General features: G+C 42.2%; 3 protein-coding genes and 1 pseudogene across 6 annotated transcripts; 2 read left to right on the top strand and 2 right to left on the bottom strand.

Annotated features, from left to right (window-relative positions):
- Positions 1-58,548: 58,548 nt before the first annotated feature.
- Positions 58,549-64,383, bottom strand: LOC149744630 (uncharacterized; annotated as a pseudogene).
- Positions 63,326-88,332, top strand: SIAH1 (siah E3 ubiquitin protein ligase 1). Of its 3 annotated transcripts, XM_089902996.1 has the most exons (3): positions 84,198-84,214; positions 85,584-85,701; positions 86,541-88,332. In XM_089902996.1, the coding sequence occupies exon 3, from the start codon at positions 86,543-86,545 to the stop codon at positions 87,389-87,391; it is 849 nt and encodes a 282-aa protein (XP_089759122.1). In that variant the 5' UTR covers positions 84,198-84,214; positions 85,584-85,701; positions 86,541-86,542; the 3' UTR covers positions 87,392-88,332. The 3 variants fall into 3 exon arrangements, with proteins under 3 accessions (XP_022410874.1, XP_022410871.1, XP_089759122.1); XM_022555166.3 differs by lacking the exons at positions 84,198-84,214; positions 85,584-85,701 and adding an exon at positions 63,326-63,460; XM_022555163.3 differs by lacking the exon at positions 85,584-85,701 and having other exon boundaries at positions 83,572-84,214.
- A 6,868-nt stretch (positions 88,333-95,200) lies between these two features.
- On the bottom strand, positions 95,201-193,337 carry LONP2 (lon peptidase 2, peroxisomal). Of its 2 annotated transcripts, none has more exons than XM_022555161.3 (15): positions 193,020-193,337; positions 185,504-185,738; positions 182,199-182,330; positions 180,407-180,529; positions 177,725-177,888; positions 174,831-174,925; positions 169,757-170,015; positions 160,608-160,749; positions 134,761-134,911; positions 132,790-132,916; positions 128,743-128,876; positions 108,091-108,233; positions 99,646-99,853; positions 99,044-99,234; positions 95,201-95,618 (listed from the first exon to the last, which is right to left on the bottom strand). In XM_022555161.3, exons 1-15 carry the CDS (start codon positions 193,250-193,252, stop codon positions 95,397-95,399), a joined length of 2,559 nt encoding a protein of 852 aa, XP_022410869.1. In that variant the 5' UTR covers positions 193,253-193,337; the 3' UTR covers positions 95,201-95,396. The 2 variants fall into 2 exon arrangements, with proteins under 2 accessions (XP_022410869.1, XP_089759121.1); XM_089902995.1 differs by lacking the exon at positions 193,020-193,337 and adding an exon at positions 192,805-192,919.
- Positions 193,338-196,354: 3,017 nt separating this feature from the next.
- LOC149744629 (ATP-binding cassette sub-family C member 11-like) lies at positions 196,355-259,890 on the top strand. Its single transcript, XM_089902472.1, has 25 exons — positions 196,355-196,634; positions 199,963-200,105; positions 201,428-201,546; positions 203,880-204,038; positions 206,535-206,611; positions 208,148-208,266; positions 210,322-210,555; positions 218,903-219,010; positions 221,567-221,682; positions 231,660-231,732; positions 233,375-233,578; positions 235,123-235,257; positions 235,342-235,459; positions 237,178-237,333; positions 239,656-239,759; positions 242,680-242,877; positions 244,943-244,999; positions 246,917-247,143; positions 247,267-247,401; positions 248,864-249,049; positions 252,099-252,300; positions 253,086-253,186; positions 254,537-254,595; positions 256,081-256,240; positions 259,773-259,890. The coding sequence occupies exons 1-25, from the start codon at positions 196,355-196,357 to the stop codon at positions 259,888-259,890; spliced, it is 3,588 nt and encodes a 1,195-aa protein (XP_089758598.1).
- The last annotated feature ends 2,715 nt before the right edge of the window (positions 259,891-262,605 follow it).

The raw sequence follows: 262,605 nt of genomic DNA, 5'->3' as shown, positions 1-262,605 counted from the left end.
AGCCATAAGAAAGAACAAAATTTTGCCATTTGTGGAAACATGGATAGGCTTGGAGGGCATTATGCTAAGTGAAATAAGTCCGACAGAGAAAGACAAATACTGAATGATATCGTTGATATGTGGAATTTTAAATATACAACAAATTAGTAAATATAACAAAAAAGAAGCAGACCCACAGATACAGAGTACAAACTAGTGATTACCAGTGCAGCGGTAGGGGCACCACAGGGGTCGGGGGGTCGGGGAGTGGAAGGTACAAGCTATTGGGTGTAAGATAGGCTACAAGGTTATATTGTACAACATGAAGAATACAGCCAATATTTTGTAATAACTAAATGGAAAAGTAACCCTTAAAATTGTATTAATTATTTTTAATTTTTAAAAAAAGAAAAATGGGAAATTAAATTTGGCAACATATAAAAGTGTAACATATCAAGCCAAAGTTGGATTCATTCCAGGAATGAAAGGTTGATCTAACAGTTAAAAATTAATCACTGTAACTCAGTATTTAGAAAAATATAAGAGAAAATTGCATAAAGCATCAATAAATACAGAGAATGCATTTGGTAAAATTCAACCCCATTCACAATAAACACATAGCAAACTAGGAATAAAAGGAAACTTTAACAAAATCTTTCCTCAAATAACTATTTTAGACTTAGAGAAAATTTGCAAAAATAGTGCAAAAGTTGCAAATAATAGTTCTCATATAATATTAACCCACTTCCCCTAATCTTAACCATCTTACATAAGCATAGTATAATTATTGAAATTAGAAAATTAACACTGATACAATATGATCTAATTTATAGACCTTATTTAAATTGTGCTCATTTTCCCATGAATGTCCTTTTCTGATCCAGGATCCAATCCAAGATCCCACCTTGCATATATTTGTTATGTCTACTTACTGTCCTCCAATCTGAGGCAGTTCCTCAGTGTTTCTTTGTCTTTCATGACCTTAACACTTTCGAAGAATATTACAAAGCGATGTTATGCCAGAAGGGAACTTTCTTAATTTAATAAAGAACATGTTTAAAAAATCTAAGCACACTGTAGGATGAAGACGGAGAGGAGAAATAAAATGCACAAGGATCAGTAAGGAAGAAAAAAATGGTCACAACGCACAGATGACATTATTATATACATAGAAGATCTAAAGAAATCTACAGATAAACTATTACAATCAATGAGTGAATTTAGCAAGGTCATTAGATACAAGGTCAAAAATGTTTTTAATCCATTGCATTTCTATCTAATTAGAAATTGAAGAAAAATTCAAATACCACATACAGTAGCATCAAGGACATAAATATATAGGAATAAATATAACAAAACTGTGTAGAATCTCTACACAGAAAATTACAATACTGTATTGAGGAATATTAAAGAAGAGTTACAAAAATGAAAGGAATGAAAGGATATATTATGTTCATGGATTGAAATACTCATTTCTAAGATGTCAGTTCTTCCTAACTCGATCTATAGATTGAATGCAATCACAATTAAAATCCCAGTAAGGGACTTCCCTTGTGGTGCAGTGGTTAAGAATCTGCCTGCCAATGCAGGGGACGCGGGTTTGAGCCCTGGTCTGGGAAGATCCCACATGCCGCGGAGCGACTAAGCCAGTGAGCCACAGCTACTGAGCCCACGTGCCACAACTACTGAAGCCCTCACACCTAGAGCCTGTGCTCTGCAACAAGAGAAGCCACCGCAATGAGAAGCCCACGCACGGCAACGAAGAGCAGCCCCTGCTCGCCACAACTAGAGAAAGCCTGCGCGCAGCAACAAAAATACAACACAGCCATGAATAAATAAATAAATAAATAAATAAATTTATTTTTAAAAAAAAATCCCAGTAGGTTTTTTGTTTGTTTTGATTTTTTTTTTTGCGGGGGGAGGGGGTGGGATGAAGGAGTTTTGAAATTGACATGCCTATTCTAGAATTTATAGAAAATACAAAGGGCCGGGAATAGCTAAGACAATCTTGAAGAATAAGAACGGAGCTGGAGGATTTAGACTGCAGTAATAAGATAGTCTGGTATTGATACAAAGGTGTGAAAGAAAAGAGTCTAGAAATAGCCCACGTGTATATAGACAGTTATGACAAAAGGTGGCACTGCAGTGGGGAAAAGATGAGTCTTTCAATAAATGGTGCTGGGTCAACTGAATACCCATACAGAAAAAGAATGAATCTTGGTTCTTATGTGATACCATACATAAAAATCAAATCCAGATAGATTGTAGATCTGAGTCTGAAAGGTAAAAGAATAAAGCTTCTAGAAATTAGCATAAGAACATATATTCATATCCTTGTATCAGGCAAAATTTCTTAAACAAAACACAAAGAAGCACTAACCATAGAATAAAAATAGACAAATTGGACTACATTAAATTCAAGAACTTCCATTTATCAAACAACACCATCAAGAGAGTAAAGAGGCAAGTTAAGGAATGGGAACAGATTTTTGCGATACATATAACCAACAAAAGTTTAATAACCGAAATACACAAAGAACTGCAAATTTGTAAGAAAAAGATTAGCAACAGAAAAAAAAAGGCTAAACTGTAAAAGGGGATATCCAAATGGCCAGGAAACTTGTAGGTAAAAAAAAGAGTGCTCATCCTGATTAGTCATCAGAGAAGCACAAGTTAAAACTGTAGTAATTCACTACTACAGAACCCCCAAAATGACACAGGTTGGCAAATATCTGGTGAAACTGAGCTCTCAAACACCATTGGTGAGAGTGTCAATTGGTACCACCACTTTGGAAAATTCTTTGGCACTATGCATCAAAGCTGAATATAAGTGCACCCCATAACCAGCTAAGTATATTCCTAATGAAATGGGCACATAATGCACCAAAATTCATGTGCAAGAATATTTATAGCAGCATTATTTTTAAAAGACAAATAATGGGAACAATCCAAATATTCATCAATAGGAGAATGAATACTATGTGAGTATATCCACACAGTGGAATCAGACACAGAAATGCATATGAATGAACTCCTAGTACATCTAGAGGGATCTCACAATGTTGACTGAAAGAAGCTAAACATAAAAGAGTACGTAGTTTATGATTCTGTTGATGTAAAGTTTAAGCAGAGATCAGATTCATTTCTGATATTAGAAGTCAAAGTGTGGTCCTATGAGGGGGGTTGAGAGGAGTTTCAGGGCCTCTTCTGGTAATTTCTTTATGTGAAAGGAGGTTACACGAGTGTGCTCACTGTGCAAATTCTTCAAGTTGTACATTTTCCATGTTTATGTTCAATAAACTTGTTTATTTTTTAATGAACGTAGCTTATACTTACCAATCTTCAATTAAGTCTATAAATACAGTTACAGATGCACACAAAAAAACCAAACCTGGCTGTTACCCTTTACTTACACAGGCTGGGACTCTTACCTCACCCCAAAGTCCTTATCATTTTCCCAGCTCTTTCTTGGAGTCTCCAAAGAGTAACCTCACATGTATTTACAAAATCGTCTGTCAAACATTTCACTTTCTGCAAATATAAGAAAACCAGTTGTATAAAAAGTCAAAATCAAAATCCAGCTTAAGCCTCAACCAGGAGACTCTGCTTTAAAAAATAAGACCACATTCTGCAATTTGCTTTTTGAATTTATCATGGACTTTCCCCCTTATCAGCATCTATAAATCCACCTTAAATCCTTCAACAGTTATATAGTAATCTGCTCTATAGCTTTCAATATTTTTCATAACAAATCTCCTTTTAAAGGACATTTAAGTTGTTTTCAACTGTTTGCTTTTTCAAAAAACCGTACCAGTGAATATTCTAGCACATATCTTTTCCATTTGATTCTTTTTTTTCATTAGAATAAATGATGTGAAGTTAAAATATTAAGCCAAAAGGTGCACGTGTGGATGAGGATTTGGACATGTTTCCAATTTATCTCCAGAAAGGCTTTAAGCATTTATCCCACCACAGTCTAGAAGAGCATCTTCTCCCCTGTACCCTTGCCAACACTGCTTATTGTCCGTCTTTTTAATCCTTGCCAAATCTGATGTATGAAAATAACACCTTGTCATTTTCATTATCATTTCTTTGATTATGAGCAAGGTTGAACCCACATTTAACTGTCATTTGTCGTTCTTCTTTTTTTTTTTTTTTGTCGGTACGCGGACCTCTCACTGTTGTGGCCTCTCCCGTTGCGGAGCACAGGCTCCGGATGCGCAGGCTCAGTGGCCATGGGTCACTGGCCCAGCCGCTCTGCGGCATGTGGGATCTTCCTGGACCGGGGCACGAACCCGTGTCCCCTGCATCGGCAGGCGGACTCTCAACCACTGTGCCACCAGGGAAGCCCTGTCATTCTTCTTCTGTAGAATCTCCCATTTTTAGTGAGGTCTACTTCTGACTAATTTTTGAGTTGCTCATATATGGTAAAGAGATTAACCATGTTTCTATCACATATGAAGTAACTAATATTTCTCATTTTGACATTTAACTTTACATTTTCTTTTGTGCTCTGTCATGTCACACAGAAATTTTCCTTTGTTTTCTGGCTTTAATATCAATGCCAAGAAACACTTTCTCTATCCCAAAGATTATAAAAATATTTTCATCTGTTTTCTAGGCCAAGGTTACATATAAACAGTAAAGCCAGGGACTTCCCTGGTGGCGCAGTAGAATCCGCCTGCCAATGCAGGGGACACGGGTTCGAGCCCTGGTCTGGGAAGATGCCACATGCCACGGAGCAACTAAGCCCGTGCGCCACAACTACTGAAGCCTGTGCACTTAGAGTCTGTGCTCCACAAGAGAAGCCACCGCAATGAGAAGCCTGCACACCGCAACAAAGAGTAAAACCCGCTCGCCGCAACTAGAGAAAGCCCACGCACAGCAACGAAGACCCAACACAGCCAAAAATAAATAAATTAATAAATAATGTAAAAAAAAAAAACAAACAGTAAAGCCAGAATTTGAACATGAGTTTGTCTTACTTCATATCTTGTGTGTGTAACTCTTCACTATATTGTTAGTTAGCAAATAATAGCAAGTATCTCTGGATATTAAAACTACAGGCTGCCTTTAGTTTATTTTTACTTACCTGTATTTTCACACATGTACAATAAGGCATGATAGTATAGTGGTTAAAAGAGGGAACTCTGTGGCCACAGCTCTGCTACTTCTTAGTCATGTGATTCTGGAAAAGTTACTTACCTTCTCTGTGCCTTGATTTACTTATCCATAAAATGGGGGACATGGTAGTACCTACCTTGTAAAATTATTGTGCAAACTCAGTGAATTAAGACAAGTGTTAGAACAGTGCCTGCTATATCATAAGCTCAATATAAGCTTTTGTTTTCATGAACATAGACTACTTTTATAACAAAAAACCTTAAGCTTATTTTTTAAATGAGAATATGTTGTTAAGGGCAAGTAACTGAAAAGCCCATTAGCCCAGCCCCCTGGAGAGCTGTCCTGGAATTCCAGGGCAAACCCTCACTGTCCAGGCCTCACACTCAGCTCCATCAAATTAAGCCCGCAAGAGGACACAGCAGCTACACCCCCTGCTCCTAGCCCTGGCCTCCCCTCTTGTTTCCAAGAGGCAGAGCTTTCTAATCCCAAGTAGATTTTTAGGTAGAGAACAAATATTTGGAGGATGAAAAGGAAAAGGAAACATGTCTGATTCATTCTTCAGACATTTCCCAAGTGCCCATTATGTGTGATCTACCTGGTCAGGTAACTGCTACCATTTATGAGGACCTACTGTGTGCTGGTACTTAATGAACATTATCTCATAAAAAACTCACCCCCTCCCATGAAGCAGACATGACTGTATCCCCATTTTACAGAGGAGGAAACTGAAGTTCAGAGAGCTAAGTGACTTGCCGCAAATCCCCAGAGCTGGTAAATGGCAGGGCCAGCCTTGTCCAGAGGTGGACTGGCCCTGCTGCGCTCTGCTGATTTGGCTGCACTGTCTCTCCTGAGCTCCCAACCCTGCTTAAATATTATTTGGGAAGAAACTGGGGCCTCAAAGAAGGCCCAGCTGGGCAGACATCTGGGGTGGCCAGCCAGCCTCCCGCCAGCCTTGGGCAGAGCACCCACCTATGGCCACGAGGAAGGAAAGGGCTTCCGGGCTGCCGCTTGCCTGGGGGCCTGGCTGGGACCCTGACTGGGGACTCACCATGAACTGCTCTTCAAAGCTGAGCCCTGAATGCCTGGAACAGATTCCCGCTCTAGCCAAGCAGGGTGCACGCACACTGCAGCCTCCTTCCTGGCTCTCTTCCCACACACCTCTAGGCACTAGCCTCAGCCCACAGGGTGCCAACTGGGAGCCAAGGCATGTTGCCTAATTACCTCCCTCGAGACTCTGAAGGGTCTTCACAGCTTCCACAGGGCCGCATCCTCTCCCGTCCTCTTCCTGGAAGCCCACCCAGATCCCACTCCCACAGCTCCCCCAGGGAGGGGCTGGCTGTCCCCTCCTGCATCCCAGCATCACTCATGCCTCAAGACCTGTCTCGTCTTTCCCCCTGATCCCCAAGCCCTTCTCCTTCTGAAGCAGGAAGTAGGCCTTCTCCACCTTTGAATCCCCCAGCCTTCAGCCAAGAGCTGGGCCCATAGAAAGTGCTTAATAAATGTTGGTGATTAATGAATGAGTACATAAATCTAAAGTAGACACACCTATAGTTCTCTTCAAGGAACTGGCTGATGAATGGCTCGATGCTTTGGGTTCTGGTGGAGAAATTAGAAAATCTGAATTTGAGAGCAAGCTCTGCCCTGACCTGCATTTGGTCCCTGGCTCTGGACGGATCATCAAGAACCTTTCTGAACCTGAGATTCCTCAGCACAGTCTGCACGGGGGAGGAAAAGAAGGAGGTGACGGCCCTGGAAAGTGCTCTGCTTGAAGAGCAGCCCTGATTGCAGCTTCTCATCCACTGGGAGGGACAGTGATAGGTCCTGGGGGGAGAGAGCTACCTACCCCCCCACACCCCAGCAGGTCTTCTTTTCCTCCACTGACCCCAGAGGAAAGCTGTTTTCAGACTTCAGGTGCTGGACACTCACAAAAGGGGCTTTGAAATTTCAAGGCCTTGCCCTATCCTAGCAGCTTGTCTTCCTTCCCAAGAACCCTCAGCTTCCCTTCTGGAAGGTCTGAGGCAGGGGAAGGATGTAAGACCATTTGGCTCAGGTGACAGGTGCCTGCCTGGGGACCTTTAAGTCCAGGCAGTGACCTCTCAGCCAGGCCCAAAGCTCTGAGGTCATTTCCCCTGACACCAGAGACTTGGCACCTGCTGGAATCCTTGGTGGATTAGCATGCCAGGAGTGCCCCTGATCTGACGCCTCCCGCCCTGGCGCCTGGCAAAGAGACCTGGGAGGAGCACACCGCCTTCCGCTGCCCAGAGCTCAGGCCCTGCTGCAGGGCACGGTCCACAAAGGCCAGGGGAGAGGGAAGGTCACTGAGCTGCTAGCCTGCGTCCTGCAAGGCTGACCTTGGGCTCAGGGGCACCCTTAGGCAAGTGCAAGGGCAGACCCCTTCTGGAGACCTCAGAAGATCTGAAAGGGGATCCAGCCTCCTGATTCTCGCAGCCCCTCCACTGTTGACGCCACCAACAGTTGCTAAGAGACAGCAGGCATCACAGGAGCTGGCAGGAAGTGTTCCCCAGAGCCCTGCCAACACCAGGCCCCTGGCAGAGCCTGAGTCTCTGTCCACATCCTCGGCCTCTGCAGAGGCCAGAGGTCGCCACCAGGAGCCAGTAGCTTTGCTGAGAAATCACTCGCTTGGAGCATGCAAGCTGCACCTAGCAATCCTCAGAGAGGAGGCGAGGGCGTTGGGGAGGACACAGGGTCTGGACACCAAGCAGTGTGCGATCGTGGTAGCTCCCTAGCTAGCAAGTCACGTAACCTCCTTTTTTTCTTTTTTTTTTTTAAAGATTTGTTTTCTGTTTTTTGTGGTTTCTTTAAATTTATTTTATTTTTGGCTGCGTTGGGTCTTCGTTGCTGCAGGCGAGCTTTCTCTAGTTGCGGCCAGTGGGGGTTACTCTTCGTTGTGGTGCGTGGGCTTCTCATTGCAGTGGCTTCTCTTGTTGCGGAGCACGGGCTCTAGGGTGCGCGGGCTTCAGTAGTTGTGGCTCACGGGCTCTAGAGCACAGGCTCAGTAGTTGTGGCGCATGGGCTTAGCTGCTCCGTGGCATGTGGGACCTTCCTGGACCAGGGCTTGAACCCACGTTCCCTGAATTGGCAAGCGGATTCTTAACCGCTGCACCACCATGTAACCTCCTTGAACTTGAGTTTCTTTCTCAATAAAATGCGAATATTTAGACAACATCAACAGACCTCCCAGAGGGATTGTTAGAATTGAAAGAGATAATGGCTGGAGAGGGCTCAGTAAGTTATAAGGTGGAGTTCAATGCCAGTCATTATCATTATAAATAAAGAATTGGGTTTAGGGCACCTGGTGAAAGAAGACAGGCCCATCCTCCACTCGGCCAAATTTGAGGTTTACCAAATCGTGTCTACGGTAGGTTTTTATCCCATTTTTAAATAAATATATAAATGTATATGCTATCAAATGATATACAAAAATTATAAGACAGAATGTTTTAAATGATACATTTTATTAAACCTAATTTTTATAGATATATAAATAAAATCTATGACTAAATGTATTGTCTCATCTATAGTCTGGGAAGTTAGTCACAAACTGTTAATAACTACCTCATCAAGAGGGGATTGTGGGTGGTTTTTAATCTTACTCTCTTTCCTTACCCATATTTCTGTCTTTTCTGTAATGTTTGATTGCTTGCGTGCTTTTTTAAGAAACAGACAGAGTGGGTTCCGGGCTACAGTGCTACAGAGGGGGCGTCTTCCACACTAGAAGATCCATCTTGTCCAGACTTTTACCATGGAATGACTCAGGCTCTGCACAGGTGGCTTCCTCGGGGCTGCTGATTCAGAGTAAAATCCTTTTTTCAAAGAAATCTCACACAGAAGCCCAAGGTACACGCAGGAGGGGGAGGCAGCCTGTGCAGTGGAAGGGGCTCAGCCTCAGGAATCAGAGAGGCCTGGGGCTGTAGGGCCCCAGACAAGCCCTCCCACCCCCAGCTCTTTATCTGTAAAATGGGATCCTAATACTTGCCCACAGGGCAGCTGTGAGAATTCAGTGTAATCTCTTTGTAATGTACAAAATGTGTTAGCAATTAGTAAAGTTTTTAAACAAAAATATATAGTCAGAATTGCTCTGGTTAAAGGGCACACACCCCTTCCCTGATCCTCTGTGTAGCCCCAGTAGCCCCGAAGGGACCTCCAGGGGAGCCAGAGTTCCAAAAAGTGGGGTTGGAACCCTCTGTAGAAGGAGGGGCACCCAGCTAGGGTCAGGAGGCAGCATGCCCAGGCCAGGCTGGGCCGCTAGCCAGTTCCTAGGGCATTTTATCTCTCTGTGCCCTGGTTCCTTTGCAAACCAAACAAGAGTAGTTCTCAATGGGAGATGTGAAAACTTTTGTTGGGCCTGGGGGCAGATTTTGCTTTGTCACAATGACTGTTGAATAGTCTCTCCTCTGGCCAGAATTTCAACTGCCCCTTCAAACAGCCTGGTAGATGAAACAGCTATTAATAACCCCCTGTTTAAAAATCCGTTTTACCTGTGTTTTGTATGTTTACATATAAAGTGCAAGAATTTTTGCAGTTTTACCCTATGTTGTGTTTTCTGGGATCGTAAATCCTATGTAAATCAAGGTAAGATGTATTGTTTTGTGCATTAATTTACCAAGACATTTCAGAAAATCAAACCACTGATGGCAGCACAGCTCACAGTGTTTGACCCACCAAAACATCACACCACAAAACATCACATACACTTATGCTGATTCCACACACCAGTACAAGCATCCATTTCATTAATTCTACTGGCACAGTTTGGCCAGGACAGTTGTCTGTTTGAAAGCCTATTTTTTTTTTCCTAAGCCTCAGTTTTTTTTTATTTTATACAATTTTTAAAGGTTACACTCTATTTACAGTTATTACAAAATATTGGCTGTATTCCCCATGTTGTACAATACATCCCTGTACCTTACACCCAATAGTTTGTACCTCCCACTCCCCGGCCCCTATAGTGCCCCTCCCCTCGCCACTGGTAACCCCTAGTTTGTTCTCTATATCTGGGAGTCTGCTTTCTTTTGTTGTTATATTCACTAGTTTGTTGTATTTTTAAAATTCCATATGTAAGTGATATCATTCAGTGTTTATCTTTCTCTGTCTGACTTATTTCACTTAGCATAATGCCCTCCAAGTCCATCCACTTTGCTGCAAATGGCAAAATTTCATTCTCTTTTATGGCTGAGTAGTATTCCATTGTACATATGTACGACATCTTCTTTATCCATTCAGCTGTTGATGGGCACTTAGGTTGCTTCCATATCCTACCATGAACATTGGGGTGCATATTAGTGTTTTTGTTTCTTTCAGATATATACCCTGGAGTGGAATTGCTAGGTCATATGGCAGTTCTATTGTTAGTTTTTTGAGAAACCTCCATACTGTTTTCCACAATGGCTGCACCAATTTACACTCCCAACAGTGTATGAGGGTTCCCTTGTCTCCACATCCCGTCCAACATTTGTTATTTGTGTTCTTTTTAATGATAGTCATTGTGACAGGTGTGAGGTGATTTATCATTGTGGGTTGTTTTTTTTTTTTTTTGCCTGTGTTGGGTCTTTGTTGCTGCGTGCAGGCTTTCTCTAGTTGCAGCAAGCAGGGGCTACTCTTCGTTGCGGTGTGCAGGCTTCTCATTGTGGTAGCTTCTCTTGTTGCACACCTAGAGCACAGGCTCTAGGTGTGCGGGCTTCAGTAGTTGCAGCATGCAGGCTCAGTTGTTGTAGCACACGGGTTCTAGAGTGCAGGCTCCGTAGTTGTGGTGCATGGGCTTAGTTGCTCCGTGGCATGTGGGATCTTTCCAGACCAGGAATCGAACTCATGTCCCCTGCATTGGCAGGCAGTTACTTAACCACTGCACCACCAGGGAAGTCCCTCTCATTGTGGTTTTGATTTGCATTTCCCTGATGCTTAGCCATGTTGAGCATCTTTTCATGAACCCATTGGCCATCTGCATTTTCTCTTTGGAAAAATGTCTATTCAGGTCTCTTGCCCATTCTTTAATCAGGTTGGTTGTTTTTTTTGATGTTGAGTTGTATGAGCTGTTTATATATGTTGGATATTAACCCCTTATTGATCATATCATTTGCAAACACCTTCTCATATTCCATAGGTTGTCTTTTCATTTTGTTGGTTTCCCTTGCTGTGTAAAAGCTTTTAAGTTTAATTAGGTCCCATCTGTTTATTTTTGCTTTTATTTCCTTTACTTTTAGGAGATGGATCCAAAAGAATGTTGCTGCAATTTATGTCAAGAGTGTTCTATGTTTTCCTCTAGGAGTTTTATGCTATCCTTACATTTAGGTCTTTAATCCATTTTGAGTTTATTTTTGTACATGGTGTTAGAGAATGTTCTAATTTCATTCTTTTACATGTAGCTGTCCAGTTTTCCCAGCACTGCTTATTGAAGAGACTGTCTTTTCTTTCTTATATATTCTTGCCTCCTTTGTTGTAGATTAATTGACCATAATTGCCTGGGTTTACTTCTGGGCTCTCTATCCTGTTCCATTGATCTATGTTTTTGTGCCAGTACCATAATGTTTTGATTATTGTAGCTTTGTAATATAGTCTGAGGTCAGGGAACCTGGTTCCTCCAGCTCTGTTCTTCTACTACACACAGGTATAAGCATCTGTTTCATTAATTCTACTAGCATAGTTCGGCCAGGGCATTTACCTGTTTGAAGGCCTATTATTTTATTTTATTATAAAGTACTATTCTTTTATATATGTGATACATATAGGTCAGTTATGTTATGTATACATTTCAGAACAATAAAAAGGTTTTATAAAATATTTTTACCAAGTGTTTGTTATAAGAAAGGGACTTTGACAGCTGTATCAAATTGTGGGAAGAGACTAGGAAAAGGAGCATAGGTGTTGGGACTGTGGGCTGGGAACCTCGGCTAACAGTAAACCATAGATTTCAAGTAATGACTCCCACCCCGCCTTCCCTGGCTGTTGAGCACAGTTCAGGAGCCCTCCTCCAGGACACCTGTTTTTGGGGCTGGGAAAGCCGTATCAGATCCAGTGGCCCTGCCCTGGAGCCATTCTCAGTCTGAGGCTCCCAATCCAAGGGGGATTTACCAGTTGAGAAAACCCCTGGTTGAACTGAACTCAGCACAAAAGACTGGGCGTCTCCTGATGATATTCTCAGCTTCCAGTCAGTTGGACTCATCAACCCAAACTGAGGCAAGGGGGTGGGGCGTCTCAGGCAGCATCTGAAGGGCATCCCTAGGGTTCTGGTTGCCAGGGAAACCACAGCAGCTGGAACTGTGAGCTCACAGGCTGCCAGGCACCCCACTAGGGCTCACACTCTAGAACAGAAGATCTCAAAAGTTGGTCCTCACCCTGGGGCCTAAGGACAAGTAAGAAGTATAAAGCCAACATGTGTATATAAATGTAGAAGTTGTCAAGACTTGTTTCTTTGAAGCACTGTCCTTAGATCTGAGGTCATGACCTTCCTATTGTTTTTTGTATTAATATTACCTTGCTTTTACGAAATAGCGATGATGGTAGAGGAGCTGGGGTATTTTCATAAACACCCTCTACACGGCAAAATAGTGAACAACCCTCTTTGTTGGCCCCACCATTTATTCTCTCTCCTTCCCCTCCCCCTCTCTCACCACCCCGCTCTTTTCTTTTCCTCTCTATCTTTCTTTCTCCTCCTAAAAGTTTTGGAATGGAAGGAAACTGCATGAAAACCAACAAGTTCACTACAATGGTTCAGGAGCCATCCCAGTAGCCATCTGGACCTGGCACAGTGAGGTCACCAAAAAAGGGCGTGGTTAGGGCTTCCCTGGTGGCGCAGTGGTTGAGAGTCCGCCTGCCGATGCAGGGGACACGGGTTCGTGCCCCGGTCTGGGAAGATCCCACATGCCGCGGAGCGGCTGGGCCCGTGAGCCATGGCCGCTGAGCCTGCGCATCCGGAGCCTGTGCTCCGCAACGGGAGAGGCCACAACAGTGAGAGGCCCGCGTACCGCAAAAAAAAAAAAAAAAGAAAAAGAAAAAAAAGGGCGTGGTTAGCTTTACCTGGGGAAACTTCACAAAGGAGATGGTGTTTGAGCTACGTCTGATATTTCAGGGGCTGCTTGCTGGGGGATAGATAGATGGATGGTAGGAAGCGGGGGAGGAGGGATGGCGTGAGGCAGAGCATGCCAGCGAGCCTCTTGTTAGAGATGTTGCCATCAGAGCGTCTCATCCAAGAGGGGCCACACCAGGCCATGAAGCCGGAGTAGTCAGTGGACGCCAGGTAACTGCAGGTCTTGGGGGACAAGCTAAGACCCGTGGAGTCCAGCCTCTGAATCGATATCCTCAGCATCAAACAGTTACTGTCTAGGATTTGAAACTTCAAACTGAATATAGGCAGGAGGGTGTGTCGGGAGGCTAGGTGGTGCAGACAGCATCCTGAAGGAACTGGAGTCTCCCTTCAGAAGTTCTTTATGCAGGATGTCAGCAGGCCTTCCCCAGACCACAGGGGGATTCTGAGCCACTGGGGTCTCCAAAGTGACAAGAGACCTGTTGTGTAGACCGCTCCCCAGGGACCTTCATGAAGCTGCAAAAGCAGCAGGTTTTGCTGAGACTGATGATGCCTGCACTCTGTGAGCACAGTTACCCCTACACAGGACGTGTAGGCTCGGCTGGTCTCCAGCCTCGGGCGTGGGAGGTGGGGTCCGCTGGGGTGTTTAGGGGATTCCCTATTGGAATAAAATTGGACTTATTTTATCTATTTATTTTTTATCCTTGTACTTTTTTTTTTTTTTTTTTTTTTTTAGGCTCCGGACGCGCAGGCTCAGCGGCCATGGCTCACGGGCCCAGCTGCTCCGCGGCATGTGGGATCCTCGCGGACCTGGGCAGGAACCCGTGTCCCCTGCATCGGCAGGCGGACTCTCAACCGCTGCGCCACCAGGGAAGCCCCTCCCTTGGGCTATTTTGAATTTTTTCCAGTTTTATTAAGAATAATTGACACACATCGCTATGTAAGTTTAAAGCGTACAGCATGATGGTTTGATTTACATATTGTATATTGTGAAATGATTATTGTAATAGGTTCAGCTAATGTCCATCTTCTCATAGAGATACAATAACAACTTTTATTTTTTTTATATAACTGTTTAATTTTGTTCTAAGCCTCTGTTTTGCTAGGTGGCAGAAATGTCATCTCAAGCAACTTGGGGTGCTTGCCTCTTTGCTCAGGATCACCTCTAATTTCTGGAGGACTTACCAAGGGCTTGTTATCAAGGGTCCATGACCCATCTGTCCTCAGGGTTGATGTGGGGGACACTCTCTCCTCAGTGCTCTGGGTCTGGAGCCTCTCTCACTGCTGGGGGGCCCGGCATCATTTCATAGCTGCCCACTCTTGGAAGTTGTCTGTGGCCACAGCCCTTTCTTTGGATCTTGCTGCCTCTCCCGAACTCTTCCCAGGAAGGGACATTGGGTGCTCTGGTCATTGGCTGGGAGTTTTGCCTCCAACTCGAGGCTGAGATAGGGGTCAAGGTCCCACTCGAATCCAGAATCCATCAGTATCTACTGCAGGCCTTCCTCTCTGCCTCTCTCCCCTCCCCCAACTTGTGGCATCCTATCTGCCCTAGGGGAGGGGTGCTGGTCTTACTCATCATGTACCCGCCTCCATCTTTAAACATTAGATTTATTCTTTCTATTTGTCTAAAGGTATAGGTTTCTGAAACTCAAAAGCCAGGGAAAGAACATTTTTCTCCTCCACTTTCATCACATTCTCTCCCCAAGGCATCCAGCAAGTCTGGGCTTAGCTGCCTGAATGGGGCAAAAGGACCATGGGTGGGTCTGGATTCTTCTCTGTTGGAGCCCTGGGATCCTCTTTGTACTGTTCTGTGCCAGGTATTTGTCTCTTCATTTGGTTCCCTCCCTAATTATTAAAACAAAACAAAGCAAAACCTCTCCGGCTCTTTGCTGCAGCCCTTGCCTAGAGCGGTCTCTGGCAGGTTATCAGCGCTCTCTGAAGGTGGCCTCGCCGTACCCAAGCTGCTCTGCCGTGGGTGACGGACAATGGATGATGGGTGATGGGCCAGGGCATGGGTGCAACCGATCTGTTGGGGCAGTTAGTTATCAGGAAACTTGCAGGTGCATCTCTGGTCCCTCTGGCTCTCTCATTGCAGCGCTCAGAGATTTCATTTCCTTGGCCACAAGGAAGATAATGATGATAGAAAATTACAAACAGGGAAGAGCTATCTTGCTTGTGGTTATTGCTAAAAATGAAGCAATGTTTCAGGACCATGTTTTACATTAAAAAATATTTCCTCGGGACTTCCCTGGCGGTTCCAGTGGTTAAGACTCTGCGCTTCCACTGCAAAGGGCATGAGTTTGATCCCTGGTCAGGGAGCTAAGATCCCACATGCCACATGATGCATCCAAAAAAAAAAATTTTTTTTTCTCCAACCACCAACAAACATCTTATTCTTTATCTGTCACCAGCAAAGTGACAGCTTTTTCTCTCTTTTTTACTTTTCTTTTAATCCAATTTCCAGAAACAGAACCTACCTTTCTTGGAGATTTAAGTGTTTGTCCTTGAGAGATTGGGCTCTGTTTTTTGCCACCTACTACCCAATAACTGGTAAGAGGTGATTTGCATATACTGAGCCTCAGTTTCCTCATCTGTAAAGTGGGGATGCTAATAGTACATACCTCAAAGAATCGTGAGGATTAGATGAGTGAATACTTGTAAAATGCTTTAGATCCATGTCTGTCACACAGTCAGCCCTCAATAAGTGTTGGCTTGAATCATGATGTGACCTAATTACTTCCCTGTGGTCCTTGGGAATTTATGGGGAGATTGGCATCAGGAATTCAAGGTTTTAAACTAAAGGAAGACTATTGTACTGGGAGGAAGTGAGAAAGGGAAATGCTAGAGATTTCAGGCCACATGATATCATTTCAACTATAAACAGCAGCAGAGCCAGCAATTCCTCCATCATCCTGCAAAGCAAGGAGCTCCTTCCTTTAAGTCACTTGAAGGACAAATAGACCCCCACCCCCTCTGCCAACACAGGCATAAGGAAGTAACTCGAGAACCACATCCACCAACAGAGAGTGAACTAGGAGTGCCCTGGTGGGCGCCGGCCCCGCAGCTGTGCTCCATCCGCGGCTGCCAGTGCCCTCCAGCCTCCCTCGGCAGCCCAGGGACTGGGAGCTCCACCACGAGCTTCCAGTGAAGCCCCACTTCGGCAGGCTCCTGGATAATCCTCGGTGTGGACTTCCAGGATGGGGTACTTTGACAAGAGAGAAGCAGAGAAACATCTTTGTCCCTGGATTTCAGAAGCATCCCTTAGGATTCCAGAGCTGGACACATCCTCTGGAGCCCACTGGCCTTCTTTGGACAGCCCACCTCTTAGCTACTCATGACTAATCACCATCACCATCACCACCATCACCATCATCATCACTGATGTTCCTTTTGAGCATTGATTACAACCTGGCACTTTTCTAAATACTAGTGCCTCCTCATACCAGCACACCAAAGCCCCTCAGACTCCCCCAGAACCCTGCCCAAAAGGCCCTCTCCTCTAGGAAGCCTCTGTTGCTCTGTGAAGCTAGCAGGGGAGATCAGGTCACAAATATCTGTTGAGTACCTACTATGTATCTGAAAAAGACACACTGAGTTGCTGCCATTAAACAACTAATTGCAAGTGTGACAAAGGTGAGCAAAGGGGAAGTGCAGGATGCCCCTGGGAATAGCCACCATGGAGAGTCGACCTCCTCCAGGGTGCCCAGGGCCAGAGCCCAGGCCAGTCACTGAGTGCCTCACAGGTCAATCGCCCATCTTCTTGGCTGCTGTTTCCACCATGTATGCACCTCATTCCCTCTGGTGGATGGACCGTTGAGTCACTTCATAATGGCAGAGTTGGGGAGGGATTCTGGGGTGTGTCCAGGCTGTGAGCTCGTTGAGGACAGGAAATATCTCACCCCTGCATCTTTGTGCCCAGAGTGGACATTGAGGAACAAATGTGGCTCCAGCAAAGGAAACTATCAAGAAAACGAAAAGGCAACCTACTGAGTGGGAGAAAGCATTATACCCCCAATATATTAAAAACTCACACAATGCAATAGCAAAAATACATACAATTCCATTTAAAAATGGGCAGAAGATCTGAATAGACATTTTTTCAAAGAAGACATGCAGATGGCCAACAGGCACATAAAAAGATGCTCAACATCACTAATAATCAGAGAAATGCAAATCAAAACCACCATGAGATATTACCTCACACCTGTTGGAATGGCCATTTTCAAAAAGACCAGATGTAAGTGCCGATGAGGGTGTAGAGGAAAGAAAACCCTAGTGCACTGTTGGTGGGATTGTAAATTGGTGCAATCACTATAGGAAACAGTATGGACATTCCTCAAAAACTTAAAAATAGAACTACCATGTGATCCAGCAACTCCACTTCTGGGTATTTATATAAAGAAAAGGAAAACATTAACGCAAAAAGATATCTGAAATCCCATGTTCAAGGCAGCATTATTCACAATAGCCAAGATATGGAAACAACCTGAGTGACCATCAGTGGAAAAGTAGATGAAGAAAATGTGATATATATATATATATATAGATAGATAGATATAGATATAGATATGCTGGAATATTATTCAGCCATAAGAAAGAAGGAAATCTTGCTGTATGGGACAACATGAATGGGCCTTGAGGGCATTATGGTAAGTGAAATAAATCAGAAAAAGAATAATATCATATGATATCACTTATATGTGGAATTTAAAAAAGAAACAACAAAGAAGCTCAGAGATACAGAGAACTGATCGGTGGTTGCCAGAGGAGTGGGATTGGGGCAGGGGGTGGTAGATGAAATGGGTAAAGGGGGTTAAAAGGTACAAACTCCAGTTATAAAATAAGTTCTGGGGAATATAATGTACAGCATGGTGACTGTAGTTAATAATACTGTATTATATATTTGAAATTTACTAAGAGAGTAGATCTTAAAAGTTCTCATCACAGGAAAAAAATCTACTATGTATGGTGACAGAGGTTAACTAGACTTAATTGTGGTGATCATTCTGCAATATATACAGATATTGAACCATTATATTGTACACCTGAAGCTAATATAATGTTATATCAATTATACCTCAATTTTTTAAAAGACCATGAAATGATTTTTTAAAAAGGAATAAATATGAAGTGAATTAACATAGGAAGGAACAATAGAATAGATGAAGCCTTCATCATTGCCTTTTTTGTTTTTTCTTGGCGGTGCTGTGTGGCATGTGGGATCTTAGTTCCCTGACCAGGGATGAACCTGTGTCCCCTGCAGTGGAAGCACGGCGCCCTAACCACTGGACCACCAGGGAATTCCCCATCATTGCCTATTATAAGATAAAACTGTAGGGACTTCCCTGGTGGTGCAGTGGTTAAGAATTCGCCTGCCAATGCAGGGCACACGGGTTTGATCCGTGGTCCGGGAAGATCCCACATGCTGTGGAGCAGCTAAGCCCGCGAGCCACAGCTACTGAGCCCGTGCGCCTAGAGCCCATGTTCCGCAACAAGAGGAGCCACCACAATGAGGAGGTCGCGCAGCAACTAGAGAAAGCCTGCGCGCAGCATCGAAGACTCAATGCAGCCAAAAATTAAAAAAAAAAAAATAATAAGATAAATAAGTAAATTTATAAAAAAAATTTTTAAATAAAATAAAATTGTAGGGGACTTGAGCTATTTCCCATTCTTCCCTGCCCAGTGCCCGCCTTAGTGCTTGGCCCATAGTAAACAACACTATTTGTTGAATGACTAAATGGATGCATACCTGAAAAAGTATAACCCTGGTATCTATCAGAGTGTATAGTATAGTGTATAGTATGCACTCTATGAATGTTTGACAAATAAACTAATAAGTGAAATTATTAACATTATGTATATCCCTTAGAAAACTACCAAAATTCTTTTCCCCATTATCTTCTATTAATATTTACTGGTAACAGATTTTCTACAACCTCACAATTGTTTACTCCCTTTTCTGGAATTTCTTAGCAAATTAAAAAAAAAAAAACCCACTGGGTGGAAAATGGGCTGAGTCTACCTAAAAATATCTCCACGTGAGCAGCCAAATAGACTGTGGAGTCTGCCCGTGGCCTCCTGCTGGCGTTGGGGCTGCCACAGCGTGAGAGAGTGGGGACCAGGTAGCGGAGGAGGCTCCTGGGGCCAGGCAGGCTGCTCGCAAAAGCACAGCTACCTCAGCCGTATTCTCTCTGGAGGCTCAGTTTTTCTATTTTCAACATCATTATCCAATTTCCGTATGATTTTACAAGATGCAGGGTAAATATTAGTACAAGTCCTTCTTTGCAAAGAGAAGCCATTTAATCCAATGAAGTATGGTTTACGGTGATGGATGATTTTGGACAAGCCGACCTTGTACAAAGTCAACATTTACGGGACTCTCAGAGCAGCCTCCCCTGCTTGAAGAAAGCCGTTCCACGCCTGCTCAGCTTGATCCTCCATCAAAGGAAGTCAGAGCAGAAAGGGGAGACAGAGAAGGGCCATCTTTACGAAACTTGGAGGCTGAAAGATCAAGGCTGAGAGCAGAGAATCCTGGCTGAGTGCTGAGTAACTTGGGGGCTTTCCTACGGTCCATTGGATTTTCCAGGGTGGTCCCTCGAGCTCACTTCCATTGTCAAGCACTAATCCCTCTTCTTACTCTCCACCTCACCTCAAAGGCTGAGCAGGGGAAGATCTTTCCTTGCCACCCTCCTCAGGAACCTCTTTTTTCCTCCTCCTTCCTCTCCTGCTAGGGATATTTGCTTAAAACAAAACGGAAAAAAAAACCCAGAAGAACAGTTGAAAGATCAAAAAAGGTGCGACTATGCACAGGCAGGGGGCCTTGCTTTCTACTCTACCTTTTCCTTGGGGAAGGAGAGAGAGGGCTCCAACGCTTCTGCCCACCACTCTCCCCCAGCTGTTTGCACCCATCACAAGCACCAAGCCCGAGGCCGTGGGTCAGGGAGCACAGTGGGGCAGCTCAGGGAGTGAGCTCTGGGCGGCTCCTACCCCCCCCTCTACTCTGCACCAACCCAACAGACCCTTCCCAGTTGGTCTACCCCCCAGGGAGTGGCACAGGAAAGACTGGGATTACTCCCTCTGGAATACCACCATCCTCAACCACTTCAGCTCTTCTCCTACAATCATCACAATTTCTCCCGTGCCCACATGCGAACCTGTACTATTTTTTATAGCACAGGCCTTATTAAGGTATAATTTCCATTAAAATTCACCTATTTTAAGTATAGCTTGATAAGTTTTGATAAATTCAAACAGTATGTAACCACCACTAGAATCATGATCTATAGAATGTTTTCATCGCCCCAAAAGTTCCCACACGTCCCTTTGCAGTCACTCTCCTCCCCTCACTCCTGACTCCTGGTGTGCTATTGCTTTGCCTTTTCGAAGTTTCATACAAGGGGGATCATATAGATCCATTGTTTTGTGATGGCTTCTTAACATAATGCTTTTGAGGTTCATCCAAGTTGTGACATGTATTAACTGTTCAATCTTTTTTATTGCTGAGTATGGATTCTCCTTAATTTGCTTGTCCCTTCACCTGTTAAAGCACGCTGGGCAGTTTCTAGGTTTGGGGTCCTATGTACGAAGCTGCTGTGAATACTTGGGTACAACCTGTACTATTTTTTATTTAATATTTTTCTTTAAATTAAATCTTTAAAGTTAAAATTACCATAAATGCAAAACCTTTATAGTGTACCATAAGTCAACCAGGCAAAGACATGAAAAAGGATAATAAAAACAGTTATTCAATTCTAGCTAGATCCTGTTGCCTGCTCTCAGAATTCTTTAGACTTGTGTGCAAGTGCTTGAGTGAGGGAGAGCTCTTGGTGAAGAAGAAGGGAAATAGAAGGAGGCTACACAAGGGTGTAGGTTCCACTGAAGTCTGGCCTTAGCCTGGTCCCGGGAGCTCTGGACCACAAAAGGCAGCATGGCCTTGAACCACCTTGATGCATGAACCCGGGGCCCTGCCTCCTGCACCCATCAGTCATTGCCTGAAGATGCCCCCCCACCCCCAGTGATGGTGTCATCTCTCACCTATTTCCAGGTGAGGCAACTTCCAAGAGAAGGGTGTAAGCTGTTGGCAGCCAACACTCACGGCAGCTGGGAGGTGAGGGACAGTGGGTCAAGGGGATCTGAGCGGGGCCAACATAATCATTACACCAACCAGAGGCTTAGACCTGAGGTCGCTGCCTCTGGAACTTAAGAAGAGAGATGAGCACGTGTCAGAGAGATGTTAAAAATCTGTTAGCACCAAACAGAGACTGTCTCCTTAAAGCTATCTGACAATGGGAAAAAGAATTAAAAATAGACCAGCTTGCTCACGGATACACTGTTCCTTGATGCCCTGCCTGGTCTGTTTGCCGCCTTCCTCAGCTCTGGTATCTCACCCACATTTTGGGACACAGTAGTCAAGCTTTGAATGGGGTCTAGCCCCAGGTTGCCTGCTTAGTTCCCCTGCTCTCTTGGTGCTTTGCTATTTCCTAGCTGTTTCATCCAGCAGTTGGCTTGTTAGAGACTCTGCCCATTATTTGCTCCCGGGTCTGTTCCCTGCCTTTCCGCTGTTCTCTATACAGGAAGCTACATTTCCCAGGCTCCCTTGCCAAGTCACTTCCAGATAACTTTGACCAATGGGGGAAACTGGTGAGAAACTGGAGTACAGGAAGAGGGGAGAAGATGGGTGTTTCTCCCCTCTTGTTCTGCCTTAGGTGGCACCTAAAGCAGTGGTCATGTCTCCTCTATGGCTCCAGCACTCATAGGACAGCCCTCATGGGCCCCAGCTCCTGCAGGACAGCCCTTACCTCCACGTGGCCAGCGCCCACAGGAGCCTTGCCTGGTTTAGTGTCTGCCAGCAGCTCTGGCTCTGGCTGGGCTCGCATTCCGCAGCCTCAGGGTGAGAGGCTTCCTGTTCTTGCTAAGCTGTGTTCTTCACTCTTCCCTGTTTAGCTTCTCGTCCCTTCCATTTTCTGTATAACCAATTCCTTGTATTAAATTCCCTCTGTTGGCACCAGAGAGAGACTGTCTCCTTAAAGCTCTCTGGCGATGGGAAAGAGAATGAAAAAGGGACCAGCTTTCTCACTCAACAGATACAGATCTACAGTAGTTTCTGGACCCTGACTGACCCAGAGAAGCAGAGGCAGCAGTGAGCTAACCAAGTGTTTACAAAGTTGCCTTAAGAAGCTCTGCAGAAATCAATCAGATGAGAAGGTCATTTGACTGTGAAATTCACCCAAGGCTAAGGGCCAAGCTTCATCCACTTGAAAACCCAGATAGGATATAGAGGAAGAAGGAGGAAGAGGAGTAATTAACAGTTCACATGTCTCCAGAAATCCACTGTATGTTAACAGTCACGCCCTTGACCTTGCTCCTACCCCCGCCTCTTCCTCTCACAGCAGCGCTACCCCTTCCTGGCTTGCTTGGTAAGGGGCACTGACTCCTTTCTGCTGGCTCTTCAAAAAAAGTGTTTCTCATCTGTCCAGTGGGCCCTCTCATTAACAACCAGGATGTAAAGAAACACAGAGAGAGAGATCACAGAGGGACTTAATTTAGAACCACTTAAGTAAGTGGTTTTATGGGACCCGATTCCCTCTGTTATTTCTGAACAGTGCCACTGAGAATTTGAAGGCTCGCACACAGCTCCCACTTTTAATTACAGGTGGGAATTACCCTCCAGGTGGGAGAGTCAAGGAGGGAGGCAATCCTTCCAGGGAGAGTAAGACCGGCGCTGGACCCCAGCGCTTTGCCTGGGATTGTGCTGTCAACTTCTCCTTGGAAATGGCCATGATTAGAGAGAGGGCCAGAAGGGAGCTCGGGGGAGGCTAGCCAAAGAGCAGAGTAACCCGGTGCTGAAGCAACACGAGTGCAGGGGACACTCCTTCCCTATGGGCGTCTTAAGACTTCACCAGGCTCCCTTGCTGGAAGGGATTCCCTCCAAGCCAGGTGCCCATGAGGGCCCCCAGGAAGCAGGACCTGCTCCAATCCCCCAGAACCTTCTCATGTGTGACACATTACATCATTAAAAAGAAAAAATAACACTGTCAGTTTGTAACTGTCTATGGCTGGCCCCCTGGGTCTGGGCAAAAGCGACAACTGTGGATTCAGAATCCTGGGGCCTGGTTGTCTGAAGGGCATGGCTGATCGGGTGAGTGATGGTAGGGGCTCTCCCGGAGGGGGCAGCTGTATTATCGCTCCAAGAAGGACTTACCAAACGGCGAAATGGGGAGAACAGGTCCAGGAGCAAGTGACTAAAGCTGGGTTTTCTTCCTCTTTTTATTTTTGAAAGCATTCACTGAATACTTAGTGTGTCAGGCACCAGCCTAGGCCTGTCTCAGGCCCGTCTCTTGCCTGAGCTCATTGGATCTTCGCAGCAGCCCCAGGGGTCAGCTGCTCCACACTGATGAGAAGGAAGTCAGTAAGTACGTAAGGGAGATAAAGGAGCGTGCCAAGGTCACACAGCTGCCAGTGGCTCATTTTGCAAGAGCAATATTTAGACTCTGCAACCCAGGAGGCAAACTAAACACCTGGTGAGGCAAGGGTCAGCTGCCCGAGAGGCAGAGAGGAGGGCCCCAGGTGGGGGGATGGTGGCATCGCGCTCATGTGAAAGTTAGGCCAAAATAACCCACTGAAAAGCAGGGAAAGGAGGAACTGACTGGGTGTGAGTCTATGAAACAGATGATCTGTGCGTTTGGAAGCAAGAGCAGTGTCCCCGTTTCATCTGGACCTTTGCCCTGAAGGCTTTGCCTGGAGTTTGTCTTCACTTCAGCTCTTTCCTGAGAAGCCTTATTTCTTGTTTACTGCAGATGTGATGGAGAACCCGCTGTGCCCTGGAGCCTACTGAGTGCTGTGGAGGACACAGATATCAACGAGATAGGATCCCTGCCCTGGAGAAGCCCACAGGGTAAAGAGAGGGGGCCATATATCCAGATAGAAATGACCAAGAGATGCCTGACTAGAGGAGTGAGCAAATGGTGCAAGATCCAGAAAGGAGAGGAATCAGGGAGGACTTCTCAGAGGAAGTGGTCTTTGCCATAGACCCAGAAGATGGACTGGGCTTGCAATTGCTGGATTGAGAGGGAAGGCTAGCTCAGGCTGAGGAAGTAGCCTGAACACAAAGGTGCAGAGGAGAAAAGGGGGTGGGGGTGGGGGTGGAGGAATGGCCAGGATCGGTGAGGAACCATATGTGGCTGGAGGGTGAGCTTTCGGAGCTGGTGTAGGGACAATAAGCCTGGAACGGTCACTCAGGTTGGGTGATGAAAGGCTCCACTACTTACTGCTACACACTCAGCACTTCTACACGGACAGCACTAACCCTCAGAACACAGCTCCAGGGTGGGGATCAGCCCCCTGTTTGTCACATGGGGAAACCAGGGACTGTAGCAATTCTTTCTCCTCACTTCCTCTTCCTCCACCATCAGCAAGAGGTCTTCCTTGGGGGCCCCTGTGTTCCCTTGAGGACGACAACCTATTCCATCCACAGGTCCTGGTGGCTTCACATCAAGTTGCCATTTCCCCTGGCGAAAGGCTGCTCCCAGAAGCTTGGTGTAGTGGGCAGGGCACTGGACTGGGAGACGGGACACCTGGGGGCTAGTCTGGACCCCATCACCAACCGGGGCACCTTGTGCAAGTCACTTCCTCTCTCCGGGTCTTGCTTTCCTGAGGAACTGAACTAAAGGTCTACCAACTGCAAGGGTCTGTGAGTGGTGCAACGGGGCCCAGGGTCAAGTTCAGGTCCCCGACATCCAATGAGGGGAAAAAAGCAAGTGAAATGAAAGGGGCAGCAGTGTGAGGGCACCTGGCGACAGTCTGCCCTGGAAACAGCCGGCCTCAAAATCAGCTTGATGGGGGAAGCTGGGCTTCACAAAGGAACTGAAGTTTGAACGGCCCTGTGAAGGAAGGAAGGATGGGTATGAACTGCTAGGTGGACAGGACAGGAAGGGCTTTCCAGGCAGGAGGAGCTGTGTGGACAAAAGCAGAGAGGGAGGCGACAGCGTATGGCCTCGGGAAAGTGCAAAGGTGAAAACAGAGTGGCTGGAAGCGGCAGCCAGGCCCATCCCCATGGGGCCAGGGGAGATGTTCTGTCCCAAGGGACGTGCTCGGGGTGCCCATGGAAACCACTAGTTTGACGGCCGGCCGATTGCAGCATGGGTAGATACCTGCACCCCACGTAGATCCCCAAACAGGCATGGTTTCCCCCTGTGGTCCTCACCTCTCCAGGAGTGACAAGGCAGAGGTAACTCACCACAGACTTCTTCCTACTTGGGAAAACAGGGTGAGCATCCCTGTGGGTGGGCATCACAGGGACCCTTGGTTGGTGCAGCGCTAAAAAAACAGGACACGTGCTCTCTGGAGCTGCAGCCTGAGTGCTCACAGTATTAAAACCATTATCTGAGTTAAAGAAAATGAAAGATTAGGCAGTGTGGATTCAGGACTAAGAGGCCTCTCCCAGGGCCCTCTCCTCCAGGCCAGGCATGTAGTAAGCATTCGATAAATAATTTAACATTTTCATATATGCCCCATTCCCCCGCTATAAGATTGACAGATTTATGATGGTAAAGACAGTATCTTTGCCATCTTTATAGGCCCCTCAACCTTTGGCCCCCTGCTTTGAAGTTACCCAGAATGGATTCCACCTCCAGCTTAGCTACTACTTCCTGCTGTGTGACTTTGACAAGTCACTCACCCCCTCTGGAGACAGGATAATCATGCCCAGGCCAGATAGGATTATTGAGAAAAGATTATTATTGGAAGGATTATTGAGGCTGCACCTCCCTGGGCCCTCCACCATGGCAGTTATTGTGACTCCTGTTGTTATCTTGAATGGATGAAGAAGTAAGATGCTGGCCCTCTCTGACCCTCTAGTGTCTTCACCTGTAAGCAAAGGTGCTCAAGCACTTCTCCTTGCATCTACCTGGAACATCTCGGTGACCAGTGCTTCCTGTAAGAGGAGTCTCCTTGCTACTGGCTTCCCAAGAGACTCCCTTGCCCTGGGACCTGCAGAAGTGATAGAAACATGGTGCTTCTCAATTCTGAGACTCTAAGACTTAGAGCAGAAGTTCATGGATCCTTTCACGGATCAGCCTCATGGGTGACCCAGGAGCCTCCTAAATTGGAGGCAAAAGGCTGTGAGAGTACATTTTCTGGAAAGAAGGTCCATATTAATTGCCATTTTATTTCATAGAATCAGATTACTCTCCTCAAGGGTCCTTCAGGGTTTAGACTGAGTCTCCAATGCCCAGCACAGTGTAGGTGTTTTGAGAGTGAAATTAATGGACATTTGTGAATTGATATGGTCCCCCAGGGGTGTGTTTTGTTCAGGATATGAAACGGATCTGAAATTAAGGTGACTATGTTCAGGTCCATGATAAACCCCAATAATTTGGAGATTACAACATCCTGTTGTTTGTTAAGTCTGATGCAAGTTCCCATACTCCTCCATATTCCCCATATCCAGAGCTCCTATGAATACTGATGGGTATAAACTGCTTTTCAAAACATAAAGTATATTATATTGATATTAATTTTTCTTGGGGCATCTTTGAGACTCTCTCAACACCCTTAAAAGTTGTTGATATACTGAAAAACCAGGATTTGGAAATACCACCCCCAATCCAGGAAATAAAGAAGATTAAGAAAAAAGGCCTTTTGTAATTCCCTGGCAGTCCAGTGGTTAGGACTCAACGCTTCCACTGCAGGGGGCTCGGGTTCGATCCCTTGTCGAGGAGCTAAGACCCCGCATGCCGCACGGCGTAGCCAAAAAGGAAAAAGGCCTTTTATACCCTGTGTCCTAGGAACTCTTCAAAGCCAAAAGGTCCTTTAGACCTACAGTGGGCCTTGGTGATGTTGTTTGGTAGCAAGGGCAAAGAGTTATCCAGGCTGAAACATCAAAAATGGCTTCTCAGCCCCGCTTCAGCCCCCGTAGGTTGTATCATGCAATTTAGCACTTATTTATTGTATTGTTTTAAAGCTTTATATTATTAAAGTAGCAGATGACATCAATCTTCCATCGCACTTCTCCCCACCTCAGAAGCAATCTCTTTAACCACTAGTGATTGCAACTCTTCAGGTGGTTAATTCCACCTCAGAAGACAGCTATTGACTCACACTGGGAAACATGAGGCTCTAACTCACTCACTCAATGTCCCCTGACTAGTCCTCTCAATGTTCAGTAGTTCTAGTATTACTTTTCTTCTGTCCATTGGTTGCCTTTGTAAATTTAAATATTCAGAACTTTCTTTTCCATCAACCTGACATACTCCCTAACTTCTCTCTCACTTTGTAAGATAAAGATATCAGAACTCTTTACCATTTTTTTTCATCCTCCATCCCCCACCTTTCACACTTCATCTTTTGTCAGCTACACTTAAAAGAAAAAAGAAAACCTTTTCTTTTAGTACAACATAAAGAAATGTGCATGCATCGTAAGAGTACACTTTGATGATTTTTCAGAAAGGAAACACACCTGTCTAACCAGCACCCAGATCAAGAAACAGAACATGGGCTTCCCTGGTGGTGCAGGGGTTGAGAGTCCGCCTGCCGATGCAGGGGACGCGGGTTCGTGCCCCGGTCCGGGAAGATCCCACATGCCACGGAGCGGCTGGGCCCCGTGAGCCATGGCCGCTGAGCCTGCGCTTCCAGAGCCTGTGCTCCGCAACGGAAGAGGCCACAACAGTGAGAGGCCCGCGTACCGCCAAAAAAATAAAAAAGAAAAAAGAAAGAAAGAAAGAAACAGAACCTTATTGTTCTCCCCAGAAATACCCGTTGTGATGTTGGAAGAATCTCAAAGTTGTCCAAAACAAAACCAATTTTAATACATGCTTTAAAAACCAGTTTATATCCATCAGCATTTGTAGGGACTACGAGACATGGGAAATACAAGGGGGTTATGGGAAATAGCATACAATTCAATAAAAAATAGGGTTCTGCAATAAAAAAATTATTGGGTTTTCCATGGAACTGGACACAGTCACCTTAAATCCTTTTTTGTTTGCTTCCAGTTTGGACCATAATTTTCTTGTACAGTCCTCTTTTTTCCTGGAGTTTCTAACTGACTTAGTTTTTGTAACCCTTGCATTATGTGTCTATCATATTCTTACATTAAAAAAAAAAGTCTCAACTGAAGTCCTCCATTTTTCCAGATGCCTCTGTCCTGAACTCCTCCATCTTTCTGCTGAGGTTTAAATGATTTCCTTCTTGGCAATACTGTGTCTTCTGCTCTCCTGAGTTAGAGCTACTGTTTTCCAAGACCCCATTTTCCCCTACTTACTGGTTTACACATCCTCACATAGCTTCCTATGACAGGGACTGTGGGAGTTAAATTTTCTGAGAATTTGCCTGTTTGGAAAAGTTTTTTATTTTGCTCTTACCTGCTAGATATTTGGTTGGGTATAGAATTCCAGGTTTAAAATAATATTTTCTCATAACTGTGAAAGTATTTCTCTATTATGTCCAGAGTTACTACTAAGAAGTCTGAAACCAGACTGATCTCTGTTCCTTTTTTAACTGATTGTTTTGTCTCTTTGGAAACTTTTGGAACTTTCTATGTCCTTGCTATTCTGACATTTCACTAGAATGTCTTTTTCATTCACTGTGGGCCTTTTCAATCTAAAAATCTGGATCCTGATTCAACTTGGAGGAATTCTCTTCTTTCCTCTTTATTATTTCTTCTTAATTTTTTGTCTTTCTTGTTTTCTCCTTTCTCTTGAATTCTTCTTTTCTCGCATAGTCAGACATTCTACCAAACTTTACTTTCCACCCTTTAATAATTTATTTTATTGACTTTGCTTTCCATCCTTTAATAATTTATTTTATTTTGGCAGTAATCTTTTAATCCTTAAAAGTGTCTTCTTATTCTCCAGCTGGTCCTTCTTCATAGCGTCCTCTTCTTGTTTTACTGATGTAATATTGTCTTGAATCTCTCTGAGTATATTCATTTAGGTGGTTTTAAAAATAGAATTTCTTTCTAATCCTTGAATTGTCTTTTTTTTTTTTTTTTTTCTGTTCGGGTTTTTAATTTTTGGTTATTCCCTTACAAGTTGCTGCTTGCCTCAGAAACCTAGTAATCCATGATCTTCCGTTCATACTTAAGAAAGAGAGGATGGGGCGGGGCGGGTGGGGCACTGTTGCTTTCTGCTACTATTGGAAAGGACTGACTGTTTCACTACATCTTCTCCAGAGAGGACCTCTTTGTGAAATGGTCCCTAGGGCTGCCATAACAAAATACCACAAATGGGTGGCTTACACAACAGAAATTTGTTTTCTCACAGTTCTGGAGGCTGGAAGTCTGAGATCAAGTTGTCAGGATTGGTTTCTCCAGAGGCCTCTCTCCTAGGCTTGCAGACAGCTGTCTTCTTGCTGTGTCCTCACACGGTCTTTCCTCTGTGTGTATGTGTACTCCTGGTGTCTTGTCCTCTTCTTATAAGGACAGCAGTCCTAATGGGGTCCCCTATAAACTCATTTAACCTTAATTACCTCCTTACAGGCCCAATCTCCAAATACTGGCTGCAGGCTGCCGGATTTTGCTTCAGGGTGAACAGGAAGAACACCAGCTCTAAGGCAGTTGGACCCCAAATGTTGAATGAGCAGGTCTTTCCTCTGCGACACTGTCAGGAATGTTTTCAGTCATGCTTTTAAAAACACTCAATTAGCAGAAGTTTGTTTTATTTTTCCACATGAGAAATCTGGAAGTAGATAGTCTACTACTATCTAACAGCTTAGCAAGGTCTTTGAGAAGCCAGACTCTTTCATCTTTTGCTCTTTGCTCTCTTAGCATTTTGACTTTTCATCATCATGATTGCAAGATGAGTCCACAGCTTCAGGCATTGCCTGCACATTCAGGGCAGGTAGAGTGGGGAAGGGCTGGCACCGGCCAGATCTGTCCAGTTTATCAGGGAAGCAGAGCTTTGCAGAAGCTCCCTTTTCATTATATCTCTTTGGCCAGATCTGGGTCACAGGGCACAGCTACAAGTGAAGGGGGCCTGGGAAATAGGTTGTCAGACAATAGAAACAGAAGCAATGCTGCATTGGGGCTTACGATGGGCTCACAGGCAACCACAGATGAAATTGGGGTTCTATGAGGAAGCTAGAAGGTGAGAATAGTTTTAGGGTAGGTAACTGTGTCTAGCACAGACACCAACATCTATACCCAAGGAGCATACTCTCCTCCTCAGAAGCTCATACACCTTCCCTCGTAGCCGCTCAAGTAGACTTGATCAGCTGTCCTCTCTGCTCCCACGGCCCCATGGACACCTCAGTGTTGGCATTAATGACCTGGTTTGGAAACTTGGTCTCTGTCTTCCCTTCAGACTGTGAGTTCCATGCGGGAGGAATTGTGTCGTGGTCATTTGGGGATCCCCAGAGGCTGGCAAAGGGCCTGACCCAGACAAGGTCCTTGGCTGCCCATTGACGGAGGAAGGAAGGGAGAGAAGGAAAGGAGGGAGGAGAAACGGGGAAAAGGGATGGGGAGGCAAGGCAGCACTTGTTCTCCTTTGGATTATTCTTCTGGCTCCTGATAGCAACATCTGTAGATTTTGGATTCTGGAGTTTCTATGATAGTATGGTCTAAACTGAACTTCATAGAATACTTGTATATGCAAAGAAAATGTGGCTTCCTTAGCTTTCCAGTGTCTGACGCGGCCGTACCCTGCAGAGAGGTACAAGTGAAAGAGGAGAGCTGTGCCTAGCCTAGTCTGGTCAGTAGGAGTCCAGATGAATCATCTCGCAGCTCCTTTGAGGCACACCCACTTCTCCCCAGGATGGTGCCTTGGTAGAGAGGGTCACTGAGTCCTGGAGATGACAGAAAGATCACCCTGACCCAGGCAGTGCCTCAGGGGTGCTCACTGGTCTCTGGAGATGAGTACCTCCTCTACCCTGCCCTCTGGGACTGGTGACTCCTGAAGTGTGACTGTCCCTCTGGTCTCCACTGCTAATGTCCATGGCTCTGACCATGGCGGCCTCTTCATCAGACACAGGTCTCTGATGGGCCACAGGCTCTCCCAGGCTCTCTGCCCCTCCTCCCTGTGACTTGGGTTCCTGGATGCCACACCTTGGAGAGCCAAGGTGTCCTGCCATAGGCTAGCTGTTGTAGCTGCCTTCGGTGCTACATCCTCGCCATCTCTCCCATGCCATGGTAAAATGGTGCCAAACAAGAAGATAGAGTTCCCCTCAGTGCTGGCGCCTCCTGCACTCCGGTTAGGAGAGTCGATCATGGGCCCCCGAGTTCTGAGGATACCCCATCACCAGCTGGATGAGCCTGATGCCCCCACCTCCTCACCTGAAGGATAGCCCCAAAGGGCAAGGTTAGGAGCCCACCTTCTCACCCTGCCTCAAGGTCCCTTCTTTTCAGAATTCCTGGAGGACGAAAGAACAGGCTTTTCATGTCCTCCCCTGTCTGGCTGGGGATCCCACCAGGTCACACTCTCCTTCCCAACTCCAGTTTCATAGCTTAAATCCAATTGCACAAGGCATCTTTGCAGGAAGAGAGACCAGCCCACCAGTATGGGAACATAAATATTACTGCAAAATATAATACTGGTACAACATATACCCAAATAAACTTGCAAAGAAGAAGTATCTATTGGAAAGATGCAGGATCTCACATGGACCCAAAGGCAGGGAGTGAAGCAGAAATGGCAGGATATGGCTGCCTCATAATCCTCTAGAGTAACACAGCATTTCTCAGTTTCAACTACAGATTCTCAAGAGAGAGCTGATTACCCAGCTTGGGTCCTGACCAGGGGGATGGGATCACAAGGTACAGACATGGCTTCTAGGGGGCCACCTTTGTAAGAGAGGACACTGCGGGGGCAGTTTTTAATAGAAGAAGCAATGGTTTATGGGCTAAACAGACAACTGTCCAATTGTCCACTCTGATAGAGACCCAAATAACTGATGAAAATGAACTTAGAGAGTTTCTCAGAGCAATGTAAACATATCTCATTAAATAACAGAATTGTCTAGGAAAAAATAAATACTGTTTTTAGCCAATATTCAGTGTAAATATGTGGTTTTCCAAATGTTTTCTTTGTAGAAAGATAATCAGTTGACCTGCCACTTCTGCTATGTTAATTCTTTTGTGGGACATTTATATGCCCTACTTCTCTTACATAAGAGTCATGAGGTAGCAATGAATTCTTAGTTATGACACCAAAATCACAAGCAACAAAAGAAAAAATAAATTGGGCTTCATTAAAATTAAATACCTGTTGTGTATCAAAGGACATTACCAAGAAAGTAAAAATACTACTACAGAATAGGAAAAATATTTGCAAATCATGTATCTGATAAGGGTTTAATATCCAGAATATGTAATGAACTCCTAAAACTCACCAGCAAAGAGACAAACAACACAATTTAAAAAATGAGCAAACGACTTGAATAGACATTTATCCGAAGACGATATACACATGGCCAATAAGCACATGAAAAGATGTTCAATATCCTTAGTCATTAGGTAACTTCGGATCAAAACCACAATAAGATAGCACTTCACATCTACTAGGATGGCTATAATTATTTTTAAAAACCTGAAAATAAGTGTTGGTGAGGATATGGAGGAATTGGAACTCTTGTGCATTGCTGGTGGGAATGTAAAATGGTGCAGCTGCTATGGAAAACAATTTGGTGTTTCCTCAAAAAGTTAAACATAGAGTTACTACATGACTGAGCAATTCTACTCCTAGGTATGTATTAAAAAAAAAAAATGAAAAGGACTCAAACAGATACTTATATGCCAATGTTCATGATAGCATTATTCACAATAACCAAAATGTAGAAACAGCCCATGTCTACCAACAGATGAATGGATACACAAAATATGGTATATCCATACCATAGAATATTAATTAGCCATAAAAAGAATGTGTCCAAAATTCTGATTCATGCTACAACCTGGATGAACCTTGAAAACATTATGCTAAGTGAAATAAGCCAGGCACAAAAGGACAAATACTGTTTGATTCCACTCATAGGAAATATTTAGAATAGTCAAATCCTAGAGACAGAAAGTAGACCAGAGGTTACCAAGGGCTGAAGGGAGGAAGAATGGGGGCTCCTCTTAAGGGGTATAGAGTTTCTGTTTGCAGTGATGGAAAAGGTTTTGCAAATAGATCGTAGCAATGGTTGCACAACACTGTGAATGTAATTAATGCCACTGAATTTACTTTAAAATGGTTTAAGTGACATATTTTACGTTATATCTTTTTAACTACGAGAAAAGGGGCCATGAGGATGTTGGATTAGAATTCTCAGCTCTGTTGGTGCAGAGGGGCACTGAAACCCCAAACGCGGGAGCCAGGTCTTTTGAAATTACTGCACCACTAGCTCTGTTTGCTTCCTTTGTGAAAAAAACCCCACTGCAACAGCAACAAGCATGTGAAGAGAAGCCAAAAAAGACATTCTTGTCTGTACCTTCTCTAGCCTTGTTTGGAAAGGGACATATCACTGTAACCATCATGAAATGTAACTACAAGTTGTGGAAGGTAGACTGAGCGGCAATGTTCTTCTTTAAGACATATTCATACTATTGAGTGTTTACCTCTGGTTAAAAATGTTTGCTGCACCCATGTAACATGAGTTAAGCAGTCTTTTGCTGTGTGTATATCCATATGGAAGGATGTGGTTATTAGGGTTGACTGAGTTCCTTTCATGGAAGGAAATTCACTGTATGACAACTGGGGTCAGTAGACAATGAGATCTTTTTCTGTTGAATGTCTAAACTAATATCATTACTATTATCTTATAAAATGACTAAGTTTGACCCAGCAATTCCAATCCTACTTATGTGCCCAAGAGAAGTGAAAATGTACATCTGTACAAAAACTTGTACATGTTCACAGCAGGTTTATTCATAATAACCAAAAAGTGGAAACAACCAAATATCCATTAACTAATGAATGGATAAATAAAAAGTAGTGTAGCCATACAATGGAATACTATTTGTCAGTAAAAAGGAATGAAGTACTGACACATATTGCAAGGTTTTATGAACCTTGAAATTATTATACTAAGTGAAAGAAGCCAGACACAAAAGACCGTATATTATAAGATTCCATTTGTGTGAAATGTCCAGAATAAGCAGATCTATACAGACAGAAAATAGGTTAATGGTTGCCTAGAGCTGGTGGGTGGGGGAGGGAAGGGTGACGGCTAAAGGGTACTAAGTTTCTTTTTATGATGGTGAAAAGGTTTAAGAAATAGATTACGATGATCATTGCACAATTCTGTGAATATGCTAAAAACCACCGACTTGTACAATCTAAATGGGTGAATTGTACGGTAATGTGAATTATATCTCAATAAAACTGCAATCCAAAAAAAAAGTAAACGGAAGAGATTTTGGCTGACTGGCCGTGAGGACTAAAGGAAAGTATGAGGTCCAAGGGTACATATCTCTGAATTTACTACAATGTATAATTCTCTATGGGTTACAGTGTTCTAGTTTTTAAAAAGTGGTTATTAGATTATCAGCCCTAAGATGAAAACATGTGCAATGAATTAAATAAAACCCTAAATTACAAAAATCTGTGTGTATTTTAAAACCAATGATGAGTGGTTTAAATTGCATTTGACAGATAATTTATTTAGAGTGATGCAGAGAGAAAATTACCCTTCTTGAGTTACAATAGTGTAGTCATCTTTTTAAATAGCTTTATTGAGATATAATTCACATGCTACACATTTCACCCTTTTAAAGTGTAAATTCAATAGATTTTAGCATATTCACAGTTGTGCAACCATCACCACAGCCAATTTTAGAACATTTTATTCACCCCCAAAAAGAAACTCTGTACCCTTTAGCAATCACCCTTCAACCCCCCTGCCCATTATCCCCTCAGCCTTAGGCAATCATGAATCTTTCTGTCTGCATAGTTTTGCCTGTTCTGGACATTTCACATAAATGGAATCATATAATATGCAGTCTTTTGTGATTGACTTCTTAACATGATGTTTTCAAAGTTCATCATGTTGTGTATCAGTACTTCATCCCTTTTTCTTGATAAATAACATTCCACTGTATGGATATAGCACATCTTACTTACCCATGTATCAGTTGGTGGACATTTGGGTCGCTTCCACTATTGTGAATAATGCTTCTGTGAATGTTAGTGTATAAGTTTTTGCGTGGACATATGTTTTAGATTTTCCTGTTATATACTTAAAGTGGCATTGCTGGGTCATGTGGTACCTCCCTTTTGAGGAACTGTCAGACAGTTTCCCAAAGTGGCTGCACCATTTTGCATCCCCACCAGCAGTGAGTGAGGGTTCCAGTTTCTCCATATCCTGCCAACACTTGTTATTATCTGTCTTTTTTAATAATAGCCATCCCACTGAGTGTGTGATGGTACCTCACTGTGGTTTTGACCTACATTTCCCTGATGGCTGATGATACTGAGCATCTTTATATGCATCCAGTTTATCTTTGAATATCTTTCTCCTCTCTAACGCCCCTGCCCCTGCTTGTTTTGGCCCTAGCCATCTCTTCCCTGACTGGTTTGCATGCCGCCAAACTGGTCTTTCTGTCTTCTATTCCATTCCCTAAAATGCAGTCTCAGACCATGTCACTTTCTGCCTAAAACCTTGAGTGATGCCCAGTTGCCCACAGGACAGAGCCGTGACTGCTGGGAGTGGTATTTAAGACCCTTCATGGTCTATCTCTGACCTGTCTCTGTGTCCCATCCCTCTGTTCCCTCCTGTGCAGCTGTGCTGTTCCCTCTGCTTGTAATCCCTCCCCTGAAGTGTCCAGCTAGTCAGCACTTACTGTCCTTCAAATAGGATATTTGGAGTGAAGTGAGATGGGACCCTCATGCTGCACAGCCCCAGGGGATGCCATTCGCATTGCAATCTACATGGGGGGGTCAGCAAAGTACAGCCCACAGGCCAAATCCAGCCCACCGCCTGTTTTTGTATAGTGCACAAATGAAGATTTTTTACATTTTTAATGGTTGAAAATAATTAAAAATTAGAATACTTCATGGCACAATTCAGGGCCTATAAATAAAGTTTAACTGGAATTCAGGCAAGCTGATTTGTGTACATAATGTCTCTTGCTGCATTTGTGCTACAACAACAGAGCTGAGAAATTGCAATGGAGACAGTATGGCCCACAAGACATAAAATATTTACTATCTGGCCCTCAATAGAAAACATTCGCCAAACCCTGGTCTATGTGAATAAGAGTGGTGACATGTACAACTTACGTGGATGGGCCCCAGCAGCCCTGCCTCCAGGCTCCCCCGGAACTCTCTTCAAACCTCTACTCTCATTTTTTCACACGTTTTGTGTTCTTCCCCAACAGAGACTAGCCGAGACTAGCTCTGTGAGTCTCATTCATCTGTGTATCCTCAGAGTGTAGCCCAGGGTTTGGCACAGAAAAAGACCTCAGTAAATGTCTGCGTCACTGCATTGAATTAAATATTTCCTGGATACTGAAGATGAACTAATAAAACACTAAATATTTCAGGATTAATGTAACTCATAAAAATGATGGGAGCACTGCTGGTAAATTTCTAGGTCCATTGTTTAAAAGCATTCCACATTCCGGCATAACTTGTGCAATTTGTTATCTCTCTTCTCCCAGAGAAGTACTAATTGGCATATTTCACTGAATCAAATTTAAATCACTGTGGTTGGTGTGGAATGTTGGCGCTATCACAGCACCCCTCCAGCGGCTGGAGACAGCCCAGGCTGCGCAGAGTTGAGAACCCTTCCCCTAAAGCGTGGTTCCAACTGGGGTAAGTTAATGCAGAGAGTTTCATCTGGCAAAATCAGAGGTCTTGGTGAAGAGGAAGGCCTGGCTAGGTTTGCAGAAGGGGATAGAATAAGAACACTGAAGATGTTACAGTCAAGAACTATTTGTGGAAGGCAGCAGAAAGGCACCAGTCAACCCTGAACCCACACTTTTGTGCTGAGTACTCAGAAGGATGCATCTGGCCTCCCTCATCTTATTTAGTCCCTGAAAACACCTTTCTCAATTGAGGGCACAGACCCAGAGAGGTAACACTGCTGGTCCATACCTGCCCTGTAGAGCTTGAGTTCAAGTCCAGATCTCAGGGTTCCCAGCCTGTCCTTCTTTGTCTATGGCAGGCACTGGATGGTCTTACCAAGACCTGGCTCTTTCAGCAAGTCACTTGCTTTTGTTTTGTTGCTGGTGGCTTCTCTTTAGCTCCTGAAATTAATTTATTCCCCTGTGGGAGAAAAGACCTAACCTCTTAACCTGAATTCAAAGGACTTCCAAGAACTGTCCCATGTCTTCCTTAATCTCCTCTTTTTTCCCCCATGCCCAGTCATCAGGCCAGCCAAACAAAACTTAAATAATAGCTAAGATTTACTCTGCGCTCACCATGTACTGTTCTAAGCCATTTCACCAACACCGTCTCATTTATTGAATGAGAATGAAACAAAAACTTTTTGGTTTTCTTTTTTTGTATTTCTTTTTTCCTTTTTTTTTTTTAAATATACCATCTCATTTATATCCTATGAAGTAGTGCAATTACCAGTCCTGTTCTATAGATGAGGAAACTAAGTACAGAGAGGTTAAATAACTTGCCTAGGGTCACACAGCCGGTAAGTGGTAGAGTTGGAATTTGAATGCAGGCAGTCTAATTTGAGAAACCATAAGGGCTTACCCAGTGTGTTCTTTGTCTCTTGCAAATGCCATTTCTTTTAGTTTTTTCCAATGGGCCATCTTCTATCTGTCTTCTAATCATTGCACTTACAGTTCTCCTTTCCTAATACACTCGCCACCCCTGACTAACTCTACTCATTCTTCAGATTGCAGCTAAAATATCACCTCCTCTGGGAAGCCTTCCCTGATTCCTTGGTCTGTTTGCTACTCAGCTATCACTCCCTTAGCACCCTCTGTTTACTCTCCGTGGCACTAATCACCCTTTACTGACATAGCTGTTTGCAAGCCTGCCCCCCCACCCTAGACTGTAGGCTCTGTGAAGCCAGGAAGTATGCTTCTCAGACTTGTGTGAATGGGGTTCCCTCTCTGACACTCAGCCTGACAGAGACTAGGCTCTTAACACGTATTTGTGGAATGAATGAATTTGTCAGTGAACTTCTTGGCAAAACCTCTACTATGGATCAGCCTGAAGGTAAAAAATCAAATCAGGTTTTCGTGCTACTTGTTGTAACATCTATAGGGATGTGGGAGGAGAAGGAGGGAAGAGGGAGAGACAGAGACAGAGAGAGCAGGAGTCAGTGTACTGGTGGCGGTGCTCATAAGTCACCAAGAATTCGTTGTATTAAATTTGTACATTTTTAACACAGATCTAAACCACTGGCCCCCACGTTCAACAACACAACAGTTCCAAGAGCCATTCCATCCAGGCTCTTAGTCAACACCACTCTGGGCAGAGCCAGTAAGCAGCCAGGTGCCCACTGACAAGTCACGCACTGCACAGTAGATGGAGCGAGGGCCTTTGACTCACCTGCAGGTGAGGAGGGTGGAGGGAAGGACAGCGGAGCCATATGGCTCCACTAGCGTGAAAAGGAGGGGCCAGGTCCCTCCACGCAGCTTGGTTCCTGGAAAGGAACAGGACATCTGGTAACAGGGGTTGCCCTGGGAGACTGCAGGACAGGACTGGGAGGGAGAATTCCTTTTTCTTGTAGACTCTTTGAAATGTTGGAATTTTATTTTATTTTTTACTATGGACATGTCTATTTAAAAAAATAATTGAAATGTTGATTTTTAAAAATGAAAGTAATTAGTTAGGATATTTGCAGACTTCCTGACTCACTCACTCCCTGAACACATTTCGGGGGTTGGCTAATCAGACAGCACAGGCTTGTGGCCTTCCTCTCCTGACGCTGCGGTTCCTACACCTTCCTGGAATTTCAGACCATCTCAGCTTTCCCATAAGTGACTTAGGGAGGGTGTTTCCCAGTGCTCAGCCGTCTGCTGGCAAGCCCGGGCACTGTTAGGGAAGGATGTACCACTTTCAGATCCCAATCTGGCCAGTTAGAACCCCCCTGGTAAGAATAAATATGGGTATAGGGAGTACTAGAAGGGACGCTCGCTCTCTAAGAATTTTTCCTTTTTCTTTTAAACTTTCTGTATTATTTGAATTTCTATAATCTGTATACATTACTTTGCAAACAGAAAAATGTGAAGGTATAAACAGTGCCTGATAAACTCCCAGATGTAACCAGCCTGCGGAGGGCCAATTCTGTGTCCTGGGGGAGGAGGGGAGGCCCCCAGCCCTTGAGATAAGTAGGAGGCCACCTGCATCCAGAGGGCTCACATGTGACTCAGAAGCGCAGCCAGGTGAAAACAGGTGCTTTAGGCAAGAGGGTGTTAAGCCGGGGAGTACAGTGTCTGGTCCACCATGAGTACTTGTGTTCTAGAACTGTTCTTTAGGCTTGCCCCAGGTGTAGCTTCTTGTAAACCTCCTATGAATGTTCCAAATTTTTGTTTTTTTCTCACTCCATTGTGAGCATACCACCTCCTACCTTCCCAATAAATATATAACCCCACCATCTCAATAATATCATCTCAATAAATATATAACCCCACCTGATGCTCAACCAAAACAATTATCTTTGTTCTTCCTTTTCTCTCTCTCCCAATAGCCAGTCCTGTGGATTTCCTCTCCAGAATATATCTCCAGTTCACTTCTCTCTACACGCGAGCTATGACCAAACCCTGCACCACCCTTCACCTGAGTCACTGCTACAACCTCTCGCTGGTCCCCTGATGTCATTCTTGCCCCTCTGTCCGCAGTCCCTCTTGGACATGGCAGCCAGAATGCTCTCGCTCAGACACAAATCAGGTCTAGTTATTCACTTAAAGGCTCTGATGGCTCTCCAGCACACAGTAGAGAAAATAGAAACTGTAATATGACCTGCAGGATTGTCTCCAGCATCATCCTTGAACTCACCCGCTAGAGTTCCCCCACATGCATCCCGCTCATGGATGTTTATTAGGAATTTCATGGTGTTTCAAGCAATTTCATGTCTTTGCCCATGCTTGTTCTCCTGGCATCTGGACTTCTTCACCAGAATCAGCTCCTTTTCTCTCCCCTGCCTTCTCCCAAAAGTGTATCCACTTGGCTGTATCTCCATTTGGTAGAAAAATCAAAATTTCATCTCCTCATCAAACACTCCCCTACTCGTTGACCAATTGATCAGGTCCACCTCAACCTGATGGATCATCTGGCTGATTTTCTTATATCCAATCAACAGATTACAGAACTCACCAATTTGGGGAATATCAGTTGACAACTCTTAAAGGGATCCGGGAAACAGTACCACTGGAGTGGGGTGCCGGGAGGAAGCGCTGAGGCGCAAATCAGGAAGGCAGCTCCAGCCTGACCCCCACCATCTGATGTCAGGGCCAAGCAGCCACTATTGCAAGAGCCGTGCTGAGCGGCACGAGAGGTATTCCCCCTGAGTCAGCCACTCACTTGACCTAGAGCTCTCATGCTTAGAGGGTGTGCAGGGCTGGAAAATAGTAATGCTAGTTAACTAACCCTCAGAGCGTCACACCTACCACCCCCCCCCCGACCAGCTAATATCCTTAGCCATAAGTATATCTTTGAGCTGTTTATTCCCTAACCCAACTCTTGCATAAACTGTTTTCAACAAATACATGCATGGCTCCGTTCAAATGAACCCACGTGTGAAGACTGGTGGACAAGACTGGGGTCATAGATGGTTTTTGCGTGCTGTTAGGGGTGGGTGATTTTCTAGCTAGGACAAATTGCTCTGGTCGCTAAGTAACAAATCATTCTTAGTGGAAGAATTGCACGAGGTGAGGGTTGTGCAATTGTGTCCTCGCCCTGACTCCCTATCCCTTTAGCAGAAGTGTTTCCATGAGCAGGGTTGCCATGCATCTTGCCGAGGCAGTCGTGTAGAGACACACATCTGTAATTAACATTTAGGAGGTGCAGAGGGACGTCACAAAATTCTCATGTGAGTGCCAAGAAGGGGCAGGACCAGACAAAGGAGACTTCAGGCACACCCTGCGAGCTCAGGGCAGAGCCCACTTCCTGGACACTGCCCATCCTTGATCCCTGTAGGACCCCGGAGAGCCACCTTGTCAGCCTCCACGACACAGGGACACTGAGATGGAATAGGGCCGAGGGAGGAGAATGCACTCAGCTACTTGGCAGCCCCTTGGTAAGCATTACTCAGGCGTGTGCACTGTGACCCCTGGCCTACTCCGGATTTGTTGCTGCATGTTAGGTAATTAGTATGTGGAGCGGCCTGGCTGACTCATGGATGTGACTGATAAGCCCTCTCCCTCTGCACTAAGGAGCAGATTTGAGTTCCCTATGGGAAGGATGGTGTGTGAGCTCCATTTAGAGTATTTTAGGCTACCTGGAATGTCTCTCCTGACAAGAGCCTCACACGTTCCACCTAACACACAGGTTTGTTTATTTGTTTTGGTTTAAAAGAAAGAAAAAAGAAACAAGCCCTTATTTTTATTTTCTAGGATGACAAGAATTGTTGCTCAATCCTTTAAGTTAGAGAATGTTGAATATTAAATAAGGGTTTGTGCCAATAACCATAGACGTTTCTCCAGTGCTAACATTTTGAAATTCCACGACCCGGGCTTCCCTGGTGGTGCAGTGGTTAAGAATCCGCCTGCCAATTCAGCGGACATGGGTTCGAGCCCTGGTTCCGGAAGATCCCACATGCCACGGAGCAACTAAGCCCGTGCACCACAACTACAGGGCCTGCGCTCTAGAGTCCACGAGCCGCAACTACTGAAGCTCACATGCCTCGAGCCTGTGCTCCACAGCAAGAGAAGCCACCGCGATGAGAAGCCTGAGCGCCGCAACGAAGAGTAGCCCCCGCTCGCCGCAACCAGAGAAAGCCCGCGTGCAGCAACGAAGACCTAATGCAGCCAAAAAAATAAATAAAATAATTTAAAAAATAAAATAAAATTCCACGACCCTCAGAGATTTGTGCCATTCAAAAATGTTCAGCAAAGTAGAATGAAGCCTACACACCAAAAGGATGACTTAAGAATTCATTAAAATTAAAAGATTGAAATCTGTAATAGTTGAATTGGTGCTCTGAAATAGGAACCAGGTAAAGACTTGTGTTAATCCCTCCAACTATAAATACATGCACCTCACAACTCCTCTCTGTGACTAGGAAAGAGGGTAACAGGGACTTCCCTGGCGGTCCAGTGGTTAAGACTACGTGCTTCCAATGCAGGGGGCTCAGGTTCAATCCCTGGTCAGAGAACTAAGATCCCGGATGTCGCGTGGCACGGCCAAAAAAAAAAAAAAAAGTCTAACAGAGCAGGACCCTAGGGGCCTTCCTAGGACAGACCCCCCCCCCCGCCCCCATGTCCTCCACCTGCCTTTTGCCTGTAGAGACACTTTAGCCAAAGAATAAAATTAGTCAGAGAAATGAGAAAATCAGAACCAAAGGAAATTAGTCAAACAGGACAAAATAATAATTAAACAAAGTTGAGGACCTTTAGTTCCTCCTCAAGGGCTATAGGTAATTTTCTTAGCCATGTGCTTCAAGCTGTTTTGCAGATACCGAAACCCCCATCAGATGGAAGAATTTAACCGCGTGATGACCAGACTGCAGCCATGCCATAAGCTGCTCCATCTTACACAGTTAGACAATCTCACGTATCTAAACAATCAAGACGATGTGATCAGACCACCACATGACCGATTTCAAGATGACTGTCAGAGCTGACTGTGCTGCCCTGCACATAGCCCCCTCCCTCTGCCTGTACACCCCCGAAACTCCCCTTTAAAAGCTGTTGCCCCGATCGTCAGTGAGGAGTTGGCCTTTAGACACAAATCTGCCTTCTCCCCCAGTTGCCGATCTTCTGAATAAAGCAAGCTTTCCTTTCCTACCAACACTTGTCTCTCAAATATTGGCTTTCAAGCAGCCAGCAACCGAACCTGAGTTTGGTAACAAGGGGAGCAGAGTCACTTCCTACACACTCTGGCCTCCGCTCGGTCCCATTCCTTTTCTTCTACATTTGCCTTTTCCTTCACCATGATTTTCAGCCCTCCAACATTTCCCTATTCTTCCATGGTCCCCTTTGTATTGCCTTCTTTCTCCATTCAGAAACTTGGTCCCACACACAAGCACACAGTAATAATCAATATAGTCCAAGTTTCTTAAGTATTCAAACCGAATCTGACTCTACCTGTGCATCCAGAGGTAGCTCCCCTCCTCCCAGCACAGACTCATTTGCCCAGCACCCATGCCTCTGTGCCCCTAGAACGTGCATGGTCCCTCCACGCCCAGCCTTGGGTCCAAGTTAAATGCTGCCTCCTACTTTGAGGTGTGCTCCCTGCATGAAATTCCTAACTCCTGTAGGGCAGAACTCACCTCTGGGGTTATTCAAATTATTCAAATGATTTGTGTCCCAGTCACTTCCCTCATGAGATGGTAAACTCCTTAAGGGTAGGGAATGAGAGCTCGTACATTTTTCTAGTCCCCACTGAGCTGAGTACAGATAGGAAAACAATATATTTTTTTAAATGAGTGAGTGAATTTTCAAAGAACTTCTCTGTTTTTTGTTGTTGTTTTTTTTTTCAGTTCGGTTATTGACACCCTCCCCCACTGATCCCTGAACACACACAAAACAAAGAAAATAATCTCTTTATAAAACAGGGGAAGGAGAGGGACCAACGTCCAAAGTGTTTACCAGACTCTAAAATTTTCTTTCTCTTTATTTGATGGTGGAACTTATTTTTGACGTTATAATGAATTGTATTTTATTTTTTAGTATATAAAATCTTTTTTATTGTAAAGTCATTCAGCTAACAGTAAAAAGTTATAACAATATGCAAGTATGTGATGTGGGAACAGATGTCTTCCCAGCCCAGGTTGCTACATCAGGATTATGGGAGAGGAGCCCCATGGTGCTGCCCGGGGACCAGACGGGGCAGTGATACTGGCCAACACAGGCGCACAAAAAGATAGCGCAACATGCTTGATAAGCCTCACTCTTTTTCTTTTTTTCTGAGGATGATGCAAAATTGGCAACATCTTTGTGCTGCAAAGCTTATAATGTACTGCAATGCTAATGGGATTTCCTTATAGTGTCAGTGTTATGACAGCATCTAAATAACTTCCCTGGCAATGTTATACCCCAGAAATAACAGAGACTTCCGGTCACTGTGACTCTGTGCTGTGTCTGGATGCTGGGAGCATGAGTGAATTGAAGCTGTATCACCTGAAGCAAACTTGGTTGTTGGTGTCGAGAACTGTGAAAGAATCAGGCCTCTACGTTTCTTGCAAGCTCTTTATCCTGCCACAGTTCTACGGATGTTGGCAGAAGACATGAGACTCCTAGGACAGAGGCAAAAGATTTGATCACTCATAGCAACAGCAGCAGCCGAGTATGAGCATTTTCTTGTATCTGTTTCCCAAGCCCCAGTTCCCACAGGGTGATGCGAAGAGGGTAAGGTGTCACGAGCACTCACAGTGGGTTGCATTCCAGGAGAGGAACCCTGCATGTATTTGGGAATCCAAATCCTTTATAATGGCCAGTAAACTCATTTGCTCCAGAGCAATCCACTATCTCTGTCTCGTCAGCAAACTTGCTCTATGCTCCGGAGGGAGGTGCCATCTCTCGCTTCAAAAGCAGTTCACTACGCAAACATCCTTAAAACAGCCTGTTTTAGTTAAGAGACCCGTGGACAATTGTCTCCCAAAAGCAGGGTTCTACTTTTGCTGATGCCTTGAGTTAATCAACAAGGATCAAAACCAATAAATCGTAGTAAATTCAAATAAATATTTATTGTGTGCTCCTTGGTTGGAGAGGTGACAAACAAACTGAGGCCAGATTTATAGTCACATGAAGATCAAGGGTAAGAGAGGTAAGCAAGGTCCAGATCATGTAGGGCGGGAGACTGGATTGTATTCTGGTGTGGTGAGAAGCCATCGGAAGGTTTAAAGCAGGGTCCTGGGTTACAAGACAAATGTGGGAATCCAGTTGCTCAAAGGGCCACCTCCTTGTTCTCATGTCCCAGGCTTCAGATCATCTTTGTGAGTAATGGGAACATTCAGCCAAACTCAGTTAAAAAACCAAGTTTCCAGTGAGTCCTCATGGAGCGGCAGAAAGCCTGCGAGCAGACGGCGTCCTCTTCCTGGCAGCCTGGGCATTCAGAACGCAACTGTGGAACAGTGGATTTGACACCAGACCCTCAGCTCCTGGAGTGTGGCCTTCTTAATAGCTGACCCTGTCTGGGTAACGGAGCACGCACATTGCTAGGAGAGCTGACCCATTGCAGGACAGCACTGCAGCCTCACAGGTGAAATGGTCTGGGCTCCTACCCAAACCCAGCTGTGCAGCCCCTGACAGCTACTTAACCTCTCTCTGCCTGTTCTGTCCTCTGTAAAGCAGGGACGACGATGGTGCCTATCTCATAGGGTTGTAATGAGGGTCACGGGAGCCTGTGAAGAGCTCAGCATGGTGTGGGGCCCAGCGTGCTCACAGTCAAGTAAAGAGAGGGAGCGGCCCAGGGAACAAGGGAGCTGGGGACCAAGGACTGTGACACGTGAATACACGGCAGGACTCTGAGGGCCTCAGGGAGGCAGGACGGCTTCACGGGTCCTTCCAGCAGATTCACCAGGCTCAGTCACCTGTAATGGAAGGTGGTAAAGAAATAGAAGGCAACGAGGAGGTAGAGGGGTGTGAAGAAAGGGACTGGACTCAGACATCTGTGTGAAGTCCAGCTGCACGACTGCCTACTTGTAGGGACCTCAGCTGGGCTGGTTCCATTTCCTGAAAAGGGTTTCCTCATTTATAAAGTGGGGAGACCCTCCTGGGGTTGTGAGGATCACGTGAGTTCATGTAAGTGGCTGCCACAGGGTGGGCGTCCAGTAACTATTACGTCTCCTAGAGCCTCTACTTACAGAACTAGAGCTGGAAAAGTGTTTCCAGGCTGACCCCCCCACTTCACGAATGGGGAATCTCAGAGAGAAGGCACTGAGCAGTGAGCCCTCAGTGGGCGGGGAGTTGGGGTCTTTTCTAGACCCCTGCCCATTGCTTTGCCCCTTCTCCGTGGGCCCCCTGTGACCCAGCTTCGCTGAGATAGAGGACATCTGAGATCCCGGCTTCGGAATGAGCTGGAGAAACCTAACCCTAACTGGGAATTTTGTCAGCTCCCCAGCAGGGCCTGCGTCAATTAGTTTAATGGACTCCTTTGTGCAGCCCTTGCCAGGGAGCAGGAGGGACCGTATTTATTTGCTTTTTCCTTCACCACCTGGGTTTCACAAATGCGCATCCTTATATTGACTTTGAGGCTCTCTCAGTGTCAGGAAATCTACGCTTGCCCGTCCCCGTTGCCATAACAACAAGGTCCTGAAGGGTGCCAAGTGCATAATGTCCTGCCTTGTTCCTTAATACCCAGAGAGCAAAAAATGCAACCACTCAGATCTTACACTCTTTCCAAGAAATAAAAAAACACACACCGTGGTTAGCACAGTTTATAGAATCACACAAAAATTATTTGGAAGCTGCTGAATGACTTACTTAACAAGATGCCCACCTGCCCTGAGGTTTTGCTTCATGTCTCAGCTCTGGATGCCCTCTCTCATGATCTTCAGGTCTTGTGATACTGATCAAGCTGGCGAAGGATGTCTAGAAATCTGATCACCCCTGTCCACTCAAGCACCAAGTGCCCAGGTTCAGTTGTAAAAACTCAGTTCTTCACTGCACGAATATCTCACTTTCCTGGGCCAAAATTTAATGACCTCCTGGGGACTGCACACCTCAAATCCATTTTCACATAAATACCCTGTGGTTTTCCACGAACGCATATTCTACCAGGTGGGGCTGTGCAGGAGAAGTTTGCATTATTAATTAGAGAAGGAAAGATTTAAACTGAGTAAAGAAAGCCAGTATTTTTTCTCTTTGTGTTCAGGAAATCATTTTGGTTGGCATGTTCATCCAGCAAGAAAGAGGGGGATCAAGGAATTACCTACAAATTGGAGCCTTTTAAATTCTATTGATAGAATCTCTTAAGGAGATCCCTAACAACAATGGTCACTGTTTTTCTAATTCTAGTCTCTTTTCATCCTAAAACTTCCCTTCAAGGAGTCTAGAAAGTGTATACTCAAAGGGAGCAAAAAATGGACACATATGCTAAGGGAGTTGCCTAAGACAAATCTAAGATGAAAGAGGTCTTCTTTAAAGATAAGTGTGAAGGTGCTAAAGAGTTAGTTGTCCCAGCTCAGCGCTGGTCACATAGACCACCTCCTCTCAGCCACATTGCAGACTAAACAGAGACATCTTGCACATCACCTAACAGTCTGAAATTACTGTTAGGACTCTGCAGTTGAGTCCTATATCCTTCTATTCTTCATCTTACCTACCTTCCTTCTTTCCTTCCTTCACGGAAAACTTTTCAATCATCTTTGCTCTCTGCTGTTGGGAAAACAAACACAGAGAAGTCACAGTCTTTGTGCAATTTAGTTACGGGGACAAGACATATAGACATTTAACAGAGAACAAAAGGGACGGGATGCTGGCCAAATTGTGTCCCTGGTGCCTCTCTGTTTCTTTACAACAAAGCTGGGAAGATTTTCTGAAAGGGTGCTCTTTGGATTGGCTCTTGAAAGAAAGGAGGAGGAGTACTGGCAGAGAAGTGGCCTTCCTGGTAGGGAAGGCAGTGAGGTGTCTGGGAAGGGGCAATCAACTGAGAGTTAAGAGAACTAGGGGTGCATCCAAGCTATCTTGAAGTGGGACCTGTATTTGGTGGGGGAGGTGGCCCAGGGCCTTCAAAGACATTTTCCAGTGCTAATTGTCTATGATCAGTCTATGATTCTGTGGTGTCAGGAATACAGAGAAGTCAGGCTTCTGTTTCTAGTGTGTGTTATATCTGCCTGTAGCCCAATGGGATTGTGTCCTTCCCAGGACCTTCACACGTGCCTTTCCCTCTGCCTGGAACTCCTCTGGATCAGCTCTGGTCAAAAGAACTTTCTGGGATGATGGCAATGTTCTATTACCCTACGTAATCCAATACAGTAGCCACTAGCCAAATATGAATATTGCATACTTGAAACGTGGCTAGTGTGACTGAGGAATACATTTTTTATTTTACTTAATTTTAATTAATTCCAATTTAAATAGCCACTGTGGCTGCCATATTGGACTGCATGGCCCTAGATTTTCTCATGGTTGGCTCCTTTGCGATGTTCAGATCTCACTTCTCAATCACCTTCTCAGAGAAGCTATCCCTTAGGTTTGCCACCTGTGGAAGGCAGAAGAATGCCCCCCACACCAAAGATGTCCATGTCTTAATCCCCAGAATCTGTGACTATATTATGTCACATGGCAAAAGGGAATTAAGGTTGTAGAAAGAATTAAGCTGCTAGTCAGCTGATCTTGCAATGGGAAGGTTATCCTGCATTTTCTGGGTGGGCTCAATTTAATCATATGAGCCTTTAAAAGTAGAAGCAAGTACAGAAACAGTTTGGGCTGGAGAATGAGATGGATGATAAAGGAGGAAGGATTTGAAGTGGTCAAACACTTGCTCAACAGCCTGAATGAGCAAGGATATGGGTTCTCCCTTAGAGCCTCCAGAAAGGAGCATAGCCTTCTGACACCTTGATTTCAGTCCTGTGGGGTCCCACCAGACTTACAACCTACAGAACTAGAAGATAATAAATTGGCATCATTTTAAACCATTAAGTTTGTGGTAATTTGAGCAGCAATAGGAAACATCTATAACAGACTAGCTTTGGCCCTCCTCTGCCCAGGCCCCTCAGGAGTGAAGAGTCTAAGGTTCCAGGGAGAGGGGCCCACCTGGAGCCCCCTTCTGGACCACACTTCAGCTCCCAGGACCGTTGAATCCCAGTTCAAGGGCCCTGGGACTGCTCCCAAGGCTGTGTGCCCCTCCGCTTTTAGAGGATGGACAGAACCACAAGAGAACATTGCTTATGCACATGTTTGGGAGGGGGTGAGGCCAGAGCTGGGACACTGTGCTGCAGTGCCACATGCACCCAGGTGATGTGCGGGACAGAGTGGGGTGAGGGAGCATGGGAAGAGAAGGAGGTTAGGAGGAGAGCTAAAGGTCAGGCTGGCCTCTGGGCTGCCAGGTTCCAGTGGGAAACTCTAGGAAGCCTGCAGATTTTAAATTCAAACGTGTTTTTTTTGTTTTTGTTTTTGCTTTTTTTGGCCGAGCTGTGAAGCTTGTAGGATTTTAGTTCCCTGACCAGGGATCAAACCCAGGCCCTGGCAGTGAGAGCCCTGAGTTCTAACCACGGGACCACCGGACCCCAGACCTGGAATTCTTTATGAGGGTGTATTTGTCCTCATAGGAGAATAGAACATATTTTCATTAATAAATAGCCCGTTATCTGGATCATACTCTTTCAGTACTTAGACATGTGTCTGGAGCCTCCATTTGTTCAGTCTGGCTCCCATCCATGATGGTCGGGGCAGGGCTATTGCTTTCTCTCTACCAATAGTCACACACCCCCATCCAGTCAGTCTCCCCATCACCTTGTTTTATTTTCTCCACAACACCTAATTCCGTCTGAAATTATTATGTGATTGCTCATATCATCACTGCCTTTCCCCATTAAAATGTAAACTCCAGAGAACAGGTCTGTCTTGCTCAATGCTGTTTTGCCAGCACCTAGATGGAGTAGGTGCTTAATTGATATGTGTTGGATGAGTGGATGGGCAAATGCATTGAGGAGGAAGGGCCTTGCAGCTGGGCAGAGAGGTTTCACTTTGCATGTGGAATTTGGAAATACAGGTCTTTGTATAAGCTCTGCCACCATCCCTTCCCCACTCTGGAGGATTGGAATAGGAGTCCTTGAGGTTGCTTTAGGTTTTAAATTTCTAAGGTATTCTAGGGAAGGGGGAAATTCTAGTGGTTTCTGGTCAGGAGACTCCTATTAGTGACTTTATTAGTTACCTACTGATGTATATCAAATCACCCCACATTTAGCAGTTTAAAGCAACAAACATAGATTATTAAACAGTTTCTGTGGGTCAGGAATTTGGGAGTGGCTTAGTTGGGTGGTTCTAATTCAGTGTCTCATGAGGTTGCAGTCAAGCTGATGGCTGGCTGGGGCTGCCATCATCTGAAGGCTTGACTGGGGCTGGAGGATCATTCCAAGACAGCCCACTCACAAGGCTGTTGGCTGGAGGCCTCAGTTCCTCGCTAGCTGTTGGTGACCAGCCTTGGTTGCTCACCATGTGGACTTCTCCAGAGGGTAACTTGAGTGTTCTCGTGACAAAGTGGCTGGGTCTCCTAGAGCAAGTAATGCAAAGGAAAGAGAACAAGAAAGAAGATAAAGTCCCTTTTTTGGACCACTCTTGAAAGTGGCACACCATCACTTTTGTCCTATTTTATTTGTAAGATATGAGTCACCAAGTCCAACCCACAATGAGGGGTTGGGGGATTAAGCTCTACTTTTTTTTTTGGTTGCACCGTGCAGCTTGAGGGATTAGTTCCCTAACCAAGGATTAAACCTGGGCCTCAGCAGTGAAAGCGTGGAGTCCTAACCACTGGACCACCAGGGAATTCCTTAAGCTCTATTTTTAAAAGAAGGTATATTTGTGGATATATATATATATATATATATATATATATATATTTTTTTTTTTTTTTTTTTTTTTTTTTTTTGCGGTACACAGGCCTCTCACCATTGTGGCCTCTCCCGTTGCAGAGCACAGGCTCCGGACGTGCAGGCCCAGCGGCCATGGCTCACGGGCTCAGCCGCACCACGGCATGTGGGATCTTCCCAGACCGGGGCACAAACCCGTGTCCCCGCATCGGCAGGTGGACTCCCAACCACTGCGCCACCAGGGAAAACCTGTGGATATATTTTTAAACCATCACAATGACCAAGCTAGGTCTTTCTTCCTTGCAAAGGCTAATGTCCCTCCTTGCTTTTTTTTTTTTTTTTAACCATTACTTCTTGCTTCTCTTGGGTCTTTGAATCTTTCACCGCTTTCTTCCTACCTTGCCTCTCCTATTTCCTCTGGTCATGGAAGTACACAGACACCACCACCCCCGCCCCCCCAACTCCGCCCCCCAGCAATCTTACAAGTCCCTTTTTCTCCTAGTTGTCATCCCTCTGGTTCTGTGCTCTGGCCCCTCACTAGCGCCCCCTCCTCCCATCTGCCCTCTTTATCTCACTCTTCTGCTGGTTTCTCCTCCTCCTTCCTCTCTCTGAACATGGACGTTCTCTAATACCCTTTTGTTTCTCGGTATACTCTTGTCCTTGAAACTCTCATTAACTTCTATGATTTTTTCTGTGTGTGTGTGGTACGCGGGCCTCTCACTGCTGTGGCCTCTCCCGTTGCGGAGCACAGGCTCCAGACCCGTAGGCTCAGCGGCCATGGCTCACGGGTGCAGCCGCTCCGCGGCACGTGGGATCCTCCCGGATCGGGGCACAAACCCGTGTCCCCTGCATCGGCAGGCGGACTCTCAACCACTGCGCCACCAGGGAAGCCCAACTTCTATGATTTTAACCAACCCTTCTAGGTAGATGATACCCCAAAGCACACTCTTTTCTCAAATTCCATCCCCAAATTTCCTCCTGTCTGCTGTACTTCTCCAGCTGCATACCCCAGAAGCCACTCAGCCTGCCAAGTCTACATTTAGACCCCCTCCTCCAATCTGCTCATCAGCCCATAATCACCAAGATTCATAACCTCAGGGACTCTGACCCTTCCCTCTCCCCCATTTCACCACTAAGCCCTTTGGATTTTACCACCAAGACAGTGTCACTAATCTAGTATGAGAGCCTATGAATTGGCCTCTCTGTCTCCAGGATACCCGGTCCACTCCTTCCTGCTCAGCATGCCTGAATTGATCCTTATACAGCATGGCTCTGAGTATGTTACTCCCCTGGCTCAAAACCTTTCAAGGGCTCCTCCTAGTTACAGACTTTCAGCTGGGCATCCCAGGTCTCACAGTCTGTGAGATTATGGTGCTTTGATGTTTAACCTCCAATAGGCTTGAACTCCCAAGACCTGAGATGAAATCTTGGATGTGTCACTTACTACTAATGTGACCCTGGGCAAGAAGCCTCACCTCCATGAGCCTGTGGTTTCCTATTTCCAAAAGGGGAATAGCATTACTTCCAATCAGGCGTCTTGAGGATTAAAAGAGATAATGTACATAAAGTTCTTATTCTTGTTCACATTAAACCAGGAGCTACACTGTAGCTGCTATCATTACCATCCCATTTAAAGACACTTAGCAAAAAACACTTGCTGCAAGGTAGGTGCTCAACAAATCACTGCTTTCCCAAGTGTTACTTGAGTGTGTACCTCTGGCATTACTTTTATTTTTAAATTATTTGTTCCACTTGCTTTTCATTATGACAAGTGACAGGATTTCCAAATGCACATGTTAATACATTTATTATAGATCAGAGGTTGGCAATCTTTTTCTGTAAAGGGCCAGAGAGTGAATATTTTAGGCTAGGAGGGCCATGTATGGTCTATGTCGTAAGAGTTCAATTCTGCTGTTACAGTGCAAAAGCAGCCATGGACCACATGTAAATGAATGGTGGTAGGTGTGTCAAACAAAGCCTTTTAATGGACACTAAAATTTGGATTTCATATAATTTTTACACGTCATTAAATATTCTTCTTCTTTTCATGTTTTCCAGTCATTTAAAAAAGTAAAACTATTCTTAGCCAGTGGGTCATACAAGAACAGATGGTGTGCTAGATTTGGTCTGCGGGGCCAATTGCTGACCCCTGGTACAGAGTGTTTATTACATTTAAACAATAAACAGAAATTGACCTAAGAATAATATGAAGTAGAGTACAGATGATATGTGGATCTGGAGAATATTCTGACAATGGTTCAAGAATAATCTAAGTTGGTGCAACACATCAATAAAACCGCATTGGCCACAGAGCTCTACAGTCTGGTTCAACCTAGCTGTCCAGCTGCATCTCTTCCAGGGCCCAGCCAAGCCAGGCTTTTGTTTCCCACATACCCTGCATGCTCCCGAGTCCTTTGGTCTGGAACACCCTCTCTGAGTTATTTTTACTCCCAATACTTCTGACACCAAAGGTGTGGAATTCTTCCACACCAGCAACCAGTTCAATTCTCCAGACAACCCTGTCCTGACACTGTCTACGTGGAGCCGGTGTCAGCCCTGCAGGTTGAAGGGCACAGTCCCACAAGAATGCCCTCACTTCAGATGACAGTCCCAAGCACTGGGTCCCCTAAGTGCCCACACTTCTATCAACTTGGCTACAAAGTTGGAGGTTCCCACAACCCCTTACTTTCAGGTTTGACAATTTGCTGAAACGGCTCACAGAACTTAGAAAAGTGCTTTACTTACCATTACCAGTTTATTATAAAGGATATTATGAAGGATACAAAAGAACAGCTAGATGGAGACGTACACAGGATGAGAAACGGAAGGGTCTGGAGCACAGGAGCCTCTGTCAGGAACAAAGACCAAATACATATTTCTTGTTTTAACATGATATCACCCCTTCTCATTATGCTCATTAAAATCATGTCATGTAAGGGCCACATCAAATACCATGTCTGTTAAAAGCCCTCCAGTGATTCCTCCCTCCCCCACAAATGATATTTTCCCTTCTCTGCCCCTTCTCTTCATGCCCTCTTCTCTCAGTAACAGCCTGCTGGCACCTTCGTTATTGTACTTGTATTACAGTTATTTGGCTATTTATCTGACTTAAAACCAAGGTTCTTAAGGGTCTGGGACCTTATCTAGCCAGAACTTGGCAGTGCCTGGCACAAAGCAGGCACTCAGAAAGCATTTCTTGAACTTTGTTTCCTTGAATTGAAACTGGGATTTGACATTATTCTGGCCACTGTGTAAACTGACATAATGGAGTGGAAGAGATTAGCTGGTAAAATTGTAGTCAATGGAGCGGGTCTGCTGGGAGGTTGTGGAGGGGAGAGGCCACACCCGTGCGGCATGGCTAGCAGAGAGTAGGGTTCGGTCTGCAAGGCTGTGCTCCTGGTCTATATCAGTGAAACCTTCAGGAAGCAGGTCTGAATAGAGAGAAAAGTAGGCTTCCTAGAGCTTCCCACGCACCCAAGAGGCTAAGCAAAGAGCACAGAGCAGTTCAACGGCTGATTGTCCCGGGCCCCTGGAGAACCCAGGTCTGAGAAGGGCGTCCCGATATGCATCGTGCCCCAGTTCTGTGGAGTGAATCAGGCTCTGATGCAACTGGCAATGGGCCTTCATCACGAGCCCAATCTCTCAGGTTCGGTACAGACGAGCTTTGTCATTTCTCTGAGGGAATCACTGCCGTTCCTCTTCCAGGCTCAAAGCAGCCCCCCTGCCCCATCTAGCCCTCATGAGATGACAAGTTAAACTGCTCCGATGACCAGTTTTCATTAGGTAAGGAAGACCGATTAAGCAACGGTGACCCAAATAACCTTAGTGGTACAGATGCTTTTTCAAAGCCAGCGGAAGTCTTGCCAAATTAAAGGATGTCAGGATGAGATACTGTGAATATCAGTTTCCTTCTCTGTGGCAGTGGAGAGGATTAATGAAATGCTTGTGAAGTGCTTTGAAAATTTAAGCTGTTAAGAATTATCGTTCTGTGTAATAGGGAAAAAATAGAATCTTGGCTCATTAAAGCTATAATGTTGTAAGCCTGAGTGCTTTTTCCAGGATATCTTTGAAGGCTACATTTTTATTAAAAGAAAGGAAGAACAAGAAAGAAAAGAAATGTGTCTATAATATGCGTACACACGTGCTGGAAAGTCAGCTGGGTTAATCGGTGTTTCTGTTGATTAAGAAATGAGCTGTGAGAAGCTCTTTCTTATTGCGTACCAAAGAGACAGTTACTAGGAATCAAATGTTCAAACGTGCAGGGACAGTTTCACTAAAATATTAGCAGACACGCACTTGCTTTCTCTCAGTAGGCTCAAGGGATTCAAAGGCTGTGAGGCTGAATGCAGGTAAACATGGAGTTCGATGTGCTCTGATAGCCTTTTCCATCTTAACATAACCACATGAGGTAGACATCCTTCCGCCTTCACTCTCTTGGCAGGTTTGCCCAGGGATGCTTTTGCTTTGTTCCAGATGTCCTGTGATGTTCAAAAGCACGTCATCCTCAGTGGACCCTCGCATCTCTTTCTTCTTTTTTTTTTAAGACCCCAAATAGCCAAACCAATCTTTTCTTTTTTAAAATATTTATTTACTTAATTTATTTATTTCGGCTGTGCCGGGTCTTAGTTGCAACATGCGTGATCTTTTAGTTGCAGCATGCGGACTCTTAGTAGCAGCATGCATGCAGGATCTAGTTCCCTGACCAGGGATTGAACCCAGTCCCCCTGCATTGGGAGCATGGAGTCTTACCCACAGGACCACCAGGGAAGTCCCCTCAGTTCTCTTTCAATCCACATTGACTGAGGACTTAGACTTCCTTTTGTGTCTGCACCCGTTTCCTATTGCTGCTGCAATCAATTACCACAAACGTAATGACTTAAAATGACATAAGTGTATTCTCTTATAGTTCTGGATGTCAGCAGTGTGAAATCAGCCTCACCGGGCTAAAGTCAAGGTGTTGGCAGGGCTAGTTCCTTCTGGAGGATCCAGAGGAGAATGCATTTCCTTTGCCTTTCCAGCCTCTGGAGGCCGCCTGCATTTCCTGACTATTAGAGTAGGCTCTTCCTACTCTTTCCTGGCATCGCCCTGACCTCTGCTTCCCTCCTCATGTCTCCTTCTGTCAACTCTCCTGCTTCCCTCTTTCCCTTACAAGACCCTGTGATTACACTGGATGCACCAGGATAGCCCAGGATAATCTCATCATCTCAAGATCCTTAACTCAATCATACCTGCAAAGTCCCTCTCCCAACATATTCACAGGTTCTTGGGGGGAGGTTGTGGATGCTTTGGGGGGGCATTATTCTATCTACCAGACTCCATCTGCCAGCCCCCTTCTGTTGTTTTTTTGTTTTCTGTTTTCTGTCTACTCAAGCCAGGCCCTGTTCTAAATGTTTTACATGGATTAACTCATTTAACTTTCACAATCATCCTAGAAGAGAGGGTCTGTTACAATAGATGAGGAAACTGTGGCAAAAAGGTTAGATTACTTGCTTGGGGTCACTAATTTAGTACTCAAGCCTAGAACTCACAGACTTTGTGTCCTTAAAGACTTTTTATTACCTTTATTGTTTTTAATTATAAAAGTAATGCCATATATATGATTAAAATAATTCAAATGAAAATTCCTTTCCTTCTCCTCTACCCCATCTTCATCTGGATCACTCCTCCTAATAGCCCTTTGCAACTTTAGCGCTCCCAGCAGTCACCCTTATACCTTAATATTACACAGACACCTTAATTTTTAAATTAATATAGACAGTTTTAGGTAGTTGTCCAGATAAAATAACATGTACTTTTTACTAATTCTTCTAAAATTATTAAAATGAAAATCCTGAATTTAAAAATTCTCATCAAGGACTTGAGAGCTCTGGAGAAGAATTCATGTATAAACTCTTATAGATCAGTGTACCTTAGCTGAAACACAGGCATAGAACAAAGAGCGAAGGCCTTGGAGCCAGGCAGGCCTGGCTGTCAGCTTTCACTCCACCTCCTATTATTAGGTACCCTTGGAAAAGTTACTTTTCCTCTCTGTGTTTCAGTTTCCTCATCCATACGATGCTCCCTTCAGATGTGTTGTTAATTTTAAATTAACTAACCTGTAAATTTTAGCACATGTTAGGAGTTCAATAAATGCTAGCTCTTCCAAGAAAGAAGGAACAAATGTCTTCTAACAAAGAATGAAAACATATAAAACAAAAAACATAAACGGATTCCATAGACAGCCAGAGGTTTTTAGGACATGGTCCTTGTCTAATATTTCCTCATTTGCTCAACAAAAATTTTGAGGGCTCTCTATGGCATTCTGCTAGGCCTGGATGGGGACACAATGGTGAATGTGCTGTGCCCCTCACTGCGAAGGGCTTAGTGTACTTCTTAGCACAGAACAGGAGCTCAACATAGAAGTTTTTAAAAGGCTAGCTTCTGATGACTATAAACAAAAGATCTGGATCTGTGGAAATGAGTACGTGCGTGTTTGGGGGTCGGGGGGAGGCAGGGATTGTATCAAAAGCACTGGACAGATGGATACTAATTGCATTTCACTGCTTTAAGATTGACATTTGGAATGTAATTATTCTTAATACCACCAATCCCCACAGACCACCAGGTACGTAAAAACCTAAATGATTTTCCAGCTTCTTGCAAAATTTAGTGCCTATTACATAGCCTGTTTCGTGAAGAAATAGATTCAATTCAAGGAAAAAAACAGTTCTGGATGAATGCATTTCCTGATCATTGAGGAACTTTTGGCAGTTAGTCCCTATCACGTTTTTGGGTGTTCATGCTGTATCTCCAATTTCTTCTCCACCTTGTTTGGCAGAATTTGTCTTGGATGCTATTTAATACAATCACCAACACCAGACAGTGACTGACTGTCAACAGGTGTGTCTGATAAAGAAAACATTGTTTCTGCTCTGCTTCAGGCACGTCTGACATGTTGAGGACCTGCTTTCCTTTGCAAAGCTGATAGGAATCTAGTATTTGGGAGGGAGGAGTGCTTCCCTGTTTCAGGCCAAGAAAGGCTCTCAGTTTGGCTAGCAGCAGAGCTAAGCTTGGAAGGGAATGCTAATATGTCTTCAGAGCTCTCCACCACAGCTGAATGATAAATGGGTATTAATGGTCTAACGTGAGAGAAGATAGCAATAGTTTCCTGGGCAAGAGATATGTATGATTACCTGGAAACAAACACAGCTCATCGATGATCCAGGAGAGATGGCTTTGGCCTTGTAAACTGGTCTGTTATAAAACAATTGTATTGACATTAGACACTTGGAAATCATCTGTACTGTCTTAACTGGTTTTGCCAGCTTTGACGGTGTTATCTGGGATTGCATGTAATCCATGCAAAGGACAACTTGCTTTGACTGTATAGAGGACAGCCAGTGTGCCTTGAATGGTACTAGCGTGTTCATCAAATGAGTCAGTGAACTAATAGAAGCTTGATGGAAGAGAAGTTTGAGAAATGGGCCTTCCAAAAAAACTCAGGGATTTCAGAGACCCATACAGAAAGCTATCAGTTAGAGCAGGAGAAGGACTTAACAAAGGCAGGATTTATGCTTTGGAAAAAGGGCACCGGTGATTGGGAGAAGGGAGGGTGATGCTAAGTGGGGCTAAGGCTTTGAGCTTTGGGGAGCATTTGGAAAGTTACTGTAGCATTGTATTGTTGTATTGGAGGGAAAAAATGGAGTTTAGAATTTTGTATACCTGAGGAATTCCCTGGCGGTCCAGTGGTTAGGACTTTGCGCTTCCACTGCTGGGGCCCCGGGTTCAATCCCTGGTCAGGGAACTGAGATCCCACAAGTGCGGCCAAAAAAAAAATAAAAACCAGAACTTTGTATATCTGAGATTTATATTTATATATATATATACACACACACACACACATCTGTATCTATATATACACATTATATAAAATTTGAATTCATGTTTCTTAAATTAAGAACACTGGTGTGTACAAAGATCTACATAGGTGTGTCTGAGTGCTCTTAATTTATAGAACAGTTTAAAATGGTCATACAAGAGAATGTGGGAGAGAGGAAGAATGTATGTATATGTGTGTATTTTTAGCAAATTTCCATGTGAAAGAAATGATATCCAATTGTGAACATGATTCAATTAGTAAAAATCATAGACTAATGCAGTATGTCAAAACACTTTCTACTTATTCCACTCGCTCCTACTTCATCTCTTGGTATAATCTCTCCAGACATCATGGAAAGACTAGTTGTTTTTGAGAAGATGTCAATGAGTTGGTCTCTAACCAATATTAAATGTCAAGTTACTATGAATTCGAATAAGATCCTAAAATATAGATACTATTATGAGCTCCTGCTTTATTCATAAGTAGGAAAAAGGAAAGTCACGCCACTTACTATCACTGGAGCCTTTATTATGGGTCACCTACAGGATTAGCACTTTACATTCCATTGGAGTAGATGAAGTTGCCATTTGATGTGATTTCAGGCGACCAGGAAGGCTCCCTACCCTGAAATATTTTCCCCATATGGCCTGAAAATATTTGGCACTCATCCTGAAATCCCATCATGTAGAGCACAATTTGGGTTGGCTTTAGAATTTACAAAATGCTTCTTTATAGATTAACTGTCATGGAAGAAGGGTTGCTTCCTTATCAGAAAAGGATGCCTAGTTACTTCACAGTAGGGCTATTTTCCTTCAAATGTTTAAAATTTATAACAGTGTGTTTGTGTCCCACCCACACCTATCAGCCATTCATACCTTCAGTGGGAATGAACTAAATCAGATTAAGCCCCTCCCAAATCTAGGTAAGATTAGTGGGGATGAAATTATTCTAATGAGCTAGTTTTGCATAAAAGGGAAGCGGGAGAAGGAAGGAGACATAGTTTCGACTTTTCTACAGGAGAGCAGGCACAAACCAAGCCAAGAAAAGCAAGTGTGAGAATTCCAGAAACAGAAGTTGCTTCTGAGTGGTGACGTGAAATCTCCAACACTTGGTGACTGATGTGTGGCATCTCCAAGGGACACTTTGTCCTGGGCACCCCTGCAGCTCCAAAGAATCCACCAATTTATAAGGTACTCTAGCATCAAAGGAGATAGTGTCATTTTCAGATGGACAAAATGCTGTTGATAAATGGGTATTAATGGTCTAACAGGGAGAAGGAACGGGGATATGAGGGGCCAAAATTTGATTTTGGCAAAGCATAGTATTTGTAATTTTGATTGCCACAAAATAATATGCACTGTAATTTATGGGCAATTCAAAGGATTTTCAAGGGTAATTTTTATTACACTTATTTTTTTCTTTATGGGCAGAGTTTAGAACCTAACTCTGGTAAGCTGTGTCACCACTATATGTTATGTACTTTTGTATATATCATATGTTTGCTTCGTGTCTACCTTTTTTAAAAAAGGTAGACTGTTCCTTGGACTTTGATGAGACACAGCTAAAATCTCCAAGGGAGAGGGAAGTATAGTTTGAAAACTTAGGGAATCTGGGACTTTCTCTGGTCTGGCTCCTAGGAAAATACCAGGTTTTCCTTGAGACCAATGTACTTGGCCCTCTCTTTATAAAGAGGTAGTTTTCTCAAAGGTAGAGAGATAGTGTCCCACTGGCTTACATTATCCCATCAAACTTCCCTAATTAAAAAAAAAACTGGGGCTTCCCTGGTGGCGCAGTGGTTGAGAGTCCACCTGCCGATGCAAGGGACACGGGTTCGTGCCCTGGTCCGGGAGGATCCCACATGCCGCGGAGCGGCTGGGCCCATGAGCCATGGCCGCTGAGCCTGTGCGTCCGGAGCTTGTCCTCCGCAACGGGAGAGGCCACGGCGGTGAGAGGCCCGTGTCCCACACACACACACAAAAAATATATATATATTTTATTGAAGTATAGTTGATTTATAATGTTGTATTAATTTCTGCTGTACAGCAAAGCGATTCAGTTATACATAAAGATATTTTTTTCATGTTCTTTTCCATTATGGCTTATCACAGAATATTGAATATAGTTCCCTGTGCTATACAGTAGGACCTTGTTGTTTAATCCATTCTATATATAATAGTTTGTATCTGCTAGTCCCAAACTCCCAGTCCATCCTTCTGCCACCACACCTCCCCCTTGGCAACCACAAGTCTGTTCTCTATGTTTGCGAGTCTGTTTCTGTTTCATAGATAAGTTCATTTGTGTCATATTTTAGATTCCACATATAAGTGATATCATATGGTATTTTTCTCTTTCTGACTTACTTCACTTAGTATGATAATCTCTATGTCCATCCATGTTGCTGCAAATGGCATTATTTCACTCTTTTATGGCTGAGTAGTATTCCATTCATGTCTACCTTTTTGATTTAGTTTATTGAGTTCTACCTTATATCTTAAAAATATATACCATATACCATCTTGTAATGTCCAGTTTTGCCTTAATTGAATGGAAATTGACAAACCTCAAAATAACTGCTGAAAAAGAACCTTTCTTGGTTTTCCTCATTAATTCCTTTACTAGGCCCTGTTCTCTAGAGGATGACTCCAGAGAATCTGCCCCAAGCACGGGTGGGGCGGGGTGGGGCAGGGACTGTGGGGAGTGACCTACCACCTCCTTCCTAAATCCTGGGTTAAGTCCTGGTTTTTTACTTTCCCAATCTCAAAAAACACTGTGCTAACGGTCCCAGAGGAAGAGAGCAGCCACAAAAAGCAAAGTACTAGGTTGAGAACAGAAGTATCAACACAGACACAGTCTACAAGTTTTTTGGGGAAAGCTGGAAAATAGCAGCTTGCGTTAGTACCTAAGAGAACTTTGTGTGCCTCTGGCTTTCAAGCAGAAACTTTTTTTTTTTTTTTTTTTTTTTTTTGTGGTACGCGGCCTCTCACTGTTGTGGCCTCTCCCGTTGCAGAGCACAGGCTCCGGACGCTCAGGCTCAGTGGCCATGGCTCACGGGCCTAGCCGCTCCGCGGCATGTGGGATCTTCCCGGACCGGGGCACAAACCCGTGTCCCCTGCATCGGCAGGCGGACTCTCAACCACTGCGCCACCAGGGAAACCCAAGGAGAAACTTTTGAGTGTGTTTTCAGTGGAGTGCCTGCATAAAAATTTCCCTTTTTACAAAAAATTTATTTATTTTTGTCTGTGCTGGGTTTTTGTTGCTGCACACGGGCCTATTGTAGCTGCGGTAAGCAGGGGTTACTCTTCATTGCGGTGCGCGGGCTTCTCTTTGCAGTGGCTTCTCATGTTGCAGAGCACAGGCTCTAGGCGCTCAGGCTTCAGCAGTTGTGGCTCGCGAGCTCTAAAGCGCAGGCTCAGTAGTTGTGGCACGCGGGTTTAGTTGCTCCACAGCATGTGGGATCTTCCCGGACCAGGGCTCGAACCTGTGTCCCCTGGGCGGATTCTTAACCACTGCGCCACCAGGGAAGCCCTCCCATCTTTTTTTTTTTTTTTTTTAATTTATTTGTTTATTTACTTTTGGCTGCGTTGGTTCTTCGTTGCTGCGCGCGGGCTTTCTCTTGTTGCGGCGAGCAGGGTCTACTCTTCGTTGCGGTGCGCGGGCTTCTCATTGCAGTGGCTTGTCTTATTGCCGAGCACGGGCTCTAGACACGCGGGCTTCAGTAGTTGTGGCTCCCGGGCTCTAGTGCGCAGGCTCAGTAGTTGTGGCGCATGGGCTTAGTTGTTCCGCGGCATGTGGGATCCCCCTGGACCAGGGCTCGAACCCGTGTCCCCTGCATTGGCAGGCGGACTCTCAACCACTGCACCACAAGGGAAGCCCCCTCCCATCTTTTTTAGATGGAAAATCTTTGATTTTGTATTGGTAGGGAACTTGGACGTAATGGGAGACTATTCCCTGGTGGTTTCTAAAATCTGATATAAAAAGTAGCTTTTTGTTTTCACACAGAATACTACCTTTATGGAGGCTCTTACATGGAAATCCAGAGTTTGTAAAGGTCTGACACTGGCGTTTGCTCTTATATATACCTTGTACCCGTCAAGAATCGTGAATGACATTTTCCTTTTATTTTTTATGTAAAGACTCTTCAACTAAAATAAGCTTTTGTAACTCGTTCCGGTTTTGCTGAAGAGCAGCTCAAACCTAAGGAAGCGTCTTGGATCTTTTCCCCTTTAGGCGTGGGGTCCCACGTCTGTGGCCAAGGCAGCCGGTTTCTTCTTCCTTTGGGAAAGAGTAGAGTTGGGAAGGCCCAGAGAAGGCATTGTGTGAAACCAGCAAACAAAACAGGAGGGGTGGTAGATAGCGGGGCCGCGGCGCGGGACGACCCCTTGGGCCGCGGAACAAAGCCCCGCGGGGATCGCTCAACCGAGGTCCCTGACGCGGCAGGCGAGCGCCCGCTCCTCCCCGGGAGAGGACGGTTGCAGGCAAGAGCGCGATATGCCAGCGTTTGTGGGTCGCGAGGCGTTCAGTCACAGCAACGGTAGCCGAGGAGCCCAAGCCGTAGCCGCCACCTCGGAACCCCGCACCGCAAGGATTGCAAAACTATCAGCCTGCCGCGCAAAAGCCTCTGCGCCTGCGCGCCCGCGGGAAGCCCCGCCCTCTCCGGGCCGCCGGCGCGCGGGGCCGCGCCTCCTCATGGCGGCCGCCGCAGTGTGTGGTATTTAGCGGGAGCGCGCGGCGGGCTCGAGGACGCGCGAAACGGCGGCGGCGGCCAGGGGGGAACCGGGGCGGCCGTTGCGGGGCGCGCTCTCGAGCGGCGGCGGCGGCGGCCCAGGGTGTCCCGTCGGTGTCGGCACGGGGAAGAGGCGGTGGCGCTGCCCGCGGTGGCCGGGGTTGGCGGCGGCGACGGAGCGCGTTTGAGCCAGGACCGGGGTCCGAGGCGCGCTCTCCGCCCACAGGTAAGTGGGGCCCGGCCTGGAGGGAGGAGCTGGTCGCGAGGGGCTCTGCAGGAGGAGAACTCCCAGGCCCGGTAATGGCGGCGGGCGGGAAGGGCGGCCGGGCCGGGTCGCGCCGCCCGGGCGGGGGCGCGGGCAGCCCCGGGCGCCGGACGCCTTTGTCTCGGCCGGAGCCCGGCTGCCCGGCCGCCGGGCCGAGCGCCGCCCCCCGCCCCTCCCCTCCCCTGCCCGGCCCTTCCCCGCGCCGCGAGCCGGCTCGCCCCCGCCCCCGGCGCCCCGAGCCCCGCAGGCCTGCGCTGGGGGTCTGACCCGAGCGGCCGGGCGAGGGCGGGGAAGGGCCTCCTCGCCGCCCGGCCCGGCTCCCGCGCGCCCGGGAGGCGGGCCCGGCCGGGGGAGGCGCCCGGCGCGCCCTGCTCCCGTGTGCCGGTCTTTGTTGTGAAGGGTCCCGGGGTGTGCGGCCAACATGGCGGAGGTCAGCTGAGTGCGGGCAGTGGCCAGCCCTTCCCTCCGGCCCCTCCCCGCACCGGTCCGGGGGCAGGACCGGGCGACTCGGCCGTCCTTGGCCTTCCCTGCCTGCCCCTGACCCCGGGAGCGGCCGTCCCCGATTGTGCTGCGTTCTTCCTGCCGCTCCGGCCCGAGCCTTCATTGTGCGGTGGGAAGAATGCAGCCTCCTCCCTTGTTTATGTCGTTAGAGAGGAGATCGCGTGAGCGTCTTGCCAGGGAAGCGCCAGCTTTTTATTGTAAACCTTGCTTTTCCTAGGCTTCATTTGTCGGGTAGTTCGGGGGCCTTTCTCGACTCTCCCAGATTTATAATTTAGGAATGTGGATAATCTGGGCCACAGCGTTGCGTAGGTTTTTCCTGTGCCTGGAAAGATTCAGAATTTGTTTGCTCTGACATCTAGAGAAGTCCAGTTTGTGTGTTTGGAAAATCAGATGGTGTAGCTGATTTGTCAAAGTCGTAGAAGCCATGAGCACGGATATAGGACAGTGATCGGACTGACGGTTTCTAGCAGTTGAACATTTACCATTTCTTGATAAGGGGCTGTCAAGGGTAAATTTTTAACTCTTTGCATCAGTTGAACGTTGGGAGCACGACTCTGAAGTCAGACTGCCTGCTTTGGTTCCAGCCCTGCCCCACCGGTTTGTGACCTTGGGCAAGATGCTTAACCTCTGTGCCTCATTTTCCTTATCTGCAAAATAGGGGTAATGACAGTACCTACCTCGTAGGACTGTTGGGAGAATTGATGAGATGATAGTAGGCGAAGAGCTTAGGGCTTAGAGCAGTGGCAAGCCCATGGTTAAGTGCTCAATAAATGTTTACTGCTAAGGCTGTTGTTGAATCACTAAATTTGTGAGATTATCTTGGCATGTTGGATATGTTGGAACTGCATAGGCCAGAATATGTGAAATTACATTAAAAATCATTAGTGCTTGGGTTTTTCTTTTAGTGCATTTTGTTACTTCTTAAAAATGAAAACAAGAGGTTTAGGTGGTAAATGTCCAGGCATTTGGAGATGATGGCATTGGGAAATTTCTATAGTAAGACATTTGGGTAGGTCTTGTGTGGTCTGGAATTTAAAAAATGAAATTCATGGGTCAGTTTGCTTTTGAGGACTTAACTAACTTGGAAGAGTGGAACAGTGAATCTCTTTGAGTGTTAGGTGTCTGTGGTGTCACCACCTATTTTGGACATTACTGAAGAGCAGAGTGTAGTATGGTGATAAATGTAATGGTCTGGTAATTTTATCAGGCAGATATTGGCTCAAATTGGGGAGGAGAGGATGTTAGTTAGCTGTTAGAAGAGCTTCGTGACAAGTAGATTTTGACCTAAAGAGGAGTATATAAATTATGTAATTTTTTGTTCTGGAAATTAAAGATACAGATTTTTGTGATCTGGAATAATTAGTTGCAACCCTAAAGTTGGCTTTGCCAAAATATTTTCTTTAGATATATTATAGAATTGCTTTACCTGACCCCTCTTGACACCGTTCCAGCATAATTTAGTAACATTTAATAATATTTTAAGCTGAAGTATAATTGATAGAGATGGAACTTTTCAGGATAAGTATTACACAAACTACAAATTCAGAAATTTAATTCAATTCAGTGTAATGTGTTCTCCTGATAAGCTTTGGGAAATTCTTACAAAATTGTTGTAGAGCAATATTCTTTAGTATCTGTAATTAAAAAGAATATTAGGCTACAATTAATTGGAGTTACAAAGGAAATATCTAGCTATGGCAACAATGACATAATATGAAGAATAGGATTTTATTTTCAGCTTATACAGTGTTTTGAAAACAGGTCTTACATAAGGACGGTAACAAAGTAAGTTTAGTAACTTTGCAAAGCAACCACTTAAAATTGTATTTTAAAGCAGTTGATTTACTTGATTTCTAGAGATTGAAGGTTTTTCTTGGCTTAAGAGATCTGTTACACAGTTTCAGTTATAATTATGGAATGTCCATGCACACCTTATAAAAATGTTTAAATTTTGGTTATTTTTGGTCTAGACCTCATTACAAACAAAATCAATATGTGAAAACCGCAGATTTCCTACCCTTCCTTCCCCCCCACCAAAAAAAAAATCAGCAACTGGGTATAAATTTTTCCTCTCTAAAAGGCATCCTTAATGGTTTCTTTTATTTCTTTTATTTTTTTAATTTATTTTTTTAAAGGTCAAGTCTTTTATTTATTTATGGCTGCTTTGAGTCTTCATTGCTGTGCGCGGGCTTTCTCTAGTTGCGTCGAGTGGGGGCTTCTCTTGTTGCGGAGCACGGGCTCTAGGTGCGTGGGCTTCATAGTTGTGGCATGCAGGCTTAGTAGTTGTGGCTCGCGGGCTCAGTAGTTGTGACCCACGGGCTTAGTTGATCCGCAGCATGTGGGACCTTCGTGGACCAGGGCTTGAACCTTTGTCCACTGCGTTAGCGTGCAGATTCTTAACCACTGCGCCACCAGGGAAGTCCAGTGGTTTCTTTTAAATTGAGATTTTTCTAATGCATTTTGAATCATCTGGTTTTCCATGGCTATAGTTACTAGAGCTTCTGCTGCAAAAGGGCAGAGATTGTGGTTTTTTACTCCTATATCCTCAGTGCCTAACACTCAGTACAGACTTGTTTCCTGACCTACTACTTCTGTATTCTTATGACACTCAGATTTCTTTGCTGTGAAACTTAGACCCATGTATTCTCTTGCTCGCAGGTCATTTTTTTTATGACTATTTTTTAGAGGAGTTTTAGATTCACAGCAGAATTGAACAGAAGGTTCAGAGATTTCCCATGTACTCTGCCCCACTCCTGCATAACCTCCTCCATTATCAACATCTTCCATCAGAGTGATACATTTGTTACAACTGATGTACCTACACTGACACATTCTTACCCATAGGTTATGGTTTACATTATGGTTCACTCTTGGTGTTGTGTATTATGAATTTTAACAAATGTATGATATGTACCCACCATTATAGTATCACACAGAATAGTTTTCACTGCCCCAAAAATCCTCTGTGGTCTACCTATTCATCCCTTCCTCTTTCCTAACTTCTGGCAAGCACTAATCTTTTTACTGTCTCCATAGTTTTGTCCTTTCCAGAGTGTTATGTAATTGGAATCATGTAGTATGTACCCTTTTCACACTGGCTGCTTTCAGCTAGTCATATGCATTTAAGTTTCCTCCATGTCTTTTCATAGCTTGATAGCTCAGTTCTTTTTAGTGCTGAGTATTATTCCATTGTTGGGCATGTACCAGTTTGTTTATCTACTCACCTACCAGAGGACATCTTAGTTGCTGTCACGTTTTGGCAGTTATGAATAAAGCTGCTATAAACATCTGTTTGCAGGTTTTTGTGTGGACAGAAGTTTTCAGCTCCTTTGGGTAAATACCGAGGAGTATGATTGCTGGATCTTATGGAAAGAATATATTTAATTTTGTAGTAAACTGCCAAAATGCCTTTCAAGTGGCTGTACCATTTTCCATTCCCACCAGCAATGAATGAGAGTTCCCGTTGCTCCACATGCCCACCAGCGTTTGGTGTTGTCAGTGTTCTGAATTTTGCCATTCTAAAAGGTGTGTGGTGATACCTTATTTTTGTTTTAATTTGTGTTTCCCTGATGACAAATGATGTGGAGCACCTTTTCATATGCTCTTTTGCCATCTGTGTATCGGATGAGGCGAGGTGTCTGTTAAGGTCTTTTGCTCATTTTTTAATTGGCATGTTCGCTTTCTTGTTGAGTTTTAAGATTTCTGTGCTGCATTTTGGATAATAGTCCTTTATCAGAATTGTCTTTTGCAAACATTTTCTCCCAGTCTGTGGTTTGTCTTCTCTTTTTTTTTTTTTTTACACGTCTTCTCATTGTTTTGACTGTGTCTTTCCCTGCACGTCATTTTCCACTTTCACGTACCAAGGTACTTCAAATTTATGTGTCTAAAACTAAAACCTTTGTTTCCAACCATACAAGGCTGTCATCCTCTGTATCCAGTGAGTCATAGAGCCCTGAGTTTTCTACTGTCTGGTTATCTCAAATCAGGTGTTGCTTCTGTCTCTCACTCATTTTCACATGTACATTCAGTCCTTCTCTTTTACTTTCTAAGTGTCTATCTGCTTTTGGTCTCTGCCTCCTCCCTTCAGTTTTTCCCACTGCCATTTAAGGGAGCTTTCTAACATAGGTGACTTAAGGCCTTCAGTTTAAAGTCCCAAGTTCCTTGACATAGAGATAGTAAGTACACAGACTCTTCTGGAGCTGGCTTTTGTTACTTTCCTGTCATTTTCAACTGTGTACTTGCAAGTGCCTGTGTGCACCATATTTTGTCTTCCAACTAAGCTCTGTAATCTCAGCCTAGACATCACTTAGCTGAGGCACTCTTCCTGGATCCCCCCACCTTGAATTGGATGTCATCTTTCCGTGTTCCCATAGCACTTTCTGCTTGGCCCTACTACAACCATATCCCCCTGAGCTATGATTTTTCTCTACTACTTTGCTTCCCCAGATATAGACCGCAGTCTCTATGAGGACTTTGCCTTGATCACCCTTGTTGGTCTAGAGTTTAGCACTGTTGCTGGCGTGTAGTTGGTGCTCAGTAAATATTTATTGAATGACTGATACCTTCGCAGTGTTCAATTATGCTCTTCTAGCCTTATCCTCCAGCATTTCTTCTTTGCCATATCTGGTTAAACTGGATTCTTTTTGTTTCTTGGACATTCACCACACTTAAACACCTCTGTGCCTTTGCTCATGATTGTACTTGATCTCTCAAATGTCTGTGCTACTTTGGGCACGTGACTTAACCTCTCCAAGCCTTAGTTTCCACTAGCATGTGAACAGCTATGAAGCATATTGCTGCTCCTTGCTCTATGTCCTAAAGCTAGAGTAGCAGTGTAGCTGGGTGGTTAAGAGCCAGATCTGGATGTGTCTCTTGCCTCTTTCACTTACTAGTGTGTTTATGATTTTAAGCTCAATGAGAGCAGAGGCACTGCCTAAAAGCAGGGACACTTGCATTTAAAAGCACATTACTTAACACAGAGAAAGTGCTTAAATAATTTTAAAAATTAGTTATTTAATTTCTCTATTACCACTTACATTCTAGTAAGGGAGAAAAGAATTACAAATTGTGATATGTACTGTAAAGGAGTAAAGAGTAATGGTGGGAGGGAGACTTGCTGTGAGAAGTGGCGATATTCAAGCTACCTTAAAAGGATAAGGAGCTAGTCCTTTGAAGGAGAAAAGGGAGAACATCTCAGGCTGAAGGAGCAGCGGAGGTAAAGGCCCTGAGGCAGGAGTGAACATGGACTGTTCCAGGAACTGAGAGAAGAGAGTGTTTCTGGAGCAAATGGATGAGGGGGAGAGATAGGCAAGGATCAGATCCTGCAGAGTCAAAGTAAGGAATGTGAATTTAAGTGTACTGAGAAGCCATCAAAAGATTTTAATTAAATTAGTAACATAATCTTTTAACTTTTAAGATTGCTTTAGCTGTTTGGAGAATAATTGGTTAGAAGGCCATTTCTTTGATCAGGAAGTACCGTAGTTGATTATAACCTGGATTAAGGTGGTGGCTGTGAAGATGAAGAGAAGTGGATGGACTTGAGATGTATTTTGGGGACAGAATTAACAGGGCTTGCTGATGGATTAGATATGAGAGGTGAGGGAAGGAAGGAATTAGGTTGTTTCTGGCATGAGTAATTGTGTGGATCATGGTGCTATTTACCAAGAATGGAAAAACTAGAGGGGGCGGGGGGGGTGGTACAGATAGCAATAAAACTCAGAAAATGGAAGGATAGCAAATAAACTCAAAGTTCTGATATGTTGGATTTAAGATATCTATGAGACATCCAGAATGATCCAGTGAGGCAGAAGGAATATCACAGAAGCCAGATGGGAGATAGTAGAGCATGTTCGGGTGTTAGGAAATGGTCCAGTAGAAAAAGAGGGAGACATTGATGTGAGAAAGGGATAATAGGAGTATGAAGTCTGAGAAGGTGACAGGACACTGCCCAAGGGCCTGGGTCACTTCTTCCATTCTAAGGGGAGGAAAAGGAAGTGGTAAGTCAGCATTTGATGGCTTCTGTTGTATTTTCTAAACGCAGTATGGGTGAAGCCATCGGTTGAGTATTTATAGTTAGTGATTACTGTACTATGGTGGGTTAAAGACATAGTAGAGAGACATATATTGAGAAACTGAGCAGAGGGGGAGGAGAGAAGAGATTCTGTGATGTGTTACCAGCTATGACACCTGATACTTATTGTTCTCAGGAGATTTTAGAATAGCTAGAGCAATAGTGTTACTTCCCCCCCCACCAGTGTAAACTTTTTTGATGAAGTGTAGGATAACTACATATAGAAAAGTGCTCAAATATTAAGGATACAGCTTGATGCATTTTCACACACTATCATGACCAGCTCCCATGTGTCCTGTTACTTTTATTTTGATTTTTGGGTGTGTGTGTGTGTGTAAATCTTCAGGAACTCTAGACTGAATGATACATCAATAGATAATACAGTCCATTTGGGGGTCAATTTATTCTCTAGGTTTGAGCCACAGTGACCAAAATGATATTGGCAAAGACCTTTTATTAGGTTTTAGGTTGGCCAGTCATGTTGAACTTACTTGTGGCTTTTGTTTTTGTTTATTTTGAATAGTAGGGGATTGGGAGCACATGGAACTAGAAAGAGGAGTGGAGGAAAAATCTTTGGAGAACTAATTTATATTTATAAAGCAGATATTGCCAGTGAGAAATAGTCTCTTAGAAAATTAGAAAAATTTAATGCCAGTCTTGAATTTTATAGGAAGTATTATACTTTATTTGTTATAGTTATTATTGTCATGTTGACAGGCTTAGGTAGTAATGGTTGATACAGTGAAATTAAGTGTACTGTACACTACATTTTTTACTTCAATTTTTGGTTTAAATGAAGTAATCTAATTGTTAAAAACTTGCGTTTTTCCCCCTTTGTGTTTTACCTTTTAGCTCCTTTGAACTCAGCTAAAGTTGAGTTGTGGCTTTTTTGTTTGTTTTTGTTTTGTCGGAGTCCCTGATTTAGTTTTGTTAGGGACAGCTTCGGATATCTTGTTAATACAGATAGTTCTGAGTTAATCTCTGTAGACTGGGTTCTTTTGATTTGGCTTGGAGAGGTGAGCAGATAAATTTTGTCTTAGAATTAACTTTTAAAATGCTAAATTTAGGTATTTTTAATAAGTATAAACTAAAATATATACATATTTGAAATATGTGGGTTTTAAAAAATGTGAATAAGCTGTTTTTTAAATAATTTTTTCCCTATAAGTAAGTATTCATCTATTTGAGTCATTTTAAGAAAAAAACTAAGAAAAAAAGAATGCAGTAGGCAAAATCAACTCTTGATCTCTCAGTGTTTAAATTTGTGTATGAAGTCACTAGCAATTCATTAGCGGGAAAGTGTGGGGACACAAAATATGCACTAAAATTTAATTATTATTAATCACCAAAGTAATATAAATGTTTTATGGAACATTTGAGAAATGCATACAGAAATGCAGCCCCCACCTTCCTCATGATTATTCATAATGTGATAATTGAAAAGTAACCATTGTAGACATTTTGGTGTAGTTTCTAGTCTATGTGTGTTCCACATTTTTTTGAGACAGCCATAGACATTTTAAAGTCCGTTTCTTTGATCTGACTTAAATCCTTGTAGATGTTTTCCCATTAATGATTACCACTTGTCAGTAACTATACATGTTTGAACTGCATAATTCCAAATGATGAAGTTTGTGCTTATGGTCTATATCCTTCTGTTCTTGATATTTTGTGTACTTGTAGTTAGGTGGTCCCATCTCTTCTCCGTTCTCTGTGATTTCTGGTTCTAAACTTGACCTCCTTTCCCCCTTCTCTAAACCCTTACCTTAAGTCTTTAAACCACATTCTGCAATTCGGATGCCCTTCTGGTTTCTTTTCTGTCCCATTACATGGTATGTACACACATGAGTACATATATAAAAATAGACAGCTATGTCAATGTCCATATTTACTTAATTCTTTTTTTCTCTTTTAACATAAATGGGATTGTAATATATCCTGTGGGCTTGTTTTTTTTCTCCAGCTGTTTAAACAGTTTGATTCTTATATGTTAGTAGGTATGAGTCTATCTTTTTTAAAAGAAAAAAAAGGCAGCATCGTGTTCTGTTGTATGGACCATAATTTAATCACTTTCTTAAGCTAGGGCTGTTTTCAGTTTATTTGCTCTTACAAACAGGACTGCTGTAGGCATCCATATGTATACAGCTTTGCCAATGTGTAAATCGTTGGATAGACTCTTGGAAGAGAAACTACTGGGTCAAAGAGTATTCAAACTTTATATTTTGAAACAAACTGCCAAATCTTATTAGAAGCCTTCACAGTGGACATTTCCAACAGTGTAGGAAAGTCTGTTTCTGCACATCTTATGTAATACTTGGAATCAAATCTTTGAAAACAAATTTATAATTTTTTAAGTAATGCATGCAGTTTGTGACACTTCTCTCATCAAGTTTTTGAATTTCTTTTTCTTTTAGTCTAAAGAGTTTTACATGTACAATAATTAAAAATCAAATATTTCACTAGGCTTATTTTTTAAAGAAAAACTCCCTGCCCCTACTCCTCTCCATGATCTAGGGGATGTAAATAATGTTTTGAAACCTTGCATCGTTATTCTGCCCTCAACACTTTTAGGATGATTTGGTTGGGCACAGAATTTCTAGAATGTTAATTAATCGTTTTCTTTGTGGATTTTAAAAAGTATTGCTCTGTTGCATCTAGCTTTGGATATTACTGCTCAAAAGTCCAAAGCTCTTTTGCCTTCTAATTTATTTATTCATCTAACAAATATTTATTGAACCTGTACTGTGTGTCAGGCACTGTTTTAAATGTTTGGGACACATCATTGAACCAGACAGATTGCCGTTTTCCAGGTGGTGAGGGGGGCTACAACAACAAACATAATAAATAAGTAAATTGTATAGCCTGATAGAAGGTCATCCATTTTACTGACAACAACAGAATAGAAATGGAGGAGGGGGAGGGAAGAGGAAGAGAGGTAGAATGGGCAAGGATTAGGAGGAGGGGTCAGTGGGCACAGTGCTGGGCACTGTTTTAAATAGAGGGAACAGGGTAGGCCTCATTGAGAAGGTAATATGCAAGCAAAGATTAGAAGAAGGTGAAAGAGTTAGTCATGTGGGTATCCAGGAGAAAAGTATTTTAAGGCAGAGGCCCAAAGGAGCAACCTAGCCTTATGGAACAAGGAGGCTAGTACAGTGAGTGAGGGAGAAAGAGGTAGGAGATAAAGTCAAAAGAGTAATGGGACACATCATCATATTGTGTAGGGCCTTATAGGCTGTTGTAGGATTTATCTATTACCTGCACATGGGAGATTTTAATGGATTTTTTTTGATTGCTGTGCTTGGAATCGGCGGGTGGGGTGGCAAACAAGGGTGGAAGCAAGGAGACTGGTTAGAAGGATATTGCAGTAATCCAGTTGAGAGATAATGAGGCATAGACTATATAGTAGTAGAGGTAGTGAGGAGTGGTTGGATTCTGGATATAGTTTTCAAGGAGGTACAGTAAGATTTCCTGGTGGTTTTAGATACAAGATGTGTAGAGAAGAATCAAGGATGACATGAAGGCTTGAAGGCTTTTGGACTGAGTATCGGGAAGCATGGAGTTTCCATCAAGTGAGGGGAAGGCTATTGTTTGAGTAGTCTGGGAGAGGGTAAGGAGCTCAGTTTTGGCCACCCCGCTGTAGAATGTCTAGGAGGGTGTACACATCTGGGGTTTAAGACACATCTGGAGGGTTTTTGTTTTTTAATCTGGGCTGGATATAAAAATCTTGAAGTCCGTGGCAGTATCAGTGGAATTTTAAAAATACAAGAGTGAATGAGATCACCAAAGTGAAGAAAAGTGGGCCATGGACAACTCCCAAATTCAAGACTTTGGGGAGAAGAGCAGGAATCAATACCAGGCAGGAGCCAGTGATCTGATCAAATCTGTCAGATGTTGGTGACAGCTCAAAACTTAAATACAAACAAAACTACAAAACCAGTAAAATTCAAATTATACTAATTATGAAAGTATTGAATACTGCCTGCTAAATTGAAGTCTTGAAACAGCATGAGTTATGGAATTGACTATTATGCTGTAAGTTCTTTTTGAGTTGAGCACACCAAAATTATCCCATATGTTGTGGTCACCACATGATGCATTTTCTTACCAATGTGTAAGTGCTTCAGTGAAAACCATGATGTCATTTGGGCTTCACTTCACACAAATGCATCATTTATATATTAGGTCCCCCTCTGTATTTCTCTTTAGCCTCCCATAATTAGAGTACTGTAGTACTAACTTGGAGCTAGTGTGACCATAAATGTAAATAGGAACATTCATTTACATGGCTAACAGGTGGATTCAGATGATTCAGAATGTGCTAATAAAATAAGGAAAATAAAACAAATTTTTGTAGAGAAATGTGGCACCCACCCCGAGAACAGAATCTTAGTTTGAGGAAAATTAGAGTCTAAGTTAATTCGTGTGTTATATCCTCATTTGAAATAACTAAAATGATTTGGTTAGAATTTCAGATGCGATGCTTATGAAGACACAGATTATAACTCCTTCAAAGGAATATAATTTCTTTTGAATAAGCCTCCATGAATTTTTTAATATGGCATTTCCCCCTATAAATTCCATTATTTTTCTGCAATAGTAGTAAAGAGCTATCAATATCAGTATATTGATATTAAGACTCTGGTGTGACTTTTTACCTCATTTCTTTAATTTCTTCGTCTCAAGCAATGTGTTCTTTTCTGTTTAGCTTAGTATCACCAACTCTTCATAGGTTACTACCAATTTAGATATGCTTTAAATTTTTGTTCTCTGTATTTATGTGTGTATTTACTTACCATTATTTGTCAGGAAAAATGGGAAGATGAATGTTACAGTGCAGAACTGGGTACAAGATATTTTATGAGGAAGATTTGAAAAGCATAGCTTAACATCAAGATGGAGCAAAAGAGCAAAGATCTACTGGAATGTGTGAAATTTTACATCCTAAGAGAATATAAAACATAATCAGGGTAGTGAACAGTTGTATTCAAACTCGGACATGTAACTAAGTAAATAGTATTTGGCTGCTTTTATCTAGACACTGTGAGCTTTGGTTATATCGCAGTAGTGACTGTGTTGTAATCATGACTGACATGGTTTCAGTAATTTCAAGTGAATTCCCCAAAATTCTATTTAGTGATATGTGGTAGGACATAAAAAAGTTGAGAGCCTATTTTCGACCCTCTTCCTGCTTCTTTTACTCTTTTACTCTTCTTTTTTTGGCCGTACCATGTGGCATGTGGGATCTTAGTTCCCCAACCAGGGACTGAACCCGCACCCCGTGCAGTGGAAGTGTGGAGTCTTAACCACTGGACTGCCAGGGAAGTCCCCTGCTTCTTATATTTCTCTGCTCTTACCTCTCTTCTCGATTCTTTGCTTTGATTTAATGTCTGATGGTTTAATGACTGTTAGATTATACCACTTTGATACAAAAAATTTCAAAAAGCAACTACTTGCTATGACTACAGTTTTAACTTAAAGAATTTAGGGGACTTTTTTTTTTTTGGTCAATTTTTATAAACGTTGAAGATCAGTTGGATGCTAAGTTGAATATTCTGTGCCAGAATGAGAAGATTATACATACTTTTTTTTAGAGTTATTTGAAAGAAAATAAGATTCGGGAATGAAGCAGTCTGGCTCTGTTCTTATTACTTCTTAATTTTTCTGATCTTCAATTTCCTCATCTGCAAAATGGAGATACACCCTTCTTTATGAGTCTTAAATAAAGACTGGATATGAAGCTGCTGGCATGAAGCCTTACAGGTTGGTAGATGCTCGGTTTGAAGCTTCTTTCATAGCAAACTCTGTTATCTTTATCATGTTTCCGACAGTCCCAAGTTGAGGTTATGAAAATGAACACAGTACGTTGAAACAACAGTTTTCAGTAAAATCCTGTATAATCTGGGTCTTTTTTTTTTTTTTTTTTTTTTTTTTTTGCGGTACGCGGGCCTCTCACTGCTGTGGCCTCTCCCATTGCAGAGCACAGGCTCCGGGCACGCAGGCTCAGCGGCCATGGCTCACGGGCCCAGCCGCTCCACGGCATGTGGGATCTTCCCGGACTGGGGCACAAACCCATGTACCCTGAATCGGCAGGCGGACTCTCAACCACTGCGCCACCAGGGAAGCCCTAATCTGGGTCTTTTTAATTTAGTGATTCCTTGCAGGGTTCCTAGTATGGCTCTGTAAACATCACTGAGTGTGTTGTTAATAATATACCAAATGTTCCCACATACTTGATCTCAGTTAAAGTCCAAAAATCTTGTTGTTAGTTTTATTGTTTCACAAATGAGCAACTTGAGACCCAGGATATTGTAGTTTTGCCCAATATCAAAGTAATTAATATAGGTATATGCATAGGTATATTCTTAAGGTAGGTTACCAGTGGTGCATTACTAAAAAATGAAACTACTACCTAGGAATGAATGGGCTTATGGAACTGTAATGTCACAAACAAATGTTTTGAAAACTTAGAGAATTGGTATGAAAATATATTCAATTTTTTAGACTGTTTATGGTGATAAAATGATTTACTTCACCATATAGTGTTGTTATTATTTTTTAAAACAGACTTTATTTTTTTAGAGCAGTTTTAGATTCACAGCAGAAGTGAACAGAAGATACAGAGGTTTCTTGTATTCACCCTGCCCCATCATTATCACCCAAAGTCCATGGTTTACATTAATAATGGTTCTCTCTTAGTGCTATATATTATATGAGTTCTGACAAATGTATAATGATATGTACCCACAACTGTAGCATACAGGATAGTTTCACTGCCCTAAAAATCCTTTGTGATCCACCTCTTCATCCCCTCCCTGCCCAGTCTCTGGCAAATACTGATCTTTTTACTGCCTCCATAGCTTTGCCTTTTCCAGCATGTCATACAGTTGGAATCACACAGTATGTAGCCTTTTCAGACTGCTTCTTTCACTTAGCAGTATATATTTGTTTGCTTCATATGTTTTTGTGGCTTGATAGCTCATTTTTTTAAATTTCTGAATTATATTCCATTGTATGAATGTATCACAGTTTACCTCTTCACTATAGGAAGACATCTTAGTTGCTGCCACGTCTTGGGAATTATGAATAAAGCTGCTGTAAACATCTATGTGCAGGTTTTTGTGTGGACATAAGTTTCCAGCTCCTTTGGGTAAATACCGGGGAGCATGATTGCTGGATCTTATGGTAAGAATACGTTTAGTTTTGAATAAACTGCCAAACTGTCTTCCAAGTGTCTGTACCATTTTGCATTTCCACCAGCAATGAATGAGAGTTCCCGTTGCTCCACATGCCCACCAGCATTTGCTGTTGTCAATGTTCTGAATTTTGCCATTCTAAGAGGTGTGTGGTGATACCTTATTTTTGTTTTAATTTGTATTTCCCTGATGACAAATGATGTGGAGCACCTTTTCATATGCTCCTTTGCCATCTGTATATCTGATAAGTTGAGGTGTCTGTTAAGGTCTTTTGCCCGTTTTTTAATTGGCATGTTCGCTTTCTTGTTGAGTTTTAAGATTTCTGTGCTGTATTTTGGATAATATAGTCCTTTATCAGATATGTCTTTTGCAAACATTTTCTCCCAATCTGTGGTTTGTCTTCGCATTCTCCTGACTGTTGCAGAGCAGACATTTTTACTTTTAATCAAGTCCAGCTTATCAATTGATTCTTTCCTGGTTCATGCCTTTGGTGTTTCTGAAAAGTCATTGCCAAACCCAAGGTCATCTAGATCTTCTCCTGTGTTGTTATCTTCTAGGAGTTTTATAGTTTTGTATTTTACGTTTAGATCTGTGATCCATTTGAGTTAATTTTTGTGAAAGGTGTAAGATTTGTGTCTAGATTCCTTTTTTTTTTGCATGTGGATACTCAGCTGTTCCAGCACCAATTGTTGAAGACTGTCTTCTCTTCATTGTGTTGCCTTTTGCTCCTTTGTCAAAGATAAGCATAGTGTGTTGTAAAATAGTGTTATTTAAAGTGAATTTTAAATCTTAGTTGTGAATTCACTCTCTTTAATGTTATAACAGATATATTCTACCTTAGGGGTCATCAGGGATGAGTGAGTTGTGGTTGTATACATGCTACTTCTTTTATTTGGAATCTTTCATACTGTTGTACTTGATTTATTCATTCCTTCCAGAAATATTTGAGTACCTGGTCTGGGCTGGGTACTGTCCTAGGTGCTGGAGATAGAAGCGTGAGCAAAATAAACAAGGTCTATGCTGATAAAGTTTATATTGTAGTACAGAGCTCTTGAACCAAAAGTTAGTGGTTCAGGGATCCTGGGAGTTCTCAAGACCCTTTGAGGGTCAAAACTTTTTTTCACAATAATGAGACATGAGAGTAAAGTGAGGTTCCCAGAGGCTACATGACATGTGGTATCTTCACAGATTAATTGCAGAAGCAGATATTAAATATCCAACAGTATTTTTTATTGCATCAGATATTAAAAAGATTTGCAAAAAATGTAAAACATAAACACTCTTCTCCCTATTATGGAAGATAGTTATTTTCCATAAACATTTAACATGTAATAGATTTTTAATTGTTATGTAAAAAATGTGATGGTAATTTTAACATAAATATTTTTAAAGTTCTTGGCTTGAATTTCTAATATTATAAATATTAATACATATAAACCACATTGACAAAATGCTCTTTTGGGGTCCTCAGTAATTTTTTAAAACTTTAAAGCAGTAAAGACAAATTTTTTTCTTAAATGGCCAGATAGGTTTAGCTTTAGGAGTCATAGGGTCAACTTTTTAACTCCACCCTTGAAAGCATTCACAGATAATATGTAAATGAATGGGCTTAACTATGTTCCAATAAAACTACTTACAAAAACAGGCAAGTGATCTGTAGCTGTAGTTTGCCAGTTATTGGTGTAAAGGGTTCCTGGTACCAAAAAAGTTTGAGAATTGCTGTTATCAGTGAAAAGCTGGTATTGTGGAGAGAGAGACGGGCAGAATACAGACAATAAGTAAGTTATTTAGTAAGAGAATTTCATATGGCAAGAGATAATATGAAGACAGTAAGAAGGGTGATCTGGCCTTTAGAAATAAAGTGATCAGGAAAGGCCCATCTAAGGAGCTGACTTAAGGTAACTCTTATTTTTTCAGGTTTTATCTCCCATCTTTTTTTTTTTAATCTCTCCTGGCTACATTGGGATCTCTCTTGTGTTGGGAGGGAAAGCAAGACAGTTGAATCTTATTAAACTTAAATTCAGAAAAGGTTAATTTTTCAAGTTGAATTAGAAAATATCCAAAGCATATCTGCTTTGAAAGGATCTAGGAAATTATAACATATTGCCCAGATTAGAACATTGACGTACTTTATATGACATCTAGCAAGTTAACTTCTCTGTATCATTTTTCTCTTCTGAAAATGAGAGAGTTGGTTAAGATCTTTTCCAAGTCTAAAATTTTTCATAATGTCTGTTTGCCTAGGATGCCATTTGTCACCTCTTCTAAGTCCTCCTCGATAGATAGCTCCAACTTCCTTTCTTTTTTTTTTCTTAAAGTAGTTCTGTGATCTGAAATATTTACTTTATTTTGAAATCTATTTTCCTGTCTGTAATGCAGGGGGTAAATGCTTAACCTGGACACTCATTGAGGACAATACCTGGTACATAAGTATGCTTATTAATAAATATTTGGGGCAGCTGTTTTAGTGAGAATGGAGGAAAATCCCTCCTCTGCCTCAGTATTTAACTTGCTGACCCTGGAACCATTTAGGTTATAGCAGTAAGAATGAAACCAACCAACAATGAAGCTCCAATGAGGGACATGAAAACTTTAATAGAGGGGTTAAGGAAGTACAAGAGCAATGCAGTATGATTTTATGTGGCCATTCCAACTTCAGGGAAAGGAAGGGGAAGTAGCCGTTCCTGCCATCAAACTCTCTGTTCCCTTGTTGGAAACTGAGGATCTACATAATTAAATTCTTTAGCATATCAAGAAATAGGTAACTTTAGCAAAACCAAATTTATGAATTAGAATTTAATGAGTTCTCTTGGAATGCAGTGCAAAACAAAGATTGGAATTATGAGAAAAAAATATATAAGTGACTTGAAGATAGACCCAGGAGAGTCCGTATCAGAATTATGTGAAGAAAAGAACTGAGTAATGGTAAGAGTCGAAGGACAATTAGAAGAAAGGTCCACAAAGGTAAAAGACTTGAGTCTTGGGATTGAAAATACTCACCTCGTGTTAGGCAAGTGCTGATGGCATGTATCTAGATGTTTTGATGAAAATTTCTTCCAAAGATAAGAGTCTTAGAAGCTACCTGTCAGGGTAAAAAAGGTTACCTGCAAATGAATGAGAATAAAAATGACATCAGATTTTTCATCTACATAGTTACATGTCAGAAGACAGCAGAATTTATGTAGTTCTAGGGATAAAGGGTGTGAACTAGAATTCTAAGCTTGTGCAAGAGCTTCAGATTGTTAAGACTGAGACTTAATTGCTTACATGCCCTTTCTGAAAACTTTTTTGAGGTACTATGGCCATAACAAAAAATGAATCATAATTAAGGATTCAAGGGGAAGAAAAAGATGGGTATTTGTCTTATGATATAGTTGTGAGAAATGAAATCAGAATGTTTGCAGTTAGGTTTAAATGATTGTTTTGACAAAAGTTTTGAAGTTTAGTACAGTCTTTATCCTGGCAGGTGGGAAAGGGAAAGTTTCACTCTTAGCACATTAAATGACCTGCCTTGTTTTGGGAGATGTTAATGCTTTCATTCTTGATGTTAGTGTAGATTCAATGTGAAATAAAAATAATAAGGATAATAGCTAGTAAAATAAAATTAGGATGTAGAATCATGCTTTCCAATAGGACTTTCTTCAGTGACAGGATATGGTGATACTATTTCGCATTCCCACCAGCAGAGTATGAGAGTTCCATCTCTTAGATGTGTCACAGGCATCTCACTTCTACTTTGCATTTCATCCATTATTACAGTTTGGTATCTAGCATAGTGCCTAATGGGTTCTGGTTAAGTATATGTTTTTTTTTTTACCAGGTGTAGAAGCCTCAAAATACAGTGTTAGGCATTAAAAAGCAAAGGTACTTTGCTTTACACATTTAAGTTATGGTTTGCATTTTCCTCTCCGTTTACTGTCATCACCTTTGTTCAGACTTCTGGTTTTACAGGTCTTCTATCAGGTCTTTTGTCCTGGGCTTTCCCCACTTCAGATCATCACTCTTACTGGACACATAACTCTGATTCTGTGGCTACAACGTCTTCTCAATTATCTTCAGGAAAATGGAGCTTTTAGGAAAATACTTTGTATAATTTTTTTAAATTCCTATTACTTTGGTGCAGTTCTGGAAGCTAAAAATAGATTGCTTAATTTTTTTCTTGGCATTATGGTTTTATAACAAAGTTTGATTTTTAACTTTTGGCATTTTAAGCTGTTGAATTTTAAGGAGACTTGCCTTAGTTTTAATCTCATCTGAGGTAGACAAACCATTAGGATGTGGACATCTTTGAGGGGGGCCATTATTTGCAGGCCGCAGTAACTTTAGTAAAAGGCAAGAAAGTGAAAAGCACAACGTTGTTGTGTATTCATTTTAATCAGAGAAATTCTTCATCAGTCATTTATAATTTATAATAGGAAACAAAGTTTCCCCCATGAAATTGAGAATAAAAGTTTAAGACTATTTACTTCTATCATAAGTTTGTGAATGTGGCAAAGCAATGATTAAATGCTCTGAAATTACTAAGGCAACATTAAAGGCTGATTCTAAAATGTTTTTATCTAAATTAAAATCTGTTTAAACTTTATACCAAACGGGGCCTGAGATGTAGGCTTTATTTTAGAAAGGATAGGTAATAGTGCACTCTTGGTAAATTTTGGATTTTTGCTAACTTTGGATTCTATGGGCTTGTCTTAGTGTAATGTAGTTTTTGTGAAATTTTCCCTCGTAAAACCAGTTTAAATAAATGTTTTACCTAGTGGAGAAATTCTGTATTGTGCTAAAAATTAGATAAATGGCAGTTGATCTTTGGTATACATTTTTGATAACCTTTTAGAGTATATATCTGGAACCCACAAGTTCTATGTCTCTAACTAATTGATGACCTCAGGCAAAACAAGTTAACTTTTGGAATTGTGTGAGTACTTACATATTTTGGAATATGTACCACCTATGATATATATAACTTACCCGTCTCCCTTAATCCAGACAAAAGCCATGCAAGGCTGGAAATATTGTCCCAGTTTTACAGCTGAGCGGGTGGTGAAGACTGGGTTTGAATCCAAGTGTAGATGGCTCCAGAACACTCACATTTTTACTGTCCTGACTCACTTGTTGCGAGGTTTGTCCATATATTAATGGCTTTCAGATAGTGTTGTAAGGATCTGTATAGGTCCTTTGGAAGTTTGGGAAAAAATTTTTCTTTGGCTTGAGAAATCTGTCATCCCTTTTATTTGTTTTACACATTTAGACTCTGTCTTAATTCTGTTTGGAAAGAGTTTTCCTGCCTAAAACATTTGAAGTCTCCTGCTGTAGAAACCTGAGACTTAACTGTTGAATAGAATGAATATGTATTAGAAAATAAAAACCTAGGTAATAGTAATTTATATTTGTCAGTGAACAGACTATTTTCAATTATATTTCTATTCCTAATGATTTCCTAATATCAAAATGAGGTTGAGGTGACTGAACACACTATATAGGGTGGGTAAGTGATTAGAGTTAAGATTTTATGCTGAAAATGGGCAATCTACAGTGTGCAGCATAGGGTTCACTCCCCACTACCAGCTCTTGCTGCCTTTAAAGGCTGCCCAAAGCATGGGGTAATGACAGGTTAAACCTCTGAATGCCTGAGCTGACGCAATGCAAATCTGAGGCCCTGGACTTTATTGGGGCAAGGGTAATGCTTGTTTAAAAACAAAACAAGCTACTCTGTTTAATAAGGCCGTTTAAGATGGCTTTCCTAGAGTGGGAAGAGAATAAAATCTCAATTTGAAGGTTGAAGCAGGAGTTTAATATGGTTATGTGTGTTTACTACTCTCACTGCGAAGTCTTCTCGAAGGGAGAAGGGGGAGTTTAAAACAAGGTGCGGTAAAAATGGGGAAGTGAGTTACAATTGAGGAAATAAGGTAGTTGACGCCCGATAAATAGTTATTGAACGAAGTAGGGAGAATGTTTTTACTGTATAAAAATCTAGCGTTCTCACGGTTAACCGGGAGAGTGTACTGCAGAGAAGAGTGCTTGTCTGGCCACGGATTTCCCATATATTCTGTGCAGATCTTGGGTTGAAACCAGCCGAAACCAACCGAAATTGCCGATATCTGACTGTTTGGGCCTACAGAAGCGGAGTGTTTCTACCTACTTGTAAGCTGGTGGAAATGCTGTGGCGTGTGCAGTGTCGCCAGGTTCGCGGGGATCTCGGGTTTATTCCGGCTGGGTGGCTGGTGGGAGTCTGCGCGCTGCTTGCTTTAGAACCGCCCTAGGCTGAGTGGGGTGGAGCCTTAATCCCCGCCCCCCCCCCCCCCCCCCCCCCCCGTGCGCCGCCCCGCCCTTCGCCCTCAGAGGCAGCCGCCGCCCTGAGAACAGCACAGTCTGAAACTCTGCGTGGAGCGGGCTCTCCCAGCTGCGGGCCGGACCCTGCAGTAGTAGCTCGAGCTGGCACCGAGACCGCAACTCCTCGTCCGGTCGCTTCCACGCACCCTACAGTCTTGTCCTTCACCGAGCTGGCTGGAGCCTAGCCGATGAATTTGGGGAAGATAGACTTCCGAGACAGACAGACGAAGGTTTAGGGCCCAGCAGAGGACAGCTCGGCAATGGCTCCCATTTTTGGAGACGCAGGCGAATTTGAGCTCATGGGGAGGTGTGGTCGGCTCCTCTTGAGACAGGATGGGGGCTTCAATTCTCTGCCTCTGTAGCCAGTGCTTCTGAGGAGTATTGAATGCAGTGTATGGAGCAGGGCACGTGCCTTCCCTTCTTGAAAACTTGACCTGGGACATGTTTAGGAACAAAAGGTGTCCAGGACGGCCCTCTGTTGCAAGTCGTCTTTACTTCTGGGGGAAAGGCTATGAGCTGCCTGGCTTCTCATGACGGGAAAGCCTCCCTTACCTTTTCGGTACTCCTGGAGGGGCGTCTTGCTCACTTGTTTACCAGCATCTGGGACAAAGAAGAGAAAAGGTACTGCCATTAATAGAGACTGGGTTGCTTAAACTGTGAAATGGGAAAGTTGTGTGAGCCAGTGGAATCTAAATGGATCAGGGAATGGCTGCACCATAATTGAGCTGGCAGTGATGTTTCCTTTGATCAGCTGTGTACTTTTCTCAATTTGAATCAAACTTCAGGTTATGTCATGACTCCTGCAGAGTTGTTCAGACACTTGAGTCCTTGGTTCCTACTGCAGGGCTGTGTGTGGGTTGGGGCTCTTTCTCTCTTTGAAGATGGAGCTGGGTTCCACCTTCCGAGCTTTGGGAAGCTTTAGTAGCTGCTATCCTGTAATACTTCCATTCACAAGAAATAGAAGCCACATTTTGCTTGTTTTCACACTTTGAATAGGAATTTAAGTTGTGCTTTCTACAATGTTGGGAAAATAATAATGTACACTGTAACATGAGCCTGAACTATTGATGATAAATGTATAACTATTTGCTCGGTCAAGAAATTAAAACAGTAATACTTTTCTTGCTTAATAGTTACATTATGTTGAATACAAACTGAGTTTACTGCCTCTCGACGTGTGACTAGCTGTTTTGGTTTAGTGATTTGAAAGGCATTGGTGGCTTAGATTATTTTGTGTCCAAGGAACCACTTCCCAGTTATTATGTTGCTCTCTTAAATGAGCAGCATAAAATGGACCATGAAATAAACATACAGGATATTTTGGCAATGCTGATAAGCCCATTGTTTTACTAGTGACCTAAAACAAAATGCATGGATCATCATATGCACAAAGAATCTCCTCAGGGGAAACTGGATTACAGCAGAGTTCCTTTTTATAGTGCTTTTGTTGGGCTGGAATACCGGGGTTATAGAGGGCTTCAGTGATGAGAGTTGATTCCTGTTGTCCTAAATCCATGTGATGAGCCACATTATGATAGAATTCTGTGGTACTTTTGTTTCCCCTTGTACTTTAGAATATACCTTTAGTGACAGTGGAATTGATCTGTTTTGGAGTTTTTTTGTTTTTCTTTCACTCTCAGTCCCTATTTAAGGTGTCTATCCTTGAGCAATCTATGAGTAATAGAAGCCAAATTGCATTTATGTGGTCACATTGATAACAGCATTATTTTTCAAAGTTAAATTCTTTCCAACAATAACAATTATAATTGAGAAAACATTAAATTTGAGGAGTTAAATTTTAATTTTGTAGAAATATGGTTTACGGTTATTGGGAGTATACTCTTAGGACATCAGTAGACTGATTTTTTTGTCACCCCCAAGAAAGCGGCCCACTATATCCTAGCAAAGGTAGATTTCTGGGAAAAGGTGGCTTGTTTTATCTTTCATTTAGCTTAACAAGTTAGTTAATATTGTTGATCATTTCTTCCAGATGGCATTTATTAAATAATGTTTATCACTGTACTGATGAATGCTTCAGCAACACTGGTGAACTCTAGGGTACAAGGAGTTCTTTACCTGTTGGCTCTATCCCTCACCCCCAATGTTGTGTGAGTCTCTCTGATGCTTTTTATCTTTATTCTTTATTTATCTTTTCCTGACTCTCCTTCTGCTTTGTAAATTATACCTGATTTATATTGTAGAATGGAAGTAGAGTAGAATGGTTTACTTTCTTTGAATACCAGACTCAAATCTTTTATTTGAGGATGGCCCTCCATTTCTCCTCCATACTTGCTCACTTTTGAAGGGGCCACAGATCAGTAGGAAACAAGGTTAATACCTAGCTGGTGTTAACATTCCATGGAGACGGATGATGGAATGGCAGTAGACCCTTCCCCTTGTAACCCCTTCCCTTTCCCAAATACACCTCTAGAGCAGATAACTGTTCACCATTAGGAGGAGTTAATCAAAGTGCCCTGGTGGTCCTTTGGATCACGTATATAACTCACTGGAGCTATCAACAGCTGCCTTAAGAATGAGGAAGAAATAGAATGAGTAGGGCAGGTGAACACAGAGAGGGAGGAGGAATTCCAGTCAAAACTGATTGCATTGAACTTAAACTACTTGTACAGTGTTCCTTAGTTGTTTATGGTCCAGTTTCTATTTTAGCATTTATTCCATCCAAGGATGATTTTTTTAACATTATTTTTAGAGAAAAGGAATTCTAAATGTGCTCTGGAACATTTTGAAAAGAGATTTTATCCAGTGTACAATGCACATATTTCGTGTAATTTATGTTTTTTTAAACCGTTTTCCTTTTTGCTTACAGTAAATTTTGCATGAAACTTAAGTATTTCTGGCATGTAAACATTATTTATATAAAACAAGTTATCGTTGTAATTATTTTTCTCCTGCCTCCTTTTATTTTTATTTATGTTTTTTATTACAGAAATGAGCCGTCAGACTGCAACAGCATTACCTACTGGAACCTCAAAGTGTACACCATCCCAGAGGGTACCTGCCCTGACTGGCACAACTGCGTCCAACAATGACTTGGCGAGTCTTTTTGAGTGTCCGGTCTGCTTTGACTATGTGTTACCACCCATTCTTCAGTGTCAGAGTGGCCATCTTGTTTGTAGCAACTGTCGCCCAAAGCTCACATGTTGTCCAACATGCCGGGGCCCGTTGGGATCCATTCGCAACTTGGCTATGGAGAAGGTGGCCAATTCAGTACTTTTCCCTTGTAAATATGCCTCTTCTGGATGTGAAATAACTCTGCCACACACAGAAAAAGCAGACCACGAAGAGCTCTGTGAGTTTAGGCCTTATTCCTGTCCGTGCCCTGGTGCTTCCTGTAAATGGCAAGGCTCTTTGGATGCTGTAATGCCGCATCTGATGCATCAGCATAAGTCTATTACAACCCTACAGGGAGAGGATATAGTTTTCCTTGCTACAGACATTAATCTTCCTGGTGCTGTTGACTGGGTGATGATGCAGTCCTGTTTTGGCTTTCACTTCATGTTAGTCTTGGAGAAACAGGAAAAATACGATGGTCACCAGCAATTCTTTGCAATTGTACAGCTGATAGGAACACGCAAGCAAGCTGAAAATTTTGCTTACCGACTTGAGCTAAATGGTCATAGGCGGCGATTGACTTGGGAAGCCACTCCTCGATCTATTCATGAGGGAATTGCAACAGCCATTATGAATAGTGACTGCCTAGTCTTTGACACCAGCATTGCACAGCTTTTTGCAGAAAATGGCAATTTAGGCATCAATGTAACTATTTCCATGTGTTGAAATGGCAATCAAACATTTTCTGGCCAGTGTTTAAAACCGTTGCATTCAGTTTCACAGAGAATAAGGCACCTGTCTGCCTACCAACCAGAAGCTTTTGGTAGGTGGAAGCTAGAAACAGGAAGGTAAATGAAAGGCTGTTAAATACAGGAAACAGTTGCATGTAGTAACACTAATATATTTAAAAATAAGTCAACAGTAAACCACTGAAAATAAAATATATATATATATATATATATATATATATATATACACCCAAGATGGGCATCTTTTGTATTAAGAAAGGAAGCATTGTAAAATAATTCTGAATTTGTGTTTGTTGTAGATTGAGTGTACTGTTAAAAAATATTGGGTTCTTGTTTTTTTGTTTTGTTTTTTTGTGTGCGTGCGTGAGTGTGTGTGTGTGTTTGGTTTTTTTTTTCCTTTAACTGACAAGCCATGTTGAGTGGTCTTGGACCACTGCTTTTCCCCTATGTGAGTCAATACATAGTGCTGCTGTGTGTGTATATTTTTTTGTGTGTATTTGCTAATTTTTATTAATTCTAGTTTTTCATTAAATAAATTTGACTTTCTTTTCTGTAATTCAGGTTTTTCCTCACTTTTTTTTGTACCTTTTTAAAGTTAGTGTCTTTTTGATATGCATAATTGTTTATGGTAAAATTTATACATGTGTTCAATACATATTTTCTTTTTCCCCCATTAATCAGTTCATTAGAAATATTTTAAATTCAACTATTTTGTGAAGATATGAGTTTCAGAAAGGAAAGGTAACATCGGAAGAATTATCAGAAGCTATTTAAAGCAGCTATAAAGTGATCTCTCTCTTTCTCTCTCTCTTCTCCAGTTGAGTCATACCTTCAAACTTATTCTTTGTAAGGTTAGGGAGTACTGATTTTTTTTTTTTTTTTAATACTGGAAAAAAAAATCAGGCTCTCCCCCTCCCCCAGATACCTTGGACAAATCACACATGTTTAAAATTTGTTCTTGTATTTATTGGTTTTGCAAAAGAAGGCATCGTCTCACACAGTATTTGTAATTAAAAGCAAGTCATTTGTTTAAAAAAAAGGCAGTTTGCAAAAAAAATGTTTTTGGTCTTTTATAATTCTCATTAAAAGAATATCTGGCAAATTAAAAACTCTTACGTGTCTGCTTTAGCTCCAAGTTTGATTAAAATTCGAAGTTATTTTCCTGTTAAATTCTGTATTTTATAGCCAAAAGCAATGTACTATGTATTGTGAATTTTGGTAGATAGAGATCTGTTCTAAAGTACAGTAAAAGGATGGGTATATGGTCTCTGGCCTACAAAGAATCTTGTTTTTTCCTTCCTTTTGCTTAGATTTTGATTCTCACAACTCTGTTAGGAGGCCAATTAGTTAAAATGCTGATCACTTTTCCCCCCTTTTTAACAACAGAAAAATGAGTTAGTATTTTATAGCCTTGTGGTTAAGAGCCTGGCTTCTGCAGCCAGACTTCAGGGGCTACATGCCTATGCTAGCTGTAACTTACTAATCAGCTGTGTGATCTTGGGTTCCAGTTTACTAGTGTAAACTGAAATGAGGTTAATTATGGTAGCTACATCCAAGGGTTAAATGGGATGGGTACAAGTTACCTAGGACCGTGCTCTGTACATAATAAGCTGACCCAACATGTTAGCTGCTATTAGTATACCTATAACTAGCACCATATAGTTAACTGATGTGAGTTAGCCTGAAGCACCTAGCAAGATTCTGAAATTGCCTTCTGATTGGCCAGAGATTTTATTTTGTGTGGTTTTTATGGGTACCCTAAACATAGGAAATCAGTTAAAAATAATTTGGACTTCCCCTTAACCCCGCCCCCCCCCCTGCCCACCGCCCCAATTCTGGATAACAAAATTTACTTCTGTTAACCATTTTCAGGAAAGAAGGTTGTGTAGGGGCCCTGGTGGCGCAGTGGTTGAGAGTCTGCCTGCTGATGCAGGGGACACGGGTTTGTGCCCCGGTCCGGGAAGATCCCACATGCCGCGGAGCGGCTGGGCCCGTGAGCCATGGCCGCTGAGCCTGCACTTCCGGAGCCTGTGCTCCACAACGGGAGAGGCCACAACAGTGAGAGGCCCGCGTACGGCAAAAAAAAAAAAAAAAAAAAAGGTGGTTGTGTAGTTTCTTTCCTACATAGGCATTATTTTTTGAATTGGTTATATAACTTGTGCTTGTGTGTAGCCATTTTTGTGGCAAAAGGGAACAGGGCAACCACCAATGTATATCCAGGCCTATTCCTATTAGCATGTGTGTTTAGAAAAGCAGTTTTTCCTCCTCATTTAGTATATTGAATATTTTTGTGGAGGTATATCATTTGTATTTAAAAGTTTAAAATGTTTCTTTGATTATAAAACATTTCTTTGATATATGTGTTCAATATATAGACTTTGGCACACACAGTAGAGTCTGTAGTCTTATCCGTTCAGACGACTACAAACATTTTCGTTTTTCTGGTTCTTTGTGTATTTACATGTGTTTACACACATTTATTTTGAAATCATATAATTTGGGATTGTGTAACTATGTAACTCCCTCGCACCCCTACACGTAACATGATCATCTAAGCATTTAATAATCTTGGAAAAACATCATTTGGGGTAATTTTTGTGAAGATTGACTGTAGTTTTAGCCAGGTCCCCAGTGTTGGATATTTGCTTTGCCCAGTTTTTCCAGGTAAATTTTTTTGGCTAATTATAAATAGCCTGTGAACATTTCTATGTTTTCTGGTTATATTCTTGGGGTTTTTTATTTTCTTTAAAGGTCTTGATACTTTTTTCATTGCTTTCTGGAGAGGTTTCAGTGGAAACTTATGGTAGCAAGTGTGAAGGATTTTGCCTTTCATTGTAACCTCACGTTTTGCCAATTTATGCTTAAGATAGTAAATTTTGTGTGTTTGATAGGTAATAAGGTTGATATTTTAATATTTGTTAACTATATTTATTTGTCTTCATATTTTGGGCCTATAGGGATGATGTGACCTAGAGCCGTATTTCTTGGTCCATTTGAGATTTATGAGATCTAACTCTTGTTCTTAAATCATCTATATTTATAATCAATATTCTACTTTTTCCTTTTGATGCCCCCACCCCTTCTGGTGTCTTGGTGTTTTCTTTCAGGGGATTATATAGGGTAGGGGTAGGGGATATGTTTTGTTCTCTTACATTCTTAAACTTGAATTCATCCTGTTGAACTGAATCATGAACCAGTTTAATATGCTAACGATTGTTGGGGAATTTTTTCTTTTGCTTTGAGTGATTTTTATTATAATATGTATAACTTTCTAATTTAAAAGGCCCACAATTTTACAAACTTTAAACTTAAGCGAAGCAAATGGCTATAGATGTTTTTGGCTCACCAAAAAATCTTAGTCATGTTCCCTGCCCCCCGGACCAAGCTCAAGAGCTCTATATGCAGGAACATCTGCAATGATTCTACTAATGGAATTTTATTTCACTCAGGTTCCTGAGTGGAAAAATTGGTAAGTAACCCAAACTGAAAAGCAGAACACTGGATCAGACTTAAACATACCTGGGGGCCAGGCCAGTCTGTGACTGGTGCATTAGACTAGAGTAAGATTAGAACACATAGGGTGAATTGAGTGTATGACCTACCAACTAGTACTGTAGTCATTTATGTAAGTTAAATAAGAAAGGTACAGATAGAACGTTTTGAAAATCTGTAGATTGAATGCACTGCTAGAACCTTAAAGTCATTCTCTTCCCCACCTACCTATTGTGCATGTTCCAAACATAAAGGATGATTTGGTGGCTTACTGCGTATGATCTTAAGCTAGTTGAGTCATTTATCAAAAGAAACTCACATTTTCCTAGAAACAGCATCATCCACCAAATTCAAGCATCTCCTAAAATGTGAAGTGTGGGATGTAGGTTCTAACTACCTGGGTTTGAATTCTGACCCTTTACTCACTAACTTTGACTTAACTTTGCTCGAAGTTCCTTCTCTGTAAAGGGTGTAGTTGTGTCTACCTCATAAGGGAATGAGGATGGCTAAGTGTGTAAAGTGCTTATCCTTATGCCCGGCACTATAGCCTCATTGCCTGCCGAACCATTTTCCTTAACTTTATACAGCCTTAAGAATTTTCTTTGAAAATAATTTATTTTTCTTAGGCCTTTCTGAATTCTGAAAAGTAGAAACAGTGGTTTGAAGGAATACTTGGTTTTATAATAAAGTCACATTTTGACAAGCTTGCACTGTCATGTCAAGATTAGGATTTAGCCTAAAGGGTTTTAGTTCCTATTGCCTAGAAATGTACTGACAATATGTTAGAGCTGAACTTAATTAAAAAATTTTTAATATGAAAGATCTTTTTATGAGGTCCAAGAATGTTAAATACATTCTTTAGCTCATTGATAGTACCTACCATACCTCATATGTTCCAAATAAGTGAATTTTCATAGCAAATAAAGCTTTTCCTACATTAAAAAAGAAACTTTTGATACAGCTGTTTAAAGACATTTCAATAGCCATTCAGTGCATTTGCCTATTGTTTCCCTTCAGATCCTTTTAGTATTTCCTTCCTGTTCTAGTGCTTTAAAATTTTTTTAGTAACTAATTTTCATTGCAGTATCCACTAAATGTTATTAAAACAAAAAAGCATAGCATTGGATCATAAATCATCAAATTGGATAATGACTGTACTTTCGTAGTCTTGACTTTTTAAGCTGCTGGATAAAATTTTCATGAAGATGGGCACTCACATACAACGCATTTTGGCCAAAATAATGTGAGCTTGAACATGTTACACTTAATTAAAAAAACAAAAGTTCTTGAGGTTTACATCTAATAAATAGTCCCAGACAAAATAAACTTTGGATTTGGAAGAAGAATTGGCAAAATTAACATTCTTTGTGGCTTAGTGTCAAGTCCCCTTAATTATAGGAAGGTTTTTCTCATTTCAGTGGTCAATAAAAGGAAAATGCAAAGTCAGCCCACTCTACCCTCAGCATCTGGTTACCTCACAACATGGTAGACTTCGGTAAGGTTTAAACGTGGACCAGTCACCGAGTGCCGGGAGCTCCTCTTGGTAGACGTGACTAGTCACTGTGTTCAGATGATGGGAATCAGAAACCTCTGCATTTCAAGCAGCCTCTGCAACTCAGATGGTACTGGAAATGGAAATGAATTTGCAACCCCGCTCTTATGAAGAGGATCTGTGCTATGACCAGAATGCAAATCTTGACTGATGTCCCGGGAAGAAAAGGAGAGAAGGAAATCTTGTGTGTTTCACTCAGCACGTAACTTTTACCTCCCCTTATTTAGAAAAATTCAGGCATGTTTAGTACACTTTAAATCCACTCATTTAGTCAGGAGACCTTAACAATGGTCCAAGACTTGTAGGCTGACGTTAAACAGGGTCACTCAACTCCGATGGCATCTTCCACTGTATACAGGTGATTAACAGCAGTAAATCTCTGACGTGGTTTACAGTAAGGTTCAAACAGAAGGGGCAGAGCCAAGTGAAAACCACTGAAGGGGCAGAGCTAAGTAAACGTGTGCCTCAAGCAGTGTAAAATTTCTTGATTACCAAGGCACTTAAAGCTTTACATAGTTTTAATACTTGAAGAGTTGTAAAAGCCCACATAAAAAGTGTGGAGAGCACTGGTTAAATACACAGATTCCCAAGCCCTCACCTATAGGCCTGCTGAATTGGAATTTAAGTTAGTTAGCAGTTCTCAAAAAACCTAGCTGACCGATAGATGAGGGGTCTTCGGGAAACACTTACAAACAGTGCTAGAAAAATATACTCAACCATTAGTCATCAGGGAAGTGTAAATCAAAACCATGAGATGCTTCTTTAATGGTCTTTTTAGGATGGCCATTATCAATAATGAAAATAAGTGCTGGCAAGAATGTGGAGAAATTGGAACCTTTGTGTATTGCTGGTGGGAATGTCAAATGGTGTAGCTGTGGTGGGAAACGGGTGGTTCCTCAAGTGTATTTCCAAAAGAATGAAAAACAGACTCAAAGAGATAGTTGTACGCTCATGTTCACAGCACAACAGCCTAGAGGTAGAAACAAGAGATAAATGAATAAAATGTGGCATGTGCAGCAGTGGAATATTAGTCTTAAAGAAAGGAAATTCTGATACATGCTGCAACATGGATAAATGATGACATGCTAAGTGAAACATGCCAGACACAAAAGGGCAGATATTCCACTTACATAAGGTACTTAGAATAGGCAAATTCATAGAGACAAGGTAAAATAGTGGCTACCAGGGTCTGGGGGGTGGAGGAATGGGGAGTTACTTTTTATTGGATACAGAGTTTCAGTTTAAGATGATGAAAAGGTTTTGGATATAGCTAGTGGTGATGGTTGTACATTAGTGTAATTAACGACCCTGAATTACACACTTCTAAGTTAAAATGGTAAATTATTTTGCCACAATTTTTAAAAAATCAATAAAAGAGCTCAGACTTAAAAAAACCAAAAACAATGCTAGAGAGATGAAGGTCGTACTGCTAATTTCATATGGGTTTTCTCAGTCAGCTCCTTTAGTAAGGAAAGGCATGCTCAAAGCCAGAGGGCCCAGAAGATGCCCTACTGCTGTTCACAGACCAGTACAAAACTGCATACTCGGGACTCTTGAGGAAGAATACAGATAACTCCCACTCTTCAAATGTGTGCTATGTTGCCACTGCTGGGTGGGACACGGCAGAGCAAGGTGGGTATGGATTAACTCCCTCTGGTTGCTGAAAACAAATTAACATCATAGTTTCTTCTACCTTGTAAGACGATTGTGCAGAAATAATAAAATCACAGTAGTGATAAGATAGTCAATGAAATGTTTTCCAAGCTCCCGGTGCTTGCTCTCTCCCACTGGCCACGGCCCTAGGTCTGCACTTGTCCTCCCAGAACACATTCAGATTTTACCGCCAGGTCTGAGCACAGTATTTGGGTAATTTGTATATCCCATTCTTATCCAAGAAATTCCGAAGTATCTTTACATATCTGTTTTTTATATTTTTGTAATATAAGATTCTGAAGTCCATTACTGGCTGGAGTAATGATTAGAAATTGTTCCGTGTTATTTTATGTTGCATTCTAACTGTATCTTCACAGTAACACTGATGGGAAAACTAAGATACAGAAAGTTCAAATGCTAGTAAGTAGAAGAGCCTAACTTCATACTTATCCATATCTGGACTGAGTCACAGGAGAAGAGAGGCATGGAGAAAGGCTACCAGAACTGAGGATTGGCACAGGCAAACAAGCAACACAAGGGGAGGTGGCAGGAATCAGGATACCAAGTGTAGGGACCATCCCAGGATGGATGGCCGCCTCCCTCTGGGGACTGGACTTTTTTCTAAGATGACAGGCATTCAGGGCCAGTATGTTTCTGTCACGTAGGCCAACACACGCCACTCTGCTGCTTCCCTCAGCAAAGGAAGGGTAGGATGTGTAGACCTCATCACAGTTTGCTTCACTTGAATGTTTTCCAAAAAGACTAATAGTTGGCTATTATTTTCACCTTTGCCCAGTTCCCCTTCTGATTGCTTTCAGGGGCCAATAAAGTCTACAGGTGAATCTGCTAAGGTATACCAATGGTTCTTGACCTTGACTACACATCAGAATCATCTGGGTGGCTTAGTAAAAAGCAGATTGGGTCCCACCCCCAGAGTCTGATTCAAAAGGTCCGCTGATGGGTTTTGAGAATTTACATGTCTAATAAGTTCTCAGGTAATACAGATTGCTTCTGTTTGGAACCACAAGAGAACCACTGTTCCATAACTTTCCAGGGACAGTAATGAGCCCATTCAAGACAAGAATTCAATTCCGATTTAATCAATTTATTAAATTAACATTTCTGTAATAAACACTAGCCACCACTTGAGTCAGGTTTGTTACTGCTGAGATTAGGTTCGCAAATTAGGGACATTTTGCTTACCCCTGCTGGTGTGAATAAAATCATCCTGTCAGTACCTTTCGGCACTTTATAACTTAAAATTCTAAGAAGTTGAGATTTGGGCTTACAATTTGCTATTTAAGAGGCCAGGTCTGGTGCTGACAGTAAAGCCACCATCAAAAGCTGCGTTAAGAACTTCATCCAGGCAGGTTGCTGTGACAAAACTTAAATCCTGCCGGACATTGCCTGGGATTTCTTCAAGGTCTTTCTCATTCCTCTGAGGAATAATGACACGCTTCAATCCCGCTCTGTGTGCTGCCAGCACTTTGTCTTTAATTCCACCTACCTGTAAGGAGAGAAGAACGTTATTAAGGTTTATGATCATCCTCAGGCTGTGGAAGAAACCCTGACCCACCTTTCTTTCACTGCTATCTTAAAACATCCAAATCATCTTCCATTTCGCTAGAGCATGAGCTAGGAAAGCCACTGAAAAGGTTCATAGTAAATTCTTTACATTTCAGTTAGTATTATATTAAATCCTTTTAATGGAAGAGTCTAAATTTTTGACAGGTATAAACACCTCTTCTGTCCATGATTCTCTTTTATATTGTCAAGGTTGACGTTTATATTCCTTTCTGTACTCACAACAGTCTTGTTTATAGGTTGATTCTGAAAAAGCATTACATTATTTTGACCATAAATAACATTCCTACAGAGCTTAGCTGCATGCCAGGATTATTTTCTTCTGTACAGGTTTAAAGCAATGACCTCTGTGCCGTGTGATGAAAACATCTAGGCTCTTGTGGTGGTTTTAAAATATGTCTAAAATGGTCCCTTGAGAAGGTGGAGTCTAATTCCCCTCCCTTGAATGTGTGCCAGGCTTAGCGATTTACTTACGAGTGCGGTGGAAGTGATGCTGTGTGACTTTCAAGGTTAAGTCACAAAAAATAAGAGCTTCTGCCTGGATCTCTCTTGGATCTCTTGCCCTGCAGGTAGCTCAGGTAGCCCAGATGTCTGAGGTCACCCCAGCAGTCCGGCCAACCAGGACCAATCTGCAGTCACGTGAGTGAACCACAACAGAAGCAGCTGCCCCGCCCCAGTCAGCCTTCAGATGACTGACTGGTATATGACTACATGATGAGAGACCCTGGGCCACAAGAGCCCAGCTAAGCCTCTCTCGAGTTCCTGCCCCACAGAAACTAAGAAGAGTAACTGCCGTTTTGGGGTGGTGTGTATGAGTATTAGATAACAGACACAAGTCTCAGTCACACCACCCGGAACGTGCGACCCCTGGAGACAGCCCTCAGAAGCCTGCTCCCACCTGTGGCACCAGACTGGCTGGGCTCTAGGCCTTTCTGCACAGTGGCCATCCTACCACACTGTCACTCTCTTGTCAGGCTTTTCCTTTATGCTGCTGAACTACACTTTCAATGTAACTTCTTCAGAAAGAGTGTGAGATAAACGGATTCCCTGCACGTATGGAAATGTCTATCTTGCATTCACATTTGGTTGACGGTAAGGCTGTGTATACAAGACGATTTAAACCCATTTTCCCTCAGAGTCTTGAAGGTGCTGTGTATCTAGGGTCACGGATGAGAAAGCTTTTACCTCCATGATCTGAAAAGTCATGAGGATGCAATCCTTTTTCCTAGTTGGTACAGGCCCTTTCAATCTGAACATAGCCTTAAATTCTAGGAAATGCTCCATTATTTCCTTGACAATTTGTTCTCTTCTATTTTCTCTGTTTAGTTAGATGTTGGATTTGTCAGACTGTTTTTTCTATTATTTTTTTCTGAATAGTTCATCGACCAATTCCTAAAACCATTCTTTTAAATTCAAGAGCTTTGTCTTATCCTCTGTTCTTGAATTACGTTTTCTCCAGACTTACCAGGTCTTTCTCTTAAATGCTGCTGCTTTTCTCCATGTCTCCCATAATAGTTTAAAACTGAAGGCTTGCTCAGAGCTGCTGTGGCTTCGCCTCTGCTGGGGGTAGGGAAGCCTTTACCTGCGTGCAATTTGCACTGAGTGCAGGGGACCTAGTGGAAGAACCATTTGTTCTATGGAGATTTCAACGAATCCCCTGGTTTTCATTTCCCACCCCCTTCCTTTTCTCCTGGTCTGAACCTTCTGGCTCTGAGCCAGTGCTTTTCAACAGATTCCTGCTGGGAAGACTGTCTCTACCTGCAATTCTGTTACATCAGCTGGGGACACTTCTGTCTTCTAGAAGTTGGCTGAACTATCAGCTGATGGCTCCCCACTCATTTTTTTTTTTTTTAACATCTTTATTGGAGTGTAATTGCTTTACAATGGTGTGTCCCCCCTCATTTTTTAAAAAAAAATATTTTTCATTTATTTATTTTTGGCTGCGTTGGGTCTTCGTTGCTGTGCGCGGGCTTTCTCTAGTTGCAGCGAGCGGGGGCTGCTCTTCACTGCGGTGCGCAGGCTTCTCATTGCAGTGGCTTCTCTTGTTGCGGAGCATGGGCTCTAGGTGCGCGGGCTTCAGTAGTTGTGGCACGCAGGCTCAGTAGTTGTGGCTCGCGGGCTCTAGAGCACAGGCTCAGTAGTTGTGGTGCACAGGCTTAGTTGCTCTGCGGCATGTGGGATCTTCCCAGACCAGGACTCACACCCGTGTGCCGTGCGTTGGCAGGCGGATTCCTAACCACTGCGCCACGGGGGAAGTCCTCCCCCCCTCATTTTTGACTGTTATAATTTATTCCCTTTATTCCTTGCTTAGCTTACCATTTTGAACTAGGAAACTAAAGAGTTTATGGTCAGTAAAGCACTTGCTCATTTCCTTTTAGTAGTACAGCTCGTATCAACCACTACTGTCACTAGAAATGCAGTAGTTCTGGGGTAAGGTAAAGAAAAGAGATCGACATTCCTATCGAGTACAGATATACAGTTATATCATAGTAAATAAGGTTTAGAATATGACTTTCTGGTTGAATTAAATTTAAAAAAATCAGGGAACTGAGAGCATTTTTTGTGATCCTAATTGGTGAGATTCTATGACCTACTTTCACCATTACCTCATAAAATAAAGGCGTTCTCATAATCAAGAACATTCCTTTTTTTCTCATTTTACTATTGAACCCACCAAAACTTTATTGTAGTCTGGTACTGCTAACTAATGACTTAAACCTCTAAATGATCTCTCAAGTTCTATGCATTTTTCAGTGTTTTTATAAGTAGTTATGATATAGGCTGGAGCCCTAAAGCCTCATATGTACAGAACGTTTTCAAAATTTAGCCATCAGGCATGGTTAGTCTTTACTACAATTTCCATTTTATACTACTTCTTTTCTATATATTTTTTTATCAATCTATCAATTACAGTAATCTAAGTTATCTATAGGCGGATAGGAGGTCTCACAGGAATTCCAAAAGGTGAGAATTGGGCTTAAAGTTTAAAAATAGCTACCATCCTATTTTACACACATGCCATATATTTAACAATTCATTAACGAGAATAAAGCCTCAAATCTTCACCTGAACAGCTGATATTTCTGGTGACCAGACTGATATTTTTTTCTGTAAGCAAGTCTTCTTTTTTAGTAGAGGGGAAAACATGGGGAAAATTGTCAGTTTTTCCTTTATTTGATCAAAATTTTAAAATCTGAATTACAGATATAAAAATTTAATATGTGTTTAAAACTAAGCTATTCACAGGAAGAAGGCAAACCACTATTAATTTAGATTTTAAAATACTATGAATAAAAATTTTAAATTAAGAAATTTAAAAGCCATGTAAATAGGGTTCTTCATACATACTGGAAGGACAAGACCTCGCAGTGTGATTTCACCAGTCATGGCTACATCTGAACACACCAGCCGCCCACTGAAAAGTGAGGCGAGACACGTTGCTATGGTAACTCCAGCAGATGGTCCATCTTTTGTGACAGCTCCAGCTGGGAAGTGCAGATGGATGTCTGTGTTCTCAAGAAGATCAAAACTTCCAGAAGCTTCAAAAAAGGAAAAAAGGATTTTGATGTAGAAAAATTAAACCTGTTTCCTTTTTCTCCGAAAAAAGAAAATCAAAGAGATAAAAATGAATGTTTCGGGTAAACAGATCCTTCAAAATATTAATGGGCAGTATAAGTAAAGTGGGGGTCTGGAAGAACAGCTTCATTCTATTCCAAGTAGCAGGAAAAACAAAACAAACCCTTGGAGTCAGTTTCCAGCTCAGGTTCCAGTCAAACAGTCCTCAACTGGGAACTAGAATTTCCACGGGAATTCAAAAGCAAAGGTCTGTGCTTTAAGGGGTAACTGGATCTGTCTCTGAACTGTGGGATGCCTCCTGGGTCAGGATCCCAAGGCTCTCCTTTGCCTGCAGCTGCACCCCCCGCCCCTACTCCCTGGGGTGGGTCGCTCACCATTGGTCAGATGGTATTTCTTGGCGTTGCTGCGGAGCCAGCTGATAGCCAGGTGGGCAGACTCCTTCATGACGTCCCCCAACTGGCCGGTCAGAGTTAACTGGCCTTCGCCATCCATCCGACTCGCCTCCACGAACATGATTTCCCCACCTAAGGGAGTCCAAGCCAAACCGATCGCCACTCCTGGTTGACTCAGACGCTCAGACACCTTGAGAGAAAGAAGGAAAATGATCGGTAAGGCCAACAAGAGCCGAATTCTTTTCAGGCTGACCTAATCACAAGCGCTGGCTCTTCCTCAGAGGGCTTAAGCTTAAGCTGCACCTCAAAGTACTTACTACTGCACGTGACTTGGAGTCACACAGGGCTTTTTTGCCAAGAGAGACTTTGGCATTTATCAGAAACAATTTTACCTTAAAGTATGTGTGAGTGACTTTTGATACTTAAGCACCACATCTAGTTACACATGCCCTAATTTTCAGGAACAAACGCAATCGTTTTATCTATCTCAATGCTTTTATTAGGCTGCATGTTTAAAAACACTACAGCACCGAACTTCATTTTAGGCAATCATGAATTTGCTTCTGGAAGTAGAAACGCTCTTCTCAATGTACTTTTGAGAAGTGTTAGCTCCAGAGGCCAAGGTATATATTAAAACCCCTGGATCTTACTTCCCTGCCACTCATCTTTATTGCCGCAGAGGCACTGTAAAATGCTACTTCACTATGTCCTGGATCCTTTCTGTGTGCTCGGAGGCCCACTGTGCTGCCTCACTTCCATATTAAACTGATTGTGTCACTCACTGGTGATTACAAGCCAAATAGGTTAACACATCCAAGTTATGAAAACATATCAAAAGTAACAGTTGAAAAACAGTTATGTTAACTTTTATCGCACATTCTGAGCCTCCAAATTTCTTATCGTAATAGAAGTTATCCATGTTAGAGGAACTGGGCACAATATGTCAACCCAGCACTAATGCAATCATGAGATTTTTCCATCGAGAGGTAACTTTCTCACTACAGAGCAGCAGAGTCTATAGCCTGAGTTTCTGGTTAAAGGGCTGGGTGGCTGACGCTTACTTTTCCAAGGGGCTTAGATGCTGAAAATCCTGATTTTAAATGGATGTTTGACATCCATTGAAGGTACTGGGCACTTATTTTTAGTAGTAAACATAAAAGCCTATTTTTAAAGTTGGTTTTATATTTAAAATTTTAATTTTATATTTAATGATACGTTAGAGACTGGGAAGGCCAGGTTGAATCGCCGGCTGAGGTGACACTGTGCACCACGGATTTCACCTTCCCTCAGCTTTGCATTTGCCCTGTTTTGTATCTATTTGAGGAAAAAGACGCAAGAGATCAATATGCAAAAGATCAGTACTATTTAAGGAAAACACAGAAACAATTATTTATAAAAGTGTTCACAAGGCTTGTTCTTGCTAATATAAAATCAATTCTCTATACCTGAACGACATCTACTTTGGGTGGGAACTTGTCAGGGGTTCCTGTTTTTACTGCATGGCTCTTTTCTAGGATTGACTGAACCAGTCCTAAAGAATTATCCTCAATATACTGAATCCTGTGCTAATTTAACAGAAAAAGCCATCTAGCACAACTTCATTAGCTATAATGAGAACAATCCCTTTTAATAGCTAAATCCTCAAAACTCATTTTGTCAGAATAATACCAAACATGTCCCCAAAGAATCAGAAGTAGGATTCATGTTGATTACCACATTGCTTCAAGAAACCAAGCCAGTTTCCAACACTCTCCATCTGCCAGTGCTCTGGGTAAAAGTAACTGGTCCATTGTTCATTGAAAGGACAGGGGGTAGATAAGTACACGTGACCAAACCAAAACCATCCAGGCTCGTAACCACTTTATTCTAACTTGACGGTAAGTGCTGAAATATTAACCTGAAGATGGGACCAGTGACAAATCTGTGTAACTCAACAACAACATACACGGGTGGGAGAACTGAGGGCAGGAGTTACTATCAAACCTAGAGTCTCGTGATGAGGCTAATAGCAGTTATCTAAGAAGTAACGAATCTGTAATTCTTAGACCTGGAGTCATATTCTTCAAAGCCATGTGTTCTGAAATTGTAACAATTCTCTTAACAACCAAGCATCCAGTTTCTACGTATTTTTCCCTCGGAAATAATGAGTGCAAGTAAATATGAATTTAAAAGATAAGATATATGCTCTTTCTTGCTCCCGCATGCAGTTTCCCAGCCATCTTAAACCCTTTATACAGAACAATTTGTATTTTATAGACTTCCCTAACAAGTGATTCAATACAATAATTTCAAAACTATGTTTATCTACTGGTACTTTTCTACCAGTTTCTAATTCCATCACTGGTTTGTGGAATCATCAATTGTATTAGCCAAGACAGGCCTAGGCTTGATGCTTAGAACGTTTTTCCCTCTAAATGTCAAAGTGGAGCAGGAGTTTCTCAAGTTCACTTCTGTCATTCAATTTCCCTTGAAACTGGTGCTTCAAGTTTCCTTTATCTGTTAACTAAATCTTGTTCAAAGAAATGGTCATTTTCTTCTGTAATAATTCTATCAATCATGTAAATATGTAGACTGAGGAAGTGTTTAAAATACTTAATGAAAAACCTAATTAATAACAGGATATGTCTTATAAAGTATGACTGCATTCTGAACACTTCAATGATAGTGTTTAAGGAGCATTTGAGCATCTAATCATTGCCAATTTCACATGGTTCTTTCCTCTCGATTAACTTAAAATAGTGATATTTAGTGATATTTGACTGAAATATCACAACTCTTTGTGACCCTTCCAGACCTAGACCAACACTTACAGTTTTAATACCTTGTTATTTACTGCTGCAGCCATCAGAGGGACTAAGAGGTTTACCTTCATCCAATGGTGCTTTACTGGCACCGGGAGCCTGGCACCATCATGGATCACGGGGATGTCAAGTGAAAACCTCAGAGCGGTGACAGACTACCTACCTAACCGCATCAGATAAGGGGCCGCTTACCCCCCAGCACGGGGAGTGCAACAAGACCATCTAGCCAGTGCCTGTATCTACAGAGAGCCCTGCAGAGGCAAGGGTCCATGTCTGCGGAGTTGGGACAGGTGTCACAGGAGAGACTGAGCGGTCTTAAAATCTGCTGGGCAGAAAAAGGCCAGGAAGCCTTTTCACAGCAGAGAGGCCAGCAGGTGCCAAGGACTCAAGACAGGAATAATATTGTGGGCCTTCTCGCCAGGGACAGGTACAGTGCCTCGCAAAACCTGAGCTGTCAGATGGCTGCGGTATGTGTGCAGGTTCGTGCCTCAGTAACGCTTACACCACACGTTGGTTTGTTTTCTATAGCTTGCACAGCATTTTTTATGCTCCCGCCAGGGTTGTCACCACGGCGGCTCTCCATCTGCCAACTTCTTTAAAGTCTCTGTAGGAATATTTGATTTTTCCAGTTGTGAACTTGTTTGCTTTGGAGGGGTGCCGGGGTCAGCCACCGTCACCTCTGGAAGCTGCGCAACACGGCCCCGGTCTGGCGCAGCACCGGAGCCGCTGAGAGCCAGCCGCTTGCAGGCCCTTCCAGTAAGGCCTTTCCTTGGTACAACTGGCTGGTGGTGGGCCAGGCTGAGTGCAGCATCGCTGCTGTCCTAACAGGGGCGTGGGGCACAGCAGGTCTGAATGGAGAGGGAGGAAGAAGGAATTTACTACCATGACTCTTTGGGCATTTCGTTAGTGTTTATACACTTTGCTCATTTCTAGCACCTGCTTTTATCTGTCTGCAAGGCAAGCACACTGATGGAATCTCCTGGAATTCACCTGTGGATGCATTCTATTCAGGACGTTTTTTAAAACCTGCATGTCTAGTCTCTTCTTTCCTTTATTACTATTTTTTCTAAGGGCAGTGACCTTTGCATAAGAACTTCTTGTCCACCACTGAGGCTTTCATACAAACTATGAATGGAGTCAGGAATACTCAGATGACACATTCTCAGGATTAGCAGACGACAAAACATAGACGCTCGTGGCTTGGATGACTGGTTTTCTGAGGCTGAAAATCAAATTTATCCTGGAAAGACTAGAGTTTATGTGTTTTCCTGATTGTGTCACCACATTTGTAGTCTATGAGATTGATTGTTACCCCCAGAGATATATAGGAACTCTATATGTTGGGTGTTTTTTTGGGGGGGTGGTGTCAACTGCAGGATTGTATTATATTTATATAATGTATCTAATTATGTATATATATCTAATATGCAGATAATATATATGTGTGTGTGTATATATATATCTCATAATGTGGAGGCTTCTCCTGGCTTCACTAGGATGAAAATGAAAATTATAAGATTCTCATCTCCCCCCAAAGAGGTTCATGTAATCAGTAAAAGTAACTGCAGCCAAGTTTACCATTATTAATGGCAACCTCATAACTGACCAGATCCAACGAGACTCAGTGGCTGCGTCCCTCCTAAGCCCTCCATGCCGGGGGCCCGGGCCTGCCTCTGAGGTGTTCTGAGAAGCAGTCAGGGAGCATGAAGTCTCGGCTGCCCCAGACACCGGCACCTACCCCACCCTCTCCCACTCTCTCTCTCATAATGCGGGGAGATCTGTTACTTTTTAAAAGTGGGTGTTTAACTGATCTTGCTTCTTTAGGAAACTTTATTGTATTTGAAAAGGTGACTTATGATACTATTCCTAAATATGAAATCTAGACAAAGTTTCAGGAACTCATTTTTCAACCTGTTGAGAGAATTCTAAACGGATATAACACCAGTAAAAGTGTGCCTTCTTATCTTTCTTCCTGTTAGTTTGCTAGGTCAGTAACATTTTTGGTACTAATGTATTTTTGCAGCCTCATCTTAAATGAAAATAAAGCACAGTAAGGGGTGGTATAGGTTATTAAAGCAAATACAAAATTAGGGTTATAATAAAAATAATAGGGACTTTTACTTTTGTGACTGGGCATAGGTCTATTTGTTTTAAGGGTGTATGGTGGTTGCAGGAACCAGTATTTGTTTGTTTTTTTAGCATGTACGGGGCACTATGGTGGGTGCCTTATATACATTAACTCACCAAATTCTAAAAACTATCTAAAACCTATATATAATCCCCCCAGGCATCGGATGACGCCAGCACGGCCGAGGAGGCGGGGTTCATCACGCTGAGTGGCGTGCCTCTTCCTCCTAACCCCCGCTTATGGCAGCCGGCTTCCCATCTTCATTCTCTGCTCACTGCCTTCTGTAGTCAAACCCACTCTCTCCTTCCTGACCACCCTGAGTCCCGCCATCACCCTGGGTTTCTTCAGGGAGTACCTGAGACCCATGCAAGCTGGCTTCTCTGTCTCTAAGCACGCCCTTAACTCCAAAACCACGCTTCTCACCCTCACCCAGCCACCCTTTTCCTGGTCCTTATTGCCAACAGAAGCCATACGACCTTTGAAATCTGAATTTAGCCACCCCCTTCCCTGACCGCCACTTTTTCATCCTTCTAGCTCACTTGTACTCTACCTCCTTCACATTATACGCCAGCTCTGTCCCAGCTTTACTGCTCTCCTTGTGCACGAATACTCACTCCTCTGTTCCAGCGTTATCATCTTTTCCGTGTAATTACTCAACATTCTCAGCCCCCTTTCTCCACCATACCCGCCACAGGGGACCCTCATCACAGACCAGCTCTTCCTCCACACCGGGGACCCCACCGCGCCCACTACCCCGAAGACTCTGCTCCTGTGGTACCTCCTCTCTCTCCAGCAACCTCAGTCTGACTCTCTCTACTGCACTATTCTGACCAGCAAACAGGCTGCCATTTGTAACCACTCTCCCTTTGACCTCCATCCTCCCTTCTAGCCACCTCACTTCTCTGCAGTCGTTCACAGCCAAGCTTCTGAAAGAGCTGCCTACAAACTGCTTCTCCTTCCCCACCTTCCATTCCCTCTTCAACACACTCCCATCACTCCTTGTGAACCCACTCTGTCAAGGTCACCTACAACCTCCATGCTGTAGAATCCGGTACACAGACAGCAAACACATCTGCATGTTCCCCCTTCTTGAGACAGTCTCTGCCTTTGTTTTCATGGTGGCACAACATCCTTGTTTTGCTCTTACCTGACTGCCTGTTCCTTCTTAGTTTCTCTCTGTCTGTTTTGAGGGCTCCTCTTCCCCTACGTGACCCTAACTGTTCAGGGCCTGCTCCTAGGCTCCCTGCTCTTTACTCCGTGTCCTTTTCCTTTGGTGATCTCAACATTCCCAGGACTTTAAAAATCCTCTGTTTTCTAACAACTCTATAATCTATATCTCCCATTCCAAAACAGAGTACTATAGTTGGTAAGAATAAAAATGAAAATCTGAGGTAGAGCAGGTACGCCTTTTTGTTAAACTGCTGTACTTCAAGCAATTCTCTTTTAGCAGGAAAGGGCAGGAATTAGCTTGGCTGCAGGGTATTATAGGAGAGTGGAAAGAATACTGGACTTGAGTTGGCTGATCTGAGTTTAAAGACTGGCCTCAGTAATTGCAACTTATGTGAATTTGCATGATTCATTTAATTTCCTTAAGCTCTTTCCCTGTGTGTAAAATGGACGACCCCTAGCACAGTGATGGACCTTGTGGACAACAAAGAAATGTTCCATAAATCTTAATTTCATGGATGCAAAAAGCTGTGGTTACATAATTTGGGGCTGATGGTCATTAGACCACTAAAGGTAGAGAAAGAAACCCCTGGCTCCAGGGTAAATGCTCTCAACTGTGGAAAATATGAACAAAATGTTCCAAACTCCCAGATACCAGACCTTCTATTCTAAGATGCTATTTATAGAAGGGAAAATGGCTACTGGATTCATACTGGTCAAAGTGTTCATATGTAATAGCTCAGATGCTACAAAGAAAATAAAATAGTTTTTGCAGTGATATCAAACAGAGCTATTAAGCAGTGTTTATAAAATTTCTCTTTTCTGTCCTTGGGCTCTTTCTCTGCCAAAGCTCCAAGAATGTCAGCAATGCTTCCAAACCTAACAGGAGCAGTCATGGCTGGGAGAGAAGGGTCTATGCAACAGAAACATGCATCCATCTTTTGTTTTTATCAACTGCTCTGGTGTAAATTCCCAAAGAATGGCTGGCATGTACTGTTCTGGAAAGCCAAGAGAAAAGAGCCCGCCGGACACGCAGGAGCAGAACCCGTTTCTACTGTCGCTCACAGATTCACTGGGTTCACTCGGAACAGGAAAGCAGCTTTGGCCCGCGTTCTCAACCAACAAGTTTTGCTCCACTTCTTTCAACACTTCAAAATTTAAGTCCATCCACAGTATCTTAAGAATTCAAATAACCAAAATAATGTTTCTGATTCTATCATTCAGGATCAGGTTTACTGCCAACAGTAAACGCGTTCTATTCTTGTAGCTGAGAGCTTTGCAGAACTAAATGACTAGCTCAGAGTTTAGGAAAATAAACAAGATGGGTTTGGGGGCTACTTCTCCTCTTTTCAGTTTTAAGACTTGAGGAAAATCATGTTTACTGGTAGTGATTTCAAATGCTGGATGGAGAGATTATCTTCTGCATAATTCACCAGATATACCTTCTGAAAACCTTTTTTCCTTTACACAGACAAGGTGATAGTAAAGCTTCTGAAGAAAGATGCTAATAAGTTCAGTAGTAAAATACATACTGTTTCTAGTAAATGCCCCAGGAAAGCTCATATAAGCATCCTATAAAATATATCACAATACCTCAGCAGTCACAGCTTCCCTTGGTGATCTCAACATTCCCAGGACTTTAAAAAGCCTCTAACAACCCTATAATTTATATCTCCCATTCCAAAACAGAGTACTATAGTTGGTAAGAATAGACCAACACCTATTTCTATCCAGCTCCCTTGACTCGGTCCTGCTCCCAAGGCCTTTATGACTCCGGGTTCCGCTATGAGGGAGAATTACGGGAGAGAGATGGAAATAGGGCTGGGCTTGCATGTCGGTTTAACTCGAAAGGCACTAGTAATAACAATGAAAGAACAAATCCTGAAGGATGCCATCTGGTCTGCACTAGAGGAGCATGAAGCTAAAGCCAGGCTCATGTCTTCAGGTATTCTGTACTGGGTTGTTTCCCTCCCTCCTCCAAGTCTTCGATAGCACAAAGAAATACTTAATTAAAGCACATACCATAGGAATATATAGTTTCTAAGGAGGAAAGTCAGAGAAAGTCAGAGACACTGTTCTTAAAATGAAACTGGATGCAAAGAACAAGATCAGACTGGGTTTCCAAAAGAGGATCTGGCCAGGGTCTCTGGTGCTCTGCAAAAGCCACATTATCACATTAAGCACCAAAATTTAATACCACAGAGAACACAAGTTTCCAATCTTAAGACAAAATTCAGCCTCCCCAAATACCCAAATCTACTTCTCCCCCAATCTATTAGGCAACCAACAGAGTAAACTGGTGGGTATCAACAAAGGAACGAGAATGATCACCTCCATTTCATACATCGGGGGCCCAAGGATATCTTTCAGAGCGTGGAAGTCAATCAAAATTGGCATTTCAGGTGGTAGGGCCAAGTCGGTAGTGTCACTGATAGATTCGGGTTTTGTATCTTCTACGATGTGTTCTCTGTAACCTAAGAGAGAAAATTTTATTTAAGAATTCTCAGAGATTTGCAGGTTTGAAAATTCATTAGCAGTAAATATCAAACAGAAGCTCAGTGGACTTCCAACCGTTCAGTCACCTTTATACCTTTATTAAGGCACAAAAATTCACCTTGTGTACCTGTGGTACGCAACAGAAGAATTAGTCTTTCAAGAGCCCCTGAGGGGTGACACAATGCATTGCCCTGTTCATTTACTTTCACTTGTTTGTCCTCCACCTTCCCCCATTAAAGTGTAAGCCCCAGGAGGGCAGCAACCTTGCCTGTCTTCTTTTCAACCATTATATTAAGCCAAGAGCAATGCCTGGCACTGTTCAACTGATGGCCTTTAGAGGCCAGATACTCAAGTGTCAGATGCAATAGATTACCTTCTACAATTCTCTGTGAAATCAACACAACTCAAACTGTTCAATTCCCTCCTCAGAGGAGTTGCATCAGGTGTCCCATTTCCTGACAGCCAACGTGAACTTGGAAATGACAGAACCCCTAGAAGCAATGCCTCTTGTGTAAACATATAGCTCAACTCCAAGGTTATTATTTTCCAATAAAAACGAATATAATTGTCATCACCAGGGTAAGATAATATGAAGCCTGGCTTGAAATCCCTATAATAATGGACTATTTCCTTTACCTGCCTAAGAGCCCTGGCTGCTGACATCTTGTCGAAGGACTGACTCATTCTGGTTGAGATCAGACAACCAGGGAGCAGGAACCAACTGCCCTAGGACCACCGTTTCTACTGGTCTTTGTAATTCCAATCTGAGTAAAGAAAAATGTTACTTCAGTCTATAGCCAGAAACCTAAAATAAGTAGAGGTTTAAAAATGTAGGAAAGGGCTTCCCTGGTGGCTCAGTGGTTGAGAGTCCGCCTGCCGATGCAGGGGATGCGGGTTCGTGCCCCGGTCGGGGAAGATCCCACATGCCGCGGAGTGGCTGGGCCCGTGAGCCATGGCCGCTGAGCCTGCGCATCCAGAGCCTGTGCTCCGCAACGGGAGAGGCCACAACAGTGAGAGGCCCGCGTACCGCAAAATAAATAAATAAATAAATGTAGGAAATATCTGGCTCTATTCATCTTCATTCCCTGCTTTTCTTTTCTTTTTGTTTTACCATAATTCTTCTAGTTCTTGTACTACCTCACAAAGCGCTTTAAAATATTTTTCTTTTATTGCTTTCTTTACATACACCCTTCCTTCTGGAAATGATTACTGTATATATTAATATACAACACGTAATAATTACAAAGTCACCTAAACATTGTATATCCATCTATATTTGTTCTAGCTTTGCTATGATTCTTCTATTCTGATATCATGAAGTTAAAGGAATTGCTTTTCACTAACTCCTTTCTTTTCCAAAGTGATTACTGAATATGTTAAATCATATTAGACCTTAATTTTAGATTCCAATGATAATTGGACACATCCTGGGGTGTCCCCAAATGATCCCCGTGTCTCACGGCCTTGCTGTGACCTTCAGGGAAAGGGCTCTCTTGCTGGACCTTACAGGGCTCCTCTTCAAGACTGAATCACAAGTGAAAACAGACAACAGTTCAGACTTTTTGCCACTTGCTGGCTATTTGACTTTATGCAAAACATTAAACCTCTCACTACCTATCTCTGCAGGATTCTTGTGAGAATTAAAGAGAAACCCCTTGGCAGACTGCAAAGTGTAATACACACACTGTATCCTAAGTGTGGGTCTTGAGTTATACATAATCTCATAGTCATACCTCTGTAATGTCACTTGATCTTTCAAAGTTTGGCTCAACCAGATTCTAGGAAGTCTTCCCTGATCTTTGCAACTTCTTACAGCACTTACTTACCTGTTTCACTAAACTGAGCAATTCCTGGGTTACTCAGTCACGTGTAGGAGATCTTCTGTCTGCTGCTCTGCTTGCAGCAACGTCAGTGACCAACGGTGGGGAGGCACTTAAACCATAAGTTTAGCTACACGTAGATCTCAGAGCGGAACAGAAAGTGTCATTGCTTAATTAAAATTAATGCACAGAGAAAAAGCGCAATACTGTCTACTGTTACCGTACACTAAAAATGAAGGGCTCTGAAACTCTAGCCAATGCATAGAAGAGGCTGTGACTTTCTTTAGCCTGTTGTGTTTTGTGACGGGCTTTTCTGAGATCTAATTACTGTTGCCAGCCTGGAATTCACTATCACAGGAGGAAGTAAAGCTGGATGGGTGAAAGCCAATCCACAATTATGTAACCACTGCTTTGGGATATCCCATCCCTTTCCAAGTGGAGGAGTGAATTCAGTGCTTTGAGTACTGAGAGGCTGGGGGTGTGGAGAGCTACTTCTAATGCATCTAGACCTTACAATGCAAAAGATGGCCATTCACTCCAGGCTCCAGGCACAGCAGCTGGGTGATGAAAACTGCAATAAACTTAGAACTAATCTGTGCTTCAAAATGTTCCATCGTGGAGCACAAGCCTAGAGAACTAAAGCTCATGTCAAGAAAATGGTGCCAGCTAATCAGGAAAGACAGGCTGGCACTGGATTTTAAGAACCATCCACTGCACCTTGGGTAACACAAAGCGAGAGCAAGAGAATGCTGGATTTTCAGAGAATACACACTCTGATTCCTCATTAAACATCATCTCGCCAACACGCCATTCAAGGAATGAGGCCCAGGTTAGAGCTGAACCCTGAGGCCTCACACACGCTTTCAGTACTCAGCTCAGTACTCAGCTCTAGTGCCACGTTCTCCATAGTCAGAAGGGATTGGCACCAAGAGAAGACAGTGGCAGGATCTCTGGGCCTCATTACGGGCCTTGCCCCAGATCATAACATTCACGCCAGGTGGACTTTTTAGGGCAAGGCAAACAAAAACAATAAAAAAAAGTTCAACCTCCCTATAGGACATGGACCCTGTCCCACAAATCCTTCCTGTTGGAACTGCACAGTTAACATTCTTCTTCTATGCCCTTATCTTGGGCTTAAACAGTGGTTCTTAACAAATGGGTAATAGTCACATGAAAAAATGATTATTTCACCAAGAAGCAAAGAAGTTTAAATTATAAAAACAAGATACAATTTCTGGTTACAAAATTAAAGTAACCAGTAAAGAAGTTTTAAGAAAGGACAAAGTTCAATGGAAAAGAGAGTGGAGAGATCTTCTCAAATACTATTGCTTATGAAAATATAAATTGATTCAATCTTTCTGGAAAGCCATTTGTCAATATACTGAAAGCCTCCTAAATAGTCATAATCTCACACCCAGTGATTCGATTGTGTTGGCCAAAGAGTTCCTTCGGCTTTTAAGTAAAAATAAAAGACACATTTTTCATTTTCACCAAGAATTTTATTAAACGACGTATTCACCGTTTTGTTCCACTACCTTCTGCCATTTTTCAGGCAACATCATAATTCCATCTTCCCAAAACATTTTATCTTTTTGAGCAAAGAACTGTTCCAGGTGCCTTTTACAGTCTTCCAGGGAACTGAAGTTTTTTCCATTACGAGGATTTTGTACAGACTGAAATAAATGGAAATCCGAAGGTGTTATGTCTGGTGAATATGGTGGATGAATCAGAACTTCCCAGCCAAGCTGTAACAGTTTTTGCCTGGTCATGAAAGAAACATGTGGTCTTGCGTTATCGTCATGGAAGATTATGCGTTTTCTGTTGACTAATTCCAGACACTTTTCTTCAAGTGCTGCTTTCAGTTGGTCTAACTGGGAGCAGTACTTGTTGGAATTAATCTTTTGGTTTTCTGGAAGGAGCTCATAATAGAGGACTCCCTTCCAATCCCACCATATACACAGCATCACCTTCTTTGAAGAACAGTCTTGGTGTGGTTGGTGGTGGCTCATTTCATTTGCCCCACGATCTCTTCCGTTCCACATTATTGTACAGTATCCACTTTTCATCACCCATCACAATTTGTTTTAAAAATGGAACTTTTCATTACGTTTAAGTAGAGAATCACATGAGGAAATACGGTCGAGAAGGTTTTTTTCGCTTAACTTACATGGAACCCAAACATCAAAGCAATTAACATAACCAAGCTGGTGCAAATGATTTTCAACACTTGATTTGGATTTTGAGTATACTGGCTACCTCCCACGTGGTATAACATTGACTGCTCTCAATTAATGTCTTGATTTCATCGCTATCAACTTCAATTGGCCTACCCGACCATGGAGCATCATCCAGTGAGAAATCTCCAGCACGAAACTTCACAAACCTCTTTTGATACGTTTGATCAGTCACAGCACCTTCTCCATACACTGCACAAATCTTTTTTTGCATTTCAGTTGTGTTTTTACCTTTCTTGAAATAATAAAGCATAATGTGCCAAAACTGTTGCTTTTCTTCTTCCATTTTCAATATTAAAGTGGCTACACAAAAATTCACCAGTTTTGATAAGCTTTTTTTAAAAATGCACACTGATATGACAGTTGTCACAATACAGTCTAACAAAATTGCTTTGAATGAAGTTAGAGACAACTCAGCGCTACTAGAAGCATCTTACAGAAAATACCAAATGAACTTTTTGGCCAATCCAATATTTTGAAGGAACCTATCCTTAAGGGCATAACCAAAAGTGTAGACAAATGTCTAGACCACAAATATACTCACTGAAGCACTATCTGTAACAGCAAAAATTAGATCCATTGTAAATACGCAACATTAGGAACATGATTATGTAAACTGTGGTACAGCCACACATCTAATAAAATACTACACAGTCACTAAAACTGTTTCCTAAGTGTTTTTTAAGTGATGTGAGAAAATCCTTTTGAAACAACATCAAACGGAGGAAAGGGGGGGAGTATAAAATTTCATGTGCCATGATTTTTACTAATATGATATAAATGTATATATGAGGACGAATGAAATGATATGGTCTAAAATTTTAACACAAGCTATTCCCTGAGTTTATGAGGTTAAGATTACATGACGAGATAGTCAATAAATAATAGTCTCCAATCCTGGCTCTGGCTTCCTGATTGGCCTTGAAAAAAGTTACTTTACCTCTTTGTATCTGGTTTTCCAATCAGTAAAATCATAATAATTATAGTAACCCTCAGAGTTGCTGGGAGAATTTGATAATGCTGAAAGCCTTACTATGCATAAATGAGGAAATGAATTATGTAGTTATAGTAGTATTTAATACAGACTTCTAAGACTCACGTCTTACTCCATAGCCCCTTTCACTAGAAGAAAACAAAATGCCCGCTGCACCCCAATCCCACCCAGGGCTCCACAGACAGGGCTTTGACCACAAACACACAACTGCTGGGAATCACATAAATATATTTAAGAAAAAGAAAAAGATACCAAGACTCAAGACTCTGCCCCATGTTTCTCAACGGTATTATCAGCCCGTTCTGAGTCTAATTCAGGACACAGCCAGGGTGGTCAGGGCATAGCCAAGGATCTTAACGGCATGAAGGTAGCAGATAAGCAAATAGCACCAGAGGCAGAACCTGCAAGGCACTTGCTCTGCCAGCATGACAAATGTGGACCTTGGCAAACCAGGGATGAAACTCGGGGGGTACTCCCCAAGGGCCAAACCAGGCTCTATAGCTGATGTTGCCACAGCTATGACAAAAGGATATTCTATAGCTACAAACTCCTCAGGGGAAGGGTCTGGCTTTCCCAAAGCAGCTGTCACGAGGACATGATCACGTGATCTTTTCCAGCCACTTTTCCTCTGTCAGAAGAACATGATTTACATGAAAGCAGGCCCAAGAGCCAAAGAATCACTGTGGGAAGCCGGAAGAAAGGAAAATCCTAAGAAGGGAGGACAGGAGGAAGAACAGAGGGGTGTAATACCTCAGGAAACTCCAGTAGCTTTCCTGTTTAAAAAAAACATTTACCTTTTGAACAAATCTTGCAGCAGATGGTGTCTTTGGGCAGGTGATCCAACCAAGGGAAAGTAGCAGAGGCCAGGAACAGGGTACTGACACCAAACAACTATTCCGCAGAATGTGGCAGAAACAAAAATCTCCCCAACCACAAACAGCCCCAGGTTATCTATAATCATCTTTACTCAGGACAGAACTTCTTAGGTATCACTTCTTATTCTCTATATTCTACTTGACTCGAAGCATATGCTACACTCTCTAGACCACTCTCATGAGTTCAAAAGCTACATTCCGTGGTACTGCCATAAAAGGAACCCCTTCTTCTAGATTATTAAAGACGTGTACATCTTCACGAATAACAGTTTCTTTTTTAACTCCTTCAGGGTAGGTTTGGAGGAGAGGATAGGGTGTACAATACTGTTGACTGCAGCCAGCAATCGAGTAACAGGGCCCAGAAACATGGGGTTAATTCTCCAAAGGAACAAATATCAATACTACCTGTTCCTGTCATACTAATACAATGTCCCCGAGAACGTCTCAGATCTCATTCTGAGGCTTTAGCAGAATTCAGGTAGCATCAGAAATTCAAGAATAGGATGGAACCATGATATATAAAAATATAAGAGCTAGGCAGAAAGTAAGAAATCTGGTCCAATCTTTCATTTTATACTCAAGGAAACTTGAGACCCAGGAAGGTGAAGCAAATCGCCTGATGTCCACAGCAAATCACAGACAGTCTCAGGGTTCTGGACACCTGGCTAAGGGGACGTTTTGTCCCACCTAAAGTCCAGTCTAGAAAAGCTGCCTGTAGCTCAGAAGTTCCTTGACAAGGCAGCCAGGTGGTAAATTTAGAGATTAGATTATTTTTTTCCTGACTGAAAATAATCAACACATCTGGCATTACATACACGGATTCCCTTCTATGACTGCTGTCAGAAAAAACTGTGCAAGACTTGGAAATGAGCAAAACATAGATTACTGGGTATGCTGTCCAGTGTGCCCTTCCAGGCTGTCTGTGTCTCAGTGCCTTTCAGCTATTTTCCTGTAAGCTGTAGGAAACTAATAGTAATACAAGTGATTCTTGTCCACAGAAATGAAAATGAATTTTGTCCTCTCCCTTTCCCAAGAAGCTGGTTTTGCAAATTAATTTCAGCATTCCTCATTGCCTATATAGATGTCTGCTTTCTGAATTCTCCGTGGAACCAGATCTTACTGGTTCTCTCATTAATTAATGAGTTCATTAAAATCTTTAACACATGTTCATTTTATACCTGTATAGTAGTGATGATTTTGCCATTAAAAATTATTATCCTTTAATACTGAACAAAAACACTGTTTCTAAAAAGTGACAAATTCTCCCAGTAGCCAACTCTTAACCACTAAGAGTAGCTGAAATGTTTAGATTAAAAAGCTTTAGGGCCTCAGACAGATATCCAAATTGCTTTAGATACAAAAGCATGAAACTTCCCATTTTCAGTATTCCTGATTTTGGGTAGATCCTCAGAAATATCCAGGTGAGGTACAACTGATGCTCCTTATTTCGAAGAGGCCTTGGAGTCAGATAGCCTGGGTTTGTGGTCCATCTCTTACAAGCTTGTATGATTTGGGGAAATTTCCTTAACCTCTTTTTTTTGGTAACTCTTTTTATTATGGTAAAATACATACAACATAATATTGATCATTTTAGCCATTTGAAGTGTACAATTCAGTGGCATTAAATACATTCACAATGTTGTTGTAACCTTCACCGCTATCTATACCCAAAATTATTATTATTTTTTTTTTGCGGTAGGCGGGCCTCTCACTGCTGTGGCCTCTCCCGTTGTGGAGCACAGGCTCCGGACACGCAGGCTCAGCGGCCATGGCTCACGGGCCCAGCCACTCCGCGGCATGTGGGATCTTCCCGGACCGGGGCACGAACCCATGTCTCCTACATCGGCAGGTGGACTCTCAACCACTGCGCCACCAGGGAAGCCCCCGAAACTTTTTTTAATCATCTCAGTATAAACTCTGAACCCATTAAATAGTAACTTCCCATTCTCTCACCCCCACAGCCTCTGGTAACCTCTATTTTACTTTTATGTCTCAATGAATTTGCCTATTCTAGCTACCTCATATTAAGTGGAATTATATTTGTCCTTCAGTGTCTGGCTTATTTCACTTAAGCATAACGTTTTCTAAGTCCAGCCATGTTGTGGTATATATATCAAAATTTTATTCCTTTTTATGGCTGAATAATATTCCACTGTATGCAGACACCACAGTTTGTTTATCCATTCATCCTTTGATGTACACTTTGGTTGTTTCCATCTTTTGGCTACTGTGAATAATGCTGCCATGAACACTGCTATTGTCTGAGTTCCTGCTTTGAACTCTTTTGGATATATACCTAGAAGTAGAATTGCTTGGTTACATGGTAGTTCTACATTTAAGTTTCTGAAGAACTGATGGACTGTTTTCCACAGCAGCTGCACCATTTTACACACCCACCAGCAATGCACGAGGGTTTCAATTTCTCCACATCTTCACCAATGCGAGGCTTTTTATTTTCCACTTTATTTTATTACAGCCATCATACTAGGTGTGAAGTAATATCTCATTGTAGTTTTCATTTGCGTTTATCTAATGACTAACAATGGTAAGCATCCTTCCATGTGCTTATGGGCCATTTGTCCATCTTCTTTGGAACAAGTGTCCGTTCAAGTCCTTTATTTTTGAACTGGGCTGTTTTTTGTTGGTTGAGTTATAGGAGTTCTTTATACATTCTGGATATCAATCTCTTATCAGACATTTGATTTGCAAATATTTCCTCCTATTCTATAGGTTGTTTTTTCTTACTTTCTTGACTGTGTCTTTTGATGCACTAAAGTTTTTAATTTTGATGAAGTCCAATTTATCTATTTTTTCTTTTGTTATACCTGTGCTTTTGGTGTCATATTCATGAAGCCATTGCCAAATGTAATGTCATGAAGATTTTCCCCAAACCTTTTATGCCAGGAGTTTTATAATTTTAGCTCTTATGTTTAGGTCATTGATCAATTTTTAGTTAACTGTGGTATATATAATAAGGTAAAGGTCCAAATTCATCCTTTTGCATGTGAATATCCAGTTTTCCCGGCAATCATTTGTTGAAAAGACTTTCCTTTCCCCACTGGTCTAGGCATCCTTATTAAAAATCAACTGACCATATATGTGACCCTTTATTTCTGTGCCCTCTATTCTATCCCATTGGTCTCTATGTCTGAACTCATGCCAGTACCATACCAGCTAATTACTGTAGCTTTGTAGAAAGTTCAAACTCGGGACATGTGGGCCCTCCATTTTGTTCTTTTTTAAGATTGTTTTGGCTATTTGGAGCCCACTGCAATTCCACATGAGCTTGAGGATAGGCTTTTCCATTTCTCTGAAAAAGGATATTGAAGTTTTGGAAGAGACTGCATTGAATCTGTAGATCTTAACAATGTTAAGTCTTCCTATCCATGAACCAGGATATCCTTCCATTTACTCAGATCTTTAAAAATTTGTTTCCAGCAGTGTTTTGTAGTTTTCAGCACACAAGTCTTTCACCTCCTTGGTGAGATTTATTCTTAAGTATTTAAGTCTTTCAGATGTTCATTGTAAATGGAACTGCCTTCTTAATTTCATTTTCGGACTGTTCATTTCCCTAATCTCTTTAAGCTCCATTTCCTCATATGAAAAGAGAAAAATGGTACCTACACTTCAAATAGTTGTTATAAGGATAATGGATATAGGATATATAGGAATAATGAAAGCATAGTATAGCTACTGAGGTTAGACTTGGAGCTGTTCGGCCTAGATTAAAATCTTGACTGACATTTACAACCTGTGAACCTTGGGGAAGTTACTGAATCTTCTGTGCCTTAATCTTCTCATCTGTAAAATGGGCCTAAAAACAATACCTATCTTACAGGGTCATTAAAGGATTAAATGAGTAAATACAAGTAAAATGCTTAGGACAGAGTCTAGCAAATAACAGGAACTTTATAATGACAATTAGCCTTCCTGCCTGGACTACGACGTAGCCTTCTAATTTGGTTTCTCTACCTATCCTACTATCCCTTTTATTCACTACTTGTAAATGAATCTTTCTAAATCACTACTCTAATTACATCATTTCCAGACTTAAAATCTTTACTAGTTTCTCATTACAAATTAAGCAAATTCTTAACTTCTAAGAGGTGCATCCAAGATCTACCACCATATAGTATCAAATTACCTTTTTAATCATAGTTCCCACTGGAATCCCTTTTAAACTGAAGGAGTAACCGCCACCCAGGAAACAACTAACATTTATGCAGCAAAATCTTGGGTAAGAAACTGCGCCCTAGATTCCCTATTTGTAAAATGTCAGACTAGATGAACTCTAATCTTACCATACCAATTTATCACAGTGCCTTATACAATAGAGGTATTGAATTATGGTCTGCTGAATTAAGTTGAATTTGGCTACTGCGTTTTGGTTTTTTTTTTTCATTTTATTGGAGTACAGTTGATTTACAATGTTGTGTTGGTTCTAGGTGTACAGCATAGTGACTGGCTATTGCATTCTTAAATCTTTTTTTTTTTTTTGCGGTACACGGACCTCTCACTGTTGTGGCCTCTCCTGCTGTGGAGCACAGGCTCCGGATGCACAGGCTCAGCGGCCATGGCTCACGGGCCCAGCCACTCCGCGGCATGTGGGATCTTCCCGGACCGGGACACGAACCCCTGTCCCCTGCATCGGCAGGCGGACTCTCAACCACTGTGCCACCAGGGAAGCCCTTGCATTCTTAAATCTTAATAACATCTATGGACAAATGACAAATCACCAAAACACTTAATCATTACTTTGATTTGCCAAGAAACTATCAGGTCTTTAATACTGGCTTTGTCAAGTAAATATAAAGATTTTTAATAAATGAAAATTAAGTATGTGACAAAATTATTACCGAACGATTAAAATTTTTTCTTGAAACTTGAATCCAATCACACTGGGCTCCTGCATCTTGAAGAAGCAGCAAAATGAAACTTACAGATTGGTTGAACTATATTTGTGTGCAGGGCGTAGGACGTGTATTACTAGGTATATTAACAGGTAGTTGGCAGAGAGGTCGTGTATGAACCAATGAATGGGAATACTGTTTACATCTCAATTCCTCAGCATACATGGGTATGCAAACATGGATCCAGACCCCATTTAGGCATGAAGAGAGATTTGTATGGCTGCAGTTATAAAACTACTTTTTTAAAAAAAAAAACCAAGTCTACTTTACAAATTTAGATGAGATGCTGAGATTATAAGTGGCTTTGTTATTTCTTACAAGATAATAGAAGTATGTGGCTCAAAGCTAAATTGACTATAGGTAAAAAGCATTTGAGAGCCTTCTCTTAGGAAAGCAGAAAGGGGAAAACAAAATATCTAAATACAAATCAGAGAAACCTGAATATTTTCAACTATATAATTTGTCTGTCAGTTTCAGGTTAATCTTTTCCAAAAAACCATCTTCCCAGCCAGAGGAAGTGTGCTACACGCAACCGAGATTCAAGTTACTGACCCTGGCTGCCAAAGCATTTGTGCCTGCATATTTTCAATCTGCTTTTCTTTCTTTCTTTCTTTCTTTTTTTTTAAATGAACTAGTTGTAATGGGGAAATCTGTGGATCAAATGCCCAGAAAAACCTTCATGCTAGCAATAAAATATTTTAAGTCCTTTCTGCCAATATTTTCTTTATTATTTTGGGGACGATAATACAACCTTAACATTATCAAATACATTTTCTTTCAAGTTTTACCTACTAAACATTTCTATATAATAACTGTTGAGATATAGATGGACATTAGGATTGTGAACCATTTCTCAATTTTAGTAATAGTTATCTATTCATAAAAATAAAGAACATCAAAAAAGGTATCTGGAAAACATTTTTTTTTCCATCTATTTACCTATTCAAATCAATTCTAAGGTAAATAAAAGACCATTTTATCTCGATTTACTAAAAGCAACTTTTAAAAGCTACAATATTTATAATAAATAAAATGAAGCTTTCAATGATCAAGTCAATGCCTCTACAGCACTTTAAAAACCATCATTTATCCCACATCTAAAAATTATTTGTTTATATATCTATCTCCCCCAGTGGACTACATACTTGTTAGTTCTCTTTCATCTCCTTCCCAGAATCCAATCTAGAACCCGGCATACCATAAGTATTCAGTGACTGTTAGTTGACTCACTTACTGAATAAATTAGTATTATACAAGGGTCCAAAACATAGGACCCTAACTTTATACCAGACAAGAGAGCTTGTACCGTCTCCCAGGGGTTTTTTTTGCATTAATAAATCTCATTTCCTGTGTTAGAGATTCAGAAAATAGTCTTGGAGAATTACTTGGATTAGCAGTTAAGATGCAGACACCATCTGTAGTGGTTTTTTTTTTTTTTTGTAGTATTTTTTAGAAGTATTGTTTTACTATCTTGTAACTTAGGGCTGGTTTTGATAATATATGTCAATGACACCCAAAGGTAATATATATGTCAATGACACCCAAAGGTATCTTCCTATATGATTCATTAAATGGAACAATGACTTTTTAATTTTTAGACAATATTTGATTTTCCTGTTTCCAAACAGAGTTTAAATAACAAACGTTTGTCTCCTATCTTACGTAAGTAGGATTTTTCCTTTATTACAGCTTCCTTCCAGTCTACATAGGCAAACAAATCTCTTAAACCAGGCCAGTACTGAAGAGGGAACAATCAGTAAATCAGCATAAATGTAAGAACAGAATATCTTCATGATACCGGCAGTAGATACCAATATAACACTTTCATCTCAAATTTGAACACCACTTGATTTTAGATGTATGGACACAACATGCTGCCTAATATCCCTACAAATGCAAAGGATTTAGCATAGAAAGTCTTAAGCTAAATTTAATTAGATCTTGGTTTGCAAAATCCAATTAGCTGTAACAGAACCCTACAAACCCCCAAAGCTTTAGAATCAGCAAGCCAGGTAGGTGCCCTGGTACTAAAACTTTCTGAAGTCCATATTCCTTAACAGTTAACCTTAGTTGTTCCTTTGACTATTAGAAAATTTTATTTGTCCCGAGTCACTAATACAATCAAAGGAAAGATAAGCATGAACAGATGAAGCAAGACTTTAAATACTAAAAATGCAAAATGAATCAAAACTTGTTAGCCCTATCTGTGCAACCTGGGTCTTTAATAAGAACTCAGCTTAAGTTTGATGGATGGATACTCAACAGCACAAACTTAAATGCTGGCTTAGAAAAATCCTTCTGATAATAAAGCGTCTTAGATTGTGATGACTACTGAACTGCTACAAGCCTTTTAAATCAGTAAATTCTGTAAGGATGTGCAGAAATTCTCGAAGTTGCTGCTTAAAGATTAGGAAAATGTAGGCCAATTTAAATTCGGCCCCCATAACAACACTAAAACTGTGGCTTGTCACACTGTATTCAAAGACCTCTTAACATCAGACGTAGGCGTTTCTTCAGAAACTAAAAATCTAACTTCTGAGTATTATTATAACAATTTAAAATAAACAGCCCAAGCATCTGGTCTGTGGTTTTTGGGTTCAGAGGCAAACATACAAATTACTCTCTCTTTTTTGTTCTAACTCTAGCCAGAAAGGAAGATATGGGATTTGGGTTAAAATGTTTGAGGATTTTTATATGTAACTGGAACCAAGTAATAAGAAACGACTCAATTAGCCTCACTTTATTAAAAACAGCTAACAAAGTTTTTATGTCCTCAAACAAAACAAAACAAACAAGAACAATATCAACAAAATCCACATTAAAAGCTGACAAGTAAAGGTTGCTTCCGTTGTTACTAAAGAATCATTCATTTGCTTGTGGATCTTATTAAGCTTTTCTCCCCTGAAGGTCCAGCCAACAGAGTTATACAGCTATTCTTAACTGTTCCTGCAGCACAGAAATTTCCACTCTCTGTTAACAACCCAAACCACAGGTCTTCTTTAAAACCCTAAACAAACTATTTCAATCTTCAGGAACGGGGGTTGTATTAATAGAAACGAAATGTATAATAACCTTCTTTAAAATAAGTAAAAAAAAAAAAAATCTGTGAGAGCCAGCCTTCAAGATGGTCCCCAATGATCCCTACTCCCATGGAGTGCCATCTCTCACAGGGTTGGTCTGTATGACAAACGGAATGTGGCAGAAGTGAGGATTATAAAAGCCTGCAGCTTCTGTCTTGGGCTCTCTGTTTCTCCCTTTTGCACAGCACACTCTCTGGGGAAGCCAACAGCCGTGTCCTGAGCCTAGGAAGAGGCCTAAGTGGCGAGAGCCTCAACATCTGGCCAACAGTCAGCAAGGAACCCAGGTTGCTATGAGATATTGTGATTTTAAGAAGTGTTTCTCATCTGTATCTGCCCATCATCCAGGCTCACAGTTCCCAAAGCCTTTAGAATATCCTAAGTGTTGACAGTGATAAAGCTGTCTTTTGTTATGTGAATGAGGTTGACTTTTAGGGGCACCTAGGATGGGTGCTGGTTGCCAGGAGATTAGAGGGTTGAAACTTTCTGTCCCACCCACTGGTATCTGGGGAGGGGGGAAGGGTCTGAGGTTGAATCAGTCGCCACTGGCCAACAATCTAGTCAATCATGACCAAGTAACAAAGTCTCCATAAAACCCCCAAAGGACAGCTTTTTGGTCCATTTTTGGAGAGCTTCCCTGTGCCAGGGTGCCAGGCCCCAGGTTCCACGACGACGTGGTCTCCTTTGTTCCGAACCTCACCCTATGTAGCTGATTTGTATCCTTTAATATCCTTTTATAATAAATTGGTAATCTAGTGGGTAAAGGGGGGCATCTCCTGAGTTTGGTGACACATTCTAGCAAATTAAGCCCAAGGAGGGGGTCGTGGGAAACTCCAATTTGAGCCAGTCAGTCCGAAGTACAGGGAATGACCCTGGTGTATGACCTGCCTCTAGTGGAGGGCAGTCTTGTGAGACTGAGTCCTTTGCCTGTGGAATCGGATGCTGTCTCTAGGTAGGTAAGTGTCAGAATTGAGTTGAATTCTTAGACACCCAGCTGACATCCCAGAATTGCTTGTTGGTGTGGGGAAGCCTCCACATACACAGTGGAATTGGGTGGGTCTCGGAACCCTTTTCAGCTAACAGCCATATCAGTGAGCCTGGAGGCAGATCCGCCCTGAGCTGAACCTCCAGTTGGCTGACAGCTTGACCAGAACCTTACAACTACCCAGCTAAACTGCTCCTGGATCCCTGACCCACAGACACAGTGAGATGATAAACACTTGCTAACTGATTTACTAAGTTTTGGGGTAATTTGTTACACAGCACTGAATAATGTAAAATCCAATAGATAAAGGGACAGATCCTGCAACAGTTAGAAGACTGCTCCAAGAAGTCAAAGACAAAAGAATTTAGCAAAAAGTTACACAAAGCTCAGAGGTTACTTCCTGAAAACATTATATATAGTATTTTCCATTAATATAAGAAATTCATGACATTAGACAAGAGAATGGATATGCTTCAGATTTGGCGATGACTAGTAGGAAAAAACAAAAGAGCTGAAAGGATCAAAACCACTTGTTTCTCCTGCAGGAACAGCTTCCTGTTTTGGTTACAAAGGATTCATGCTTAAAATAACCATCGTAAAGCATGCTGAGGGTCTGAGAAGTCAATGGCAGGAAGCCACAACAAAGAGCCCTGAATGCAGCCCGACAGAAGATGATTCCTCCAGAGAAAAGGACCCAAGAAAGGCTAAGGAAAAAGCTACCCTAGCAAATGAGTGGGATGTAAAGTGAGGAAGGCCCATCAGAATGCGGCTCCCCTCTCAGCATCTGCCCGCCGCCCCGCTCCAGCAATGAGCAGACTTGCTAAAGTGGCAGGCAGGATACCTCTCCTCCAGCCGGCATACTCTTGCTGACAGCCAAGAGTGTGGTGACCCAGGAAAATTAAGCTAATGAAGGAGGAGAATAGTGCTGTAAACTCTGAATATTTTATTTTGATGCATTGTTAACTGTGAAGTCTGGAAAGGATACACCAAAAATTAAGGATATTATATCTGCCTGTTTCCACTATATTAGGTTGATTTCACTGTCCTACATAAGGCAAACATATCAGAGAAACAATACATGTCGAAATGCAATTCAGTCAAACTGGGACCCAGACTGAACTAGAGAAACTCCTAGAGTTAGATTTGTGGTCTAGCCAGCCCAATGTTCTGTGGCCAGTGGGGGCCCAGGGCATCTATCATGAGAGGATAGGCATGTTTTCACTGACATCAAATCCTAATGCTTGTGATTCATACCACCCAACCACTTAGCCCTTTTTCCAATCTACAGCTTCTGTTTTCTTATGGACTGGGAAGTAGACAGCTAAGTTTATAATGATGTGTCTGTTAACAGAGTCAAATAGGCAAGGCTTAGTGTTTATTGGGGAATTCTGTGAAGGGACTTATGAATCAAATCAGGGTCAAACCAGACAGCTGCTGAGAATCCTACTCAACTAAGATTTTATAATAGTCAATCAAGTCACCCAAAGGTACGAAACAAAGGCTATAGAGACTGGTAATTCTTCATAGGCATTTTTTCTACCTCCTTTGTCTATCGTCACTATTTCTATTCAACACCTTCCTGGAGGTCCCTGCTAGTTCATTAGGAAAGAACTGAAATAAAAGGTATAATGATCAGAAAGGAAAAAGTAAAAACTGACATTATTTGCATTTGTGATAACTGATGGTATATGTAGAAAATCCAGAAGAGTCTACAGTAAGAATTAATAAGTCAATTTGGCAAGTTTGCTGGATACAAGTCAATGTAGTATTCCTATATACTAGCAACCAAAAAAACTAGAAAATTAAAAATACTATTTATAATGATACACACACATAACACACACATACAAGGATCAATTAACTAGGAATATATTCAATATCTAAAGAAAAATATGCAAAAGCTCACCACTGAAAACTATTAAAACACTTAAAAACATTTATTAAGACAAATAAATGAAGCTAGTCATGAACTTGAAGACTTGATAATATCAAATTGTCAATTCTCCCCAAACTAATTTACAGATTCAACGCAATCACAATCAAAATATCAGAAGGTGTTATTTATTTATTTACTTATTTATTGGTAGAGATTGACAAGCTGATTCTAAAATTAACACAGATATTTGACGGACCTACAATAGCCAAGGTAATCCTGGAGAAAAACAAACCTGGAGGATTTACACTACCAGGTATCAAGACTAAATGAGATGCAGTCATTCTTGAAACCGTGTTTGATGCTGTCACTGGAAATTTCATCCAAAGTACCCACCCCCACTTACCATAAGTCAGCTAGTTTAATTCATTTTTCCTTTAAGTGTTTATCTAAGATCTCCATAACATAACCACATACATATTGCTTTAAGTGACATTTGAAAGGCTTATTCATAATAACATCTAACACACTTCATGAATAACTGCTAAACCCGTTAATTTTGTCTCTTTTTTTCCTAAGCAAATTTTCAGGTGACGTCGATGAGAACAGTTAAGAAACTAACATCTTGAGGTACATTAAGTTTAATGTAGCTCCTCCAATGAATACCGTATTTTTCAAAAATAATTGAGAGTGCTCCATATTCTGAGAAACTTTATAAAGATTGGTTATAAAGTGAATCTTTCTTTGCTGAGGATAATTTTTGATGAAAAAATCTCACATTAACTGGACATATACGGTACATGAGTGACTGAACAAATGGACATATGCCTAACGCTTTAGAGAGAAACATCCAAATCTGCAAAACTGAATACATGGAACATGTGTGTCCTTGGCTAAAGGCAGGCAAAAGCAGAATAAAACTTTAGCTGCCAACTTTTATCTTTCAACCTAATATCCCAGAAAGGAAAAGGGCAATTCAGAACACACTAATAACATACAGAAAAACATAGGCAGTGCTGCTTTTATGAAATAATTCCCATACTTTATAGGGAAGTGACCGAAACCATAAATATTCCTCCTCTAACACAAATCAATTGGAAATCTCACCCGCCTTTTAAACTCTGTTATTTGTTCTGACAGTTAAGACCCCACAAACACAAAGACAACTGTTCACAGACCAGTATTTCTGGGCCTACTCCAGAAAGTTTGTTCGATATGCTGAGGTTTCTGCCTGTCTTTAAAGCTTGTGGCCTGAAATTACTTTTCTTCCTGGCAGCAACTCTAGGTCCAGCAATACTTTTAACATTAAAAATAGCTCCCTCACTGCATTACTTGAAATTTCTAAAACAACTTCTATTTTAGACTGTAATTTTATGTAATTCATTTCTTAATGAGCAACTTTCAGTTACTAAGCTAGCTGCATTTGAACTTTGTGGCATGAGAACCCAATAGAGACTTTTTTTTTGTAGAAATTTTTCTTTTGGCTTGGTTGAGGTCGTAAACATCAATTCAGGATACCTTATAATTATTTTACTAAAATCTGGAGGAGAGTCACCTACATACTCCAGGGTATCTTACAATGTAAGACCCAGCTTGGAGTCCATGTATCTCTAATAAGAACTACAATCAAAATCATCCTCTCAAGAGACAAGTACTTGTCCTAATTATTTATTCATATGGGTGTCCTAGGTAATATCTTAACCACCCAAGTCTGCTTAACTATGTTATCTTTTACGAATCATGTGAATCATGGATTTAAAAAAAAAAAAACCAAATAAATGTTACCATGAAACACTGGATGTTCTCACACGGTTCACAAGCTGAACAAGTTCTTGAGTATTTCTGGGTTACCTTTAAATAGCTAATGTGGTCACAGATGTTATTAGAAATATGCTAATGGATGTATATAAGCACTGTATAACTACGGAACGCTTCTCTTAACATCAAATCCCTCTGTATGTGTTATTATAAATTCCAAAATAAACTGTCTAAATCCTAAACACAATTTTCAAAATGTGTTAACCAGATAAACTCATTTCACTCTCTGCCTTTCTATTACATCACAGACAAGAACAAAAGGACACAGGCTCGGGTGCCAGAGGCCACAGCACGAAGGGAGTGTTCTAAGAATAAAAAGGGGAAACTCGTGAGGATCTAGCCCATATATTTAGAAAGGGAAAAAAGATTAAAAAAAACATTAGTTCTACACTGTCACTGTCAGCTACACCGAGTGACACGATTCTTAATAGGCTATCACTCACCTAGGGTACGTTTTAAAAATTCAGATTTCTGAAAATGGTGGTCTGAACATGTGTTTATCTTTAAACTTCCTCTCCAAATCCTATTAAAATGACAAGAAACAAACAAACAAAAAGAATAAACCCACAAGAACAAAAAGAGTAAGAAAGAAGAAAAGAGATGTTGACAACATTTTGGATAAGTGCAAGTAGATGGGCAAGAAGTAATAAACACTTAGCAGGTTAGAAAATGTGGAAACTTTAATGTCTGTGAGGGTGGGGGTGCGGTGGTTATCCACAAAGGCTCAGGAATTTGAGGTACTCCTGAAAAGATGGGTGAGAAGTGGGACTAAAGACAACAAGTTTTTTAAGTCTCTGTAAGAAATAATTATGGGTTTAAGATCCCTCTCCTACTCCACGTAACAAGGGCCACCCCCCTCCCCAATTCAACAGAAGGTGGGAGGTTCATTCTCTGGAGAAATGAACCAGTGAGGTTCTAGGCACAGTGCGAGCAGGGGTGCAACACATGTGAGGAAGAGGAGGATTTGGGAAAGTCTACTCTTTGGATGATAATACTGCGGTTGAATGTACTGCGCTTAGCAATAGAAGGAGAAGCAGGGAAGATGTTTAACTGCATCTGTTCTACTGAGCTTACCACAAATTATATGGTTTGTGATATGGTTCTTCAGCCATATTCATCAAAGTCCTTTCTAGAAAGACCTACGGAAATGGTAGAACATCTAATAAGTCTCTTTCCTATGAAAGAGTAAAGAGATTCTCTACTACTCAAGTCATGTGTGTGAAAGCAAATTTTGGCAACTACGCAGCAGCATGGCCTGGGGCAAGAAGTTAAGACATTTTAACTGGGCACCGAAGGAAATGTCCACGTGTCATTAACTCGAGGAATAGACTCCTTCCCTTTTTTTCCTTGTCACCACCTCCACAATCCTTTTTCAAAGAAAAAATAGTTTAAATTACATCTTAAATGTGTATCTATCAAAGAAAATGTGTGAGAAAAACAAATATTACACATGAAGCTATTCCAGAGAACAAAGATCTGCCCTTGCAGTACTTGGACAGCTTGGATTTTTTTTTTTCTCTTTTCTTTTTTCTTTTTACTGTTGTAGCAACTTTCTATGCTATAAATATTGAATGACTTAACAATCTGGATCAGAAGGAAAAATGAGAACGCCAGAACCCAAACATAAAGTGTACCATCATTACAAAGCTGGAGAAAAAATATCCCTAAAGCATTAATACTAAGTATTATTCCTGCTAAAACTCTGTATTATTTGTAGAAAAGAATCCTCTTGATAAAATACATCAACCATTAAGTTTTACTTACTCACTGGATGCATTTACCAGTGGAGAAATATGTGCCATTGCTCCAAGGACCACCCCACACTTTCCCTCCACATCCAACTTTTTTTGCCATTTACCCCTAGCCACCAAGCCTGTAGGCACCAGATCAAAGTCACAGACCTTCTCCCTCAGCCACATCAGGACGGTCCAACCTGGCCTCTCTGTGCTGTCCCTCTGCCACCTTCACAGCAACAGCTCGGCAAATGGCCCCCAGCTTCCTGTCCAGAGAGCGAACCCCTGCCTCTCTGGTGTACCTGTCATCAAAGAAAAATATTTTATTTTTGGCTAAACACCACCTGTAAAAATAGAAGTCATGTGATTAACAACTATCCTAAAGGAAGTGTACATTTACAAGTTTATTACAGTTTCCTGAGTACTAACTGCCTCACCTTTAAAAATTCCTCTGTATTCTTATTTCTTAAATATTCAGAGTATTTCCAGCTACAACTTTTCCTTTTATATAGAATATCTTGGACCACTACGCTATACTTAAAAGTGAATTATTGGTTCTTCAATTTACAGCGCCAAAGTAAATTTAGCAGCACATAAAACATGATTTACTCCTTGATGATATGTGTAAGTGCTTTCTTAAAATCTGTCGATTTAAGAAAATTCTGATAAATTTATTACACATGAAACATTGCTGAAAGAATCAGAAAAATAATTTTTTTTCCAAACTAAAGCAAAAATAATTGGAGACAGAAATCTAGTCTTTACCTGGAACTGTGCTAATTACCTCTATTTAGTGTCTTTTCATTGTAGAGACTTCTAAAGAAAGAAATATGCTAATGATGCAAGCATTGTGATATAGTGGAAAAGGTTCTAAATGTGGTTAAGCAGAGCTGTCTTAAAAAACATATATGTTAGACTCAAATTCCATAAGCCACTTCATCATCCTTTATACAGTATAATCATTTTGGCCACCCAGCTCTGGATGAGTTTGAATGGACAGCATCAGCTAGAGAATGCAGTTTTATCTGAAAAACTGGATTTGATTAGGCAGCCAGACATATATTCAAGACTCTGGGGAAGCAGATTTTTTAAGTTCTGAGAAAGGACAAATAAAATTCTTGGCTAAACACTCTAAAGTAAAAAACTAATTTCAATCAAAGGAATAGGAAGATAAAGGAATAAAGTCCATATTATACAAATGCATGTAATTTCAGTAAGAAAGAAAATAGGGAGGCACTTTAAAAATAAACAAACCAACATGCAAAAACAAAAACCAAAACCCAATGTAGCTTCCTAGACAACTATTTGATGAGCTCAGATGAAAGGGTTTGGACAAAAGATGAAAGAGAAGGGCCTGAAGATGCTTACAGAGGGATGGTCTGAACATGCAGAAATGGTACCAGGAAGTTCAGAATGAACTGGAGCTTGCCAAAAATAATAAGGACATCAACAACAAGAAAAAAAAACTTTTTTAGGTGTTTGGAACAATCATGGGCTAGGAACTAATGCAGACAGTATAATATTAACAGCGACTGGAGGAACGTAGACACAACTGCTGGTTTGGTTTAGTAATTTTAAACCAAAAATGGAAGAATCACCAATGTCAAATAAGAATTGGTTAATGTTTCCTAACCATGACTAGATGATCATGAAGATGCTAATTTTCAGAGGACATAAAACTAACGTACTGGATGATAATCAAGATTAAAAAAAAATCAATTTGCTGCAATGGTAGCTGAAACTAACATGTATATTAAAATATACATAATTATAAACGTCTACATCTGGGCTTTAAAAAATTCAACCCTATAAAGATGGAATGAGATAGACCAAGTGCAGCAGAAATTCAAAGAACTAAAGGTGTTGGGTAACTATATGTGCAATAGGCAAGAGGATAACCTAAAAAAGCTAAGAATCTCGGGCCTCCCTGGTGGCACAGTGGTTGAGAGTCCACCTGCCGATGCAGGGCACACAGGTTCGTGCCCCGGTCCGGGAAGATCCCACATGCCGTGGAGCGGCTGGGCCCGTGAGCCATGGCCACTGAGCCTGCGCGTCCGGAGCCTGTGCTCCGCAACGGGAGAGGCCACAACAGTGAGAGGCCCACGTACCGCAAAAAAAAAAAAAAAAAACCAACAAAAAAAAAGCTAAGAATCTTGAGACAGTCATAAAATAATACAGTCAGAGGGTAAGAAAATCAGTGGTCTTCTTACACCGTGAACTGTTTAGGCCATGTCTGAAACACTGAGTTCTGCTCTGGGTATTTATTTTAAAAGAGACATTGACATCACAGAAATCTTTCAGAAGAAGACTAATCAGGAAGGTGAAAAGTCTTGAAAGTGGGTCAAGAGGAATGGTAAAGAGAATAGGACAGGAGATCAGCTCGGTGCTTTGTGACCGCCTGGAGGGGTGGGATAGGGAAGGTGGGAGGGAGGGAGACACAAGAGGGAAGAGATATGGGAACATATGTATAACTGATTCACTTTGTTATAAAGCAGAAACTAACACACCATTGTAAAGCAATTATACTCTAATAAAGATGTAAAAAAAAAAAAAAAAAGAGAATAGGAATATTTAGCCTGAAGAAGAGAACATTTATGGGATGTGGACCTGACAGCATTTTTTTTTAATACCAGAAAGGCTGTACAAGGGAGGAATTAGATTCTAGGTGTACATATAGGGCAGAATGAGAAAACTATAGGGAGGTGAATATAAAAACTCTTTTATAACAATTATATTTACTCACCAAGGAGTGGTTTGCAGTAAGCACTGTAATTCAAGCAGTCTAGTTACCCTGGGAGGTAAGGAGGACTAGATGACTTCTAAGACTTCCTCCCCTCCTCCCAAACAGTATGGGTCTATGACTACGACACAGGAATAGATGAAAAACACATGAAAGATGAAAGCCTATGTCCTAAAAATTGGGTAACTCACTAAATACCCAAAACTTGCCTGGAGGAGCAAATACCTGTGCTGTTTTTATAAAAATTAAAACTGCTCAGAGAAATTTCCTAATGTTCACAGCTTTTAATAGCTGATGTTTTGAGCTAAAAAGTATATAAAAAAGAAATAATTCTCCAGGCAACAACTGGGAAATACAAATAGTGATTATTCTTCAAGTCATTAGTATTTAGCTCCAGATAAGCTATGAATGGATATTTTTCTCTATCACTCATATTTTACAGATGGGGAAGCTATCAAAAAGGTTAAGTGACTTGTTGAAAGTTACCCAAAGACATGAGAGGTATTATCTGGAATAATGATATTTTTGGAAGACTCTGGCGCAGAAATCACCTACTTTATTTCCCCTGGCATTATCCACACAATAAATCACAAGTTAAGAAAAGGAACTCCTAGGTCAGATTGAGTCTTACTTGTTTCATAAGTAAATTTAAACAGACTTCCAAATAGACTTCCTTAAGAAGGCTGGCTTAGATCAAAAAGCAGCCTGACTGGCCAAACTCTAAGTCAAAGTTCAAAACAGAGGGAGACTTCACTTCTTTTGAAAAAACAGTGGTTACTGGGAACGGGCTGCATGAGGAGTCCTGGCAGCCTGACACAATTTGCCAGATGATGCAACAGACCTGCAATACTGAGCCAGGAAAACTGTGAGAGGCTATTGTAGATAGAAGTTCTCAACAGGATATATTTTCCATTCAAACATGCCATCTATAAATCAGACTCAGCAATACTCAGATAATTTATGCGCTGCTTGCCACGGGCTTAACCAATTGGTAGCTAACTCGGGAAAATACCTTCTCTGTTGTTCTGGTGTTAATTCTGAAGATGAAAACACTAAGGATTTTTTAAAAATCTCTCAAAGAGAAGAAAAGAAAATCTGAATAACTTAAAACTGATGTCTGAAAGTACCATCTCACTCTCAGGAGAATTCAAGTTTCAAGATCCTGGGACATAAAAGGTGTCTCAATATTTTCCATGTTTTTGGTTGTTAAATTTATCAAATTAATCCCTTATATTGCAACAGTGGAAAAGTTGAAATTCTGGCTCAACTGAAGTCCTTAGTTATCTATGAAGATACTCTAAATGCCTTCCCTGTGAATTTCTGCCTAATACAGAGCCCTGTGTAAATCAATAGTTATGGAAATGCTTGCTGGGAATCTGCTGGAGAGAGAGAAATGGATGCTGTGAGTTGCCAGTGAAATAGGAATCTCGTTTTCAGATTTGAACATTATTGAAGCCTCAGGACGGCTGACTAACCTGGTGATGATGTCGAGAGTAGTAACCTGAGGGATCTGGATCTGCTGAGGAGTCAGCCCATGCTGTTCCAGTTGCTTTGGGATCAAGTGTCTGTGGGCAATCTCTATCTTTTCCTCTTGTGTATACCCTGGAAAAGAAGCGATTTTGCTTTGTGATTATTCACATTGCTTCCACAGTGCCATGCTTCATTCATAAATCCAACACAGATGCAATGGATCTTGGATTTAGAATGAATTTAAGTATGACTTCAACTAAGATTATAATCAGAATAAAGAAATTTAATCTCCAATCAATAATTGTTAAAATTTCCAACTTTTTCACAAACAAAATAAGCACTTACTAAGTAAGCAGTGTTTGAAAAGTCTTCTGATTAATGATATATCTCTCAAAGAAGAGAAAAAAATCTGTTTCATTAACTTAGAGATAATTACCTCCTTAACTCAAATGTGAGTTTTTATTATTTAATAGGAAAATAATACATCCCTTTTCTTTAGCATAATTTGACACATAATTGAAAAAACTGACAGCAGCAACAACAGAGACCTCAATTAAGACTTCAAGGGAAGAGCTGCAAAGGAGCTATTTCCAGAACTCCAACTATAAACTTTAGCAACAAACAAAACAGAAACTAAGACTTCCCTATAAAAGTTTTATGCCTTACATGTTGGAATTATACATAATTTATATATTTAAAAGACTTCGTGGTCTTATCTACTTAAAAGCCTCAACGAGTATAAATTTACTTTGTCTTTAAAACAAATGTCCCCCACAATAATTGCCCCTTTCCATTTAACAAGCAAAAATTAAAAAGATGAACTGACAAGGCATCTTTTGAGTAGAAAAAGGCAATTAAAAATATCGGAAATGCTAGAAGATAGGATAACCAAAACTGCAGAAGAAGGTGGCATCATATGTCCACCTCTGCAGCAGCTGCCCTGATTATTTCACTTCACGTTAGTATATCTTATGGATTTTGATTTGGAGTTTCCAGGCAACTGGTTCTCATTACTTATTTTAGTGTTATAAATAGGCACAAAGCAAGTTTAAAATTCTCCACCATATTTTAAAATTAAATACAGAGACCTGCAGGGTTTGCAGATAACTAAGAAATCCAATTATCATTTACTGGAGGGTGAAAATATATTTCAGTTTAATATGAAATATATATTTAGATTATACTTTATTTTTATTTTAAAAGATACCCACTGACATTTGATCTCTTCTAGGGAAAAATAATTCTGAGGAATTTAAATAAGGTGAAAACACTGGGATTTATTTAGTGTTAGTAACTAAAGGACTTTTTTTTACACACTCCAGTGAAGGAGAAGACATGGTAAAAAAAAAAAAAAAAAGTATATAACTACTTGGCAGATTCAACTATAAAGAAGAAGAATTTAAAAGCACTCTGTACTTTTATATAAAAATGAGGCCAGCTGTAATAAAGAGAAAGTTTTAGGACGTATTTCTTAACAAGAATAAATGATTACTTTCCAAGAGATGGTAAAAACTTCAAAATCTGATAGACAGGAAGCTACACTGGGTATGTAAAGACCTATTTTTGTGTTTTAGACACTGACTTTTAAAAAAATAAATTATTTTTATCTATAATTTTAGAAATTGCTTCAAAGAAGAATATCTTGTTTTGCATAAAAATGATCATTCTTTTATGCTAAGTTAAAACTGAAAGCGTTATGCTGTATACAATGTACATACACTCTTGTCTGTCATGGTTAAAACAAACAAAATTTTGTAGACTTTGAATCTACAATATATAAAAGCTGGTTTATATGCCAGATTCAGAACTTCTGAAGATCATACACTGGCAAATCAACTTTTTACTCAAACCTCCACAGCTTGACCAGTTTTAAAGAGTTATGCTCAGAAAAGCAAGAAATAGCTTTTTATTGATCAAAATCATTATTTAACAATCATTATTTAACAAAATAATGATTTTGTTTACAAATCAAGTACCTGGCACCTGAATGATCTCCATTCTGTCCAACAAAGCAGGTGGAATAGTAGCAGTGGTGTTGGCAGTAGCTATAAAAAGAACTTGGGAAAGGTCAAAGGCCACATTTAGATAATGATCTGTGAAGTTATGGTTTTGTTCAGGATCCAACACCTGTGGGAGAACAATAAACATTTAAACAGATTCAGTAGTTCCAAAAGAAAGCTGTATAAATTAAAACAGGATACTTCTGCTCAATACAGTTAGTTTGGGAAATATGGGGATAACACTAAAAACTAAACACTAAAACTAAAATTTTTTGAACATATGTAAGCACAAAGAAGCAAAAATTAGCCATTCAAGCTGTTCTCAAATCTACTAATGACTCACTGTGTGGCCATAAATAAGTTATCAATCCTGCAGAACAAGTTTCCCTCTTGGTAACACACCCTCTCTTACCTGCTATGGGAATATTAAGTAAATCTGTACAGCATTTTGAAATTCTTAGGTAACTGGTAAAATAATAATTAGTATATTCCTCCTCAAACATTATCAGAAAGTCTTTAACAGGTTTTCTTTTTTTTGGTTGCATCACGGCATGTGGGATCTTAAGTTCCCTGACCAGGGATCGAACCCACGCCCCCTGAAGTGAAAGCACGGAGTCCTAACCACTGGACCGCCAGGAAATTCCCCTAACAGTTTTTAAAAAAGTAAAACCTTTCTGTTTATAATGAGCAAAATATTACTATCTCTTAAAAATATTTTAGTTGGATAAATGAGATAATTTACCAATTAGGTTCTTAAAACGTTGAACAATTGTATGTTAAGGAGAATATATCTTCTTAGATTACTGCTCAAATGCTCCAAGTCATAGGCACGCGCAGTGAAGAGGCCTACACTGGACTTAAAAGAAGGCAATGAGTGGCTTCCACATGTTCTAACCTTCAACATATTACCACTTTCACTTAGACTAGGTTAGTATAGATATAAATAGGGTTGATATGCACAGGCAAAAAGGAAGCAAAATGACTAAAATACTTACCACTCACAATTTTATTATATAACTATCTTTTTCTTGCTTCTGATTCCCTTTCTAAAGTTTTACTTGTTTTTAAATATATCCACAAGTTAATTCGAAGCCCCTTACTCTTGAAAACTCTTGAATGTTTAACTTTTGTTAAACATTCATCGTTATTGGCAACTCAGTGTGTATCTAGAATACAATTCCTAGAAAGTTCTACTATTCATATTTTCACAAGACTTAATAATGTTTAATGTTATAAAAATGTTACTTTCAAGTCATCAAAGACAATTCTAATCATGTTCAGCATAAATTGGTTAAGTGTAATATTACTGTCTACCAACTACCTGAAAACTGTTTATCTATGTATGGCAATCTTAGTTAAACCCACTGTCTAGTTAAATAAAAATCTATCATTTAATGGCTATAATTAAATTTAATACATACATGTTGGATATGTTACTGTTCAAGTGAAGTAATTTTTTTTTCCCTTAAAATTTTAAGACACTGAGGTTTTGGGACATCCCTGGTGGTGCAGTGCTTAAGAATCTGCCTGCCAATGCAGGGGACACAGGTTCAAGCCCTGGTCCAGGAAGATCCCACAGGCCGTGGAGCAACTAAGCCCAGGGGCCACAACTACCGAGCGTGCACTCTAGAGCCCGTGAGCCACAACTACTGAGCCCGCGTGCCACAACTACTGAAGCCCGTGCACCTAGAGACTGTGCACCGCAACGAAGAGTAGCCCCCGCTCGCCACAGCTAGAGAAAACTTGTGCACAGCAACAAAGACCCAACGCAGCCAAAAGTAAATAAATAAAAAATAAATGAATTCATAAAACGAAAGACACTGAGGTTTTAAAAAGTAGAAAAATTAATAAAGCAAGGTTCCTGAGTTATGACTGAGGTCTTTTAAAGTGTATTACAGGATACCTAGGTTATGAGGACAGAAAATCAGTGATGCTCAATTTGCCTACCTCCGTCTTTTGTTTAGGAAAATACAAAAAGATATGTAGAGTTTAAACAACATCAGAAATACTAATCATTAGTCTGCCAGATAAAAATCATTTCTAGGAACCACTACTCAGATGAAACCTTAAGGTAAACTGGTGAGTGCATGGAGGGACAAGAATTACAGTCAGAACTTTCTAGCCATCAAACCTCTACTTTTTCCCCAAACTTCAGAGTCAGGGCTTCCATGGCCTTCCAACTCACCCACATAAAAGAGCAGATTCCAAGAATGACCAGAGCTGTTTTTTCTCTTCTCCTGATTAAAAGGTATTTCTACATAAACCCGAAACTATAATTCCTACCTACGGAGTATGACTAGGAATGGAAACAGCTGTGATATGACATTTTATTCTTAGGGACGTGAAGTCAGAGGTGGGATAAACTCTGGGAAGAGGTGTACGCTGAGAATTTTTCTTCAGTAAGTTTCTGGCAAAAGAAGAACTACAGATGTTTGTAGGCAATCCAGGAATATACTCCACTTATTACACATGATGTGGCAACTGTCATCTTTAAGTATGATAGTATGGTGACACTTTTTAAAAGTCTATATCTTTTAGGGATAGATGCTAAAATATTTATGAAAAGATATGATGTCTGGAATTTGATTCAAAATAAATAGGAGTGGGATGAGGGAGAATGGGTAGGAATAGATGAAATAAGATTGGTCATGAGATTGTAATTGTTAAAGGTAGGTTATAAGTTTTATGCTTCATTATCCTATTTTATCAACTTTTGTTATGGTTGATATTTTCCACAACAAAAAGTAAAAATAAATAAATAAAGTAAAATAAAGTAACTAAAATCAACTCTGGAAGCCATATACAAATACTATAGAAATTAAATCAGTGATGATGACAAAGTTGAGAAAAATGTCCAGAGCATAGCAGAAAAAGGCAGTAAAGCTATGTAGGGGAAATATATGGAAAAAATAAAGATATCTAATTCACAGATAATTGATATAACTAAAGAAGAGGTCTCAGCAAATGTAAAATCAGATATAATTAAAGAAATAACCAAGAAAATATTCTAGAAGACTCAACACTACAGATTGAAAAGCCTTAGACTCCTCGTGTGCAATAATAAATGACAGAATGTTAGGATAACAACTACAGAATTTTCAAGCAAACTTATGACTACTTTAAAATGCTTTAAAAATATTTTATTACACAGAATACATGCCACAACACATAAGTTACAAAGGATAACAAAGTGAACACCTGTGAACCGACTACCCAATTGTGACTACATCTGTATTTTGTGTTTAGATCAGTGGTCACCAAAGTGGAATGTTTAGAATAACCCACCAAAGTGCAAGTAGAAAATATGAGTACATATATTCATCTTTATGCATCTATAAATACTAGAAAGAAATTGTTTTTTAAAATATTTAATATACAAAATGAAGTAATGCCCTTACTTGGAATACACGTTACACACATGAGGTATTCTAAGAGAAGAGAAGAAATCCTATAACATACCAGGGTGATGTGGGGCCCTCACTCATCTGCTTTAAATGTAATTATAGCACAACTGCAGTCCATGTGTGCCTGATTAACTGTTTTTACAGAATATAAATGGATGAATGGAGTGATTAAAAAAATTCCTGCAAAGTATCATTAAAGATAATAGAAGCAAAGATGTGAACAACAAGAAAATGATAAGAGTTGACACTTTTACTTCTGGAATAAGCTTTGATAGCCACATTATAAAATAAAAACAATTATCTAATTAGAATACATTGTTTTCACTAAAAATAATTACTTTACTTTAAAAAATTTATTCTGTGTGTGTTGTACATATAAGTATCTAACATTAGTACAATGGTACATTTATGTTATGTTTATATTACATATTTATCCTTTGTTATGGATTGAACTGTGTCCCCTCAATGTGACTATATTTGGAAATAGGGCCTTTAAGGAGATAGTCAAGGTTAAAAGAGACCATAAAGGTGGGGCCCTTGTCCAATATGACTGGTGTCCTTATAAGAAGAAAGAGAGAGACCAGGGATGCATAAGCACAGAGAAAAGGTCATGCGAGGACACACTGAGAAGGCAGCCATCTGCAAGCCAAGGAGGAGATCTCAGGAGAAATCAAACCTGCCAACAACTTGATCTTGGACTTCTAGCTTTCAGAACAGTGAGAAAATACATGTTTGTTTTTTTAAGCCACCCAATCTGTGGTATTTTTGTTATGGCAGCCTTAGCATTCTAATACACCCTTATTACATATGTATTTATATTATAGAGAGATATATTTTCAAAAATTTTAACTGATGGAATATGTGAACAAAACATATGGGGATTACTGGTGCAGACAACAAAGAGACATTAGCAAATATAAAGGGCCTCAAAACATAATCTATAAACAAATCCTTAAAAAAAAGTAACCTGAAGATATATTCCATCTGAACAACAAATATATCAAAATAAAAGGATCAGAAGCAATGAAATCATTTAAGCCCAGAATTCAAATAAATGTATGAGTACGCATTTTTAGAACGAGGGACTAAGGAAGTCTGAAAATCTGCTCCTCCATAAAAGCAATGAGAACTGGCAAATGTTGTCAAAATCAACTTTTTCAGTATTCTAGAAATTAACTTGCAACAACCTGTTTATTCAGACTGTGCCCCACAACAAAAGAAGCCACCTCAATAAGAAGCCCACACACCGCAACGTTTTCTTATTCAAGAAAAACAACTGAATCTCAGTAAATATAATAAGCTTTATGGTCTATTAACTTGCTTTACTCCCTCCTCTTCTCCCAAGTTCATGGTAGCCTTGAAAACTAATAGCCTCACAACCACAATAGCTGTGAAAACCAGTTGCCTAGCAAACCCTGTAAGGGGCAGAATAAGATTAGAGCTCCCCAGAAGCCATATCCCCAGAGAATGTCACCCACCTGTCTGAAAGTTCCTTGGAAAGGCTCAGTTCTCAGGATTTATCTTTATTTGACCTGACTCAGAGAACATTCTGTGTGAACAGCCCTATACTCAGGGCATTTGTCAAAAACAACCGACAGCAATTGTTTAACACTGCAGCTGCCTGAGGCACCGCTACCAGTTGGGACTAACAAGAGGCTGATCAAAAAACTTAAAGAAAAAAATCTGGGTGATGAGATATTCATAGAGGCTTTTGAAAAGCTCTGAAATATTCCTAGGAATCTAGGTTGTATATATGTATAGGAGTCTAAATATGATCAGGAAAGATCTGAGAAAGGCTTCAAAGCTCACCTCTGGCAGACACTGAAGCTGTATAAAAGCAGGAAGCGAAGGCTAAGGTAGAGTTATAAACTCTGCCCAAAAGTGAAGCACAGAGCCCCTTGGAAAAGAGTGGGAGACCTATTGATTCAGGCACTTAAGAAAATCTCTGTCCTACCATTAGCTGACCACTAAACAAGCAGCAACTTCAGTGGCCACCCATGACAAAGAATACAGACTTTACAGAAAGAGACCAGGAAAAACACTAAAACAAACCAAATAACAACAACAAACCAACAAATCCTTGAGAGAGGGGGAAATCTAATTATATATTTAAAAATTATAACATTATATATGTTCAGTTTCAACAAAGAAATTATGAGACACATGAAGAAATACAAAACTATGGCCTAAAATCAGTAAAAGAAAAAAAAAATAGTGAACAGAAATGGTCCCTGAAGAAGCCCAGATATCAAACTTCTTAGACAAAGATTTAAAATCAGCTATTATATATATGTTCAAAAAAACTAATGCCACAACACGGATGAACTTTGAAGATATTATGCGAAGTGAAATAAACCAGTTACAAAAAGACAAGTCTGTATGATTCCACTTATATTAGATGAATAGATTAGTCAAACTTATAAAAACAGAAAGGAAAATGATAGTTCCCAGGCACTGAGGAAGGAAGAAATGGAGAGTTGCTGTTTCATGAGTATAGTTTTGCAAGACAGAAAAGTTCTAGAGATTGGTTACATAAAAATGTGAATAGGGCTTCCCTGGTGGCGCAGGCTTTCCTGGTTGAGAGTCTGCCTGCCGATGCAGGGGACACGGGTTCGTGCCCCGGTCCGGGAGGATCCCACATGCCGCGGAGCGGCTAGGCTAGGCCCGCGAGCCATGGCCACTGAGCCTGCGTGTCCAGAGCCTGTGCTCCACAACGGGAGAGGCCACAGCAGTGAGAGGCCCGCCTACCGCAAAAAAAAAAAAAAATGTGAATATACCTAACACCACTGAACTGTACACTTAAAAATGGTTAAGGGGACAAATTTTATGTTAAGTGTATTTTACTACAATTAAAAAACAAAACTAAAGGAAACCACATCTGAAGAACTACAGGAAACTATGAAAACAATGTTCTAACAGATAGAAAATATCAATAAAGAGACAGGAATCATAAAAAAAGAAGCAAATAGAAATTTTAGGATTGAAAAATATAGTAACTTAAATGAAAAATTCACTAGATGGGCTAACTAGCAATTTTAGCTGGCAGAAGAAAGAATCAATGAACTTGAAGATAGGTCAATTGAGATTAATCAATCTGAGGAATAGAAAGAAAAAAAGCAAAGAAATGAACAGTGCCACAGGGACCTACTGGACATTAGAAATATTACCAACATACTCATATTGGAAGTCCAAGAAAAGGATAAAGAGAAAGGAGCATAAAGGATATCCAAAAAACATTAATTGACACATCTAATAAGCTCAACAAACCCTAAGTAAACTCAGAGATTCATACCTACACTCATCATAGTCAAACTGTCAAAAGACAAAGACAAAGAATCTTAAAAGCAACAAGAGAAAATACTGTTTTCATTAAGTGCAAGGGACCCTCCATAAGATTAAGAACTGACTTTGCATTACAAACCATGAGGATGGAAAGCAGTAAGAGGGCATGTTGAAAGAAAAAAAGACTCAACCAAGAACTGTATATCCAACAAAGCTATCTTTCAAAGATGAAGGAGAAATTAAGACATTCCCAGATTTAAAAAAAAGAAAAAACACTGAAACAATTTGTAGCTAGCAGATCACACTATAAGACATATTAAAAGCTGAAGTGAAAGGTCATTAAACTGTATCCAAACACACACAAAAAGAACACTAATAAAAGTAATTACATCAGTAAATATAAAAAACAGTATATGGGAAGGGGGAAGGGATAAATTAGGAGCTTGGGATTAACATACATACACTACTATATATAAAATAGATAACCAACAAGGACCTACTGTATAGCACAGGGAACTATATTCAATATTCTGCAATAACCTATATGGGAAAAGAATCTGAAAAAGAATGAATACATGTACATGTATAATTGAATCACTATGCTGCACACCTGAAACACAACACTGTAAATCAACTATACCCCAATAAAATTTTTTAAAAAGACAATATAATGCATTTTTGTTTGTGACTTTTATGTTCTCTTATCTGATTCAAAAAACTTCATTAAACGATAATTACAGCTGACCCTCATTATTCATGGATTTTATATTTGCAAATTCACCTACTTGCTAGAATTTATTTGTAACTCCAAAATTAATACTTGCAGTGCTTCTGCAGTCGTTTGCAGACATGGTATGGCACATCACCCAAGGTGCATAGTTCCAGCTGAGGTCAAACATGATGCTCTGCCTTCTTATTTTAATTCTTGTATTCTAAGCAAGGATCCTCCTTGCAGTCTATTTAGTTCCAGGTTTTTTGCATTTTTGTGTTTTTTGTTAGTTATTCTGCTCTTTAAAAAGCCCCAAAGGCAGTGCTGAAGTGCTGTCTAGTGTTCCTGTGAGCAAGAAGGCCATGATGTGCCTTACGGAGAAAATACGTGTGCTAGATAGCTTCATTCAGGCGTGAGTTATAGAGTTATGGTCATGAGTTTAATGTTAATGAATCAACAATATATATTAAATATATAAATAAGGCAACTTTAAACAGAAACACAAATAAAACAAGGTTATGTACTGATTGATGACAAACTGGCTTGCAGGAAGCTAACCCTGTATTTCTTCAAGGAGCAATAATTCAGTATTTGCTACTTCAGTGTTTGCTGTAACTTTATAGAACATAACTACTGCAAATAATGAGAATCAACTATATACTACTGTGTTGATAAGCTTACAGTGTATAGAGATGTATTTTCTATGAGAAAAATGGTACAAAAGAGGGCTGAGGGAAGGAGGGCTTTGTTGAAACTAAGTTCTTACATACTATTTGCAATGATTAATTTCATGTGTCAACTTGGAGAGTGTTTTGGATGAAATTAATATTTACATCAGTGAACCTTGGGTAAGTTTGCCTCCATAATGTGGGTGGGCTTCATCCAAATAGCTGAAGGTCTGAAAAGAACAAAAAGACTGGCCTCCTTGAGCAAGAGGAAATTCTCCAGCAAACTGCCTTCAAACTTCGTCTACACTATCAGCTCTCCTTGGGTCTCAAGCCTGCTGGCCCACATTATAGATTCTGGACTTCCCAGCCTCCATAACTACATGAGTTAATTCCTTACAATAAATCTCTTTACATGAGTATATCTAGATACCTATCATATCTATGGATATACATGGATAGAGATAATCTATATATTATAAATAAATATATCTATATATTCAATAATAGGTAAAACTGGGAAAAGATCAGCAAGGACAGAGAAGACCTGAATAGTACTATCAACCAATTAGACACAACAAACACCTAGAGAGCAATCCATCCAACAGCAGCAGCAGTATACATATTCTTCACAAGTGCACATGCAAACATTCTCCAGGGTAGACCATAAGCAAGCCATTAAACAAATATCTATATTTCAAAAGCCTGAAATCATACAAAGTATAATCTTTGACCACCATGCAATAAAATTAGAAATGAATAATTTTTTAAAATTTGGAAATTCACAAAAATATGAAATTAATCCCTAAATTACAAGGGAAATCAAAAAGAAATTATAAGGGAAATTGGAAAACATTCCGAGATGAATAAAAACAAAAATATAAGTTACTAAAACTTATGAGATGCAGCTAAAGTAGTGCATATAAAGATATTGGTAGCTATAAATGCATATACTAAAGAAAATTCCAAATCAATAAACTAACCTTCCATCTTTAGAAAGTAGAAAAAGAACAAACTGAATACAAAGCAAGCAGAAGGAAGGATTAGAGAATAATCCTTAAATAAATGAAACTGTGACAAGAAAAACAATTGAGAAAAATCAACAAAAGTTGGTTCTTTGAATAGTTCAATAAAATTGACAAACATTTAGCCATACTGAGTAAGGAAAACAAGGACATTCAACTTACTAATCAGGAATGACACAGGTCACATTACTATCAACCTTACAGAAATAAAAAAGAAATAAGAGTATACTATAAACAAACTTGTATGCCAACAAATTTGATAATCTAAATGAAATGGGAAAATTTCTAGAAAGATATAAACTATTGAAAGTAATCTGTCAAAAAGTAATAGAAAATCTGAATAGATCTTGCCATTCCTATCCATCATTGTACTGAAGGTTCTAGCCAGGGCAATTGGGGGTCAGGGGGGGAAAGCATCCTGACTGGAAAAAAGTAAAAGTATCTCTATTTGCATATGACATGATCTTGTACATGGGAAAACTCTAAGGAATCTACTAAAAAAACCATTAGAACTAATAAACAAGTTCTGAAAGATTGCAGAATACAAGACTGATATACAAAAATCAATTTGTATTTCTTTACATAAGCAATGAACAATTTGAAAAAGAATTGAAGAAAATAATTCAATTTATTTTCTTCAATAGTATCAAAACGAATAAAACACTTACATTTAACAAAAGAATTGCAAGACATATACTCAAAAACCAAGTTGAAAGAAATTAAAGAAGATCTAAATAACAGAAGGACCCCCCGTTCATGGATTCAAAGAATTAATATTATTAATATGGCAATATCCCCCCAAATGATCTACAGATTCAACAGAATCCCTATCAAAATTCTATTTAGCTTTTTTGTAGAAAGTGACAAGCTGATCTTAAAACTTGTATGGAAGTAAAAAGGACCCAGAAGGGCTAGGCAATCTTGCAAAAGAAGATCAGGAGGATTCACACTTCCCAATTTCAATAATTTTTACAAAATTACAGTTATCAAGATTGTGTGGTACTGGCATAAGGATAGAAATATGGATCAATGGTACAGTTGGAAGTCCAGAAATAAACGCTTACACTTATAGTCAACTGATTTTCCACAAGGGCAACATTACATGGAAAAAGAAGTCAACAAATGGTGCTTGTGACAACTGGATATCCACAAGCGAAAGAATGAGGTGGATCCTGACATCTCACACCACATACAGACATTAATTCAAAATGGATTATAGATCTAAATATAAGAACTAAAACTGTAAAACTCTTATAAGAGAATGTAGGAGTAATCCTCATGACCTTGGATTAGGCAATGACTTCTTAGATATGACATTAAAACCAAAATAACAAAAAAAATACATATAAATTAGACTTTATCAAAATTAAAACCATTTTGTGTCTCAAAGAACACCATCAAAAAAGTGAAAAGAAAGCCCACAAAACTGGTGAAAACATTTGCAAATGATGTATCTCACAAGGGATTTATATCCAGAATATATAAGGAACTCAACAAGAAAAAGACAAATACCCAATTAAAAATGTGCAAATCATTTAAATAGATATTTCTACAAAGAAGATATACAAATAGCCAATAAACACATGAAACGATGCTCAATATTACTAGCAATTAGGGAAATGAAAATCAAACCACAATGAGCTATCACTTCACACATACTAAATCAAATGGATGGCTAAAATAAAAAAGACAACAAGTGTTGATGAGGATGCAGAGAAACTGGAACCCTCATACACTGTTAGTGAGATAGTAAAACAGTGTAGCCGCTTTGGAAAATAGTTTGTAAGTTTCTCAAAATGTTAAATACAGAATTTTCATATGATCCAGCAATTCTACTCCTAGTCATACACTGAGAACTGAAAACCTATGTTTACACAGAAACTTGTACATGCATGATCACAGCAACATTATTCAGAATAACCAAAAGGTGGGAACCATCCAAACATCCATCAACCACTCAATGATAAACAAAATATGGTATATATTCATATAAGAGAATACTATTTAGCCATGAAAAGGAATGAAGTTCTGATGCACACAACATGGAGGAATCATGAAAACATTATGATAAGTGAAACAAGCTAGTCTCAAGAGGCCACATATTGTATGATTCTATTTATATGAAATATCCAAAACAGGCAAATCCACTGAGACAGAAAGATGAGTGGTTTCCAGGGGCTTCTGGTGGTGGTGGGGTATGGAGAGTGGCTGCTAATGGTACATGGGCAAAGACAATGTTCCAAAATTAGACAATGCTCATGGCTGTACAATTTGTCAATATACTGAAAACCAGAGAATTGCGCATTTAAAGGGGTGAATCTTATGGTTTGTGAATTATATGTCAATAAATTTATTTAAAAAATAAAGGTGGGAAATATGTTTACAAAAAAGAATACAAAAACAAGACACTCTACACACTTATTAAAATGGCCAAAATCCAAAACACTGACAACACCAAATGGTGGTGAGGATGTGGAGAAACGAGAACTCTCATTCATTGCTGGTGGGAATGCAAAATGGTACAGACAACTTGGAAGACAGTTTGACAGTTTTTTACAAAACCAAACATGCTTTTACCTTATGACCCCAGCAATTGCACTCCCTGGTATTTACTCAAGTGAGCTAAAAACTTACGTCCACACAAAAACCTGTACACAAATGTTTACAGAAGCTTTATTCATAATTGTCAAAACCTAGAAATAACTAAGATGTCCTTCAATAAAAGGATAAACAAACTGTTGTACATCCATACAGTAGAATGTTATTCAGTGATAAAAAGAAATGAACTATCAAGCCAGAAAAAGACATGGAAGAATCTTAAATGCATACTACTAAGTGAAAGAAGCCAACCTAAAAAGGCTATATACTGTGTAATTCCAACTATATGACATTCCTGGAACAGAAAAAAATATGGAGACATATCAGTGATTGCCAGGGACTTGGAGAGAGGGAGGGAGGAATGAGTAAGTGGGGCTATGAAACTATACTCTTTGATACTGTAATGGTGGATACATATCATTTACACAGTCATCAAAACCCATACAATGTACAACACAAAGTGAACCCGATGTAAAGTATGGACTTAAGTTAAAATAATGTATTAATACCGACTCATCAATTTTAAGGGGAAACTGGGGGAGGGAGGGTGAGAGGTTATATGGGACTCTTTGTACTTTCCACTCAAATTGTACTGTAAACCTAAAACTGCTTTTTTTAAAAAAAGCTATTAATTTAAAAAAAAGAAAGAATATAAAAGTTAAAAATAGTTTCTGATAAAGATTCATAATGTAAAAAAATTAAATCCTCTAAAGTAACTAGGTAGTGAGATGAGGAAGGGACAGATTACTGTGTATTAATTATTTCATTTTATACAAGGGAGGGACAATATATTTCATTTATGATGTTGATACTTAGAAAAACAGAGATGTGTGATTTGTAACTGAAAGGTATCACAAGTAGTATTAAAAAAAAACAGAATACATGCCTTCTGATCTAACAAACTGTCCATACAGTTAATGACATAATTCAAAGGAAAAATACTAGGACCCTTTTTTAAAAAGGGGACAGAAAACAACCAAACCACAGATGTCAAAAGTCCCAACATACCAGTTAGTACAATATTTGAAAAGCCTATTGAACATCCAGACTTCCAGGCAGAGTCAAAAGTAATCTAAAAATTGATTATATGAAATACTAATAAAACATAATGAAACAAGAAGGTTAAAAATTCAAAAAAAGCTGTACCTGGTATACACTAATAAAAAGGAAGGATGAACTGCAAAAGTATTACCAGCCTAAGGAGAAACCAAGGTAAGAATGGAACAAAGAAAATGGCTGTACTAGATAGCAGGAAATGGACACAATGATGACATAACAAATAAATACTATTAAAATGTAATTAAAAAATTAGAAATTATAAAGTGAAACCGACAGAAAAAAAACTGTCATGGCAAGTTTAATGCACTTCTGTATATCACAACATGCAGAAAAAATAAAGTGATAAACCTAGAGAATAGCAATCTCATAACACACATATATACTCTTGTTAAAATATTGCTGTATTCAGATATATATGTATACACAGACATACACACACAAACTATGTTTCCTAGAATCTATGAAATATGTATAAAAATGTTCCTCACTAAACTCCAAAATTAAGAAATTATTTAAATTACATACTTAGACAATACATAAGTGGTAGACAGTAAATTAGAAATTATTTAAGTTATATACTTAAATACATAATAAACATCAAAATTATAACATAATTATTATAATACAAAAACAGTGAAAGTGGAAGTCAAAATTTTAACTACAGGCAGCTTAGAATAGTAGGTTTACAATACAGACAGCCCGACACCCTCTACCAGATGATACCACAGGACCCTTCTTTGAAAATACCAACTGGTCTAAGAGATAAGATTTACAGATCCTGAAATTTGGGGAAGCCCACCCCCAACTTATCACTATCTGATGAAGCCCACCAGGTACCAAGCCTCACATGTGCACACAAAATGTTCAATAATCTTAATGTCACACCTTATATATATAAAGAGACATCGAAGAATCACCAAAGATTGGAGGAAAGCCCTAACGTAAAACACAGGGGCCAAACAAACAAAAAAGGTAGAGAGACAAGGTGATTAAAATTAATGAGCTTACTAGCAAAGTTGTAGGATACGAGGTTAATATACAAAATACAAATTGTACTTTCTTTATATTAGCAATTATCAAAAATTGAAACAAAAAATAGCATCAAGAAATAGGAAATAATTTGGGATAAATTTGACAGAGTGCAAGATCTGTATGCTGAAAGTGAAAAAACATTGCTGAGAAAGTTAGGAAGACCTAAAAAAAACCCAGAGATATACCTGTTCACAGATGAGAAGAAACAATATTTTTGAGAAGAAACAATATTTTTAAGATGACAATTCTCCCCAAATGATCTACAGGTTCAAATGAAATCCCAGCAGAATCCCAGCAGACTGTTTTGCAGCAATTGACAAACAGATTCTAAAATTTATATGGAAATGCGAAGAACCTAGAATAGCTGAAAAATTTTTAGAGAAGAAAAGCAAAGCTGGACAACTAACACTAAATGATTTCAAGACCTATTATAAAGCAACTTGATCAACTCAGTGTGGTATTGGCATAAACATAAATTAATGGAACAGTATAGGGAACTCAGAAACATAAAAAACACATTTGACAAAGATGTCTAAGGCAATTCAATGGAGAAAAGATACTTTTTTTGACAAACAGTATTGGAACAATTGAATATCTATATGCAAAAAGAAAAGGAACCTTGATCCCTTACTATGCATCATATATAAAAATTCACTCAGCATGAATCATAGACTCAAATGCTAGAGCTAAAAATATGAAACTTGTAGAAGAAAACATAGGAGAAAATCTGTGTGACCTTGGTTTAGTAAAGATTTCTTAATTACAACTCAAAAGAAACCATTAACAAAATTTTTTAAATTGGACTTTATAAAAAAACAAAAACTTTTGCTCTTCAACAAACACTGTCAATAAAATATTTGAAGAAAATATCTGAAAAATATGTACCTGACAAAGGAAATCTACGTAGAACACATAAGGAATTCTTACAACTCAACAATGAAAAGACAACTCAATTAAAAGGGAAAAGTAAAATTGGAATTTCACCAAAAGACACAAAGGATGGCCAATAATCACATGCAGAGATGCTCAACAAGTCATTAATTATTAGGGAAATGCAAACTAAAACCACAATGAGATGATACAACACACCCACCAGAATGACTAAAATTACAAAAACTTACCACATATCAATTATTGGCAATGATGTGGAGCAACTGGGACTCTTACACACTACTAGTAGAAATGGAAAACAGCATAACCATTTTGGAAAACAATCTGACAGTTCCTTAAAAAGTTAAACCTATACCTACCACTTTGCCCAAGCCATTCCACTCCCAGGTATTTATTTATCAAAAAGAAATAAAAATATATGTCCATACAAAGACTTGTATTAATACATGTGTATTCATAGCAGCTTTATTTGTAACAGCCAAAACTTGAAAAATCCAAACATCCATCAAAATATGAATGGATACACCATCTCTTGTTGCTTCCAAAGGTTTTTGTCTTTCAGCATTTTTACTACATTATGTATCTACAGATTTGTGTTTATCGTACATGAAATTCATTGAGCTTCTTGGTTGTGTAGATTTATGTTTTTCATCAAATTTGGGAAGTTTTCATCCATTATTTCTTTGAAAATTTTTTCTGCTCCCATCTCCCTCTCCTGTCCTCTTCTGCACATACTGGTGTGCTTCACAGTATCCCACATTTCCCTGATGCTCTGTTCATTTTATTCGTTTTTTAAATCTGTTCCTCAGGTTGTATAATCTCCATCAATCTATCTTCATATTCACTATTCTTTCTTCTATGAGTTCAAGTCGACTGCTGATTCTTTCTACGAATTTTTCATTTCAGAAGTGGAACTGCTATGTTCATTATCTTGATTATTTGTATGGCTTCATAATTTATACATATGTTACAGTTTATCAAATTGTGCATTTTAAATATACTCACTTTACTATATGTCAATTATACCACACCCTAGAGCTGTAAAAAAAATTAATCAATAAAATATCTTTAAGTAACAATTTGTTAAAAGGGTAAGCTGCTTCGGTTTAATGAGTGGCAATCAGTTGACATCTCAATCTGAATGCTCATCTCCATTTGTGAATTAAACTGCCCAAGGCTAAGCATACATTTTGTAGAACATTCAAATGTTTTCATTTATTTCTGGCAAAACAGAATCATTATTATAAAGGAGATTCCTATATAATTTTTAAATACTGTCTATTCCTTGTGTAAAAAATAGGAATACATAACTTGCTAAATACTGGTAAAATACTTCCCTAAATGGACAGGATATTTTGAAAAGTGCTTGCTCCTGGAAACCTGGGATGTAGACACTAAACCCAATGCATTATTTCTCAATTCATTAGTCAAATTTCTATTTCTCAACTTATTTTTTCTCAATTTATCATTTACTGTCTACTTCTCTCAAGTTTCTTTTTTTTTCTTTTCCTTTTTTACTAGTGAATCCAGTGGGGGGGGGCAGTCCTTGTAGAGAAAGATGACAAGAGCCAGGACTTGGGCCACACGTTTGTCTGCTGATTCCCTGATATAGCATCCCTGAGATTGGCAGCAGAGGAAAAGAAACGCTTGGAGATTATCCAGTCACAAATTCATACCAATAATTATCCCAACGCATTCAAGATTAGTTTTCATGTAAATTTAATCATGCAATCAAATCACCACCAAAGTCTAATACCAGGAATTTTAAATAGGATAGAAATGAGAAATAATAATTTTGGTTGAGAATATAGCTAAGGGCTGGAGGGCAGTGGATAGTCTGGTGGTAGCTGGTGCATGTACATGTGGGGGGTACGGTGGGTGGGTAATACAGGAAAGACAGAAAAAGGAAGTGGGTATAAAAAGAAAAGAAAAAGACTAACAAAGACATTAAGATATTTTTGTGTAATCTGCAACTATGCCTTGGGCACTGGTAAAAATGGTTGCTAGCATTGAAAAGTAACGATTAACAAGTCTTAAGCTTCCCTAATTTAGCTTAGTTCATCTTTCATTGCAGTCTTTCCCCTAATTAGATAGAGATGGCAGAGAGAAAAAGAAAGCAGAAAAATGGGTATGGGTCTTCACCTACTCTTCTCTCATAACATCAGTATTTAAGGCATTTTTTACTCTGCTAGAGTTTCAGAATTTAAATTGTAAACATAGCATGTGATGAGATGAAAAATTAAGATAATATCCTGGACTTCAAGTTTTTCATTTATAAAAGTTTAGAGCTGGATTTTCCTAAGTCTCTTTGACATTCTTTGACGATAGTTGTACATCTTAGAAGATAATATGTCTGTGGTATCTAAGTAGTAAATATACTACTTGATTTAATTACTAATTGGATCTAGTTGTTTTTTTAAACATTTTTATTGGAGTATAATTGCTTTACAATGATGTGTTAGTTTCTGCTTTATAACAAAGTGAATCAGCTATACATATATTCCCATATCTCCTCCCTCTTGCCATCTCCCCCCCACCCTCACTATCCTACCCCTTTAAGTGGTCACAAAGCACATAGCTGATCTCCCTGTGCTATGCAGCTGCTTCCCACTAGCTATCTATTTTACATTTGGTAGTGTATATATGTCCATGCCACTCTCTCACTTCGTCCCAGCTTACCCTTCCCCCTCCCCATGTCCTCAAGTCCATTCTCTACATCTGTGTCTTTATTCCTGTCCTGCCCCTAGGTTCTTCAGAACTTTTTTTCTTTTTCTTTTAGATTCCATATATATGTGTTAGCATAAGGTATTTGTTTTTTCTTTCTGACTTACTTCACTCTGCATGACAGACTCCAGGTCCATCCACCTCACTACAAATAACTCAATTTCGTTTCTTTTTATGGCTGAGTAACATTCCCATATAAGTGCCACAGGTTCTTTATCCATTCATCTGTCAATGGACACTTAGGTTGCTTCCATGTCCTGGCTATTGTAAATAGAGCTGCAATGAACATTGTGGTACGTGACTCTTTTTGAATTATGGTTTTCTCAGACTATATGCCCAGTAGTGGGGCTGCTGGGTCATATGGTAGTTCTATTTTTAGTTCTTTAAGAAACCTCCATACTGTTTTCCATAGTGTCTGTATCAATTTACATTCCCACCAACAGTACAAGAGGGTTCCCTTTTCTCCACACCCTTTCCAGCATTTATTGTTGTAGATTTTTTGATGATGGCCATTCTGACCAGTGTGAGATAATACCTCGTAGTTTTGGTTTGCATTTCTCTAATGATTAGTGATATTGAGCATTCTTTCATGTGTTTGTTAGCAATCTGTGTATCTTCTTTGGAGAAATGTCTATTTAGGTCTTCTGCCCATTTTGGGGTTGGGTTGCTTGTTTTTTTGATATTGAGCTGCATGAACTGCTTGTAAATTTTGGAGATTAATCCTTTGTCAGTTGCTTTATTTTCTCCCATTCAGAGGGTTGTCTTTTCATCTTGTTTATGTTTTCCTTTGCTGTGCAAAAGCTTTTAAGTTTCATTAGGTCCCATTTGTTTTTTTTTTTTAATTCCATTTCTCTAGGAGGTGGGTCAAAAACAGAGTGTTCTGCCTATGTTTTCCTCTAAGAGTTTTATAGTGCCTGACCTTACATTTAGGTCTTTAATCCATTTTGAGATTATTTTTGTGTATGGCATTAGGGAGTGTTCTAATTTCATTCTTTTACATGTAGCTGTCCAGTTTTCCCAGCACCACTTATTGAAGAGGCTGTCTTTTCTCCATTGTACATTCTTGCCTCCTTTATCAAACAAAGGTGACCATATGTGCGTGGGTTTATCTCTGGGTTTTCTATTCTGTTCCATTGATTTATATTTCTGTTTCTGTGCCAGTACCATACTGTCTTGATTACTGTAGCTTTGTAGTATAGTCTGAAGTTTGGGAGCTTGATTCCTCCAGCTTCGTTTTTCTTTCCCAAGATTGCTTTGGCTATTTGGGGTCTTTTGTGTTTCCATACAAATTGTGAAATTTTTAGTTCTAGTTCTATTTTTTGTTCTAGTTTGTTTGGTCTGGTGGGTTTTTACATTGCTCCTTCATCTGCTGTGTGTTTTTCTGTCTTCTCATTTTGCTTAACTTACTGTGTTTGGGGTCTCCTTTTCGCAGTCTGCAGGTTCATCATTCCTGTTGTTTTTGGTGTCTGCCCCCAGTGGCTAAGGTTGGTTCAGTGGGTTGTGTAGGCTTCCTGGTGGAGGGGACTGTTGTCTGTGTTCTTGTGGATGAGGCTGTGTCTTTCTGGTGGGCAGGTCCACGTCAGGTGGTGTGTTTTGGGGTGTCTGTGGACTTATTATGATTTTAGGCAGCCTCTCTGCTAATGGGTGGGGCTGTGTTCCTGTCTTGCTAGTTGTTTGGCATAGGGTATCCAGCACTGGAGCTTGCTGGTCGTTGAGTGGAGCTGGGTCTTAGCATTGAGATGGAGATCTCTGGGAGAGCTTTCACCATTTTATATTACATGGAGCCGGGAGGTCCCTGGTGGACCAATGTCCTGAACTCAGCTCTCCCACCTCAGAAGCACAGGCCTGACACCCGGCCAGAGCATGAAGACCCTGTCAGCCACACGGCTCAGAAGAAAGGAAAAGGAAAAGGAAAAGGAAAAGGAAAAGGAAAAGGAAAAGGAAAAGGAAAAGGAAAAGGAAAAGGAAAAGGAAAAGGAAAGGAAAGGAAAGGAAAGGAAAGGAAAGAAAGGGGAGGGGAGGGGAGGGGAGGGGAGGGGAGGGGAGGGAGGAAGGAAGGAAGGAAGAAAGAAAATAAAGTTTTTAAAATAAATTATTAAAAATTAAAAATTAATTTAAAAAAGAAAAGAGCAACCAAACCCAACCCAAAAACAAAGCCACCAGTGATAACAAGCGCTAAAAACTATACTAATAAAAAAAAAAGATAGAACCCTAGGACAAATGGTAAAAGCAAAGCTACACAGACAAAATCACACAAAGAAGCATACACACCCACAAAAAGAGAAAAGGGAAAAAAAAAAAAAATATATATATATATATATTAGAAAAAAAGAAGAGAGCAACCAAATCAATAAACAAATCTACCAATGATACTAAACTCTAAATACTAAGCTAAGATAAATATGAGACCAAAAACAAATTAGATGCAGAAAGCAAACCCCAAGTCTACAGTTGCTCCACAATCCACCGCCTCAATTTTGGGATGATTCGTTGTCTATTCAGGTATTCCACAGGTGCAGGTACATCAAGTTGATTGTGGAGATTTAATCCGCTGCTTCTGAGGCTGCTGGGAGAGATTTCCCTTTCTCTTCTTTGTTCGCACAGCTCCTGGGGTTCAGCTTTGGATTTGGCCCCGCCTCTGCATGTAGGTCACCTGAGGATGTCTGTTTTTCGCTCAGAGAGGACGGGGTTAAAGGAGCAGCTGATTCGTGGGTTCTGGTTCATTCAGGCAGGGGGAGGGAGGGATAGGGGATGCGGGGCGAGGCCAGTGCAATGTTGCAACAGCCTGAGGCGTGCTGTGTGTTCGCCGGGGGACGTTGTCCCTGGATCACGGGACCCTGGCAGTGGTGGGCCACAAGTGACCTGTGTTTTCACACGGGCTTCTTGGTGGCCGCAGCAGCAGCCTTAGCGTCTCATGCCCATCTCTGGTGTCTGCGCTGATAGCCGCGGCTCGCGCCTGTCTCTGGAGCTCATTTAGGTGGTGCTCTGAATCCCCTCTCCTCGCGCACCCTGAAACAATGTTCTCTTGCCTCTTAGTTCCAGACTTTTTCCCGGACTCCCTCCTGGCTAGCTGTGGCGCACTAGACCCCTTCAGGCTGTGTTCACACAGCCAAGCCCAGTCCTCTCCCTGGTATCTGACCTCCAAAGCCTGAGCCTCAGCTCCCAGCCTCGGCCCACCCCAGCAGGTGAGCAGACAAGCCTCTTGGGCTGGTGAGTGCTGGTCGGCACCGATCCTCTGTGTGGGAATCTCTCCGCTTTGCCCTCTGCACCCCTGTTGCTGCGCTCTCCTCCGTGGCTCCGAAGCTTCCCTGCCTCCACACCCCATCTCCACCAGTGAAGGGGCTTCCTAGTGTGTGGAAACTTTTCCTCCTTCACAGCTCCCTCCCAGAGGTGCAGGTCCTGTCCCTATTCTTTTGTCTCTGTTTATTCTTTTTTCTTTTGCCCTACCCAGGTACGTGGGGAGTTTCTTGCCTTTTGGGAGGTCTGAGGTCTTCTGCCAGCGCTCAGTAAGTGTTCCGTAGGAGTTGCTCCACATGTAGATGTACTTCTGATGTATTTGTGGGGAGGAAGGTGAACTCCACACCTTACTCCTCCGCCATCTTGAAGGACTCAACTGGATCTAATTCTAATTAAGAACTTCAGTTGTTTTTTTTCATTTTTTAATAAATTTTATTTATTTATGGCTGCGTTGGGTCATTGTTGCTGCGTGTGTGCTTTCTGTAATTGCCACGAGCGGAGGCTACTCTTTGTTGCAGTGCGCTGGCTTCTCATCGCGGTGGCTTCTCTTGTTGCGGAGCACAGGCTCTAGGCACGCAGGCTTCAGTAGTTGTGGTGCATGGGCTCAGCAGTCGTGGCTCACAATCTCTAGAGTGCAGGCTCAGTAGTTGTGGCACACGGGCTTAGCTGCTCCGCGCCATGTGGGATCTTCCTGAACCAGGGCTCGAACCCGTGTCCCCTGCATTGGCAGGTGGATTCCCAACCAGTGCGCCACCAGGGAAGTCCCCAACAACTTCAGTTTTAAATAAAGAAGTTTGGACTTCCCTGGTGGCTCAGTTCTAATATTAGAACTGTAATATTATTGCCTATATAGAAAATTTGGTATAGTATCCATGTATTTTATTTGCCCATTCACACAAAAGTGTATTTCAGAAATGCACTTATATTTAACAAACAGTCTGAATCTTGAATTAATTATAAACATGATAATAATCTAGCTGATAAAACTTCCATAATTTTGAGTCTAATAATTACATAAAAGGACTTTCCTTGCATCTAATATTTTAACACTATTCAACAACAGACTTGCCTGAATTCTACTACCAACATTTGTTTATCAAGTAGTTAGATCTAGTTTTATATTCTTCCAATAAATTTTCAAAAGAGGTATCTAGGGGCTTACTGGTGGCGCAGTGGTTGAGAGTCCGCCTGCCGATGCAGGGGACACGGGTTCGTGCCCCGGTCCGGGAAGATCCCACGTGCCGCAGAGCGGCTAGGTCTGTGAGCCATGGCCGCTGACCCTGCGCGTCCAGAGCCTGTGCGTCCAGAGCCTGTGCTCTGCAACGGGAGAGGCCACAACAGTGAGAGGCCTGCGAACCGCTCCCCCCCCCCAAAAAAAGAGGTATCTAAATTTTAAGTAAATATTTCTATGCTGACAACAGTATGCTGGAAATACATTCTGTTTTATATAAGCAACAATTCCATGGAAGCTCAAGGAAATCAGCATATTCTTCATGAGTAACATGAAGGCAAGAAGAATCTACAGGCAGAACAAGTTTATTTTCTAATTTATTCAGAGTAACCACTCTATATCTACTATTATGTTCTTCATATCCAGTACATATTCTCTTAATACAAGTTAGCTGTAAAATAAAAATAATCTTGTATGAGTAAATTTTATAAATAATGTTTAAACGTCAATTTTGAAAAAGTAGGTTTTCTATATGGAAAGATAAAAAACACATGCTCTTGAATATTCCAGACTCTCAGTAATATTCTACTTTAAATACAAGGTGTTGAGTAATTGAATTTATTCATTTTTTTCATTCAGGGGGATCTACTGGTATTGGAAAATTTGAAGTGGCTTTCAAAACAGACACAAAAGAAATGTCAGTGGATATTAAATTAAAATATTATCTGTAGAGTGATTTACAGTTTACAGAGTGCTTTTATATATATTCTTATTTGCTTCAATAACCTGTGAGGTATGAGAGGTTTCTACCCAGGATTTGGGCAGGCAGGGAGAAGGAGGAGGTCAGGGACCAAGACACTCGGTTCTTCCAAATCTACGTCTTGCTTCACAGATACCACAGATACCACAGTCTATAAGGAACTGATGCCATTCGTCACTAAACATCAGAGATAAGCATGTGGCCCAGGGTAGCATTTACTTTGAGGTATCATTTGAGGCTTTGGTACTTTTAGTTTGGAAATTGCCAGAAGAGTGAATACCAAGTTCTACGGCAGGTAAGAAAATATCAATATATCAGCTGCTTGTTATCAAAGATCAATTCAACGCAACAAATATTACTGAATCACCACAAAGCACTAGGTGAACATTTGAAATATACAGTCAAACAAACATACAGGGGGCTTAATCATCTTCTCCTACTACTTGTGAAGCTGTCTTTGGTGGACTTGTTTCAGGACTCCTACATATAGTCTGTTGGGAAATCTAACTATCAGGGAATTATTCTTAAGTTCTTTTCAACAGGGTAACAGTAAGTGTCTAACGGGAGAATCTGTCAGATTATCTGAAAAGTGCCCCAATTAAATTAAACTGCATGTCTAAAGTTAACAACTAAGAAACCACTAAAATCTTAAATAATGTTCACTATTTTATCATTCGGAGTACTGATGAGTAAACCAGTTACTGAGCCAGAAGAGAACTGTCTTCAAATAAAAACAAGCAAAACCAAACCAAATCAAACTCTTATCTCCAAGCCCTGGGGCTTTTAAAGTAGGGTAACTGTACTTTTTTTTTTTTTTTTGGTAACTGTACTTTTTGTCCGAAGAGGACCCACTTCTAAGACTAAAAGAGAGTGCAATTAATAATTAGGCATGAACTGGGACTGTCCATGCAAAACAGAATGTATGGTCTCCCTGTTCATAAGACACATGTCCCAGTCCATCCTGTTCTAAGAAGATTACAAAAACAGAAAAACAGGAAGCCAGAGGGAACTCAAAGCAAGGAAATAAACAAGAAAAAACCTTTTACAAAGCAAGTTTTCCCTCGGTTTTACAAATCAATTTGAATATTAATAATATTTTACTTAAACCAGGGTAAAGAGTGGGGGCAGAGGTGGCAAAATAAGGAGGACTGGTTAAAGTAAATTTATGAAGCAGTCAGGCACACCAGATCCCTTCCCCTATCCCAGCAAAGTACTGGGATTTTCTTAAGAACATAAAGCAGTGGTTCCCTGTGCAGGTGACACTGGGCACAGCTGAGTAGAGTACATACTATACTGAAAACAACAGTTCAGGTGAATGCATACATCCAGGATGCTGAATGCTTGGTTCCTAGAATGTTGGCAGCCAGGCCTTCATTCTCAAGCCAAGAGACTTAAAGAGTCTTCTCTGAGAAAGACTCAACAGAAAGACCTAAAGTTATTGACACAGAAGGTTCCTCAATGAAATGTATTATCAGATAACCCTACTGCGAAAATTGTAATCAATAAGCCCCCTCTCATATGTTCATAGCTTCCAGTCAGCTTTTTCATGCCTCACTATTAAATATGAACACACAAAAACTGCCAGACATCTAATGAAAGACTCTAATATAAAAGACAGAGACCAGAAAAAACATATAACGAATAGATAAATGCAGCTTTGGAGCAAAGAAAGGAAAAAGAATTTCTTTTAATCTATTAGTATTTTTCTCACAGAGACAAAAGGACATTTTACAACTATGTAACAAGAGCAAGGTAGTATAAAAAGAACATGCAGAGAAGTTAAAAAAAGGGGTTCTTTGAAATGACAAACTCATAGAAGGATTAAAAGATAAAGCTGAGGAACTCTTCACAGAAAGCAGAACAAAAAATAAAAAAGATGAGTAATAGGAGAGATAAGAAAATTAAAGATCTAACATCAAATTAATAGGAGTTCTCCAAAAATGGTGAAGAAATCATCAACAAAAGGATTCAAGAAAATTTTACAGAAATAAAAGGAGAGGATTTTCCAATACAAGGAACCTTCAAAGCATCAGCAAAAATGTAAAGAGACCCATGCCACGTCAGATTACTGTAAATTTTCAGAACACTGGGATAAACAGGAGATCTGAAAAGTTTTCAGAGAGTAAAACAAGTCACAAAAGACTTAGTCTCATCAATAGCAACACTGAAAACTGGAAAACAATGGAGAAATGTCTTTAAAATTTTGCAGGAAAATTATTTCCACCTGGAATTCTATACCCAGTCAAACTAACAATCAAGTATGAGAGAAACATAAAGACATTTTCAGATATGCAAAGTTGAAGAACGTTTACATGCAAGCTTTCTCAGGAAGCAACTGGGAGACTAATACCAGGACAATGAGAGAATAAACCAAGAAAGAGGAAGACATGGAATACGGAAAACAGGAAACCCAATGTGGGGGGAGGTGAAGGGAGATCCTCGGACCACAGCTCTGTGCCTAGTGTGGGAACAACCAGTTCAGATTAGAGGCTTAGAGAAGACAAAACCAATAAAACACAAAGTGTCTGGAAGTCTCCCAATGAAAATTAGACAGTTGGTGAAAGTGAACAAAAGAAACAAGATGATTATTAACTCTAAAAACATGTTTAAAAACACAGAAAAACAAAAAGGACAGAAAAAGCAAAGTGATCATAGTTCACCACATGGCTCAGCTGTGAAAAGCACTTATATAACTATAATAATGTAAATACTCAACAATGACTTAACAAAATCAGGATAAAATTTATATTGGGAGATTGGGGATATAAAAATGATATAGTAGGGGCAGAAGGAAGCAAGCAAGCAAAATCATATCCTATAGATAGGAATCTATAATGCCAAAAACTCTAAAATCAAGAAAGCAGTACAGCCATGATCTCTAGAAAATGGACTAATCAACTAAAAGTCAGAGGATCAAAGTGCAGAAGAGGAAATAAGGCACCCCAGGGAGGAGACGTGCTTGCTGTTTTTTGTAACAATCTTATAGAACGACTGGTCTCTAAACAATAAGTATGCATAAAATTTTTCTTAAACTACTTGATAAAAACAAAGAAAGAAATGAGGGGAATTATTAGAAAAAGAAAAAAGAAAATCTCTATGACATTTTAATTTAAGTATCAAATGGCTTCAGGTTTCAGTTTGTATCAAAGTGTTTTTCCCATGGTTAAACCCACATTAATGTATATGTTCCCTAAATATGACTATCTACTCTCACCCACCCATACTCTTCCAGTGTGATTACAGACAGGGAATTTCCTAAATCTTACCTCAAGCAGAGCTGCTGCAGGATCACCCTGTAGACTTTTTCCTAGTTTGTCCACCTCATCTAACAGGAACACTGGATTGTTCACCCCAACAGTCTTCAAGCCATTGATTATCCGACCAGGCATGCTGCCAACATAGGTGCGTCTGTGGAAGGCGAGTAGTAGATTAGCAACAGGGAGATGGCAGAGCAGTATCACTTAGAAATCAAAACTCTGGATTGGGAAACAGTCATTTAGTTATCACAGGAATATAGCAAAGAGATACTGTAAATTTTAAAAGCCCTGTGATACATCAAAGAGTTACTAGATTCAATTCTTATTTTCTATTGAATTCTCGCTGTAAATTACCCATGATATTAGAGGCGTTGTATCGGATTTTTGCCACTTAGTGAAACTGAAAAAAATTATACTTAAATCACATAGTTATGATTCTTACTCTTTGAGATTCTAAAACATCCAAAGAGCCCTATGAATTTAATTCCCACATTTTTCATAGTTTTTCTGGGCACCTCCCTGGCACTTACCAAACCCCAACATAACTACCTTCTTACAGACTGAAATGGCTGACCCAGAGCTGGCTAAAACATCATCACCATCTTCATAAAGGAAATCAGAATTGGTTCAAAGGACCACTCAAAATGTAGGCCTCTCCCCCAAAAAAGAAAGAAAAATTCCAACTTTTTTATATTCAGAGGGAATAATTTGTTATTTACTGTAGTAAGAGGACCTGGGGCCAACAGTATTTATATCAAAATTCCATTAATTCTGGCCTTTTGCATAAAACTGTGTTCACCCTATATACACTGATTGGCATAACCAAGCTCAGCCAGACATTAGGTCATGCATTCAAATGTTAGAGGCTGCTTTAACATATCTCAACAAGAATCATCTACATAATTGACAAATGCACAACGTGACGTGAAATAAAAATATGCTTGTCAAACTGAAAAAAAGTGCCTTTTCTACAAAGCCAGCAAAACTTTATTTTAAGCAGCAGTTTATTAATTTTAGTTACAACCTTGCTGCCTAAGCCATGAGCAAATCAAATGCTGTTTGTAAAGAGGCATAAAAGGGTGAATGCCTGCAAGAAACAAACCAAGGGCAAGTGGAACAGCGGCCGTATCTCATGATCTGCACAAAGCTAGCTCACGGAGCAGTTCTGCCACATGACTGGTATAAAGTAGGACAGAGTAAACAGTGACCTTTGAAAAGACAAGAACGCCTTAAAAATATCGTGGGAATGCCTTTCATCTTGGGGAGTGATCAAGGCCCTGGAACCAGATACAGTAAATACTGTCAACTTATAATAAGGAGTTAGCACATTTCAAGATTTCAGAACAGGATATAGGAACGACAAGACTCACGATTAATAAATTCTCTGAAATTCTCTCTAGAGAACTTACAGATCTGTCAGCCTTCTGTGAATAAGTAGGGAAGGGAAATTAAAAACAAAACAAAAAAACCTCAAAGCCTCTAAGGGTCATTCCTTAAAAGAAAGGGCATTAATTTCCTTTCCCTTACTGCTTTTGATAGGCAGATTTCAAAAACAGGTACTTGCAATTCTAGACCTAAAGTCATGGTGAGAAAATAATATTCTAGGCAGCTGCCCTTTCTAAAGAAGAAGCGGAAATCTAGGTACTAGTCACAGTATACAAACAGCTCCTCCTAAACTTTCTACTGCTTCCCAGAACCTAGAGAATAAGGTCCAAATTCCTTTGTCTGGAATTCAAGGCTCTTCACAATCCAGTCCCCACCAGCTTTCCTAACTTGCTGCCCTTATGCTCTTGCTTCATCCACAATAAAGGTCCTATTAATAGCCCTTAAGCTTTTTTACCTTTGTTAATATGGTGCCTTCCTGCCCTTAATACTCTCCCCACCTAGGTAAATCCCAGAAATTCTACCAAACTTTTCCTGACCACCCCTCACAAAGTGATCTTTCCAATAATGTAATGTCTGCAACATTTACTGGCCCTACAATTTGCCTGATTCATACTTACAACCTAGGTTTTATCCATGGGTACCAAGCATATCGCCTCCTCTAAAGAGTCACTGAGCATTCTGATGACAGAAAGTGGGTCGAAATACAGATTAGATGCTGCATATAGAGTTGTAAGATTGTTCCCCAAACAAAAGTTTGTTTCTCCTATTTGTTTAAGGACAACAGATCAACAATGACAGCACCCAAAGTATCTTTCTATCACCATTGTTAAGGTCATATAAGTCTCTGAGTACTGCTTTGCATAAATAACATGACCCAAGCCTCAGTTTCCTCATCTGCTAAAATGGGGATAGTAACAGTGCCAACCTGATGGATTATATGAGATCACGAGAGAACATAATAGGTAAAGCACAAAGCACAGTACGTGGCACATGGTAAGCTTTCAAAAGATGTTAATTATAATTGTTATTAGTAATAGCTACTTAAAGTCAACTTCTAATTTCCTAGAAAAAATACAAAAGCAGAAATCAGTACACCTAAATTTGGATCCCATTTCAATCTCTGTCTCATGGAAGCAACTCTTTTTTTTTTCAATTAATTTTTTTTTTTTTTTTTTGGCTGCGTTGGATCTTTGTTGCTGTGCGCCCGGCGTTGCGGTGCATGGGCTTCTCATTTTGCGGAGCATGGGCTCTAGGCGCGGAGGCTTCAGTAGCTCAGTAGTTGTGGCGCGTGGGCTTAGTTGCTCTGCTATGCATGTGGTATCTTCCCAGACCAGGGCTCGAACCCGTGTCCCCTGCATTGGCAGACCGATTCTTAACTACTGCGCCACCAGGTAAGTTCCAGAAGCAACTCTTATAAATGTCTTTTCATAGTGAAACCAAGCCCCCCAAACCAAGTTCTCTTACCGAGTTTATGATTAATCTCTCTATCCAAAACTTTACTCCTTTTCTTATCCCCTCTGACCTCAATCCTGCCAACACTGGTCAACCAGAGTCAGATGACTGAAATTGCTGTTGTCAATAACATTGTTAATGTACTAATATCACTGTTATAGATCTTATCATTAACATACAAACTCAGGTTATTTCTCCAGGGCAAGATGAGCCGGGGACTACCTGGCCAGAGAATTGTAAACCAGAGACATCCTGACTCCTGAAACTATGATTAGGAAATGTCACAAGATGATAATTAACCGCAGCCTTTTTGTTCTTTGCCTTTTAAAAAAACCCTCAGTCAAAGATCAACTGGAATTGGATCTGGGGTCTGTCTCCCATGCGTTTGCTTGGCGCCCTGCAATAAACCCTTCCTTTGCTACAAACCCACTGTCAGAACTCAGCTTTCTGTGCTGTGAGCAGACGAGCCCTTTGCTCAGTTACAACAGCAACAAGTGTGCTCAATGCCTCTAGAGTTCCTTAATCACAGATGACATCCTCAAATGTGTACCACTAGTCTAGATGTCAAACCAAGACAACTATTATCAGAGTCTGTAAGCTACTGAAAATATCTATAATGTGCTTCTCTTTTGCCACAAAGTATGCGTAACAGGCAATTCACTAACTGAAGTTACAGAATAAACTTTGAATAAACCTTTGGAATATGAATCAGACGGTGAAAAATGTAGCAACACACAAATGAAAATGTTCTCTTTCAACATCACTAAACAAACACAAACATTTAAAAAAACAAATTAGCATACCAAAATATCCTACTGAGAAACTACATTAAGTAGGAAATAAATGAAACTAGTATTCTTTTACAAACTATAACTTTTTTGAGGGCAAAATACTGTCTTTTCTATGTTCTTCCTTGTGATACAACATCTAGAAAGCAATGTAGCACAATATAGGAAAGTTTGCAAAGAATGTATCATTTTAATTACTTATTATTCAGCCTGAATATGTAATTACCTAGGAGTTTTTCTTAAAGTACACAAGTGAACTAAATAACATATGGATTCATAAGTATAATTATTACAGGCAGTTCACAGGTTTATCAGGACAATTCAACTAGTGTATAAGATACACAAAAACAAAAGTGTCTACACAGTTCAAAATTTTAACTTACAAGATCAGCGTTTTGAATTTTCCAAAAAGTAGTCTGTGTTATACTTCAAAAAACAACTACACAAAATTACAATATCATCTATTTACAGCTCTATGGTAACCAATTATTTTACTACTCTGCATCATCCCTAGATATATTCAAATCTAATGTAATCCAAGAAGCTGGTCATTCTGTCGCTGCCAAGGATATCAGGATAAATGTCAGGAATAAGGGATGTTTTACTCACCTCTTTTCCAGTATGTAGAGAGGGAGAAAAGCAGGCATTTACCATCAATTTTTTCATGCCTATCCAATTAAGGAGCTCTTATGGGCTATAACACAAACTATTAAAGTGATATTTACAAACAATTTGTAATATAAAAAGTTTATGTTATAATGCTAAGTGGAAAGGGTAGGATAAATCTGTTGCTTTAAAAAAAATGGCAAAAGCTGCCCAATGAAAAGTTGGGCAGGAAATAAAAAGTTAAAGGTGATTACCTTTGTATGGTAGAAAAACATGAGGATTTTTTTCCTTTTATTTTTCTAATTTTCTACCAAGGGTGTACATATATACCTCTCAAGTTGGCAAAAGTAATAAACCTAAAAGAGATCCTAATGATTTCTTTTTAAAAAAGAAAAACAGTCTTTAAGGAACTAAAAATAGTCTTTAATATAGCATGTCTAAACAAATCAAATTGTTCTTACAGCAGTCATTCCTAAATCATTTGCATGGATGTGCTCATCTAAAGGACTGCATGACTTCCAACACGTTTTAATCCTACTTGAACTCACGCAGCACTTAGAGAGCACTTACCACGTTTGGCACTGTGCTTGGCAGCACAGACTGGTACAGAGGAGTATAAGACATGTGAAAACGCCTACCCTACAGAGCTCCTACTTTTAATATAGCTATGTTTTACCTCTATAGGAATATATTAGAAATGCCAGAGGCCTGTATTATTTGATCACTGAAGAGCACAACAGATAGTACGTAGTCAGTTCAGAGAATAGGATCATCACTGACTGCACTTATCTTAATGGAGGAAGCCTTGGGCTGGGGCCTCAAGATAACCTGAAAGTTTTTCGGAGGCAAAGAAGAGCTGCAGGGCTTCCCTGGTGGCGCAGTGGTTGAGAGTCCGCCTGCCGATGCAGGGCACGCGGGTTTGTGCCCCGGTCTGGGAAGATCCCACATGCCGCGGAGTGGCTGGGCCCATGAGCCATGGCAGCTGAGCCTACGTGTCCGGAGCCTGTGCTCCACAACGGGAGAGGTCACAGCAGTGAGAGGCCCACGTACCGCAAAAAAAAAAAAAAAGAAGAGCTGCATACAAATATAGGTTATAAAGGAGGTTAGTGAGCAAACCGTAACATGTCTGGCATACCATGCTAAAAATATTTTAAAGGCTTGCTGCTTCAGGTATTTTTCCCTAATAATGAAACAGCAAATTTATTTAAAACATCATTATTTCAGGTTACATATGAAAATGTATCAATGTGGAAAGAAAAGTTCATTTTTCTTCTCATCTTGTTTAAGAATTGAGCCAAGGATTCCTTACAATGATAGAACTTTATCATCTGAACAAACAGCTGGTCAGTGACTTCCAGTTACTCTCAACAATAACTTGAGAAATATCGCAACAGTAGTATATTTCACTGAGGAACAGCTAATGAAAAAAGATCATTATAGAAACATCATTTCATAAAACTTCATCCTAAAAGAAGTCACTTTATACTTAATGTCTATGAACTGATTTAAATTATTTAAATATAATATTTAAATATAAAAATGTAAGTCATAAAAACTGATAGATGGGAAGAGAGATTCCATGGCTTATAAAAGTAGACAGAAAAATCCCAATGGAGATAATGAGAAACGCTAAATTGAAAACAATGCATTAGTTAATATGGAGCATAAACATGACTATTCTTCCTCTAATCCACTCAAAATAATATGAACCAAAACAATGGGCCGATATTCAGTCAGATCACTATATTTTCCCAGTTTAAGATTTAAATGTAAACCAAGTCTTTTTTTTTCTTCCCCATCTTTCACCTCATTATCGTTTTAACTCTAAAAGACATATCTTAGGTTGTTTTAAAAATAAATTCCTAACTTATTAGCACCTTCCTCCACATAAACAGGTACTTCTACCAAAAGGCTGGAGCTCCATGCATAGGAAAATGGGGAAAGTGAGTGACAGAATCGAGAATAAGCAAGGAAGATAAGAGAACGCAGCTCTGTTTTTCCTTGGCTATTTTAAGGCTGCAGAACAGTGGTGCCTACTCACAAGCTGGGGAAAAACAAAACTCTGCATGAACTCTACTTGTGGGCATGTGACCGGTACTTAAATGCCAAGACCTGGGTGTTCCCAAATGCCCACACACTCCACCCCGTGGCTGTGCTATAATCCTCTACCGTTCTCTCCCCTCCTATCACCTCCTCCAACCCGCAACTCTGACACAAGTGCATTCTCTGCTCTCAACCCCCTCCCCTTAACCACCACACCCCACGCTCCACCTGCTTCCAAACAGGTTTTCAAACAGAAATTTTCACCAGGCTTTGATAATTTAGTGGGTAGCTGGGTAATAAGTCCCCAGTAGCACAAAGGCAGATGGCTCTAGTGTTTAGTGAAACATCTGGTACAGGGATGGCTAGTGAGTACATGCTTACCAGCAAGGTGTATCAAAAATCAGGCTTAGTAGAATGAGTCAGAGACAAACCCACAAACCTTTTATTTGGCAACAATCATAACCTCAATTCGCACCACACTTTTTTTTTTTTTTTTTTTGCGGTACGCGGGCCCCTCACTGTTGTGGCCTCTCCCGTTGCAGAGCACAGGCTCCGGACGCGCAGGCTCAGCGGCCATGGCTCAGGGGCCTAGTTGCTCCGTGTCATGTGGGATCTTCCTGGACCGCGGCATGAACCCGTGTCCCCTGCATCGGCAGGCGGACTGTCAGCCACTGCGCCACCAGGGAAGCCCCACACATTTCTAAAAAGCTTATATTTACACATATTTTAGGTAAATACACAAGCTCCTTTCACTAAAGACTCATAAAGAAAATAAATTCTCATTTTCTTTAGGTTCAATCCTCTTAACAATAGTCACACACAGGAACGGATACTCACTTGAAAAAAGAGAACAAATTTTAGGTCTATCAGTTTCAGTAAAGATTGAAAACAGAGATCTGTTTAAACCCAACAATGCTTATAAGAAGTGGTGGGGATTATGACATTACATACTGCCTACCAGCAGGCATCATAAAAAAACATTTTCCACAATTCTGCCACATAAATTAAATAATAATGCCCAAAACAGGATATTTTAGGTACAATTTAAGAATCAGATTGAATTTTATAAAAAGTCATATTGAAGCTTATAAATCTAAACTTGTCCTCCTGAGAATTGAGAATTAAAATAATAATGAAAGCTAACTTTTATTGAATGCTCAGGGTGTGCTGGGAACTAAGCACTCTCCAAGCCTTACTGAATAATCAATACTAATGTAGGAAGAAATAAGGACAAATACCTACATGTCATGTGCCCATGACATTAATTTCACATGACAGTAACTCCAAAAACTCACTCTCTAAATTCCATCAAATATCACACAATACTGTGCCACAGATAATAAAAGGAAGAAATAAACTAAGACAACTCTGAGTGCAGGAATCAAGTCTCTTTCATGCAGAACACCTCCCTAAAGCTCTGTAGCATAAATCAGAAGATTTAGGTCCTAGATCTAGCTTCTCCAGGATGGGTCCACGATGCCAATTTCTTTACAAAAGCAAACTACAGCCTCTAGTGGCACATGTGAGAATAAGAAAGTCTAGGCAACAAAAACATGATTTGAAATTGCCAGAAAAACTGACCCAAATCAATTCCCTGACCTAATTTGCAGTCCTCATTGCTTACTTACTAAAATCTTGGAATGCTTTTTCTTCAATGAGTAAGAATTGTAAATAAGCAAATAAAAGAGAATAAAAAGAACCATTTTTCATGAAAAAGTTTCTGAAATAGTTTCCCATCCCTGCCTAAGGATCCCACGAATAAGGCAAATGGAAAATAAGATGTTATAAAAGCATCGTATTCGTTTCTTTTCCCCACAATCCAAGTTTAATCCATACTCACCAAACTGTAAATATGCATTTAAATTACCCTTGGCCACTGGCAGTTGTTCACTGCTTGCACTGGCATGCCTGCCAAAGCCCCCACTTATAACCTGCAATGCTTTTACAACTTTAAGATTGAGTTTATGATCTTGAGGTTAGAAGTTTTATCTTCAGTTTAATTACCTTCTACTCAAAGTTACATGCCTTCTTTTAAAAAAATTGATTTAACTGAGATATAATTGACATATTACATTATATTAGTCTCAGGTATACAACTGATTCTTTTAATCAGTTCATAATTTCTACATTTTTAAATGTTCTACATTTTTAAATGTTCCTTAACACATAAGCTATAGGTATGTTTTCTCACAACTTGCAACTATGAAACAGAGGTTCATGCTTTCCCAAAGCATCTTCCAATATGAGCCACCGAGAACAAAACAACGAACATAACATGCAAATCTCATTCTAATAATGTCAGATTAATCAGAGACACAGTTCTTACAGTTTAATGTATTTTTATAGAAAGGGTGTCAAAAATGCAAAGCCTTAATTATCTTTTTTCCTTATTATTCATACTCACACTGCAAACCAGCCTCCTTGAAAGAAAGTTTAAAATGCAAACATAATAAATTTGTTACCGAAGATTTCTTACCTCCTCCTACTTGCCTGCTATTGCACTTAATAGACTTAACTCTAAAAGTTATGGGTCATTATTTATGAAATGCTATTGGGCCAAAATGAATATAAAAATATAATATTTAATTATAACTAATTTATAATTGCATTCAAATGAGATTCCAGGAAAGCTGAGGCACAGACACCACCCCACCCCCACATCCACCGTCACACAGACATCAAGGTTAGTTTGGGTATACCCTGATGGTAGAGGCTTTAGGCTAGCAGGTAAGTACCATAAATGTCCTTTCCATTCAAGGTAACACAAAGAGCCCTTTAAGAAAAAGATATACATTATGCCTTGGCTTTTGGTGGTGTTGGGGGGGGCGGCTCTAGACAAATGAAAAGGAAGGAAATCAGAGATTAAACCGAGAAGTATTCTACCTATGTCCTCGAATGTCAGACTGATCACACACGCCTCCAAGTGCGATCCTGTGGAACTCTCGGCCCAGAGTCTTGGCCACTGATCTTCCCACGCTTGTTTTACCAACGCCAGGAGGGCCGACAAAGCACAGAATGGGGCCCTTCAGGTTGTTTTTCAGCTGTCTGACAGCCAAGTATTCCAGCACTCTTTTCTTCAATTTTTCCATGGCATAATGGTCATTATCCAGAAGAATCCGAGCTGCTCGAATGTCCAGACGGTCTGTCAAGCAACCCAACAGAAACAATCTGAGCATGTGGAACTCCTTTCCAGGCTGGTAAGAGTCAAAATAGTTTTTTGAAAAAAGATGTGACAAGAACAGGCTTGGTTTCTTCTAAATGAGTCTTCATGGAGACCCAGACTTGGTTTTCTTGCTTAAAAAGATTTAGTACTTACAGAAATAGTAGACACTACATAATTAAAAACTCAAGGAGTTAATACTCATTTCGTTCGGAATGATTTTCTAGGTACACATTTCTATGGAGACATAATTTCTACATATTCTATTTGTGCTGGCATTTGTTCTTTTTTTAAAGTGTTTTTTTCTTATTACAATTAGTTATATATGCTCATTCCAGAAAGCCCTATGACACTAATAAAAGGAAAAGGAAATAGTCACCCATAATTTCATTTCTCCCCTAGAGAACATCACTACCTTCACTTCAGTACGTATTATTCCAGATTCTGTGTGTGAGGGGGTGAGTGTGTGTGTGTATGCGTGCACACACGCTTACATACCTATTTTCAAACTAAGATTATATGGGTCTTCAAGTTTTGTAAAATGTTTTTTCACTTAATATATTACAGACATCTTTCAGTGTCAAATGTATTGTTCAGTAACAGTTTAGTGGGTACCTATTATTCCATTACTTAATTATCCACACTCATTTAACTAATTCCCTATTGCTGAGCATTTAGGTTATCCACAAATCTTTACAGTTATAAAGCATGCTTCACTGCGCATCCTTGTAACTAAATCTCCACATATATCTGTAATTATTTCCTTCAGCTAATCTTCTAAAACAGAAGGGCTGGGTCAAAAAGAAAATTAAGTCAAAAAAAAATTAAGACATAAAGAACTGCCTAAGTTCTATCCATTAAAGTCTCACCAGAAATGTATGAATTAGGCCCTGTTTCTAGAGCTAAGCTTTCATTAGGTTTACTGATGTGCTTCAGGCTCTGAAATAATCACAGATTAAACACTAGGTCATGGAAGCCAAAAGGAATTCATCAGCTGGGTGGCAGCTAGAGGATAATCCACAGCCACAATACTGACAGTGAAGAAGAAAATGGAAGAGAGAAAAACACACACAAGTCCACTCTTTCAATCAGTTATTTGGAACCTGTTATACATTTTTCCTACAAGAAAAAAAAAAAATGCCTTAAATGGTAGTCTGGTTCCCAAACTAGTCTACAAAAACCCAGGTAAGCAGTAATGTATGTAATTTAATTATAGTACTATTCATTTTAGTCAGAGTCCTGGCTGCGTGATTTGGAAAGGGAAGAATAAAATTTCTTTCCCTTTCCTGGCTTCAGAAGCCAACCAATGAATATATGAATAAATGAAATATGGAAAGTTTCCTGTTGCATGATGCTAACCCTGACACTAAAACCTACCATAGTAAACAAACGAACAAACAAAAACACTTCAGACCAATTCCATTTTGCACAGCTCTAAATATTAAAATGCTTGTAAATCAAATCTATTCAAAGAGTAATCTACTAAGTCCCAGTGGGATTTATTTTAGTTATGCAAAGATGGTTCAATATTCAGTTATCAACATATTTATTATATCATCATGTCCAAGGAGAAACACTTTCCATCAAAATGTCATTTTGTACCTAAAAAGGCACTTGTTGTATGCAACATCCATTCCTAATTAACATTTAGTAAACTAAGAATAGACTTCTATGTACTTTAGAAAAAAATGAAAACAGTGAAGCAATGTCTTCTAATATGCCACGTAAAGACAATTTTAAAAGTTCTTTAAAACTTTTAAGGAAAGATAATTTCCATGTTACGTATTGTTGTATATCTTTTCTATACAGGATGTATCTTTTCTGAATATTATTTTTAATGATTCAGAATGTGTTTCCTATTATGAATAATACCTGTGATTAAACATAAAAAATTTAAAACTTACATGAACATATATTTTTCTATTTACAATTAGAAGATTGAAATGGCATCTACTGGCTCCCTCCATTCAAGATGGAAAATCAACAAACTTATTTCCTCCAACTCATTCCTCTCTGCTTTCCTTTCTGCTTTTGATAATCTCTACTTAGGTAAGCTTCCCTTTACAAGAATTATGAAAGACATTTTCACAGTTTTATGATCTTACTCATAACTATTTAGACCTAAGTCTATATAGTACTGGTTTGGAAGCTCAACATGACTACTTCTGTACCACAATTTACCCATCTTCAGTTCTCCACTGAAATGATGAACAATGAGAAGTGTTTTCACGATGGGTACATGAGTGCTATGTATCTCTAATGCTGACCACATCCAGCAGAAACTCTCTGAGCTGTAAAGGGAAAAAAAAAAAAGCTTTGCCTTGTTTTCATATTTTCTTGGTTATTTCAGTGAAGAATGGGAGCTAGCACTCTGCATTCAAATAAACATTTTGCCCTCAACTCTCCACAATTACATTGTATGAACCTGACAAAAATTCCTAGCTACTAGTTAATTTCACTTTACAAATAGGACAAGTGGGGAGGGGAGGAAGCCAAGAGCAATTTACTAGGCTACTAATAGCAAATAATAAAACCTGCAATTTTAATATTCTCAGGCCATTACACTATATACGCCCTGCATTTCTCTTAAGTCATTAGTTAAAATAAATCCTGAAGCACAGAAAAACATTACCAAAAGAACACCAAAATTTCAAAACAAGGCCCCTGGTGTTACCAAGTTACCTAGATGTGCTGCTTCACCTTGTGCGCTAGCCCTACTGTCAACAGAGAAAATAACAGGGTTTGGAAATTACCACCACTCCATCAATGACACGAATAAATTACCTATCAAACACACACCAAAATGGAAGATGTTTCATTTCACACAGATGAAGTGAAATCAGAGCAGTTAAACATGTACAGTTTACTTTTTTTTTTTTTTTTTTTTTTTTTTTGCTGTACGTAGGCCTCTCACTGTTGTGTGGCCCTCTCCTGTTGCGGAGCACAGGCTCGCGACGCGCAGGCTCAGCGGCCATGGCTCATGGGCCCAGCCGCTCCGCAGCACATGGGATCTTCCCGGACCAGGGCACGAACCCACGTCCCCTGCATCGGCAGGCGGACTCTCAACCACTGCGCCACCAGGGAAGCCCAAACATGTAAAGTTTAAATGTAACTTTCTTTCCCAGGTCTAAACTAACAGGGAGCAGGACCCTCTCCAAATCTCACAGAATAGGACCACTTCACTTAAAAGTAGGCAATGGAGAGTGAGGAGTTAACCGAAGACGATCTGAACCAAAATGTATTTCCTAACAGCCCAGCTAGATCCAGACAGACATCAGAACTCAAACTGACCAAGTGACAACTAGGGGCTAATTCAATGGGAATGCATGCTCCCCTGCATTCATCTTACTACGGCATTTCTAGAAAATTTTGAATTAAGAATGAAACTAAGAAATTCAGCTTCAGTTTTTCTGGTAAAACGCCGTCAACTAGAAGGCAATATTCTGTCATGAATGTAAACATGAAATAAATTAAGAAATAAATTTACCGACATAGTCCACAGCAGCTTTATATACAGTTGCCAAAAACCTAGAAACAACCTACATGTCCAACAACAGGTAAATGGATAAATCAATTACTGATAAATGCAGTAACATGGAGCTTTAAAATAATTATGCTGAGTGAAGGAACCAAAAAAAAAGGGGGGGCACATACTGTATCATTCCATTTATATAAAATTTTAGCCACACACATTAATGTGTTAAGTGAGCCTATCAAAAAAAAACTAATTAATATAGGGTTGTTTTAACCTTAACACTGCCCCAGCATAGTTAACTTAACACAAATATGCTTCATTCTGGGCCCTCTTTGAGACAAAAATAATTTTTTTGAATGCTCAACACCAGAGAGCATGGTCCTCTGTAGATTAACCGAAAAGTATTTTTTTTTTAGAAAAGTATTTTTTAATATTAAAAATTCAACATCCTGAAATCTAGTATGTATATTATACCTCATGTGGGGCATAAACGTGCATTTTAGGGCTAATGCTTCAAAATTTCTAGCATTGTTTTAAATGTAAGAGTTTTATTAGCCAGGATAATATATCTGTTCAATTTTCAAAAGTCAACCATACAGCTATACTTATGCCAAAACTAGTTCAGGCAATCAACGCCCTGCTGAACTCAACAAACCTTGTATGTAAACTTGACAAAAGAGTGTCCAATAACAGACATAAATTCAAATAAAATGATTCTGAAGATTCTGAAAGACGACTGAGTATATTTCTTACCCCAAGAGAAAATACATAACAAATACATAAGAAAACTGGTATAAAATGCTCCTGATAGGTAGAAAAATTCTACTGAAGGATGGAGAGATGAAAAGAATTTAAACTCTTTAAATAAGTTCTAGTGGGAGAAAAACAAACTTCCAAATGGTAAAACTGTTCCACTGTTATCCTGCCTTTATATGTAATTATTTCCTTTAGAAAACATAAAAATCTCTAGTACTGAGTTGGCACTTACTGCCAACTACCTCAAAACTGTTTTGTTTTCCTATGTTCCTGACAAAGAGCACATAAATATAAAAGTTTATTGTCTGACTATTGGTATTGAGAAACACATATTTCACCAATTACAGAAAATCTTACTTTCTCCAAAATTAGGCGAAAGGTACTTCCATGAAGCACCTTCTTTTCCTTTTCATCCTAAAACCTACATGACACAAGTTTAGTCTCTAAATAGTTTACATCATGAACTACTATAACAGGAAGTCAATGGGGAGTATTTCAACAGAATTTGCTTGCGCTTCCTGAGTGACAATCAGACTGCAAAAAAAGGTGTTATTTTGTTTGCTCACCAGTTGTACTTTTGTTCCAGGGAAGTTCCACCATAAGTTCTAAATAATTTCTAGTCAGAGCATATTCTGGCATCGACTGAGGCATTTTTTTGAGCCTGTGTGGAAAGAATACATAGCAAATCTGTTCAAGAACATAGCAAATTCTGTAAAACAGAAAAACCAAGTATATCTCCCTTTCATGGCCAGATATATCACGCATTTTTGGCTAAACAAATCTGAAAAAAGTTTAAAAAATCTAGTTAATGAAATGATTATTTTGTTTTAAACAGATACTTGCAAACTGGTGGGGAACACTATACGTGATTCTATCCTTGAAATATGGCCTTATCAGTATCAGTATCAGTATCTCACAGGGAGGGTCTAAGTCACACTTATCCATGATTTACTTAAGTGCCTAATCATGCATAATACAATAATTACATATTGTTTTGTATCAGAGATGAAGTCAGCTCACCAGATATTTAATAAAAAAATGCAACTTCCAAAATATATGCAGTGCGTAATAAGGTGTTCTGCACACAGATGTTCCGCATTTATTAACTAATATCAGAGTCAATATAAAATAAGCCTCAACAACATTTATATTCTTAACTGTGAACCTCAGAAGTCAAACCTTCAGTTACCGAGCAATCAGTTAGGTTGATTACAATTCACTCATAAAAGAAAATGCAATATAGTTACAACGTTACAAGTATGGAAAGGAAAAATGGGTTTTCTATTTAACCCTGAGATTATCCAGAAAATGTAATCAATCCATGTACCCTATCCTGTCATCAAGGTTCCCCTGTACTTTATCTTGTACAAAGAAAAAGTGACAGTCCCTACCCTCTAGAGTTTATAATCTAAGGAAGAAAACAGTAACTGAATAAACATTATTTCTAAGCAAAATATGGTGTTTTTTTTTGGCTGCGTTGGGCCTTCATTGCTGAGTGTGGGCTTTCTCTAGTTGTGGCGAGCCGGGGCTACTCTTTGTTATGGTGCGGTGTGTGCACTTCTCACTGTGGTGGCTTCTCTTGTTGCGGAGCACAGGCTCTAGGCGTGCGGGCTTCAGCAGTCGTGGCTCACAGGCTCTAGAGCACAGGCTCAGTAGTTGTGGCGCACGGGCTTAGTTGCTCCGCAGCATGTGGGATCTTCTCAGACCAGGGCTCGGACCATACACAAAAATATACTCCAAATGGATTAAAGACTTAAATGTAAGACCAGACACTATAAAACTCTTAGAGGAAAACAGGAAAAACACTCTTCGACATAAACCACAGCAAGATCTTTTTTGACTCACCTCCTAGAGTAACAGAGATAAAAACAGAAATAAACAAATGGGACATAAACTTAAAAGCTTTTGCACAGCAAAGGAAACCATAAACAAGACAAAAAGACAACCCTCAGAATGGGAGAAAATATTTCCAAATGAAACAGACAAAGGATTAATCTCCAAAATCTACAAACAGCTCATGGAGCTCAATATCAAAAAAACAAACAATCCAGTTAAAAAATGGGCAGAAGACCTTAATAGACATTTTACCAAAGAAGACACAGATGGCCAAGAGGCACATGAAAAGATGCTCAACATCACTAATTATTAGAGAAATGCAAATCAAAACTACAATGAGGTGTCACCTCACACCAGCCAGAATGGCCATCATCAAAAAATCCAGAAACAATAAATGCTGGAAAGGGTGTGGTGAAAAGGGAACCCTTCTGCACTGTTGGTGGGAGTGTAAATTGATACAACCACTATGGAAAACAGTATGGAGGTTCCTTAAAAAACTAAAAATAGAACTACCATATGACCCAGCAATCCCACTACTGGGCATATACCCTGAGAAAACCATAACTCAAAAAGACACATGTACCACAATGTTCACTGCAGCTCTATTTACAATAGCCAGGTCATGGAAGCAACCTAAGTGTCCATCGACAGGTGAATGGATAAAGAAGATGTGGCACATATATACAATGGAATATTACTCAGCCATATAATGAAACAATAAAATTGAGTTATTTGTACTGAGGTGGATGGACCTAGCGTCTATCATACGGAGTGAAGTAAGTCAGAAAGAGAAAAACAAATACCGTATGCTAACGCACATATATGAAATCCAAAAAAATGGTACTGATGAGCCTAGTTGCAGGGCAGGAATAAAGAGGTAGACATAGAGAATGGACCTGAGGACACAGGGTGGGAGAGGGAACCTGGGGTGAAGTGAGAGTAGCATCGACATATATACACTACCGAACGTAAAATAGTTGGCTGGTGGGAAGCAGCATCATAGCACAGGGAGATCAGCTTGGTGCTTTGCGATGACCTAGAGGGGTGGGATAGGGAGGATGGGAGGGGGGCTCAAGAGGGAGGGGATGTGGGGACTTGTGTATGCATATGGCTGATTCACTTTGTTGTACAACAGAAACTAACACAGTATTGTGAAGCAATTATACTCCAATAAAGATTTATTAAAAAAAAAAGACTATGAAAAGGCACTTGCAATAGTGATCATGTTTGATAGCATACAGTAGGTGGAAGAGTTGTATCATTTATACTCAGCATTTGAGGAAAAGACTAGTGAAAGTGGTATTGATTCAGGAGTATTAAGAACATTTTGAGAATCAGATTCTGGTGGAGGAATGAAGAGGAAAAAGCACTCCACAGATCACAGCTATAACCTGAGAATTAGGAAAGCCATAAAGATAAATATAACAGTTGACAACGGAAAGGTAAGATGAATAGAGTGGTCCATGACTATACTAAACATAAGAAAAGGAGAAAGATCAAAGAATATGAAACAAATGACTCAGCTTTGTAATGCAAAGTAGCACATTCATTTCCATAAGCAACAATTTTTAACGTTAATAAGCAAAATGAAAATACTAGTGAACGAACAGCTTCTACAATTTACCTTTTTATCTCTTTGACGCAGACTTTGTGGGCCTGGTCTGGCATACTGGATGTTCGTATTTTTTTCTCTAGCATGACAATGTCATCATTGTCTTCGTCCTCATCCTCATCTTCTAAAGTACCCGGGATGTGTGTAATCCTCCTGATAGGGCGTATTGCTATAACCTAAAGCATAAAGTAGAGAAGTAAAACCACTTGTCAAAATAAATTGGAAACGAAGTATCGAGCTAGACATATCCATTTTTATGGCTAGAGTCTAAATCTTTAGGAACTAAAGTTCAGAAAAAGTAGGACGCACATGCACATATGGAGGGAGCAGGATTTAAAAAGCAGACCAAGATAAGGTGGACATGATTCTTCCATACATGCTAACACTACCAGCATGAGACAGAAAAAAAAAATGCAAGGAACTGGCTACTAGAAATAATTAAAACATCTAAGAATTGCCTTTTCTTGAGCTACTACTGCAGCCACTATTTTCTTGATAAACTTATGACCACTTAACCATTTGGCAACTGAATAAATTCCATTTTGCCCCCTACACTACAAAGTTTCTCTCTAACATCTTTAATCTTTCCACCATTGCTTCTATTCTGTTTGTCGTCAACAGACAGAAAAGTCCTCCTCCTTTCAAAATATTTTATCTTACCTATGGTCCCTTCCAGTTATACATTATTTAATTCCCTTGTGATATTCTGCTTTTCCAACAAGAGGCTTTAACCACCACTTCCCCTTTCCTACCAATTACTTAGTAATTTGTACTTTGTACTTTGGCTTTTGTCTCCATTGTGCTGAAATTGTTCTTTGAAATCCAACAACATTCTCCTTTGCCAAGTCAAATGGTCTTATTTAAGTTCTCTTTCTCCATGACTCTCTATCATATTTTAAAACTACCTGCTCTTTAGAAATTCTCAACTCATTAATATCATGAATCAACTCTAGCCATTACTGGAGCAAAATGGTATACTGGTATTTAATTTAAATGTCTTGGAAGTTATTTTTTAACCTATGAAATTACCTATTTAATACATTCAAATATATAAAGTTAAAAACATAAAACAGTAAAAAAAAAGTTATTTTATAAAAACAGAAATATTAAATACATACTTTTATTCTCACATAAGTCATTAGCAGACAAAATTAATAAAATATTTTAAAGTATGAAAAACTAAAAATAAAATATTTAAGTGAGATTTTTTAAAAGCACATCAACTATTTCATTGCTGAGACAAAAGTACTGTTTTATGCAATTTTTCCCCAGCCACTAAAAGAGAACTTCGAACTCTTCGGGGAATAGGCAAGGAGACAGTTTTAGGCAAACTCCAAAAATTGTCCTCTGATTCCTACATTTTCAAGTAACAGTTGCTTGTTTGATAATTTTCTGGAGCAACTTTCTTTTTAAGCAATGGTAATATTAGTTGCTAGCAAGCTGTAAGTTTTCTGCCTCCCAATGCAGTGTGTGCACTGGCTTGTCCTTTTGCACAAAATAAATAACTGAGTTGATCTGATCTCAAGCCAGAAATAATTCAGATTTGTGGTGTTTGCTTTCAATGGCATGGTATTCTAGAACACCAACCACCAGATGAGCTACTCCCATCTCTCTCATTCTCAGCCTACTTTCCTGCTCCTTCTTTAGTCCCACCAGGGAGGAATCCTTCATGTCTGCTCTTCTGTCTCCACAATGTCTTCTCTTCAATGGAGGAACACTTCTGTGCTGATGACCATCAAATCTGTAACATTATTCTCAACCTTCCACTGAATCTCCAACAGCCTTCTGGTTCTCCAACAGCTTTCTTAGAACCATCATTTTCACTCTTGTCCACATCAAATATGTTTTCCTGAACCTAACTCTGCCCACACATAACAACAGTAAAACCAACAGCTCAAAGTAGTCTTCAGACAGATCGTATCATCCATACAAATGCACAAATCAATAGAGAAGTGAAGGATTATTTGATAATGGTGTTAGGTCAAATAAAAAGGGAACAAATATAACTGCTATCTTTACCTTATTAACAGGGCAAAATAAAATACATATAGGTTAAAAAGTTAAATACTTTTTAAAAATCAACAAAAGGAAAACTAAAAGGAAAGTGGATATTATCAAATCCCGGGAGGATAGAGGACTCTAAGCTTAGAAGAAGGGAAAAGACTAACAGTTTGTATATGAAAATTGAAACTTTTGTAAGTTAAAACAAAAAAGTCAGCCAAAAAACTTTAAAAAGTAAAAACAATTAAATTTTTAAGAAAGCCTTTTAGGAAACAATTCTGTGGTATGTTCTTAATACTGTATACAATGAAAAAAAGTCATACTCAAAGACACTCATCGTGGTTATTTGCCAATTTTTAAAATACTGAAAACATCACACGATGTTTGGCAGAAAGAAAAATGGCTTAGTAAACTATCCCTTTCAATGATTACCAAAACAAAAACAAAAAATGAGAAAATGTCTACATGCTTAAAAGGAAAAAAAAAAGATCCAGACAAGGAGAAGTAGCAGGGGGAAACAAACTAAAATTCAAAATTGTATCAGTAACTTGAGTGTAAGAGACAATGAACTTGTTTCTTCTTGTTCCTTTATTTATTCCCCCATTTTTTTTCTTCAAAAAAAAAAAACCCTGAATCTCACATCACACAAAAACAACAAGGAACCTGAAGAAATGGATTAAAAGAAGCATTTACCCGCTTATCATCATCTTGCTTGTGTTTTCTGGTTTTCTGAAGCAATTTCAGGCCTTCGATTTGTCTGACAAGCAGTGGTATGGTCATCTTGAACCGTTCCTCCAGACTCACAGCATCTAAAATCTGAGGAAATGTATAGCATCTCTCTCTCAGAAACACATGCTCCAAAAACAAGGCAGTCAAGACTCATGACTTAAATTGAGTAGAAAAGACAATTCTATCAATATTCACAGCTACACTATGGCTAACACAACCAAATTATCAGCAAGGTAATCTGACACAAATATCAGAATCCTAAAAAAAACAAGAATAGGGCTTCCCTGGTGGCACAGTAGTTGAGAGTCCACCTGCCGATGCAGGGGAAACAGGTTCGTGCCCTGGTCCGGGAAGATCCCACATGCTGCGGAGCGGCTGGGCCCGTGAGCCATGGCCGCTGAGCCTGCGTGTCCGGAGCCTGTGCTCCTCAATGGGAGAGGCCACAGCAGTGAGAGGCCCACGTACCGCAAAAAAAAAAAAAAAAAAAAAAAAAAGAATAAAAATACCTTGAGTTTCCACTTAAAGATGAAGCCTTATGTATTGTTCCAAGAGCAAGAACAAAACACATTTTATGTCAACTCTTTCTGGGAATTATTCTCTTAAAGCCCAGTCTACATATTAGGTCTATACAAACTTTAGGTTCAAAATATTAAATTTTTACATACACAAGAGACTAGGAGCACTTTTAACCAACCTCCACTAACGATTTGTCTGAGTGACTAATACTCTCTGGTCCTTCAGTAAAACACCCTTGCTAAGCCTACAGCCAGGTCACTCTCTAGAGCTCCTGCCTTCTCTGCTCCTACCAGCTGAACCGAATTCTTGTGTTTAAACCCAGCCTGTCTGCATTAGTTGCACTTGCTAGTATAATTGTTAGACTGAAGTATTAAATAAACTGGGGATTTATTTAATAAATAAGGAGGGTTGTTTCAATGAAAACTAACTTTAATGTTCTAGGAAGATTCAATAAAGCAGACTGCTTAAAAGTACTACAAAAATAAATGTGCAAGAAAACTTTTATAGTTTGCAGGAAAGACATTCAAATCTAAGAGTCCGCATTTGGATTATTTTTCAAGTATCTTTGAAACTCATTTCACTTTAAATAAACAAAAACTGAAAATCATAAAAAATCATAAATATCGCATCATAGGGGTGGTTAACATAAGAAACCTGAAGAATTCTAAAAAAGCAGGCCTATACACAAGGGAAAGGTCACGGCTCCACACTTTTAAAAGTAGTGAGACATGGGCTTCCCTGGTGGCATAGTGGTTGAGAGTCCGCCTGCCGATGCAGGGGACACGGGTTTGTGCCCCAGTCTGGGAGGATCCCACATGCCGCGGAGCGGCTAGGCCCATGAGCCATGGCCGCTGAGCCTGCGTGTCCGGAGCCTGTGCTCCGCAATGGGAGAGGCCACAACAGTGAGAGGCCCGCGTACCGTAAAAAAAAAAAAAAAAGTAGTGAGACAAAGCATATTTATATATTTAAGTTAAATTAAATATTTACCTTTTTTATTATTCTAGCTTTAACTTTTTCCACAAATTGACAGACTACCAGTACTGATAATGCAAATACAAGAACTGCCTAAGTATACAAAAATGTAAAGCAATCACTGTAAAAGTCAACTTAAGCCTCGTAAAAGCATCTTAACTACTTCTGAGTCTCCAGTATCTTACCTGAAAGTCAAAACTTACTCACTATCTAGATCTCAATAGGAAGTGACAAAGCAACGTGGCATTCCAGAGTGGAACACTGTTACCTGGAGCTTCTCTTTGTTGCTTGTTCGGATAATTGATGTCAAAATGTCTGGTAAAGCTTCCCTCGGAAGACTGTCTAAAAGACGTCTCAATTTAGCAACTGCGGGGACAGACATATCCAACATTTCAACCAACTACAAGGGAAAGAAAAGTCTTTTTAATGAAATATGGCATTATTTGTGAATTTAAAAAATCAAATTGTCACAGAGGTTTAATGTTTTGGCCTCAGAGAAAGTCTTTGTTTCTGCAAAATCACTGATTATTAGAGTCCAGACATTTTTACAGGACTCAGAGGAAAAGAGAAGTACTTTTAAAATGTCAATCAGAATGAAAAGCAAAAATGGCTCAGAAAGTGGATAAGGGCTTCCCTGGTGGCGCAGTGGTTGAAAGTCCGCCTGCCGATGCAGGGGACACGGGTTCGTGCCCCGGTCCGGGAAGATCCCACATGCCGCGGAACAGCTGGGCCCATGAGCCATGGCCGCTGAACCTGCGCGTCCGGAGCCTGTGCTCCGCAGTGGGAGAGGCCACAACAGTGAGAGGCTCACGTACCGCCAAAAAAAAAAAAAAAAAAGTGGATAATACTAATGTTTATAAAAGGCTTTGTAAATTTGTGATTTTACTTTGGAAAAAAATTAAAATTTATAGAAAAATTGCAATAGTACAAGAAACTCCTTCCCCTAGTATCCTTCCCCTAAATTCACCAATTGTTAACATTTTGTTACATCTGCTTTCTCTCCCCAACTCTACACACACATACACACACACACACACACACACTATTACTGCTGAATGTTTTACAGTAAATCACAGACATCATGACCCTTGTTCTTAAGAACCAAGGCATTCGCTTACACAATCAGTGTAATTACCAAATTCTGGAAATTTAACATGGTTGATGCTATTATATTAACCAATCGGTAGCTGAAATACGATTTTTCAGAAGAACACTGGATTAACTAGAATCTGAGCACTGACTGAATGATTTTTTAAAAAACAACTTCCAGGGTACAGCCTGGAGTTAAGACAGATTAAGCTCAAGGCAACCTTTCAGTAACTGTGATAGTCACTGGGGCTATTGACAAAGTTTCCCTTTCCTTTTCACCTCATGGTAGGGCTGCTCTTTCTCACCTTTGAATACAGATGTACATGGCTATGGGTCCTGCCTTGAACCATGAAACATGAGGGGAAGTGACAGTTCCTTCTGGGCAGAAGCATCAAAAGCCATTGAGAGCTCTGCCACATTTCCTTTTCCTTCCTCAGCAATAACAGAAGCACGTTTTGAAATGAATCTCCAACCCACCGGGGTCCCGAGGTGACTCTAATTGCTAGATCACCACATTCGCTGGTTTGGGGCATGAAGTGTGAGTGAGAAATACACCTTTGTCATGCTATGTGACTGAGATTTTGGAGTACTTAACACAGCAAAACTAACTTAACACCATACTGACCAACACAGATGATGTACCAAATCCTCATACAGTCACTCTAATGAGATTTCATATGCCAGAAATAATCAAACCTCTCTAAAAGCACTGTAACTTTGGAACCTATCTGTTACCTGCCTAGAGTCAAAAGAATTAAAGCATAATTATGATGACGCTATCCAGGTGGGAGAAGTAGATAATAAAATTTGAAAACTCTTTCTCCTAGGAAGTCATTCTAAGAAAATAAAACAGTTAAAACTCATTCTCCAAGTACTTATTGAGTACAAACGATCTGTCAGACACAATAAAGTGCTCAGTATAACATGGTTAAAGCAGGGATGAATTCAAGTTTGGTAGGGAAAAGAGACCTACAAGACAAATTTCAATACAGCGTGATAAGCATTATATTAAAAGGGATGTTTAAGCGATTGTGGATACGCATGCAAAGGAGCACTAACAGCCTATAGGAGTTGGGAAAGCATAAGTCAAGTCTGAAAATTCAGAGAAGGAGAAGCACTCCTAGCAGACAGAACAGAAGGCAAAATCACAGAGACATGAAATAACAAGATGTGAAGCTCTCTGACATACAGTGTGGCTAGAACTCTGGGTATAAATGGAAGTAACTAGAGTTGCGAAGGGCCTTAACGTTATACCAAGAAATGTGAACTTTATCCTAGAGCCGTTAAAGTCTTCTACTCAGGGGAGAGGCATACCCAAAGCTTATTTAGAAAGGATTAATGAATAGGTGGGTGACAAAGAGAAGCAGCTAGAAGGAATCAGAAAGCTCCTGAAGAAGTCTACTGCTGAGGGCTGTAGAAGAAGATGTAGAGGGGATGGAAGAAAAGCATTAGCTGGAAACAATCCTGATATCTAAGAAGAGAAATGATAAAATTATGATATCCCAACTCAATGGAATTCATAAAAATACTTAATACGAAAGTTAGATATAGATAAGAAAACAAAACATAAGACTGAATAGGAACCAAGACAAGAAGACAAGCAAAAATAAAATTGGATGCATGATGGCAGTAGATAGTGGTAATGTTTCTCTCTAAAAATCCCTTTAATGTCATTATAGAATCTTTACATATTTAAATTTTTGTTGTTGATTGATAGTGGAGAGAAGTAAAGAACAAGAGAAAGAAGCTATAAAGCTATGTCCAACATAAGAACAGAGACTCAGGGAGGATTACTCAGGAAAAGGAAGACAAATTCTATTTTCCCCTCTATTTTCTTCACTCCTGAACAGCACATTCACTTACTCTGGTTCTCAAACTGAAGTCTCTTTCAGCCCCCACAGCAGCTGTAGTGACAAATTTTCTATTTTTCTATTGTTGTTCACCACACTAGCAATATGTAGCTTCAGATGCCACATCAGGTACAAATACCATAGGCTATGAACACCTGCCTATGCACGCCTAATGTGTGCTTCCCTCCCAGAATTCTAGAGGATCAAGGTTTCAGCCATACTTGAAACCATGGGCTTAATCTTCCATACCACTCACAGTGTGATCCTGACTTCTGAACCAACATAACATATAATTTGATGCCTAGATAGTCTAGTGACAAATAGCTTCTGTACAGTATTTTAATGTTTAAGATTATTTAGGTTTAATAACTACCTGGTTTGGAGACACTGGAAATTATAAGGAAAACTCTAGAAATACTCTTTGGAAAAAGTTTAGGAAGGGTTGGCTAGTATGTCCTAGAATGATTTAGGTACAATCCCAGACAAAAGCAGTTTGAAATCAATGTACTATAATATATTGAGAAATCATTTAAACGTATACTGCCCGAAAACTTCACCACTCAACAAATTCATCACATCTTAGGGCAACAAAGAAACCGAAGAGGGTTCTAAGGAAAAACTAAAAGCAACTCACTTGTACTGCATATTTGTAAAACTGTTCCGATAGTTCTCCTAGCTCCTCCCTAGTCTTACAGGTGTTGGGAAACTCCTCCAGCCAGTCCAGCTGTTCCACTTTGGCAACAGGATATGGCTTCTCTTTTATGACCTGTACGATCTGGAAGCGGCACAGGCCCGTAATCAGCAAAGTATAGTGGGGCTTGGGCCAGTTACTGCCCACAACCTGGACCGCCAGTGCAGCTGTCCCAATCCTGAAAAACACACAGAACGTCAGTATTACAAATGCTCAATATGGTAGAAGAGAAACTCACCTCAAGAATAAAGACGCAGACGTAGAGAATAGACTTGAGGACACAGGGAGGGGGAAGGGTAAGCTGGGATGAAGTGAGAGAGTATCATGGACATATATACACTACCAAACGTAAGGTAGATAGCTAGTGGGAAGCAGCGGCACAGCGCAGGGAGATCAGCTCGGTGCTTTGTGACCGCCTAAAGGGGTGGGATGGGGGGGTGGGAGGGAGACACAAGAGGGAGGGGATATGGGGATATGTGTATACATATAGCTGATTCACTTTGTTGTACAGCAGAAACTAACACAACATTGTAAAGCAATTATACTTCAATAAAGATGCTAAAAAAAAAAAGAAACCTCAAAAGGGTTGCCTTTTCTGAGAAATTCATTAAAAAACAAAGAATGTCTAAAGTGCAAATGAATTATTTCTCTATTTAATTTAGCATCCAGTACATGGTCTTTTAAGTCCCTACCATCTGATATGGGGCCATCTCATTCTAAGTAGCCATTCAAAAATTAGGCAGAAATTCCTAAACATCTGGATTATTTAAGCATAAAAACATGAGTAAATGCAGTTGAGATTTATATAGCTTAAATTAATTTTGCCAGCTGGGAATGAGGCAATCTTACACCAGAATATATATGAGCATTTTAGACAGATTTAAACAGCATGATGTAAACCAACCTAAGAAATCCCCTTCTGATACCAGTTTTGCTACTAACACCAAGCCAGGTTTTTTACATAATCAATCTATAAAACTGCCATCAGATCTGGGAATTAACACGTATGTCCTCAAATTTTGAATTTCTCAATCTGGGGCTAAATATCAGAGGCCACACTTTCATGGACTGAGGAGAGTTAGTCACAGACCTACATCCATCTCAGGAAGACGTCAACCTAGTTCTGTTTAAGTGGTAATCACCTCACCTAACACGAGCTGAAAAAGTTATACTTTAAGTCTTAGCTCCATATCATGCAATTCTGACCAAGTCACATATAAACTAATTCACAGAAAGAAAGCTTCATCCAAACTAAGCTGAAGTGATACGAAACAGAAAGATCAATGTTCAGAGGACAATTCCAGATCCCAAATTACCATTATAGTTTCTCCCCTCAGGCATAGGAAAGCTTGTAATTTCAGAAAAGAAACTAAAATCAAAGCGACCAGAGCTCTCAACACCCTGGGACCATGGTGACATTGGAATATTACACTTACCCGGCTCAAACATACTGATGGCACAGACAGTATGTGCATATTTTAGTGAGCTTGCTCACTTCTATATGCAGTTAATTCTTGATTAGTTCCTCGTAAATGATTCATTCTGTAGATTATCTGTACCTTCAGCTTCCCACCACCACTCAGTTTATTCTGAGCTATGCATATAATTTCCTTAACACCCTTCCAGGCATATCACGTGGATAGGGGATAAAACTCGATTTAAACAAGAACTTAAACCAAAAAATTAGGAAGATAATTTGGTGGAGAGAAAAAACATCATGTACTTTAAATACCTGAAATGATCTGGCAATCATCTATTGAGTTATTTGTGTTGTGGCTGCTTTTCTTCAGTCACTAATCAAACAGTAGGTTCTATCTCCCATTCCCTTAAAACCAACTCCGACTGCCTGAAAGAGTTAGCCATACCTAAACTGATTAGAGACCAACGAAGACTATAATTCACTGCAGATGACAACCACCAATGCTTACACAATGCAGGAAGAGTTTACAGTTCTATATACAAGAAACATTAACAGACAAGAAACCGGGTTCCTGGTCTAAGGGGTTTACAAACCAGAAGCCAAGGAGAAACCAGAGAGATGAGACAAATCCAAACTTCCAGATTAGGAAACAAATTTAATTGTTTGGGGTATGTCATTGATTAAAGGTAAGACTAAAAGTGAGTTTTCTAACAAAGCAAATAAAATAGTTTTCCTAACTGTGAAAGGAAGATGTCCCAAACTGGAAAGAGATTAAGTTGGATTTATACTATGCTTTTCCTCCTAATAAAAAATATATATATAGGGCTTCCCTGGTGGCGCAGTAGTTGAGAGTCCGCCTGCCGATGCAGGGGACCCGGGTTCGTGCCCCGGTCCGGGAAGATCCCACATGCGGTGGAGCGGCTGGGCCCGTGAGCCATGGCCACTGAGCCTGCACGTCCGGAGCCTGTGCTCTGCAACGGGAGAGGCCACAACAGTGAGAGGGCCACGTACCGAAAAAAAAAAAAAATATATATATATATATATACACATATATATATATAAAGGTTTTAAATATGTTAATTATTTCTTGCTTTAAATCACTTATAGTTGACAACAAACCTAAAAAAATAAAAGGGTACATAAAAAGAATGTACCCTTTTTAAAGGAAAAAACAATGATGTGTGAAATAATTAGATGGCTAGAAACAAACTACCTAGTGAAAGACATTTGGGGTAAAAGCTCTGGAAAGAAAGACAATGTTTAATGTTATTTTAGACAAGTTGCATTGCATGTTGGGCTCTAGGTTTTACATATAAAAATAGTTAAACAAAATATTCAATTAATCTAATACTTTCCTTATAACTATGATCCATATGATACATAGGCTTTATATCAACTCAGTCATCTTTCAAAATATTCTAGTTCTTCTATTACTATGCACTTTATTAGGCATGACCAAAAGCAACAATTTGATTTTGCAACAGATCCGCATTTATTAGTACCCAAACGTGTGGTGTTTTTTCCATTTAGGTTGTAGCTCTGTAAATCTACACCTTAATTACTGTGGTATTTTACAGTTCAAAGAATTTCTGAAATTCCTGAGAACTACTCTCAGAGTTGTAAAATATTATTTTAAGTCTGACAAAAATGTCTGACAACAATGGATAAGATCTGTATAATTTGGAAACTGACTTAGATAATATAAGTTTTTGAGAACAATCAAACTACAGTGGTGGGAAAATCTAAAAGCAGCACTACTGCAAAAAGCAGTTTTCCAAGATGAGGACAGCTGTGGTCTATTTGCCAACCACTTGCTTTTTTCTTTTCTTTCGTTTTTTCTTTACTTTAAAGCCCTCCATTTTTCTTGGAATCCTTAATCTTCCAAATAATGCTACTTCAGTTCTGCCCATATTAAAAGAAAGAATATGGGGTCTTCCCACTCCTTCCCCCAACCTCCATTTGTGAAATCTACACTTAAAACTACCCATGTGGGCAATGGTAAAACCATTAACATACAGGGTTACTGCTTTGCAGTTTACAAAAGGCTTTCATAGGTATTATTTCATTACACACCACCGTTCACCTCTGTGAGGAAAGTAGCACTTTATTAAAAATGAGTAATTCAGATTCAAAAAGGGTAAACAGGTTAGTTATCCATGATTACAAGGATATTAAATAGCAATAGGGGAGCTGAATTAGGTTTTATGACAAATTATACTCTTTTCCCACCACAATGGACAATATGAATTTGTACTTATAAGAAGTATAAAAATAAACACTATTAACATAGCTTCTAAATAGCTGAGATACTGCAAGGCACAGCTATTATTTAATATCTAATGTTTACATCTTAACAACACTTAAGGAAGAGAAGTATTTCCACCAAAGCTCTGGAAGCAAAAGTTACACACTTCTGGGAAAGGACCACTGAAACATCTTTTTGGTTTTGACTTGGTGTCACCCAACTTATCTTCCTGAATATCTGATGATTTTGAGCAAAATTTATCATCATTGTTAATAAAGATTTAGAAACAAGGAAAGAGTCTATTAGGATAGTACCAAATTCTACCAGAGATGAGGCTTCTGTGACTACAGGATTTTTGATTTTCACTCCTTTCTTGAAAGTTCATTTCTGAATTTAAGAAACGCAACTTGCAGACAGACCTTCCTTAAAAAGAGTAAATGCAGGGCTTCCCTGGTGGCGCAGTGGTTGAGAGTCCGCCTCCGGACACAGGGGACACAGATTCGTGCCCCAGTCCGGGAAGATCCCACATGCCGCGGAGTGGCTTGGCCCATGAGCCATGGCCACTGAGCCTGCGTGTCCTCCGCAACGGGAGAGGCCACAACAGTGAGAGGCCCGCATACCACCAAAAAAAAAAAGAGTAAATGCAGACTTAGGAACATCTAAGTAGAGCTATTCATTACATACTTGCTAATATAAAAGATTAAATTTTAAAATCAGTGTTATCAGATTTCTTGAATGCTGAAGAGTGCTAATAGATACAAATAACAGTAACACATGGATAGAGGCTTGGCAAATTATGAAACTGTGTATCTGCTCTATATAAATCATTCATTTTTTTGTCAGACAAATGCCAATGAAACTAATTTGGGGCCCTAGAGATGAAGTACACAGAAAATGAAGAGGGACTGAGCATTCAGCACTATGAGGAAATGAAGGCAGGTGCCCTGAAGAATGGAAGGCTGGGAGAAGACTACAGGGCAATCTTGAAATGCATGAAAGGACAGTGCACAAGGAATGCTAATTATCCATTTGCACTAAGAAAACAATGGGTCACTGAGGAGCCACTAAAAAGACAGTCCAGTGAAGCAGGGTGGCCTGAGGTGGCATGGGAACCAAATTCTAGACTGTGGGGATATTATCCAAAGCTCTTCCTGTGTTAGGCGACATGCCTGCACACTGACGTGCAGACAGGGACTGTGCTGTTCAAAACGGTAAAGGAAGTGGTTCAGGTAAGTCAACACCTGGCCCTGCCACTTTGTATGACAAAGAACCCAGGGGAACAAATTACTTCTGCTGCTCCCTGAAGACTGAGGCATTGTCACCCGTATGGTCTAAAGGAAACTAGGGACAGAAAGAGAGCCCTCACCGTCCCTCTGAGGTCCTACTACCACCTGGAAAAGCAGGTAACTGGGGAAGGACAGATTTGCGTATCGCAACAGAAATAACACTATAGACAACGCAGTACTTGTACTATTAAAGCTCTTTTAGGGACTTCCCTGGTGGTCCAGTGGTTAAGACTCAGCGCTGCCACTGCAAGGGGGTGTGGGCCAAAATAAAATAAAATGGTTACTTTAAAAAAGCTCTTTTAACTTTTTAAAGTAAGAGCATTTAAAGGTCATATTAGAGAAAAAAGACATTGGAACCTAATACTAAGGAATGCAATGCAAACTTTCTACAGACTTTTCAAGTAGCAAATAATATTTCTAGGATAACGAGATGGTCTGGTGGGTCCTTATAATGCTGAAGTTCTATGAAGAATTTTCTATGTATGTTTTCTAACTTAAATGATTAAATTTTAACACTGCTATTCATTTAAAACAAAGGCAGCAATATGAACAGGAAGGACCAGATTACCCATCATCTGATATTAGTGATTACTTCCAAGCAGAAGAATTTAGTTGGTTTGGAGGAATTTACATAAAAGAAATTAAAAACCCTCCAAAATCTTGCCAGAATCATACCAACAAATAGTCACTCAAACCTGAAACATGACTAATCTACTTTCGAAATTCACAGTGTACCCATGGGTAATCAGCAGAACTAAAACAAAACAGCTTATCATGAGCACTCTTGCCTCAACAGGCAACTAAGTACCTGGGCACAGAAAGCAAAAAATTAGGGGAGAAATAAACAAAGGCTAAAGGAGTGGGGTCATATGTAGGGAAACCAAACTCCAACACAGTTTACTGAAACTTGAAAAGTACCCAATTTCACTCAAGCAAGAAGCAAAGTATATCAGATGGAAACCAAAATGCTTTCCATGCTTGAGAAAAGCGAGGCTTTTGCAATGTGGACCAACAATGGACTGCTATGGTTTTTTTGGTTTGGTTTTGTTCTGTAAGGGGAGGGGAGGAGAACCAAATCTCCTTTGAGAATTTTAACAAAGCTATGGACGCTCCCTTAAAGGAGAGTATATAATCACAAGATTTTGGACAAAAATAAGACATTCCTAACTCTCCCCAAAACCATTGAGAGTCAGGCTACACCTAATTTTAAAAAAGGATAACTGTAGGTGAACGAGGGAGGGGCTCTAAGTTGAAAATACCTCAAGAAGAGTTATAGACAGGGGCTTGGGAGGCTTGAAGATAATGGCATTTGTTGAGAGCATACTACAGACCAGCGCTGTCTGGTAGAAATATAACGTGAACCACATATGTAATTTTAGTAGCCACATTAGAAAATAAGACAAGTGAAATGCTAATATTTTACTAAATTCCAACATTTAATCTACATAAAATTTATCAACAACATTTTTCATACTAAATTTTCAAAATCTAGTGTGGAGTGTACACTTATAGCACATTTAGGGTGACCAACCACCCTGGTTTGTCTGGAACTAAGGGTTTTCCTGGGATATAGGACTTTCAGGGCTGAAACCAGGACGGTCCCTGGCAAACCGGGACAACTGGTCACTCTAATACTACCATCTCAATTTGGACAAGCCACATTTCAAGTGCTCTGCAGCTAGTGGCTACAGTACTGGACAGTGCAACCATTTATCCAGCCTGGCGCAAAACAGACCACACATGTGATTTCACTTCATCTTCATAACACACGTAAAAGGCGGATGCTGCTAGTTTCCAAATTACAGGTGAAGAAAGAAATAAGCACAGGTTCAATCTGTCACCCAAAGTAACACAACTAGGGCCACGGTGTAGGGGAATCCAGTGGTAAGCTTGGGGCCTAAGAAACGTTACGATATGAGAAGAGATGAAAAGATAGGAAAGTTCTAGAAAGGGAGACAAAGGACAATGTGAACAGGGAAGGCCCTTCAGGAAGAAAAACAGAAGCAGTGAGAGGAAGAGAGATGGCAGGGGGCGGGGGAGGCAGGGAGTGTGTTAGACAGGCACCCCCAAATTAATAAGGAAATGGTGCAATTTAGGATGGGACAGGAAAAGAGAAAACGTGAAGCAGCAAAGTATATCCGTTAAGAGGACAAAAGGGGTGGGAAGGAAGTTAAAGAAAGAAGACGGGGGTGGGGGAAGGCACGAGAGAAAGGAAAAGAAAGAGGGGGGCCTGGAAGGTTAAGAGCACCGGCCTAGGAGTCTGAAGACCCGGGGGGCGGGAAAGGAAATTCACATCAGATGCTGAGCAGCTAATCGTGCAGCTTTCACGACTCCATGAGTCATCTCATTTAACGGTCACGAGGCATTCCTCTGTCACCCCCGTCTGGCGCGTGAGTCGTCTGAAGAGGCGGAACACCGCCGCGGGGCCCCCCGAGCCCCACGCCCCGAGGCCGGGCCGGGTCTCGGGAGGAGGCCGCGCCGCCGCTGCCGCTGAGCCGCCCGGCCTACCTGTGCAGCGGCGGCAGGTCCTGCGCGTCGCTGGCCGGGTCGGGAGTGTTGGGGATGACGCCCAGGATGGTGCTCTGCAGCGACGTGCCCTTGAGCAGGCGGCTCCGCACCAGCTGCAGGTTGCGGGCCGAGTCCACGCTGGTGCGCATGGTGGAGCCCGGCAGCAGCACGCCCTCATGCGTGAGCAGAAGCGGGAGGCGGCTGGGGATCTGGATGGGGCTCAGGGATGACATGGCGACGGCCCTCCGCGCCGGGAGAGTCCCAGGGAGCCCGACAGCCGGCCCCGCGCGGCCTACAAGGCAACTACCAACCCTCACACCCCCGCGCGCCGCCGCTTCCGGCTCCGCGCTCCCGCCGGCCCCCGGGCTCTGCCGCCGCCCCGCGCCGTACACACGCGAAGAGATGCGCACTCCACCCGCCGGCGAAACCCCTGCCTCCCGGCCCCGCTACTCCGCTTTCTGCGGAGGCTCCCACAGAGCAGAGCTGTATGCCCAAGGATGATCCCATGTAAATTGTGTCCACTTGAAATGTTTGCACCTTTCTATTCGAATTGATTTTAGATGTACAAAAATATAGTAGGGAGTTTTCATGTACCTGTCACCCAGCTTCCCCTGTAATCGTCTTACACAATCATCCTTCAACTATTAAAAACCGGGCAACTAACACTCCTGTTATCTAATCTTTAGACTTCCGCAAATTTTGCCAGTTTTCTCACAAATGTCCTTTTTTCTGGTCCACGATCCCACTTTTCATTTAGTTGTGCTGTCTCCTCAATCTTTCTTTTCTTTTTTGTTTCAAAGCTTTGCAACTTTTAAAACGTATTGATCCCTTAGTTTGTAGAATATCCCTCAATTTGGGTTTATCTGATGTTCTCTCAAGATCAACATTATACATTTTTGTCAGGAAGACCACAGAAGTGATGTGCCTTAGTGATACATGATGGTGAAATGTCTTACCAATGATGACTTTGACAGTGATTCCTTGGTGAAGGTATAATAGTATCTGTTAGGTTTCTCCACTTTAAGGTACTATTTTTCTCATTATAAGTAGTAACTATGTGTAGGGAGTTAAGTCTACATTTATTAATTGAAATCTGTAAGAAAAAGCTGCCCCATCTCCCTTCCCAATAATTGAATAATTTACTTTTTATGTTAGTATGGACTCGTGGGTATTCAGTTTTTTATGGGCTATCATGCAATAATATCATGTATATCATTGCTTGAATTTTTTCAGATTTGGCCCTTGGGAGCTCTTTCGCATTGGAATTTGACTTGGGTTTGGCTGTAGCTTGCAGACGGAATTTTTTCCCCAAATATGAAGTCCAGCAATGCTGTCAGAATCCAGGAGGGAATTGAAAGTCTAGTCAAGACAACATGCATTTGTTGAGGGCCTGCTGAGTGCAAGGCCCTGGTCTGATTGTGGAGGGTAGAGAGCGGAACAGAAGGCAAGGTCCTACCCTCAAGCACCTCTTGGCCAGAGGGACAGACCCATAGACAGCTGAGTCTGATACAGTGCAGCAGGTAAGGGAAAGGAGAAGGCAGGTGTCCTAGCTGCTGTGCTGGAGACAGAAATTCAGGAACTCAGAGTCTCCGGCCTAAAGCTCTTTCTCTGACATGATCCCACCTTTTATTCATTCTCTAAACAACCATTTTTTGAATGCCTACTATGTACTGGGTGTTACTTTAGGTGCTGGGGATACATCAGTGAACACAACAGACAAGGTTCCTGCTTTCATGGAGCTAACATTCTAGGGGGAGCAGCAGAAAATAAGCAAGGAAAATCCTCTTGGATGGCGATACGCCCTTTACATGGTCAGAGCAGACCTCACTGAAGAGCTGAGCCCCGTACTGCAGCCATGCAGAGGCCGTGGGGTGGGTGCCAAGGCGGGTGCTATTTCGGGCAGAAGCAGCAATGATTGCAAAGACTTTGTGGCTGGAATGAATTTAGGATGTTTGAGGAGACTGCTCCTGGAATTTGCTGAGGTGGGGCCTGCTGAGGGAAGCAGGAGAGAAGAGGGAGGGGAGGCTATAGAGGACCCTATAAGGAGTGAAGAGTTGGGATAAGGAGTCTGCTAAGGAGTTTGGGTCTTACTCTAAACCCTATGCAAGCCATAGGCAGTTTCAGGTTGTGGAATAATTTTTCAGGCTTATGTTTTCAAAAGGTCATATTGGCTGCTGTGTGGAGAATGGAATGCAAGGTTTTAAGGTCAGACACGGGGAGGCCAGTTAGGAGGTGGCTGAGATTGTCCAGGCAAGAGGTGATGAGGCTCAGACTAGAAGCAGTGGATTCAAGCCATGTTTGAATGTAGCTTCAACAGAGCACGCTGATGGATTGGACATGACGAGTGAAGGAGAAACAGTCATCAAGGATGTTTCCTAGACCAGGGCCCTAGCCGCTAGGGCCTAGAGAGCAGTTGGGCTGGTAGCAGGAGATTCTAGATCCAATCAGCAAGCTCTGGATCACCTCTCTGGATGGGGCTGAGTACCTCACCCCCTGATAGACTCTAGGGGTAAAAAAAATAAGATTAAAAAATGCATGGCCCATCTCCCCAAGAGCTTACCTTTTCACCAAGACCTCCCCAAGGACAAGGGGGAAAGGCCCCATTTTTTGAAGAACTTCAAAAACCATCTTATAAACCTTGTAGTATATTTTTTGATCATGTTTAATGCTTTTAACATACACTCTCCCCAACAACAACAAGCAATATGAGTGTCTAGTCACATAATAATAGCTGGATTTATTTTTAAATACAAATTCCTTCTGCACCATAGAAGGTGTGGTATGGGACCGGGTCCACGTTTAAGTTGCTTGCTTTATGAACACCTTCTTTCTATCCCATCAGTCTATCTCTGTGATGGGGTGCCAGCCCACTTGGGAAAGCATCAAGAATCTAAGTGTGAGCTCTTAAGCAACCATGTGGCTCTCCTGGTTCCTACTTTAACCAGCTCTACATCTACTTCCTTCATTGATCCACCAAATACTTATTCTGCATCTGCTATGTGCTAGGCAGTAATCTAGATTCACGGATGCATCAGCGAAACAGACAGACAAGGCCCCTGGTGTCAAAGGGCTTACATTCTAGTGAGGTAGGCAGAAAATAAGTAAGCCCCCAAAGAAATGACAATTTCAGAAAGTGATAAGTAAAGGAAGTCTAATAGGAAAATCTGTAGAAGGTGCTAGAGACAGGAGGACAAGATGAGGGAGGGAGGTCTAGGAAGGTGACCCTGCAGAAGTGGTGTTTGAGCTGAAACCTACATGACGAGAAAGGCCAGGCTCTGCAGGGAGCTCGGAGGAGAGTGATCTCAGCGGAGGTTAGGATTCAGACAAAGACCAGGATGGGAAGGAGCTTCCCAGTTTCTGGAACAGAGAAGACCAGGTTCTGGGCTGTAGGGATTCAGCAGTCAACAAGACGGCCACGGCCAGCGAGGGGCTCCAGGAGCTCTGAGAACCAGCCCCTGGAAAGCTACCCAGCTACCCAGGGAAGGCAAGGGATCCGTCTAATCATCTCATCTTCTTCAGGCCTGGCTCTCCGGCCCTCTGCCCCTCGCCATGGGCACCTCCCCTACCCTCTGGTGCCCCTTCTGGCCTTGGACACTAGACCCTGCTGGGAAAGTGGTAAGAACAATGAGGAAATAAATCAGCTCCTCCAAAAAAGTTACCTCTCTCCAAGGGCCCCCCTCCTGTACACAGGCTGTTTCCCCATATGCAAATGGCCCGTGTCTAAACTAATCATGACTTTGGCCCCCTGGGGATCAGGGAGCACAGGGCTGGAAGCATCTGTTTCCTCTCTGGTTTACTCCCAGTCCTGTCCTGGCCCCCTGCCTGACCACAGTGATGAGCTTGCCCCTAATTAGAATGAAGAAATATCAGCTCTATCTTCTTGAGAGGAAGGTGGCAGGCCAGGGAACTTTTCTAGGATGCCAAAGAAAACTCTGGAGGGAATTTCCCCGGCCATTCAAGGAAGCGGAAGTGGGCCTCACAGACATGGAAGGCAGCTCAAGCCAATATGTGGCTGAGTTCCAGTTATGTTGAGATGAGCAATTTGTGTTCTGCAAGCATATCCATTACACACATTTGCATTCCCTTCATTTTCATTTGCTTTACTTTTCCCTGTTGCTAGTTTCCTGGATGACTTCTGTATTTCTATAAGGTCTCACGTCTTTAAAACTCTCATTGTATCTCTTTGCAGGTGTGTATAAATAAACCAGTTGGCAAATCATAATATAACTGAAAGGTGGGAAAAAATCTAATTTCTGTATTTGTTCTCTAAGAATCTGGTCTTCCTCATGAGCCCCTACTTGCTGGTTAATTAGCAGAACATAAATGTTTAGGCTTACCATTTTAAGATGCTAGTTCATAAGAACAAACTCTCAAATTTTCAGGAATTTTGAGAACCCAGTTGTTAAACACAAACATTAAAATTAAATTATATAGACTTACAATTAATAATATCAAAGACAAAGGTAATACTCAAAAATCTGTCATTTCCTAATTATTTCACTACATTTTACTATTTATACTTTTGAGGTTATTTACATCTACTGTACTTGTATCCTGGAGATAACCTTACAGGGATTTCTTGATGCGCCTCTCTTCCCAACATGTTGGTAGCTTGAAATCATCCAGGATGGGAATATTTACACCACAAAAATCAGCAAAGGCTACAAATCTGGGCTTGTTTTATTATTTTATTGATTGTCTAGACTTAAGAAATAAATTCAGGAAGTGTTAATAATGCAGATTAACAAGTGTGTGGTGCTTGTAGCCATTACATTGTGAAGAGAACAAAAAATGAGAAAATATTCTTTCAGTATTTGAAAACTCTTCAGCAAAGAGACTCATTAAGGTAAACCAAAATGTCAAGTAACAATTATGTTGGAACTACACCAATTGGAGCCACAGGTTAGTTACAGATACACACGTTTACCAGCACACTACTGAGACCGAGGACACAGCCCCTTGCCAGGGTGCATGACTAGCAATCTAGAATTTGCTGCCTCCCCTCCCCCTCCCCATTCCCTCCACTGAGAACCTTTGTGTAGTGAATAAACTGCACACCAGTACACCATGGTCCTACCCCCAGGGCCTCCTTCCATTGAATCATGCCAATTTCACTTTAATGTGTGTGTGTGTCCTAGGCTGGTTCCTAGCAGCCAGAAACTGGACTCTTCCCACAGCCTTAAACAAGAAATATGTGACAGCCTCTCTTACCTGACATCCCTCCTTTTCTTTTTAATTTTCCATCACCCCTGGAAGGTCCACTGCTACCATCACAGTTGTACAGTTGCCCCTCAGTTCAGAGGGGGGATTGGTTCCAGGCCCGCTGTGTATACAAAGATCCAAGGATGCTCTAGTCCCTTGTATAAAATGGTGTAGTATTTGCATATAATCTAAGAACATCCTTCCATATACTTTAAGTCATCTCTAGATTACTTATAATACCTAATAAAATGTAAATACTATGTAAATAGCTGTAAATGTAATGCTATGTAAATAGTTTCCTGTGCCAGTTGAAGTTTACCTTTTTGGAACATTCTGTTTTTTTGGGGTTGTTTTTTCCGAATGTTATCTATTGTCGGTTGAATCCTGATAGCGAAACATGTGGGTACAGAGGGCCTACTGTATACCTTATGGCCTGGTGCCATGGCTGGGGAGTCTATCTTTTTTTTTTTTGCGGTACGCAGGCCTCTCACTGTTGTGGCCTCTCCCATTTCGGAGCACAGGCTCCGGACGGACGCGCAGGCTCGCCATCGCTCACGGGCCCAGCCGCTCCGCGGCATGTGGGATCTTCCCAGACCGGGGCATGAACCCACGTCCCCTGCATCGGGAGGCGGACTCTCAACCACTGCGCCACCAGGGAAGCCCAGGAGTCTATCTTGTAGGCTCTATAGGAGAATTCCGGAAACTGAGTTCACCAGATTTGGGTGTGATTTGCTAAAAGGAAGTGAGATGGGAAGGAATGGAATAAAGGAATTTAGAGAATCTTCTCCCAAGAGAATAGGCTAGTCTTTAGGTCTGTTTACTTGAAGCAGAATCCAATACTTGAATGTCAAAAGCTGTATCTGAACACCAGGACTGACTACATAATTTGCAGGACCCAGTACGAAATGAAATTGCGGGACTCCTTGTTCAAATTATGAAGAATTTCATGATGGTGATGGGCAGAGCATTAAACCAAGCCTGGAGCCCTTCTGAGTACGGGGCCCTGTGAGACACCCATCATACCCCACGATGCCAGCCCTGTTGTACATTTTCTTTCTCTTTCTATTCCTTCAGAAATATTACTAATTACCACCCCGCTCCTGCCCCAGGCACATGGATGTTCTGGGAGTGAATCAGATGTTCACAAAGGCAAAATGAAAAGCAAATTAATATATTTTTAGTTATTTAAAATTCCTAAATTGTGCCCAGATCCACTCCCTTGAGTCTGTGAAAACCAAGTCAGAGAATGGCAAAATCACATTTCTTTCATTTATTTATTCATCCATTCACCACTTATTTATTGAGCGCATGCTCTCCTCCTAGGAGATCCCTAGGCCCCAGAGATTTAATAGTGAGCAAAGTAGACATGTCTCTGCCCTCGTGAGGATCTCTGTTTAGTGCAGGAAATGAACTCTAAAATATCAGTGACTCACGTAAATGGACAATTACAAACTGGGATAAAAGAAGAAGCATGGTTTTAGGAGCAGGCCTTGAATATATTAAAGAAGATTGACCTGGCCCAAGGATGTGGGTTGGGAATGGGTGGTTTGAGGTTTCCCTAGGTGATCTTGGGCTGAGACCCAAGTAGATGTTTAAAGAGAGGGACCCAAGCCCATTCCGAGCCGAAGGAAGAGCAGGTGCTGTGACAACGGCCCCCAGTACACTCGCTGCTGGGTGATAGCCCCCTTCTCCTGGCTGCTTAGGGCTCTATCTAATCTGCTCCTACCTGTCGCCTTTTCAGATTCTCTGATTCTGGGAAACAAAGAATTGGCAGGACACCTGAAAATGACCAGAAGGAAGATACACTGGGTCCCCAGGTCTTCTGGTGACCTTGTGAATCTCGGCTTGGATGTAGATGATGACATGGTTTCAGGACTTAGCTATGTAAGTAGATCTCCTTTGCATCAAAACACCAGGAAACTGAGTTGACAGGATATTCTCAATGGTCATAAACTAGGTCAAAGAATTTTGTCCTATATTTATTCAACTTTGATTTTTTTTTTAATGGAACTCAGGCTTCCACAATTAGATGAATCATAATCCTTGGTCATGATACACATTCATGGTTCATACATCTCTCTGCCACTATCCCTCTCTATCTCTCTGTCTGTCTCTCTATCACACATCTATTTATCTATGTATTTACCTATAATAATATAATAAGCACCAATAAACCCATCACCAACTCACCAGCTCCTACCCTAACAATCACATCCAGCTACTGGTCTTCCACCCATCCCATTTCCCAGCTCTCCCTGCCTGAAGTAACCACTATTCTGAATCTCTTCCCATAGATCCCTTGCTGTGCTTTCAAGAGAGTGTTATTTATTCTATATGAAGTCCTAGAAATGATATATCTTTTTCATTTTAGTTGTTTCCCACTTTGTCAAAAGGGTAACATGTAATGTCTTCAGATTAACTTTTTTACTTCTTGATTACTTTTTAGTAGTTTACCCTCAGAGGGTGACTTGGTCTTGCATTCTGTGGATGACTAAAAATAGTGCCCTTTCTTCTTGTCTACAGTGTTTAATGACAGATAAAAGCCCAGGGAGGTGGAGTGACCCCCCTCAGAGTCACCCAGCCGATGTGGAGCAGAGCCAGAGTTGGGACCTGGTTGTTCTGACGCTCAGCCCATTGCTCATTCCCTGCCTGGCAACCTTTCTTTTATTTATTTTTATTGAGATATAATTGGCATAAAACATATTAGTTTCAGAGGTACAACGTAATGATTTGCTGTTTGTATATATTATGAAAAGGTCACCACAGTATCCATCACCACACGTAGTTCAAATATTTTTTTCTTGTGAGGAATTTTAAGATCTACTCTCTTAGCAGCTTTCAAATGTGCAATGCAGTGTTATTAACTATAGTCACCACGCTGTGCATCACACCCCCATGACTTATAACTGGATGTTTGTACTTTTGACCACCTTCACCCATTTTGCCTATCCTCCCCGCCCCACCCCCCAGCTCTGGCACCCAGCAAGCAGGCTTTTTGTTTCGCTGTTGTTTGGGTAGGTGTTTTTTTATTCTACATATAAGTGAGATCATACAGTATTTGTCTTTCTCTATCTGACTCTGCCAGCCGTTCTCTAGAAGGCTGGATGTGGAAAGATCCACCCTCCTTGGGTGGCTGGTCCCTCACTCCCTCAGGACAGTGTTTGTGAAGTCTGAAACTGATGTGCTTTTGTTTTATCTTTCCCAAGAAAACTTTCACTCTTGAAGACAGCCCCTGGAGCCAGCAGGTGAGGGAGCCTGAGGCACCAGAGATGGGGAAGTATGATGCTGCCTGGAGAACCATGATTCCCTTCCGTCTGAAGCCAAAGTGAGTCCTGAAGGGGGGCTAAGGGTTGGTACCCTCCAGGGCAGTGATCCTCAGAGCCTCCCACCTGGACCCCTCCCAAAGGCTACATAATCATATCCCAACACCGTCCTGTCACACAACACAGCCAAACACCTCCTGAGAAGCCTGAGTCACATCAAGGAAGCACAGCCAGCACCTTCATTCATTCAGTCAGTCAACAAGGATTCATTGAGCACCTACACATGCCAGGCACTGTGCTAGACGGTGGGGGGATAACAGTGAGTGAGACAGACAGGATCCTTGCCCGTCACCAACCTCATATTGGGAAGAATGACAGTAAGCTCGTAGGCTCGAAGATAAACATGTGATTACAGCTGTTTGAGGAAGGTGCTGTGAAGAAATATGGGGCGTGAGGGACAAGGGAACAGCGACAATGTGATGGGTTCCAAGTGATACTGAAGCTGAGACCTGGAGGATGAACAAGAATTTACTAGGCAAGAGTGAGGGAAGGATGACCTGGGCAGAGGGAACAGCACGTGCAAAGGCCTAGCCTTGTGGTGGAAGGAACACAGTGATGTATGTGTCCAGGAACTGAGAAGGAGGCCAGTGTCTCTGGAGAGTCCTGTGTGATAGTGGGTGTGGCACGAGATGGAGCTGCAGGCAGAGGGCAGGCGCTGGGGGACCATGTGTGCCCCACAGGCCACATTAAGTACATTCGTCTTCATTCTGAGAGAAATGGGCAGCCATTGAAAGGGCCGTTTAAGGGTAACATGCCCTATGATGTTACCCTTAAACTTGAGTTTAAGAAATTCATGGAGCCTTCTCTAACAAACCATAGTTTAAAGTAACCATCACCAAATGACTTTCTGATTTATACACCCATGGTTTCAGGGCCCCCCACAGATTCACACACACGTTCATTTATGCATCATATATTGACAGGACCATGACACTTCTAGTCTGATTCCTCAGCGTTTCATCACCAGGAGCCTGTTTCATATTTACAGATCCCTCTTCCCTCCCACATTTTAGCTGTCAAACAAACTGCACTGGTATTCCTATTTTTTAAATCTGAGCTTCTATCAATACTACCTAGGTTGTTACCCACCGAATGCATCTTATCTCCGCCAGCACGAAGAACCTTGGTGCTTGAGTTTACCTGGGCAGCCTTATCTTGGAGTGACAGTGTTTCTGCTGAGCCTTTGGAATATCGGCGCCAGTTCATCAGTTCTGGCCCAATTCTTGTGATCACAGATGGCCCCATACATCTGCTGCAATGTCTCATCTTCCCATCAGTCCTTCTCTCTCCAACATCTCTGGCAAAGGCATGGCCAGCATTGCCCAGAATGTACAACCATGGTTACTGACAGGCTGGGAGGATGTAAAAGGCCAGAACATGGAGAAAAGAGGCCATAGCCGAAAACAAAGAATATCCCACGAGTTTCGCATTTTTGCCTTCATGTCTTTCTCCCCAAATGTTTTTTTAAAAATTGAATTTTCTTCATATTGAATTATTTAGCATTAAAGACAATTTTGAAAAAAGAAGTAGAAATTGGGACTTCGCTGGTGGTCCAGAGGTTAAGACTCCACACTTCCAATGCAGGGGGTTTGGGTTGGATCCCTGGTCAGGGAACTAGATCCCACATGCCACGAGGTGCAGCCAAAAAAAAAAAAAAAAAGTAGAAATTGCGCACGATCTCAACACCCTAATCCAATCATTATTTTTGTATTTGTGAATCATTCTTATTTACTTTTTTCATTTTTATTGTTTTTGTGGAAGTTATATAAGTAAAACAGAAAACTTAAAACAATGAGAATCTCTTTTCCTATTTCTTTGCCAATTCTAATCCCAAACACTATTAATGATTTGATATAAATTGTCATACAATTTGACATATATTGTATGTAAAATAGATACATATATTGTTTTGTCTGCCTTCCCTTAGTTTTTCCTTTTTTATATAAGTAAAAATATACTAAATAAATTTCTTCATCTGCAAGTGGCTTTTTTTTCTTGCTTAATATTCTTAGAGCTCTTTCCATGTTCTACATGTAGATCATCTCTATTTTTAGGCCCTTCTGCACTGTTTTCTATGATACGGAACAAGATGTACCATACTGGTTTTCTTTCTTTTTAAATCATTCCCCTATCAATGGGTGTTTTGTTATTTCTAGTTTTTAACTATCACAAATAATAGTCATGAAAAAAAATAATTTTTTGTATATCCAGATGACCACACTGTGGTTTTTACATAGTTATCACTCATCCCTTCCAAATCTTGCCCTTGACTTAATTGTCTACCTCTGGCGCCTACATCCTGCTGTGACCACATTGCCTGTGACTTCTCTGCTAGGTTTCCTGCGCCCAAGCCCCTGGATGATGCTGGCCTGTTCTCTTACCTAACGCTGTCATGGTTCAGCCCAGTCATGATCCAAGGTTTACGGAAACGCTTAGATGAGGACACCATCCCCCAGCTGTCAGTACATGATGCCTCAGCCACAAATACCAAAAGGTAAAGTCACGTTGGGCAAGCCAGTGGGGTTGGTTAAAGACCATGTCTTGGTGGATGGTGACCAGAGTCGCTTAAATGTGTGTGTTTAGGGGTGGTCCATCCTCAGACAGCCAAAATATACCAGTTCTTCCTTTGTAGCATGAGGCCGCACTCTAGTCTGGAGGTTTTTAATGTGGAGTTAAGAAATAATTTACATATTTTATATGTATGGGCTAGAGCTCTTTTTTTTTGAACAAGAATTCACATCTTTTATCAGGTTTGCCTGGGGGCCCAGGACTCTGAGAAGTTAGAAATTTCTGCTTCTTGTCCCTTTTGCCTCTTTTTTGTGGATCAAGCATTTATCTGTGTCACTGATGATTCAATTTTGGTGAGTGGCCCAGGTTCTTAATCCTTGAGCCACCACTAACTAGTTGTGGGATTAAATTTCCGGTACCACCCACCTTACAAGGTGATAGGAAGATCATATGGGGGAAAAATAAGTGATTTGAAACGTCCTGTACTCATGTTACTACCTCTAGCTGCTTATGAGATACCCCAGGTGTAGATGGCATTTTCCAAATGTGTTCCCTGAAAAGAGCATTCAGTGGTCAGGGAGCTTGTGAACTGTTGCATGCTGTCTCCAGGTCTCAGAGATTTATAAAGAAAATCAGTGTAGCGAAGACACTGAGAATACAGAAACTGGTTAAACTTTGACTCATTGCTTCTCAGACTTACTCGGGAAAAAAAAAAAGAAAAGTTTCCAGGGAGCACCTTTTGGATAATGTCAGATACTGGTCGGAATCTCACCTTTTACCAGCTATGATGTCAGATGAGTTACTTACCCTCTCAGGGTCCCGTGTTTCTATATATAAAATAGTAAATTATAAAAAATTAATCTCATGGTCCTTCATAGGATTGTTGTAAGAATCAAGAGGTAATAGATTCAGTGTAAAGCATGTAGGAAAATGCCAGATGCAGAACAGGCAATCAGTTAAATGTTAGCTTGCTTGTTCTTCCCTAACCATTGTGAGGACAAGATCTCCTGATTTTTTTTTTTTTTTTTTTTTTGCGGTACGCGGGCCTCTCACTGTTGTGGCCTCTCCCATTGCGGAGCACAGGCTCCCGACGCGCAGGCTCAGCGGCCATGGCTCACGGGCCCAGCCGCTCCGCGGCATGTGGGATCTTCCCGGACCGGGGCACGAACCCGCGTCGCCTGCATTGGCAGGCGGACTCTCAACCACTGCGCCACCAGGGAAGCCCAAGATCTCCTGATTTACTTCCCTTCACTTCCTGTTCACTGATGCTGCCTTTTGAATTCTATAACTCACAAGGCCTGACTGCCAACACTTTTGCAATCACTCCATTTTTTGGATGTTTCTTTGGAAAGGTAATTATCCATGCATTCACACCTTTAGAGGGGTTTCTTTCTATATGTTCTCCATTTAACAGGTGGCGTTCTGGGGTGTGTCTTCCCTAATCCTTCAAAAGGGCTTTGGATTCTATAAGGATATGCTGACAAACTGTCACCATCATCACTGCCACCGCTCTCGGCAGCATCACCATTATCACCACCATCACCTTCATCCTTAGGACCCTCATAATTCTTCACATTTTTATTGTTCTACAATTACAGAGCATTTTCCCATCCATTGTCTTCTTTGACCATCACAATAGGGTTATGAAATAAACAGGGCAGATATTATTTTCCCCAACTTACAAGTGAAGAACCAGGATGAAGAGAAATGAAATGATGTTCCCTGAATCACATAGCTAATGAATGGAGGAGGTGAAATTTGAAACCAAGTCTCTTGAATCTAAGTCTAATAATCATGGCCAGAAATTGATAGAGTTGCTAGGAGAGCTGTGGGCAGGCTACGGAAAACTTGGATTTGTTTAGTCAAAGTATCAATAGAAACAACTCTAGAGCTTGTTGTCTCTGTGGATTGTGTTATGTGTGGGGTTAGGGCTGGAATGAGGAGATGTGGCTCCACGGCCTGTCCTGAGTAATATCATCTACAAGCAATAGAAGCCTCCAACACAGACAGGTGTCCGGGGGACATTTTTGCTTGGTTGAGCTAGGGCCCAGGCTGTTCAAGTTATCTGGTCCACATAGGTGGACATGGGATGGTGTAGTTTTCATTACTCAGGAAGAAAGAAGAGGCCTGGAGTTTTGATTGCAGGTGAAAGAAAGTAGGACAGAAAGATTCTCAGGGTATTGGTTCCCTTCTGGTTTTAGGCTAGGCATGAGTATCCATGGCTGGAGGGTAAAGAGTAGAAAGGGCTAGAACTGCTTGCCATGAGAGACTTGGTGAGATTCTGGGCAGAGAATGAGACCCAGATGCTGACAGAGCTGTTTGAGAACATGCAAAAACAGTGCTGCTGTCAGGCCCTGGCAGCAAAGGGCGGCCAAACAAGGGAGGCTGTTCTGTCCACCGTGCTCTCGCAGTCTAAGGAGTAGCACCTTCCGGGAGCATCTGAGTCCCTTGGCGTAGTCCTTGATGTTCTCATCGTGGGCAGTGGTGACCGCTTTCCAGACAGTGGAACCGGACATAGGGGCGCAGGAGCCAGGAAGTCCAAGGGCCGATGCCAGCACGGTGCCTGCAGCTGACAGATTGCATTGCAGATGCATGGGAGGCATCCAAGGGCCAGATTAAGACGCTGGAAGCCTTGAATATCACAATGACTATTGTCCAGTCCCCTGTTCCTGCCTCAAATATAATTCAAAATAAAAAAGAAGTGTAAGGAAGTCAACATAATTTTAATTTTTTTCACGATAAGTTCTTTGATGCTTTTCTGGAAAAAAATGAAATGTTTTGAAACCCAAACGAAATGTTTTTGGTGTTTCTGTTTTGCTGGTGTAGCACAAACCTCCCAGGCATCATTAGCTTGGGATGTCAAAATAAGGATACACTTTTGGTTGGATGATCCAACACTGGGGCACCCTTTGGGGGACTTTGAAATAAATGAGGGCACTTTTTGGAGGTCAGAGTTCTGGGTTTTATGAATCTTAATTTGCGTATAAAATGGAAGAGTGACATTATTCAAAGCCTTAGGCGGTTTCCTCAACCTACTGTAATTCAGGGTAACAAAATAGTTGATGAGGGAAAGTTACTTTTTACAGAAAAAATTCGAGCTACTAAATAGAAAAGGAATGACAGAATTAGACAAATCACCATCTTGCCAGTCCTGTTGGAAGTGGATGTAGGCAACGATCATCAGTGATGGGGAACTGGGCAATGAATGAATCAGGCTGACACACTTAACTCACTGATCAAGCTTAACATAACTAAAAGTGGGACAGCAGACGTTGTACGTCTTCTGATGTGATGCAAAAGGACATACGCTACATCACCCATTAAGTATTTTTGCCAGCTGACTTGAATTCTGAATTTTATTAAGCCTCTAGATCTAACTAGCAGTTTAATAGGAAACACAGGGAATAGAAATTTATGTTAGACAGACCCACAGGGATGCAATCAGTCAAATCCAGAATGTGGAAAACTCTACAGGATAAATAACTCAGTTTCTTTGACAAGTAAATGGCAGAAAATGCAGAGGAAGGCAAACTGTTACAGATTAAAGTGAGATGCGAGAGGCCTGTCAGATTTGTCTTTTAACTGCGATGAGTGGACCCTATTTGGATCTTGATTTAGGCAAACCAGCTGTAAGAACATATTTTTGAAATAATTAGAGAAAGTTGGATTAAATGCCATTAAGGAATTATTCTTACTATGTTATTAATATATAGCTATTAATTAATAGTTACTAATAATGAATAGTTATTAGTTCATAACTATTGTTATTATGGTCACTATGGGGTTTTTTTTAAGGCTTTATCTGGAAGAGACACACACTGAAGCATTTATAGATGAAATGATATCTCTTGGATTTGTTTGAAATATTCTAGCAAAAAAAAAAAGTGGAGGGGAGGAGAGATGAAATAAAAATGTCAAATGTTGATAATTCTTAAAGCTGGGGAATGCATATCTGGGGAGATACCCTATACTGTTCTCTCTATTTGTGTTATGTTTGATTATTTCTGTGACCAAGACCCTAGACTAGCAAGAACTAGGACAATTGGGTGACACACACAAAGAGATTTCATTTGCCTCAATTTTCCTCTTTTCAAGGCTTCATCTCCTTTGGGAAGAAGAAGTCTCAAGGCATGGAACTGACAAAGCTTCAGTGCTTCGGAGTGATGCTGAGATTCCAGGACTGCTGCTTCTCTGCCGCGAGTGTTCTGGGGCCAGTAAGTGGCAGGCTTGGGGAGGTTTCGGGACTCCAGGCCTTGGAGGTTAGCATGTTGAAATCCATGCCAAGAATTGGGGATGCCTTTGTCTCTCAGCTGCTGCTCAGAAAATGAAGACTTTCTGGGGACAGTGGAGCTAGTAGTAGTTAGAAGTGTGAATTCTGCAGCCACTGCTTGGGTTCTAACCTTAGTTCTGCCACTTAATTTCTGGGTGACTTTGGGCAATTTGTTTACCTCCTCTGTGCCTTGGTTTCCTCGTGAACCCCATGACACCCTCAGCCGTAGTCGTCATAGGAACCCTCACATGTGAAATGGAGAGCCCGAAATTACCTGCCTCATAGGATGACATTAAATGAGTTAAGCATATAAAGCACTTAGAACTTGGCCTAGCTCTGTATACACGAGCTGCTTTGAGAAATGGCTGAGCAGCTCTGGGCATGTAGGTCTCCTCCATGTACCATGGTTGGGATGAATGGGCTTGCTATTTCCTATCAGCTCCTCAGCCCAAGATTCTCACTGCAGACAGCGAGTCTGGCCGTCCCAGCTGGGGTCACGTGCTCACCTGTTGGCCAGCAGTGGAGCATTTTGATTGACAATCCAGCCTAGACTGCGTGCATTGGGGCAGGCGAGAGTCTCCCCAGAAGAAAACTGAGGCGCTGTTACCAGCTCAGGGAAGGATGGAGGTAAGTTAGGAGGAAGCAACAGCTGACACAGAGATAAGTGACTTGGGTGACAGTTAGTGTGCTGCATATCCTCCATTTGTCCCTCCAGATCCACTCTCCACCTTTCTCTGCACCGCCCTGTGCCCCTAATGTGTGACCTTTATGGATCACATCAATGGGGTCCCCCTGCTTCTGGCTTCTGGTTGGATTGGACCAGTGGGAGATTCTAACGGGAGGCTGGAGGGAAGGAGAAAGTGAGGGCAAGATATTTATTGCTCTGACTGCCTCCCTTCCTGTCACTGGACGTTGGTGACCAGATCCGAAAATGAGGGGGCCTTTCTGTATGACTTTCTCCTTCTGGGTTTCAGTAACCTCACCCTGTCTCCTCCCCTTAGTTCCCTGCTGTTGCTAGCTCCAGGGTGCTTCCCCATCCCTGTTGAATTTCCTCAGTTCTGCCCACACCTTTGTAAATAGTCTTGTTATTAACTCCTGAATTACCCCGTTTGTTTGTGTCCTCTGTTTCCTGTCGGGACTGATGCTGAAACTGCCTCCATGCACCAGTGCCGAATTGAATCTCAGAGACAGAATTTTGGGAGAAGTAGAAAAGAAGAGCTTTATTGCTTTGTCAGGCAAAGGGGGACACAGTGGGCTAATGCCCTCAAAACTGTGTGTCCCTTTTGGGGGGGATTTGGTGAGGAGTTTTATAGCAATGGTTCAAGGGCGAGGTTGCTGACAAGGATCAGGGTACGTGCAGGGCCTGCATTCCTTTAATCTGGCCTCAGGTGGTATCCTGATGAGCTCCTGTGGTTTTCAAGGTTGTCAAACTGTGACCATCTCTCTGGAATGAAGAATGCTTCATCAAGTAGTTAACATCTTCCATTTATTGGGGGTTTTAGTTCTGCAGAAGAGCTCAAAGATATTGCTATGTGTATCCCTTGAGGTGGAACCAGGACCTGCCCCGAGGCTGCACTATTGTTTCTTGGCTGCTCCTCCTTTGTCTCTGCATCCCCTTCCTTCCCTGATTAGCAACTGTTTGAACTCACCCTTTGGAACCCAGGGAAGGTCATGGAGGCTGAAGCCTATTTCCTACAAACAAGAAACGGGGGACACAGAAAGGCTTCTGTGTCCAGGAGTCCCACAGGATCCTGCTTGGCTTTAGGACCAGCTACGAGGTGGTGGAGCTGGGATTCTGATCTGGGTCAGTTGAACTCCCAAGCCTCCTCCGACTGGACTGCAACCTCCTGGAGGGCAGGATTAGGATTGAGTCCGTGGTGGTCGTTCAATAAGCCCCCTCCCTTGACTTGAGGACTTCACATATGGTGCATATTGGGTTGGTGTTGCCTGACAGCAGGCTTGGGAAGTCTGAATGATCCAAACTCCTGTTTCCTTTTAGATGCTGGTTATACCAAAGATCCTGGAATATACTGAAGAACGGTTGGGGAACATTGCCTATGGAGTAGGGCTTTGCTTTGCCCTTTTTATCACCAAGTGTATGAAGTCTCTGGGCATGTGCTCATGCTGGGTCATCAACCAGCACACTGGCAACAGGTTTTGTACAGCTGTCTTCTCCTTTGCCTTTGAGAAGCTGATACGATTGAAGTCTTTAACACACATCACCATGGGAGAGGTAAGTGATGAGGCTGCACGTGGAGGCGAGTTGGTAGTTTCTTCCTTCTCCTGGAGACATCACTTTCCTGGAGGCCAAGGGAGGGAGAAGAGGGAGTTAGGCGAGAAGGAAGAAAGAGAAAGGAAATCATTCCCAGGGTGAATGTTGATAACCATCAACAATTGCCTCTGGGGTCGTAGGAGCAGTTCAACAACAACCCAGGGGGATGCCAGTTGTATTCAGAACCTTAGAGAGGATTTATCCATCCATTCAACAAATAGTTCCTGAGGCCTACTCTGGGCCAGGCCCTGTTCTAGGCCCTGGGGATACAGCAGTGAACCAAAAGGCACAAATCCTGAGTAGAGGCACAACAGAAAGCATATCCCCTCAAGACAACCTGGGGAAGAAGGTATGGGAGGACTTGGTAGCTCAGGGAAATCTAGGGAAAAGCGAGCAGAGATAAACCCTCTCAGTATTAAGTTTCTTATTTGCAGAGGAATACTTACAGGCCTGGTTATTGTTATTGTCTGGGGCTCCCTACAGCATAACACAGACAAACAATGGCAGAGATTGAAGAAAGATATGACCAACTATGGCCCAGACTCATGGGGGGGATATTGGAATTTTCTATATTTAATTTTACTTTCCCTGTTTTTCTACTGCTTACCAATTTCCTTGAGGAGCATGGATTACTTTTATATTGAAACACACATTTTAATTTTTGGAAAACTCACTACTGCTTTGGCTCTTTACCCTCAAGCCAAACTCCTTTGTGATCTGGCATCAGCAACTTTCCAGCCTCATCTCCTTCTGTGTCCCCTCCTCTAGTCCTAGGTTGGCTTCCACCCTCCCAGCCTGGTGGGGCTAAACCTACAGTCCCCAGATAGACCAGACATGTCCATCCCCTGGCAGCTTTGCTCACATCACTGCCCCTGCCCTTTAAAAATTCTGTTCATCCTTCAAGGCCCAGCTGAGACGTCCTCTCCTTCATGATAGTGTCTCTAGATCCCACCCTCTGCCCCCACTCCCCACCAAGCACAAATCTGGCTGTTCCACTCAAATGAGCCCCCTTCAAAGACACGAACCATTTCAGATTCACTACTCTATCCCTGGAAGAGCCCAGAATCCAAATTACACAGGACAATGTCCAAAATAACGTCTGCTGTATTAACCATTAATAAGCACCAAGTAGATGCTTTTTCTAATTCAAATGCTAACAAATATAAGATATTTATTGTTATCATCATTATTGTTATTCTTCACCATTTTATTAGTTCTGTGACCTTAGGCAACTTGTTCAGCCTCTCTGGAGCTGTGGGATAATAATAGGGCCAGCCTTATAGAATTGTTGTCTCATAGGATAAAATGAGTTAGTATTTACATGTAAAGTATGTGGAAGGGGGCCGGTGATTCATGTGTTAAATGGTATCATTAATTTCTGTTAGGGCTTAAGCAGGAGGCTGCCCTGTCCTCCTGCACTTGACTGGAGTTAAAGGACTCACAGCAGCCCTTCTCCCTGTTCATCTCAACAGAGTCATCACAGTAACTGCTAACTTCCTCTGAGCCATTGTCCCAGGGGCTTTACTTAGCTCAGTTGGTCCTCTGACGACCCTCTTATGCGGTAGTTTCCTTTATTGTTCGCATTGTCACAGAGGTGGAAACTGAGGCCAGGAAAGGGTATGAAACTTGTACAAGTCACATGATTGGTAAGCAGTAGAGCCTGGCTGCAAATTCCAGGCTCTGAACCAGTGCCCTCACTTGCCTCACTGAGGAGACTTTCTGCACCGAGGCCAACCCTGGCTCCTTTTCTGTTTGCCTCTGTTCTAAGTCCCTACTGTATGTGAGGCCCAATTTCCCCAAACATCTTCACAGAAGCAGAAAACAACATGACCCATTTGGAACTGGAGATGGAAGTAGTTGCTCATATGAGGATTTCTAGAGAGCTGCCCCCATAAATTTTTTTTTTTTTTGCGGTACGTGCGCCTCTCACTGCTGTGGCCTCTCCCATTGCGGAGCACAGGCTCCGGACGCGCAGGCTCAGCAGCCATGGCTCACAGGCCCAGCCGCTTCGCGGCGCGTGGGATCTTCCCGGACCGGGGCACGAACCCGCATCCCCTGCATCGGCAGGCGGACTCTCAACCACTAAGCCACCAGGGAAGCCCTCCCATAAATTTTATATTAAAATTAATTTTGAAAACACCTGAATACATTCTTCTTGGAAAAAAAATAAAATAGTATAGATGACACCCTACACCTCATCACCCCCCTTATGCCTGGAGGTGACTACCATCACCTTCCAAACTTTTTAAAGTACATTTAGGTACACATGCAAGTTACCCATAGAAAACATATTGTATTTGTGTGCGTGTTTTTCCATAAATGATACTGCATTTTACAAAGTGTTCTGCAACTTGGTTTTACCAATAGAAAATGTAGAATATAGATTTTGGGGTGAGATTTTTACATCAATATTATCCAATACTTCTTGGACGCTTTAACCTTTCCCCAACAACGGACATTTAGGGTGTTTCTGGGTTTGCTGCGATAAGCAGTGCTGCAATGAACATCCTTGTATATGTGCTTCCTCCAGCACAGGAGAATGTTTCTCAACAGAGAAATGAAACTGGCAGGTCATGGGGTTTGTGCAATCATTAATTTTAAAAGATACTGTTAAATTGCCCTCCAGAGTGTCTCTACCAAGTTATGTCCCTCAACACTAACAGGTTTTTTTTTTTTTTGCAGTACGCGGACCTCTCACTGTTGTGGCCTCTCCCATTGCGGAGCACAGGCTCCGGACACGCAGGCTCAGCGGCCATGGCTCACGGGCCCAGCCGCTCCGCGGCATGTGGGATCTTCCCGGACCGGGGCACAAACCCGTGTCCCCTGCATCAGCAGGCGGACTCTCAACCACTGCGCCACTGGGGAAGCCCCAGGTGTACATTTTAATTAACTTAATGCATGTGAGAACTTCACTGGTCACGCGGGTGTGCTGGTTGGTCGCTGACCTCAGATGCATGATTCTGTATCTTCACAACCTTTCTGGCCAGGAATATCTGCAGTCGGGTTGCAGCAAGAGCATCTTTTATAAGGGCAGGAAAGTGTGGCCTGGCATTAGTGTGGCAACTAAGAGTATTTCCAAAGGTAAACTCCAGTTGTGGACTGAATACCTGGGTCTAATCCTGCACTGTTTGAATCCATTGTGACTCTCAGTTCCGGGTCTCTACTGAAGGGTTCCAATGGAAGCCTCTCCACGCCATCATGCCTTGGGCACCTGCCTCACACATCCTGGGGTGGGGGCGTGGGGGGGCGTTCTCTTCTGGGTCCCAAGCTAAGCCATGACTAACTAAACAGAAATACGACTCCTCTGCCTCTGGGAGCCCTAAACTCTCTACCAATTACAATCACCTTTTTTAAAAAAAATTTTATTGAAGTACAGTTGACTTACAATGCTGTGTTAATTTCTCTGCACAGCAAAGTGACTCAGTTATAGATATATATGTATATTCTTTTTCATATTCTTTTCCATTATGGTTTGTCATAGGATATTGAATATATAGTTCTCTGTGCTGTACAGGAGGACTACAATCACTTTTTGATCAGAATACCTGAGCTGAGGGAGGAAAACACTCCATTTCAATAATTCAGAGCACACAAATCCAAGAGTCGCTTCCTGTTTTGCCCAATTTTATTTCAGCTGAATCGTGGGCAGCAAATTTGCTTCCTTTCCCCCATTATACTGTGCCGATGTTAAATGCTATCTGCTTTATTATATCAGCACATTCTGGGTAGAAAAAAGGAACCAAAATCTTACACAGAGGGTGGCTACTGAGGAAAGTCTGTGAAGCAGATAATCCATCACAGAAACCTACGAGGTGGACCTCACCCATAAGATTCACCTCCTATTTATGAGGCCAGCATTGTGGCCAGAGAACCATCTGAGGTAGGAATTGAAGCTGAATCTCACCCGCAGCGGAATGAGCAGTCAACAAGAGTCAACATTCCCACTGAGAAGTACCCTGGATTCCAAAGCCCTAGGAGTTCTAGGGAATGTCCAACATCAAATGGGTGGCAAAGGAAGACATTACCTCCAGTGGTAAACTCAGGACAGAGCAAAGCACGACAATGAGCGCTGTGGGTCCAAGAGTGAGGCAGGAGGTGGTGCTGCAGGCTATCAGCTGTGAGTAGGTGAGCAAGGCCAGGGGCCCATAGTACACCCCTTCAAACAGGTAGTGTATGTCACTGGTGAAGAAGCTGATGGCCTATAAGACAATAAGCCCATGGAGGTGTCACCTCTCCAGGCACCCAGAAGAGGCTACATGTGCATGTGGCAGGTGGGCTCGCCATGCCTTCTCCAGGCAGGAAGGCTTGAGGCAGGGTGGGAGAGTGGAGACAGACACACCAGGTTCACAGCTCTCCTGTTACTAGCTGTGTGACCCTGGACAAGTTACTTTGCCACTCTGAGCCTCAGCTTCTCCACCTGTAAAGCTGGAATGATTATACCTGCTTTATATGGTTGGTGTGACAATGTCAATAAATACCTGCACACATAGACTGTGCCCAATACTAGTTATATTTTTCTATACTATTGCTACTACTACTAGCAGCCACATTCCAGAGAGCAGCTTATAGTCTTCTAGTCTAGTCTAGTCTAGTCTATTCCATTCATTTTACTACTACTACTACTAACTACATTTTTGGGCAGGAGCTGAGGCTTTTTCTCCTCCTTTCTCTTTTTTGCTATAGACTCTTTGGCCCACTCGCTACCTCCCCAACATATACTGCCTAGTTCGGTGTATAAAAGCTGACATTCCAAGTCACAAAAGTTTTGAGGAATCGATTCATTAATGTCTTTTGGAATTACCAACCTGAATCCCTAAGAAGTGATGTCCTTTTAACCTTAACCTGATGTCCTCCCAGTTCCCAGGATGTACCCCAGGCTGAGCCTTTAAAAACTGTTAGTGTTGGGCTTCCCTGGTGGTGCAGTGGTTGAGAGTCTGCCTGCCGATGCAGGTGACACGGGTTCGTGCCCCAGTCCGGGAGGATCCCACATGTCGCGGAGCGGCTGGGCCCGTGAGCCATGGCCGCTGAGCCTGCGCGTCAGGAGCCTGTGCTCCGCAACGGGAGAGGCCACAACAGTGAGAGGCCCGCGTACCACAAAAAGAAACACAGTCTTAAAAAAAAAACAGTCTTAAAAAAAAAAAATCTTAAAAAAATAAATGTACACCTGGGAGAAACAATTTTCAAAAACCATTAAAAGTACAGAAACTCTGGCTTTCTGCTCAGAGTCTGGGAATGTCATGGCAGGCCAAGCCTCTCACCTTCTGGGGATTTCTTTCATGTTCCGGGGCTTGCTCTATGCTCTTGGGAGACTGTTCTTGTGATGAATTCCAGATCTCAGAAGAAAGGAAATGGAGCTCTTGGAGAAGCGTGGGTTTATCCTGAGCCTGACCACTACCACCTTGTTCACAGCCTCCTCCATGGCCTCAGTAGTGACGTTCCTCATCCACACAGGCTTACGGCTGAAACTCACAGCTTCAGTAGTGAGTGTTTGGGGTACTTTGTTTCCTCCCCCATATTGACAGGGAGGTTTCTCATGTGTCCTTTTCTAGTCTAGGCCGCTGAAAGGTCTGAAGATTTTGCAAATGAATAATACAAATTGATCTTGATCTTCCAGACTTTTAGGGTCTCGAGCTTTCTTCCTTCTCAGTCCATCTGAGGAACCGATATCCCTTGCATAGCAGCTGTGGGACAGGGGAAACAGTCATCTGGGGGTGCAGGGGAGGTGAAATTTGTGGTTAACACCCGGACGACGCTGAGATTGAAAATCCTAGTTGAAAATCCTAAAGTGGGGAGTTCCTCTGATCCCAAAATAGGGAAATGAAAATGCATTTTAAATACAAAAGTCTAGCCTCTTCTGTCTTTTCTTTTGTGGTCTGACCCTGGCCTTGGGAAGCAGCAGCTACCTTTCAAGGTTAGGAATCCAATTCTTTGAGAATAGGACAGAGTGCTGCTCTTAGAGAGGTTGGAAGCCAGCCAGGGAGGCCAGGAGACCACAACTGAAGTAAGAGGGGGAGCATTTGAGAGTCTGCAACCAAGGGCTCCTCTGCACTCCAGACGGCAGTCACCTCTGCTAGGCCCCGGCACACACCAGGGAAACACCCCGGTGAGTTGGTGGGTGGACGGCAGTCTGTGTAAGGGGAACGCTCAGTGGAACTTTAGGGTCACGCTGCACTCACACCATGCCAGGCTAGACCAAAGCGTTCCTGCTCCACTGGAACTGAGGTTAAGCTGGACCCAGAAGTGGGTGGAGATGGGCCATGAATGGCATGAATTGGAAGGTCCCCAGGGTACCTCCAGGAGGTCACATTCTGGGATCCTGAGGGCCAAAGGTGGTTTGCCGTAGTCAGGGGAGGTCTCCTGAGAGGGTGAGGCATGGATTAGGCTTGATGCTTAGGAAGATTTTTTTTTCTTTTACTTTTAAAATTGTTATTGGAATGTAGTTGATTTACAATGTTGTGTTAGTTTCTGGTGTACAGCAAAGTGACTCAGATATAGATATAGATATCCATTTTTTTTCAGGTTCTTTTCCCATATAGGTTATTATAGAATATTGAGTAGAGTTCCCTGTGCTATACAGTTGGTCCTTGTTAGTTATCTGTTTTATATAGAGCAGGGTGTATATGTTAATCCCAACCTCCTAATTTATCATTTCCCCCCTTGTTTCCCCTTTGGGGACCATAAGTTTGATTTCAAGATTGGTGAGTCTCTTTCTGCTTTGTAAATAAGTTCATTTGTATCATTTTTTTTATTAGATTCCACATATAAGTGATATCATATATTTGTCTTTCTCTGTCTGACTTAGACTTCATTTAGTATGATAATATCCATGTTCCTGCAAATGACTTTACTTCATTCTTTTTTATGGCTGAGTAATATTCCATTGTATATATGTGCCATATCTCTTTATCCATTCATCTGTCGATGGACATTTAGGTTGCTTCCATGAACATTGGGGTGCATGTATCTTTTCGAATTATGATTTTCTCTGGATATATGCCCAGGAGTGGGATTGCTGGATCATATCATAGTTCTATATTTAGTTTTCTAAGGAGCCTCCATACTGTTCTCCATAATGGTTGTACCAATTTACATTCCTACCAACAGTGTAGGAGGGTTACCTTTTCTCCACACCCTCTCCAGCATTTATTGTTTGTAGATTTTTTGATGACGGCCATTCTGACTGGTGATAACTCACTGTGGTTTTGATTTGCATTTCTCTAATAGTTAGTGATGCTGAGCATCTTTTCATGTGCTTTTTGGCCATCTGTATGTCTTCTTTGGAGAAATGTCTATTTAGATCTTCTGCCCATTTTTTGTTTGGGTTATTTGGTTTTCTGATATTGAGCTGCATGAGCTGTTTGTATATTTTGGAGATTAATCCCTTGTCAGTTGATTCGTTTGCAAATATTTTCTTCCATTCTGTGGGTTGTCTTTTCATTTTGTTTATGGTCTCCTTTGATGTGCAAAAGCTGTTAAGTTTAATTAGGTCCCATTTGTTTATTATTGTTTTTATTTTCATTACTGTAGGAGGTGGATCAAAAAAGATATTGCTGGGATTTATAGAATGTTCTGCCCACATTTTCCTCTAAAAGTTTGATAGTGTCTGGCCTTAAATTTAGGTCTTTAATCCATTCTGAGTTTATTTTTGTGTATGGTGTTAGAGAGTGTTCTAATTACGTATAGCTGTCCAATTTTCCCAGCACCACTTATTGAAGACTGTCTTTTCTCCATTGTATATTCTTGCCTCCTTTGTTATAGATTAGTTGACCGTAGGTGTGTGGGTTTATCTTTGGCCTTTCTATCCTGTTCCATTGATCTACATTTCTGTTTTTTGCGTGAGGAGATTTTAAATATTAGAAAAGAAAAGAGCATCTAAGGCAAATAAGAATAGATATGATTTTAACAACAATAAGAGTACAAAGCTACGTCTCCAGTAGACAAAGCTCTCTCACATGTAATTTTTCAGTGCTTCACAACTATTCCTGTACCACCTTTAGGATTTGGGGCATTATGCCAATGGGGACACTGAGCTTGTGGTGAGGGTGACCTGTCCAAGTCACAGAATTACCCAGTAGCTAAGCTACAAGAGCGACCAGGCCTTCACTAAGCGACTTTAAGATGACTGCTCTTTCCCCCACTTTTCCCAGTCTCCCCGAAATACCAGCTTGGCGTCTGCTGTATGAAGGACCTGTTTGTTGGAAGCTGCAGGGTCTGGCTCTGTGGCTTGAAGCTCAGGGATGGGGTCTCAGGGGGTGGGGGGAGCAGGACGGGGCTGCGACACTCACTGCTTCCTCTCCACCTCTTCCAGGCCTTCACCACCGTGGCCACCCTGAATCCCATGCGGCTGTCTGTGGTCTTACTACCCTTCACAGCCAAAGGCCTCGCAATGTCCAGGTCTGCCTCGGAGAGGTTCAAGGTGAGCTGTCAGAGGCCTGGCCACACAGCCCTTTGCTCCGCATGCTCATTTGCCTTCATCCCTACGATAGACCTCCTGAATGTGACCCCAGGCCAAGGCAGAATTCAGCCTGGCTGGAGAGGGACCCTCTAACTCGCTGACCTACTGTGCCCAGGCTGGGTGGGCCTGGGAAGACAGATGAGTCAGGCTGGCTCCCAGGCCCCAAGGACATCTTAGGACAGTGCATCCAAACCACATCTCAGACCTGTGACCTGCAGCCCCTGTCTAGGTGTGTGTAGAGTTATGCTGATGGCTTTGCTTTTAAAAAATTTTATCTGTTGCTGGCATTTAAAAAGCTAGAAATTGTCTGTTAAAAACTCAGATTTCTGGATTCTCTTGAATAATCAGGCGATCCGGCAACAGTGGGCCCGCGTTCTCCTGTGGCCACGGCAGCTAGAGATAGCTGCCCCGCGTTTAGTCAGGGCACTCAGGTGGGGTTGCTACAGCCTCCACCACCCCCTATCTCACCGCCAGGCCTGGGTCTGTCTTACCATTCATCCCCTTTTTTTTTTTTTAATGATTTATTTTAAAAAATTTTTTAATTTTTAATTTTTTAATTTTTTTTTAGTTCATTCATCCTCTTAGCAATTGCTTCCTTCACTTCTTTACGCTTCTGGTCTTGCTCCTACAGGCATCGGAGTTGAAAAACTCTAATCTAAACTGATTTCTAAAAGCATTTTGTAGCCATCTCACTTAAATGTGTGCAGTCCCTAATCTATATCATTCATCACTCATTCATTTATTTAAAAAAAAAAATTAGGGGAGAGTTCCCTGATGGCCTAGTAGTTAGGATTCCAGGCTTTCACTGCAGTGGCCTGGGTTCAATCCCTGGTTGGGGAACTGAGATCCCACAAGCCGCACAAAGTGGCCAAAAAAAAAAAAAAAAAAATGTAGTGAACACCTACCACCTGCCAGGCCCTGAGAACACTACAGTGAGACTAATCAGTAGGGTCCTGCTCTCAGAGGTTACAATCGGGTATTAGAAACAGGCAATGCACAAGCGAATTAACAGTCAAAGAAGATAGCGTCAGCTCACATGAAGGGCTGTGATGCCAATAAAGCAGAGTGTGGGGAGGGCCGGGGCCACAGTGGACAGGCTGGTCAGGGAGGGCCTGTCTGCCAAGGCGACTTTGAGCTGAGTGATGATGACAAGGCAGAGGGAACAGCAAGTGCAAAAGCCCTGAGGCCGGAATGAATTTGGCTTGTCTGAGTAACACCGGAGAGTCCTATACTTGCCAATAGCCTCAGGAGCTCCCCTAACCTCTCCGCCACGGCCACTCGGGCCCCTGCTGCCTCCGCCTCCCTACTGGTGCCCTAGTTCTCCCACCCTCTCCTTCTGTGCCCGTGTCCACCTGCAGGGGTGGGCAGAGATGAGGAAGCTACAGCCTGGGCTCAGAAGGGCAGGTAGGCATGTTGGCTGCAGGAATGACCAGGGAGACAGCTGGAGCGTGGGAAAGGCTGGGATAGGTGTACTTATGGTGCAGAGGAAGGGGAGGGGTCAGGGCAATGATCTTGGACCCTGAGCCGCACTTCCTCAAAGCCTCAGGGGGCCGGGGCTGTGTAGGACTGTCACTCTGGACGGGTACCGACCCTACAAGTCCCCTCACTTCAGGACATCTTTAACCCTTCCTGTTTTAGTCACCTAAGTTTTCTGTCTGACCCATAGGCATTTGTCTCTGAGACCCCCAGGCTGGAAGGGGGAGGAGTGATCTCTAAGGCCAGATGCCTTTTTTCTTTTTTTTATAAATTTATTTATTTATTTATTTTTGGCTGCGTTGGGTCTTCGTGCTGTGCGCAGGCTTTCTCTAGTTGTGGCGAGTGGGGACTACTCTTCATTGTTGTGCGTGGGCCTCTCATTGTGGTGGCTTCCCTTGTTGCGGAGCACGGGCTATATGCATGCAGGCTTTGGTAGTTGTGGCACCTGGGCTCAGTAGTTGTGGCTCGTGGGCTCTAGAGTGCAGGCTTAGTAGTTGTGGCGCACAGGCTTAGTTGCTCCACGGCATGTCGGACCTTCATGGACCAGGGCTCGAACTCGTGTCCCCTGCATTGGCAGGCGGATTCTTAACTACTGCGCCTCCAGGGAAGCCCCCGATGCCTTTTTTCTCCTGTGTGCCCCCCTGGGCTATACCGAGGAGCCAGCTTGGAGGGCAGGGTGCAGGGAGAAGGAAGCTGTGAGCCCTCAGGGCGGCCGCCTCCTTGCAGGTGGCCGCAGGTAGGAGGTGAGCTGGCTGCTGGACGCTGCTGAGGCTGCACCCTGGGGCTCCAGACAAGGCCCCTGGGCCGGCATTCCAGATCACCTTTTCCTTTGCACTGGTTATTTAAAAAAAATAAGTGAAAAATCACTGAATGGCATCAATAAAGTTATAGATTGAGAAATTGCTTAGACTATTTGGGGGTCAAGGACACCCTGTTTTTGTTCCGCATAACCCAGATTATCAGTGTTGATTCAGGTCCAGACGTTTGCTTGTCACACTGACACATTAAGTCAGCATGATCTTTGTGTTTTTTTAAAACAAGGGAATGAAAACCACAAATTCTGGGACAGTGGTTACACAAGGGGAAGGCTTGGGAAGCGAGGAGGACTTTGTCCACACCAAGTGGGCAGATAAGATGGGGAAGGACCCCATCGATCGGTAAGAATCATGGCTCTTGGGTTCAGTGGTGGGCTCACAGATATTCATTATGTTAGTAAAAATAGCTAGAGAAGTAAATGCCCAACTAGCTAAATGAAATAAACTGGGACATGCAATTCCCACTGATAACTATATGCCTTGACTCAAATGTTATTGTTAATTCAGTTCAATATACCTGAGGTCCAGTTAAACAAATAAACAGACCACCTCTTTTTTTTCTTTTTTTAAATTGTATTTTATGTTAGAGTATAGTTGATTTACAATGTTGTGTTAGTTTCAGGTGTACAGCAAAGTGATTCATATATATATATATATATATATATATATATATATCTCCATTCTTTTTCAAATTATTTTCCTATATAGGTTATTACAGAATATTGATTAGAATTCTCTGTGCTATACAGTAGGTCCTTAATGATTATCTATTTTATATATAGTAGTATGTATTTGCCAATCCCAAACTCCTAATTTATCCTCCCCCGCCCACCTTTCCCCCCATAAGTTTGTTTTCAACGTCTGTGAGTCTGTTTCTGTTTCGTAGATAAATTCATTTACATCATTTTTTAAATTAGATTCCACATATGAGTGATATCATATGATATTTGTCTTTCTCTGTCTGACTTACTTCACTTAGTATGATAATCTCTAGGTCCATCCATGTTGCCGCAAATGGCATTATTTCATTCTTTTTTTATGGCTGAGTATCTTTTTTCTTTTTCTTTGCGTTACACGGGCCTCTCACTGTTGTGGCCTCTCCCGCTGTGGAGCACAGGCTCCGGACGCACAGGCTCAGCGGCCATGGCTCATGGGCCCAGCTGCTCCGCGGCATGTGGGATCTTTCCGGACTGGGGCACAAACCCGTGTCCCCTGCATCGGCAGGAGGACTCTCAACCACTGCACCACCAGGGAAGCCCGAGTATCTTTTTTCTTTTGAAAATGCCTTTTTGTTGTGCTTTTGTAAGATGCTATATATATACTCATTGTAAAAATTCAGACAAGGCAAAAAGATACAGAGAATAAAAATTGTTCAGCATTTACTACCTACAGATAAAACCAATTGTCCAAAATGTCTGTAAGTGTCTTTCTAGATCTCTTTCTGAGCATATCTCCAGGTGAAGACATGTGAATATAATTTGATCAGTGAGATCATACTTCCCACCCACCTTTTTTTGGTGCTAGAATTCATGCAGTTCAACTTTTGTGTTTTACAGACAGGAAGATGAGATGCAGAGAGAAGTGATCTGCCAATGGCCACGTTTTGAAATATAGGACCCCAAATAGCATCTCTCACAGAATGGTGCATGGGCAGACCTTTTTACTTTTAATACTTATAAAAGAAATTTAATGAGAAAAACTGCCCATCAATATTGCGATTCAACAGCTGTTATCACTTAAGATGAGACTAATGTAATTTATGCCATTAGTTGATGTAAAATAACATGGAAAATAACTCATAGTGCAGGAAGATTACAAACATGAAAGAGTGCCTGGTAGTCTGAGATCTGAAAAACCTTGATGTAGAATTTTCACCAGCAAATCTAGCCTCTTCTAATTGATGTTGGTTCTTCAGACTTTTATGATTTATTAGAAGTTCATAAACCAATGGGCAGGCCAGTAAAATGGGTATGTATTCCTACTGGACTAAAGAACTGAATTCCTCCTCCCTTCCTTTCCTTTCTTCTGTACAGAAATTTTTCCTCCAGGAGAGCCCTGTCATATATGTCAAGGCATCGAAAGACCCCAGAAAAACAGTGGTTTGAGGGTAGGCCACCTTGTCGTGGAGAAAGACCTGCCCTGGGATCGTCAATGGAGCCTTGGAGCTGGAGAAGAATGGACACACTCCTGAGGGGATGACCAGGGCTCAGCCACCTCTGGGTGCCCTCAGGCCAGAGGACAAAGGGGACACCCAGGCCCCAGAGTTGCACAAGATAAACCTGGTGGTGTCAAAGGTAGCCTCATCTGGGCCATGCAGGCGGGCTGGCTGCCAGACTTTTGGGGCCTGAGGCTGCGAGATTGACCTGGCACCCTACCATTTCCTTGGCTAAAGACTGCCCTCTCCAAGATCTCCCTTTAAAATAGAAAATTTCCATGGAGAGAAAAAAAGAGAGAGAGAGAGAGAGAAAGAAAATTTCCATGGAGGGCAAATAGGAAGTCTTTCAAACTTAAGTGTAAATCAGTTGATCATCTAAACTTGTTTTGTAATAACATGACAAATGATGATGGTCCCTTTTAAACTTTTACATTTTGGCATGATATTTCAGAATACTCTGGGACCATGAGACAAAATTAAGTTGGACCACATTCTTTATATCTTACTTTTAAAGAAATAATGTTAATTTACATTTTCCTAGTTGAAGATAGTAATTAGGTTTCTAAGTTGTATACTGTGTTTATTGGTGGCAGTGACACCAAAAATAGAGGCAATGGATAGAAGTTTTTAAACTGGAAAGAAAACATGAATTACACTACGTTTTCAAAGTCTCTTGTAATTATTTAGGCTACAACAAAATTTGATTCACCTGTCTTATTCCACTGCTAGTCTTTTAAATATGTCTTTAACACAGCGTACCCTTTAATTCTTCATTAAAATGGATGTAAGTGGATGTTTCAAAGTCATCTAAAAAAACAAAACAAAAACAAACAAAGAAACAAAAAACAGAACAGCAAGCTGTGTGTGCGCTGGTCTTTGGAGGGACCAAGGATAAGGGGAACGAAACTAAACTAACATTTATTAAGTTCCTAGTGTGTGCCAAGCACTGTGCTACGTGTTTCAATTTGGTTATTCTGTGAACTGACATCATTTGGCTTCTTCTCTGACTAGTATTTGCAAGGACTGGCTTCCCTGCTCTGTCCAAATCTCTTATCTTCTCTATTATCTATTAATATCTGGTAAAATATTATAGATATTAATGTCTAATAATAATATAGATATAGAATGTAGACATTGATCTAAGATAGATATATCTAAAACAGGTATAAATATCTAATAGTAATCAATATAGACATCTAAGAGTAATAAATAGTAATATCAATTAATATTAATATCTAATGTCAATTAGATATGTATACTTTCCCCCTTGGTGATCACCTGCAGTCCCACGGCTCTAAGTTCCATCTCTATGGTATTATCTCTAGCCTTGAAGTCTCCTCTGAGCTCCAGACTCAACTGTCTATTTACCATCTCCTCTTCAATGCCTACCAAACATTTCAAACAAAACAAGACCGAAAAAGAACTCTTGGTTTTCACCCTCTCCGACCTATTCCCCATGTCTTCCCCATCTCAGGAGATGGCATCACCATCTTTCCAGTGGTCGAGGTCCTGGAAGTCAAACTTGATTCCTGTCTCTTCCTCCCACCAATCCAGTCCGTCAGCAAGGCCTGGCAGCTCTGCTTCAGTATCTCTCCCAGACCAGCCTCCCCTCACCACAGCCCCCTCCACTGCCCTAGCCCCAGCCACCAGCATGCCATGCCCAGCTCCTCTAAGAGCCCCCTTCCCAGACTCTCTGCTTCCACTTTTGCCCTCTTACAGTCCATTACACACAGTGGACAGAGGGAGCTTTCTAAAACAAACCAATTCAAGTCACTCTCCTGTGGTGGTCCGAGCGCAGGTTGGACAATAATTTCCAGGCACAAGGCAGAATGTAAGGAAGATAGAGTTTGTTAAAGAGAAGGGTTGCTGCAAGAACAGCTGGCTGACTTCCCGGTAGCCAGGGAAAGTCGACAATGAGCAAGGGTTGCTTTTCTCTTTCTATAGCCAGGGAACTTGCAAGTCATCCGCTGACTGGGCAGAGTATGTATACTTTCAGTGTGCTGAGCGGGAGAAAAATGGGGCAAATGTCTTTCCTTATATGAGATGGGAAAGGGACAGGGCATGCTGCTTGGGAGGGCTCTGGGACATTGCAATGGTCCCATCGTGACAGAGTGATAGGAGTCCCATTACTCTTTGCTCTGGCAATATTCGCCCTTTGAGTTTATCTGTTCTTTGTCCTTGGAGCTCACCACATGTCTTGCTTAAACCAATTCAAGTCACTCTCCTGCTTAAGCCCTTCAGTGACTTTCCACTGCACTTAGGATAGAGTCCAGGTCTCCCTGAGCACCTGCCCACATCTCCAAGCTCGTCTCCCATTCGCTCCCTCCACACCAGCCCTCTCACCACTCTTTGGCAGCCCACCTTGTTCCTGTCTCAGGACCTTTGTTCCTGCTGTTCCCATGGTGTGAAACCTCCAGATCTTCCTATATCTCTCTCCTTCTTGTCATTCAGGTCTCGGCTGCAATGACACGTGCTTTTAAGAAGCCTTCTCTGGCCAGCTCATCTAACATTGCTTTAACCTCCAACTGTCTGTCATGGTAGCCAATTTCATTTTATTTATATCACTTACCACCATCTGAAATTATTTATTTGTTTTCTTATTTATTTCATGGGTTGTCTCTCCCCACTAGTTGTAAACTTAATGAGAGTTCTTTTCTTCATTACTTGGTACACGAAGAAATGCACATGACTATTTGATGGATGAATGAATGTTCAATTTGGTGAGGTTGGCTTCGTTATCCCTATTTTACAGATGAAGAAACTGAGGCACAGAAAGTCTAAGTGACTTGCCCAGGAACATAGAATAGAACAGATGCAGATCTGGAATTTGGGTTTCTTGCCTGACAGGACCATCTATCCATGATTCCTCTCCGCCACTCCCATGCAATTTCCTTCCTCTGAGGTTGCCCCATCCCACCTGCACAGACCAGCCTCTGAGTTCCTCTTGAGCCTTGTTTGTCAGAGGGGCCTTGGGGGTGCATGTGGGTATTTTGTTTTCTGTCTGTCATTTTGTGTTCAGACAATAGACCCGCCCTGGGTGAGTCACCTGTCCCAATGCCGGTCTGTCCTCCTTGGCTTTGCAAGGGACCATGCTAGGTGTCTGTGGCAACACAGGGAGTGGCAAGAGCAGCCTGTTGTCAGCCATCCTGGGGGAGGTAAGTGTCTTGTGGTCCATGCATGTCCACCCCCAGGAGGACCAGGGGCTCCCCTCCCAGGCTCCAGTTCCCCCAGTAAGTCGCACCACCACTTTCTTCCACGAAGGGGGTCTAAGCCAATAGAGTTTTTATAAATTGAAAACAGTTGAGCATGCACCGAGGGGGAGGTGAGTTATGAACGGTGCTTCCCTTTCACCCTCCAACTGGGGGTACTGCCTCTTAGGACACCTAGAGATCCACCCTCATCTGTTCTCCATGCTTTCCCCACCCTGTGTTGTAATCAACCAGCTACCAAGGTGATGATACAGGGCATCTCAACATTTAATATGATAACAAAAGTCATCTCACGAAGCCAGATTCGGAGTGGGACACGTGTCCTTTGGGAGACAGCATAGGGAGTGAACTGTGGAGGGAGGGAGAAGGGGAAGGAGGGAGGAGGGGATGAGGAGAGGAGGCCCGGCTCAGTCCCACTCCAGCAGCAGAATTCACATGCCTGCCGGGTGCCCTGCCATTGAGATCTGAACCGTCTAACTGCATTGCCTCTGGACATTCTGGAGGGCTGCTTCGTCTGCAGCTGTGCAGGCATGTGGCTCAGCCCACCCCAGTTTCCAAAGAAACCAACCCATTTCCCCAAAACACTTGAGGTCACGTTGCACACCTCCTAGTGAACAGCACCATAAAATGGCCACGACCCCTGGTATATGTGTATGGCTCCCTCCCCACCAGGGTCTCACCAGCACTTCCATATTCAGCCTCAGTCTCACCCCGTCCTGGGGCTTCTCTCCCTCCCCCTCCCTACTTTGCCCATCGTCCCTCCTGCCCAGTGGTTGGGAAAACTAGCTGGTGTCCTTCCTTTACTGTGCTTCTCCCTCACCTCCTCCTTCTGGATGTCCATAGCCAAACTCGTCACCTCCTAGGAAAGTGGCCATGTTGTCAATAGCAGTTCTCTCCTAATACATTAGTCTGATGGGTCATTTGTTTGGCTCCACATGTGATGGCCTTTCCCCAACTTCTTTGCAGCTGGGGAGAAGAAAGACTCCACTTTTTTTTTTTTTTTTTTGCAGTACGCGGGCCTCTCACTGTTGTGGCCTCTCCTGTCGCGGAGCACAGGCTCCGGACGCGCAGGCTCAGCGGCCACGGCTCACGGGCCCAGCTGCTCCGCGGCATGTGGGATCTTCCCGGACCGGGGCACGAACCCGTGTACCCTGCATCGGCAGGTGGACTCTCAACGACTGCGCCACCAGGGAAGCCCCACTTTTTTTTTAACTGTAAAAATAGTTTGAATAGTACTTGCATGCCAGGCCCTGTGCTCAGAGGTTCCCATTGTTTTCCTTTGACCTGAAAGCAACCCCATGAGGAAGGCATGGACATTAAGGTCAGTTTATATATGTGTAAATGAGGTTGAGAGAGGTGACTTGCCCAAGAACACCAGCAGGTGAGAGGGGGAGCCAGGGCTGACACCCAGTCTAGCTGATGTCAGAGTTCTGCTTCTCATCATAGCTATGTTTCCTGGCAGCTTCCATTCAGGGCCACCTTTCTACATGGCCAGGGGCATATCAGTTTCCTCTTCAAATGAACGAATTGCTTTCCTTCCAATAAAGGAAAACAAAGAGATGTCATTTTAAAGTTTTGTTCTTATTAAATTAAAGCCTGTCTTCAAATCAGAAGTAGGGAGCACAGGATAATAAAGAAGTACATGATGATGAGGTCCTCTGCTGGGGTCCTGGGCATGAGGGTTATGGCCTTGATTTATTTTAATGTGTGCTTTTAAATTTATTATACAGAAAAGCAGGAAGAACACTGCAGTAAAGACCCGTACACCCACCACCGAGATTCAAGAGTTGATACAGTGCTTGCATATCTGCCACATCTATGTAGAAACATACTTTGTAGAAGTATTTTAAATTACAGAGATTATGACACTTTTCCCACTAAATACTTCATCATGATGTACAAAAAATAAGAGCATTTTCCCATCTAACCATGATGACATTATCACACCTAACAAACTAGTAATAATTCTGTGATATCCAGGGATAGACAGAGATGGCCTGGAACTTTCCATCTCACGGTGAACATCAGGGAGGCACTCCTTGCTAGGGACTGGGGCTGGGGAAATAAGAGAAAAAAAGTATGGGGTGACTTCAATGCAAACCTTGGATTCAGCCACAGCAGGAATAGGTCTGGCTTCACTCCAAATACTGCCCCATGTCCTCAGGCCTTCCCTCAGCCTCACCAGTGGGCCTGGCAGGACCGTGTTAAGATCCCGTTTACATGGGAGAGCCCCCAGGCTCCCGGAGCACAGTGGGGCCCTGGGCACTGTGGCTGCTGAGCCAGGCGGGGTCTGTGCCCTGGTTGACCCGGTCCTGAGGCTGGACTCACTCCGCCGCAGACGCACTTGCTGGAGGGCTCGGTGAGGGTGCACGGAAGCCTGGCCTATGTCCCCCCGCAGGCCTGGATCATCGGGGGAGCATTCGGGAAAGCATTCTCATAGGAAGCCAGTACGACAAGGCCCAGTAAGCTTCTCGAGGGATAGGGCAGGACGTCGGGGTGTGTGGCTGGTTTGCGGAGGGACCCCTCGCTGCTAAGAGTGACTTGGCAACTGCTAACTCTTGCTGTGTGCTCACTTATATGCATCCCTGTGTTTCCTTCTCGTCGGGAAAGAAATATTCTTACCATATCCATTTTCTAGGCAAGTCAGGTGAGACCCCAAGAGGTGAAATAATTTGTCCAAAATCATTCAGCTGCTAGGATATGACAGAGCCAGAATTTGAACCCGGTTGCTTTCAGAAACTTCAGGCTTAACTATTATGCTATTTTGGCTCAAAATAACCCTCCCCTTCCAAAAATGTTACTTTAAAACTGCGTTAATTAATTCCTAACCGCTAAGTCAAAAGGGAAAACACATGGGGTGATGAGGTTGTGCAACATAGAGGGAAGGAGTTTGGATTCACAGCCCAGTGGGCCGCCCACCTCCCACCCACACCCCTCCTTGCCCTTTGAGGCCTCTCCCTCCCAGGGTCCCGGGGTGGACCTGCTTGAGACATGCACTTGGAAATCGTGAGTGAAGTCTAGTCGGTGGAGGATCCAGGAAAAGTGCCCTGATTGCTGCAGCTGCGCTTCCAACTCTGCTGGACTCTGGCCTCCTTCGACTGTTTGCTTGATTTTGCAATCTGCCCCTTGTAACAGTGCTGAGGGGCATAGATATGTGGGTGTATAAATCGGTCATCTCCAGCCAGTTGTTCTGTGGGCGCCTCAACATCAGGTCCAATGCCGACTTGTGAGCACCCTGCTAACCCAGCCCCCACCCCGCCTGCTTCTCTTCTCAGATTCCCAGTTAGGCTTAACGGCATCACTGAACTGTGCATCCCAAGGAGCCTGACGCCTCCACGTCTGATACCTTCCACATCTAATTGGTCAGCAACCCTGGATGACTCAACCTCCTGAAAAGCTCTTGTATTTCCCTTCTCTTCTCCATCTCCACTGCCAGTTCTGGGCTGTGACCTCCTGCTTAAACTGTGTCCACTGCCCCTGCCTTTGCGTCCCTGTTTCTAGCTTTCGCCCTCTCTGTTCCTCTCTGTGCACCGCCGCCAGGTCAGTTGTCCTAAAATACAGCTCTCATCTTGTCGCTGCTCGGCTTGCAGACTGATATGACTCATAGAGCAGTTGTGAAATATCTGTCAAAAATTAAAATGCACCAACTTTTGACTCAGAAAATCCACAGCTAGATATTTAATGCATAGATTATGTCCCCCATGAACACCAAGACCCATGTACAAGAATGTTCACATCGAATTATTCAGGGTAGCAAAAGATTAGAAACAACCCAAATGTCCAGCATTAGGGCACTGGTTAAACAATTTATGGCGCACCCATATAATGGAACACTGTAGTGTCATTAAAACAGTATAAACGTATATCTGCTGCACGTGTACATATATCAGTAGATTATTTCTGAATATGTGCATAGGAAACTCTATTAGTGACTGATTCCGAGGAAAGCAACTAAGGGTCAAAGATGCGAGGGAGACTCGCTTTTCACCTTTTATTCCTTTTGTTCTGTTCAAATATTTGCCAAGCACTCGGGCTGGATTAAAAGAAATGAAGGTTCTCAAGATTTCTTTGGCCTTAAAAAACTACAAATAGAGCTACCATACGACCCAGCAATCCCACTACTGGGCATATACCCTGAGAAAACCATAATTCAAAAAGAGTCATGTACCAAAATGTTCACTGCAGCTCTATTTACAATAGCCAGGAGATGGAAGCAACCTAAGTGTCCATCATCGGATGAATGGATAAAGAAGATGTGGCACATATATACAATGGAATATTACTCAGCCATAAAAAGAAACGAAATTGAGTTATTTGTAGTGAGGTGGATGGACCTAGAGTCTGTCATACAGAGTGAAGTAAGTCAGAAAGAGAAAGGCAAATACTGTATGCTAACACATATATATGGAATCTACGAAAAAAAAAAGATCATGAAGAACCTAGGGGTAAGACAGGAATAAAGACACAGGCCTACTAGAGAATGGACTTGAGGATATGGGGAGGGGGAAGGGTAAGCTGTGACAAAGTGAGAGAGTGGCATGGACATATATACACTACCAAACGTAAAATAGATAGCTAGTGGGAAGCAGCCGCATGGCACAGGGAGATCAGCTCGGTGCTTTGTGACCACCTAGAGGGGTGGGATAGGGAGGGTGGGAGGGAGATGCAAGAGGGAAGAGATATGGGGACATACGTGTATGTATAACTGATTCACTCTGTTATAAAGCAGAAACTAACACACCATTGTAAAGCAATTATACTCCAATAAAGATGTTAAAAAATAAAAGAAATGAAGGGAGGAAGGAAATGAAAAAAGCCTCCTGTGGTTCACCATTAAATGGAGGATGGAGGCCAAATTTCTCAGCATGGAATGCAAACCTTTCCCTTCCAAGCTTGGGAAGGCTGGAGGGTGTGTGGCCCGGCCACTTGTCCCTTTAGCTCCCTGTCCTTCGCAGGTACCTCCAGGTGCTCCACTGCTGCTCCCTGAACCACGACCTGGAAATTCTGCCCTTCGGAGACATGACGGAGGTGAGCGGGAGGCGAGCGTCCCCCAGCCCTCTTGTGACAGAGCCCCTGTCATGGTGTTCTGGGGTCCCCAGCCTGCCTCCCTGGGTAGGTAGAGGAAGGACCCCGGCTCTTCCTTCCCAAAGCAGCCCGAGCTGGCTCTGCAGCCTCAGAGCCTCCCACACCGAGGGAGGGAAGTTGGGGCTCATCTGACCTTGGGAGCTGACAAAGAGGCTATCTTGCCCCACAAGGGTGGGAGCTGACCTCCGACTTCTCCTTCTGAAGCAAGAGAGGAGACCCTGTGAAGATAAGAAGCTTCCCGACGTCCACCTTTGCCCCACCCACTGCCCTGCTCCTCTCTGTCAGCGTTTCCTTTGACGGTGGGAATGACAAGCATGGCCCCACCACGGCAGTGTCAGTTCTGACTGCTGCATTGTCCTGATAACTCTCCATCTTGCACATCTGTAGCCACCTTTATTCCATATAAGACCTCCGTAAGATAAAAGCAACATTGTTGTCTTGATTTTGTTATCTAATAATAGATAGATTATCTTACTGCATTCAAGGTACTATTCTAGCAACTCTAAAGTATTGTCTTAGTTAAGCCTCAGATAACCCCAGGAGGTCAGTTCTTTTATTATCCTTCCTTTAAGGATGGGCGTGTGGAGGGCAGAGAGCTCAGCTGTCTTGTTCAGGGTCGTCTTTTCAGTAGGAAGAACCAGGTCTGTTCTGTAAAATGCATCAGTAATAGTCCTGAGCTCATCAGGATGATGTGAGGTTTGAGTGAGTTGATACATACATGCTTTGAATTGTGCCTGGCATAGTGTAGGTGTTACGCCCTCATTAGAGGAACACAGTAGGCATTTATTCAGTCTTTGCTGAGTGAGCAGGGAAACTGAGCCTTGCCCAGGTCAAGCAGCTTATCTATGGTCACATGGTGAACTGGAGGCGGAGCAGTGACAACAGGTCACCCTGCTGTTCTTTAAACTCTGCTTCTTCTCTACAGAGTCTCCAGAGTTCATGGTAGAGCAGGGATAGGACTTAGACCTTGGCTGCCTCGTCCTCAGAGCCTGGCTGAGGGATGCGCCGGCCGGTAGCTGCCTGGGGTGCCAGTCTGCTAGGGGACCCCAGGCATTCTGCCCAGTGATTCTGGTTTGCACCCTCGACTTCTGACACGATGGGTGTCATGGAAGGTGGCCCTTCCCAGGGCAGCCACAGCACAGCCTGCCCACCACCGCAGCTATGGTGCAAACAGTCTTGGGCAATACCCCAAACCCAGGCCAGTGGTCCTCCCGGTTGGTGGTTGCAGTCAACGGAGATTTAAAACATGGATAAGATGTAAGAAGGTGCTGTTTCTTGGGAATAAATGATTTACTTTACAAACTAAATTGTGAAAAGTTTAATACGCCTTCTGAGAAGCTGACTGATTTAGAAAAATTGTATCTAATTATGAATTACGAATTTTAGTTAACTGAAAATCAGTTTTTTCATCCCCTACTAAGCAGATTTTGAAAAGTATTTTTTAAATGCCAGGAGTGCCAAATCATTAGGTGTCCAGCAGTGTGCATCGAGGGGGCTCAGTCTGTCCACCTGCCCATCTGGCTGGTGGGAGCACACCTGGCTGGGTCACACTCTAGACACAGTGCCTTTGGCTGCCTGTCCGCAGATCAGGGAGCGGGGCCTCAACCTCACAGGGGGGCAGAAGCAGAGGATCAGCCTGGCCCGAGCTGTCTACTCTGACTGCGAGCTTTACCTGCTGGACCACCCCCTGTCGGCCGTGGACACCCACATGGGGAAGCACATCTTTGAGGAGTGCACTGAGAAGGCGCTCAGGGGGAAGACCGTCATTTTGGTGACCCACCAGCTGCAGGTGACCACCCTCCCAGGGCTCTGGCCATGATTGGCAGATAATGTAGCTCCTCAAGACCCTGCCATCTCAGTGTGATCAATAACAGCCTCCCAGAAGCTCCCGCCTCATCTCAGACAGACCCCGAAGTCAGGGAGAACTTGATTTCCTCTGCTTTCCACGTGGAGAACATAGGCTGGTAGAAATTGAAACCAAATTTTAAAGTCTCCTTCATTTTCAAAATTGTGTGGGTGGCCACTGCTTTTGAAGTTACACAAAAAAAGAAAAAACTCCCTGAGAGAAGAATTCCCCAAGTCTCACATTCTTCCATCAAGCGCAGTGGCTGTGCTGGGTGCTGCCTCTCACGGGTCCTTTTCCCTAGATATGTTCATACCTGGTTTTGGCCTTAAGACCCTATTATTATTTCTCCCTCGTCTTCTATTTTGGCTTTACTATTTTTTAAAATTAATTAATTTATTTATTTTTGGCTGTGTTGGGTCTTCGTTTCTGTGCGGGGGCTTTCTCCAGTTGTGGCGAGCGGGGGCCACTCTTCATCGTGGTGCGCGGGCCTCTCACTATCGTGGCCTCTCTTGTTGCGGAGCACAGGCTCTAGAGCGCAGGCTCAGTAGTTGTGGCTTACAGGCCTAGTTGCTCCGCAGCATGTGGGATCCTCCGAGACCAGGGCTCGAACCCGTGTCCCCTGCATCGGCAGGCAGACTCTCAACCACTGCACCACCAGGGAAGCCCTGGCTTTACTATTTTTTGGTATAAAATATTTAAGACATAAAAACAGGTTAGAAAATAATCTAATGAAAGCCCATGTATCTACCACCCAGATGACACAGTCCAACGCTGATGGCCCTCAATTACACTCTCTTCCCTCCTTCCTGCCCCACTCATTGGCTATTCATTGTTCCCATGTATGTCTTCACACGTTTACAACATACGTATGAATCTCCAGATGTGAGCAAGTGTCCTTTTGCATATTTAAAAACTTTATATAATTGACATTTTCCTTTCTGTGTCCTTCGGTAATTTGCTTTTCTACTCAACTTTATATTTTTAAGAACTTCCATGTGAATACATGGAATTTTATTTCATTCTCACTTGCATTGTATTCCAATATCTGAATATTCCAGAATTTATTTCTCCAGGATGGGCATTTAGGTTGTTTCCCATTTTTCACGCTTACAAGAAATGCTTCAACGTACATGCTTCTACATGTGCTTTTACGCACGTGTTTGAGAGGGCTTTTTTTAGGGTAGTGTTTTAGGAGTAGAATTATTGGTTCATAATTCTTCAAAAATCTTTAACTTTGCTAGATATTGTCAAATTGTTTTTCAAAGTAGATGTACCAGTCTACAGCCCCTCCCCCACCCCAAACTTTATAAGAATTCCACGTACCCCAGCCATTACCAACAGCGGGGTTGTCCAGTGTTTACGTTTTCGCCAAACTGGTGGCATAAAATACCTTGTCATGATTTAAATTTACATTTTCCTTTTGAATAGTGAAGTTGAATAGCTTTTTTGTATGCTTACTGAAGACCTTATTTCTTCTGACTCTTCAGTATTTAGAGTTTTGCGACCAGATCATTTTGTTAGAAGGTGGGAAAATCTGTGACAAAGGAATTCACAGTGAGTTAATACAGAAGAAGGGGCGATATGCCCAGCTCACCCAGAAGATGCATAGGGAAGCCATACAGGTGATTTCCATCCCACCCCGCTCTCACTCCTGACCCAACCGGGAGGACCACCCCCTGCATCCACAGCTTGTGTTTTCTCCCCAGGGCGTGTTGCAGGGCATAGCAAAGGCAGCAGAAGAGCTACAGGTGGAAGGTCGGGCCCAGACCACTTGTCCAGAAGAGCGTCTCAATGAAAATGCTGGTAAAAGTGCTGGGGAACAGAGTGAGAACCTCTGCCTGCCTGCATCTTCCAGAGGCCCTGGCATTTCCTCCTGGATGAGAGACCAGGCCATGTCACTCACTGAATGGGGTCCCAGACATCGCACATACAGGCTACAGATCCAAGTATCTGAGGGCTGTGGGGAGTGAACTGTGCTGGTCAGGAGGCCTGAAGCATCCAGGAAGTGAGTGTCGGTGGGGAAACAGCTGAGCGTGTGCAGAGGCAGAGGCAGGATGGGGGTAGCTTTGACCTCGAGTGGCTCAAACTTAAAACTTTGCAAGGCATCCGGGCCATTAATTCATTACACATATTTTTTGAGAGCAAAGGTATTGAAAGTTAGAAATGATTTGAGCTCAGTCCTAGGCATCCAGAAGCTCATGGCCTTGCTCTTTTCTGAGACAAGGTAGCAGAAGAGAAAGTCTTTCTTTTTTTTTTTTTTTGTGGTACGCGGGCCTCTCACCGTTGTGGCCTCTCCCGTTGCGGAGCACAGGATCCGGACGCGCAGGCTCAGCGGCCATGGCTCACAGGCCCAGCCGCCCCGCGGCATGTGGGATCTTCCTGGACCGGGGCACGAACCCGTGTCCCCTGCATCAGCAGGCGGACTCTCAACCACTGCGCCACCAGGGGAGCCCTCTTTCATTTTTAAAATAAGACAAGTTCTGGATTTGAATTCCAGCTCCGCTGCTCACAAAGCTGTGTGACCTTGGCCAAGCAAGTTAAACTCTTTGAACCCTCACTGGCAAAAGTAGAGGTAATAGTGCTTACATTACAGGGTCGTAGTGGAGGTTAGAAGAGGTCAGGTATAGGGAAAGTCTCAGGACAGTGCCTGGCACATTGTAGGTTTCTGTCACCAGTAGAGTCTTCAGCTGCAAAGATCAGAAACCAATTTGGGCAGAAAAAGAATTTATTGGCAGAAAAGGGTGTATGTAGATCACGGAATGAAAGGAAAAGTTGAAGAGCCAGGCCTCAGCAACTTTGGGGTCTAAAGTAGCAGGAACACGTGCAGAATCCTTTTGAAGAAAACCTACTCCAAACGTTTTTCATCTAGTATAATTTCCCTCAAAATTAAAATTCCACGAAGAGAGCCCTCTTCTCCAGGGAGAACTGTGGTGTTGCTATTAGAATGGAGAGCGTCGGGCAGAAACAACAGATGTCCCCCCCGCAGGGCTGTCTCCTGTTATTGCTGTAGTTGTCATTGGCAACATCTACTGATATCTCCAGGCACCTGGTCTCTCTGCCCTGCTGTAGGCCAAGAGTCTGCTTGGGCTGGTGTCACAACTGTTTTTTGAGGAGTTGTCTCAGAAGTGTATTGCTACAAAGCATCTTAGCAGTCATCTATAAGCCCGCCAGTTGTCAGATGAGGAAACAGAGAGGTTAAGTGATTTGCTTGAAGTTGTACAGTATCATGATGATAATTCTGGAACCCAGGTTTTCTAGTCCTAGGTCACTGCTTTCTTCATTCTCTCCTGCTGTCTCTCTCAAGCCACCGAGCCCTTGGGAACCGCAGGCCCTCCAGGGTTTATTGAATGGCTGGCAATGGACCCCCTTTTCAGACTTTGGAGCCGGGGCAAACCTGGAAACCCTGCTGGTTAGAGTCAGACTTGGGTGGGGCACTGGGTGGCATCCCGAGCAGAAGGCTTTGCAAGGACTCCTCTTGACCCGGGAAGGAGATACAGGAGATTGGGAGGCATACTGTTTCCTTCTTCTTTTCGCTGATCCAGTGCTAGAAAATCAGCTCACACAGAAGGAGAAGATGGAAAAAGAGTCCCTGAAGTGGAACATCCACCACCATTACATCCAGGCAGCCGGAGGCACGGGCTGTCAGATGCTCCAGGCCAGGTCTATCCCTGAAGCTGGGTCAGACCAGAATGTGCAAGGTCATGTGAGGTACAGGGACCCAAAGGGTCATGCCATTCATGAGTTTAACTTACATAATCCCAACCATACTCAACTATAGTAACTCTACCACCATATTCAATGTCGGAAGTTATGTTCTCATGTGTACTCGGCATTTCAAAATCAAATATGGTAAGGCATAGACGTGTAAATTATTGTCACGAAGGGAAAAGTATTACTATGGATCCCTAGAAATAGGCATGGTATGCCATGAAGGGGAAGCACCAGGGTTGGTCGGGAGGCAGAGGGGCGGTAAGAGAAAGCATGGCCCAGAGCCTTTATTAGGTTTTCTGTGGGAAGGAGGGGGTGAGGCAGGGTAGGTACACTGAGTAAACTTAGGATTTGATGGTTCAAACAATTCTGGCAGGCTCTAGGCCATAGGGTTGGTCCTAGTTGTCTGGTACCTGGTCCTGGGGTGATTTAGGGCAGGGGGAATATTGGTTTGGTGTGTGAGAGTCTGCTAAAAGAGGTGATTGGGAGTGTGGGCTGTAGATTGGTTGGTTTGTATATCAAAGATGTGCTCACAAGGAGTCATTTGCTCTCTCTAGGAATTAGCTAACCTTGGGAGGATCAGTCTTCAGGATTAAGACCCCAAATAACACAGCGTTAGGAATACGGAAAATAAGAAAGTATTGTTAATATATTTCCTTGAAATAAAGAGTGCTAACCATACTCTTTATTTCAGTGTTTTACAGACTGCAGGTCCTGGCCCACTAGTGGGTTGTGAAATCAATTGAGTGGATTGTAAGTAGCAATGAGAATAGAAACGAGAATAGAGTAGAATATGTCTGCATGTATCACAAAAGTAACATTGGTGAAGCTTGCATTTTGGTATGTATTAAAATGCATTTCTGAAGGTGGATGAAAATTAAAAGTTTCAAAGCTACTGCTTTATTAAACGGTGTATGTTACCAAATTCACACACATAACTAAACAAATTCATGCCATTCATGGGTTTAACTTACATAATCCCAACCATACTCAACTATAGTAACTCTACCACCATAGTCAACGCTGGAAGTTATGTTTTCATGTGTACTTGGCATTTCAAAATCAAATATGGTAAGACACATAGACATGTAAATTATTGTCACGAAGGGAAAAGTATTACTATGGATCCCTAACTAAACTATACAATGTTGTAAACACAAAACCAAGTATATGATACTGTGCTTTTTGAGTAATTTAATTTTTGACAGTATTTTGATTCCATGCCAACTTTTTATGCTTCATTGACTTTGGAACCTAACCCTGGGTAAGGTGTGTCTTCTCTCTACCTGTCTAGGGGAGGAAGAGGTAGGCTGCACATAGGAGATCACCATCCTCACCCCTTCCACCGTGGGCATCCCTGCAGGACGTAACACAGAGGCTGACCAAAGCAGGGGAGCAGCAAATACTTGTGAAATGCATGAATGAATCAAGAAACCAATTGATCTGTATTCAGGAAGTACCTATTATGGACTAGGCTCTGTGCTGAGCTCTGGAGGCAAGGGGGTGTAAAGTCACCTAAGAAACTACCCTGTAATCTAGTTGGAGAATTAGGACGTTGCACCCACCAGTAGCAAGAGAGATCTCTGGGACCAGGAATAATCTCAGATGTCTCAGATCAAAGAGAGGTGGCCCTTGAGTGGAGCTTAAGGAAGGGTAGAATTCAGTAAAAAGAATATGGGCATGGGACACAGACTGGAGAGGTGGATAGAGTGCCAGGGCAAGAGGCAGGTGCTAAAGGATGGCGTGTACCCTTTGTTTTCTCATCCTTGGCTTCAGCACTCACCAGCTCTGTGACTTTGGGCAAGTTACTTCCTCTCTTGGAGACTCAGTAAATGGGGATAGGAATTCCCAATTCAAAAAATAATGCATATATTTATTACTCTGCCTGGTGCATGATACATAATAGTACCTATCAAGTGAAAGGAAACTGTTGTTTTTATTTTGAACGTTGAACCCTCAGGACCTGCGTAAGGGGAACTAACTTCTCTAGAACACTGCTTATGCACCAGGCACTGGGCTGGGTGCTTGACACATGTAACCTCATACCATCTTCAGAGCAACCCCTCATATGAGGCTGGCAGGGCTACCATCACCATCTTATACGTAGGGGAGTGGAATGTCACTGACATTTGGTCCCTCGCCCAGGCTCTCATAGCTTGTAAGTAGTAGAGCCAGGATTTGAACCCAGGGCTTTCTAACCTTGGAACCCAGCTCTTTCCAGTCCTCTAAGGTGTCTGAGGGAGATCCAAGTGCCTGGGATGGCTGTGCGCCTTCTTCTGGCACCTGTGTGTCACCTTTCTCTCCCTCCCCAGGTTACCTGGTCTCTGCCATGGTTTTCCTCCTCCTGGTGATGACGGCCTTCTTCACAATGTTCAACTTGTGGCGGCTGAGCTATTGGCTGGAGCAGGGCTCAGGGGTGAGTGCCATGGTGGGGGTGGGGTGCATTCCTGTGGGCTTGGGTGGAGTGGGGGGCTTCTTATTCCTTGGGGCCCTGTGGGCACGGGTTAGGGAAGCCCATGGCAAGCCCATTGCCTGCCCTTGCGGTGTTGATGAAAGGAGCTCTAGAGGGAAACTCTGGGAGCCAGAACTCTGGGGCTTCCTCCCGGTCTGGCCTCCTGTGTTCACAGAGCACGTGGTCACCTATGCAGTCTCATAGGGACAAAACCAAGAGGTTTCTGTCCCCAAACAGCTCCCCAAGATTGCTTTACAGTCTGCCTGAGTGACTTTCCTTTGGCAGCTGTTTTGCCTTCTTGCTCTGCGTTATTTAAAACAAGCCTCTGTACTCCCCATTGGTGGGCTGGGAGGCCACGCCCAAGATGGACATGGCCAGACGTTAGTTAGAGAAGGGAAAATAGGTTTTATCTGTCACTCCTGACGGTGGAGAAAGAGCTGAGCTCCAGTCTGGTTTGCACAGAGGTGATTTGGGCTTTTTAAAGGGAGAATGATGGAGAAGGGAAAGCAGGGGCTCAGTTGGGTCAGAGAAGTGAAAAGGTACAAAAGGCTGGTGAGTGTCAGTGTGATTAGGCCAGCTGTGTCTGTAGCCAGCAAGCTGTCTGTCCTCCCACAGAGACTGGGAGACAGAGGCTCCGTCCTTTCTGATAATTACATTGCAAAGGAAAGGTTCTCAGGTCCTTAAGAGAGATGCTTCTGAGTTGCAGGAGATACATAGTCGCAGCTGTGAGCCTTTCTTAGTAAGTGCTCTGAGGAAGGGAGATCAGGGGCCTGTCATCAGGTCCAGGCTGGAAGAAACGGTAAACTTTCCTGGCAGAGGCATTTTAATGAAGGTGGGGGGAGCTGGGATCCTCTGAGCGACATGCCTTAGCCTCTAGAAGCCATGCTAGAATTTGGTCAAGTCTTTTAGTGCAGGAGTTGGCACAGAGTTGTTCCGTGTTGAGGGTTCTGCGGCTCTCAGCCGTTATGTGCCACGTTAACTCATTAACCTTCCCAGCTCATTCTGAGGTAGGTGTCACTGTTCGCATTTTATATTTGCAGAAACAGTGCTTAGAGAGGCTAAGGAGGCTGCCCTGAGACGTGAAGGTGCCTTGAACTCTGTGCTTTGAATCCAGGCCATGTTTTTCAAATGCTCTATTTGGTTAACTTTTGAGTCATTTGTCAGACACAGTTTGATCAGGAAAGCAGGAGCCATTTGAAATATTTAGAGCTTCCAAAGATTTAATACACAAATTAGAGGCTACACAGCCATTGGAAGGGCTGGTGGGGAGAGGGGAAGCAGGTTCCAGTGACCTCAGAAGCAGGCAGCACTGAGGGGGCTGATCCTTGGAAGGATGCCTGCAAACCACTGGCCGAACTCCATGTGCCATGCACCTGTCAACAGTTGCCACCAGCGTGTGATGGCTTCTTCTCTTTGAACCTTTAGATTTCCTGTAAGTGCCTCTCCTTGGCAGAATCTAACCTCACACCATGCTGGCAAGGAGCCTGGCACACCGAGTTCCCAAGCTCTCCCCTGAATTGCAGTGGAGAGTGTGGAAGGGGGCAGAGATGATGCTGGATGATCATCTAGCACAGATTTCTAACAGCACAGAGTGAAGTAATTTATCAACCATTTTCTACCCTGACAGAAGAAAAGAGGCCACATTAGACAGCAGGCTGCCTTGGGACAAAGATGATTGAGAGAGGGATGAATAGAAGTCCTAAAGGTTGTGGGGTTGAGTTTAGAGCAGTCAGGGTGGAGTGGGAGATAGAGTGGAGGCAAGAGCTAGAGTCAGGGAGACTGCTGTTGTAGTGGTCCAGGGGATAGAAAATGAGGGCTTAGTCCAGGGCAGGGCAGTGGGGAAGGAGAAGGGAAAAGCAACAGCACTGAGCAGGGAGGTTGTAATGTATAGTTTCATCTTCTACCAGCTACTGAGTCTTAGGTAGCCCCAGGAAGAAGGATTTTTCTCCCTGCTGAATTTCACCCTGGACTCAGATGGTCTGACCCTCTGAAAAAGAAAACTCACAGTTTTCCTCTATTCACACACAATGTTTCTGATACCCACTGTGCAGGTTTTTCCCAACATCAACCAGTTCTCCAACTCTCTGGACACTAGCTGGGTGTACTACAATTCAATTCAATTCTGACTCTACTTATCTGGAGTTAGCACAGACCCCACAGGTTAAGGGCTCAGTTCCACAAGACTGCTCCCATTTCAGGTGCCAATCACAAGTCTGACTTTCTGTACTTCTGATGAACCAGCTGTAAATTGGGGATTCCCATGACTGACTCTCTGGGTTTGCTAATTTGCTAGAATGGCTCACAGAACTTAGGGAAATATTTTAACCAGTTTTTAAAATAAGGGATATAATAAAGGATACAGATGCACAGCCAGATGGAAATGTACATAGGGTGGGGTCCAGAAGGGTCCAAAGTGAGGGAGCTTCTGACACATGGATGTGTTCACCAACCTGGAAGCTCTCCGAGCCCTGTGCTTGAGGGATTTTTATGGTGGCTTCAACAGGCAGGCACGATCGATTATTAACTCAATTTCCAGGCTCTCCCCACTTCCCAGAGGATGGGGGCGGAGCTGAAAGTTCCAAGCTTGGACTCATGGCTTGGTCTTTCTGGTGACCAGCCCCAATCCTGAAGCTATTTAGGGGCCCCCAGCCACTAGTCATCTGATTAGCTACAAAAGACTCTCTTATTGCTCCAGAGACCCCAAAGGTCTTAGAAGCGCTTGTGTCAGGAACCAGAGTCAAAGGCCAAATACTACCACAAATGATGCTCTGAGCACCCCCATCACTTAGGAAATTGCAAGTGTTTTAGGAGCTCTGTGCCAGGAATTGGGGACAAAGCCTAAGCATATTCCTTATCATGCCACACCCCCTGTCCTTTCCTGAAGACCAATAGCAGTCAAGAGAGCAATAGGACCACTGCAGATCCAGGTGACATATTGGACAATCCTCAGCTACCCTTTTACCAACTGGTGTATGGCCTCAGCGCCCTATTCGCAGTCTGCATGGGCATCTGCACCTCGGTGGCTTTCACCAAGGTCGTGAGGAAGGCACCCACAGCGTTGCACAACAAGCTCTTCAACAAGGTATGGGCCTGGGCACTGGGCGTGGCCAAAGGCTGAGCCCTGACCTTGCTCAACTTTTTTTTTTTTTAATTACTAGACTTTTTTTTTTTGAGCAGTTTTTGGTCTACAGAAAAATTGAGTAGAAAGTACAGAGTTCTCTTTTATCCCTCACCACATCCTCAGTTTCTCCTATTATTAATATCTTGCTTTAATGGGGGACATCTGTTACAATTGATGAGTCAATATTGATACATTATCAACTAAAGTCCAGAGTTTACATTAAGGTTCACTCTTTGTGTTGTACATTCTATGGGTTTTGACAAATGTATACTGGCATGTGTCTACCATTACGTATCATACAGAATAGTTTCACTGCCCTAAAAATCCCCTTTGCTCCACCTATTCATCCCTCCCCCTCCCTTCCCCCAGACGCCTGACAACCACTGATCTTTTTTGCTGTCTCCATCGTTTGGAAAATGTAATGTCATATAGTTGTAAGTGTATACTGGGTCACTAGCTGGGTGGGAGCAGGCCAGAGAATGAGATAGGTACATTGAAACTCTCCTACCAGTGGAGGCATGATTGTAAAAGTTTAGTGTCCCTTGCTGGAGGGTCAACCCTCAGCTACCAATGCTGGCCTCCGTTGGCTGAGCACTGTCACATAAAGGGTTGTTTATAATTTCCTTAAGTTCCCTTTGAAGTGGGTATTTTAGCCTCATCTTACATATGAGAAAACTGAAACCCCACAAGTGTTATGGTTAGAATGTGTGTTGTGGTTAGAATACCAAATTGTCTATGGTATTTCACTACCTCTTGGAAATATCCTTTCTCTCTCTCACTTATCAAATATTACTATGTGCCAGGCTCTGGGGTGGGCACTGGGTTTACCATGGTAAATGAACATTGCAAGTATGGTTTGGGTCATCATGGCCTTATAGTCTAAGGAGGGAGAGGGACAAGAAAATAGGCTGTTGTAATATGGTGTGCAGAGTTACCCATGGGGTGGGGCACACAGGGCCATAAGAACATGATGCACCTAACCCCAGCTTGGTGGTGGTGGAAGGAAGGTAGGAGTCTAAGAAGGCTTCTTGGAGGAAGTGACCTCTGTGCTAAGACCTGAGGATGAATGGGATTTCGCCAGTTCAAGATTAAGAGGCGAGCAGAAGCAGAGCATTTCCAGGGAGCTGCATGGAGTTCAGGAAGGCTGGAGCTCAGAGCTGTAGAGAGGGGCCTTTCAGAGGGATCTCGGAAGGCAAGGAGGCCACCCATCAGTCCTTGTAGATCGAATGCAAATTGTGTTTTCATTTTAGGAGGGTGAGGCCAGGGCATTTCCCCACAACTCATATAAAGCAACTGGCTTGGTGGAGCCGGAAGGCAGGAGAGGGGAAATTCTACCCAAGGCCTGGCACTCTTCACCACCTGGCCTGTGGTGGTGACACCGGCTAGCTGGTCTCCAAGTTTCTGACTCTGCATTCCCAGATTCTAGAAATATCTAATACCCAGGCCTCAAAGAGATATTCTGTATTTTAATTTTAAGAAATGTTCAAGTTTTTTCATTAGAAAATACATTTCATATTTAAAACATTTTCCTTTTTCTCATCCTTTTATGGCTTTATTGATTTTAAATTTGCCTTTGTAGTTTTAAATAATCACAAGTAAAGGACAAATCTCTGAAAAAATTGGCTCAACGGCAAAATCTACAAACTGCAAAAACAAAAACAGGACCAGACTATTTTGATACTTAAGGAGGCAACCAGAGCCCCTGTGGCTGTGTCCCCACCGTTTTCTTCTAATCCCTCGTGAGAGTGGGCTCTCACAGACCCCTTTCATGCCGCAGCTGAGCTGAGTCCTGCTCCCAAGCCCTTTTCCCTGCGCCCCGCTCCCCATTAGCGCTTAGCATCCTAGAGAGGGTGATTGTTTTAGTCTTTGATTTGTCACAGTGATTGTGACAATTCTTTTTGCTTTAGTTAGCTCATGTATTTAACAAAAGATTCTGGAGATAAAATTAAAGACAATTTAGAGGCAGGAAAAGAAAACAAAGAAGCTCACAGTTGGCCCCTCTGAAGTTTGCTGCTCCCCACTTTAGACGGCAAATGAACTATACTTGGTCAGCAGGATCCAGGTGTTTGCCATGAGGGCTGCTGTAAGTAAGGGACACTTCATGACTCAAATAATTATAATTTATTAATAGGCAAAATGTATTTTCTTCCTTTCTCCCTTCTCCTTTCATTGCTTCCTTTAGTTTTGGCTTTATTAGATACTAATAACTTCTATTCATTTCTTTGTTTTGTGTTATGTCTTGAGAAATACATGGGGAAATGAAAGTGGTCAGTGTTCAGCAGGCCTGTGCCTTGACCTTTTAAGAAATGCCTCCAGTGAAGAGAGTGGCTGTGCTGGGGGTGAGGGAAGCCTTGGGAGGCCTGGTCCTGTCATGGTTTTGTCGTTAACTACTTGGGTGACCTTGAGCAAGTCACTAAGCTGCTCTCCCTTCTCTGGGCTTCAGTTTCCTCATCTGTAAAATGAGGAGGATGAACTAGATGGTTTTCTTAGAACTTTTGTAATATGAAATGCTCTTTGATCTCCAAAGGACCTCACATCCACTGCTTTTAGAGGTCAGGTTGGGATGCCACCTTCAAGAAGGAGCAGTCATGGTTAAAATCTACCCAAGATTCCATCTTATGCAATTGTGGTGGAATGACTGCTACTAATTTTTGGTGATACTGAGTGAAATGGTCCCGTCTTTTTTATTGAGAAAAAAGTAAGAGTAAGAGTTGAAAAGAAATGTAAGAGTTAGTATTAATAGCAATACCAGGAGGCAGGTATTGTTCTGAGGACTTTTAATGTATTATCGTTTCCTTCCTTTTTATTTATTTTTTTGTTTTTATTTATTTATTTTTTGAACATCTTTATTGGAGTATAATTGTTTTACAGTGGTGTGTTAGTTTCTGCTTTGTAACAAAGCGAATCAGCTATACATATACATATATCCCCATATCTCTTCCCTCTTGCATCTCCCTCCCTCCCACCCTTTCCTTCCTTTTTACTGTTTTTTTTTGTTTGTTTTTTCTTTTGCGGCATGCGGGCTTCTCACTGCCACGGCCCCTCCTGCCACGGAGCACAGGCTCCGGACGCGCAGGCCCAGCGGCCATGGCTCACGGGCCCAGCCGCTGCGCGGCTCGCGGGATCCTCCCAGACCGGGGCACGAACCCGTGTCCCCTGCATCGGCAGGCGGACTCCCAACCACTGCGCCACCAGGGAAGCCCTCCTTTTTAAAATAATAGTTTTATCAGGATATAATTCACATACCATGAAATTTACCCTTTTAACTTGTATATTTTTAATATACAATAATATAATATATAATATACAATAATATACCCTTTTATTATGTTTTAAAATTTATTTATTTTATTTTTGGCTGAGTTGGGTCTTCATTGCTGTGCACGGGCTTTCTCTAGTCATGGCGAGTGGGGGCCACTCTTTGTTGCGGTGTGCGGGCTTCTCGTTGCAGTGTCTTCTCTTGTTGCAGAGCACGGGCTCTAGGCACATGGGCTTCAGTAGTTGTGGCACGCAGGCTCAGTAGTTGTGGTTCACAGGCTTAGTTGCCCCTCAGCATGTGAGATCTTCCCGGACCAGGGCTCAAACCCTAGTCCCCTGCATTGGCGGGCAGATTATTAACCACTGCACCACCAGGGAAGCCTGATAATATACCCTTTTAAATTGTATATTTTAGTATATTTGCAGAGTTGTGCAACCGTCATCACAACTCTGAAGCATTGTTATCATCCCATTTTACAAATGAGGACATGGAGACTCAGAGGGGTTAAGTAACTTGCCCACAGTCCCATAGTAGTAGGTGGAAGAGTGGGGCAGCCCTGGAGTCCAGGCAAATTGACTCTGGAGCCCCTGCTTTTAACCACTGCTCTATGTTGCCTTCCCTGAATACCCTTCAGGCTGCATCCTGTACCTCTTCAGAGCCTGAGGGTAGCTGGCGTCTTCATCAAGCCCCAAGCAAGGCCTGCAGCAACCCTCATGACCTGGGTTGCTTTTGTCCTTGCAGGTGTCCCGCTGCCCCATGTGTTTCTTTGACACCACCCCAACAGGCCGACTCCTGAACTGCTTTGCAGGGGACCTGCATGAGCTAGACCAGTTCTTGCCCACTGTGGCTGAACAGTCCCTGCTCCTGATCTTGGTGGTGACCACCATCCTGATGATTGTCAGTGTGGTGTCTCTCTCTGTCCTGCTGATGGGAGTCGTAACACTCATTGTTTGCCTCGTTTATTTTAGGTGAGTGGGTTCTTTTCGCTTGTGAATGAGGTTTGTGACTTGGGGTATGATCTAGGACCAGCCTAGAATTGGAGGGTCCCAGAGGCAGATGGCCCAGGTTACTCACTCCCATTCTTGATGCAGAATGTTCAAGAGGGCCATCAATGCGTTCAAGAGCCTGGAGAACTACAGTTCCCCTTTATTTTCCCACATCCTCACCACTCTGCATAGCCTGAGCTCTATCAATGTCTATGGAGAAACTGAAGATTCCATCAGCAAGTGAGTCCCTCTGCTGTCTGAGGGTGATGGGCACTCTGGGGGTGGTGGGGCGCAGGAAGCCAGGAAACAGAGCATCTGGAAATAGGATCATCTTCAGAAGAATCAGAGAGAGCTCTGTTTTATCCCATTTGTTTCTCTGAGCCTCCAGAACCTCATCTGGAAGATGGTGCTTATAAGAATAAAAAATGTAAGTGATATGAAAAATGCTTGTCAACCTTAAAGATCTGTGGCTATGGGTTTCCGTGGTGGTGCAGTGGTTGAGAGTCTGCCTGCCGATGCAGGGGACACGGGTTCGTGCCCTGGTCCGGGAAGATCCCACATGCCGCGGAGCGGCTGGGCCCGTGAGCCATGGCCGCTGAGCCTGCACGTCCGGAGCCTGTGCTCCGCAACGGGAGAGACCAAAACAGTGAGAGGCCCGAAAAGATCTGTGGCTGTTATATACATATATCAATATAATTAATGGTAAGATGTGTTACTGTGTTAGCACTTACTGCATTGGTTTTCTTTTTTCTTTTGCTTCCAAACAGGCATGTAAATATAATAAAATAATAAAGAACAAGGGCTCTCTAAATAACACAATTTTCTTCACTATTCACAGCCACAGATTTGCCTTCTAATGTTTGTTGCAACAAACAAACAAATCCTACGATTGTTGCTGAAGTTTAATTGTGTAATATAAACTTATCTACTTGTAAAGATCAGTCAAACATGGTCTGTGCTGAACTACAAGAAGCTTACCATCTAATGGGAGACAGGAGACACAGGCGTATGTTTTTGTAATAAGACAGTGTTGAATATGATAAGACAGCATAGGAGAGGAGCAGGTAAAATGCCCCGGAGGTTCAGAGGAGAAAACGACGACCCACATCTGGGGATCAGGGAAGGCTTTGGGGAGGAGGCAGCATCTGAGGTGGCCTTGAAGCCCGGGAAAATTGGGGCACGTGAGATGGTGTGTGCTCTGTTGGCTGAAATATTGGATGAGCCACGGTGCCAGCTCTCCCAGTGGCACTGGAGAGACCCAAGGACTGCGCAGACACTAGGACTAAGGGGATCCTGGAGTGACACATTCATTCGGTCAACACTGAGAACCTACTGGGATACAGCAGTAAACAAGGTGGATACGTACAAGGAAGGGATCACTCCGCTTCACTCACTCACAAATCTGGGCATGTATTCACTCTCCTTGGCCCAGTTACGGTAACTTGCCCACCCTGGGCCAATCATCAAGGCCAGGGGAAGAGAACCGCTGATAGGCCTAAATCGGTCAGAGACCACTCCTAGATCCGGGGCCAGGTGAACTCCATGGCTGAGAAAGGCGTAGGAAGGAATCCCCCCAATTTTCTTTGTTGGCTCTTTGATGAGAGTGGGGAGTTGGATGCTGGAGGAAGCAACCAGTGTCCACCTCGGGAAACCCTGGGTTAGACAAACACATGTGTCTTTCATGTTGTCCTTTCCTTCTCAGGTTTAAAAGGCTGACAGATGCACAGAATAACTACCCGCTGATGTTTCTGTCTTCCACGCGATGGGTGGCACTGAAGCTGGAGCTCATGACCAGCATGGTGAGCTTGATGGTGGCCTTGTTCACGTTTTTTGGAGTTTCCTCTGCCCCCTATTCTACAAATCCATGGCTATCAGCCTTTTCCTGCAGGTGAGGGAGGGACTCTCAGATGGCAGGTGGTGGCCAGTGGTCTGTGGTCAGACTCAGGGGTCCATGGGACTTTTATCACACCTTGGGTTTTGGCTGTTTGTGACCTTACGAATGATGTGCTTGGCTTTCTGAATCCGCAGCTTTGTTCTGGTTCCTTGTCACCTTTGAACTGAGAAGTCTGTATTTAAAGGTGTTTAACGGAATCATAGAATATTGGGATTGAAGGGGAGCCCACAGACAACAGAGTCCAACCCTCCTATTGTGTAGATGGGGAAATTGAGGCTCAGAGAGGGGAAGGAGTTGTCTGAACGGACAGAGTGTTAGAAGCAGAGCCAGGGCAAGACCTCTGACCTTTTGGTTTCCTGTCTGGTGTGTTTTCACTTTTCTATTAATATCCTGATTCAGTTGTCAAACTTTTCTGAGGTATCTGGGCGAGGGAGCTGTGGAAAATGTAGGTTTCCCAGTCCTCCCCTGGAGCAGGCCTCTGAGACTTCAAAGTGTATAGGCTTGAAACCGAGCGCTCGGCCCAGCCTGCCAGGCTGATTCAGCCAGGCCTGTGGGGCTGACAGGAGAGAGCATAGCTGGAGGGATTAGGAGTCAAGTCCTTGTTGGGCGGGGTCTTGGAATCTAATTTTAAAAATGGGTTCTCAGGAGGACTCTGGTGTAGCAGTTGGCAGGCCTCATGGTCTGAGTTCCTCCATGCCAGGCAGTGGGGCCAAGGTTCATGTCCACAGAGTCCTGGGGAAGGGCTCTCCATGAAGGCCAGATGCTGGCTCAGGGAACCCTGGCCGTCCCCTCCCCCAGGGGTACTCATTAACTATCCTCTCTGGATGCTTTCTCTCTAACTGGGCTTAGGTCTCGTGTGCCCCACACTGAGGCATCCTTTTGGGTGCAGAGGGGCTCCCATGTGCTCCTTGTTGAGCCCTGTGGCAGACACATGTTTGCACACACATACGGTGCTGTGCCCACATGCCCATGCCTGTGTGCAGACCCTTCCGAGGGCGCATGGGCCACGCAGGAGGCTGTGCAGTGTTCATGCCCACAGACAGCTGCCCCGTGCCATAACCAGGGTATTGGGGAGCTTGCACTGAGCCCATGCCCTGCTGGGTACTTGCTGTGCTTTCTTCCATTGAACTCTCGCCACCTTCCATGAGATGCGGCCAAGCGGTTAAGAACGTGTGGTTTGGAACGTGCAGCTTCACACCAGGCTCTGTCCATTATCAGCTGTGTGACTTTGGGGAAGTGTGTTACCCTCCTTATGCCTGGGATTCCTCTTCTATAAAAGGGAGATAATAAAAGTTCTGAAATCATGGACTTGTGAAGAATGTATGTAAACTTGAGGGTTCATGCATGTTAAAAACCTTGCCCCAGAATAAGTGCTGGATAAATGTTTGCTGTTATTGTTCCCAGCTTACAGATAGGAAACTAGAGTTTCTGGAGTTAATTTGCCCATATTCCCACAGCTGCTGAGAGACAGATTTGTCCATAGTGGGGCACACTCTTCTCTCTCTCTCTCTCTTTCTCCCTCTCTCTGACACATGCATACATAAGCACACACTCGGCCATGCACAAACACATGCACACATGCCCCAGTGCAGAGTTGGCCCTGAGCCTTCCAGAACTCTGGGGAGAGGCTCCACACTGGAGTCCTGGGGGATGCAGAGTCACTAAGGCCAGAGATGCCCCTGCCTGCTGCACCCTGTGCCCAGGTTGTCCAGTGCTGGTGCAGGAAGCAGGTGGAGGCTTAGCTCTCCCAGGAGCACCATGCATACAGGTGTCCACTCAAGGTCGACCAGTTGTCCCACCACAGGCCACCAAGGAGGAGCTCTGCCTGGGGGTGTGATGACATCAAAATGACCCCGGGTTCATCCTTTCTTCTCAACATCTGCTGCCCTGTTTGAGTGTCTCATCTCTATCCTGGGTAACAACCTCCTAGCCTCCCTGCCTCGCCCACCCCCGAGCCCCTTCCCATCCACCTTCTACACTCTCTCCAGGGTGATCTTTAATTCTAGTTTTCCTCATGTTACTGCCTTGGTTAGAACCTCTAGAGACTCCCTGTCTCCTTATGCACCAAACCTAAGCCATGGACCTACGTTCCAGGCTCTCAAATCTGGCCTCAGACCCCACATGCACTCTCTCCTCTGGTCAAACTGGTACTTTGAGTTCTGCACGCACTCTTGAGGAAATTCAGGCTTTGGGAGGCAGGTATCACACACCATGTTGCTTTGTAGCCCTAAGAGTTTTCTTAGTAAATATTCGAGATGTTTCTGGTTGCAAGCCAAAGTAAGCCAAAGAACCAGTTCAAAATGGCCTTGACAATCTGGCAACTTATTATCCTATGTGACCGGAAGGCTGGGGTAGGGCTGTTCTCTGTTGGCTAATTTACTGGCCTAGCGTGAACCCATGATCATTTGCTCTTTCTGCTCTGGCATCCACGCCTGATTTTTGTCCTCAGGATTGTCTACTCAAGTTCACAAAATGGTTGCTGAAGCCCCAAGCAGTACATCCTCACCCAGAAACTGCCAAAGACTGGAGAGTAGATAATTTTTCCATGTGTCCCCTTGTAAGAACAAGGAGTAGCTTCCTGGAATGCTCGCATCTGAGTCTTCCTTGTGCTTTGTTGGCCAGAGCTGTGTCATGGCTCACTCCTAAACCAGTCATTGGCAAGAGGAGAGAGATTAACATGAGTGGTTTGGAGTAACCAAGCCTTCCCGGAACTCCAAGCTGTAGACACCTGAACATAACAGAGGATGTGTTAGCAAGGAAGGAAGAGGGGACCAGCTGTGGATAGGCAATCAACTGTGTCTGATATCCCTTCCCAGCTCAGTGTCATTTCAGGATAGTGAGCCCTTCTCTGACTTATATAGGCTTTCCCTCCCTGGCCTCCCTGGTCCGTACGTGCCCTTTGCTTTAGCCGCAGTCAAATGGCCTGCAGGGTCCTGAATGTATGCTGCCACTGTACTACTGTCAAGACTTTGTCCCTCTCTTAGGAACGCCTCTCTCCACCTGTGTTTAGCTGGCTAAATCCCACCTCTCCTTAAAAATGTAGCTCCAGTGCCAACTCCTCCAGGAAGCCTTCCCTGTGGCCCTTGTCTGGTGACTGTCCCCTGGCCACGACAGTGCTGTGGGCTGACTCTGTCGATCTGCCTTCTCTGCTGACCTATCTCCCCATCCGACTGGGCACTCCTCGAGGGCAGGAACTGTGTCTGTTGCACTTTAAGCATGGAGCCTGGCCCAGCACCTCCATGAGAGTTTGTTGACTGACTGTATAACGGAGTTGTTGCCCAGCACCTTCTGCATGGCCAGGGGGGTACAGAGCATAAAGACTGGGCCCCCATCCCAGCTCTGCCTTCGGCTTCCAGGTGATTCTCTGTGTACCATTTCTCCTATTTTGGACCTCCATTTCCTCATCTATAGTGCCTCCAATTCCCAAGAATCCCTGAGACACCTCTTAACCTGGGTTTCCCTGAAGGCAGAGCCTAAGACAAGGACTCAGATTCAGGTAGATTATTTGTGAGATGCTCCTTGGAAAGAGGACCAAGGGAACAGGAGCACGAGACAGGGAATGAGGAACTTCACCATGAGAGTGTGCCATTGAGGTCACTGCTCTAGGTCATCAGCACTCAACTCCCAGGATTGTTCCCTGAAGGCTGAGAGACAGGAGCCTTCATCTGCCGGCTCTTTTCCCTGTTAGTTGAGGGTTGCTCCCAAGGGCCGTAACTCCTGTGTTTCTGGGCTGCACATGGGCTGAGTGGGCTCCTGTGGTGTGGATGAATGTTTTGAATGGAAAGCAGAGGGTTCCTGAGGTGGAACGGGGTTGGTAGGGTTGCTCACCTACAACTGCCCACCACAGCTTCAGTGAAACTTAGGAGTAGCCTCAGGGGGGCGCCAGAGGTACCTGCTCCATCCCTATAAGGGAAGTTGCCTTGGTTTGAAGAGTTGCTCGGGAGGAATGGCAACTCCCAGTCTTCAGGAGTGGAGAGAGCCTGAGCTCACCCCCACAGCCTGCTACCCTGATGATTCTCCTTCGTTCCAGCTGGCATCCAACTTCCAGGACTGTATCTGGATTAGTTCAGAGACAGAGGCGTACTTTACAGCTGTGGAGAGGATGCTGCAGTACATGAAGGTGGGACACAGGTCTGGGCTTTATGCAGGGAGATCTAGAAGGCTCACATCCAGCCTGGGGCTCAGCTTCTGTGGCCTCTGCAAGCCCCAACACCTCAGGGGCCCTGAGATTTTCCCAGGAGGCAGCTGGGCTCCTGGTCCTTCCTCCCCATCTCCCCTGGAACTGTGCATATCATCTCTCAGAAGCTCTTCCACACCCATTGGCTCATTTTGACCACATCCCTCATGGCATTCTTGGATGTAGAGGCAATGATCTGCCCTTTTTAGAAGTGAGGGGTTTGCACAAATATAATAATACTAATGATGACAATAATGATTGTTATTAATATTGCTTCTATTTATGTCGTAGTATTTAAGAGCCCAGATTTTGGAGCCAGATCACCTGGGTTCAGGTCTAAGCTTTGCCGCGTGAGTCAGCTGTGTACCCTTGTGAATTACTCAGCCTTTCTGCTCCCCGTCTCTGAAATGGGACAGATCACAGTATCTACTTCATTGGGTTATTACAAAGATTAAATAACATCACATGCAAATCACTTAGCATAGTGCCTGGCCCATAGTAAAGGTTCACTATAATGATATGTAGATTATTTCACGGAATGACAAAACAACTTAAGGAGGTTGACTGAATTATTACCCCCAACATCCAGAGGAGGAGACTTTCCTCCCAATACACCCACCGTGCTCGATGCAGAGCTGTGGGCTTGGAGCCAGGCAGCCCTGGGTTTGAGTCCCCGCTCGTCCACTCACCAGCTGTGTGGTGTTAGCATGTCATTTGACCTGTTTGAGCCTCTATTTCCTCACCTGTGAAATCATCCAAAATTGCCTACCCCCTAGGATAGGGATCGAGAGAGATTAAGTCTGCATGAGAGCTCCGAGATATAAAACATGCCCCACAGGGGTGAATTAGCTCTGCTGTCCTTATTATCGTTATTCTGGATTCTGTTTCTTTAGAGTCTCATACAACAAATTAGAGAGAGTTTTCTATGTTAATAACAAGGGGACTAGCTATATGGTTTCTCACTCTTTAGGGATAAAATCATGTGCATTTCAGGTGATTGGGGGTGGGATGTTCCTCTTGGGGTGTCCTCTGATCACATGGTGGTGGCTTGACCCTGGTTCAGGGCAGGCTGGGGTGCGTCACACACCCAACAGCTAGAGACCAGTGGGTCAGCAGGGGATGGGCAGAGATGGAGGATAACTACTGATTTCTTTTTCTTTCTTTAAAAATGAGATGTATGCCTCTGAAGCTCCTTTACACATAGAAGACACAAACTGTCCCCATGGGTGGCTGCAGCATGGGGAAATAACATTCCAGGATTATCAGATGAAATACAGAGACAACACGCCTATTGTCCTTTACAGCTTCAACCTGACGATTCATGGCCAGGAAGTGGTGGGCATCGTGGGAAGGATGGGCTCTGGTGAGCTGAGTGCCTGGGATACCCCCGTCTTCATTGTTGGCCTTTGGGTATCAGACCTGTTTTTGGACTTGTGCTTACTCAGTGACCCCAGAGATATTTACTGGGCCCTCACTTTGTACTGGGAGAACAAAACCCAAAGTTTCTGCTGTCATGGGATTCCAGTGGAGGGGACAGATGTTAACGGTCATCAAATAAGGAAATGAGGGAGGTGACTGACTTAGTGGTGAAGGCCGTGGGGATGGAGAGGGGTGTGTTACAGAGTAATGGGGTTGGTGGGCCCTTGAGCTACAGTGGTCTGGGCTCTGAGGCCAACGTCTGCAGGGAGACAGGAAGGGTGAACAGGGTGCAGGAACAAGCGCTTCCATCAGGGGGCGTGCAGGGCTCCGGCTCCTCTATTCCTCCTCCCTCCCCCTCTAGACCTCTCTAGCCAGCCTCCTCCTTCGCCACCTTGTCTCTCCTCACTTCCTTTCTTCTGGTTGACTTCTTTCCTCTCTTCCTCTCCTATCACTTTTGGGAGGTCTGACCCTAGGGTCATCCCCTTCCACTTTCTGCATTATTCAAAGACAGTGCTCAGACCCCAGCCTTGTGTTCCCGGGGCTGCCTCTCCAGGTAAGCCCCCCAGGATGACTGGAGCCTTGTGGGTCTCTGCCTTCTCAGGCCCCTGCAGGCCTTGCACTACTGCAAGGTGAAGAGTTCCCAGCTATATTCTTTCGTGTGTTCTTCCCTTTCTACTTCTTGCCCACAGTTGGGCTGAGAAGACTGGGTCTGACATAGAGAAGCTCTCAGTAGAGATGGTCCAATTGACTGTATTCATCCAGTAGGTATTTACTGAGCACCTACTATATGCCAGGCATGGAAACACAAAGGTGAACAAGACACATGACTGCCCCTCACACTGACCTTATCTTTGAGAGCAGAGGTTGAAAACTCAAATGGTTTTAGGGCCCAGCAAGTAACAAAGATGCATGAAATGGGCCTGGGGTGTGATGAAAGGAGGGTGGGGAGGGCAGCGCACTGAACTTGAAGGCTGTTCTCTCTCAAGGAAGCAGCTACACTCGGCTCCAGCTGCCTATTGCCCCGGGAGATATGGGACCAGTGTTGCCGGTTCTACTGACTTTCAAGAGAAGAATGCAGTTTGAATTTTTGTATATTGGGTCTTTGGATTTTTTTTTAAATGCTGGCAAAGAATTTGAAAAACAACAATAACGTTGTGTGTGTGAAACAAAACATACGTGTGGGCTTGGTTTATCCAGGGGCTCCATTTGTACCTTCTGGTTGAGGCAGTAACAAGCTGCTCGTGGTTTCGGGCACCCCTTGGAGCAGAGACTCCGGGCCTCTTCTGCCCTCTCAGTGCTCATGATGACAAGGATCAGGCCATGCAGGGGGTGGGTCAGGGCTGGATGCCAGGTCAGACCTGTGCTACCCCTCCTGCAGACTCAGGAGACAGAGCCCCACAGGCTCCGTCTCCTTGTTCTTGCCCCACAGGGAAGTCCTCCCTGGGGGTGGCTCTCTTCTGCCTGGTGGAACCAGCCACGGGCCGCATCCTCATCGATGGCGTGGACATCTGCAGCCTCGGTCTGGAGCACCTGCTGTCCATGTTCTCGATTATCCCTCAAGATCCTGTCCTGCTGTCGGGGACCATCAGGTGAGTGCTGGGCCGAGGCCAGCCTGTGCGGAGGACAGGCTCCCAGCAGGAGTTGCAGGACGGATCTCCGGGGCTGGGCTGCCTCTGGTCAGCTGTGGCCAGAGCCTCAATTTCTGGGCCTCCGCTCTCTCCTTGCACACAGGGCCTCTTCTGCCCACCTGAGCCCCCTCTCCGAGATGTTCCTGAGGATTGAATGAGGCCCAGATATACACAAGAGTACTTTGTAAACCATGATGTCCTAAACAAAAGCCAGGCATTTTTTATTTTTTAAAAATCTGATGGGATTGGTCAGATTTCAGGTCACTATTAGCATTTGCCCTGTGGCTCACCACATCCTTCCACGTATGGATGTGGTTCATTCTCTTCTCTCACCCACTGGGTAAGGCCGACCGGGGCGTTCAGGCTGGATGTTACGACGCACTTTGCAATCCAGGCAGTCCCGTCAGTGAAGCAGGCAGGACTGGGTCTCTTAGCCTCCCCTCCATACTTTCTATTTCCTTGGAAGTCAACTCGGGGAATAAGCTTCATCCAGATTAGTGCTGCTGCTTGGTGCTCGTTAACTTGTTCCAACCCAAGGCATGGAGACTGAGGAAGAATGAGGCACTAAAAATGAAGCTGAGGGCTTCCCTGGTGGTGCAGTGGTTGAGAGTCTGCCTGCCGATGCAGGGGACACGGGTTCATGCCCCGGTCCAGGAAGATCCCACATGCTGCGGAGTGGCTGGGCGCGTGAGCCATGGCCGCTGAGCCTGCGCATCTGGAGCCTGTGCTCCACAACGGGAGAGGCCACAGCAGTGAGAGGCCCGCGTACCGCAAAAAAAAAAAAAAAAAAAAGCTGGACCCCACACGTTCCAGAGATATTTAAGTGGCATTCTTAAAGGCAAGAGGATAACTTACCCCAGAGCTCTGATCATCCATTTGTTTATTTTCTCATTGTTCATTGATTCCTTCATCCTTTTACCCACTTAAATTGCCTTTTCTGAGCCTCTGCCAGGTCCAGATATTGTGCTAGGGACTGGGGACAGTTTGATGAATGATTACTGCCCGTGCTCCCCCCAGAAGTTCACAGTATAGTTGGGGGTGGGGACGTTGTAGAGAGGTAAGACCCGTCGAATTATAATACAAGGAGGTAATTGCTAGATCAGAGATATGAACTAAGTGCTAAGGGAGCCCACAAGTAGGACAAATAACTCTGCCTGGGGGAATCCATAAAGTCTTCTTAGAGGAGGGGTGTGGGCATTTGAGTAGGGTCCTGAAGGATAAGTAGGAGCTTGCCTGGCAGTAAAAGGGGAGAAAGTCTTTCCAGGGAGAGTGCATAATATGTGCACAGACAGAGAATTTTGTAATGATTGTGTTGTTTTAGAGGAGTGAGATAACATTTAATGATAGATTACTGTGTTAAGGTAGAACTTGGCCAAATCTATGGTGCCAAGGTATAGGAGAAGTAAAAATATGAATTAACATTTATTGAGCATCTATTTGTGCCAGCCCCATGCTTTAATATTCTGTGTCATTTAACTGTCACAGCAATCCTATGAAGTAGGCACTGTTATTAACCCCTGTTTATAAGGGAAGAAACTGAACTTAGAGAGGAAAAGTGAAGGAGACACACACATAAATGGTAAAGATGAGATATAACCACAGGTAGTCCAACCGCTTAACCAGCGATGGCCCTCCCCCTTGCATCAGGAAGAGTGGACTGGAGTACAGGAGACCTGGGTTCTCTGCCCTTTAAGGTTCCATTTATCTCTGAGTATCTTTGATTCCAGCCTGTCTCTCAGACTGACTTGTGGTGTGACCTTGAACAAGTCACTTAACACTGATAAGCCATAATTTTCTCATCAATACAAGGGGTATATCCATCTCATGGGGAAGAGTCTGTCAATGAGTCCATCTGTGAAAATGCTTTGGAAACTATCAAATATCATGCAAATAGGGCATTTTACCTTCTGCTTCTTTAATGCAGTCTAGCTCTACACACAAAATGTGTATGGCTGCCAGAACTGGGGAAAGACAAAGCAGAGGTTAAGAACGGGCTTCAATCAGGACTCAGTGGTTGCATAACAGGGAAGAGTTTATAATGTTTCCTATGCCAAATGCCAGTGCAAACCTTAATAGGTATAAAGTCCAGTTAAATCCCAATCTGATGTCAGTCGCCTGGATGATCAGTTAGGATTCTTTCACTGCAAGAGACAGAAAACATGACCTTATACTTACTAGAATGGCTATAATAAGAAAAGAAAAAAGAAAAAGGAACATAAGTGTTGGTGTGAATGTTGAGAAATTGGAACCCTCATGAACTATTGGTGGGGATGTAAAATGGCACGGGCACTGTGGAAAACAATTTGGCAGTTCTTCAGAAAGGTAAATATAGAATTATCGTATGATCCACCAATTCTGGTTCTAGGTATACACCTAACAGCGTTGAATACAGGGCTTGTGCAGATATTCATATACCCGTGTTTATGGTACTATTCACAAGAGCCAAAAGGAAGAAACAACCCAAATGTCCGTCAGCAGATGAACGGATAAACAAAATGTGATATATACACACAATGGAATATCATTCAGCCATAAACAGGAGTGAAAATTTCATATATGCTACAACGTGGATAGCCCTTGAAAACATTACGCTAAGTGGAATAAGCCGGACATAGAAGGACAAATATTGTATATTTCCATTTAAATGAGGTACCAGGAATAGGCAAATTCATAGAAACAGAAAGTAGAAAAGAGGTGACCAGGGGCTGAGGGGGCGGGGAAGAAAGAGATTGTTTAATGGGCAGAGTTTTTATTGGTGATGGTGAGTTTTAGTGGATCGTTACACGACATTATGAATGTACTGAACACCACTGAATTGTACACTTACAAATGGTTAAAATGATAAGTATTATGTTATGTATATGCTAACACACACACACACACACACACACACACACACTTCAGGTGGCTTAAGCTAAAAGGGCCTCTTTTGGCTCACAATACTGGGAAGGCCAAGGCTGATTCAAGGGCCCAGGGTCCCACTCACTCTGCCTTGGCTTCATTCTTGGGATCCCATGAGGGCCCTGGGGGGCGCCATGTGTCCCACTCCCAAGATGAGATGGTTGCGGCCTCTCTTGTTCAGTTAGCGAGAAAGAACAAGCCCCCTTCCTGGTGATTGTTGTCAAAATCCTGAGATACACTCTGATTGGTTCTCTTCCCACCCCTAGCCAATCTCTGTGGCCAGGGAGTACCGCGTGCTTGTTTGCTTTTAACTGAGTCCTTGCTCCACCCTGATGCTGGTGGTGAAGCTCCACCTGGACCACATGGGCTTGATGGCTGGGGAAGAGGTAGCCTCCAAACAACTTGGGGGCTGCTGCCTGAAGAAGGAAGGGGTACTGGGAAGGCACAAGAAAGACCATTCTTGGGAGTTCAATGTGCTTCTCTGGACCTGGTAATCCAGCTCTAACCATCCTTGGTCACTTGCTGTGTGGGGGGCAGACCGCTCAATGGTCAAGGGTGCTTATTGAACACTTCTCTTCCTCTCCTGAGGCAGGTTCAACCTGGACCCTTTTGACCACCGCACAGATGAGCAGATCTGGGATGCCTTGGAGAGGACGTCCTTGAGCGAGATGGCGAGTAGCTGCAAGTCTGAATTCTTGGTCTTAGCCTGATGGTCCTCTGGGCTCCGCTCATTCTGCATGGATTAAATCATCTCGCGGGAGGAGATGGTTTGGGACCCCTAGATAAAGCATAAAGGCTGATGACACCAGCAGTAAGCCAGGTATGTTCCAGCTCAGAGGGCATAGCAAGGGCAAGGTGGGTACGGCTTTGCCCTCCCAATGCTTACGTTCAGGAGAGACGCTTTCAGACAGAGGCAAGTGCTGTGTAAGTAGTGTTGAGACCTGCAGACTGCAGTGAGTGGCCAGGCAGGGCCTCTGTAAAGATGCTCATTTAACTGAGACCAAATACTGAGGGGGCAGCTGGGCACCAATCTTTGAGGGAACATTCCAGGCACAGGAACTAGCAGATGCAAAGACCCTGAGAGGGGCGGGAGACAGGCACAGTTGAGGAAGAGAAAGGCCAGTGGCTGGAGTGTAAAGACAGACAGACGGGGGTTTGGGGGAGTGTCAGAATGTGACAGGAGAGGTACGAGGGGATTGGTTAGGGCTCACCCCACAGTGGTGCACGGTCATCTTCCCCAATATCACAGATCTCAAAGTTGCCGCAAGGCCTACAAGCAGAAGTTGTGGAAAATGGCTCGAACTTCTCAGTGGGGTAGTGGCAGCTGCTCTGCATCACCCAGGCCCTCCTCCGCAGCTCCAAGGTGAGAGCTGGCAAGGCGTGAGGGGTCCAAGGGATACCTGGCGTGGGAAACACACTGGCTCTTTCTCCCTCGGGCACATGGGATTCTGGGTGCCATGTTGGGTTCTGTCCACAAATCTGAGAAGGGTTTGCTGTGTCACTTTCTGCCATTTCCATGCACACCTGCCTGGGGAGGGGGGAGCTTCTCCACCTGGGCCTCTAGATCTTGGCATCCCAACTGCCACAGCCAAGCCCCAACACGCTTCTCCTACACGAAGCCACAAGGCTAGAAACGTATTCACTCAAAACTGCCCACTGTACTTTCCTTTTAAAACTTGGATGCAGGATACTCCTTCGTCTTTATTAGAATTGAGAATCAGATGACAGCTGTTCTGGGGCAAAATGATATATATATTTAAAGTTTCATCTGACAGTGTTTCTTGAGGTTTCCCAAATATTTCACCTGTAACTTCAGGTACTACAGGGGCTAGTTAGGAGCCAACTTTCCCTGACAAGTGGGGTGATACACACACACATACATACACACACCTTCACATGCACATGTATGTACATACTTGCACACGTATACACACGCACATGCAACACACAACATGGTCAATTAATGAGCAATGCAAAAAATGTTGTTGTGGACTCTCAGAACTGTGGGGAAGAGCAGGCAAAGCTCAACAGGGCCAGAAGCAGGGAGAAAGTTTCAGAGGAGGGAGGACTTGCTCCCTCTTGCTAAGACAGAGGGGTGACAGGACTTGTGGTATGTATGTAGCACTTTCTTAACCTCTCGGTTCCGTATTTCACAGTTACTTAGCCACTTGGCTTGAAAGCTGATTTCTCTATATAGTTTCTCAAAATTGAGTCATCACTTAATGATTTTTGTCATATCTGCGTACCACCTACCCTATGATTTACTCGTGATGACTTCTTTTAAAAAACGGCCTCATCTCATATGGTAGCATTTGTAAAATCACACTTTCTGTGCTAGTTAGATTTTTCTAATGCATATTGTTAATGAAAGAAATACAAAAATGTTAAAGTAAAAAGTACCTTTATCCATATACTGGCTACACCATTTCTTGTGCCACCCAGAGTGGCACCCAGAGTGGCCCCCCACTTTGGGGAACATTGCTCTACGTTAATTCAGACAAATAGGAAACTGGTTCATAAAACAAGAAGTTGCCACTGGCACATTTTCATTTTTAAGAACTTAATTTTCTGGTCACTAAAAAATAGTTAGCTCTTGGTTGAGACAACATTCTCTTCATAATGTGATGGATAACTTAGAACTCAAAGTCCGTTCTTTTTTTTTTTTTTTTTTTGCAGTACGCGGGCCTCTCACTGTTGTGGCCTCTTCGGTTGCGGAGCATAGGCTCCGGACGCGCAGGCCCAACCGCTCCGCGGCATGTGGGATCTTCCCGGACCGGGGCACGCACCCGTGTCCCCTGCATGGGCAGGCGGACTCTCAACCACTGCGCCACCAGGGAAGCCCTCAAAGTGGGTTTTGAACCTAGTCCAAAGATCTCATTTTCCAGCTAAGGTACTTGGTGAACTAGTGGTAGACCCAGGACTAGACCCAGGTCTCGGCCAGAGGAGGCTGCCTTCACACCCGTTTCGTATCCATCACATCATCCTTATTGATGAGGCCACAGCCTCCACTGACTTGGAGACAGACACCCTGATCCAGCACACAACCCGTGAAGGCATCCGGGGCTGCACAGTGCTGATTATCGCACACCGCATCACCACCATCCTCAACTGTGACCGCATCCTCGTCATGAGCAACGGGAAGGTGAGGGGACACCCCTGGGGCCACTGGGAGGATGGTGCCCAGGCCGGTGCCACAAGAGGCCTTCAGGTCCCTCAGGACCAAGCTCAGCTGTGCCCCCGCCCCCTCCCCTCCTCTCTCCGCCTCCCAGGTGGTGGAGTTTGACAGGCCTGAGGTCCTGCAGAAGAAGCCCGGGTCCATGTCCACAGCCCTGCTGGCAACAGCTAGTTCTTTGCTGAGCTCAGGAGAAGGGAGACCGCAGTGAAGGCGGGTAGCCGAACCCATCACGGTGCATGAGAGCCGCCTG

The sequence above is a fragment of the Delphinapterus leucas genome, chromosome 20 (assembly GCF_059928025.1).
Source record: "Delphinapterus leucas isolate spDelLeu-1000000601 "Yukka" chromosome 20, BTC_Dleu_Yukka2, whole genome shotgun sequence".
In the NCBI taxonomy this organism is placed as follows: Eukaryota; Metazoa; Chordata; class Mammalia; order Artiodactyla; family Monodontidae; genus Delphinapterus; species Delphinapterus leucas.
Note: the sequence above shows the minus strand (reverse complement) of the source record. Positions and strands in the feature narration are given on the sequence as shown.

Excerpts from the sequence above, each read along its gene's own strand:
- SIAH1 (XM_022555163.3), top strand. The coding sequence starts at position 84,124 with ATGACGGGAAAGCCTCCCTTACCTTTTCGGTACTCCTGGAGGGGCGTC. Across the intron at positions 84,215-86,540 it reads TGGGACAAAGAAGAGAAAAG|AAATGAGCCGTCAGACTGCA; the intron begins GTACTGCCATTA and ends TTTTTATTACAG.
- LONP2 (XM_022555161.3), bottom strand. The coding sequence starts at position 193,252 with ATGTCATCCCTGAGCCCCATCCAGATCCCCAGCCGCCTCCCGCTTCTG. Across the intron at positions 174,926-177,724 it reads TGCGTCAAAGAGATAAAAAG|GCTCAAAAAAATGCCTCAGT; the intron begins GTAAATTGTAGA and ends CTTTCCACACAG. Across the intron at positions 128,877-132,789 it reads ACTCTCGACATCATCACCAG|GTACACCAGAGAGGCAGGGG; the intron begins GTTAGTCAGCCG and ends CTTTGATGACAG.
- LOC149744629 (XM_089902472.1), top strand. The coding sequence starts at position 196,355 with ATGGGAAGGAGCTTCCCAGTTTCTGGAACAGAGAAGACCAGGTTCTGG. Across the intron at positions 235,258-235,341 it reads TGCATAGGGAAGCCATACAG|GGCGTGTTGCAGGGCATAGC; the intron begins GTGATTTCCATC and ends TTTTCTCCCCAG. Across the intron at positions 242,878-244,942 it reads ACAACAAGCTCTTCAACAAG|ACGGCAAATGAACTATACTT; the intron begins GTATGGGCCTGG and ends TCCCCACTTTAG.